General features: G+C 45.8%; 1 protein-coding gene across 3 annotated transcripts; it reads left to right on the forward strand.

Annotated features, from left to right (window-relative positions):
- The first annotated feature begins 42,387 nt into the window (after window positions 1–42,387).
- LOC139277247 (kelch domain-containing protein 8B-like) lies at window positions 42,388–204,039 on the forward strand. Of its 3 annotated transcripts, none has more exons than XM_070895449.1 (6): window positions 42,813–42,899; window positions 63,538–64,288; window positions 126,301–126,465; window positions 129,026–129,250; window positions 179,307–179,408; window positions 196,758–204,039. In XM_070895449.1, exons 2-6 carry the CDS (start codon window positions 63,913–63,915, stop codon window positions 196,952–196,954), a joined length of 1,065 nt encoding a protein of 354 aa, XP_070751550.1. In that variant the 5' UTR covers window positions 42,813–42,899; window positions 63,538–63,912; the 3' UTR covers window positions 196,955–204,039. The 3 variants fall into 3 exon arrangements, with proteins under 3 accessions (XP_070751552.1, XP_070751550.1, XP_070751551.1); XM_070895450.1 differs by lacking the exon at window positions 196,758–204,039 and adding an exon at window positions 189,268–190,000; XM_070895451.1 differs by lacking the exon at window positions 63,538–64,288 and having other exon boundaries at window positions 42,388–42,899.
- The last annotated feature ends 44,778 nt before the right edge of the window (window positions 204,040–248,817 follow it).

Here is a 248,817-nt window from a genome sequence, read left to right on the forward strand (position 1 = left end):
GTCTATCCCCGCACCTCCAGCATGAGCTGAGATTGTTGTTAACAAAAGGACTGTTACCAGGCATTCCTCTCTGATTGCCCATTTGGTTGTTTCTAGGCACTCTGATGGTGGGTGTATTGTTCCTCGTGATGGCGTGAATTGCCGATCCCCTCTCCATTGTCCCTGTTGCGGGCCCACCATGGAGTCTGTTGCAGCCTGAGCGGTTTCGAAATGCCCTTGCCTGCCTGCGGGGTCCCGAGCCGCGTTCACCATGTTAACTCCCTGGTCCATCACCATGTTGGGACAGGGCTGCGCACGTAAATTAGCTTGGTCTCCTCTTCCCCTACCATGAAGGTCTGAGCTATCAATGCCGCCCCTTCTAAAGTCAAGTCCTTGGTCTCTATGAGCTTCCTGAAAATCCCGGCATGATTAATGCCCTCAATGAAGTAATCCCTTAACACCTCCCCACTGCAAGCGTCTGTGAACTTACAGAGACTGGTCAAGTGCCGCAGGTCCGCAATGAAGTCCGAGATGTTTTGTCCCTCCCGATGTCGGTGTGTGTAGAACCGGTGCCGAGTCATGTGTACGCTACTCGCCGGCTTGAGATGCTCACTAATCAGCTGGCTGAGCTCTTCAAAGGACTTGTCCGCTGGCTTTTGGGGTGCGAGCAGGTCTTTCATCAGCGCATATGTCTGTGTCCCGCAGCTGGTCAGTAGATGCGCCCTCTGCTTGTCGGCTGCTGTTGCTCCCAGCCAATCCTTCGTGACAAAGCTCTGCTGGAGTCTCTCCACGAAGTCGTCCCAGTCCTCACCCACACAGTAACGTTCCTCTGTGCTACCGGTGGTCATCCTCGTGGTTCGGTGATTCCCGTTTCTCGTCGCCAAATGTGGTGTCCCTGCACCTTACTACAAATTCACACGAGGCATGTACTGCAGACACAGTCACTACGTGACCTTAATCTTTATTCCCAGGACCAAGGAGCGCTGACCCTGGATGGGACCTCCCCTTTTATACCTGGAAACCCAGGTGAGGAGTGTCTCCCACAAGTTCACCCCCTGTGGTCAGGGTGTGCATTCCTAGGGTATAAGTACAGTGCACAGAAGTTGCATGAAGGTTACAGTTACATGAAGGTTACCATTGCATGATGGTTACATACATGACAAAAACATTCTCTGGGAAGGTAGCAATCAATCTGACCTCCTAATGACCCAGCTGCTCATTGCCTGATATATCACTGCGGTAGCACCAATACCATTTGTGAGCGCCTGGTTTTGCTGGCATGATTCGTGCCGAGTGGTAAATGCAGCGAAAACAATCAATATTGTGATCGGGGTGCTAGTGGGGCATTACACACTCATGGACGTCACGGTCTCATTGGCGCAGCATTCCCTGCCGCTAGTTTATGCGCCACCGCTAAAACACTATGCAAGTTGTCGAGTGGCGATAATATCGCTGCACCCGGGCAGTAAGCCTTTAACGCCCCAGTAGCGCCCTTCGCCAGTGCTAAAAGTTGGCGCTAATCTAGTCAGGTTATCGTCCCTGGTGTTTATTCAGGGAAAATGGCCTTTGGCATTTGTTTAGAACAGCTTCACTATCATAAGATCATTTCATACAGTTTTTTTTGTTCAACACCCTATTTTCTTCATGCGTTTTACTCTCTCTTTCCCTGTCAGTGTGCTTGGGTTGGGTCATGTGTATTTTCATGGCGAAGAGGATAAGCAGGCAACTCGGTCCCAGAACTCTGCAATGTTACTTGGAATTCCCTACTGGGAGATGCTCCAGAGCAATCCAGGGTCACTCACCAGCTCACGCCAAGAACTACACGTGGCTCATTGCAAATACTAACCCCCACATTCTATCACCCATGTCAGTGCCAACAGCGCTCACTGTTGGAACACAGATATTCAAAAAAATTCAATTGAAATAGATGTCAGAGAAAGGATGTTAAAGGTATTATTTGCTTTATAAATAGCCAAAACACGGCCTGCTGAATGATCAAATTCCAGCAGCTTTCTATTGTTCGTTTGAGCACTATAGAAAATCGTAGCTTAACAAATGTTTCCTTTGTAGCCACGATACCCACATTGAATAAAAGACCTAAGTTAACCAGTAAATCCCTGTGCTTATATTGAACTATAGGGGAGTCAAGGGTTATGGGGAACAGGCAGGAAAGTGGAGTTGAGGCCAAGATCAGATTAGCCATGGTATTATTGAATGGGGGAGCAGGCTCGAGGGGCCTTATGGCGTACTCCTGCTCCTATTTCTTACGTTCTTATGTATATATATATTACACTGCTCAGTGCTACTATATGCTGCTGTCTCACAATATAGACAATTCTTACTATAAAGATTGCATTACATTCTGCACCTGCAGGGTAAGCAGGCAACTAGGTCCCAGACTCTACAATAAAACAGTTTTGGTATTCAGTTCCAAGGGTTCGTGGGCGATATTTTACACTTTTGTGCTTATCGCCCAAAAATGGGCGTTATTTCTGGCGTGGGCGGTTAAAAAGGGTTTTCAGATCGCCGGCTTCTCGTCCATTCTCAAAGCACCTAGTCTCCATTTTTGAAAATGGGCATGACCGCGAGAGATATAAAATGGGTGGCAGCATTACATTTTTTTGACCTTCTGCCGTAAAGAGTGGCCGTCCTTAGCAACAGCATGGCAATGCTCGATTCCCGTGATTCAAGAGGTCAAGGGTCATCATAATATGCGCAGAAGAGAAAACAGAGAGAGAGGGAGATCAGAGGGACTGAAGGCATGTGTGGGTGTGGTGTGACGCTTTGGGAGGAATGAGGGAGACTTCAGAGCTTCACAGCAAATAGGGAAACAAAAATTAGCTGTTACCAACCACATATTTGCCCGAATTTGGCATATAATGGAGAAAGAGGAGGAGGCATCACAAAACGCTGTGGAGACTGACGCTAGCGAGGTGGGAGAGGAGTACATTGGAGGGCACAAAAGAGCGAGGAGGTTCTCGGACGAGGCAAATGCCTCTCTCCTGTAGGAGGTCGAGTTACGCTGGGGTGATTTAACCCAGGGAGGGCATGGGAAGCCCACCCCATAGGCCTACCAGAGGATATGGACTGAGATAGGAGAGGTGGTCTCGTCAGCGACCAACGAGGTGCATGAGGGGAACCAATGCTGCAAACGATGGAACGACGGTGTGGGATCTGCAAGCGTAAGTATTACATTTATTTTCATGTACTTATGTATTTATATAATTTGATTTGTAACAGTCATGAGTCACTGTCAGCAGATGTGAGGTCTTCCACTTTTACCGGGAATGTTTTACTCAAAGCCTGTGGTCACGCTGCACATCTTTAGGTAAAGAATGATAATTATCATAATAAGCATGATTAAATCTGTCGGTTATGGGTTGTATCAGCCTCTGTGACAATACCTAGCAATGATATCATGCAATGATTTCATGCAATGTCGCCTGATCACCTTTTACAGAAGAAGCTATCGATGATGAGGTCCATGCAGACGCAAACGGTTGAGATGGAGGAGCAGCTGCTCGCATTCGTGGGGAAGCACATCCGGACAGCCACGGAAGCATCTTCAGATCCTGAAGTGATGCTACGTGAATAAAGTTTACACCATTGCGTGATGTAAAGTCAATAGATGCCACACCCACTCTTATCCGAACAATCATATATGATAGATGATTTCTTAAATTGTCATAGAAATAATGCTGGCCTAATGATAATCATTGCAATGCAAATGTGTTGATGGTCGTGAAATGTGATGTCTGTGATGATTTTGAGAGCGGTGGTGCTTTTGTCGTGCATATGCTGTGGGTAGCACTGGACTCACCTTGTGACCCTAGCACCCCCTTCTCCTCTAATAACCTCATTTGTGTTTTGCAGCTCAGCCAGCAGTGCGGCCCCAGGCAAGACCACAGAGGCCAGAAGGTGGGGGCGCGGGGCCTGGCTCTCCGGACGATCCTGCATCTGGTGCTGAGGAACTCCGATTCTCGCCCGTCAATCCGCTGGGTCTGTTCTCCACAGATGAGAGCGCGGACTTTGAGGAACCTGCATTGCCACACTCCAGAAGCCATTCCACCCCAAGGCCATCTAGTGGTGCACCGATTATTCTCACCTCCACTCTGGGGGTACCAGCCCCAAGCACCTCGCCACAGGGCACCCCATTTGTCCCTAGGATGGCGCCGACCCCGCGGAGGCCTCATGGACACGGCAGGCCTGTTCCACGAGCGCCACATGAGAGTGGAGAGATGGTACAGTTGTCCAGGAGGACTGTAGACATTGGTGACCAGCTCATCGAAGCATGGGGGGCATATCCCGACAGCTGGCCACCATGACTGAGCACATTCCGCGGATGGCGGAGGCCCTGGATGCGATAGCCAGGAACACTGCTGACACAGGTCTCCCAGTGGTCCCAGAGCGCGGCACTCCACCCCTAGGTTCCGCACCACCACTGGAAACAACAGATGAAAGTAAGGACCAAGATCCTGCTTTGCATCAGAGAATGTTGCCCGCTCGGCACCCCCCACTTCCGTACCCGTGCAACCAATGCCCTCATCCCCCTAATGAGGCACCGCCTGAGGAGCTCCTCGGCCAGGGGCCATGGAGCGAGGAGGGGAAGGGGTAGATGTGGGGAGAAGAAGGGGAGGGGGGAAAGAAAGTGAGGTGCATGTCTGCAGGTGATGACTGTGTTATATCTCCATCTGGGTGTATGCAATTTGTTGTAATGTATGGGGGGAGGGGACCACCCTCCTGCTTTGCCTTTGTATTCTGTGTTGCTGGACATGTTGAACATTTGATTGATGTCAATGGTGGAAAAAGTGGGGTGTGGGCAGGGGTTGGGTGTTATTGCCTGTGATACTTATGATTTCAGACCAATGGTGGTATAAAAAATGTTTTATTGAACATAACCTTATTTGCGCATTGTCTCAAATAGCTGGACTGTTACACACTGGTGATTCCTTAACATGAAAGGGTTAAATAAAACTTAACTTCAATCAACGTAAACTTTAACTAGCACCAAGTTGATGGGCACCATTGATGTCTGAGCTGCACACACAGAACAGTGTATCAGTGTTGTCACTCACAGCAACGTTCTTTCAGGCAAATCGTTCAGATATCAGCTCCTCATGTAAGAGTCTTGCAGCTATGTAGCCACCACGGGTCCTTTCCTGTGGTCTGGAGGGGGTGGTGGGCATGGTTGCATAGCCAGCCTGATTGTCTGGCCCTAGGTCAGTGTCCAGCCCCTCGTCCTCCTCTTCCTCTCTCTCCTGAGGTGGAGCATCAGTGCCTTCTGGTAATTCTTGGCTTCTCCTGATAACCAGGCTGTGCAGCATCGAGCACACGACCACGCATTTAGCTACTTGCTCAGGGTTGTATTGTAGTTCCCCTCCTGGGTGGTCAAGACATTTGAAGCACTGCTTAAGTACAGTTATTGTTTTCTGGACCACATTGCGTGTGTCTCTGTGACTCCGGTTGTATCGCTTCTCGGCCTCGGTATGGGTGTCACGCGGGGGGTCATCAGCCAGGTGGCTAGGCCATATCGGTTATCACCAAGCATCTAGCATTGTCCTTGTGGCTGACTCTTAAAGATGTCAGAGGTAGTGCTCTCACGCAGGATGTGAGCCTCATCGAAGGTGCCCGGACATTTGGCATTTACTGCCAGTATGATCTGGCCGTGGTCGACAACTAATTGGACTTTCAGGGAGTGAAATCCTTTTGTGTTACGAAAACACTCTGGATCCTGAGAAGGTGCCCGCATGGTGATGTGAGTGCACTGTATAGCTCCCTGCACCCTGGGGAACTTAGCAATGTGCTAGAATGCTCCAGCCCTTTCAGTATGAGCCTCAATGGCCATAGGGAAGCTGATAAAGTCCATCCTTCTCCCTGACCTGTCTAATGCAGCGATGGGTTGCATGGTGAGACAGAGGGCATATCTCGACCATGGAGGTCCTAAAGGAACCGGATGCATAGAAAGACAGTGCTATGGTGACATTGACTTTGACCGACACTGATGTCCTGATGGCAGGCTGCATATGTGGCCTGATGAGCTCACATAGTTCATTGATCACCACCTTGTGGAAGCGCAGTCTCCGAAGGCAGGTGTGGTTGGAGACGTCGAGATAAGACCTCTTTTCCCTGAACGTGCGAGGTGTGTATGGTCTAGCCCTCCTCCTCATTCTTGCACGTCTTAAATTGGGCACATAATGATGTGCATCACACATTGAGCCATCTGCACTCTGCAGCATCTGCGTATTAATCGATGCACGCTGAGAAATGGCTGGCCCCATTGCAATGAAAGTATAATAGCGATTGATCAGAAGCAATAATTTCCTCACTAAAATACACCTAGAGTAAACCCCCAATAGTCCAGAGTCAGAAAATAGGTCTGTTGAGATGGTCACTTCACCTGAGATGAACTCCAGAGTCAATGCAAACTCCCCCGAAGTTGAAGCAGCTTTTTGAATGAAGCGACTTGCGATTTTAAAAATGGCAGCCACACCATTGGCTTTAGTTCAGAAAGTTCCACTTTTTCTGGGCGGTTTTTTGGGCGAGCGATATTGTGGGTGATATGTGTGCGAGGTGGTGAAAGTGACGCTGGGCGATCTCCTGGGCGTTAGTTTCGCCAAATGTGGTCTTTACGATAAAAAAAAATGGGCGGGTGGTATTATTAAATCTCGGCGTTAATTCCGTGCGGAAAGTAACGCTGGCCGATATTATGGGCATTGATTTCGTCTACTCTGATGATTCCTCCCAAAAAAAGAGGGTGGGCGGTATTATTTTTTCCCGGCGTCAAGCACATGGGGTAAATAACACTCAGCGATAAGTTTCCTAAAAATGCCCGTCAGTTTCCATTTTGTGGCTAAATGGGCGACATGTGGCCGTTATACGTCATTTTAGCAGTAAAATGGATGTTAAGTGGGCGTTAAGCATGAAAAAACGTGAAAAGTCTAGCCCCATATCTTTTGTCACAATGGGCTAGAACCTCCACTTTTTTTGCGGCCACCTTCTCAGGACCTGGAGCGTTTTCGTAACACAAAAGGATTTCACTCCCTGAAGGTCCAACTAGTTGTCGACCACCACCAGATCATACGGGCAGTGAATGCCAAATGTCCGGTCACCTTCGATGAGCCTCACATCCTGCGTGAGAGCGCTGTCTCTGGCATCTTTAAGAATCAGCCACAAGGACAATGCTGGATGCTTGGTGATAACCGATATGGCCTAGCCACCTGGCTGATGACCACGCTGTGTGACACCCAGACCGAGGCCGAGAAGTGATACAACCGGAGCCACAGAGACACACACAATGTGGTCCAGAAAACAATAACGGTGCTTAAGCAGTGCTTCAGAAGTCTTGACCACTCAGGAGGGGAGCTAAAACACAACCCTGAGCAAGTAGGTAAATTCGTGGTCGTGTGCTCGATGCTGCACAGCCTGGCTATCAGGAGGGGCCAAGAATTGCCAGGAGGCACTGATACCCCACCTCAGCAGAGAGAGGAAGAGGATGACTAGGGGCTGGACACCGACCTAGGGCCAGACAATCAGGCTGGCTATGCAACCATGCCCACGACCCCCTCCAGACCGCAGGAAATGGCCCGTGGTGGCTACATAGCTGCAAGACTCTTACGTGAGGAGCTGATATCTGAACGATTTGCCTGAAAGGACTTTGCTGTGAGTGACAATGGTATCATCATCTTGCTGCCAGTTAAAGTTTACGTTGATTGAAGTTAAGTTGTTAAACCCTGTCATGTTAAGGAGTCACCAGTGTGTAACATAATGGATGCATAATGGATGCAATAGCCAGGAACACTGCTGGCACAAGCCTCCCAGTGGTCCCAGAGCGTGGCACTCCACCCCTAAGTCCCGCACCACCACTGTGATCGACAGATGAGAGCAAGGATCAAGATCCTGCTTCTGCATCAGAGAATGTTGCCCCCTCGGCATCCCCCGCTCCCATACCCGTGCAACCACTGCATCTGCCTTCATCCCCTCCAATGAGGCACTGCCTGAGGAGCACCTCGGCCAGGCGCCATGGAGTGAGGAGGGGAAGGAGTAGAGGTGGGGAGAAGAAGTGGGGGGGGGGAAGGAAAGTGAGGTCCAGCTATCTGAGACAATGCGCAACAAGATTATGTTCAATAAAAATTTTTTTATACCAACTTTGGTCTGAAATCAGAAGTATCACAGGCAATAACACCCAACCCCCGCCCACACCCCACTTTTTCCACCATTGACATCAATCACAGGTTCAACATGTCCAGCAACATAGAATACAAAGGCAAAGCAGAAGGGTGGTTCCCAGCCCCCATACATTGCAACAAATTGCATACACCCAGATGGAGATATAACACAGCCATCACCTGCAGAGTTGCACCTCACTTTCCTTCCCCCCTCCCCTTCTTCTCCCCACCTCTACCCCTTCCCCTCCTCGCTCCATGGCGCCTGGCCGAGGTGCTCCTCAGGCGGTGCCTCATTGGAAGGGATGAAGGCAGATGCAGTGGTTGCACGGGTACCGGAGCGGGGGGTGCCGAGGGGGCAACATTCTCTGATGCAGAAGCAGGATCTTGATCCTTGCTCTCATCTGTCGTTCGCAGTGGTGGTGCGGAACCTAGGGGTGGAGTGCCACCCTCTGGGACCACTGGGAGGCCTGTGCCAGCAGTGTTCCTGGCTATTGCATCCAGGTCCTCCGCCATCATCAGAATGGTGGCCAGCTGTCGGGATATGCCCTCAAATGCTTCGATGAGCTGGTCACCAATGTCTACAGTCCTCCTGGACAACTGTGCCATCTCTCCGCTGTCATGTGGCGCTCGTGGAACAGACCTGCCACGTCCACAAGGCCTCCGCGAGATCAGCACCACCCTGGAGACAAATGGGGAGCCCTGTGGCGAGGTGCTTGGGGCCGGTACCTCCACAGTGTAGGCGGGAATGACCGGAGGACCACTAGATGGCTTTGGGGTGGAATGGCTTCTGGAACACGACGATTCAGGTTCCTCGAAGTCCGCGCTCTCATCCGTGGACAACAGACCCAGTGGTTTGATGGGCGAGAATCGGAGTTCCTCAGCACCAGATGTTGGATCGTCCAGAGAGCCGGGCCCCACGCCCCCACCTTCTGGCCTCGGTGGCCTTGCCTGGGGCTGCGCTGCTGGCTGAGCTGCAAAACACAAATGAGGTTATTAGAGGAGAAGGGGGTGCTAGGGTCACAAGGTGAGTCCAGTGCTACACACAGCATATGCACGACAAAAGCACCACCGCTATCAAAATCATCGCAGACATCACATTTCATGACCGTCAACACATTTGCATTGCAATGATTTTCATTAGGCCAGCATTATTTCTATGACAATCATCTATCATATATGATTGTTCGGATAAGAGTGGGTGTAGTATTTATTGACTTTACATCACGCAATGGTGTAAGCTTTACTCACATGGCATCACTTCAGGGTCTGCAGATGCGTCCGAGGCTGTCCGGGGGTGCTTCCCCACGAGTGCGAGCAGCCGCTCCTCCATGTCAGTGATGTCGCTGGGGACTGGTGGCCCCCCACCCGTTCACCTCTGCACGGACCACATCGTCAATAGCTTCTTCTGTAAAAGGTGACAGGACGACATGGCATGAGATTATTGCACGATATCATTGCTAGGTACTGTCACAGAGACTGATACAACACATAACCGACAGATTTAATCATGCTTATTATGAAAATTATCTTCTTTACCTAAAGACGTGCACCGTGACTGCAGGCTTTGAGTAAAACATTCCCGGTAAAAGTGAAAGATCTCACATCTGATGATAGTCACTCATGGCTATTGCAAATCAAATTATATAATACATAAGTACCTGTAAATCAATGTAATACTTACTCTTGCGGATCCCACAAGGTCGTTCCATCATTTGCGGCATTGGTTGCCCTCACGAACCTCATTGGTCGCCGACGAGACCAGCTCTGCTATCTCGGTCCATATCTTCTTGTAGGCCTTTGGGGTGGGCTTCCCACACCCTCTCTGTGACAAATCACCCCAGCATAACTCGACCTCCTATTTTCCTCGTCTGAGAACCGCCTCGCTCTTTTGCGCCATCCAATGTGCTCCTGTCCCACCTCACTGCTCTCTCCAGCGTCTCCACAATATGCTGTGATGCCTCCTCCTCTCCCTCCATTATAGGCCAAATTCGGGCAAATATGTGGCTGGTAACAGCTCATTTTTCTTTCCCTACTTGCTGTGAAGCTCCCTCCTTCCTCCCAAAGCAGCCACACCACACCCAGCCACGCCTTCAGTCCCTCTGAGCTCCCTCTCTCTCTTTATCCTCTTCTGTGCATGTCATGATGACCCTTGACCTCCTGAATCGCGAGAACCGAGCGTTGCCATGCCGTTGCTAAGGGCGGCCACACTTTATGGTAGAAGGTCAGCGAGATTTAACGTTACCGCCCATTTCATATCGCTCGCGGTAACGCCCATTTTCAAAAATGGAGACTAGGTGCTTTGAGAATGGGCGAGAAGCCAGTGACCTGAAAAACCTTTTTTACCACCCAAGCCGGAAATAATGTCTATTTTTGGGTGATAGGTTAAGCGAATGAGCTAAGGTTTGGCAGATGGAATACAATGTCGGAAAATGTGAGGTCATCCACCTTGGAAAAAAAACAGTAAAAGGGAATATTATTTGAATGGGGAGAAATTACAACATGCTGCGGTGCAGAGGGACCTGGGGGTCCTTGTGCATGAATCCCAAAAAGTTAGTTTGCAGGTGCAGCAGGTAATCAGAAAGGCGAATGGAATGTTGGCCTTCATTGCGAGAGGGATGGAGTACAAAAGCAGGGAGGTCCTGCTGCAACTGTACAGGGTATTGGTGAGGCCGCACCTGGAGTACTGCGTGCAGTTTTGGTCACCTTACTTAAGGAAGGATATATTAGCTTTTGAGGGGGTACAGAGACGATTCACGAGGCTGATTCCGGAGATGAGGGGGTTACCTTATGATGATAGATTGAGTAGACTGGGTCTTTACTCGTTGGAGTTCAGAAGGATGAGGGGTGATCTTATAAACACATTTAAAATAATGAAAGGGATAGACAAGATAGAGGCAGAGAGGTTGTTTCCACAGGTCGGGGAGACTAGAACTAGGGGGCACGGCCTCAAAATACTGGGAAGCCAATTTAAAACCGAGTTGAGAAGGAATTTCTTCTCCCAGAGGGTTGTGAATCTGTGGAATTCTCTGCCCAGGGAAGCAGTTGAGGCTAGCTCATTGAATGTATTCAAATCACAGATAGATAGATTTTTAGCCAATAAGGGAATTAAGGGTTATGGGGAGCGGGCGGGTAAGTGGAGCTGAGTCCATGGCCAGATCAGTCATGATCTTGTTGAGTGGCGGAGCAGGCTTGAGGGGCTAGATGGCCTACTCCTGTTCCTAATTCTTATGTTTTTATGTTCTTATGTACCCGACAATGTGGATAACTGCCCAGGTATATCCTGCCCACTAAAAGGAGGACAAGTCCAATCCGGTCAATTACCACCACATCAGTCTATTCTCAATCATCAGCAAAATGATAGAAGGTGTTGTCGACAGTGCTATCAAGCGGCACTTACGCACCAATAACTTGCTCACTGATGCTCAGTTTGGGTTCCACCAGGACCACTCGGCTCCAGATCTCATTAGTCCAAACATGGACAAAAGAGCTGAATTACAGAGGTGAGGTGAGAGTGACTGCCACTGACATCAAGGCAGCATTTGACCAAGTGTGGCATCAAGGAGCCCGAGTAAAACTGAAGTTAATGGGAATCGGGGAAAACTCTCCACTGGCTGGAGTCATACCTAGCACAAAGGAAGATGGTTGTGGTTGTTGGAGGTCAATCATATCAGCCCCAGGACATCGCTGCAGGGGTTCCTCAGGGCAATGTCTTAGGCCCAGTCATCTTCAGCTGCCTCATCAATGACCTTCCCTCCATCGTAAGGTCAGAAGTGGGGATGTTCACTGATGATTGCACAGTGTTCAGTTCCATTCGCCTCAGATAATGAAGCAATCTGTGCCCGGATCTGGCAAGACCTGACAACATTCAGGCTTGGTTTGCTAAGTGGTAAGTAACATTTATGCCACACAAATGACAGGCAATGACTATGTCCAACAAGCTAGAGTCTAACCACCTCCCTTTGACATTCAATGACATTCCCATCGATGAATCCCCCACCATCAACATCCATTGACTGGAAACTTAACTGGACCATCCACATAAATACTGTGGCTACAGATGCAGGTCAGAGGCTGGGTATTCTATGGCTAGTGTCTCATCTCCTGATTCCCCAAAGAATTTCCACCATCTACAAGGCACAAGTCAGGAATGTGATGGAATACTCTCCACTTGCCGGGATGAGTGCAGCTCCCCAACACTCAAGAAGCTCAACACCATCCAGGACAAAGCAGCCCATTTGATTGGCAACCCATCCACCATCTTAAAAATTCACTCCCTCCATCACCGATGTACCGTGGCTGAAGTGTGTACTATCTACAAGATGCACTGCAGCATCTTGCCAAGGCTTCTTCGACAGCACCACCAAAACCCGTGACCTCTACCACCTGGAAGGACAAGGGCAGCAGGCACATGGGAACACCATCACCTGCAAGTTTCCCTCTAAATCGCACACCATGCTGACTTGGAAGTATATCGCCATTCCTTCATCGTCCCTGGGTCAAAATCCTAGAACTCCCTTCCTAACAGCACTGTGGGAGTACCTTCACCACAGGGACTGCAGTTCACCATCACCTTCTCAAGGGATGGCCAATGATGACCACATTCGAGGAACGAATAAAAAAAAATCTGATGCATCATGGACTGCATCCTACAGATGAAATTTATTGAAGGGAACTTGTATAAAATTTCTCCTTAGTCAAAGAAAACGGAGTTCCTTATAACTACACGATCAACCCTTGCTGGGTGCTTTCCAGAGATAAGAGCCCGGATTTTTCTATTGTCTGCTTTTCCGACACTAAATTGGTGAGACAGGCTTTATACTCATCCAATTCAACTACTACTGATCCTGGTGAATTTCGTGGAATTGGTCCCGTTTAAAATATTTTAGGCTGCCTTGCAGGATTGCTGCCTGTGCTTGGGAGCTTACCACTGACGGAAGCCACTGAAATGGCCTCTGCTCCAGGTGCCCACCATCTGCGCCTGCTTAAAGTGGAAGCCAATTTATTGTAGTACCTGTCATTCACAAATTAACACTAAGATATTCTGGTGCAAATTAACAGCAAAAACTCTATGCAAGAATCTGATTTGCTTGGAGTGAAATGAACGAATGAGTGAAATTGACGAAATACTATCTCTGCAAGGTTTTAAATTGAGGTCGTGAAAAAAATGCTTCGCCAATGAATTAATTACAGGTATTCCTCTACATATGTGACATACCACACTACTGGCATGTGTTAACTTTTGAGATTTTAAAAATTATGAATGAATTACTGTACCTCACTCATTGATATTGGTCATTTATTGCAATTTACATGTGCAATAACTACAGCTATAGCATAATTTTCAAATCAACGATTCTACTTTATTTAAAACAAACAGGTATTTGTGGAGGATGGTACTGGAACCAGGACTGCCCCAACCTCCGAGCTGTATGACATTTGTCTGGTTCAGGCAGACCTTCTCGCAGCCATCAGTGACCGGGGTTACTTCATCAAGTGTGTGCAGCAGTGTGAAGAGAATTACAGAAACTACACAGCACTTTCACAACTGAAGACATCCAAGCACATTAACCATCTCCGATAGCTGATAAACTCAGGGCATGTCTTTGTAAATTACACTGGATAATAAAATTAGACATAAATTTGTTAATTATATTAGGGACCAAAGTGAGGGTTGAGATAAATTGGTTGAGTTGTAGTAAATGGTTATAATCGCAATGGTGCACTACTCTGAAAAAAGATCTAATAATTTATGGTTACTGTGGAAATGAGTTTACAGATTTACCATCTGCATGCATACGTAGGATAGTTTCAAAGTGATTAAATTGAATGAATCCTATTCCATAAATGTTCATAAAATATATATGTTGGCTTACAATGTTGCCAAAAAGAGCAGTAAGCCTGACAATTGGGAGTATTTTAGAATTCAGCAAAAGAGGACCAAGAAATTGAAAAAGAATGGGAAAATGGAATGAGAGTAAACTACCGAGAGACATAAAAACAGACTATAAAAGCTTCTATACGTATGTAAAAAAGAAAAAATTAGCGAAAGTAAATGTAGATCCCTTACTGGCTGAGACAGGGGAAAGTATAATGGGGAATAAAGAAGTGGCAGCGAGAATAAACAAATACTTAGGGGTTCAAATTGCCCCTTGTTACAGTGCTTTTTACCGCAGCTGTGGTTCAGGTCGACTCTTTCGCAACATTCAGCTCTTTGTTTTTTTTGTTTTGATCCAGAAGTCGGTCATAATGGGGGCGATGACAACACTTAGAAACATAGAAATTTACAGTGCAGAAGGAGGCCATTCCGGCCCATCGTGTCTGCACCGGCCGACAAAGAGCCGCACGGTCCTTGGTCAGCAGCCCTAAAGGTTACATATAAACCTATGAACAATGTCGGAAAGGCAAAGAGCACCCAGCCCAACCAGTCCGCTTCACACAATTGCGTCACCCCTTATACTGAAATAATCTACACTCCACCCCAACCGAAGCCATGTGATCTCCTGGGAGAGGCAAAAACCAGATAAAAATCCAGGCCAATTTCGGAAGAAAAAAATCTGGGAAAATTCCTCTTCGACCCATCCAGGCGATCGAAACTAGTCCAGGAGATCACCCTGGCCATATTCTATTCCCTGCAGTACTTACCATTATATCTGCGCTGTCCAACAAAAGATCATCCAGTCTAATCCCAATTACCAGTTCTAGGTCCGTAACCCTGAAGGTTACTGCACTTCAAGTGCCCATCCAACCATCTCTTAACAGTGGTGAGGGTTTCTGCATCCACCACTCTTCCAGGCAGTGAGTTCCAGATCCCCACAACTCTCTGCATAAAGAAGCACCCCCCTCAAATCCCCTCTAAACCTTTCACCAACCACCTTAAAACTATGTCCCCTCGTAATAGACCACTCCACCAATGGAAATAGACCCAGCCTGTCCAATCTGTCCTCATAACTAAGATTCTCCATTCCAGGCAGCATTCTAATAAATCTCCTCTGCACCCTCTCTAGTGCAATCACGTCCTTCCTATAATATGGCGACCAGAACTGCACGCCGTACTCCAGCTGTGGCCTAACCAAAGTAATATACAATTTAAGCATAGCCTCCCTGCTCTTGTATTCTATGCCTCAGCCAATAAAGGCAAGCATTCCGTATGGCTTCTTAACCACCTTATCCACCCGGATTGCTACTTTCAGGGATCTGTGGACAAGCACTCCAAGGTCCCTTTGTTCATCTACTCTATTTAGTGGCCTACCGCTTAATGTGTATACCCTTTCCTTATTAACCTTCCCAAAGTGCATCACCTCACACTTCTCTGAATTAAATTCCATTTGACACTGCTCTGCCCACTTGACCAGTAGATTGATATCCTCGTGTAGCCCATGACTTTCCTCTTCATTATCAACCACACAGCCAATTTTAGTGTCGTCTGCAAACTTCTTAATCATACTCCCTATATTCAAATCTAAATTTGAGAGGCAAAACCGTGGCGGTCACGGCAACTGAAGGGAGGAAGTTGGTGGTGGTGTGGAGCGGCCACCACGATGACGTCATCACGGCGCCACGTCGCATTCTTAAATGTTTGGGTCACTGGGCCACCAAGGAGGGTTTCGGCCGGGCCAGCGGCCTGACACCCAAGAAGGAGTGCCAGGCTGCCTGTTGGTAGCCCGACCGAACCTGGGGGCATAATTGTCAGCCTGGCATAGCAGTTGGCCAACAAAAAAAAACAACATGGCGGCACATTTCCCTGTACTTGCCCGTAGGGGCCACAAATTACAGCCCAACATGTCTCAACTTCCCTGACAGTGGTTTGAGCTACCTCATTCATTCTCCATACGGACTGTCACTGAAATCAGCCAGATAGCACTTCTGTTAGAAATAACATGATACTTGGAGTATAAAGAATAAAGAAATTCAGCTACTCTAACATCTTTAAACAATCCAAAATTTTGAGTGGAATATATTAGAAACCACAACTTTTAATTTCTCTATTTTTCATGAGTTTTTAAAAAAGATTTTCTAAGTTTTACCTAATTCAATTCAACTTTTATGTATTGATTTACATGACGTACATAATGGATTTGTCCTTCTCTTACACAGTCCTGTCATCAGAGGTGCATGTGGAGTCCAAGGGAAATGGGGGAAAGCAAAAAAGTGGGGCCATACACTATGCTAAAACATTGTATGGGGCAGCGGGAGGGGAGTTATTAGGGTAGAACTCCTCCTCCCAGTAGTTGGGCTTACGATCAACATTACTGTTCTTAAGCATCAATTAATGGAACAACCTAAAATGAATTCTGACCTTCAACTAAAACACAAATTCAAAAATGATGTGCATTACATGTAATTATCTCTATACTTCAAACTCCTTTCGAAAGTTTTAAATCCCAGTACAGCTGTAAGAGATGCTTATAGAAGCTGAGCTTGTCAGTCATGAGAACCAGTTCCACAGAAAGTGATCCTAACAATATCCAGACAATTGCAATTTGCAAAGGACAGACTGTTCGGTAGCGATTCTGCGTAATTGTTATCAATACATCTGTTTTATTTTCCATTCAAGATCATACTACAAATCCTGGAATTCTCAGCCAGCAGCCACAGATGTTATATAATGTTTGTAACAACATTTTCCTCTGTTGTAAACCGAGTCCTTGAAGACCGAGAGGCGGGAGTGCGTGGCATTGGTGAGGCCTATAAAGGCCCAGCGGCAGCGAGAGGCAGTGGCAGTCCGAGAGGCAGGAGTGCGTGGAGTTGGTGAGGCCTATAAAGGCCCGGCTTGTGCAGCTGCAGCGGGGAGAGAAGGCAAAAAAGAAGTAGAAAGAAATCAAAAGGTGACGTCACAGCCAAGGGGGTAAGTGTTTGGCTGGTGATTGGTGAGTAGCTTTTCTTTTTCTTTTTTATATCAGTAAGTAACCTGTTAACATTGTTGTTGCCAATTTAAGTGTATCTAAGGGTTAAGTCATGGCAGGAGACCTCGGTCACGTGATATGCTCCTCCTGTACCATGTGGGAACTCAGGGACACTTCCGGTGTCCCTGACGACTACGTGTGCGGGAAGTGTATCCGCCTCTAGCTCCTGATGGACCGTGTTGCGGAATTGGAGCTGAGGGTGGATTCACTCTGGAGCATCCACGATGCTGAGAATGACTTGAGTAGCACATGTAGCGAGTTGGTCTTACCGCAGGTGAAGGGTCCACAGCCAGCTAGGGAATGGAAGACCAGCAGGAAGAGCAGTGCAAGGAAGGTAGTGCAGGGGTCCCCTGCGGACATCCCCCTGCAAAACAGATACACTGCTTTGAGTACTGTTGAGGGGGATGACTCATCAGGGGAGGGCAGCAGCAGCCAAGTTCATAGCACCGTGGCTGGCTCTGTTGCACAGGATGGCAGGAAAAAGAATGGGAGAGCGATAGTGATAGGGGATTCAATTGTAAGGGGAATAGATAGGCGTTTCTGCGGCCGCAACCGAGACTCCAGGATGGTATGTTGCCTCCCTGGTGCAAGGGTCAAGGATGTCTCGGAGTGGGTGCAGGACATTCTAAAAAGGGAGGGAGAACACCAGTTGTCGTGGTGCACATTGGTACCAACGACATAGGTAAAAAAAGGGATGAGGTCTTACGAGACGAATTTAAGGAGCTAGGAGCTAAATTAAAAAGTAGGACCTCAAAAGAAGTAATCTTGGGATTGCTACCAGTGCCACGTGCTAGTCAGAGTAGGAATCGCAGAATAGCGCAGATGAATACATGGCTTGAGCAGTGGTGCAGCAGGGAGGGATTCAAATTCCTGGGGCATTGGAACCGGTTCTGGGGAAGGTGGGACCAGTATAAACCGGATGGTCAGCACCTGGGCAGGACTGGAACCAATGTCCGAGGGGGAGTGTTTGCTAGTGCTATTGGAAGGAGTTAAACTAATATGGGAGGGGGATGGGAACCAATACAGGGAGACAGAGGGAGACAAAAAGGAAGCAAAAGCAAAAGACAGAAAGGAGATGAGGAAAAGTGGAGGGCAGAGAAACCCAAGGCAAAGAACAAAAAGGGCCACTGTACAGCAAAATTCTAAAAGGACAAAGGGTGTTAAAAAAACAAGCCTGAAGGCTTTGTGTCTTAATGCAAGGAGTATCCGCAATAAGGTGGATGAATTAATTGTGCAAATAGATGTTAACAAATATGATGTGATTGGGATTACGGAGACGTGGCTCCAGGATGATCAGGGCTGGGAACTCAACATCCAGGGGTATTCAACATTCAGGAAGGATAGAATAAAAGGAAAAGGAGGTGGGGTAGCATTACTGGTTAAAGAGGAGATTAATGCAATAGTTAGGAAAGACATTAGCTTGGATGATGTGGAATCTATATGGGTGGAGCTGCAGAACACTAAAGGGCAAAAATCGTTAGTGGGAGTTGTGTACAGACCTCCAAACAGTAGTAGTGATGTTGGGGAGGGCATCAAACAGGAAATTAGGAGTGCATGCAATAAAGGTGCAGCAGTTATAATGGGTGACTTTAATATGCACATAGATTGGGCTAGCCAAACTGGAAGCAATACGGTGGAGGAGGATTTCCTGGAATGCATAAGGGATGGTTTTCTAGACCAATATGTCGAGGAACCAACTAGGGGGGAGGCCATCTTAGACTGGGTGTTGTGTAATGAGAGAGGATTAATTAGCAATCTCATTGTGCGAGGCCCCTTGGGGAAGAGTGACCATAATATGGTGGAATTCTGCATTAGGATGGAGAATGAAACAGTTAATTCAGAGACCATGGTCCAGAACTTAAAGAAGGGTAACTTTGAAGGTATGAGGCATGAATTGGCTAAGATAGATTGGCTAATGATACTTAAGGGGTTGACTGTGGATGGGCAATGGCAGACATTTAGAGAACGCATGGATGAATTACAACAATTGTACATTCCTGTCTGGCGTAAAAATAAAAAAGGGAAGGTGGCTCAACCGTGGCTATCTAGGGAAATCAGGGATAGTATTAAAGCCAAGGAAGTGGCATACAAATTGGCCAGAAATAGCAGCGAACCTGAGGACTGGGAGAAATTTAGAACTCAGCAGAGGAGGACAAAGGGTTTGATTAGGGCAGGGAAAATGGAGTACGAGAAGAAGCTTGCAGGGAACATTAAGGCGGATTGCAAAAGTTTCTATAGGTATGTAAAGAGAAAGAGGTTAGTAAAAACAAACGTAGGTCCCCTGCAGTCAGAATCAGGGGAAGTCATAACGGGGAACAAAGAAATGGCAGACCAATTGAACAAGTACTTTGGTTCAGTATTCACTAAGGAGGACACAAACAACCTTCCGGATATAAAAGTGGTCAGAGGGTCTATTAAAGAGGAGGAACTGAGGGAAATCTTTATTAGTCGGGAAATTGTGTTGGGGAAATTGATGGGATTGAAGGCCGATAAATCCCCAGGGCCTGATGGACTGCATCCCAGAGTACTTAAGGAGGTGGCCTTGGAAATAGCGGATGCATTGACAGTCATTTTCCAACATTCCATTGACTCTGGATCAGTTCCTATCGAGTGGAGGGTAGCCAATGTAACCCCACTTTTTAAAAAAGGAGGGAGAGAGAAAGCAGGGAATTATAGACCGGTCAGCCTGACCTCAGTAGTGGGTAAAATGATGGAATCAATTATTAAGGATGTCATAGCAGCGCATTTGGAAAATGGTGACATGATAGGTCCAAGTCAGCATGGATTTGTAAAAGGGAGATCATGCTTGACAAATCTTCTGGAATTTTTTGAGGATGTTTCCAATAAAGTGGACAAAGGAGTACCAGTTGATGTGGTGTATTTGGACTTTCAGAAGGCTTTCGACAAGGTCCCACACAGGAGATTAATGTGCAAAGTTAAAGCACATGGGATTGGGGGTAGTGTGCTGACGTGGATTGAGAACTGGTTGTCAGACAGGAAGCAAAGAGTAGGAGTAAATGGGTACTTTTCGGAATGGCAGGCAGTGACTAGTGGGGTACCGCAGGGTTCTGTGCTGGGGCCCCAGCTGTTTACATTATACATTAATGATTTAGACGAAGGGATTAAATGTAGTATCTCCAAATTTGCGGATGACACTAAGTTGGGTGGCAGTGTGAGCTGCGAGGAGGATGCTATGAGGCTACAGAGTGACTTGGATAGGTTAGGTGAGTGGGCAAATGCGTGGCAGATGAAGTATAATGTGGATAAATGTGAGGTTATCCACTTTGGTGGTAAAAACAGAGAGACAGACTATTATCTGAATGGTGACAGATTAGGAAAAGGGAAGGTGCAACGAGACCTGGGTGTCATGGTACATCAGTCATTGAAGGTTGGCATGCAGGTACAGCAGGCGGTTAAGAAAGCAAATGGCATGTTGGCCTTCATAGCGAGGGGATTTGAGTACAGGGGCAGGGAGGTGTTGCTACAGTTGTACAGGGCTTTGGTGAGGCCACACCTGGAGTATTGTGTACAGTTTTGGTCTCCTAACTTGAGGAAGGACATACTTGCTGTTGAGGGAGTGCAGCGAAGATTCACCAGACTGATTCCCGGGATGGTGGGACTGACCTATCAAGAAAGACTGAATCAACTGGGCTTGTATTCACTGGAGTTCAGAAGAGTGAGAGGGGACCTCATAGAAACGTTTAAAATTCTGACGGGTTTGGACAGGTTGGATGCAGGAAGAATGTTCCCAATGTTGGGGAAGTCCAGAAGCAGGGGTCACAGTCTAAGGATAAGGGGTAAGCCATTTAGGACCGAGATAAGGAGAAACTTCTTCACCCAGAGAGTGGTGAACCTGTGGAATTCTCTACCACAGGAAGTAGTTGAGGCCAATTCACTAAATATATTCAAAAGGGAGTTAGATGAAGTCCTTAGTACTCGGGGGATCAAGGGGTATGGCGTGAAAGCAGGAAGTGGGTACTGAAGTTTCATGTTCAGCCATGAACTCGTTGAATGGCGGTGCAGGCTAGAAGGGCTGAATGGCCTGCTCCTGCACCTATTTTCTATGTTTCTATGTTTTCTATGGTTTAAAAACTAGGATTAAAACACTCTACCTAAATGCACGCAGCATTCGAAATAAAGTAAATGAGTTGACGGCACAAATCATTACAAATGGGTATGATTTGGTGGCCATTACAGAAACATGGTTGCAGGGCGGCCAAGACTGGGAATTAAACATACAGGGGTATCTGATGATTCGGAAAGATAGACAAGAAGGGAAAGGAGGTGGGGTAGCTCTGTTAATAAAGGATGATATCAGGGCAGTTGTGAGAGACGATATTGGCTCTAATGAACAAAATGTTGAATCATTGTGGGTGAAGATTAGAGATAGTAAGGGGAAAAAGTCACTGGTGGGCGTAGTTTATAGGCCCCCAAATAATAACTTCATGGTGGGGCGGGCAATAATCAAGGGAATAATGGAGGCATGTGAAAAAGGAACGGCAGTAGTCATGGGGGATTTTAACCTACATATCGATTGGTCAACTCAAATCGCAGGGGGTAGCCTGGAGGATGAATTCATAGAATGCATATGGGATTCTTTCTTAGAACAGTATGTAACAGAACCTACAAGGGAGCAAGCTATCTTAGATCTGGTCCTGTGTAATGAGACAGGAAAAATAAACGATCTCCTAGTAAAAGATCCTCTCGGAATGAGTGATGACAGTATGGTTGAATTTGTAATACAGATTGAGGGTGAGGAAGTTGTGTCAGAAACGAGCGTACTATGCTTAAACAAAGGGGACTACAGTGGGATGAGGGCAGAGTTGGCTAAAGTAGACTGGAAACACAGACTAAACGGTGGCACAATTCAGGAACAGTGGAGGACTTTTAAGGAGCTCTTTCATAGTGCGCAACAAAAATATATTCCAGTGATAAAGAAGGGCGGTAAGAGAAGGGATAACCAGCTATGGATAACCAAGGAAATAAAGGAGAGTATCAAATCAAAGACCAATGTGTATAAGGTGGCCAAGATTAGTGGGAAACTAGAAGATTGGGAAAATTTTAAACAACAGCAAAGAATGACTAAGAAAGCAATAAAGAAAGGAAAGATAGATTACGAAGGTAAACTTGCGCAAAACATAAAAACAGATAGTAAAAGCTTTTACAGATATATAAAACGGAAAAGAGTCCCTTAGAAGATGAGAAGGGGGATTTAATAATGGGAAATGTGGAAATGGCTGAGACCTTAAACAATTATTTTGCTTCGGTCTTCACAGTGGAAGACACAAAAACCATGCCAAAAATTGCTGGTCACAGGAATGTTGGAAGGGAGGACCTTGAGACAATCACTATCACTAGAGGGGTAGTGCTGGACAGGCTAATGGGACTCAAGGTAGACAAGTCCCCTGGTCCTGATGAAATGCATCCCAGGGTATTAAAAGAGATGGCGGAAGTTATAGCAGATGCATTCGTTATAATCTACCAAAATTCTCTGGACTCTGGGGAGGTACCATCGGATTGGAAAGCAGCTAATGTAATGCCTCTGTTTAAAAGAGGGGGCAGACAAAAAGGCAGGTAACTATAGGCCGGTTAGTTTAACATCTGTAGTGGGGAAAATGCTTGAAACTATCATTAAGGAAGAAATAGTGGGAAATCTAGATAGGAATAGTGCAATCAAGCAGACGCAGCATGGATTCATGAAGGGGAAATCATATTTAACTAATTTACTGGAATTCTTTGAGGATATAACGAGCATGGTGGATAGAGATGTACCGATGGATGTGGTGTATTTAGATTTCCAAAAGGCATTCGATAAGGTGCCACACAAAAGGTTACTGCAGAAGATAGAGGTACGTGGAGTCAGAGGAAATGTATCAGCATGGATAGAGAATTGGCTGGCGAACAGAAAGCAGAGAGTCGGGATAAATGGGTCCTTTTCGAATTGGAAATCGGTGGTTAGTGGTGTGCCACAGGGATCGGTGCTGGGACCACAACTGTTTACAATATACATAGATGACCTGGAAGAGGGGACAGAGTGTAGTGTAACAACATTTGCAGATGACACTAAGATTATTGGGAAAGCGGGTTGTGTAGAGGCCACAGAGAGGCTGCAAAGAGATTTGGATAGGTTAAGCGAATGGGCGAAGGTTTGGCAGATGGAATACAATGTCGGAAAGTGTGAGGTCATCCACCTTGGGAAAAAAAACAGTAAAAGGGAATATTATTTGAATGGGGAGAAATTACAACATGCTGAGGTGCAGAGGGACCTGGGGGTCCTTGTGCCTGAATCCCAAAAAGTTAGTTTGCAGGTGCAGCAGGTAATCAGGAAGGCGAATGGAATGTTGGCCTTCATTGCGAGAGGGATGGAGTACAAAAGCAGGGAGGTCCTGCTGCAACTATAAGGCCGCACCTGGAGTACTGCGTGCAGTTTTGGTCACCTTACTTAAGGAAGGATATACTGGCTTTGGAGGGGGTACAGAGACGATTCACTAGGCTGATTCCGGAGATGAGGGGGTTACCTTATGATGATAGATTGAGTAGACTGGGTCTTTACTCGTTGGAGTTCAGAAGGATGAGGGGTGATCTTATAGAAACATTTAAAATCATGAAAGGGATAGACAAGATAGAGGCAGAGAGGCTGTTTCCACTGTTGGGGAGACTGGAACTAGGGTGCACAGCCTCAAAATACGGGGGAGCCAATTTAAAACTGAGTTGAGAAGGAATTTCTTCTCCCAGAGGGTTGTGAATCTGTGGAATTCTCTGCCCAAGGAAGCAGTTGAGGCTCGCTCATTGAATGTATTCAAGTCACAGATAGATAAATTTTTAACCAATAAGGGAATTAAGAGTTACGGGGAGAGGGCGGGTAAGTGGAGCTGAGTCCACGGCCAGATCAGCCATGATCTTATTGAATGGCGGAGCAGGCTCGAGGGGCTAGATGGCCTACTCCTGTTCCTAATTCTTATGTTCTTATGTAGACCCAATTCCAACAATAAAAATCAGCATCTCCAAAAACTTGGAGGGAGGAGAGTATATCTTGCATCCACTCGATTATGGACAACACTATTATTGGGACTGTTTTTATAATTTCAGCAAATGCTGCAGTGTACTCATGCTAATGGATCAGTGTAAGTCTTCAGTAGTGGGAGCTGGAAAGAGTAGAAGAAATAGAATGGAAATATTCCTTTTATTTAAAAGGACCAGAGGTAAAAGAATAAATTAAGTTCTAAACAAGTCAGTACAAAATGTGACAAAAATCATGAGAACATTTCAGAATGGGCAGCATTATGATATCACTGTATATTACTGCTGCGGAACATCACAATTAATAAATGGATTTAACTGGAGTTCACAGAAAATTATAAATCTTGATTAGTTAGTATCAACCAAAATAGATATTTTTTCAGTTTACGCCAAGAAATAAATGTAATTACAAATTAAAATGGAGGCAGGCACAATGCACAGAAAGATGATCACCTCAGTATTACCTCCATCAGCGAGGTGCGTCATTTCATCCCCCCGCCCCCCCCCGCCCCACAAAGAATAAAAGACAAATGACCCGTTAAACAAACTCTACTTTTATTGTAACAGACTTGGAAAAGGTCCAGGAAAGTCATTGCATACAAGTTTCCCGAACTGTCCAGTTACATGACCTATTTATTTAAACATGAATCATTCATCAGAATATGTACTCATCACTGAATTGCTGATTTACCATCTATTTAAGTCTTCATGATGGATGAGCAATGTTCTCAGTACTTGTGTAGCATGATGGAGTTGCTATTCATTAAGCAGGGCTAGGATTAAAGCACCACTCATAACTGTGCTCTTGAACCACACAAGTCACTGATTATTCAGAACTGTAAGGGTAACAGTATTTGTTGTATAGCTACGATGGTCCACATTTAGCTAGCAGGATAAGAGTTAAAATACTGTTACAGCACTTATTCTAAAACTACATGGAGTGTTTGTTTTATTTTGGACGGAAATAAGTGCAACTGCTATTGTTGGAAAGACAGTCTATTCAACTCAGTAATGGTTAAATATTCATTAACATTATATCCCCAAGTTTGCAGATGACACTAAGCTGGGTGGCGGTGTGAGCTGTGAGGAGGATGCTAAGAGGCTGCAGGGTGACTTGGACAGGTTAGGTGAGTGGGCAAATGCATGGCAGATGCAGTATAATGTGGATAAATGTGAGGTTATCCACTTTGGTGGCAAAAACACGAAGGCAGAATATTATCTGAATGGTGGCAGATTAGGAAAAGGGGAGGTGCAACAAGACCTGGGTGTCATGGTGCATCAGTCATTGAAAGTTGACATGCAGGTACAGCAGGGGGTGAAGAAGGCAAATGGTATGTTGGCCTCCATAGCTCGGGGATTTGAGTATAGGAGCAGGGAGGTCTTACTGCAGTTGTATAGGACCTTGGTAAGGCCTCACCTGGAATATTGTGTTCAGTTTTGGTCTCCTAATCTGAGGAAGGACGTTCTTGCTATTGAGGGAGTGCAGTGAAGGTTCATCAGACTGATTCGCGGGATGGCAGGACTGACATATGAGGAGAGACTGGATCAACTGGGCCTGTATTCACTGGTGTTTAGAAGGATGAGAGGAGATCTCATAGAAACATATAAAATTCTGACGGGACTGGACAGGTTAGATGCAGGAAGAATGTTCCCGATGTTGGGGAAGTCCAGAACCAGGGGACACAGTCTAAGGATAAGGGGTAAGCCATTTAGGACTGAGATGAGGAGAAACTTCTTCACTCAGAGCGTTGTTAACCTGTGGAATTCACTACCGCAAAGAGTTGTTGATGCCAGTTCGTTGGATATATTCAAGAGGGAGTTAGATATGGCCCTTACGGCTAAAGGGATCAAAGGGTATGGAGAGAAAGCAGGAAAGGGGCACTGAGGTGAATAATCAGCCATGATTTTATTGAATGGTGGTGCAGGCTCGAAGGGCTGAATGGCCTACTCCTGCACCTATTTTCTATGTTTTCTATGTTTTCAATCCTATTGCATTACTCTACTAAAGGTAACAATGCCATACAGTGCATTTGCCAAAAGAGTAAATAAGAACATAAGAATTAGGAGCAGGAGTAGGCCATTCGGCCCCTTGAGCCTGCCCCACCATTCAATAAGATCATGGCGGATCTTCTACCTCAACTCTACTTTCCTGCACTATATCCATATCCTTTGATACCCTTAATATTGAAAATCTATCGATTTCTGTCTTGAATATGCTCAATGACTGAGCATCCACACCCCTCTGAGATAGAGATAATCAAAGGGTTATAGGGAGGGAGGAACTGAATACAATCATGATCACTAATGAACCGTACTCGGTAAAATAATGGGATTAAAAGCGGACAAGTCCCTTGGACCTGATGGCTTGCATCCTAGGGTCTTAAAAGAAGTGGCTGCAGAGATAGTAGATGCAATGGTTGTAATCTACCAAAAATCCCAGGATTCTGGGGAAGTCCCAGCGGATTGGAAAACCGCAAATGTAATGCCTCTATATGAAAAAGGAGGCAGACAGAAAGCAGGAAACTATAGACGAGTTAGCCTAATATCTGTCGTTGCGAAAATGCTGGACTCCATTATTAAGGAAGCAGCAGCAGGACATTTGGAAAAGCATGATTCAATCAAGCAGAGTCAACATGGTTTTATGAAAGGGAAATCATGTTTGACAAATTTGCTGGAGTTCTTTGTGGATGTAATGAGCAGAGTGGATAAGTAGAAACCAGTGGATGTGGTGTATTTGGATTTCCAGAAGGCAAAAGGTAAGGTGCCACATAAAAGGTTACTGCACAAGATAAAGTTCACGGTGTTTGGGGTAATATATTAGCATGGATAGAGGATTGACTAACTAACAGAAAACAGAGAGTTGGGATAAATGGGTAATTTTCTGGTTGGCAAATAGTAACTAGTGGGGTGCCGCAGGGATCGGTGCTGGGGCCTCAACTATTTACAATCTTTATTAATGACTTGGATGAAGGGACTGAGTGTAATGTAGCCAAGTTTGCTGATGTTGCCAAGTTGGGTGGGAGAGCAAATTGTGAGGAGGACACAAGAAATCTGCAAAGGGATATCGACAGGCCAAGTGAGTGGGCAAAAATTTGGCAGATGTAGTATAATGTGGGAAATTGTGAGGTTATCCACTTTGGCAGAAATAATAGAAAAGCCAATCATAATTTAAATGGAGAAAAATTGCAAAGTGCTGCAGTACAGAGGGACCTTGTGCATGAAACATAAAAAGTAAATATGCAGGTACAGCAAGTAATCAGGAAAGCAAATGGAACGTTGGCTTTTATTGCAAGGGGGATGGAGTATAAATGCAGAGAAATCCTGCGACAATTGTACAGGGTATTGGTGAGGCCAGATCTGGAGTAGCAAAATTCTAAAGGGTCAAAGTGTATTAAAAAGGCAAGCCTGAAGGCTCTGTGCCTCAATGCAAGGAGTATTCGGAATAAGGTGGCCGAATTAACTGTGCAGATAGCAGTTAACGGAAAGGATGTGGTTGGCATCACGGAGACATGGCTCCAGGGTGACCAAGGCTGGGAACTCAACATCCAAGGGTATTCAACATTTAGGAAGGATAGACAGAAAGGAAAAGGAGGCAGGGTGGCGTTGCTGGTTAAAGAGGAAATTAATGCAATTTTAAGGAAAGACATTAGCTTGGATGATGTGGAATCGGTATGGGTGGAGCTACGGAATATCAAGGGGCAGAAAACGTGAGTGGGAGTTGTGTACAGACCTCCAAAAAGTAGTAGTGATGTTGGGGAGGGCATCAAACAGGAAATTAGGAGTGCATGCAATAAACGTGCAGCAGTTATCATAGGCACTTTAATATGCATACAGATTGGGCTAACCAAACTGGAAACAATACGGTGGAGGAGGATTTCCTGGAGTGCATAAGGGATGGTTTTCTAGACCAATATGTTGAGGAACCAACTAGGGGGGAGGCCATCTTAGATTGGGTGTTGTGTAATGAGAGAGGATTAATTAGCAATCTCGTTGTGCGAGGACCCTTGGGGAAGAGTGACCATAATATGGTGGAATTCTACGTTAGGATGGAGAATGAAACAGTTCATTCAGAGACCATGGTCCAGAACTTAAAGAAGGGTAACTTTGAAGGTATGAGGCGTGAATTGGCTAGGATAGATTGGCGAATGATACTTAAGGGGTTGACAGTGGATGGGCAATGGCAGACATTTAGAGACCGCATGGATGAACTACAACAATTGTACATCCCTGTCTGGTGTAAAAATAAAAAAGGGAAGTTGGCTCAACCGTGGCTATCAAGGGAAATCAGGGATAGTATTAAAGCCAAGGAAGTGGCATATAAATTGGCCAGAAATAGCAGCGAACCCGGGGACTGGGAGAAATTTAGAACTCAGCAGAGGAGGACAAAGGGTTTGATTAGGGCAGGGAAAATAGAGTACGAGAGAAAGCTTGTAGGGAACATTAAAACGGACTGCAAAAGCTTCTATAGATATGTAAAGAGAAAAAGGTTAGTAAAGACAAACGTAGGTCCCCTGCAGTCAGAATCAGGGGAAGTCATAACTGGGAACAAAGAAATGGCAGACCAATTGAACATGTACTTTGGTTCGGTATTCACTAAGGAGGACACAAACAACCTTCCGGATATAAAAGGGGTCAGAGGGTCTAGTAAGAAAGAGGAACTGAGGGAAATCCTTATTAGTTTGGAAATTGTATTGGGGAAATTGATGGGATTGAAGGCCGATAAATCCCCAGGGCCTGATGGTCTGCATCCCAGAGTACTTAAATAGCGGATGCATTGACAGTCATTTTCCAACATTCCATTGACTCTGGATCAGTTCCTATGGAGTGGAGGGTAGCCAATGTAACCCCACTTTTTAAAAAAAGGAGTGAGAGAGAAAACTGAATTTTCGACCGGTCAGCCTGACATCAGTAGTGGGTAAAATGATGGAATCAATTATTAAGGATGTCATAGCAGCGCATTTGGAAAGAGGTGACATGATAGGTCCAAGTTAGCATGGATTTGATAAAGGGAAATCATGCTTGACAAATCTTCTGGAATTCTTTGAGGGTGTTTCCAGTAGAGTGGACAAGGGAGAACCAGTTGATGTGGTGTATTTGGACTTTCAGAAGGCTTTCGACAAGGTCCCACGCAAGAGATTAATGTCCAAAGTTAAAGCACATGGGATTGGGGGTAGTGTGCTGATGTGGATTGAGAACTGGTTGGCAGACAGGAAGCAAAGAGTAGGAGTAAATGGGTACTTTTCAGAATGGCAGGCAGTGACTAGTGGGGTACCGCAAGGTTCTGTGCTGGGGCCCCAGCTGTTTACATTGTACATTAATGATTTAGACGAGGGGATTAAATGTAGTATCTCCAAATTTGCGGATGACACTAAGTTGGGTGGCAGTGTGAGCTGCGAGGAGGACGCTATGAGGCTGCAGAGCGACTTGGATAGGTTAGGTGAGTGGGCAAATGCATGGCAGATGAAGTATAATGTGGATAAATGTGAGGTTATCCACTTTGGTGGTAAAAACAGAGAGACAGACTATTATCTGAATGGTGACAGATTAGGAAAAGGGGAGGTGCAACGAGACCTGGGTGTCATGGTACATCAGTCATTGAAGGTTGGCATGCAGGTACAGCAGGCGGTTAAGAAAGCAAATGGCATGTTGGCCTTCATAGCGAGGGGATTTGAGTACAGGGGCAGGGAGGTGTTACTACAGTTGTACAGGGCCTTGGTGAGGCCACACCTGGAGTATTATGTCCAGTTTTGGTCTCCTAACTTGAGGAAGGACATTCTTGCTATTGAAGGAGTGCAGCGAAGGTTCACCAGACTGATTCCCGGGATGGCGGGACTGACCTATCAAGAAAGATTGGATCAACTGGGCTTGTATTCACTGGAGTTCAGAAGAATGAGAGGGGATCTCACAGAAACGTTTAAAATTCTGATGGATTTAGACAGGTTAGATGTAGGAAGAATGTTGCCAATGTTGGGGAAGTCCAGAACCAGGGGGTCAAAGTCTAAGGATAAGGGGTAAGCCATTTAGGACCGAGATGAGGAGAAACTTCTTCACCCAGAGAGTGGTGAACCTGTGGAATTCTCTACCACAGAAAGTTGTTGAGGCCAATTCACTAAATATATTCAAAAAGGAGTTAGATGTAGTCCTTACTATAGGGGGATCAAGGGTTATGGCGAGAAAGCAGGAATGGGGTACTGAAGTTGCATGTTCAGCCATGAACTCATTGAATGGCGGTGCAGGCTTGAAGGGTCGAATGGCCTACTCCTGCACCTATTTTCTATGTTTCTATGAGTACTGCGTACAGTTTTGGTCTCCGTATTTAAGGAAGGATATACTTGCATTGGAGGCTGTTCAGAGAAGGTTCACTCGGTTGATTCCGGAGATATGGGGATTGACTTATAACGATAGCTTGAGTAGGTTGGGCCTATACTTATTGGAGTTCAGAAAAATGAGAGGTGATCTTATCAAAATATATAAGATAATGAGGGGGCTCGACAAGATGGATGCAGAGAGGATATTTCCACTTGTGGGGGAAACTAAAACTAGGGGGCATAGTCTCAGAATAAGGGGCTGCCTATTTAAAACTGAGATGAGGGGGAATTTCTTCTCTCAGAGGCTTGTAAATCTGTGGAATTCTCTGCCCCAGAGAGCTGTGGAGGCTGGGTCATTGAATATATTTAAGGCAGAGATAGACAGATTTTTGAACAAAAAGGGAATAAAGGAGCATGGGGAACGGGCAGGGACATGGAGCTGAGTCCATGATCAGATCAGCCTTGATCTTTTAAAATGGTGGAGCAGGCTCGAGGGCCAAATGGCCCACTCTTGTTCCTATTTCTTATGTTCTTATTTACGAGATGCGCACACACCAATAGGAGCCGCACAAGTTGCAGGTTTAAGCATGCGTTAACACCTGGTACTTGTGATCTTTCAAGAATTCTCTTAACAGATCGTACAAATTCCCGGGTAAAGGGCATTCCCTATTTGCCTGAATTATGTCCAGTGAATGCCCATGAAATTTACCAGCGTAAGAGTTTTAAAAAACAGAAAAATAATATTTTTATCAACCATTTATATATTAAAAACCCTGTGCAATAAGGTAAGTTTATTTTTAGCCCTATTAAAACATGTAAAAAATATAATATAATTTTTGTTTTAAATATTTAATTAAATGCCATTTAAATTAATTTTAAAGATGTAATGTTTTGTTTTCTTTATTTGATGTGTAGAGGTATTTTCTTATGCAATCCGCATTCTTACTTATGGGATCTCCGTACATACAGAATCCCATAAGCATGAATGGGAATCCCTTCTTTGATTGGTTGGGCCGGCCCACATGCTCCCAGGGATGATTATGAACTGTATGCACCGCTGGGGTACGTGGGCCTCTACGCAGGCCTACGCATGGAACCTCAGGCCCGCTAGTCGCCAAACCTCCAGGACCATCAGGTAAGTTTGTAGATCTTTTGTAGGTCGGAGGCATCCGCTCATGGGAAGCCTACGACCGCAAGTTCAGCCCCATTGTCTTGGCAAACATTTGGACAACAACAGTAAAATGTGGATTTCTGAAGCATTGGCAACTACAAGAGATAAAAATTAATAAGATGGTTATCTAAAAATCCCGAGGTAAAGAACTAGTTTTGAACCGTGTTCAAAGGCCTGAATAATGTGATGTGGGTGTCTGATCTGTCAGCTGTAATGTTCCTAGCAAAACAAGATTTGGTTATGATTAGGGTCCTGATGAGCTTTATGTCCCAGTGTGCGAAGACAATACTCCACCCCACAGAGCTACCAACTGAGATAGACAAGACTGTTTCTCCTTCCCTTCCATTGTCCAATTGAACAGCAGAGGGCACAACTAAACTGCCTAACCCTAAAGCACAGACTTCTTTAATGTGTGTGGAACAAATTACTGTATTAATATGTATTGTATTAGCACTGTGCAAATTCTATATTAACCTCAAATGTACTTGTAGAATGACTTCCTGAAATTGGGTAGGCTCAAGTATTCCATGGGTATAAGTCTGATATCCAAATTTTTTCACAATTAAGCCTTATTTAGACAGACCACATGAATGACTGGTTAGGGAAATGGAAACGTCAAGTGTAGAGGAGGGTGTCCTGGGTATTCTTGATACTGACAGTGGATGTAAATGTTCCTCATTTAGATCTGCAAAAAAATCAGCCAAGAGAGAGAAATACAAGCTAGTGTTAAAATATAAGGATTTTATGCTGTGAGATATGTTGTTGTAGCAATTGTGTTGCCTGCTGCAGTACTCCTCAACCGTCTGCTCCCTGTGGCTGAGAAGTACCCCCGGAGTCACAGTGCGGATTTTGTCCCCTTCGGGGCACAATGGACATGATTTTTACAGAGCGACAGCTGCAGGAACAATGCAGGGAACAGCACCAGCCCTTATACGTGGCCTTCTTCGACCTTACAAAGGCCTTTGACACTGTCAACCACGGAGGTCTATGGAGCGTCCTCCTCCGCTTCGGATGCCCCCAAAAGTTTGTCACCATCCTCTGCCTACTCCACGACGACATGGAGGCCGTGATCCTAATCCTAAATCCATTAGAGACCCAATTCACGTCCGGACCGGGGTCAAACTGAGCTGCGTCATCGCCCCAACACTCTTTTCAATCCTCCTCACTGCCATGCTCCATCTCACAGTCAACAAGCTCTCCGTTGAAGTGGAACTAAACTACAGAACCAGTGGGAACCTGTTCAACCTTCATCGTCTCCAAGCCAGGTCCAAGACCACCCCAACCTCTGTTGTCGAGCTAAAGTACGCGGCTGACGCCTGCGTCTGCACACATATAGAGGCTGAACTCCAAGTTATAGTCAACGTATTTACTGAGGTGTATGAAAGCATGGGCCTTAGGTGAAACATCTGTAAGACAAAGGTCCTCCACCAGCCTGTCCCCACCGCACAGCACAGCCCCCCAGTCATCAAGATCCATGGCGCAGCCCTGGACAACGTGGACCATTTCCCATACCTCGTGAGCCTCTTATCAAGAAGAGCAGACATTGATGACGAGATTCAACACTGCCTCCAGTGCGCCAGTGTAGCCTTCGGCCGCCTGAGGCAAAGAATGTTCGAAGACCAGGCCCTCAAATCTGCCACCAAGCTCATGGTCTACAGGGCTGTAGTAATACCTACCCTCCTGTATGGCTCAGAGACATGGACAATATACAGTAGACACCTCAAGTCGCTGGAGAAATACCACCAGCGATGTCTCCGCAAAATCCTGCAAATCCACTCGGAGGACAGACGCACCAACGTTAGCGTCCTCGACCAAGCCAACATCCCCACTCTTATGTATGTAACTATGTAATACTTGCCAGCAGAGGGTGCAACTGTTGGAGTCCTAATGGTCACCTGCACATACATGCAGGGGCAGTATAAAAGCTTGGCTGTTATGTTGTTTAGGCACTCTGGAGTTGTAAAAAGACTAAGGTCACACTAAGTTTAGCTCACAGTACTCAGCCTTGTGGAGTTCTTCTATACACAACAATTGGCGGCGAGTAACAGAATATGAACATTCACGCAACCATGGCTGCTGTTGGAATATTAGAGAGATTCGTAGAGGGTGATGATTGGGAAGCCGTCATCGAGCGTCTCGACCAGTACTTTGTGGCCAACGAGCTGGAAGGAGACACTAATGTGGCCGAGCGCAGGGCGGTTCTCCTCACCGTCTGTGGGCCTAAAATATACGGCCTCATCAAGAATTTGTTCGCACCGACAAAACCAATGGAGAAGGAATATACAGAGTTGTGCACGCTGGTTCGGGACCACCTCAAACCGAAGGAGAGTATCCTCATGGCCAGGTATCATCGCTCCGGGGGCCAGGACGTGGCGGATTATGTCACCGACCTGAGACGCCTCACGGGACCTTGGGATTTTGGAGCTGCGTTGGGGCAAATACTGCGGGACTTTTTCGTGTTGGGCATTAGCCACAAGGTTATTCTTCGAAAGATGCTGGCAGCCGAAACCCAAGGCCTGAGCAGGGCCATCGCGATCACCCAGGCATGCATGGCCACGGACGATAACACCAAACATATCTTCTCAACATCGAAGCTCACCGGCAAGTACTGTGCATAAAATGACGTCGTTGGCAGGCCGAACTACATATGGCAGGGCATATATGTCTGCGGCTGCAAGACCTTTGATGACTCAGACTCCGCCATCGGGGTGAATATGAATCCATTAGCACTGTGTTGGAGCTGCGGGGGTGATCATCGGGCCCATCAATGTTGATTCAAGCACTATGTGTGTAAAGGCTGCGCAACGATGGGGCACCTCCAGTGAATATGCAAATATGCTGTGACATACCACGTGGCAGAGGATGATCGATCATCCAGCGGATCACGCAGCACAGGCAACTCAACCCGAGGAAGAAGTGTACGGGGCACATACCTTCACCACCAAGAGCCCTCCTATAGGGCCCAAGTTTCGGGCCGCACCTAGAACGGTGCAGCCTTGACCTGGACGCCCGTTTTTCGCGCCACAAAGTGTGCCTAAAAGAAACGTACAGATTCTCCGGCTCCCTGCAGGTCGTTTGCAGCTCGGCGCGGTGCAGCACGAGCTGTAGGGGGCGGAGCTAGGTCCCTGCACTGAAAACAGTGCCGGGACCTCTGCACATGCGAGTGGGCGCACATGTGCAGTAGCTCCAGACGCCCAAAACTGTGTGGGAGGGGCCCAAAGCATGCAGCCCCTAGCCCTGGCCGAATGGCCTCACTGGGGCTCCGTACATAAGGCTGCCTCCCACGCCCAGCTCCTGCTTTCTCCCGACCTGACTCGACCCCTGCTTCCCCACACCCCCCCACCCCGCCCCCAGACCAGACCGGACCCGACCCCCCGGACTGGACCCGACCCGCGCTCCCCACCCCCACCCCACCCGAACCGAACCGACCTCCCTCCCACCACGCTCCCGACCCGGACCGGACCCAACCTTACCTCCCTCCCCCCCCCGCCCCCGACACGAACTGACCCGACCCGACCTCCTCTTGCCCCCCCCCCCCCGAACCGACCTTCCCGGCGCTCCCTCCCTCCCCGCTACCCAAACCAACTGACCTCCCTTCTCCCCGCCCCCGACCCGATCCGTGCTCCCCCCCACCACGGACCTGACCCGACCCGCGCTCCCGACCCCAACCCGCGCTCCCCCCGATCCGACCCGCGCTCCAGACCCCGGACCCTGGACCCGACCCGACCCAACGCCACCTACCTGTAAATCTGGTGCTGGGGTCGGGCCCTGCCCGAAGTCTTGGGCCCGGCCAGTTCAGCCTCCCTCCCCCTTCTTATTCCCCCCCCTTCTTTCCCCCCCTTTCTCCTTCCCCCCTTCTCCTCTCCCCCCCTTTCCCCTTCTCCTCTCCCCCCCTTTCCCCTTCTCCTCTCCTCCCCTTTCCCCTTCCCTCCCCCCTTTCCCCTTCTCCTCTCCCCCCTTTCCCCTTCTCCTCTCCCCCTTCCCCTTCTCCTCCCCCTTCTCTCCCCCCCTCCTCCTTCTCCCCCTTCCCCTTCTCCCCCTTCCCCATCCCTCCCCCCTCCTCTTCTACCCCCTTCCCCATCCCTCCCCCTTCCCTCTGCCTCCCTCCCTCCCCACCCCTGCCCCCCCTCAGACACAGACACTGACAGAGAGAGTGAGAGACACACACAGACAGACAGACAGACAGAGAGATAGAGACACTGACAGAGACACACTGGGGGGGGGGGGGGGGGGGGGAAGGGGTGGCATCCCAGCACGCTGTTGGAGGGCTCCCGGTGGTGCAGTTGGTAAGTAGAAAATTTTTTATTTATTGATTTAAAAAATATATATATTTCTTACTAATTTTTTTGATTGATTTATTGGTTGATTTATTGATGTTTTTATCATTTATTATTGATGATGGCTCTTTATTTGTAAAACTGATGTGTTTAATGTTTGTAAACTTCCCTTTAAACCCCCCCCCCCCCCGCCGCCATTCCCTACGCCTAATTTGTAATTTACGCCTGATTTTCTAAAGTGTAGACAAGGTTTTTTCGAGCGTATAAAAATCTTCACTTACTCCATTCTAAGTTAGTTTGGAGTAAGTTTTCACTGCCGAAACTTTGAAAACAGGCGTAAGTGGCTGGACATGCCCCCTTTTGAAAACAAATTCTGTTCCAAAGTGAAACTGTTCTAACTGATTAGAACTGGAGCAAACTAAATGCCGAGAATTTGAATTTCTAGGATACTCCGTTCTACACCAGTTGCTCCAAAAAATCAGGAGCAACTGAGGCCGAAACTTGGGCCCATAATGCTGAAAGTCAAATTAAATGGAGTTCCAGTATTCATGGAGTTGGACACAGGTGCGAGCCAGTCAATAATGAGCCAGAAGGCTTTCAAGAAACTGTGGAGCAATAAAGCACAAAGGTCCAAACTGAGCCTGATTAATGCAAAGCTGTGTACCTACACCAAAGAGCTCATACCAGTTATTGGAAGTGCGGCAGTGAAGGTATCGTATGATGGAGCTGTGCATGACCTATCATTGTGGATTGTTCCAGGCAATGGCCCAACGCTGTTTGGCAGAAGCTGGCTTGAAAAGATTAGATGGAATTGGAACGACATCAAAGCACTATCTTCAGTGGATGACGCCTCGTGTGCTCAAGTGCTGAGCAAGTTTCCCTCGCTATTCGAACCAGGCATCGGCAACTTCACAGGCACCAAGGTGCAGATCCACCTAGGCCCCGATGCACAGCCAATCCATCACAAGGCTCGGGCGGCTCCATACATGATGAGGGAGAAAGTCGAGATCGAACTGGACAGACTCCTACGCGAAGGAATCATATCGCCAGTCGAGTTCAACGAGTGGGCCAGTCCAATTGTTCCGGTGTTGAAAAGCGATGGCACGGTCATAATCTGCGGAGACTACAAAGTAACGATTAACCGAGTCTCACTACAGGACCAGTACCCGCTGCCCAAGGCGGATGACCTGTTCGCAATGTTCGCGGGGGGGGGGAAGTCGTTCACCAAGTTGGATCTAACCTCCGCCTACATGACACAGGAGCTGGCTGAATCTTCGAAAAGACTGACGTGCATCAACACACACAAAGGGCTGTTTATATACTACAGGTGCCCTTTCGGGATTCGCTCGGCTGCAGCCATTTTCCAGAGAAACATGGAGAGTTTGCTGAAATCGGTACCGCGCACCGTGTGTTTCAAGACGACATCCTGATCACTGGTCATGAGACCATCAAACATCTACACAACCTGGAAGAGGTTCTAAGTCGTCTAGACAGAGTGGGACTCAGGCTGAAATGCTCCAAGTGTGTTTTCCTGGTGCCAGCAGTCGAATTTTTGGGGAGAAAGATTGCAGCAGACGGCATCAGGCCCACGGACTCAAAGGCAGAGGCCATCAAGAATGCACCCAGACTACAGAATGTGATAGAGCTGCGTTCATTCCTGGGACTCCTCAACTATTTTGGTAACTTTCTACCCGGATTGAACACATTGTTAGAGCCTTTGCACATGTTGCTACGTAAGGGTGATGACTGGGTTTGGGGCAAATCTCAAGACACAGTCTTTGAGAAGGCCAGGAACCTGCTATGTTCAAATAAGTTAGTTGTACACTATGACCCATGTAAATGTTTAGTACTAGCTTGTGACGTCTCATCGTTCGGGTCGACTGTGTGTTATAGCAAGCCAATGTATCGGTCAACCTCCAACCGGTTGCATATGCATCTAGAAGTCTGTCTAAGGCTGAGAGAGCCTATAGTATGGTCAAGAAAGAGGCGTTACTATGTCTATATGGGGTTAAGAAAATGCACTAATACCTATTTGGACTTCAGTTTGAGCTTGAAACTGACCACAAACCGCTCATTTCGCAATTTTCAGAGAACAAAAGTATAAATACCAATGCTTCGTCCCGCATCCAAAGATGAGCACTGACATTATCCGCTTATTACTATGTTATCCGCCACAGACCAGGCACTGAAAACTGTGCCGATGCTCTCAGCCGGCTACCATTACCCAACACTGGGGTTGAAATGATGCAGCCCGCAGACTTGCTACTGGTTATGGATGCTTTTGAGCGAGGGGTCAGCCGTTACAGCTTGCCAGATCAGGATCTGGAACAGCCAAGATCCTGTGCTATCATTAGTAAAGAGTTGTGTCCTAAATGGGAACTGGTCGGCCGTTCCCGGGGAAATGCAAGATGAAATTAGGCCGTTTCACCGAAGCAAAAATGAAATGTCCATCCAGTCGGATTGTCTCTTATGGAGTAATCGCGTGGTTTTGCCAAAAAAAGGCAGGGAAATGTTTATACGCGACCTACACAGCACCCACCCAGGCATTGTCATGATGAAGGCAATTGCCAGGTCGCATGTTTGGTGGCCCGGCATTGACTCGGACTTGGAGTCATGCGTGCATCAGTGCAAAGGAGTTAGATGTACTCCTTACTACTAGGGGGATCAAGGGTTATGGCGAGAAAGCAGGAATGGGGTACTGAAGTTGCATGTTCAGCCATGAACTCATTGAATGGCGGTGCAGGCTCGAAGGGCCGAATGGTCTACTCCTGCACCTATTTTCTATGTTTCTATGTAACACTTGCTCGCAACTGAGCAATGCACCAAGGGAAGCTCCACTGAGTCTGTGGTCATGGCCCTCCAAACTGTGCTCCAGGATCCACGTAGATTTTGCCAGCCCCTTTCTAGGAAAGATGTTTTTAGTAGTTGTGGACGCTTACTCCAAATGGATAGAATGCATAATCATGTCATCCAGCACGTCCACAGCCACCATTGAAAGCCTCTGGGCCATGTTCGCCACCCATGGCTTGCCCGACGTCCTTGTCAGCGACAATGGACCGTGTTTCACCAGCTCGGAATTCAACATTTTATGACTCGCAATGGCATCAAGCATGTCAGGTCTGCTTTGTTTAAGCCCGCGTCTATCGGTCAAGCGGAGCGGGCAGTCCAAACAATCAAGCAGAGCATGAAATGCGTGACGGACAGCTTCTGTTCAGTTACCGGACGCGACCCCACTCACGCACCGGGGTTTGGTCAGCAGAATTGTTAGTGGAGAGAGCCCTCAAAACCATGCTCTCCCTAGTCCACCTGGATCTTAATGATCACGTGGAAACCCGCGACACTGGCAGAACATGTACCACGATCGCGCGGCTGTTTCACGTGACATTGATGTTAACGACCCTGTGTTTGTCCTGAATTACAGTCATGGTCCCAAGTGGGTTGCTGGCATTGTTTTGGCCAAGGAAGGGAATAGGGTGTTTATAATCAAACTGTTAAATGGCCAAACATGCAGAAAGCATTTAGATTAGACCAAATTGCGATTTACTGACAGCCAAGAACGACTTGAAGAGGACAACACCATTGACAATCCACCAACACACACCCAACCAGCAATTGACCTCGCTGTCAATCACGAGGACGAACCCACCATTCCTGACAGTCTGGTCAGACCAGCCGCGGTGCAGTGCAGCAATGGTCCGGCCAACTCACACACGCCAGGGTTTGAACTTAAACGATCAATCAGGGAGCGAAGGGCTCCAGATCGCTTCAACTTGTAAATAACTTGTACCGAAGACTTTGGGGGGGAGTAATATTATGTATGTAACTATGTAATACTTGCCACCAGAGGGCACGGCTGTTGGAGTCCTAATGATCACCTGCACACATGTGCAGGGCCAGTATAAAAGGTTGGCTGCCATGTTGTTTAGGCTTTCTGGAGTTGTAATAAAGAAGACTAAGGTCACACTAAGTTTAGCTCACAGTACTCAGCCTCGTGGAGTTCTTCTATACACAACACCCAGCATTGAAGCACTGACCACACTTGATCAGCTCCGCTGGACAGACTACACTGTTTGCATGCCAGACACAAGTCTCCCAAAGCAAGCACTCTACTCGGAACTTCTTTACGGCAAACGAGCCAAAGGTGGGCAGAGGAAACGTAACAACGACACCCTCAAAGCCTCCCTGATAAAATACAACATCCCCACTGACACCTGGGAGACCCTGGCCAAAGACCGCCCTAAGTGGAGGAAGTGCACCTGGGAGGGCGCCAAGCACCTCGAGTGTCATCGCCGAGAGCATGCAGAAATTAAGCACAGGCAGCGGAAAGAGCGTGCGGCAAACTAGTCCCACCCACCCCTTCCCTCAACGATTATCTGCCCCACCTGTGACAGGGACTGTGGTTCACGTATTGGACTGTTCAGCCACCTAAGGACATGTTTAGAGTGGAAGCAAGTCTGCCTTGATTCTGAGGGACTGCCTATGATGATGAAGGTAGCAAATGTGATTTTTTTTTTAATGGGGTCAGGTTTTGCTGAAGTTTGGTCCTACAGAAATATTATTTTTATGCTGGGAGTTGGGAAGGTTATAAATTTGTGAGGGGCTGTATGAGGATACCAATCGAACATTAACCTGTTCCTGTCCTAATGAACGGAAAATATTTCTGTGGTTCGATCAGGACTGGAACCATCATTTGCATTTGGATTACTCAACAACTATGCCTATACATAAGCCAATTCCTTTCATTGTTGGGTATTTGTTCAAGTCCTTTTTTTTGGAAAGAATTAAAACTACTGGGAGTATATTTGACAGCCCTACTATTCTGTATGGGGGTGGGGGAAACCTTTTCAATCTAGTCTTGCATGTCAACTCTCTACTCATGCATACCAATTTGGTACTTACGTCTTGCGTTAACTATTTTAGATAAATAACTTGTGACACCCACATTATACATACCTGTCAGCATTTTGGAGACATTTGAGTAAATGAATATATGGACAGCAGGGCCTGAGGTTGGACCTTGGGCAGAAGTTGGTTTCAAATGCTCAGTTATTCACATGCATACAGTGATGAGAGAAGTGCTAAACGTTTTCAGCATGCTCAGATTAAATTCTTGCGTCTTCTGCCATTGAATAAAAGTAGCACTTGCTTAATTGTCACAGGTTTTGAGCTCCTTCGGGTGTCAATCATCCAGCAACGTGTGGTGAGAAAGAGGTGCCAGTGAATTGTGAATCACACAAGTTGCTGAATGATTTGCACTACTCCGCCATTAGCCTCGCGAAAACAGCAGCTCACCCTTAACCTCCCCAGGAGATTCAAGAAATTGCTGCATTTGCACATTAACTAGCAATGAATCTCGCTGCAGGCTAGTACTTAACAGCATAAATAATGGCAAGATTTATTTTCCTGCAATGTCGCTTAACCTCTCCGGCCCAGAAAAGGAACAATTGAAACTGTGGAGTCTCATTCCTACAGGTAGCAGATTGTTAGAGATTTAAATTATTTTTAAAGTTGTTCATTTTGTCTTATTTTTCTCTCTCTGGTCTCTTTCTCTCCATCTTTCTTTTCCCTCTCTTTAATTCTCCAAGTGTACCTAATTTGACTTTAATTCACCCAATTCCTTTCTCCGTCGTTCCCATTTCTCAGTCCTTAAATCTCATTGGTTAAGAATATAGGGAAACAGATCAGCCATGATCTAATTGAATGATGGAACAGGCTTGATGGGCTGAATGGCCTATGCTTCTTCCAATGTTCCTTAATCTGTCGTTCACCAAGGTCTCAGATGGCTATGGACCAAGAGCTGGAAAGTGGGATTAGGCTGGATAGCTCTTGGTTGGCCGGTGCGGACACGATGGGCAGAAATGGCCTCCTTCTGTGCTGTAAATTTCTATGATTCTATGGCCTGTTGCCCTCTTTATCAGCTCGCACTTCCAGCAACTTGCAGTACACAAAAAATATTGTGCTGAAGAGTGAGGGAAAAAGTCTAACAGGGCCTGCCGCGAGATACCCCTCTCCAGCAAATTCTGGGCCAACCTCGTCCAGTTCGAATGAATGCTCATCGACCTGAAACGTTATCTCTGTTTCTCTCTCCACAGAGGCTGGCTGGCCTGCTGAGTGTTTTCCAACATTTTCTGTTAAATGAAACAGTTGGGCGGGGGGAGGAAGTGGTAGCTAAGGTATACAATGCAAAATGAGCTACAAGCTTGTCAGTTGGGAGGGGGGCAGCTGAAGAGGGGATATTCACCCCTGGACATTGGGGGGAGAGGGTGAATGGTTGTGCATGCAGTGAGGTCTGACTTCACCCTTTGCTAGTATGAGCATTATTTGTTCTCAGGTACTTGGTGGGAAAGTTCACTTCAGAAGAGTTTTGAATGATGTTTTTTCTGTGTCCATTGGTCATTTTAACAGGGGTGGTATGGAAGATGCGTTGCACAGTGCGGATAACTGGTCACAGCTCAAAAACCCCGGCTGGAGAAGGTTGTGAGTCTCAAAGGGTTAATTTGGGTGACGCGATTTTTTTGGTGATTTTTTTAGCTTCCTCGGAGTGATGTGAAAAACATCAATAGAGGGCCATAGAAAGAGAGAGAGAGAGAGAGAGAGAAGGCACATGGAAACAGTGAGGGCAGCACTGAAACAACCCAATCCCTCGACAGAAGGAGACCGCCAACTAGAGTCCAGCGAGGAATCGGAAATCCTGGAGAAAGTAATGCCACCAAGAGGAGGAAATACACAAGGCGAGAGGGAGCCAGCTTCAAGCCGCCAGCGGGAATGAAGAATCGTGGCGGAAATTCGGGGAGGGGGAAATAGCAGTGAAATCACAGCCCGGAAAGAGAGCAAAAAGCAGAGGCGTGAAATGAGCAAATGCTGGGGGCAAGAGCGGACGAGCCGGAGACTGGCGAGAGGAAATGGAGCGCAGCCAACGCTCAGCGAGCAAACCCCCAAACAGTCTGAGCATCGACCGGGAATCCGCGTCAAAACCGCCAGACGCCAGAGAGAAATGCGATTTCTAGCGATCCGGCGCATAGTTTCAAGAGAGCGAGGGAAAACTCTCAGCCCACAGAAACCATTCACTGGGAACGGTAAGAAATGTGGGCAAAGTGACAAACTCCAGGAGTTGCGGGCACCGGAGCAGCCGCCGAAAGCACACCCAAGGTGCGGATGGTGCTGCCAGGTGTACACGCACTGTAACATACCGTCCGCATAGCTGGTAACTTTATGCTGTACACACGACAACTTGTGAGCTGTCTCGTTTATCCTGCTTCATCAGAAGCAGCCATCGGCAACAAGTTTAGGGCTGGCGTTTATTTGAAGGAACTTCAGTCTGGGAAGAAGCCTGGAATAAACTAATGGGCGGAAAAGGCAATGGGGAGGGAGACTGGGTTTAAATGAAGAGGTTTCGGGGTTAAAGGGGCAGTTTTTTTTAAACGAGAAGGTAATTGGAAGATCTTCTGTTTCTTTATCGACAAACCAGATATACACACTCATGCCGAAAGGCACCATCACAGTCTTGTGTGTGACATCATGCTGATGAAAATAGTATGTGACTTTGGACCGCCCTCTTCCCTATGTAAAAAAACAAGGTTGGCCAAACTTTATCATGAGGACCCAGCCTGTTAGAATATTACTCTGCGTTCACAGTTTAGGATTTGGGGTCTGAGTTTGTCTTTGCGATTAGAAAATGGGTTTTATTTTCAGAATTTAGAGATGCAGATATTTACTTAAGGGTTAAGGATATGTTTGTATTGGGATTTAATGTATGAGTCCAACAGAGTATGTTTGCTTTTTGGAATTTAGGTTTTGGGTTTACATTTGCATTTATAACTCATGTTTAAGATTTTAGTGTTCTTATTTGGTTTGTGTTTAAAGATTTAAGCCTAGAAATGACTATTAAAGCCCTTGTACTGCATTTTTCTGTCTGCTATTTTAACACATGCATAAATCTATTTAAAAATAACAGTTTAGAATAGTGGGCAGAAAATACCATATGTAGATGTTAAGGGTTGTTAGATGATATCAACAACAGTAATTTGTAGGTTTTAGTGTAATAGTTTGTTTTGAGGTGTAGGCTATGGAATTATATTTTGGGGTTTAGCGTACAAGTTTGTTTTGGAGTGCTAGAGGCATGGATTTGTATTTGTAGGTTGTATATGGGATTGACTTTGCATTTGGGGACTGAAAAAAGTAAGAAGATAAGAAAGTAAACATATATTGTTCCCACCGCACAAAAGCAAAATACTGCGGATGCTGGAATCTGAAATAAAAACAGAAAATGCTGGAAATCTCAGTGGGTCAGGCAGCATCTGTGGAGAGAAAAACAGAGTTAACGTTTCAGGTCGATGATCCTTCATCAGAACTGGTGAATGTTCGAAAAGTACAGATTCTTAAGGAGCACTGAAAGGGGGAGGGGAAGAAAAAACAAAAGGGGAGGTCTGTGATAGGGTGGAAGACAGGAGAGATTAGAGAGACAAAAGGGATGATGGGCCTGCTTGAAATATTAATGGCAGAAGTTAGACAAAGGTTAGTCTAGATAGGGTGTGAATGGCAGAATAATGACCAGCTGACATTGGAGACAGATATTTTTTTATCTTACATAAGATCGGGCGGGGGGGGTGGGGGTGGGGAATGAACTCTCATTCAGACATTTTTCCTGTCCCCTCTTGCCCCGGGAACAAACAATTGTCTTCTATTTACTGTTGAATCAGATATCTCACAATTTCTCTCTTTTTATGACTGTTTAAAATTCTCATCCACAGCACTAAATCGCAATTTAGTCCACAAATTAAGTGGGAAGTAATTTGAGTTATGTTTTAGTACAAGGTTTCCTTGCTTTAATATTATGCCCCTCAGCACAACAACTGTTTCCAGAATCATCACTCTGATTCCTTTGTGATTACAAGAACTTTCATTATTGCCATCCTTAGTCCAAGAACACGTATAACATACTTAATCCCTTTTCATAGCTCATTGATCTAGGATTCATTTCCTAATAAAAGGCAACAGGATGGTGACAATCAGTCAAGGCACAATCTTAAAAAAAAATGAAGAAAATCATTCACTCGGGCACACCTTACCTTAGCTGTTTTACATTGAGTTAATGTGACGTTTACAGGAGGGTTCACTGAAACCATAGTAGTGAATATACAAATAGTGCTTTTTGTACACTTCTCGATCAGGCTGGCCATGAAGTATGTTGGGCACTGTTGTACAGCGGTTTTACCACCTTTTCATGACACGTTATTGGGCTGGAGCAATTCTCTAATAATTGGGAACAGGTGTGCTTGTTTGTATTCTGAGGTTGGAATATGGAAATGGTTATAGGGATTGGAGGTATAGGAATTTGACAGCAAACATGGAACTGGAGATTCTTCGATTAGATAGCTAATTTTTATTGACATCCTGTTGAATTGCTTTTTCGGTTGAGTGGCACACTCAATTTTTAATTCGGTTTATTGTTGGAGTGTGAGAAACATTTTAGTGGGGTGTTGGGATGTGAAATTAAGGAAATTCCTCAGCAGTGGGCAGGGGGTCCCGATCTTTCACCTTAACTTTGATAGATCAGCAAAACTCCTGGATAGATCTGCAAATGGGTCGAAGTTACAGCAGCCTATCAAGAGAATCACTGAGGAGATTAATCGCATTGTTTTGATTACAAATACATCACATGACATAAATCACATTGAACCCCATTATTGAATTACTTGGCTTTTGTCCCTCCTTAAATAAAGAAAGTTTACACACCACTTTTTTTTTAATGAAGACACTGGGGCCAAAATTCAGGGTCTCAAAGAAATCCGTTAATGCCAGTTTGTGGCGGCCATTCCGAAAAGTCAAAAGGCCACCGCATTGGGGTCAACAGGCTGACCTGACCTAAATTCAGGTAGGGGATTTTTTGGCCTGGACCCCATCCCGCCCGAGTGGTTGCACTGCCAATGAAAACAATAAAAAAATAAATTAAAATACTTACCCATCAATATTTAGCTCCATTTGTCGATCCCCCGCCATGCGGTGCCCCCGGCAGGTTTATCTGCCGGTGCACCATCTCCGTACTGAGTGCAACCTGGCAGCACGGCCGCCCTTAAAGGGGAGGGCCCACTGCCACGGCCACAATGCAAACATTTTTGCCGGCCGACTTGCCGATCGGCCTGCAAACTACTGCCCCCGGGTTTGACCAGGCCGCCAATGGTGGCTCAGTGGCCAAAGTTAAAAAAATAATCGAATCTCTCCCCTTTAATGGAGGGGAGAGATCGTGGTGACGCACTCGCGCCGTGACGTCACCACAACTCCACCACTGATTGACAGCAGTGGAGGCCTCGACCGACTCATTTTCAGCCAGTCAGCCTGGCTTTGAATATAAAGCCCATCCCATTATGATCCGTTTCCTGTAGGACTTTGAAAAAATGTCAATATCCTGAAAATGGATCTACTTACCGCACCAGGAGTTCCAGCGGTGAGTACCAGTTAAAAACTCAGAGGTGCGCCAGCTTTCTGGTGCACCTAAATATCGGCCCCAGTGACTTTTTGTGGTGAAGGTCTATTTACGTTTGCACGTGAATGCTGGAGAGAGGGTTGGATTTGGTGTGAGAATGAGCGTGTATTAATGTCCCACTAAATTGCTAATTACTCAACCTCCCTTCCTGGCTCCCATCATAACTGATATTGTACACTGTTCCCTCTCCTCACGAAGGGACCCCCTTCCTTTCAAAAAGTTCATTAACACCCCATGTTCTCAAAATCCCACCCTTGAGCCCTCTGTCCATGCAAACTACTGCCCCATCTCCAACATTCCTTTCCTCTCCAAAGTCTTTGAGCGTGTTGTCACCTCCCAAATCTGTGTCCATCTTTCCTGCAACTCCAAGTTTGAAATCCTCCAAATCAGGCTTTTGTCCATGCAACGGCACTAAAATGGCCCTAATCAGAGTAACAAATGACATCTTCTGTGTCTGTGACCGTGACCATGGTACACTCCTCTGCTGGCTTTGGTATGGTTGACCACGTCATCCTCCTCCAATGCCTCTGCGCTATTGTTCAGCTGTGTGGAACTGCCCTTGCCAGGTTCCATTCTTACCTATCCAGTCATAGTGAGAGGATCTCCTGCAATGGCTTCTCTTCTATGCCACACCGTTATCTCTGGAGTTCCCGCAAGGATCTAACCTTCTCCCCTTCCTATTCCTCATCTACATGCTGTCCCTTGGTAACATCGTCCAAAGATGTGATATCAAGCTCCACATATACACAATGACACTCATTGACTGACCACAATGTCCCTTAAGCCTCTGTGTTGTCAGATAGCTTGTTTGACATCCAGTCCTGAATGAGCAGCAATTTCCTCCAATTAAAGATTGGGAAGACCGAAGCCATCATCTTCACTGCCCACCATAAATCTGTTTCCTCGGCAACGATTCCAGCCCTCTTCATGCATACTGTCAGGCTGAGCCAGACTGTTTGTAACCTCAGCGTCCTGTTTAATTCTGAGTGTCTGACCCCATACCGCCTACTTCCACCTGAGTAACATTGCCCATCTTCACCCCTGCCTCAGTTTAGCTGCTTCTGAAACCCTCATCCATGCTGTTGTTGCCTCTAGAATCGAATATTTCAATGCTCTTATGGCCGGCCTCCAATCTTGCATCCTCTGTAAACTTGAGCTCATACAAAATTCTGCTGCCCATTTCCTAACCCACACCAAATCCCATTCACCCACCACCATTGTGCTTGCTGACCTACACTGGCTCCTGACCCAGCAATGACTCAATTTTAATATTCTCACCCTTGTGTTCAAATCTCTTTGGCCATAGACCTTCAGTAGTCTAGGCCCTAAGATCTGCAATTCCCTCCTTAAACCTCTCTGCATCTCACCTCTAACTCCTCCTTTAAGACACTCCTTCCAACCTATCTCTTTGACTATGCTTTTTGTTACCCATTCTAATGTCTCTTCCTTTGGCTTGGTGTCAAATGTTGTCCAATTATGCTCCAGTGATCTACTGTGTTAATGATGCCATAATAATGCAAGTTATAATATGGACCTATTTACACTAATGCAATGGGATTGGTTTGCATTTAAGCGTCAGTGTGTGGGCATGTAAAATGATGTGCATTTAAGGGCCAGATTGTGACTCTATAGTGTGTGACAATGATTTCTGTTTAGCATTTGTGTTTGAGTTTAGATTTTCAGGGCGTGTTGGTTTGCAGAGTGCTTGTCTTCAGGATTGTGCACAACCTTAGCTTTGATTACATTATTAGTTTCTTTGTGAAAGGACAAATAAAATCAATGTAACCAGGAGAGGAAGTGTGATAACTCAGCCAGAATGTACTATTGAGCACAGTAAAAGTTTATCATTGACAGACAATAGTTAAGTAATCCAAACTGATATTTTGCCCCACTGGCAATCTCTCTATTACATAGAATTACACAGAATGTAGAGCACAGAAACAGGCCATTTGGCCCAACTAGTCCATGCCGGCGTTTATGCTTCCCTCGAACCTCCTCCCATCCTTCCTCATCTAACTCCATCAGCATAACCCTCTATTCCCTTCTCCCTCATATGCTTATTTAGCCTCCCCTTAAATGCACCGTTTTTATTCTCCTCTACCACTCCCCGTGGTAGCGAGTTCCACATTCTCGCCAGTCTCTGTGTAAAGAAGTTTCTTTTGAATTCCCTATTTGATGTGAATATAAATTTTCTTTAGGTAAACATCCAAAATTATTCTAGTTAACAAAAATATACCTGGTCCAAAAGCAAAGTGCCCTCCAGGAGCTAAATCAAATAATAACTTTACAGAAATAGTTTAGTTGCCATGAAAACACATGATTATAATACAGCCTCACCAAGGATGGTGCATACGGGCAGACAGGATTGTTTTTCTAAGAATGATCATTTGGTAGCATACTGATGGGGGATACATCTATTTGCCCTTCAAAAAACATGGAAAATCCGACATGGGTGAGTAATTCCTCTGCCTCGTCCTTGATTATCTTATTCAATGTTAGTCCTGGTTAAAGCAATTGGAACATTGATAATGACAGTTCTGCCACCTAGAAAATCCAGACCTAAACCTTTTTAAATAAATAACAAAAAGAGTAATTTAGATGTAAAAGTAATTTACTTAGTTTGGATCCATGAATAATTAGTGACATAATTAAATAGTTGGGAATTGCAATTGGGATAGCCTTGATTTGAAAATGTTAAGTGGCTTAAGTGAGAAGTTTTCTCCTCGATGGAAATTCATTTATTCTGGGATTTAGTATAAATTAGAAAAGGAAGTATTTGCATTCAGTAATTGTAGTAAAGGAACATAAATTATTCGAGACAGGCACGTTTGCTTTTAAAATTGAGAAAATTATAATGTTCATAAGAAAGTGCAGACTCTGAGGCCATGATTTTGCCAGCGAGTCGGATGCGGCCAGCATCGGTGGTGTGTGGGGAAACCATTCCTCTGCAGCCCGCCCTCTCAAAACAATCTTCTGTTGATGGGGCTTGTTAAGCCCGTCCTGTGAGGTTCCCGGCCAATTAACAGGAAGCGGGTCTGATGACATCATTTGATGACATGTCATCAGCCGGATTCCTTAAAGGGACCATGCCCACATTCATTTTGACGGTTGTTCTGTCAGTGTTCTGCAGCATTGAGGTACTGCAAACACTGACAAGTACTGCACAGAGGTGCACGGCTTCTCCCAGGCTCTCCCATCGTGGAGGTCCTCTTCCCTTCCAATGGGCAGAAGAAACCTCCCCAGGATACCAACACAGCCTGGTTGCACATTGCACAGAAGGGCACAAGCAGGGATGTCATCAGGAGGAGCTCGCTGCAGTGGCGCAAACCTTTCAATGATCTCAGTAGATCACAAAACATTACTGCAAAGCCACATTCAACCTCATCCTGCTGTTCCACTCATTACATCCCCATCACTTTTCCTTCCCTATCCTACCTCTGAACATCCTTACTCGCACCAACTTACCTTGCACCTCCACCCATTCCTCTCTCTCTATCTACATTATCATATCCCCATCTCACTAGCCGCCCCTCACACTCACCCTCATCCTTGTCCAATCATACCAACTAACAACACACAAGGGTAGGCATTTTGGTCTTTAGCCAATGTCATGTAACATTTATGCTGATGTGTTGTCAAACATTGAAATCTTTACTTTGAATACTTTGTGTTCTTGAACAGATTTGTGTGCACCTTTGGAAGTGGTTTAGTGATTTGTAGTGAATGGTGAGGCATAAGGGTACCCCCCACAATGGTGATGAGTGTGAAAGGAATGGGTTGCACATTGCAGGAATGCTTTATGGTCTTGGGGTGGGGTGGTGCCAACCTGGTGCATCATGTGGCAGCCAGGGTGTTCAGCATCAAGTGAAGTAAGTGTGGCCATGATTGGACCATCCCTGGTGTCCCAGGCAGCAGTGTGGCTGGGTGCTGATGCCCTGTGTCTTGTCCAGCATCAGATGGTTGCAGAGAAGGTTGGTGTTGGTGTTGGTAATGCTGGTGTGTTTATTGATGTTGGTGTTAGGGCTGATCGTTGTGGGATTCTGAGGACCAAAATGAGATTTTTTTCAAGGGCACCAATGCTCCTGGAATAGATGGTAGGGTGAGGTTGAAATGACAGAAGTGATCTGTCAGTGGTGAGAGATGTTGCTCCAAGGAGGTGAAAGTGGATAGAGAGTTCACTGCAAACACTTCCAAACTGTATACAGCTCAAAAGTGTCTTCCAAATCCTGAAGGCTTTAGCTTATGACATTGGAAAGTGAGCAGCTGTGAAATGGTAGCTTTTATACCACTTTTGCAGCTATCAACTAGTCAAAGCAATGGAGAGTCATTGAGCACCCGACACATTTACCTGGCGTGCTCCCGAGGGACATCAAACTCGTCAAAAACTTAGTAAAGTGGTAAGTGCCTGGCTAAAATCCTTTTAAATACATTTTAAAGTACCTGTTCAGCATCTTAATTGACTGGCCTGCCGTTTGCTGGCGAGTCTGCAATCTGCACGCAGACCCGTCAGTTGAGAAACTGACACGAAGGCGGGTTTAGAGCAGACTTCCAATCCGCTGTCAATCAGGGCTATTTTGACAGCGGGTCAACCTCCAAACCCACACTCGCAGGGCTGGGAAGATTCTGGCCAGAGAGTTGAGGTAATTGAAATTCAAGTCTAACTGAAACAATATCCTTTTGGAATGAAGAACAATTTATATCATACCTGTACCTTGAGTCAGTGGGTCCTTTATGCATGTTGTAAAATTCAGAATGCAGGATGTGAAAAAAATAATGGCCCGGAATTTGCCGTGGGTAATAACGATCGCTGTTATTACCCCTTCGAAACTGACCACAACTTCAGGATTTAGCGCAGCGTATGCCAACGCAAAAAGGCTGAAGTTGCGGTCAGTCATTCACTGCTCCGACACTGGCTGCACTGTGGCCCCCTCCCCCCCACAGCCGGCAATCAGTATATTCAGGAAAATCAATGAAACTTGGGAGTTTCCATGGTAATATCGTTGTCAAATACCCTATTAAAAGTTAGACCCTTTGGGATTAGGTATAACTGGGGTTTTAACAGCGTATTAACTGCTAAACAAACATTATGGCCCTGAAAATCTAATTTTATTTTTGGGGTGTCAAATTTATCCAATTTAATAAAAAGTACATTTTTTAAGAAACTTTAAAAAATACATTTTTTAAAAAAGTTTGTTCATCTTTATTTCAGGTTTACCTTTGCCCCATGTGAGAGTTCCAGTCTTTGTTTTGCTCTCTGTAACATTTTTTAAAAGTTAGAATAAAAGGAGTTTATTCACTTCCTGGTTCCCAGTCTGTGAGAATTCTGCAGTGATTGGCTGCTTAGACAGCTTGTTGACGTCACAGCAGGTCACATTAAGGATTCCCCATTAGCTTACACTGTTCTCAACTGCACGTTGAAAAAGCCAAACTTCTCACCATAGAGATCACAAGATCTTTGTGCAAAGCTTACTTCGGGGCCAGCGGCAAACACCTTTGCTTCGCCGCTGACTGCAAATTATGGGCCATTATTAAACATATACCTGTAGCCATGCTGTAACACTTACAGGAAGATTATGGGCTCTTCTCTGATCTAGCAGGTACCAATTGTTAAACTAACTATTAAAGGGTAAACTGTAGTAGCTCTCGCATCCCATTGACTTATGAACATAGGTTGAGTAGGTTGGGCCTATACACATTGGAGTTCAGAAGAATGAGAGGTGATCTTATCGAAACATATAAGATAATGAGGGGGCTCAACAAGGTGGATGCAGAGAGGATACTTCCACTCATAGGGGAAACTAAAACTGGGGGACATAGTCTCAGATCTGGCTAGACCATATAAGGCATTATCGGGTCCTATTCTCACTATTCCAGGACCATTCTAGAATGCAAAGATAACCCCCGGCTGCTAACTGTCTTCTTAAACCCCTCTTCCCTGCCTCCACCACGCTCACCTCCAACAACAAGTATGAGAAGCTCATGAACTTCTTCGTCTCTAAGATTGAGAACATCTGATCAGCTGCCTCCGCCAGTTCCCTTCTTTCTCCTAGCCCACTGGGCAAACTTCCCTGAGGTTCCCCCTGTCCTAGTTCAGAACTCGTATCTCTCTCCAGTTTCTCTCTGATCTCCCCTCTTGACCTCTCCACGCTCATCTTGTCCACGAGACCCATTTCCTGCTCCCTTGACCCTATTCCCACTAAACTGCTGACCACCCAACTTCATTTTCTGGCTCCTATATTAGCCGACATTGTTAACGGTTCTCTCTTCTCAGGTACTGTCCCCCTTTCCTTCAAATCTGTCGTCATCACCCCTCTGCTCTCATCAAAGTCAGAAATGACATCCTTTGTGACTGTGACAAAGGTAAACTATCCCTCCTAGTCCTTCTCGACCTGTCTGCAGCCTCTGATACAGTTGACCACACCATTCTCCTCCAAAGCCTCTCCACCACTCTCCAGCGGGGTGGGACTGCACTCACCTGGATCCATTCTTATCTATCTAATCATAGCCAGAAAATCTCCTGCAATGGCTTCTCTTCCTGCCCCCGCATCGTTACCTCTGGTGCCCCCCAAGCATCGATCCTTAACCCCCTCCAATTTCCCATCTACATGTTGCCCCTTGGCAATATCATCCAAAAACACAGCGTCAGTTTCCACATGTACACTGACAACACCCAGCTCCACCTTACCACTACTTCTTTTGACCCCTCCATGGTTTTAAATTGTCAGACTACTTGTCCAACATCCAGTTCTGGATGAGCAGAAATTTTCTCCAATTAAATATTGGGAAGACCGAAGCCATTGTCTTTGGTCCCCGCCACAAACTGCGTTCCCTGGCCACTGACTCCATCCCTTTCCCGAGCATCTGTCTGAGGCGGAACCAGACTGTTCGCAATCTTGGTGTCATACTTGACCCAGAAATTAGCTTCCAGCCAAATATCCATGGCATAACTAAAACCACTTATTTCCACCTCCGTAACTTTGCCCATCTCCGCCCCTGCCTCAGCTCATCTACTGCTGAAACCCTCTTCCATCCCTTTGTTACCTCTAGACTTGACTACTCCAACGCACTCCTGGCTGGTCTCCCACATTCTATGTAAATTGAGGTTATCCAAAACTCGGCAGCCCATGTCCTAACTCGCACCAAGTTCCGCTCACCCATCACTCCTGTACTCGCCGATCTACATTGGCTCCCAGTTAAGCAACGCCTCAATTTCAAAATTCTCATTCTTGTTTACAAATCCCTCCATAGCCTCGCCCCTCCCTATCTCTGTAATCTCCTTCAGCTCACAACCCCCCCCCGAGATGTCTGCGCTCCTCAAATTCAGTCCTCTTGAGCATCTCTGATTATAACTGCTCAACCATGGTGGCCGTGCCTTCAGCTGCCTTAGCTCTAAGCTCTAGAACTCCCTCCCTAAATCTCTCTGCCTCTCTTTCCTCCTTTAAGACACTCCTTAAAATCCTCCTCTTTCACCAAGCTTTTGGTCATCTGCCGTACTTTCTTCTTATGTGGCTCGGTGTCAAATTTATTTGTTTGGTCTCATAACACTTCTGTGAAGCACCTTGGGATGTTTTACTACGTTAATGACGCTATATAAATACAAGAGGTTGTTGGTGTTGTATCATCACAATAGGCAGCCCCTCGGAATTGAGGAAGACTTGCTTCCACTCTAAAAATGAGTCTTTAGGTGGCTGAACAGTCCAATATGAGAGCCACAGTCCCTGTCACAGGTGGGACATATAGTCGTTGAGGGAAAGAGTGGGTGGGACAGGTTTGCCGCACGCTCTTTCTGCTGCCTACTCTTGGTTCTGCATGCTCTCAGCGATGAGACTCGAGGTGCTCAGCACCCTCCCGGATGCACTTCCTCCACTCAGGGCGGTCTTTGGCTAGGGATCCCAGGTACCAGTGGGGATGTTGCACTTTATCAGAGAGGCTTTGAGGGTGTCCTTGTAATGTTTCCTCTGCCCACCGTTGGCTCGTTTGCTGTGAAGGAGTTCCGAGTAGAGCGCTTGCTTTGGGAGTCTCGTGTCTGGCATGCGAACAGTGTGGCCTGCCCAGCAGAGCTGATCAAGTGTGGTCAGTGCTTCAATGCTGGGGATGTCGGCCTGGTCGAGGACGCTAACATTGGTGCATATAGTGAATTATTGGAACGAACCAGAGACAACTACTATGGCATGGTGATTGAGTTGCAGAGTGATGGGCCACCAATTCATGATCACTCTTCCCCCCCCCACAGTGAATTCCCAATCTCAGTCATTGAACAAAGGCCAGGTGCTTCCCCACAGAGTGAAGGCAAATCAGGAGAATCATCTCTGACCGTTCTCACATATCTTATACTGGCCGGGTACAGATTGACTGAGGCCAGGGAGCTGTTGCTTTTCCATGCTCTTGGGTGTGGGTACACTAATAGATGGAGCAAATAAATAAATGCATTATAAAAACATCCTCTACCTTATATGGCCAGTCATTACCTGCAGTCCCCATTCTTACCAGGTAAAAAAATATATCTGGCACAACTTTAAAAATGGTTCCAAAAGCAATATACTGCGGATGTTGAAAATTTGAACTAGAAACAGAAAGTGCTGGAAACACTCAGCAGGTCAGGCAGCATCTGTGAAGAGGAAAACAAAGTTAACGGCCTCAATTTTAACCTGACCCCCAATGAAGAGAAAGGGTTAAAATTTCAGGATCTAGCAACCCTGTCATGTTTGTAACCTTCACATAACTGTAACCCTTATGTAACAACACTGTACACTGTATACACCTGAGTAATGCACACCTTGACCACAGGGGGTGAACTTGTGGGAGACACTCCTCACCTGGTCATCCAGGTATATAAAGGGAGTTCCCATGCAGGATCAGCACTTCTTGGTCCTGGGAATAAAGGTTTCAGGTCACGTAGTGACTTTGTCTGCAGTACATGCCTCGTGTGATTCTATAGTAAGGTGTAAGGACACCACATTTGGCGACGAGAAACGGGAATCAACGACCCATGAGGATGGCCACCAGTAGCACAGAGGAACGGTACTGTGTTGGTGAGGAATGGGACGATTTCGTTGAGAGGCTCCAGCAGAGCTTTGTCACGAAGGACTGGCTGGGAGAGGAAGCGGCTGGCAAACGGAGGGCGCATCGACTGACCAGTTGTGGATCCAAGACGTATGCACTGATGAAAGACCTGCTCACACCCGAGAAGCCGGCGGACAAGTCTTTTGAAGAGCTCAGCACTCTGATCGATGAGCACCTCAAACCGGCGATCAGTATACACATGGCCCGGCACCGGTTCTACACACACCGGCATCGGGAGGGACAAAGCATATCAGACTTCGTTGTGGACCTTCGGCATTTGGTCAGCCTCTGTAAGTTCACAGATGCCTGCAGGGGGGAGATATTAAGAGATTTCTTCATTGAGGGCATTGGTCATGCCGGGATTTTCAGGAAGCTTATTGAGACCAAGGACTTGACTTTGGAAAGGGCAACGTTGATAGCTCAGACCTTCATGGCAGGGGAAGAGGAGACCAAGATAACTTACGCACACAGCCCTGGTTCCAACGTGGTGATGGACCAGGGAGTTAACAGTGTAAATGAGATTCAGAACCCAGCAGGCAGGCAAGGGCAATTCGACACCGCCCAGGCAGCAACAAGCTCTAGGGTGGGCCAGCAACAGAGACAATGGCAGGGGGATCGGCAATTCACACCATCACAAGGGACAATGCGTCCCGGGATGGGACCATTGACACTCAGCAACAGAGTGCTCAGGAGTAATCAAAGAGACAATCAGAGAGGAATGCCTGTTAACAGTTCCTTTGTTCACAACAATCTCAGCTCATGCTGGAGGTGCAGTGGTAAACATGCTGCGAGAACCTGTAGGTTTCAGCAGTTTATCTGCAGAAACTCTAACTTCAGTGGACATCTGGCCAGAATGTGCAGAAAGCCCGTAGCGAGGCTAGTTTACGAGGCAGAGGAACCAGACAAGGGGTCTGCAAGGCAGGGTGATGCTTGGGGCAAAGCTATGGACGCTGAAGTCCAGCAGGTTCATGTGGCAGACGCCCACAGCTCGTATACCAAAACGCCACCTATGATGATGAAAGTTCTATTAAATGGCATCCCGGTACACATGGAGCTGGACACAGGAGCCAGCCAGTCACTTATGAGTGGCCAACAATTTGAAAAACTATGGCTACTCAAAGCTAACAGGCCCAAACTGGAACGCATTGACACGCAGTTACGGATGTACACCAGAGAGATCATCCCAGTACTAGGCAGTGCAAACTTGGTGGTCATACACAATGGATCGGAGAACCGGCTGCCACTCTGGATTGTCCTGCGCTCTTGGGGAGGAGCTGGTTAGCCGTGATGAACTGGAAATGGGGGGGGATGTGCACACCATTTCATCTGTGGAGCGAAGTTCATGCTCACAGGTCTTACAGAAATTCGAGCCACTTTTTCAACCAGGTGTCTGGACTTTTAAGGGCACCAAAGTAGTGATACCCATCACCCCGGACGCTAGACCAGTGCACCACAAAGCCAGAGCCGTGCCGTATGTGATGCGTGAGAGAATTGAGAGTGAGTTGGACAGGCTGCTAAGAGAGGGCATAATTTCGCCTGTTGAATTCAGTGACTGGGCAAGCCCCATCGTTCCTGTCCTTAAAGCGGATGGCTCGGTCAGGATTTGTGGCGACTACAAGGCCACCATCAACCGAGTGTCACTACAGGACCAATACCCGCTTCCGAGAGCGGAGGATCTTTTTGCCAAGCTGGCAGGTGGCAAGCTGTTCACCAAGTTGGACCTCACTTCAGCCTACATGACTCAGGAACTGGCTGAAGAATCCAAGCTACTGACCACCATCACCACGCACAAGGGGCTGTTTGTCTACAACAGGTGTCCGTTTGGCATTCGTTCAGCAGCCGCTATCTTTCAAAGGAACATGGAAAGCCTGCTCAAATCCATCCCTGGAACAATCGTATTTCAGGACGACACCCTAATCATGGGTCAAGACACCGAGGAACACCTCCACAACCTGGAGGAGGTGCTACGCCGACTGGACCGGGTAGGCCTGCGACTAAAGAAGTCCAAGTGTGTGTTTTTGGCCCCAGCGGTCGAGTTTTTTGGCAGGAGAGTTGCCGCAGATGGGATCCGGCCTACCGAATCCAAAACGGAGGCGATCCGTCGTGTGCCCAGGCCCGGCAACACATCAGAGTTGCGGTCATTTCTGGGACTATTGAACTACTTCGGGAACTTTCTGCCGAATTTAAGCACATTGTTGGAGCCGCTGCACGTGCTCCTGCGTAAGGGTTGTGAATGGTTTTGGGGGGGACTGTCAAGAATGGGCTTTCAATCGGGCGCGGAATCTGCTTTGTTCTAACAAACTGTTGACCTTGTACAACTCCTGTAAGAAACTGGTTTTAACGTGTGATGCATCGTCCTATGAGGTTGGGTGCATGTTGCAGCAGAGTAATGATGAGGGCCAACTCCAACCTGTGGCTTATGCCTCCAGGTCGCTCTCCCAGGCAGAACGGGGATATGGGATCGTTGAAAAGGAAGCGCTCAGCAGGCTCCCACTGGCGACCACCAAGGGGGCACCGGAGCAAAGCGTGGAGATGGCCATGGCCATTGAGGCTTTCGAACCGCAGGCTCCCCCATCACAGCCCGCCAGATCAAAATCTGGACCAACAGAGATCCCCTCCTATCCCTGATAAAGAAATGTGTCCTGACCGGGGATTGGGTGCCTGCACACAGAGCGTGTCCTAAGGAGGTCAGGCTGTTTCACAGACGGATGGACGAGTTCTCCATCCAAGCCGACTGCCTGCTATGGGGCAGCCGGGTAGTCATGCCCCAGAAAGGAAGGGAAGCATTCATCAGGGAACTCCACAGCGAGCACCCAGGCATCGTGCTAATGAAGGCCATTGCCCGGTCACATGTATGGTGGCTGGGAATTGACTCAGACCTGGAACACTGGGTTCGCAGGTGCACGATGTGTGCTCAGCTGGGAAATGCCCCCAGGGAGGCCCCACTCAGCCCGTGGCCCTGGCCCACCAGGCCATGGTCATGTATTCATGTAGACTACGCGGGCCCATTCATGGAAAAATTTTTCCTGATTGTTGTCGATGCGTACTCGAAATGGATCGAGTGCATCAAATTGAATTCGTGCACGCCATCCACCACCGTGGAGAGTCTGCATACGGTCTTTGCGATCCACGGCTTGCCGGACATCCTGGTTAGCGACAATGGTCGTGTTTTACTAGCTATGAATTCCAGGAGTTTATGTCGGGTAATGGTATCAAACACATCAGGACAGCACCGTTCAAGCTGGCTTCCAATGGCCAGGCGGAACGTGCGGTTCAAATCATAAAACAGGGCATGCTCCGGATTCAAGGACCCTCCCTTCAGTACCACCTATCGCGCCTCCTGCTGGCCTATAAGTCCCGGCTGCATTCGCTCACAGAAGTCCCGCCCGCGGAACTACTCATGAAACGCACGCTTAAAATGCAGCTGTCCCTCATTCATCCAGCCCTGTCAGACATTGTTGAGGGCAAGCGCCAGTCCCAAATCGAGTGCCATGATCGCAACTCAGTGGGGAGATGCATAGAAATCGATGACCCTGTATTCGTTCTCAATCATGCTTTAGGACCCAAGTGGCTTAAGGGTACTGTAATTGGCAAAGAGGGGAATAGGGTCATAGTGATCAGACTTAACAATGGGCAGATATGCTGCAAACATCTGGACCAAGTAAAGAAAAGGTTCAGCATGGACACTGAGGAACCTGAGGAAGATCATGAGATGTCACCCACACCACTGCCAGTGAACGAGCAACAAGGACATTCGCCAGCATGCACAGTCCTTGCGGCCAGCCCGGACAGGCCGGAATCACCTCAGGCGACAGAGACACATGCCATGGCCCAACCACCAGAGCCCCAACTGCGGTGCTCCACGAGAGAGCGTCGACCACCTGAAAGACTCAATCTTTGACCCAAAGACGTTGGGGGGAGGTGATGTTATGTTTGTAACCTCACATAACTGTAATCCTTATGTAACAACACTGTACACTGTATACACTTGAGTAATGCACACCTTGACCACAGTGGGTGAACTTGTGGGAGACACTCCTCACCTGGTCATCCAGGTATATAAAGGGAGGCCCTGGGAATAAAGGTTCAGGTCATGTAGTGACTTTGTCTGCAGTACATGCCTCGTGTGATTCTATAGTAAGGATACCACAAACCCGGACCCAATTCGACCCCATTGCTACACCATTAAATTTTAAAGTGCAGGAATCTGGCCATGGCTGATGCTCCCACAAAAGGCAAGCAGTGGCTTAATTAACATACCAAAGTCACGGCCTGATGACATCATCGGTATCGCAAATTAAATGTTGTAGTACGTGATGGGAAGGCCCAATCTGTTGTTCCCAAAGGGAATTGATTCTTTTAGCATTCCCTGTGGGCCAGGAGGAGCATAAGAACAGAAGAACATAAGAACATAAGAATTAGGAACAGGAGTAGGCCATCTAGCCCCTCGAGCCTGCTCCGCCATTTAACAAGATCATGGCTGATCTGGCCGTGGACTCAGCTCCACTTACCCGCCCTCTCCCCATAACCCTTAATTCCCTTATTGGTTAAAATTTTATCTATCTGTGACTTGAATACATTCAATGAGCTAGCCTCAACTGCTTCCTTGGGCAGAGAATTCCACAGATTCACAACCCTCTGGGAGAAGAAATTCCTTCTCAACTCGGTTTTAAATTGGCTCCCCTGTATTTTGAGGCTGTGCCCCCTAGTTCTAGTCTCCCCGACCAGTGGAAACAACCTCTCTGCCTCTATCTTGTCTATCCCTTTCATTATTTTAAATGTTTCTATAAGATCACCCCTCATCCTTCTGAACTCCCAATGAGTAAAGACCCAGTCTACTCAATCTATCATCATAAGGTAACCCCCTCATCTCCGGAATCAGCCTCGTGAATAGTCTCTGTACTCCCTCCAAAGCTAGTATATCCTTCCTTAAGTAAGGTGACCAAAACTGCACGCAGTACTCCAGGTGCAGCCTCACCAATACCCTGTACAGTTGCAGAAGGACCTCCCTGCTTTTGTACTCCATCCCTCTCACAATGAAGGCCAACATTCCATTCGCCTTCCTGATTACCTGCTGCACCTGCAAACTAACTTTTTGGGATTCATGCACAAGGAGGTGTCCTTGGAGATGGCGCACGCGGTGTCCACCGGTACGCTCGCGGCCTTCCGCGAGAGGTGGGCACTGGAGTGCATCATCACGCCGGCAACCAAATTTTAATTTGATTTTACGTTTTTAAGTTTAATTTGTTTTAATTGCCGGTGCTTTTAGTGTCCCCCTTCCCTTTTATAGGGGGCACTGGGGAAAATTGTGATTTTAGTGCCCAAAAAAAAAAAAAAAGAAAAACACAAATAAAAACAAAAAAAAGGGGGGAAAAAAAAAAGGGCCTTGTAAATGTCTGGAGTGTCACCCAGGTCGGGTGGCACCGTTTAATGTTTTATGTTTTGCAGGTGAACTCCAAAAAGAGTTTCATGCACAAGGACCCCCAGGTCCCTCTGCACCGCAGCATGTTGTAATTTCTCCCCATTCAAATAATATTCCCTTTTACTGTTTTTTTTCCCAACCTCACACTTTCATCAATGACATTGTATTCCATCTGCCAAACCTTCGTCCATTCGCTTACCCTATCTAAATCTCTTTGCAGCCTTTCTGAGTCCTCTACACAACCCGCTTTCCCACTAATCTTTGTGTCATCTGCAAATTTTGTTGCATCTTTGTGTCATCTGCAAATTTTGTTGCATCTTTGTGTCATCTGCAAATTTTGTTGCATCTTTGTGTCATCTGCAAATTTTGTTACAGCAAGGTCTCTTCCCCCTCAGGCCCCTCAAGGAAGCTTTCGGCTTACACCAGCCCCAAACTCCAGCCCGCCCCCTCTCCCAGCCCTCCCGATTGCCGCCCTTCACACCCCCTACCCCCTTCCCCACCCTCCTGATCACTGCCTGAAGCTCCCTTTCCAGTGCCGGGGACTGATCCCGAAGGATCTCATGCCGGCCTAGCTGTCCATTTGGCCAGCTGCCGGGCAGGAGTTGGCCCTACATACTACATTAATGACACTCCTATCGGCAGGGCCTCCACACGCCTGGACTTGCTGGATTCTTCAGTCAATTTTGGCCTCCCCTGCACCCTCCTCATCTCAGCATTAATATCGGCACCACCGTTCAGGCCGATGATCTTTCATCAGAAACCTTTACGTGTACTCAAAGGAAAAATATGGGTAAAATATCTCTGTAAATGATTTTTGAGCTAATATGATCTTCTAGGGGCAGATTATACAAAATCTGAATTGGCACGAAAAACATCCCAATAATGGATAATCAAGGGGCTATAGGGAGGGAGGATACAATCACTATCACTAATGAAGTAGTACTCGGTAAAGTAATAGGGCTAAAGGTGGACATGTCCCCTGGACCTGATGGCTTGCATCCTAGGGCCTTAAAAGAGGTGGCTGCAGAGATAGTGGATGCATTGGTTGCAAACTACCAACATTTCCTGAAATATGGGGCGGTCCCAGTGGATTGGAAAACTGCAAATGTAACACCCCAATTTTTAAAAAGGGGCAGACAAAAAGCAGGAAACTATAGACAGTTAGCCTAACATCAGTCGTTGGGAAAATGCTGGATTCCATTATTAAGGAAGCAGTAGTGGGACATTTGGAAAAGCATAATTCAATCAAGCAGAGTCAGCTTGGTTTCATGAAAGGAAAATCATGTTTGACAAATTTGCTGGAGTTCTTTGAGGATGTGACGAGCAGGGTAGATAAGGGGGAACCAGTGGATTTGTTGTATTTGGATTTCCAGAAGGCATTCGATAAGGTGCCACGTAAAAGGTTACTGCACATTATAAAAGTTCACGGGGTTGGGGGTAATATATTAGCATGGATAGAGGATTGGCTAACTAACAGAAAACAGAGAGTCGGGCTAAATGGGTCATTTTCCAATTGGCAAACAGTGACTATTGGGGTGCCACAGGGATCGGTGCTGGGTCCTCAACTATTTACAATCTATATTAATGACTTGGATGAAGGGTCCGAGTATAATGTAGCCAAGTTTGCTGATGATACAAAGATGGGTGAGAAAGCAAATTATGAGGAGGACGCAAAAAATCTGCAAAGGGATATATGCAGGCTAAGTGAGTGGGCTAAAAATTGTCAGATGGAATATAATGTGGGAAAATGTGAGGTTATCCACTTTGGCAGAAAAAATAGAAAAGCAAATTACAATTTAAATGGCAAAAAATTACAAAGTGCTGCAGTACAGAGGGACGTGGGGGTCCTTGTGCATGAAACACAAAAAGTTAGAATGCAGGTACAGCAAGTAATCAGGAATGCAAATGGAATTATTGCAAGGGGGATAGCATATAAAAGCAGCGAGGTCCTGCTACAACTGTACAGGGTATTAGTGAGGCTACACCTAGAGTACTGTGTACAGTTTTGGTCTCCGTATTTAAAGAAGGATATACTTGCAGTGGAGGCAGTTCAGAGAAGGTTCACTAGGTTGATTCCGGATATAAGGGGGTTGACTTATGAAGATAGGTTGAGTAGGTTTGGCCTATACTCACTTGAGTTCAGAAGAATGAGAGGTGATCTTATCGAAACATATAAGATAATGAGGGACCTCGACATGGTGGATGCAGAGAGGATATTTCCACTCATAGGGGAAACTAAAACTAGGGGACATACTCTCAGAATAAGGGGCTGCCCATTTAAAACTGAGATGAGGAGGAATTTCTTCTCTCAGATGGTTGTAAATTTGTGGAATTCTCTGCCCCAGAGAGCTGTGGAGACTGGGTCATTGAATATATTTAAGGCGGAGATAGACAGATTTTTGAGCGACAAGGAAATAAAGGGTTATGGGTAGCGGGCAGGGAAGTGGAGCTGAGTCCATGATCAGATCAGCCATGATCTTATTGAATGGCGGAGCAGGCTCGAGGGGGCAAATGGCCTACTACTGCTCTTATTTCTTATGTTCTTATTTGGATGGGTGGAGATTTGAGTTTAGGCAATATTAAATAAAATTAGATTTTATGCAGTGATCTGAAATTTACAGAATATACTAGAATTAAAGATGCGTATTGATGTGTAAATGAAAAGTGTTCTTTTTTTCCCCCTGAGAAAACATTTATTAACATAGGGAAACAAATACTGACATCTGCTTTTATTCCTTTTATGAAGGTTTAAGCCATACCTGCGCAAGAAGGATATGAGATGGTACCCAGTTCTGAGTTGCAGATTTCTCCATTGTGCTCTCCCTTCCTCCTCAAGCCATTTGCTTACATAATCTGCCCTTGGACTCACACATAAAGCAACCTCTGAAAAAGAGCAGACTTTTCAAAACTGACTCTAGCAGTCACAACAGAATATATTCGAGGTATTTTTAATTTATCTCTGAGGAATTCCAGTGATCGCAATCATCTTTCCAATTAGGCACTACTTGACATGTTTCACCGATGAACACTACTGTGTTTTACTGCCCTGGAATATATGACTAAAGGAATCTCATGTTCTGTGGAGACTCAGTGAGACTGAATTATTGCTGGCACTTCAGGTATGGCAGTGAGTACTGTAAAGTCCATGTACTGGGAAGGTTTCCCTCCAATGCCTACCAAGCGTGTGTACTGCACGCCGGTGTATCAAGATAGGCAGTTGTTTGTTCTTGGGGGCTGTAGTGAGACAGGATTGCCCCTGGACAAAGTCGAAATGTTGGATGTTGTCAGTCAGAAGTGGACAGCGCTACCCTCAATGCCGACTCCTCGCGCTGGGGCAGCAGCAGTCATTCTGAGCAAGCAAGTGCTCCTGATTGGAGGCATGAATGAGGAGCAGAGCCCTTTAGGATCAGTAGATGTCTTTAACATGGATGAAGGCAAGTGGGAGAAAAAGGCACCACTAGGACAACCTTCAATGGGAATAACAGCTGTCAAGACAGGTACGTCACTTGATATTTCGTAATCACACTTTCCATTAAAGAGTCTTTGTGGACATGAAGCTACAGATTACAGTTAATTTAATGATAAAACAATCTTACAGTGTATACTCTACACAGTAATGAATGAAGGAATATCTTGTGTAGTGTGCAATAATACAAATTGGCCATATTGTTTTAATCTGCTATGAGTCTGCGATATCTACATAGAGTTCAGATTTTATATACGGTAACCAACGTTAAATAGATGAACTGAATTTACAACTTCTGTTATAAGGACCTTGGCTTCTGACTTTTCATGTTACATATTATGCTATATTAGGAGGTCATTCACTAAAGTGCACAGCTCATTATAAGATGCAAAGTACTTAGCTCCGAGAACTCATGATTATTGAAAGTGGAGTGAAAATGAATTGCTGAGAAAATATTTAATCTCTATATAATGTAGCTGCATACCAGAGAATCATGCTTTGTTTCCCAGTTCTTATTCTGTGTGCTTTTGATTCCAAAGTCACAGAGCCTCCCTAACAACATGACTTTATGTTGCTGCTGCTTAGCAACAAGCAAGATTGAGAAAGGGAACAGTATGAGCCCTGAGGAAAATATAAATGTATAGGACAGAATAAATGTAAAAATATTTCCTTTAGAAGTAGAGGGAGAAAAATTGCCCCTATTTTAGAGGCCGGGAAGTGTTAACAGGACAGAAGACACTTTTCGCCCATTGAAGTCAACTGAATATTGGGTGGGATGTATAATGCTGATGCAATACTGCCCATCTTGTATCCCCACCCAAGACAAATTTCACCCCTGTAAAATCTTGTTGCTATGCATTTGTTGCAATGGAGAAAGAAAATGGCATCAATGCATTTGTCGTTTTGGTTCCTGTTTTCTTATTGTGTTAATTGTTTATTGGGGATGTGGCCAGGTTGGATCGGAAGCCCAGCCTGGGCCATTTTGTTTTAATTTGAAAATACCTGTATTTCGCCCACTTTGGATTATTTTGAGTTGTGGTTGAGCAGTCCCTCTTATTATTGGGCATTGGTTTCTCACCATCATAGCGAGTCAAGGGCAAGCAGCTGCTGCCTCTTACTGGAACCATACCAAGGTAGGTGCCTTCGGTTTTTGTTTGTGAACAATTGTCGAATGATCTCTCATTGGTGGGGGGTGGAGAGCGGGTTCACCTAGTTTATGACAGTCGAGTTTGAGCATTTGCCCAGCTCCTGGCAGTTATCCAATTCCTTATAATTTGGTGAGAAAGTTCCTGGAGATATTGGAAAGTTCATTGATTTGGAGGACACAAATTCAATTTCGGGCTGTGTAGAGGTAAAAATATATCCATGATATTATAATATTGGGGAGGGGGATGCATTAATGTTTCTAGTTGGTTAAGTGAGAAAGTTCCAGCTTCCAGCAGGACTGAAACTCAAACTGAAGCCAAATCAAGCTAGTTACTAGGATAATGGGGACATTGGGCTAGAACCTCTACTTTTTTTGCATGCTTAACGCCCACTTAGCGCCCATTGTACCGCTGATATGACGTATAACGCCCATATATCGTCCATTTTGGCACAAAATGGAAACTGATGGGCATTTTTAGGAAATTTAGCGGCGAGCATTACTTTCCTCATGTGCTTAACTCCGGGAAAAGATATTACCGCGCGCCCACTTCTTTGAGCGGAATCATCAGAATGGGCGAAATCAACCCCCATAATATCGCCCAGCGTTAATTTCCACAAGGAATTAACGTCGAGATTCAATAATACCGCCCGCTCATTTTTTCTTGTCTTAGTTTCGGCAAATATGCTCTTTAACACCCAGGAGATCGCCCACCGTCAATTTCACCACGTCGCACACATATTTCCCACAATATTGCTCGCCCAAAAAACTGCCCACAAAAAGTGGAACTGTTCTGAACGAACGCCAGCGGTGTGGCTGGCATTTGTTAAATCGCACTCTAACGTGAGGAGCTGATATCTGAACGAATTGCCTGAAAGAGCGTGGATGTGAGTGAAACCGCTGACACACTGCTGTGTGTGTGCAGGTCAGACATCAATGGTGCCTATCATATTGGTGCCAATTAAAGTTTACATTGATTGATGTTAAGTTGTATTTAACCCTTTCATGTTAAGGAATCACCAGTGTGTAACGGTGCAGCTATCTGAGAAAATGCGCAACAAGGTTATGTTCAATAACAAAAATTTTATACCAACATTGGCCTGAAATCATAAGTATCACAGCCAATAACACCCAACCTTTGCTCACACCCCACTTTTTCCACCATTGACATCAATCAAATGTTCAACATGTCCAGCAACATAGAATACAAAGGCACAAATGTACTCGGTCATGGTGGCCAGCTGTCGGGATATGCCCCCCAATGCTTCGATGAGCTGGTCACCAATGTCTGCAGTCCTCCTGGACAAATGTACTATCTCTCTGCTGTCATGTGGCGCTCATGAAACAGACCTGCTGTGTCCACGAGACCTCAGCGGGGTCGGTGCCATCCTGGGGACAAATGGGGTGCCCTATGGCGAGGTGCTTGGGGCCGGTACCTCCAGAGTGGAGGCGGGAATGACCGGAGGACCACTAGATGACCTTGGGGTGGAATGGCTTCTGGAGCATGGCGATGCAGGTTCCTCGAAGTTCGCGCTCTCATCTGTGGAGAACAGACCCAGCGGATTGACGGGCGAGAATCGGAGCTCTTCAGCACCAGATGTTGGATCGTCCGGAGAGTCGGGCTCTGCTCCCCCACCTTCTGGCCTCTGTGGTCTTGCCTTGGGACGTGCTGCTGGCTGAGCTGCAAAACACAAATGAGGTGATTAGAGAAGAAGGGGGCGCTAGGGTCAAAAGGTGAGTCCAGCGCTACACACAGCATATGCATGACAAAATCACCACCGCTCTCAAAATCATCGCAGACATCACATTTCATGACCATCAACACATTTGCATTGCAATGATTTTCAATTTGCCATCATTATTGCAATGACAATTTTAGAAATCATCTATCATATATGATTGTTCAGATATGAGTGGGTGTGGCATCTATTGCCTTTACATAGAAACATAGAAACATAGAAACATAGAAAATAGGTGCAGGAGTAGGCCGTTCGGCCCTTCAAACCTGCACCACCATTCAATAAGATCATGGCTGATCATTCACCCCCTTCCTGCTTTCTCGCCATACCCCTTGATCCCTTTAGCCATAAGGGCCATATCTAACTCCCTCTTGAATATATCCAATGAACTGGCATCAATAATTCCCTGCGGTAGAGAATTCCACACGTTAATAACTCTCTGAGTGAAGAAGTTTCTCCTCATCTCAGTCCTAAATGGCTTACCCCTTATCCTTAGACTGTGTCCCCTGGTTCTGGACTTCCCCAACATCGGGAACATTCTTCCTGCATCTAACTTGTCCAGTCCCGTCAGAATTTTATATGTTTCTATGAGATCCCCTCTCATCCTTCTAAACTCAAGTGAATACAGGCCCAGTCGATCCAGTCTCTCCTCATATGTCAGTCCTGCCATCCCGGGAATCAGTCTGATGAACCTTCGCTGTACTCCCTCAGATTAGGAGACCAAAAAACACAACATTCCAGGTGAGGCCTCACCAAGGCCTTGTACAACTGCAGTAAGACCTCCCTGCTCCTATACTCAAATCCCCGAGCTATGAAGGCCAACATACCATTTGCCTTCTTCACCGCCTGCTGTACCTGTATGCCAACTTTCAATGACTAATGTACCATGACACCCAGGTCTTGTTGCACCTCCCCTTTTCCTAATCTGCCGCCATTCAGATAATATTCTGCCTTCGTGTTTTTGCCACCAAAGTGGATAACCTCACATTTATCCACATAATACTGCATCTGCCATGCATTTGCCCATTCACTTAACCTGTCCAAGTCACCCTGCAGCCTTTTATCCTCCTCCTCACAGCTCACACCGCCACCCAGCTCAGTGTCGTCTGCAAACTTGGAGACATTACACTCAATTCCTTCATTCAAATCATTGATGTATATTGTAAATAGCTAGCGTCCCAGCACTGAGCCTTGCGGCACCCCACTAGTCACTACCTGCCATTCTGAAAAGGACCCATTAATCCCGACTCTCTGCTTCCTTTCGGCCAACCAGTTCTCTATCCACGTCAGTACATTACCCCCAATACCATGTGCTTTAATTTTGTACATCAATCTCTTTTATGGGACCTTGTCAAAAGCCTTTTGAAAGTCCAATTACACCGGTTGCTCCTTGTCCACTCTACTAGTTACATCCTCAAAAAATTCTAGAAGATTTGTCAAGCATGATTTCCCTTTCATAAATCCATGCTGACTTGGACCGATCCTGTCACTGCTTTCCAAATGCGCTGCTATTTCATCTTTAATAATTGATTCCAACATTTTCCCCACTACTGATGTCAGGCTAGGCTATAATTCCCCGTTTTCTCTCCCTCCTTTTTTAAATAGTGGTGTTACATTAGCTACCCTCCAGTCCATAGGAACTGATCCAGAGTGGATAGACTGTTGGAAAATGGTCACAAATGCATCCACTATTTCTAGGGCCACTTCCTTAATACTCTGGGATGCAGACTATCAGGCCCTGGGGATTTATCGGCCTTCAATCCCATCAATTTCCCAACACAATTTCCCGCCTAATAAGGATTTCCTTCAGTTCCTCCTTCTCACTAGACCCTCGGTCCCCTAGTATTTCCGGAAGTTTATTTGTGTCTTCCATCATGCAATGGTGTAAGCTTTACTCACGTGGCATCACTTCAGGGCCTGCAGATGCATCCATGGCTGTCCGGGGATGCTTCCCCACGAGTGTGAGCACCCGCTCCTCCATCTCAGTGATGTCGCTGGGAACTGGTGGCCACGCACCCGTTCGCCTCTGCACAGACCTCGTCGTTGATAGCTTCTTCTGTAAAAGGTCACAGGACAACATGGCATGAAATCGTTGCGTGATTTCATTGCTAGGTACTGTCACGGAGACTGATACAACACATAACCGACAGATGTAATCATGGTTATTATGAAAATGATCATTCTTTACTTAAAGACGTATACCGTGACCACAGGCTTTGAGTAAAACATTCCCGATAAAAGTGAAAGACCTCGCATCTGATGATAGTCACTCATAACTGTTATAAATCAAATTATATAAATACATAAGTACATGTAAATCAATGTAATACTTACTCTTGCGGATCCCACAAGGTCGTTCCATCATTTGTGGCATTGGTTGCCCTCAAGAACATCGTTGGTCGCCGACGAGACCACCTCTGCTATCTCGGTCCATATCCTCTGGTATGCCTTTGGTGTGGGCTTCTCACACCCTTCCTGTGTCAAATCACCCCAGCGTGACTTGACCTCCTGCAGGAGGGAGGCATTTGCCTCATCCGAGAACCTCCTGGCTCTATTGCGGCCTCCAATGTGCTCCTCTCCCTCGTCACTGCTCTCGCCAGCGTCAGTCTCCACAGCGTGCTGTGATGTCTCCTCCTGTCTCTCCGTTATAGGCCAAATTCGGGCAAATATGTGGCTGGTATCAGCTACTTTTTGTTTGCCTATTGCTGTGAAGCTCCAAAGTCTCCCTCCTTCCTCCCAAAGCAGCCACACCACACCCAGACATGCCTTCAGTCCCTCTGAGCTCCCTCTCTCTCTGTCTCCTCTTCTGCACATGTCATGATGACCCTTAACCTCCTGAATCTTGGGAATCGAGCGTTGCCATGCCATTGCTGAGGACAGCCACACTTTACGGCAGGAGGTCAAAAAAATGTAACGCTACCGCCCATTTTATATCGCTCGCGGTAACGCCCATTTTCAAAAATGGAGACTAGGTGCTTTGAGAATGGGCAAGAAGCCGGCGATCTGAAAACCCTTTTTTAACGCCCACGCCGGAAATTTGGGCGATAACTACAAAAGTGGAGGTTCTAGCCCATTATATCCAGAGTGCTGACATTGTACAAGATATGGCACGAACTGGTTGCAATGCTAATTTCTCCTTGCCTCTACATTATATAAACAATGCTATCCATGCTTTACTTTGCAAGATTGCTCCAATAACGTATTTTCAGTCCCCACAGTCTTAAACCAAAGCTCTCTTCGACAAATCATGGCTTAAATGTTCTACCTGCTCTGATGCAATATATTGGTAGATCATTTGTCCATAATTCCCTGTACAATAATTTCCTATTCTTGCCCATAGTATCAGAAGGAGCTAGCAAACAGAGGTCGCTTGGAAAGACAGTCACAGAGTGGAGACGGAGGAAATGTTAAATAACATTATAAATGGGTGGCCACCTGGTGTGTGCTCTGATTTGTTTGCGGAAAGAGTGAGACCATCCAAACCAATTAGACTCATGTCTCCAGCATAAAAATACAGTGGAATTACTTGTAGCCTGTTCACATGTGCAATCATTTTCCATTGTTGTTAAGTAATTGCTGCCATTCAATTTTTGCAGTAAAACTCTCACCATTTGATCACCGTACAGGTACAACGTCCGAAATCTGGAATCCTTGGGGCTGAGTCTGTGACGGTTTTTGGGTTTTTTCGGATTTCAGACAAGAAAATAGTCTGAAATCCGGAATCCTCGACCGAATCATGGGGTTTTTGAGCAGCAAGGTCCGAAATCCGCCAAAACCCAAAATCCGTCACGGATGCGGTCGAGGATTCTGGATTTCAGACTATTGATTTTTTTTGTTTTGCCAGATTTCGAACCTCGCCGCTCGCCCATTCATGACGCTCCTCCGCTCCTCGCTGCCCGCCGATTCCAATCGCCCGCGCACACCCGGCACTTTTTACCGGTTTCCTCATCCCTCGCTGCCTGATGGCCGCCTCAACAATATCCGGTTTTCGGACAATAATTCCGGACGACTCCATCAGCTATGTGCAAAATGTCCGCTTTTTAGACAATTACGGTTTTTGGAATTCTGGATTCGGGACATTGCACCTGTATTATCTCGAATTGAGATTTGTGGGATTCAAATCAGGCACTTGGACTAACGATACAAATCTCCTTCCAATGTTAGCCAAATCATAACTGAAAAAGTCATCATCATCATCATTATAGGCAGTCCCTCGGAATCGAGGAAGACTTGCTTCCACTCTGAAAATGAGTTCTTAGGTGGCTGAACAGTCCAATACAAGAACCACAGACACTGTCACAGGTGGGACAGATAGTCATTGAGGGAAGGGGTGGGTGGGACTGGTTTGCCGCACGCTCTTTCCTCTGCCTGCGCTTGGTTTCTGCGTGCTCTCAGCGACGAGACTCGAGGTACTCAGCGTCCTCCTGGATGCACTTCCTCCACTTAGGGCGGTCTTTGGCCAGGGACTCCCAGGTGTCAGTGGGGATGTTGCACTTTATCAGGGAGGCTTTGAGGGTGTCCTTGTAACGTTTCCTGTGCCCGCCTTTGGCTTGTTTGCCATGAAGGAGTTCCGAGTAGAGCGCTTGCTTTGGGAGTCTGTGTCAGGCATGCGAACAATGTGGCCTGCCCAGCGGAGCTGATCGAGTGTGGTCAGTGCTTCAATGTTGGGGATGTTCGCCTGGCCGAGGACGCTAAAGTTGGTGTGTCTGTCCTCCCAGGGGATTTGTAGGATCTTGCGGAGAACTGAAAAAGTATGTATTTAGCAAATAACGTATCTTGGTGCATGAACTAACTCAAGCAATTCCAAGTATAAATGCTAGAAATTGCATTCTGTTTAGGCCATCCTGAATGATGCTGGAACTATATATCCTCCTTGATGATACCAATTACTGGTGTTGGTGCCATCAAGGAGGAAATCTAGTCCTAACATTCACAGCAAGTTGATTTTGTTCCTGGTATTCATTGATCATTATGGCAGTGCGTATATACTACTTTTTCTCTCTCCCTCCTTTTTTAAAAAGTGGTGTTACATTAGCTACCCTCCAGTCCATAGGAACTGATCCAGACTCGATAGACTGTTGGAAAATGATCATCAATGCATCCACTATTTCTAGGGCCATTTCCTTAAGTACTCTGGGATGCAGACTATCAGGCCCCGGGGATTTATCGGCCTTCAATCCCACCAATTTCCCTGTCACAATTTCACGCCTAATAAGGATTTCCTTCAATTCCTCCTTCTCACTAGACCCTCGGTCCCCTAGTATTTCCGGAAGGTTATTTGTGTCTTCCCTCATGAAGACACAACCAAAGTATTTGTTCAACTGGTCTGCTATTTCTTTGTTCCCCATCATAAATTCACCTGAATATGACTGCAAGGGACCTACGTATGTCTTCACTAATCTTTTTCTCTTCACATATGTATAGAAGCTTTTGCAGTCAGTTTTTATGTTCCCAGCCAGCTTCCTCACATACTCTATTTTCCCCCTCCTAATTAAACCTTTTGTCCTCCTCTGCTGAATTCTAAATTTCTCCCAGTCCTCAGAGTTGCTGCTTTTTCTGGCCAATTTATATACCTCTCTCTTGGATCCAACACTATCCTTAATTTCCCTTGTTAGCCACCGTTGAGCCACATTGCCCGTTTTATTTTTACTCCAGACAGGGATGTACAATTATTGAAGTTCATCCATGTGATCTTTAAATGTTTGCCATTGCCTATCCGCCGTCAACCCTTTAAGTATCATTTGCCAATCTATTCTAGCCAATTCACGTCACATACCATCGAAGTTACCTTTCCTTACGTTCAAGACCCTAGTCTCTGAATTAACTGTGTCACTCTCCATCTTAATAAGTTGCCCCGGAGTTTGCAGAGGTGCTGCCATGGCAGTGCTGTGCCCCGCAGTTAGCGCCCTGTGCCACCATGCAACCGGCGATGACATATGGATAGTATCATTCAATCTATGTAGGTTCCCCTTAAAACTAGGTGTCCAATGGCACATCGAGTTCTTTGTCTCAATTCTTAGGTGAAACCCCTCCCCTAAGGGGTCTCATGTTTTTGTTCGCTGTCTTTCCAGTTTATACTTTCTGAAGGCCCATCCATCTGATTTCCTCCTATCTCTCCCGTCCTTATCCTCATAAATTTGAAGTCAGACATGACATTCTTGGCCTTCAGATGTTGGTAGCTGCTTGTTATCAGTTATTTATGTTCACACTGTTCAAGTAGCTTTTGCAATGCAAAACCAACTATTTCAATCCAATATCAGACTATTGTACCATGGAATGAATCATTAAATTCCCAAAGATATCTTCTATTGTATTCTCATTCATTGGTTAACCTACGCATTTTAAAGCAGTTTTGTTAAACAAAGTCAAAATCCTAACAGCAGTATAATATGGTTATTAGCAGTAATGGAAGAAACATAGGTGTTGGGTCTTAGTTGGTCAAATAAAAGATACATGAAACAAGCTTCCTAGCACACAAACAGCAGATAGCTAGCTTGGAAACAACGTCTTATATGACTGTCATAGTGCAGAATGCTATAACATCTGCAGGGAACCAAAAACATAAGCCAATTGTAAGCATCTATCTAATTATTCTAATACTGGTCTGGAGACTTTTTGTCTCGAGTTTTAATACAATCATGTAAACACAGCATTATTCTCGTTACAAATTTGTTCGCATAACCATATGCCTTTTAGACACTCCTGACTTCTAAATACTCCCCACCTTGAGAGGGAGAAAACTCTCTTTCAACTACACATTTTCGATTTTGCATCCATCGTGCTAGCTCTAAATTGTTACATATGACAGTTCAATTGGAGGGTCAGACGTTTCAAATAGCAAGGCAGGATTTGCGAGAGTACAGTTTAAACCAATTCTGTTTCTGACTTTGTTCTGTATTAGAATAACGTAAAAGCATATCTATGTTCTTATAGTAAAGATGGTATCGGTGCAATTTATCACTGACAGTCTGAATTTTAATCAGCAGTGGCTTTTAGTCGGTCCAAACTGATCTGAATAATGTCAGTGCTATAATTAAGTTTTCATCAGTATATCTACTACAATAGCAGATTGAGCAGTAGACATCATTTTCCAATGGATCATGGCAGCAAGTGCACGGTAAGAGAAGAAATTGATGAACTGATGAAAAGAAAACACTACCCTCCACCCTGGCAGTTTCAGATACTCTCGGCTCAACAGATGAGATCAGACTAACTGAGCATGATTTGCAGAAAAAATTGAAATCTTATTTCGCCATTTCCTCTGTGTTCTCTGTGCCCATTAAAAGCAATGTAGTTGCTCTTCCACATATATTTTCAGATTTAAATCCTGATCAGGCGGTTCACCATGCCCGTCATGACTCTTTCACCCAGTTTTACTTGTCCATTTTTAGAAAGTGTGAGTTGGATTACAGATTTCAGGATTCGTTTGTGAGCGATGCAGCCTTAAGGAATTGCTGGTGACTCCAATATTGAATACTTTTAATCCTGCCAAAGCAAGATATTATCAGATGCAACAGTCAGCATGCACTATGACATAAAGGCCCAGAAATTGTGGTCGCAGGCTTCCCACGGGTGAAAGCCTCCAACCTGAAAGATTTCTATGAATCTACCTGCTGGTCCAGGAGGTTTTAGACTTGTTGTCTTGGGCCTTTATGCAAAGGCCTGAATGGAGGCTTACGTATTCCAGCGACATAGTCACTTCGTACACGTCCCTGGGATCACGTGGATCGGCCCAACTAATCAAAGTAGGGATATTCCCATTCATACTTGTGGTGAGTTCCATTTGTACGGAGTCACCATACGTATGAATGGGAATACCCCAAAAAATACACAAACACTTAAAATAATTTTTTTTTTAAATCACACACTTAAAATGAATCAAAATGGAATTTAATTATTCAAAACAAAAATTAAATTTTTGAAAAATAAATTTGCATGTTTGAAAGAGTCTAAAAATAAACGTAACTTATTTAACAGGATTTTAAAAGTTTAAATTATTGAAAACATTTTATTTTTCTGCCCTTTAAAAGTCAAGGCCACTCACTGGGCAGAAGTTGGGCAAATAGACCAACTCTCCATCCACGGAGGCCCTTTACTTCCGGATGCATGCAATCTGTGAAGAGTATTGTTGACAGATCGCTAGTTCCAGCTTTAGGTGCATGTGCTTCACATGCACCTAAACCCGGAACTTGCGGGGCTCCTACGGGCACGTGCACAGCTCGTATGTGCCCGTAGGGGCCACAAATTCAGGGTCAATGTATCTTCAGATGTTGAAAATGTGCTGTGGATATATTGATTCATCACTTGATAGATTTCATTACACTGTCCATCAAATCTTTATGACATTCAGCATGCTTTGTTTTCCTAAATATACAGTACATATCTTAACCATGAAGGCAGCCAAATATTGTAGTTGACGTGGCTGTGAAGTAGAATTTAAAGGTGCATCACCTCGATGAAGAAAATGTATTGCAACCTTTTTATTTAGCACACAATGTAAAGAGATAATTTTCATAAAAGTTATCATTATGTTACTACGTGTGTTGTCCTTGTACCAAAATGACCTTTTGGCTTCTCTCCCTCCAAACCAAAATTTGTCAAATATTTATTTCCTTGAAAACAGCACCCATTTATATGGTCACCATTACTGATACCAGCATTTTATCCTAGATCTATTTAATTAATTGAATTTAAATTCCCCAGCTGCCATGATGGGATTTGAACTCATGTCTCCATATCATTAGTCCAGCATTACCAGTCCAGTAAAATAACCACTATGCTACCATTCCCGAAAATAAATTATTACATAATTCTTTTAGTAATCACTATGGGGCCAAAATTGGTCATCCGCCCTTTTCGTGGCGGTATGCTGGTGGTATGTCGTTTCATACCGCCGGGTACCGCTGGGGCGGAGTGTGCGCGATTTTGGTCATTTCTTTCTTGATGGTATGCCGAGCGGAGTACAGCGGGCGGGAGTGGAGTGCAGTCAGCGGTGTGCAGGCGGTGAGTCATTTTCACTCGGGAATCTTCGGGTCCCGAGTCATGCGCATGCGCATGTGCATGCTGCTGAGAAGCTCTGCCCCCGAGAGGCTCTGACGACAATCCACAGAGACTGTCAGCCTGAGAGTGCTTTGCAGGTATGTGGGGGGGGGGGGTCGCTGCTGTGGGAGGAGATACCTGCGAAGGGAGATCGCTACTTGGGGGGAGATCGCTGTTGGGGGGGAGAGATGGGGGGTTGAGAGATTTAAACATTTTTAAAGGTAAAGATGCATACCGCCAACTGAAGATCGACTTAAGACCACCTTTTCCAAGGTGGTCTGCAGAGTCGATGGTATGTCGGTGGTAAGTGATCAATTTGGCAATTTTGCGCAGTATGCCGGTGGTCTGCATGGGCGGACAGTATGCATACTGCCTGGCGGTATGTCACTGATGAATTTTCCGCCGGGTGGTATGTGGACGGTATGTAGGTATTTTTCAATTGCCGATTTTGGGCGGTATTTGGGCAGTCCGCGGGCGGTATGTCCACCAATTTCGGCCCCTATGTGATGAACATACTTAGATACTATTTTATACTAGATAAAAACCCAATTACTCTGTATATTAAAAAAAAAAGCAGGGAACAACTGTCAGACATGATTGTTTGAAGTGGCCAGTATGAATTGATGTAAATTGATCAATTCAGTGACCCATTGATAAAATGGACTAATGTCATTGCTGACTCATTCCTTCACTGCTTGTGTTCCGCTGCATCACAGGGACGCAGTGGGACTTTCTGTATGCTGTGATTTAACCACTGATATACACAGAGTGAGCACAAATAAATGAACTTAAGAAAATCAATTGATTATCATAGCATTCTGTATTTCTAATGCTGTTTGCTTTTTGCCTCATACAAGATTTAAAATGTACTTAACTAATGTGTCAATTAAACATTTAAGTCAAAGTGTTAAGTAACTAAAGCAGATAAATCCTCCTTCTATATCAAAAACAAGTTAAACATAGACAACTACAATGGCATGATGATTGTGTTGCAGAGTGATGGGACATCAATTCATGATCACAGTGATTTGAGCAAAGACAAGGTGCTTCCCCACAGCGTGAAGGAAAATCAGGAGAATCATCTCTGAACGTTCTCACATATCTTATACTGACCGGGTACAGATTGACTGAGGCCTGGGAGCTGTTGTGTTTCCATCCTCTTGGGTGTGGGTAAACTAATAGATGGAGCAAATAAATAAATGCATTATAAAAAATCCTCTAACTTTTACGGCCAATCAGTACATACTGCCCCCATTCTTACGAGGTAAAAAAATATATTTGGCACTATTGTGTTCCTAACACAGATGAGACTGCACACAGGGAGGTTAAAGTAACAGTGACCTCAATCTTTAATAAGATACTCCAGAGTGAGGAACAGGCTTTAGGGGCCGACTTATATACAGTGCTACCAAGGGATGCTGGGATCCCTTGGGACTTCAGGGGATGCACTCCCTGGTGGCGGAACATGGGAGTGCATACTTTACAGATACACAACATCACTCCCCCCGCCAAAGTCAAAGTGAAAACTTTTACAAGGTGAGGCGGTTGGGAGCTTTTCTTTCCCTGGTGGACCGCTTCGGTACAAATGTCTGTTCTGGTGTGTTAGCTGTGCCCTCGCTAGGCTGGTGTGTTGTTGGCGCTGCAGGGTGCTGGGTGAGTCTGGCCTTGCTGGGCTGTTGTGCGTGATGGGTTCGATTTCCTGGTCTGGGATGGTGTCGTTGATCCTTTGGGTCTGTGTTGTGGGCTCGAAAAAGGTTGTGTCTGCTGTGGGTTGTTCAGGGCAGTCTGTGAACCGCAGCCTCGTTTGGTCCAGGTGCTTTCTGCAAATTTGTCCATTGTCTAGTTTGACTACATACACCCTACTCCCTTCTTTAGCTATCACCATGCCCGCGATCCACTTGGGACCATGTCCATAGTTTAACACATACACAGGGTCATTCAGATCAATTTCCCGTGACACAGTGGCGCGACCATCGTTTACATTTTGTTGCTGCCGCCTGCTCTCTACCTGATCATGCAAGTTGGGGTGAACCAGCGAGAGTCTGGTTTTAAGTGTCCTTTTCATGAGTAGCTCAGCCGGGGGCACCCCTGTCAGCGAGTGGGGTCTCGTGCGGTAGCTGAGCAGTACTCGGGACAGGCAGGTTTGGAGTGAGCCTTCTGTGACTCGTTTAAGGCTCTGTTTGATTGTTTGTACTACCCGCTTTGCCTGCCCATTGGAAGCTGGTTTAAACGGGGCCGAGGTGACATGTTTGATCCAATTGCGGGTCATGAATTCTTTAAATTCGGCACTGGTGAAACATGGCCCATTGTCACTGACCAGTATGTCAGGCAGGCCGTGGGTGGCAAACATGGCCCTCAGGCTTTCAATGGTGGCGGTGGCGGTGCTTCCCGACATTATTTCACATTCAATCCATTTTGAAAAAGCATCCACCACCACCAGGAACATTTTACCGAGAAACGGGCCCGCATAGTCGACATGGATCCTCGACCATGGTCTGGAGGGCCAGGACCACAAACTTGGTGGTGCCTCTCTGGGCGTGTTGCTCAACTGAGCACACACGCTGCATTGCCGTACACAGGACTCTATGTCAGAGTCGATACCGGGCCAGCACACGTGGGATCTGGCTATCGCTTTCATCATTACTATACCCGGGAGTGTGCTGTGGTTATCCGAGATGAATGTCTCCCTGCCCTTTTTGGGTAGCACTACGTGGTTACCCGACAACAGGCAGTCTGCCTGAATGGACAGCTTGTCCTTTTGCCGCTGGAACGGCTTGATTAGCTCTTGCATTTCAACGGGGATGCTGGCCCAGCTCCCATGCAGTACACAGTTTTTTACTAGGGACAGCAGAGGATCTTGGCTGGTCCAAGTCCTAATCTGGCGGGCCGTGACCATCAACAAGTCTGTGGGCTGCGCCACCATCAACAAGTTTGCAGGCTGCGCCATTTCCACCCCTGTGGTGGGCAATGGTAGCCGACTGAGAGCATCCGCACAGTTCTCGGTGCCTGGTCTGTGGCGGATGGTATAGTTATACGCTGATAGCGTGAGTGCCCACCTTTGTATGTGGGCTGAGGCATTAGTATTTATCCCCTTGTTTTCAGCGAACAGTGATATGAAGGGCTTGTGATCGGTTTCCAGCTCAAATTTGAGGCCAAACAGGTGCTGATGCATTTTTTTTACCCCGAACACACACACGCTAATGCCTCTTTCACAATCATGCTGTAGGCCCTCTCGGCCTTAGACAAACTCCTGGAGGCATAGGCGACAGGTTGCAACGTCCCCGCAACGTTAGCTTGTTGTAATATACACCCGACTCCGTACGACGACACATCACATGCTAGCACAAGTCTTTTACAATATAAGCAGCTTGTTGGAGCATAAAATGTTTCTGGCTTTCTCAAAAGAAATTACTTGATTTTTTTCTTTATACCCAGTTCTCACCTTTACGAAATAACACATGTAGGGGCTCTAAGAGGGTGCTTAATCCCGGTACGATGTTACCAAAATAGTTGAGGAGTCCCAGGAACGACCGCAGCTTTGTGACGTTCTGTGGCCTGGTAGCCTCTGTCTTGGCATCTGTGGGCCGAATGCCGTCCGCCGCGATCTTTCTCCCCAATAACTCCACTTCTGTTGCCCTGAAGATGCATTTCGACCTCTTCAGCCACAGCCCTACGCGATCCAGTCGCTGGAGGACCTCCTCCAGGTTTTGTAGGTGCTTGACGGTGTCCCAACCCTTGACCAATATGTCATCCTGAAAAACCACCGTGCGTGGTACCGACTTGAGTAGGCTCTCCATGTTTCTCTGGAAGATCGCTGCAGCCGACCCAATTCCAAATGGGCATCTGTTGTAAATGAACAGTCCCTTGTGCGTGTTAATGCAGGTGAGGCCCTTCGAAGACTCCTCCAGCTCCTGCCGAAGTCAGGTCGAGCTTGGTGAACATCCTCCCTCCTGCCAGCGTCGTAAATAGGTCATCTACCTTAGGTAGCAGGTATTGGTCCTGTAGCGAGAAACGATTAATAGTTACTTTATAATCGTCGCAAATCCTGACCGTGCCATCACTTTTGAGTACTGGAACAATCGGGCTGGCCCACTCACTGAATTCCACTGGGGAGATGATGCCCTCGCGTTGCAGTCTGTCCAGTTTGATTTCCACTCTCTCCCTCATCATGTGAGGTACTGCTCGCACCTTGTGGTGAATGGGTCGTGCCTCTGGGACCAAGTGGATCCGCACCTTCGCTCCGGAAATGTTTCCAATGCCTGGCTCAAAATGGGAAGGAAATTTGTTAAGAACCTGGGTACATGAGGCCTCATCGACATATGATAGTGCTCAGATGTCATCCCAGTTCCAGCGGAATTTGCCCAGCCAGCTCCTTCCAAGCAGTGTGGGACCATCGCCCAGGACAATCCAGAGTGGCAGTTCGTGCACCGTGCCCTCGTAGGTGAACTTGACCATGGCGCTGCCCAGTACAGTGAAGAACTCTTTGGTGTACGTTCACAGTTTCGTGTGGATGGGGCTGAGGGTTGGTCTGAGTGCCTTGTTGCACCACAGTCTTTCAAACATCTTTTTAGTCATGATGGATTGGCTAGTGCCAGTGTCCAGTTCCATGGCTACGGGTAAGCTATTCAATTTTACATTTAGCATTATAGGTGGACATTTCGTCGAAAATGTGTGCCCTGTGTACTTCAGCAACTGCCTCCTCTGAGGCTCGAAATTGCTTTGATCCACCATGGACCCATCTTCCTCTGCTACGTGGTGGTTAGCAGGTTTTGCAGAGCTCTGCAAGCTCGTTGGAGGTGCCCCATTGTTCCACAGCTCTTGTAAACAAACCCTTTGAAGCGGCATGAATAGGCTGAATGGAAGCCTCCACAATGCCAACAAGGTGTGAATTGCCTTGCATTCATCCTTTGTTGCAGAATCTGAGTCATCTGGGTCAACTGAGGCCAGCTGGCAGTTGTAGACTCGTGGTTTCTGCCCTGTACATTTCTGCTCGCAAACACAGTTCCAGTTAATTTATGAACATTTCTAGCACTTGTGTGCTGAGAGATTTGTTTGGTGTTATCAATGGTGGACATAAACGCCTGTGCTATTGCAATGGCCTTACTGAGGGTCGGTATCTCTACAGTCAAAAGTTTTCGTAGGATGGTCTCGTAGTCAATGCCCAGTACAAAAAATTCTCTGAGCATCTGCTCCAGGTAGCCATCAAACTCACATTGTCCTGCAAGTTGCCTTAGCTCAGCGATGTAGCTCGCCACTTCCTGACCTTCAGATCGCTGGCACGTGTAGAACCAATACCTCGCCATCAGCACGCTCTCCCTCGGGTTAAGATGCTCCCGAACCAGTGTACACAGCTCCTCATACTACTTATCTGTGGGTTTCACCAGAGCCAGAAGATTCTTCATGAGGCTGTAGGTCGGTGCCCCGCAGACTGTGAGGAGGACCGCTCTCCTTTTTGCAGCGCTTCCTTCTCCGTCCAGCTCATTGGCTACAAAGTACTGGTCTAGCCCTTCAACATAGGCTTACCAGTCCTCACCCTCCGTGAGCCTCTCCAGGATGCCCACAGTTTGCTGCATCTTTGCATTGGATTCGTATACTCATCGCCGGTTATTGTGTTTTTTTGAGCATGTTTCCAGTAAAGTGGACAAAGGAGAACCAGTTGATGTGGTATATTTGGACTTTCAGAAGGCTTTCGACAAGGTCCCACACAAGAGATTAATGTGCAAAGTTAAAGCACATGGGATTGGGGGTAGTGTGCTGACGTGGATTGAGAACTGGTTGTCAGACAGGAAGCAAAGAGCAGGAGTAAATGGGTACTTTTCAGAATGGCAGGCAGTGACTAGTGGGGTACCGCAAGGTTCTGTGCTGGGGCCCCAGCTGTTTACATTGTACATTAATGATTTAGACGAGGGGATTAAATGTAGTATCTCCAAATTTGCGGATGACACTAAGTTGGGTGGCAGTGTGAGCTGCGAGGAGGATGCTATGAGGCTGCAGAGTGACTTGGACAGGTTAGGTGAGTGGGCAAATGCATGGCAGATGAAGTATAATGTGGATAAATGTGAGGTTATCCACTTCGGTGGTAAAAACAGAGAGACAGATTATTATCTGAATGGTGACAGATTAGGAAAAGGGAAGGTACAACGAGACCTGGGTGTCATGGTACATCAGTCATTGAAGGTTGGCATGCAGGTACAGCAGGCGGTTAAGAAAGCAAATGGCATGTCAGCCTTCATAGCGAGGGGATTTGAGTACAGAAGCAGGGAGGTGTTGCTACAGTTGTACAGGGCCTTGGTGAGGCCACACCTGGAGTATTGTGTACAGTTTTGGTCTCCTAACTTGAGGAAGGACATTCTTGCTATTGAGGGAGTGCAGCGAAGATTCACCAGACTGATTCCCGGGATGGTGGGACTGACCTATCAAGAAAGACTGGATCAACTGGGCTTGTATTCACTGGAGTTCAGAAGAATGAGAGGGGACCTCATAGAAACGTTTAAAATTCTGACGGGTTTAGACAGGTTAGATGCAGGAAGAATGTTCCCAATGTTGGGGAAGTCCAGAACCAGGGGTCACAGTCTGAGGATAAGGGGTAAGCCATTTAGGACCGAGATGAGGAGAAACTTCTTCACCCAGAGAGTGGTGAACCTGTGGAATTCTCTACCACAGAAAGTAGTTGAGGCCAATTCACTAAATATATTCAAAAGGGAGTTAGATGAAGTCCTTACTACTCGGGGGATCAAGGGGTATGGCGAGAAAGCAGGAAGGGGGTACTGAAGTTTCATGTTCAGCCATGAACTCATTGAATGGCGGTGCAGGCTAGAAGGGCTGAATGGCCTGCTCCTGCACCTATTTTCTATGTTTCTATGTTTCTAACACAGATGAGACTACACACAGGAAGGTTAAAGTAATGGTGGCCTCAGTCTTTATTAAGACACTTCAGAGTGAGGAACAGGCCTTCGGGGCTGGCTTGTATACAGTGCTCCCAAGGGATGCTGGGATCCCTTGGGACTTCAGGGGATGTGCTCCCTGGTGGCAGAACATGGGAGTGCATGCTTTACAGATACACAACAGGCACAACTTTAAAAATGGTTCCAAAAGTAATATACTGCGGATGCTGGAAATCTGTAATAGAAACAGAAAATGCTGGAAACACTCAGCAGGTCAGGCAGCATCCGTGGAGAGAGACACAGAGTTAACAGCCTCAATTTTAACCCTCTCCCCAATGAAGAGAGAGGGTGCGGGAAGGTCAAAATTTCAGGATCTAGCAACCCCGGACCCAACTCGACCTTATTGCTGTCACATTAAATTTTAGAATGATTCCTGCCAACGACTGGAAGCTAAGCAGAGGCATACTGCGCATTAATCTGGAACCAGAGCTTCTTTTTTTTTCCACAGAGCATTTTTGACTGACATTTTTCCTGCTCCCTCCCAGCATTAAATTTTTTTTTTAAACGATCCCACCTCCATGATTGAACCTTATGCTGGCTTGTAAGAATGCGGGTAGGGTTCTGGGGCTAGAACCTCCACTTTGTTTGCATGCTTAACGTCCACTTAACGTCCATTTTACCACGGAGATGACGTCTAACGCTCATATATCGCCCATTTTGGCACAAAATGGAAACTGACTGTCATTTTTAGGAAACATTACCGAGCGTTATTTTCCCAATGTGCTTAACGCTGGGAATAAATATTACTGCTCGCCTCCTTTTTTGGGCGGAATTATCAGAATGGGCGCAATCAACGGCCATAGTTTTGCCCAACATTAATTTCCACACGGAATTAACGCCGAGATTCGATAATACCGCGCACGCCCACTTTTTTTTGTCGTAAAGAGCACATTTGGCGAAACTAACGCCCAGGAGATCGCCCAGCGTCACTTTCACCACCTCACACACACATATCGCCCACAATATCGCTCGCCCAAAAAAACGCCCAGAAAAAGTGGAACTGCTCTGAACAAACGGCAGCGGTATGGCTGGCATTTTTAAAATCACAGGTCGCTTCATTCAAAAGGCTGGCTCAACTTTGGGGGAGTTTGCATTTACTCTGGAGTTCTTCTCAGGTGAAGTGAACATCTCAACAGACATAATTTCAGACTCTGGACTATTGGAGCTTTACTCCAGGTGAATTTTAGTGAGGAAATCATTGCTTCTGATGAATCCCTATTATACTTTCAATGCAATGGGGCCAGCAAACAATAACTGTGCTTAAGCAGCGCTTCAGATGTCTTGACCACTCAGGAGGGGAGCTACAATACAACCCTGAGCAAGTAACTAAATTCGTGGTCGTGTGCTCGATGCTGCACAACCTGGCTATCAGGAGGGACCAAGAATTGCCAGAAGGCACTGATGCTCCACCTTAGGAGAGAGGAAGAGGACGACGAGGGGTTGGACGCTGACCTAGGGCCAGACAATCAGGCTGGCTATGCAACCATGCCCACCACCCCCTCCAGACCGCAGGAAAGGGCCTATGGTGGCTACATAGCTGCAAGACTCTTATGTGAGGAGCTGATATCTGAACGATTTGTTTGAAAGAGCGTTGATGTGAGTGACAACGCTGACACACTGCTGTGTGTGTGCAGCTCAGACATCAATGGTGCCCATCAACTTGGTGCCAGTTAAAATTTACGTTGATTGAAGTTAAGTTGTATTTAACCCTTTCATGTTAAGGGATGACCAGCGTGCAACGGTCCAGCTATCTGAGACAATGCGCAACAAGGTTATGTTCAATAAAAAATTTTTTATCCCAACATTGGTCTGAAATCATAAGTATCACAGGCAATAAAACCCAACCCCCGCCCACGCCCCACTTTTTCCACCATTGACATCAATCAAATGTTCAACATGTCCAGCAACACAGAATACAAAGGCAAAGCAGGAGGGTGGTCCCCTCCCCCCATACATTACAACAAATTGCATACACCCAGATGGAGATATAACACAGTCATCACCTGCAGACATGCACCTCACTTTCCTTCCCCCCTCCCTTTCTTCTCCCCACCTCTACCCCTTCTCTTCCTCGCTCCACAGCGCCTGGCAGAGGAGCTCCTCTGGCGATGCCTCATTGTGGGGGATGAAGGCAGATGCTGTCGTGCACGGGTACGGGAGCGGGGGATGCTGAGGGGGCAACATTCTCTGATGCAGAAGCAGGATCTTGGACCTTGCTCTCATCTGTCGATCGCAGTGGTGGTGCGGAACCTAGGGGTGGAGTGCCGCGCTCTGGGACCACTGGGAGGCCTGTGCCATCAGAGTTCCTGGCTATCGCATCCAGGGCCTCCGCCATCCACGGAATGTACTCGGTCATGGTGGCCAGCTGTCGGGATATATCCCCCAATGCTTCGATGAGCTGGTCACCAATATCTACAGTCCTCCTGGACAACTGTACCATCTCTCCGCTGTCACGTGGCGCTCATGGAACAGACCTGCCGTATCCACGAGACCTCTGCGGGGTCGGCGCCGTCCTGAGACAAATGGGGTGCCCTGTGGCGAGGTGCTTGGGGCCGGTACCTCCAGAGTGGAGGCGGGAATGACCGGAGGACCACTAGATGGCCTTTGGGTGGAATGGCTTCTGGAGCATGGCGATGCAGGTTCCTCGAAGTCCGCGCTCTCATCCGTGGAGAACAGACCCAACGCTTCTCAGCATCAGATGTTGGATCGTCCAGAGAGTCGGGCCCCACTCCCCCACCTTCTGGTCTCTGTGGTCTTGCCTTGGGACGCGCCGCTGGCTGAGCTGTAAAACACAAATGAGGTTATTAGAGAAGAAGGGGGTGCTAGGATCACAAGGCGAGTCCAGCGCTATACACAGCATATGCACGACAAAAGCACCACCGCTCTCAAAATCATCACATTTCATGACCATCAACACATTTGCATTGCAATGATTTTCATTAGACCATCATTATTTCTATGACAATTTTAGAAATCATCTAGCATATATGATTGTTCGGATATGAGTGGGTGTGGCATCTATGGACTTCACATCACGCAATGGTGTAAGCTTTACTCACATGGCATTACTTCAGGGTCTGCAGATGATTCCGTGGCTGTCTGGGGGTGCTTCCCCACGGATGTGAACACACACACCTCCATATCAGTGATGTCGCTGGGGACTAGTGGCCCCCCACCCGTTCGCCTCTGCACGGACCTCTTCGTCGATAGCTTCTTCTGTAAAAGGTGACAGAACGACATGGTATGAGATCATTGCGTGATGTCATTGCTAGGTACTGTCACAGAGACTGATACAACACATAACCGATAGATGTAATCATGATTATTATGAAAATGATCATTCTTTACCTAAAGACATGCACCGTGATTGCAGGCTTTGAGTAAAACATTCCCGGTAAAAGTGAAAGACCATACATCTGATGATAGTCACTCATGACTGTTACAAATCAAATTATATAAATACATAAGTACCTGTAAATCAATGTAATACTTACTCTTGCAGATCCCACAAGGTCGTTCCATCGTTTGCGGCATTGGTTGTCCTCATGAACCTCGTCGGTTGCCGACGAGACCACCTCTGCTATCTCAGTCCATATCCTCTGGTATGCCTTTGGGGTGGGCTTCCCACGTCCTCCCTGTGTCAAATCACCCCAGCGTGACTCGACCTCCTGCAGGAGGTAGGCAATTGTCTCGTCCGAGAACCTCCTGGCTCTTTTGTGCCCTCCAATGTGCTCTTCTCCCAGCTCACTACTCTCGCCAGCTTCAGTCTCCACAGCGTGCTGTGATGCATCCTCCTCTCTCTCCATTATAGGCCAAATTCGGTCAAATATGTGGCTGGCAACAGCTAATTTTTGTTTGCCTACTTGCTGTGATAGGAGGTTCCCGAGATATGGGAAGTGGTCCACGGTGTCCAGGGCCGCACCGTGGATCTTGATGACTGGGGGAGCAGTGCTGTGCGGTGAGGACAGGCTGCTGGAGGACCTTTGTCTTACGAATGTTTAGCGTAAGGCCCATGCTTTCGTATGCCTCAGTAAATACGTCGACTATGTCCTGGAGTTCAGCCTCTGTATGTGCACAGACGCAGGCGTCGTCCATGTACTGTCGCTCGACGACAGAGGTTGGGGTGGTCTTTAACCTGGCCTGGAGACGGCGAAGGCTGAACAGGTTCCCACTGGTTCTGTAGTTTAGTTCCACTCCAGTGGGGAGCTTGTTGACTGTGAGGTGAAGCATGGCGGTGAGAAAGATTGAGAAGAGGGTTGGGGCAATGACGCAGCCCTGTTTGACTCCGGTCCGGATGTGAATTGGGTCTGTAATGGATCCTTTGGTAAGAATCACGGCCTGCATGTCGTCGTGGAGCAGGCGGAGGATGGTCACAAACTTTTGGGGGCATTCAAAACGGAGGAGGACGCTCCATAGACCCTCGTGGTTGACCGTGTCAAAGGCCTTTGTAATGTCAAAAAAGGCCATGTATAAGGGCTGGCGCTGTTCCCTGCATTTTTCCTGTAGCTGTCGGGCTGCAAAAACAAGAGCAGGCATCGACGACGAGATCCAACTCCGCCTCCAGTGCGCCAGTGCAGCTTTCGGTCGCCTGAGGAAAAGAGTGTTTAAAGACCAGGCCCTCAAAACTACCACCAAGCTCATGGTCAACAGGGCTGTAGTAATATCCGCCCCCCTGTATGGCTGAGAGACATGGACCATGTACAGTAGACACCTCAAGTTGCTGGAGAAATATCACCAACGATGTCTCTGCAAGATGCTACAAATTCTCTGGGAGGACAGGCGAACCAACATCAGCGTCCTCATTCAGGCTAACATCCCCAGCATTGAAGCACTGACCACACTCGATCAGCTCCGCTGGGCAGGCCACATAGTACGCATGCCAGACACGAGACTCCCAAAGCAAGTGCTCTACTCGGAGCTCCTTCATGGCAATCGAGCCAAAGGTGGGCAGCGGAAACATTACAAGGACACCCTCAAAGCCTTCCTGATAAAGTGCAACATCCCCACTGACACCTGGGAGTCCCTGGCCCAAGACCGCCCTAAGTGGAGGAAGTGCATCCGAGAGGGCGCTGAGTACCTTGAGTTTCAATGCCGAGAGCATGCAGAAATCAAGCGCAGACAACGGAAAGAGCATGCAGCAAACCAGTCCCATCCACCCCTTCCCTCAACGACTATCTATCCCACTTGTGACAGAGTCTGTGGCTCTCGTATTGGACTGTTTGGCCACCAAAGAACTCACTTCAGGAGTTGAAGCAAGATTTTTTCAATTCCGAGGGACTGCCTATGATGATGATGACTTGCTGTGAAGCTCTAACGTCTCCCTCCTTTCTCCCAAAGCAGCCACACTACACCCAGACCCGCCGTCAGCCCCTCTGAGCTCCCTCTCTGTTACCTCTTCTGCGCATGTAATGATGACCCTTGACCTCCTGAATCACGGGAATCGAGCGTTGCCATGCCGTTGCTAAGGACGGCCACACTTTACGGCAGAAGGTCAAAAAGATTTAACGCTACCATCCATTTTATATCCCTCGCGGAAACGGCTATTTTAAAAAATGGAGACTAGGTGCTTTGAGAATGGGCGAGAAGCCGGCGATCTGAAAGCCCTTGTTTACCACCCACGCCGAAAATAACGCCCATTTTTGGGTGATATGCACAAAAGTGGAAAATCTAGCCCTTAGAGCCTTCTAAAATCTGAAGCTAATCGAAGAACAAAATCCATTGGTCATGAAACTCCAGACGTGTAGGTGAAAAGAATGTTTTTCTCTGAGATAATTACTACATTGTTGCTGCACTGCAATGTTAGCACTCTAGATGGTCACTACACTGTGAAGGAATCTTACAGCACCAAATTGTCACGTTGGAAAGCCAGTATATTAGAACATTGTGCTGCGAAGTATAGAGTTTTTAATTTATTACAAAGTACTTAATGGGTCTGCGTCAGCCCTTCTGGGAAGTCGTCATTAATTTATCATTTCCATTGGAGAGGGAGCTGCTACAGATCTGAATGCCTCCACTATCTATTGGCAAGGACCTTGTGCTGCACCTCCCTGCTCTGATGACTTTGTGTTGGCCACTTACTCACTTTTCTTTCATTTTTATTACATCTGGTGAATTTTTGTCCTTATCCAGGTAAGTGTGTTGCTGCTAGGGAAGGAATCAGTTTCCCACCTTTGTATTTTGTCCTAGCAATGTGCTTTATCTCCGGCCTCCTACACTAATGTAAAGTTTTATAATTTCCTGTAATAGAAACATAGAAATTTACAATGCAGAAGGAGGCCATTTTGGCCCATCGTGTCCGCGCCGGCCGACAAAGAGCCGCATGGCCCTTGGTCAGCAGCCCTAAAGGTTACATGTAAACCTATGAACAATGACAGAAAGGCAAAGAGCACCCAGCCCAACCAGTCTGCTTCACACAACTGCGACACCCCTTATACTGAAACATTCTACACTCCACCCCAACCGGAGCCATGTGATTTCCTGGGAGAGGCAAAAACCAGATAAAAACCCAGGTCAATTTAAGGAGAAAAAATCTGGGAAAATTCCTCTCCGACCCATCCAGGCGATCGAAACTAGTCCAGGAGATCACGCTGGCTGTATTCTATTCCCTGCAGTACTTACCATTATATCTGCGCCATCCAACAAAAGGTCATCCAGTCTAATCCCAATTACCAGCTCTAGGTCCGTAACCCTGCAGGTTACTGCACTTCAAGTGCCCATCCAACCATCTCTTAAAAGTGGTGAGGGTTTCTGCATCCACCACTCTTCCAGGCAGCAAGTTCCAGATCCACACAACCCTCTGCGTAAAGAAGCCCCCCCTCAAATCCCCTCTAAACCTTCCACCAACCACCTTAAAACTATGCCCGCTCGTAATAGACCCCTCCACCAATGGAAATAGACCCTTACTATCCACTATGTCCAGGCCCCTCAATATTTTGTACACCTCAATGGGGTCTCCTCTCAACCTCCTCTGTTCCATTGAGAACAAACCCAGCCTATCCAATCTGTCCCCATAACTAGATTCTCCATTCCAAGTAATAGCTGACCTTGTGGCCTCTATATTTTTTTAATTACCATTTCCAATGACATTCTTCAAATATTCAGTTATAGCATAACAAAAGCACAGCTTGTTCAACAAAACCAATACAGTATTTTTCTTACTGTTTATACAATTTTATGGTACTAAGCAGGGCGGTTGATGTAGATATGGTCATATTTAAAAGTTTGGAACTTAGTTATGCAAGGGGGTGCGGTCGGAAGATGAGCTTCTAATATTGGGATCTGTAGATACAATTAGGTCCTGGGAGGATTGAATATATACGGGAGCGGCCTATAAAAGGCCCAGCGGGAGATCGAGAGCCAGCGGCAGTTGGTGAGAGGCGGGAGCGGCCTATAAAAGACCCAGCGGGAGATCGAGAGCCAGCAGCAGTTGGTGAGAGGCGGGAGCGGCCTATAAAAGGCGTGCTTGTGCAGCTACAATGGGAGAGAAAGCAAAATAGAAGTAGAAAGGAATCAAAAGGTGATGTCACAGCCAATGGGGTAAGTGATTGGCTGGTGATTGGTGAGTAGCTTTTCTTTTTATTTTTTATATCAGTAAGTGAACTGTAACATTGTTATTACCAATTTAAGGGTATCTAAGAGTTAAGGCATGGCAGGAGAGCTCGGTCACGTGATATGCTCCTCCTGTGCCATGTGGGAACTCAGGGACGCTTCTGGTGTCCCTGAGGACTACATGTGTGAGAAGTGTATCCGCCTCCATCTCCTGACGTACCGCGTTGCGGAATTGGAACTGAGGGTGGATTCACTCTGGAGCATCCACGATGCTGAGAATGACATAAGTGGCACGTTTAGTGAGTTGGTCTTACCGCATGAGAAGGATCCACAGCCAGCTAGGGAATGGAAGATCAGCAGGAAGAGTAGTACAAAGAAAGTAGTGCAAGGGTCCCACCTGGTCATCCCCCTGCAAAACAGATACACTGCTTTGAGTGCTGTTGAGGGAGATGACTCATCAGGGGAGAGCAGCAGCAGCCAAGTTCATGGCACCGTGGCTGGCTCTGTTGTACAGGAGGGCATGAAAAAGAATGGGGAATAGATAGGCGTTTCTGCGGCTGCAATCGAGACTCCAGGATGGTATGTTGCCTCCCTGGTGCAAGGGTCAGGAATGTCTCCGAGCGAGTGCAGGACATTCTAAAAAGGGAGGGAGAACAGCCAGTTGTCGTGGTGCACATTGTTACCAACGACATAGGTAAAAAAAGGGATGAGATCCTACGAGACGAATTTAAGGAGCTAGGAGTTAAATTAAAAAGTAGGACCTCAAAAGTAATAATCTCGGGATTGCTACCAGTGCCACGTGCTAGTCAGAGTAGGAATCGCAGGATAGCACAGATGAATACGTGGCTTAAGCAGTGGTGCAGCAGGGAGGGATTCAAATTCGTGGGGCATTGGAACAGGTTCTGGGGGAGGTGGGACCAGTACAAACTGGACGGTCTGCACTTGGGCAGGAACGGAACCAATGTCCTAGGGGGAGTGTTTGCTAGTGCTGTTGGTGAGGAGTTAAACTAATATGGCAGGGGGATGGGAACCAATACAGGGAGACAGAGGGAAACAAAAAGGAGACAAAAACAACAAACAGAAAAGAGATGAGTAAAAATGGAGGGCAGAGAAACCAAAGGCAAGAAACAAAAAGGGCCACTGAATATAAAAGGGCTGCAGGAGGGGTAAAAACTAAAAATCATGGTTTAAAAACGAGGATGAAAACACTCTACCTAAATGCACGCAGCATTAGAAATAAAGTAAATGAGTTGACGGCACAAATCATTATAAATGGGTATGATTTGGTGGCCATTACAGAAACATGGTTGCAAGGTGGCCAAGACTGGGAATTAAACATACAGGGGTATCTGACGATTCAGAAAGATAGGCAAGAAGGGAAAGGAGGTGGGGTAGCTCTGTTAATAAAGGATGATATCAGGGCAGTTGTGAGGGATGATATTGGCTCCAATGAACAAAATGTTGAATCATTGTGGGTGGAGATTAGAGATAGTAAGGGGAAAAAGTTACTGGTCGGCATGGTTTATAGGCCCCCAAATAATAACTTCATGGTGGGGCGGGCAATAATCAAGGGAATAATGGAGGCATGTGAAAAAGCAACGACAGTAGTCATGGGGGATTTTAACCTACATATCGATTGGTCAAATCAAATCGCAGGGGGTAGCCTGGAGGAGGAATTCATAGAATGCATACGGGACTGTTTCTTAGAACAGTATGTAACAGAGCCTACAAGGGAGCAAGCCATCTTGGATCTGGTCCTGTGTAATGAGACAGGAAAAATAAACGATCTCCTCGTAAAAGATCCTCTCGGAATGAGTGATGACAGTATGGTTGAATTTGTAATACAGATTGAGGATGAGGAAGTTGTGTCAGAAACAGAAACTATGCTTAAACAAAGGGGACTACAGTGGGATGAGGGCAGAGTTGGCTAAAGTAGACTGGAAACAAGGACTAAACGGTGGCACAATTGAGGAACAGTGGAGGACTTTTAAGGAGCTTTTTCATAGTGCGCAAAAAAAATATATTCCAGTGAAAAAGAAAGGCGGCAAGAGAAGTGATAACCAGCCGTGGATAACCAAGGAAATAAAGGAGAGTATCAAATTAAAAACCAATGCGTATAAGGTGGCCAAGGTTAGTGGGAAACTAGAAGATTGGGAAAATTTTAAACGACAGCAAAGAATGACTAAGAAAGCAATAAAGAAAGGAAAGATAGATTACGAAAGTAAACTGGCGCAAAACATAAAAACAGATAATAAAAGCTTTTACCGATGTATAAAACGGAAGAGAGTGACTAAAGTAAATGTTGGTCCCTTAGAAGATGAGAAGGGAGATTTAATAATGGGAAATGTGGAAATGGCTGAGACCTTAAACAATTATTTTGCTTCCGTCTTCACAGTGGAAGACACAAAAACAATGGCAAAATTTGCAGGCCACAGGAATGTGGGAAGGGAGGACCTTGAGACAATCACTATCACTAGGGGAGTAGTGCTGGACAGGCTAATGGGACTGAAGGTAGACAGGTCCACTGGTCCTGATGAAATACATCCCAGGGTATTAAAAGAGATGGCTGAAGTTATAGCAGATGCATTCGTTATGATCTACCAAAATTCTCTGGACTCTGGGGAGGTACCAGCGGATTGGAGAGCAGCTAATGTAACGCCTCTGTTTAAAAAAGGGGGCAGGCAAAAGGCAGGTAACTATAGGCCGGTTAGTTTAACATCTGTAGTGGGGAAAATGCTTGAAACTATCATTAAGGAAGAAATAGCGGGACATCTGGATAGGAATAGTGCAATCAGGTAGACGTAGCATGAATTCATGAAAGGGAAATCATGTTTAACTAACTTACTGGAATTCTTTGAGGATATAACGAGCATGGTGGATAGAGGTGTACCGATGGATGTGGTGTATTTAGATTTCCAAAAGGCATTCGATAAGGTGCCACACAAAAGGTTACTGCAGAAGATAAAGGTACGCGGAGTCAGAGGAAATGTATTAGCATGGATAAAGAATTGGCTGGCGAACAGAAAGCAGAGAGTCGGGATAAATGGGTCCTTTTCCGGTTGGAAATCAGTGGTTAGTGGTGTGCCACAGGGATCAGTGCTGGGACCACAACTGTTTACAATATACATAGATGACCTAGAAGAGGGGACAGAGTGTAGTGCAACAAAATTTGCAGATGACACTAAGATTAGTGGGAAAGCGGGTTGTGTAGAGGACTCAGAGAGACTGCAAGGAGAATTGGATAGGTTAAGCGAATGGGCTAAGGTTTGGCAGATGGAATACAATGTCGGAAAGTGTGAGGTCATCCACCTTGGGAAAAAAAACAGTAAAAGGGAATATTATTTGAATGGGGAGAAATTACAACATGCTGTGGTGCAAAGGGACCTGGGGGTCCTTGTGCATGAATCCCAAAAGGTTAGTTTGCAAGTACAGCAGGTAATCAGGAAGGCAAATGGAATATTGGCCTTCATTGCGAAAAGGATGGAGTACAAAAGCAGGGAGGTCTTGCTGCAACTGTATAAGGTATTGGTAAGGCCGCACCTGGAGTACTGCGTGCAGTTTTGGTCACCTTACTTAAGGAAGGATATACTAGCTTTGGAAGGGGTACAGAGACAATTCACTAGGCTGATTCCGGAGATGAGGGGGTTACCTTATGATGATAGATTGAGTAGACTGGGTCTTTACTCCTTGGAGTTCAGAAGGATGAGGGGTGATCTTATAGAAACATTTAAAATCATGAAAGGGATAGACAAGATAGAGGCAGAGAGGTTGTTTCCACTGGTCGGGGGAGACTAGAACTAGGGGACACAGCCTCAAAATACGGAGGAGCCAATTTAAAACAGAGTTGAGAAAAAATTTCTTCTCCCAGAGGGTTGTGAATCTGTGGAATTCTCTGCCCAAGGAAGCCGTTGAGGCTAGCTCATTGAATGTATTCAAATCACAGATAGATAGATTTTTAACCAATAAGGGAATTAAGGGTTACGGGGAGAGGGCGGGCAAGTGGAGCTGAGGCCACGACCAGATCAGCCATGATCTTATTGAATGGCGGGGCAGGCTCGAGGGGCTAGATGGCCTACTCCTGTTCCTAATTCTTATGTTCTTATGATAGGAAACCAATTCTCCCAGGACCTAATTGTATCTACAGACCCCAATATTAGAAGCTCATCTTCCAATCTCACCCCCTTGTGCAACCAAGTCCCAAACTTTTAAATATGACCATTCAATCTAAAAGCAATTTTTTGCTATATTAGCATGGTACTAACTTGAACAGGATATAGGATTTCAGCCACATTCTTCCAATGTTGTAATACTAGCTTCTTTGTGATAATCAGCTTGTCCAAACAAGCTCATATTTTATGAACAGGATGTGAGCCGAGGCTAGAAATTCTGTACTGTCTATTTAAAACGCAGTATGAACCATGCACACCTCACCCTGAAAGAAGGACACCTTCAGACACTGCTAAAGTACATGAAGTACGTGCTGTCTCTGTTGAGATAAACTGATGTGTAGTATACCTTACCTTAACCTATATGAACTATGTTAAAGCACCGGTCACACACCTTTCCATTTCTCTCAGCGATTTCAGATTACAGGTCAGGAGATGAGGTTTTTCTGTGTGCCCTAGAAATTACAGTCATTTAAGAACACAAGAATTAGGAGCAGGAGTATGCCATATGTCCCCTCGAGCCTGCTCCACCATTCAATAAGATCATGGTTGATCTTTGACCTCAACTCCACTTTCCTACCCGATCTCCATATGCCTTGATTCCCTTAGAGTGCAAAAATCTATCGATCTCATCCTTGAATATACTCAACGAATTTGTGAATATGGAATATTACAGGATCTCCTCCAAGTTACTTTCCCATAACACTCACATCATCACACAAAGGAGGAGAAATGAAATTACTTTCAAAAGCAGGTTTTGTTCAGCTACAAATAATGAAACACCTAATCTCCTCATGTTTTTAAATGATCTGAAATTGCTAAGCAAATGCAGTGTATTATTTATCCCTCCTTCAGTTCACTTTTGCCAAAATACTGTAATACCACCAAACATAATTGCTGGATTACACCGTTTATTGGATCTGCCCCAATATTTGCAGTTCTACCTGCCAATTTAAGACTTGTTTTGTGTGTGTTACAGGCTTTGAGTATAAGGATAACATTCAGTATATGTAAAAATTTATCATGTAAAACTGCTGTCAGGTATGTACCAATCTCTATTTTGATACTAAGATGACAAAGTTATCTAACATCGTTCGAGGGAACCTGCAAAGGGACTGCAGGGTCATTATTAAATTATTAAATCATATCTGAATGGATTTGCCAGGTCCATAGATCCCACATTGCCACTAGTCTGTCGGCATTTAAGATTTATTCTTGGTGTTTACTGACAAATAAGAAATAAACGTTTTTCTCATCTTTGCAAAATTATGAGAGCAAAAATGGACCAGTAACATGAAAAGCACATAATTTATTCAAGGGAAAATATTCAAACAATGACTTAAGAGCATAAGAACGTAAGAAATAGGAGCAGGAGTAGTCCCTTGAGCCTGTTCCGCCATTCAATAAGATCATGGCTGATCATCGACCTTTGAGGATGTAATGAGCAGGGTGGATAAAGGGGAAACAGTAGATGTGGTGTATTTGGATTTCCAGAAAGCATTTGATAAGGTACCACATAAAAGTTATTGCACAAGATAAGAGCTCACGGGGTTAGTGGTAATATATTAGCATGGATAGAGGATTGGCCAACTAACAGAAAACAGAGAGTCAGGATAAATGGGTCAGTTTCAGGTTGGCAAACTGTAACTAGTGTAACTGTAACTAGTGGGCTGCAACAGGGATCAGTGCTGGCGCCTCAACTATTAACAATTTTTATTAATGACTTGGATGAAGGGACCAAGTGTAATGTAACCAAATTTGCTGATGATAAAAAGATAGGTGGGAAAGCAAGTTGTGAGGAGGCTGTAAAAAATCTATAAAGGGATATAGATAGGCTCAGTGAGTGGGCAAACATTTGGCAGATGGAGTATAATGTGGGAAAATATGAGGTTATCCACTTTGGTAGGAAAAATATAAAAGCAAATTATTATTTCAATGGGGAGAGATTACAAAATGCTGCAGTACAGAGGGATCTAGGGGTTCCTGTACATAAAACACAAAAAGTTAGCATGCAGGTACAGCAAGTAATCAAGAAGGCAAATGGAATGTTGGCCTTTATTGCAAGGGAAATGGAGTATAAAAGCAGAGAACTTCTGCGCCAACTGTACAAGGCGTTGGTAAGACCACACCTGGAATACTGTGTACAGTTTTGATTTCCTTATTTAAGGAAGGCTATACATATATTGGAGGCAGTTCAGAGAAGGTTCACGAGGTTGATTCCTGAAATGAAGGGGTTGTCATATGAAGAGAGGTTAAAGAGGTTGGGCCTATTGGAGTTTAGAAGAATGAGAGGTGATCTTACTGAAACACATAAGATTCTGAGTGGGCTGGACACGGTAGATGCAGAGAGGATGTTTCCCCTCATGGGGGAATCTACAACTAGGGGGCATAGTTTCTGAACAAGGAGCCGCCCATTTAAGACTGAAATAAGGACGAATTTCTTCTCTCAGAGGGTCGTGATTCTTTGAAATTCTCTACCCTAGGGAGCTGTGGAGGCTGGGTCATTGAATATATTTAAGGTGGAAATAGACAGATTTTTGAATGATAAGGGAGTCAAGAGTATGGAGAGCGGGTGGGGAAGTGGGGTTGAGGCCAGGATCAGATCAGCCATGATCTTATTGAATGGCGGAGCAGGCTCGAGGGGCCAAATGGCTTACTCCTGCTCCTATTTCTTATGTTCTTATGTTCAACTCCACTTTCCCGTCCGATCTCCATATCCCTTGATTCCCCTCGATGCCAAAAATATATCTATCTTAACCTTGAATATATTCAGAGACTCAGCACCCACAGCCTGTGGGGCAGAGAATTGCAAAGATTCACAACCCTCTGAGTGAAGAAATTCCTCCTCATCTCCGTCTTAATTGGCCGACCCCTTATCCTGAGACTGTGCCCCCTAGTTCCAGACACACCAGCCAGGGGAAGCATCTATCCTGTCAATCCCCTTCAGAATCTTTTATGTTTCAGTGAGATCACCTCTCAATCTTCTAAACTCCAGAGAATATAGGCCCATTTTACACAATCTCTCATCATAAGACAGCCCCTCATCCCAGGAATCAATCTAGTGAACTTTCATTGCACCGCCTCCAAAGCAAGTATATCCTTCCTTAGATAAGGAGACCAAAACTGTGTATAGTTTATTAACATTTTCAATGACATTCTTGAAATACTCAGTTATAGCATAACAAAAGCACAGCTTGTTCAACAGAACCAATACAGTATTTTGCTTACTGCTTATTCAATTTTATGGTACTAACCAGGTGTGGTCTCACCAAGGCCCTGTCCAATTATAGCAAGACTTCCTTACTCATACTTCAACCCCTTGCAATAAAGGACAACTTGCCATTTGCCTTCCTTATTGCTTGCTGTACCTGCATGCTAGCTTTCTGTGTTTCTTGCACAAGGACACCCAAATCTCTCTGATCACCAACATTTAAAAATTCCTCACCATTTAAAAAATATTCTGTTTTTCTATTCTTTCTACCAAAGTCAATAACCTCACATTTCCTTACATTATACACCATCTGCCACCTTACTGCCCACTCACTTAGTCTATCTATTTCCCTTTGTGTTCTTTTCACAGCTTACTGCCCCACCTAGCTTTTATCGTCAGCAAACTTGGATACATTACACTCGGTCCCTTCATTTAGGTCATTAATATAGATTGTAAATAACTGAGGCCGCAGCACTGATCCTTGCGGCACCCCACTAGTTACAGCCTGCTAACCTGAAAAAGACCTGTTTACCCCTACTCTCTTTTCTGTTCATTAACCAATCCTCTATCCAGCTAATACATTACCTCCAATCGCATGATCCCTTATCTTGTATAATAACCTTTTATGTGGCACCTTATCGAATGACTTTTGGAAATCCAAATATACTACATCCACTGGTTCCCCTTTATCTACCGTGCTAGTTACATTCTCAAAAACTCTAATAAATTTGTAAAACATCATTTCCCTTTCATAAAATCATGTTAACTCAGTCTAACCATGTTATGATTATCTAAGTGCCCTGATACCACTTCCTTAACAATGGATTACAGCATTTTCCTGACGACTGATGCCAGGCTAACTGGCCTGTAGTTACCTGTTTTCTCTCTCCCTCCTTTCTTGAATAGCAGTGTTACATTTGCTACTTTCCAATCCACTGGGACCGTTCTAGAATCTTGGGAATTTTGAAAGGTCAAAACCATCTACTCAAAACCAGCAGACTTCCATCTGCTCTTCGGAGAATATCAATATATGTTTCCATCAGATGGAGAATGAGTTGTCAGTGCAAAGAGGGGAAAAGGAATCTGCCATTGTAGTATCCTAACCCCAAATTATAGTCAACATAGAGGCAACAAAGGTCACCACAATGATTTTAGCCAACTTTATGTTGTGATTGATGTCAAGTTCCAGTCGCCTGCCTATGACAAGCAGGGTTTTGTTACCACGCTCTGAAACATGCAAATCAACAGCTGTTGTCTGACAGTATTTCACAAATCATCCAGAGCATCATTCCTAAATGGTCTGTGTCTGCTGTCTACTGTCATTAGTAGGGTGTCAGTGTGGGTAGGCAGCACGTACATATTTGTTTAAGAAGTCATTTCCTGTTTGCAATGATAGAGCGCGGTATTACAGCAATCAAACATAAACAGCTGAGGCTGTGCTAATTGGCATCAAATACAAGTTGAAGATTAGTGTTGCACACTCACTACAAGACAAAGGGCCCAAACTAGGTGGTCTTACTGCCGCTGGCTGCCACCGAGCTTTCTGGGTGATTTCCCTCGGTGCAATTTTTGTGGAGGTCTCCCGCCGGTGGGAACCGACCGCTGACGGCCGCTGGTGAGCAAGTCGCGTAAGTGGCCCCCCCGCCTGCCAAGCTGCCATATTGGTGCGGGCCGTAGTTGGCGGCAGCAGGAGGAAGGACCGCTGCGTGGAGGCAGGTCTAACCCCAACGGTAAGTATGAAGACCTGCAAGAAAAGGTTAGTAAACTTCTGTTATTTTTTTTCCAGCGAATCAGGGGACAGAACAAGGGGAAGGAGGAAGGGAAAAAAGCAACACAACCACACGCTCAGGGAAATAAATAGAATAATAATAATAAATGTTATTTATATGACGCCTTTAATGTAGTAAAACATCCCAAGGCGCTTCACAGCAGTGTTACAAGACAAAACAGATAATTAGACACCGAACCACAAAAGAAAAAATTAAGGCAAATGACCAAAGCTTATTTAATGAACTGTAAAGTGCTTAAGTGGAGAACAGGAGATGGTTAAGTGGCAGAAGTGATATCAGCAATATCAATAGCCTGACATGCTGAGTGTATCCACCATTTTCTGTTTTTGTTTCTGCAACTTATTATACATGTGTGACTTATGCCCTCAATCACAGTGCTGAAGCATGTAGAAAATCATTTCCCTTACATGACTGCCTTTTTGTTGACTATTGTAACAAATCAGATTCTCTTTTTGCCTTATGCTTTTAGCAGACCAAGTATTGTGTTTTTAGAACCCAGAATTTTGCTTTCTTGGTCAAAACATGGACAAAAGAGTTGAATTCCAGAGGTGAGGTGAGAGTGACTGCCCTTGCCATCAAGGCAACATTAGACTGAGTGTGGCATCAAGTAGCCCTACAACATTCAGGCTTGGGCTAGTAGATGGCAAATTAAGATTTGTGCCACACAAGTGCCAGGCAATGACTAACACCAACAAAAGAGAGCCCAACCATCTCCTCTTGACTTTCAGTGCATTACCATTGTCTAATCCTCCACCATCAACATCCTGAGGGTCACCATTAACCATAAACATAACTGAACCAGCCACATACATACTGTGGTACAATGGCAGGTCAGAGGCTGGGTATTCTGCAGCGAGTGATTCACCTCCTGACTCCCCAAAACCTTTCCACCATCTCCAAGGCACTGGCCTCCTTCTGTGCTGTAATTTTTTATGATTCTAAGTCAGGAGTGTGATAGAATACTCTCCACTTTCCTGGATGAATGCAGCTCCAACAACACTCAAGAAGCTCGACACCATTCAGGACAAAGCAGTCTTGGCACCCCATCCACCATCTCAACTATTCACCCCCTCCACCACCGGCACACCATTTCTACACTGTGTACCATCTACAAGATGCACTGCAGCAACTTGCCACAGCTTCTTCGGCAGCATCTCCCAAACCTGCGACCTCTACCACCTAGAAGGGCAAGGGCAGCAGGCGCGTGAGAACACCACCACTTGCAAGTTCCCCTCCAAGTCACACACCATCCTGACTTGGAAGTATATCTCCATCCCTTAATCGTGGGTGGGTCAAAATCCTAGAACTCCCTAACAAAAAGCACTGTGGGAGTACCTTCTTCACACGGACTGCAGCAGTTCAAGAAGGCGGCTCACCACCACCTTCTCAAGGGCAATTAGGGATGGGCAATATTTGCTGGACGCCAACATCCCATGAATGAAGAACAAAAACTTTGCCAAATTGAAAGTGAGCGGTGATATGACAGATTGCACCCCGTTTACCTGTTCCAGTTCTGCCAGAAAAACTGGAAGACAGAAAGTGGAAAATCCTGATCTAAGTATATAAAAAGTGATTACAAACTTGTGTGCAATATTATATATATTATTATTTCTCACTATGTATTACACGATATCACACTGTACATCTACAGCGTATTATTGTTAGTCATATTACACTCTCAACTTTGTTGCCCTCTATTGTTTTATTACTCAGTCTCATTTATGATATTCTACTCCAGTAATTATCCACTCTCAGTCATTAGTACATTTATCACATTTACCTTTTTGCTACAATAAGCAAACAGAAGAAATCTCCCTGGGCTTGAAACAAGTGGAAAATATAGTCCCTCGCTACAAGACAGAGGCGGTGCTTTGCATATAATCTAAAGCTTCTTTTTGTAAAAGGCTGTGTGTTTCCTGTGGTATTTATGCTGTAAAGTATTCATTTGATATACTGTTAACAATATCAGGAAATACCCCAAAACAATTCAACTGAGGCCTAGGACTTAAAATGCTCATCCTGCAATGTAGACTATCAAAGGTATGCAAGAATCAGTTTAAAGACGAGTATGATGGAGCGCTTTAGGGAGGTGAATTTGTTAATGTGTTTATGGATAAATGTGTTGGTTATGGCTGTATAATTGGATTGATTTTTATGCCTTGATAGGGTGGGTTGGTTGATGTATAAATGTAATTTAAGCTGTGAGAATGAAGGAAATGAAAGAATCAATATGCTTTTCACCCACACATGCCTCAGTTTCTATTTTCACAGATAAACACTGCTTTAATGCTATTAGCATTCCTGAATGGCAATTTTTTTTTTGAAATGGAAAAAAGAAGCATCCATGGCAGTGGAGGTGTGATTCTTTGCACGGGGCTTAGCATCCTTTTATTTTCATGTCTGACACAAGCTGTAAAAATCGGTTAAATAGGCTTGCTGTCTTTTTCATTATTTTTGCAAGCATACTGCCCACTTAACGTCCATTTTAACGTTGAAATGAGGTGTAATGCCCATATATCGCCCATTTAGCCATTTATCGGTCACTTATCGTCGAGTGTTACTTTCGGCATGTACGTAACGCCGATAAAAAATAATATCGCCCACCCACTTTTTTTGGGCAGAATCATTAGAATGGGCGAACCCAACGCCCGTAATATCGCCCAGCATTATTTTCGGCATGTAATTAATGCCGAGATTCAATAATACCGCCCACTTTTTTTTGTCGTAAACATCACATTTGCTGAAACTAATGCCCAGTATATCGCCTAGCGTGACTTTCAGCACCTCACACACATATCGCCCACAATCTCGCTCGCCGAAAAAACTGCTGTGAAAAAGTTGAACTGATCTGAACTAATCGGTGTGGACGCCATTTTGTAAATCGCAGATCGCTTCATTGAAAAGGCTGCTTCAACTTCGGGGGAGTTCTTTTCAGATGATGTGACCATCTGAATAGCCATCTTATCATACTGTGGATGATTGGATTTTACTTTAGGTGTCTTAGTGGGGAAATTTATTGCTTGTGAACAATCGGCATTATACTTATAGTTATTGGAATGGGGCCAGCCATTTCTCAGGCTGCCTTGATGACAATGCAGATGCTGCAGAGTACAAATGGCACAATGTCTAATCCACAGCATTATGTGCCCAAACTAAGATGTGCCAGACTGATGAGCAGGTCCAGACCGTACACACCCCGCACTTACACGGAGAAGCGGTCTTACCTCGACTCTTCCGAGAACAAAGTGGGTATCAGTAAGATATGCCAGCTCATCAAGGCAGATCTGCAGCTTGCCAGCACCATCAGGACCTCACTGTCCATCGAGGTCAAGGTCACCGCGGCACTGTCGTTCTACGTGTCAGGTTCCTTTCGAGCCTCTGCGGTTGATATTTGCGCTATAATCTCAGCATGCCACACATTGCTGCATTAGATAGGCCACTGAAGCCCTGTACGCACGTAGGAGGGACTTGATCAGCTTCCCTATGACCACGGAGGCTCAGACTGAGAGGGCTCTAGGATTCTTCCGAATTGCTAACTTCCCCAAGGTGTAGGGAACAATAGACTGAATGCACATCACCATGCAGGCTCCTTCCCAGGACGCAGAGGTTTTTCGCAACTGAAAAGGATTTCACTCCCTGAAGGTCCAATTCGTTGTCGACCACAACCAGATAATTATGGCAGTGAATGCCAAATTTCCGGCCAACATCGATGAGGCTCACATCCTGGGTGAGAGCACTGTATCTGACATGTTTACTAGTCAGCCACATGGTCAATGCTGGATGTTTGGTGACAAATGATTTGGCCTCGCCACCTGGTTGATGACCTCCCTTGCATGACACCCACACCGAAGCCAAGAATCGATATAATGAGAGCCACAGAGCCACACGCAATGTGGTCCAGAAAACCATTGGTGTGCTTAAGCAGCACTTTAGATGCCTAGAGCACACAGGAGGGGAGCTACAATACAACCCTGATCAGGAAGCTCAATTCATGGTCGTGTGCTCCATACTGCACAACTTGGCTATCAGGAAGGGGCAAGAATTGCCAGAAGGGACTGACGGTCCACCTCGGGAGAGAGAGGAAGAGGAGGATGAGGAGGTGGACGCTGACCTCGGGCCAGACAATCAGGCTGACTATGCAACCATGCCCACGCCCCCCTCCAGACCACAGGAAAGGGCCCGTGGTGACAACATAGCTGCAAGACTCTTATGTCAGCAGCTCATAAATGAGCGCTTTGCCTGAAAGAACATTGCTGTTATTGACGAAGCTGACACAATGCAGTGTGTGCAGCTCAGACATCAATGGTGGGCATCACCTTGGTGCCAGTTAAAGTTTAAGTTGATGTAAGTTAAGTGTAATTATACCCTTTCATGTTAGGGAATCACCAGTGTGTAACGGTCCAGCTATCTGAGACAATGCGCAACAAGGTTATCTTAAATAAAAAACATTTAATCCGACCATTGGTCTGAAATCATAAGTATAACGGTCAAAAACACCCCACTCCACAACACATTTTAGAACGTTGACAGCAATTAAATGGTTAACATTTCCAGCAACACAGAACACAAATGCAAACCAACAGGGTGCCCCCTCCCCACCCCGATACGTTACAATAAATTGCATACACCGAGATGGAGATATGACACAGCCATCACCTGCGGACATGCACCTCACTTTCCTTCACCCCCTCCCCTTCTCCCCACCTCTACCCCTTCCCCTCCTGACTCCACGCCGCCTGGCCGAGGCGCTCCTCAGGCAGTGCCTCATTGGAGGGGTATGAAGGCAGAGCCAGTGGTTGCATGGATACAGGAGCGGGGGGTCCCGAGGTGAGAACATTTTCCGATCCAGTAGCAAAATCTTGCTCCTGCCTCTCATGTTTCGTTGGCACTGGGGGGTGCGGCACCTAGGGGTGCAGTGCCGCGCTCCGGGACCACTGGGAGGCCTGTGCCACCAGTGTTCCTGGCTATCGCCTCCAGGGCCTCTGCCATCCATGGAACGTACCCCGTCATGTTGCCGGAGATGCTGGCCTCCAATGTCTGGAGGATCTGCTGACCTACGTCAACAATCCTCCTGTCGCTGCTCTCATCTGATGCTCGTGGAGCAGACCAACCATGTCTAAGAAATCCTGGGGATAACTGGGGTGCCCTGTGGCGAGGTGCTTGCGCCCGGTACCTCCAGAGTGGAGGTGAGAATGGCCACAGGAGCACTAGATGGCTTTGGGGTCGAATGCCTTCTGGAGCATGGCGATGCAGGCTCCTCAAAGTCCGCACTCTCATCCGTAGAGAACAAACCCAGCAGATTGACGGGCGAGAACCGGTGCTCCTCAGCACCAGATGTAGGATCGTCCGGCAAGTCCGGCCCTACGCCCCCACCTTCTGGGCTCGGTGGCCTTGCCTGAGGAAGCGCTGCTGGCTGAGCTGCAAAACACGAACGAGGTTATTAGAGGAAAAGTGGGTGCTAGGGTCACAACACACAGCGTATGCACGACAAAAACACCACCACTATAAAAATCATCACAGACAATCACATTTCATGACCATCAACACATTCTGCATTGCAATGATTCTCATGAGACCAGCATTATTTAGAGGATCATTTTAGCAATCATCTATCATATTGTTCAGATTTGAGTGGGTGCGGCATCTATTGACTTTACATCACACAACGGTACTCACGTGGCATCACTTCAGGTTCTGCAGCTGTTTGCGTGGCCGGCCAGGGTGCGAGCACCCACTCCTCTATATCGGTGAAATCGATGATGACTGGTGGCCCCCCCCACCCGTTTGCCTCTGCTCGGCCCTATTCCTCGAAAGCTTCTTCTGTAAAAGGTAACAACAGGATGACATGGCATGAGATCATTGCGTGATATCATTGCTCGGTACTGTCACAGAGACTGATACAACACATAACCGACAGATGTAATCATAATTATTATGAAAATTATCATTCTTTACCTAAAGACATACACCGTGACAGCAGGCTTTGAGTACAACTTTCCCGGTTAAAGTGAAAGACCTCACATTTGATTTTAATCACTCATGACTGTTACAAATCAAATTATATAAATATATAAGTACATGTAAATAAATGTTATACTTACTCTTGAGGATCCGACAAGGTCATTCCATCGCTTGTGGCATTAGTTGCCCTCGTGCACCTCGTTGGTCGCCGACGAGACCACCTCGGCTATCTCGGCCCATATCTTCTGCTCGGCCTTTGGGGTGGGCTTCCCATGCCCTCCCTGGGTCAATTGACCCCAGCGTGACTCGACCTCCTACATGAGGGGGGCATTTGTCTCATCCAAGAACCTCCATGTTCTCTTTGGTCCTCCCATTTGTTCCTCTCCCAGCTCACTGCTCTCGCCAGCGTCAGTCTCCACAGCGTGCTGTGTCGCCTCCTCCACTCCCTCCATTATAGGCACCAAATTAGACAAAATATCTGGCTCGAAACTCTCTTTCCTACCTCCCAAAACAGCCAAACAAGCGCCCACACCACACCCACACACCACGCCTTCACTCCCCCTCTGCTCCCTCTTGCTCTGTCTCCTCTTATGCACATGTAATGATGGCCCCTGACCTCCTGAATTTTGGGAAACGAGCGTTGCCATGCCATTGCTAAGGACGGCGACACTTTATGGCAGAAGGTCAGAGAGATTTAATGCTAACGCCCACTTCAGATCGCTCGCGGTAAGACCCATTTTATAAAATGGAAACTAGGGGGTTTGAAAATGGGCGAGAATCCGGCGATCTGAAAACCCACATTTACCGCCCACGCCGGAAATAACGCCTATTTTTGGGCGATCTGCACAAAAGTGTAAAATCTAGCCCCATGGTACTTTGTGTCATGCTGAGGGGCTATGGAAACGCTAATGACAATGCCAGAGAAGCACGAAAGCAAAACATGTTCAGCTCTTTCCTTGTTGCATCCAATTTCCTGAACAGCTGTGGTAAAACCGCTGGGAAACTAGTCACTGAGCCAACTGAGAATACAGAATTAGAAAATGATTATCGCTGCCAGGAAATTATTTCAAATGATTTTTTTTTGTTTTGGCCATTGGCCAGATAATATAAATAATTGGGAACAGTAGAGATGAAAGTGCTGCAGAACCTAGCATTATGCTCTCAAGTGGCAAACCTTTTCTTTCTATCGAACTGGGTAATTGTTTTAAATACAGGACTATAATTATTACTTGATGGTGCTTGAAAATAATACACAATGTTGCCATTGGGGTAAAATGAAGTTGTTGGTAAAGATGAAACTTGCACTGGGCTGTTTTAAAATAGCAAAATAACATTAGATGGTAATGATATTACTGTGGAGATTTGAGTTTTCTAATACATTCAGAATATAGCTTGCAAATTGCCCATGGCATTGCCCATAGTCAGTTGATAAATAAAATAGTTTTTTTTAATATATAAAATGGTGCTTGATTTGGAAGTGAGTCTTCAGAAACCCATTCTGCAATGCCATCTACTGACCAGAGCTGACAATTATATCGTTACAGGGAACTGTTTACATAAGAATATAAGAAATAGGAGCAGGAGTAGGCCATACGGCCTCTCGAGCCTGCTCCGCCATTCAATGAGGTCATGGCTGATTTGATCATGGGCTCAGGTCCACTTCCCTGCCCGCTCCCCATAACCTTTTACTCCCCTTTGGGGGGGGGGGGGGAAATTGCCCCTTTTTATAGTCCCGTTAACATCTTTGGAGGGGGAGGGGATGCTACCACAGAAAGTTGTTGAGGCCAATTCACTAAATATATTCAAAAAGGAGTTAGATGAAGTCCTTACTACTAGGGGGATCAAGGGGTATGGCGAGAAAGCAGGAATGGGGTACTGAAGTTGAATGTTCAGCCATGAACTCATTGAATGGCGGTGCAGGCTAGAAGGGCCGAATGGCCTACTCCTGCACCTATTTTCTATGTTTCTATGTTTCTATACCGCCTCCCGGAAAATTGCCCGGGAGTATGCGGAGATGTGCCATGGCTCCCTGCCCAAGTAGCGCCTCATTAATTGTCCCCAAAGGAAGTGGAGTGTGGGAGATTGCGCTCTGCTTCCTTTCAGGGGCGGTTAGGACAATTCCACGGCGGAGGCGGGTCTCTGCGCCAGCCGCTAAAAGTCCTGGCCCCGAAAGGTTGCTGCCCCCAATCTGGGCGCTGGGCAATTTGGCCCCCAGTGTTTTTATTCAGACGTTTGCGTAGGCACTTTCAATGTAAAATGTTGGCTTAAAAGCGAAACCAAAAATCATAAGAACACAAGAAATAGGAGCAGGAGTAGGCCATTTGGCCCCTCAAGCCTGCTCCGCCATTCAATAAGATCATGGCTGAAATGATCATGGTCTCAGCTCCACTTCCCTGTCCGCTCCCCATAACCCTTTACACCCTTATCGCTCAAAAATCTGACCATCTCTGCCTTAAATATATTGAATGACCCAGCCTCCACAGCTCTCTGGGGCAGAGAATTCCACAGATTTACAACCCTTTGAGAGATACAGGAAGTCATGACAACAGGAAGTTGGACTGGAAGTGTATGCATACACATGAATTTTAATAATATAAATTAATGTGTGAAAAAAATACAAATGCTGGCCCTGAAATTTCTGGGGAGGGTTGTGGTGTAAATCTGGGAGGGAGGGGAATATTCCTCCCCCCGGCTTGCCTTTGACCTTTGCTGCTTCCAGTGCAAGTGGGGCACCACCCGGGCGTGGGGGAGAGGGGAAGGATTTCATTGCAGCAGGGCCTGCAACTTTGAAGGTATGAGGCGTGAATTGGCTAGGATAGATTGGCGAATGATACTTAAGGGGTTGACACTGGATGGGCAATGGCAGACATTTAGAGACCGCATGGATGAACTACAACAATTGTACATCCTTGTCTGGCGTAAAAATAAAAAAGGGAAGGTGGCTCAACCGTGGCTATCAAGGGAAATCAGGGATAGTATTAAAGCCAAGGAAGTGGCATACAAATTGGCCAGAAATAGCAATGAACCCGGGGACTGGGGGAAATTTAGAACTCAGCAGAGGAGGACAAAGGGTTTGATTAGGCCAGGGAAAATAGAGTACGAGAGGAAGCTTGCAGGGAACATTAAAACGGACTGCAAAAGCTTCTATAGATATGTAAAGAGAAAAAGGTTAGTAAAGACAAACGTAGGTCCCCTGCAGTCAGAATCAGGGGAAGTCATAACGGGGAACAAAGAAATGGCAGACCAATTGAACAAGTGCTTTGGTTCGGTATTCACTAAGGAGGACACAAACAACCTTCCGAATATAAAAGGGGTCAGAGGGTCTAGTAAGAAGGAGGAACTGAGGGAAATCCTTATTAGTCAGGAAATTGTGTTGGGGAAATTGATGGGATTGAAGGCCGATAAATCCCCAGGGCCTGATGGTCTGCATCCCAGAGTACTTAAGGAGGTGGCCTTGGAAATAGTGGATGCATTGACAGTCATTTTCCAACATTCCATAGACTCTGGATCAGTTCCTATGGAGTGGAGGGTAGCCAATGTAACCCCACTTTTTAAAAAAGGAGGGAGAGAGAAAACAGGGAATTATAGACCGGTCAGTCTGACATCGGTAGTGGGTAAAATGATGGAATCAATTATTAAGGATGTCATAGCAGTGCATTTGGAACGAGGTGACATGATAGGTCCAAGTCAGCATGGATTTGTTAAAGGGAAATCATGCTTAACAAATCTTCTGGAATTTTTTGAGGATGTTTCCAGTAGAGTGGACAAGGGAAACCAGTTGATGTGGTGTATTTGGACTTTCAGAAGGCTTTCGACAAGGTCCCACACAAGAGATTAATGTGCAAAGTTAAAGCACATGGGATTGGGGGTAGTGCGCTGACGTGGATCGAGAATTGGTTGGCAGACAGGAAGCAAAGAGTAGGAGTAAATGGGTACTTTTCAGAATGGCAGGCAGTGACTAGTGGGGCACCGCAAGGTTCTGTGCTGGGGCTCTAGCTGTTTACATTGTACATTAATGATTTAGACGAGGGGATTAAATGTAGTATCTCCAAATTTGCGGATGATACTAAGTTGCGTGGCAGTGTGAGCTGCGAAGAGGATGCTAGGAGGCTGCAGAGTAACTTGGATAGGTTGGGTGAGTGAGAAAATGCATGGCAGATGAAGTATAATGTGGATAAATGTAAGGTTATCCACTTTGGTGGTAAAAACAGAGAGACAGACTATTATCTGAATGGTGACAGATTAGGAAAAGGGAAGATGCAACGAGACCTAGGTGTCATGGTATATCAGTCATTGAAGGTTGGCATGCAGGTACAGCAGGCGGTTAAGAAAGCAAATGGCATGTTGACCTTCATAGCGAGGGGATTTGAGTACAGGGGCAGGGAGGTGTTACTACAGTTGTACAGGGCCTTGGTGAAGCCATACCTGGAGTATTGTGTACAGTTTTGGTTCCTAACTTGAGGAAGGACATTCTTGCTATTGAGGGAGTGCAGCAAAGGTTCACCAGATTGATTCCCGGGATGGCGGGACTGACATATCAAGAAAGACTGGATCAACTGGGCTTGTATTCACTGGAGTTCAGAAGAATGAGAGGGGATCTCATGGAAACGTTTAAAATTCTGATGGATTTAGACAGGCTAGATGTAGGAAGAATGTTCCCAATGTTGGGGAAGTCCAGAACCAGGGGTCACAGTCTAAGGATAAGGGGTAAGCCATTTAGGACCGAGATGAAGAGAAACCTCTTCACCCAGAGAGTGGTGAACCTGTGGAATTCTCTACCACAGAAAGTTGTTGAGGCCAATTCACTAAATATATTCAAAAAGGAGTTAGATGTAGTCCTTACTACTCGAGGGAATCAAGGGGTATGGTGAGAAAGCAGGAATGGGGTACTGAAGTTGCATGTTCAGCCATGAACTCATTGAATGGCGGTGCAGGCTCGAAGGGCTGAATGGCCTACTCCTGCACCCATTTTCTATGTTTCTATGTTTCTGCGAGGCAGCCTAAAACAGTTAAAATGTTGGTTCATTCCTGTTCTCAAGTTGGAAATAGAATCGTTAAATAGTCAAAATTGAAGTTTACATCCCTATCTCCACCCCCCCCCCCCCCCCCCAGCAACGCGGGATGCACAGGCGCGTCAAAATGAGAGAAATCTGTCATATTGAGTGACTAACAATTAAAACATTGCTGATGCTCTTAAACAGTTGCTGCTGTCACTTAGAAAGGTGTTGATGGGACAGTTCTTGGCTGCAGTTGAAGCTGGGGAACACTTTCAATTTTACATGAGGATGGCCCGGTGGATTGGCGATCTTGATAAAAGAGGTAAGCCAAAGGAGGATATATCTTTCTGGAGGGATGGCGACTCCAGAAACCAGAGGCTCAATCTGCCCGGAAAGAGATTGCCCCAGTGACTAAATGCTGCCTTCGAGGGTCTGACAGACCTGAGAAATGAGGAAAAAGTCTGTGCTATCAGAAGTGCCAAGTTGAGTTAATTCCCTAGCAAGCTTGTGTACTGTTCTTTGATAGCTTCAGTGTGCCTGGCCATTCACTGTACTCTCAGGGAGCTATATCTAAGAAAATTCACGGCCCCTATTTTCTAATGTGGTATGCGAATCTTCACAATGTGCACTAATATGTATATATTGGGCCATAAATTGTGGTCGGACGTTTCTGACTGGAAAAATAATTATGAAAGTACCTCATGGTCCCGGAAGAATAAACACTTCGGCTCCCAGGCCTAGCTGCGCAGCGCAGTGCAGAGGCCCACGCATCCCAGGAGCGTAAGCGCTTCCTGGGATCATATGGGCCTGGACCACCAATCACAATATAGTATTCTCATTGATAATAATGGGGGCTATGAGCGCTTTGCGCGCCTAAACCCAGAACTTGCGAGGCCTCTTCGAGCGCACATCATACGCACTCGGTGAGGCCACAATTTACGGCCCATGGTATGTAGATATATACGTGTGTGTTTGAATGTACATGTGCATATGCAGCCATGCAACTGGTTAAAACTCTACTTTCGTAAACAATTAGGCACCATTTGAAGCATTGTGTGATTATACAATTTTTTGTGTGTGGTTTTAACATATTATTTCAGTGGTGCTGTTGCCATTAATGTGCATCTTTGTAGATGTTTGAATCTACATCCTTGCTGTGGTAATTATCTTTACTTAAGGTTCCTCCCATGTGGCTATTTCGAGCCTTTCAGAAAATGGTTTCCCTCCTTGTGGTATTAAATATTTTATAGTTAATAGTGAAACGACTTGATTAACGGGACATGCAGCACTCAGTATTCTTCCAAACCCTCATAATGGCAACTAGCCCTGTTGTATTTCATTATCCTGTTTGAAATCTTTAATGAAGCCATCTGCCACTCAGTGGATTTGCCCAATGTGCTCTTTGTCAGGCATAGAGTGGAGCATTAGATTATATCAGTGATGGTACAGTGATTAAATACATTTTAAAAACACATTTTTAATATGTTTTAACGGGGCTAAAAATAAACTTACCTTAATGGACAGGATTTTTAATATATAAATAAGTGATAACATTTTACTTCTTTATTTTTTAAAACTCTTACGCTGGGAAAAACAGGTCACGCGTAAGAATTTGAAGGACATTTGCTGGACGGGAGTTGGGCAAACTCTCCGCGCGTGGAGGCCCATTTTCTTCGGATGCAGTGGATCTGTCGAGATTTCTTGAAGATCGCATGTTCCGGGTTTAGGCGCCATGCGCCATGCGCCATGCGCTTCGTATATCTAAACCCGGAACCAGCGGGGCCCCTACCGCCACGTGCCCATAGGGATTGCGCTTTCAGGCCCATGAGTGGGAGTCAGAGGGCACTGGCAGAAACAGCTCAGGCGTATGTCCGTAAAATAGCTCAATCTGAGAAACCATGTAAGTATGAAGCAAGAGGCCAAATAACAGAAATCTGAAATAGAACAAAACTATTTAAATACTCACAAACAATATTTCCTGTTGGAGAATCGGTGCCTTTTGATAGAAACATAGAAACATAGAAAATAGGTGCAGGAGTAGGCCATTCGGCTCATCGAGCCTGCACTGCTATTCAATAAGATCATGGCTGATCATTCCCTCAGTACCTCTTTCCTGCTTTCTCTCCATACCTTCTTGATCCCTTTAGCCATAAGGGCCATATCTAACTCCCTCTTGAATATATCTAACGAACTAGCATCAACAACTCTCTGCAGTAGAGAATTCCACAGGTTCACAACTCTTTGAGTGAAGAAGTTTCTCCTCATCTCAGTCCTAAATGGCCTACCCCTTATCCTTAGACTGTGACCCCTGGTTCTGGACTTCCCCAACATCGGGAACATTCTTCCTGCATCTAACCTGTCCAGTTCCGTCAGAATTTTATATGTTTCTATAAGATTCCCTCTCATTCTTCTAAACTCCAGTGAATACAGGCCCAGTCGATCCAGTCTCTCCTCATATGTCAGTCCTGCCATCCCGGGAATCAGTCTGGTGAACCTTCACTGCACTCCCTCAATAACAAGAACGTCCTTCCTCAGTGAATGGTTATTAATTACTCATATGATAAATAGTATTTGCCAATTAAAGATGGTGTGAGTTTTACCCAATAACATGGATGTGGAATTATCAGGGATGTGTACCTGAATACTGTAGAAAACCGACAGAGCTAGGCCTTGAAAAGTCGGTGCATACACTATGTGTTTTGGGGGTGACTGGCAGGCGTGTGGGCAGTTAAAATTGTCCAGGTTACTTTGCGATCACGAGACTGGTGCAATATCGGGCAACCTGGAGGCTGACCCTGCCAGCAGATAGGTAGATCCGGAAGTAGGGATTGAATGTGGCGAATGGGTGGAGCCTAGAGCAATAGCGGCCCGCAATATTCTTGTGCAGCCCTGAGGAGAACTCCCGCAAAGATCATTTTAAACTTACCTTTTTTGGGACCTCTTCCACTTGACCCCATGTTTCACTGAAGGGAACATCCACGGTGCACATCCCACCCATTAGGGCCTCTAAATTGCATCTGGGTATGTCATATGACCCCAATTTGCATAGATTAATGAGGCTCCCACTTTATTGAGGTGGGTGCTTGGGCCACTCAAATGGCAAGTCGACCGTTTTGATTTTAACTCTGTTTCCACCCCAATTTCTGCTTGGAGGAGAGAGGTAGATAGAATCACTCTTACTGAATGGGTTGGTGATAAAAACATGAATGAAGCAGCAGATGGGCTGAGGCAGGGTTAGAGGCAGACAATGTCACAGAGGTTACAAACACAACAAAACTCTTCATTGAAATAGGAGGTGGGTGGGGTGGCTTGACCCATCCACCTCCATGGCACGAACCTGGTATTGCAGTACTTCCAGGAACGGTGCTTGGGCTCTAGGCCTTTTGGCTAAGAGCATTGGCGCAGAGTGATCCTTGACAGGTGCAAGGTGACCTCTAGCGTTTGTGATCTGACAAAGAATTGGAAAGATTGGCAACGAATATAAAAAAAAACTCTTCATTTCCTATTGCAAAGGATCGTTTGTTCAGGATCAGTGCTGGCCAATACTCATGCTTTCAGTGGGTACAGTGTTTCGGGCTCGGCAGTCTGTTTTAGTCTAACAGATAAAGCAGAAACTTCTTAAACGTGCAACAATGTTGCTGCAGGACGTGAAGGGTTAATGGTTTTCTCAGTAAATATTTTCTTGTATGGCAAGGACTTCACAAACACAGCTGCAGAGTTAAGGGACAGAATATTCGTTTATTTATTTAAATGAGACAATTGTGTCATCAGGTTGTCAAGGTGTCTCCAGGGAAACAGGAACTTTGAAGAGGACATTGAATATACAGTAATTAAAACTGAGATTCTAGTCTTCCCATGAGAGATGCTGTGCCCCTTGTATGGGAGGCAGAGGAGATGTGTGTTGCATCACAGGATAACGATTATGTAATACAGATTGAATCTGTTTTTAAAAAATTACAGAAAGATCAGAGGTGATAAAATTTGAGTGCTTCCTCTTCAGTAGGGCACTATCTATCGACTATGGTAGAACGTTGTGGAAAAAATAATTAACCATGAATTAGCAGTGATCTGAAAATCAGGGATTCACTGCTTCAAAACTTAAACATCAATTCAATATTTCTGTTGTGAAAGGTAACTAAAATTCTATCGTGTAAAATACCTGGTCATTCCTGAACATGCTGTAAATAATAATTGGTCGTGAAGTAACCAATTAACTTATTCTAATAGATAATGCATCCGAACATACAAAAATGGTAGGCAGAATAAGACCAGCTGTCCCATCAAGCCTACCCCACACTCCTGATGGCTGCAGCATCATGACTAGACACACTTAACCCCCCTCCCCCATTCCACCCCCCGCTATTCATGTGTGCACCTTGATAGGAAGTGTTGGCAGGATTTCTTCCATATGAACATATGAGCAATGACGGACAGGAAAAAAAAACCTTGGTCCATCCTGCATGTCCCATCCAACTGCGATGCCTTGTGCATCGAATTTATGCACTCCCCAGCCCACCCGACAACCTTATGATCTCCTGGGGGTGGCGAAAAACCAGGTAAAAACCCAGGCCAATTAGGGGTGGAGGGTAATCTGGGAAATTCCTCTCCGATCCCCTTGGGTGATCGAAATTAGTGCAGGAGACCAGTCTGGCCCTGATTAATGTCACACGGCACCTGAGGTGATCTCCGCCCCAGCCCAGAAACAGCAAGAGTTCAGCAAATCCGCGTTCTCTGCATGAGCTGGCAGCCTGTTCCATGGGGAACTTCGCAGTGGGTCTATTCATGTGGGCTGTGCATCTCATATCCTTCCCCATGGAAGTAAACAAGCAAAGAGAGAGCTACTGAGTTTGAAAGGTTAGCATGGTTTCCATAAATGCACGAAGCAATCGAGAGAAATTATGTGCCACTCAAAAGCACCATATAGCAACCCCCTCTATATGAATAGGAAAGTCTTACATGCTATTAATGTTCACCTAATGTGCAATATCAATCACCTTATCCTGCATGTCAGTGCCAATAAAGAGGAAGTTGTAAAGATGCTTTCATCATGCAACAATCCACCATACATAGGAGTAGGCCATTGAGCCCCTTCAGTCTGTTCCCCAATTCAATTAGACCATGGCTGATCTGTATCGTAGCCCGATCTACCGACTTGGTTTCATAACCCTTAATAACCTTGCGTAACAAAAATATATATACAATACTAGCTATACCAGCCCTCATGATTCAGAGCCATGCCAATGATAATAAAGAAATGGCGGACATGTTGAATAATTACACTGCATCAGTATTTACAGTAGAGGAACAGGAGAGCATGCCAGACATCCCAAAGAAACTAATATTGAATCAGGGAAAGGAATTCAATAAAATTAGCGTAAGTAAACATAGAAACATAGAAACAGAAAATAGATGCAGGACTAGGCCATTCGGCCCTTCGAGCCTGCACCACCATTCAATATGATCATGGCTGATCATGCAACTTCAGTACCCCATCCCTGCTTTCTCTCCATACTCCTTGATCCCTTTAGCCGTAAGGGCTACATCTAACTCCCTTTTGAATATATCTAACGAACTGGCATCAACAACTTTCTGTGGTAGAGAATTCCACAGGTTCACAATTCTCTGAGTGAAGAAGTTTCTCCTCATCTCAGGCCTAAATGGCTTACCCCTTATCCTTAGACTGTGACCCTGGTTCTGGACTTCCCCAACATCGGGAACATTCTTCCTGCATCTAACCTGTCCAGTCCCGTCAGAATTTTATACGTTTCCATAAGATCCTCTCTCATTCTTCTAAATTCCAGTGAATATATGCCTAGTCAATCCAGTCTTTCTTCATATATCAGTCCTGCCATCCTGGGAATCAGTCTGGTGAACCTTCGCTGCACTCCCTCAATAGCAAGAATGTCCTTCCTCAGATTAGGAGACCAAAACTGTACACAATATTTAAGGTGTGGCCTCACCAAGGCCCTGTACAACTGCAGTAAGACCTCCCTGCTCCTATACTCAAATCCTCTCGCTATGAAGGCCAACATGCCATTTGCCTTCTTAACCACCTGCTGTATCTGCATGCCAACTTTCAATGACTGATGTACCATGACACCCAGGTCTCGTTGCACATCCCCTTTTCCTAATCTGTCACCATTCAGATAATATTCTGTCTTCCTGTTTTTGCCACTAAAGTGGATAACCTCACATTTATCCACATTATACTGCATCTGCCATGCATTTGCCCACTCACCTAATCTGTCCAAATCACCCTACAGCCTCTTATCATCCTCCTCACAACTCACACCGCCACCCAGCTTCGTGTCATCCGCAAACTTGGAGATATTACATTCAATTCCTTCGTCCAAATCATTGATGTATATTGTAAATAGCTGGGGTCCCAGCACTGAACCTTGCGATATCCCACTAGTCACTGCCTGTCATTCTGAAAAGGACCCGTTTATTCCTACTCGTTGCTTTCTGACTGCCAACCAGTTCTCTATCTATGTTAATACATTACCTCCAATATCATGTGTTTTAATTTTGCACACTAATCTCTTGTGTGGTAAAAGTAATGAAGAAAAGAATGACACTAAAGGGTGACAAATCCCCAGGGTCAGATGGTTTCCATCCCAGGGTTTTAAAGGAAGTAGGTGAGCACATTGCAGCTGTCCTAACTATAATCTTCCAAAGTTCTCTAGATTCAGGAACCATTCCTTTAGGTTGGAAAATTGCGCAAAAGCTTCTATAAATATGTGAAGAGAAAAAGATTAGTAAAGACAAACGTAGGTCCCTTGCAGTCGGATTCAGGTGAAATTATAATGGGGAACAAAGAAATGGCAGACTAATTGAACCAATACTTCGGTTCTGTCATCACGAAGGAAGATACAAATAACCTTCCGAAGGTACTCGGGGACAGTGGGTCTAGTGAGAAGGAGGAACTGAAGGATATCCTTATTAGGCGGGAAATTGTGTTAGGGAAATTGATGGGATCGAAGGCTGATAAATCCCCGGGGCCTGATAGTCTGCATTCCAGAGTGCTCAAGGAAGTGACCCTAGAAATAGTGGATGCATTGGTGATCATTTTCCAACAGTCTATTGACTCTGGATCAGTTCCCATGGACTGGAGGGTAGCTAATGTAACACCACTTTTTAAAAAAGGCGGGAGAGAGAAAACGGGTAATTATAGACCGGTTAGCTTGACATCAGTAGTGGGGAAAATGTTGGAATCGATCATGAAGGACGAAATAGCAGCGCATTTGGAAACCGCTGACAGTATCGGATCAAGTCAGCGTGGATTTATGAAAGGGAAATCATGCTTGACGCATCTTCTGGAATTTTTTGAGGATGTAACTAGCAGAGTGGACAAGGGAGAACCAGTGGATGTGGTGTATTTGGACTTTCAGAAGGCTTTTGACAAGATCCCGCACAAACATTGTTGTGCAAAATCAAAGCATATGGTATTGGGGGTAATATACTGACGTGGATAGGGAACTGGTTGGCAGACAGGAAGCAGAGAGGCGGGATAAACGGGTCCTTTTCAGAATGGCAGGCAGTGTCTAGTGGAGTGCCGCAGGGCTCAGTGCTGGGACCCCAGCTCTTTACAATATACATTAACGATTTGGATGAAGGAATAGAGTGTAATATCTCCAAGTTTGCAGATGACACTAAACTGGGTGGCGGAGTGAACTGTGAGGAGGATGCTAAGAGGCTGCAAGGTGACTTGGTGAGTGGGCAAATGCATGGCAGATGCAGTATAATGTGGATAAATGTGAGGTTATTCATTTTGGGGGCAAAAACACGAAGGCAGAATATTATCTGAATGGCGGCAGACTAGGAAAAGGGGAGGTGCAATGAGATCTGGGTGTCATGGTTCATCAGTCACTGAAAGTGGGCACGCAGGTACAGCAGGCGGTAAAGAAGACAAATGCTATGTTGGTTTTCATAGCTAGGGGATTTGATTATAGAAGCAGGGAGGTCTTACTGCAGTTGTACAGGGCCTTAGTGAGGCTCACCTGGAATATTGTGTTCAGTTTTGGTCTCCTAGTCTGAGGAAGGACGTTCTTGCTATTGAGGGAGTGCAGCGAAGGTTCACCAGACTGATTCCAGGGATGGCTGGGCTGTCATATGAGGAGAGACTGGATCAACTGGGCCTTTATTCACTGGAGTTTAGAAGGATGAGAGGGGATTTCATAGAAACATATAAGATTCTGATGGGACTGGACAGGTTAGATGCGGGAAAAATGTTCCCGATGTTGGGGAAGTCCAGAACCAGGGGACATAGTCTTAGGATAAGGGGAAGGCCATTTAGGACTGAGATGAGGAGAAACTTCTTCACTTAGAGAGTTGTTAACTTGTGGAATTCCCTACCGCAGAGAGTTGTTGATGCCAGTTCACTGGATATATTCAAAAGGAAGTTAGATATTGCTCTTACAGTTAAGGGAATCAAGGGGTATGGAGAGAAAGCAGGAAAGGGGTACTGAAGGAATGATCAGCCATGATCTTATTGAATGGTGGTGCAGGCTCGAATGGCCTACTCCTGCACCTATTTTTCTACGTTTCTATGTTTCTATGTCACTCTGCTATTTAAAGAACGGTGAGAGAGAGGGAAACCAGGGAATTATAGACCAATTAGCCTAACATCTGTTGTCGAGAAATTACTAGTCTATAATTAAGGATAGGATGACTGAACACCTCAAAAACTTTTAGTTGGTCAGAGAGATCCAGCATGGATTTGTAAAAGGTAGATCATGCCTGACAAACCTGACTGCATTTTTTGAGGAGCTGACCATATAGTATTGGACAGGGGAATGTCTCGATGCTATTTTTATGGACTTCCAGAAGGCATTTGATAAAGTGACTGTTAACTAAGGTAGAAGCCCACAGAACTGAGGGAAAATTATTGACCTGGTTAGGAAAATTGGTTGAGCAGCAGGAGACAGAGAATAGGGATAATGGGTAGGTACTCAAATTGGCAGGATGTGACTAGTTTTGGCCTGCAGGAATCTGTCTTGGGGCCTCAACTATTGGCAGTATTTATTATCGGCTTAGATGATGGCATAGAAAGCCACATATCCAAATTTGCCGATGACACAGAGATAGGCAGCATTGTGTAGGCAGTGTAGATGAAAGCACAAAGGATATTGATAGATTACGTAAATGGGCAAAACTGTGGCAAATGGATTTCAATGTAGGTAAATGTGAGGTCATCCACTTTGAACCTAAAAAGGATAGAACAAGGTCATTTCTAAATGGTGAAAAGCTAAAAACAGTGGAGGTCCAAAGAGACTCGGGGGGTCCAGGTACATTGATCATTAAAATGTCAGGAACAGGTACAGAGAATAATCAGAAAGGCTAATGGAATGCTGGCCTGTCTAGATATATCTAAACGACTAGAATACAAGGGGGTAGAAGTTAAGCTGCAGCTATATAAAGCCCTGGTTAGGCCACACCTGGAGCACTGTGAGCAGTTCTGGGCACCACACCTTAGGAAGGATATATTGGCCTTGGACGGAGTGCAGTGTTGGTTTGCCAGAATAATACCTGGACCCAAGGGTTAAATTACGAGGAGAGATTACACAAATTAGGTTTGTATTCCCTAGAATTTAGAAGGTTAAGGGGCAATCTGGTTGAAGTTTTCATGATATTAAGGGAACAGATAGAGAAGTTAGAGAGAAACTATTTCCGCTGCTTGGGGAGTCTAGGACAAGGGGGCGTAGTCTAAAAATGAGAACCAGTCCTTTCAGAGTGAAATTAGGAAATACTTCTACACACTAAGAATGGTAGAAGTTTGGAACTCTCTTCTGCAAATGGCAATTGATGCTAGATCAATTGTTAATTTTAAATTGGAGAGTGATAGCTTTTTGTTAACCTAAGTATTAAGGGATATGGAGTTAGGTCGCAGATCAACCATGATCTCATTGAATGGCGGAGTAGGCTCGAGGGGTTCAATGGCCCTGTGGATGGTTGATTGGTGGTCAGCACTGATGTCTCCAGTAAAGGCAGCAGATTTAATGAGCTCCATGTCAGTACAAGATGTGTCATAGAGCAGACCTTCGGAATTCTCAAGTCCCATTTTAGTCATCTGGATAAATCTGGTGGAGTCCTGCAATACTCATTGAGAGTCTCATGAATGATTGTAGCTTGCTGCATTCTAAATAGTAGAGCAATGAAGAAAGATTGGTGGCCCTTGCAGCTGGTGGCCCCCCAAAGATGCTGCTGCTGTTTCACATATTGCTTCTGTTCTTCCTCCTGCTACTCAGAAAGTGATGTTCCTTTTCACTTAGCTGCCGCATCGGAACTATATTTCCCTCTCCCCCCACATGGTGGTGAACCTATCAGGAGCGATATTAATGCTCTAAACCCATCCCCCATAGCAACTGAGGGTCCCAGGAGGAGATTGCAAGTTAGTGACTAATTCACATTAGTGGGTCGCATTCCTGCTCCACTGCTAGCCTGCCAACTTCAGCCCCTTGATTTAGTGGAGGATTTCAGTAGTAAATATGGGAGCTTATTCTACTCATTCAGGAGACAAATGCAGTTGCAAGATTCTGCTATGAGGTGGTTGTTCGTTAAATTACTTTAGTACTTGATTAATGAAAGACTGTCAATTAACTTGTCAGTGTACACTGCTGTTTCGCCAGACTTTATTTAGCTTTTTGAAATATGGAGCTGTCTGACTAAATTCTGTGAGAATTCTGTTGCCTTTTTACAGTTCCTTCTCTGAACACAGCTTCTGAGAGCAAGTCGATGAATCAATTAGCATTCTCAACCTTTTATTCTTTAGGTTAATTGTAATGTCATCTTTGTCCTTTTCTGCTACAATCTCTTTACTCTTTCATGTGAGAACAAGAGTCTAGGGGCTATCGCCCATCTAAGACCCATCTATGGCCCAAAACGGACCTCTATCGCCCATTTTGAGCAAAAAGTGGAAACTAGGCCCAAAATATCACCGGAAAAATAGGCCCCAAGCTTCCACTTTGATCGCGGAGATGATCGCCCAAATGATCGCCCACACAAGGCCCATCCCAAGTTTCAGCACTTAGCATGCACTTCGCTGGGCCGATGCAAGGCCCAAAAGAGTGCTCAAAAATAGTTGCTTTTTCAGGGCCTTAGAGCGGGAAATGGGCACTACGGACACCATTTGTAGCCTCTGAGGAAAGGTGGAGAATTGTTCTGAGTTATTTAGAGAGTAAAATTGATGCAAATTGTACTCAGAAATTTGGGACAGGGAATCTAAATAGGTATTATCACCTTATTTATGCATATATTGGAATTATTTATTAAGTAGCTTTTACATAGTGAAGTTATTTAATGATATTCCGTGGGGAAACAGAATAAACAAACAAATCTGCATGAAAAACTGTATGTTGTAAAACTTACGTAAGTAAAAGTTGTAGAATTTTTTTTATTAACAAACAAAGAACTAATGAACAACATCCTCCCTCCAACCCCCCACCCCCCGCACCAACCCACCCTTCCCTCAAAATCCCCAAAACGTTACAAGAAGAAGAAATGAATATTTTACAGAACAAGTGACTATTTAAGTAATGATAACAAGTGACCATTTCAGTCACGCTAACAAGTGACCATTTCAGTTATGACAACAAGTGATCATTTCAGTCATGACAACAAGTGACCATTTCATTTATGACAACAAGTGACCATTTCAGAAAGAATGGAAAGGGAACAGTTAAGTAATGATAACAAGTGAACAAGTGAACATTTAACTTTATGCTGGGTTGCGTAAAATGTATTTATGTTTAAATGTAACCCAATAACATTGCAGATTCTAGTTACTATTTAGATCATTAAATAATACATAAATATAAATTTCAACTACTCTCGCAGCTGCCAGTAGGCTGTTCCACCGTTTGCGGCACTGGTCCGGTGTGCACGTTTCATTGGAGGCTGATGTGACTACGTCGGCTATTTCGGACCAATTCCTGCGATATGCACGGCGTGGAGGTTTCCCCTGCCCACCCCGTGTCAGATCCTCCCACCTGGAGCTGACAGCATTTACGAGGGACTCATTTGCCTCTTCGCTGAAGGGTTTGGCCCTTCTCTTTCCTGCACCTCCCTCCATTCTTTAAATTTATCTGTAATTCTGACCTGCTTCCTTTCTCCTCTCTCTCTCTCTCTCTCTCCCAGACCCACTCAGAGCTTCTGAACATGTGTGAAGACCCTTGACCTCTCAAAACGTGGGAAGAAGCATCAACCTGAAAAAAAAATCAATCTGCACATGCGCAGTAATGCGTTGCTAGGGAAGCTTTTTTTTTCATTCACTTCCGTTTTCTTTGGGCGATCAGGAGATTGCCAAGAAATGACATCACCATTTGACATCGCTGGGCTAAGGCCGAGTGGAAAATCGCAACAAAAAAATGGACCTTGAGCCGGCGATCAGCACGGGCGATAGGTCCCGCATCACTGGAACAAGGCCCATTTTTTTTTGGCCTTAGCCTGAAAGTGGAAAGTCTAGCCCTAGTTTTCCTTCCTACCTTAAGCAGACGTAATTTCTCTTACATATCCCAATGTTATTCAGGGAACAATTCCACGTCATCACCAAAATGTAAGCCTTTCACATATTGGCTTCTCAGTGATTAAGTTCCAAATGTTTTGGTTCCTATTACTATTGCACCAACCACTCTTTAGTTTGCCCAAATATTAATGTATTGGAGGGTTTCCCTACTCAAGCCCCTTAGTGGAAGTTGATATCTATAACCTGCCGGCCTAGGTGATAAAATAGATTAAAATGAGCTACTATTCCCTAGGGAAATAAACAAACTGAAGTTCTGATTGAAGCAAAATGGTATGTTTGTCACTTCCATTGAGTGGGGGTCATTTTGACTTTGGGTGATGGTGTAATGCAGGCAATTTTGAATCAGCCGCCAGTTATATATATCTCACGATTTTCATATTCCTGACATCAAAATTGTCTCCAGTGCGTCTGTCATAGCCACTTCTTTAATGAAACGTGCTCAAAGGAATAAGGGGAGATTTCCTCCATGACCTAGCTGTGGCAACATCTTTCTGAATGGATTGATGATTTGTGACAGCTAACAACAGAAGAAATCTTGCCCCACGATGGCAAAAAGTAAAGGATGCTGTGACAGGAAATTCTCACTGCTCAGTTCATTTTAAATGGGTTAACATTGCCATTAACATAGTGGGTAGAGGAACATCATATGATTGTGTTATGGGTTTTCCTTCTAATATTGCCAACAGCAGTTTGTAGACTCATAAGATGATGGATTGTCTTTTCCAAACTGATTTACTTTGGTTTTACATCGAATGATCGCTATACGTGAATTTCCTCAATCATTTGAATGCTCCTGAGCTACGTCTGCCAAAATCCCACTTTACTCATTCACCTAGCTGTGTCCTCATGCAAGTGACCAGAGAATGTAACATTCCAGTACTTACAAAAGTTCTGAAAGGGCATAAATTTCTATCCAAAATTTTAGACGCTGGCAGGACTCAAAGGAGCCGGATTTGCCCCGCGCTGGGCTTGGGGGCGATCATTTCGCTGCTCGAGATTTATTTGCACTGGCACGGAATGCGCCGGCCACAGCGTGGATTTAGGCACATTGTTCCGAAAAAATGTTGACTGCGCTAACCTGGCGTTTGCGCAGCACTCGTGGGGCAACGTCCCTCCCCTTCTCTTAAAGGAGAGGGACGCTGCGACCTGAGCAGCACATTCATTGCCGCCCACTGGGCCACCAGGGAGGTGTCGGCCGAGCCAGCGGCCGCCATTGACAAAAGAGCTGGCGGCCGTTGCGGCGGCTCCTCCCCTTTAAGGGCGGCTGCAGCCACCACAGCTTCTCGGTCGCATCGCCCCACGCAGGCCTCGCTCCCGTGGGGCGCAAAGGGATCGGCGCGGGGCGATAAGAGGTCGGCATGCACGGTGATGACGTCATCGTCGCGGGACGCTGCGCAAACCACTTTTCGCAGGCAGAGCCCTGGGGGAAAACCTGCGTGGGTCGATGTGGCCACCGTGCCCACGTTCTAACGTATTAGCGCTCCAGCTAACTGGCCCTGCGCAAAGGGGCAATTTCATCCCCAAAATTCCTATTTCTGGTCACGCTATAGCCACTTTTTAATTTCTCCTTAGTAATATTACCAGCACTTTATTTTCTATATTTTTGAATGTTTTAAGACAACAGAATCTGTTACATTAAAAAGAAAAAAAGTTCCATGATTGCATTTTGTTTGCTGTACTTAATGTGCATAAATAATGGTTTGATGATGTCAAACTTTAATTTTCATAATATCAGTAGGTAAAGGGACACTTAAAGATGGAAGGTGGCATATACTCTACATTTTTCCCGAGCCCATATTGATTGCGCTGATTTCTATTTGTTTCACACTAGTTTTTACGTTCTGGCTATGCTAGTGAGATTCTCAGAAAATTTCAGTGTAAGTTGCAGTCGGCAGATCGGCTAGTGTAAATTTTGGCATAAGCCAAATCGAGGAATTGTGTAAGTGCGAAATACTAAGAATTCTTTGAGTGAGGTGTGACACCCAATACCAATCCACTGCAACAGAAAGCTGTCTTAGGCTGTAAGCATATTGCCCGGGTTATTGCTGCTGTGACATGAGCTGCAGTGAAGAATCTCCACTGAGGTTTGGCCATAAAAATGGCACTCATCCAGTATAATACAAACTCACATTCATAATGTGCGATCTGCATGAGACAAGAGTCAATATAAACAAGGAATAAGAGTCTTGAACAATGACTTGAATTATAGTATAGTAATTCAATACACTCAAGCTGTATTTGATAAATATTATTTTTGCATACAGACTTGTGAACAGACTGTTTATAAAGACAAATGCATCTGGTGTGGTTAGATTTAACTGTAGTGGTGCTAGTCGAAACCTACTGGCTTTAATACTTAACAGGACATGTAAGCCATCATAATCATAGTGTATCCCGTGTGGTGGCTGGTGTGCAACGGCCACCACATGCTAAAAAAAAATCCATGCACAGGCATCTTCCATTCTTCAATATGCAGTTCGGGACCTGGAATATTAGGTCCTTCATTGAAACACCTAATTCATTGAACGGGGCATAATTTTAGAATAAGGGGCCACCCATTTAAAATTGAGATGAGGAGAAATTTCTTCTCTCAGAGGGTTGTAAATCTATAGAATTCGCTGTCTCAGAGAGCTGTGGAAGCTGGGTCATTGAATAAATTTAAGACAGAGATGGACAGTTTCTTAACCGATAAGGGAATAAGGGGTTATGGGGAATGGGCGGGGAAGTGGAGCTGAGTCCATGATCGGATCAGCCAGGATCATATTAAATGGTGGAGCAGGCTTGAGGGGCCGTATGGCCTACTCCTGCTCCTATTTCTTATGTTCTTATGTTCTAACACATTCCTTTTTGGCGTGGAAGCAAGTCATCCTCGATTCGAGGGACCACCTAAGAAGAAGAAGTGTATCCAATTCTAACTATATTGGTTTCAGTTATTATTGCATTATTACACTCCTAACATGATTATGTGGTTTCTGTTTCAGATGGCAGGGTGTATGCTTTGGGAGGAATGGGCTCAGATGCTGCTCCACAAGCACTGGTACGTGTGTATGACCCAGCCAGAGATCATTGGCAACCTCTACCACCGATGCCCACACCACAGTATGCAGCCTCTGCTTTCCTTAAGGGAAATAAAATCTATGTCCTAGGTAAATGACCACTTCTGGCAGGCTGCATATCAGTTGTTGTTGTTGTTGCCTTCTGTATCAACACTTACCAGTTTCTTTAGTTGTATTTTCAGAATAGTCAGGTGCTACTGTTTATTTGAAGTACTTGTTGGAGGAGGGCATTGAGGGTTCCTAGCACGGTTGTGCCTGTGCTGGGAACAGTGCTGGTTGAACGGCTGAAGCAATTTATTCGTTCTTTGTCCTTGAGATTAAGAACATAAGAAATAGGAGCAGGAATCGGCCATGAGGCCCTTCGAGCCTGCTCCGCCATTCAATGTCATGGCTGATCTTCTACCTCCACTCCACTTTCCCGCCCAATCTCCATATCCCTTGATTCCCTTAATGTCCAAAAATCTATCGATCTCAGTATTGAATATACTCAAGAGAATGAGGAAATCTGCATGGTTTTTTTTGCCGATCTACAAGTCGGTCGCTGTTGCTGACCTGTTTTCTCTGTGGGGAGGTGGTTTGGAGGTGGGGGTTGGGGATTGTGCTGATTGTGCTGTACTGGTTTCCTAACAAGCCCAGATTGCCTGGATCTCTCTAACTCGAGGCAGTCTGAGATCACTCATTCAGATTGGGTTATGTCCCATGGTTGGTTCAAACTTGAGCACCTTTAGTTCTGAAGTCAGTAGTCCTTTCAGACTGCCATGTTGGCTTGTTAGGAAACCAGTACTGAATTAAAGGAGTCAAAATGTAGGGCATGTTGGTACAGGAATGAAGATGTGAATCGAGGTACCTTTAATATACTCCAAAAACGCATGGGGTGCAATCTTGGGGGTTACATCCTGGGCCCTCCAGCACTGACCCAAGTGGAGCTTGCGGTTAGTGGGAGTGCACCTTAATAAGCATGGGGTCGGTGAATGCTTGTGCCACTATCGGTGCTCTCTGCCTCATGCTGGCAGAAACTGCAGTGTCTAGCCGCTGTTGGAGGGAGGAATCCAGATTTCCCCTGCACCACCCTCCTGGAGGCCCTATACAGTCCTGCCCCTGGCTCCTGTTCATCATTTTTTCAAAAAGTGCCTTTTTTAAATTATTTGTTCAGGGCTGTAGGCGTCGCTGGCAAAGGCCAGAATTTATTACCCATCCCTAATTGCCCTTGAAAAGGTGCTGGTGAGCCGCCTACGTGAACCACTGCAGTCCATGTGGTGAAGGAACTCCCGCAGTGCTGTTAGGGAGGGAGTTCCAGGATTTGGGCCCAGTGACGATGAAGGAACGGCGATATATTTCTAAGTCAGGATGATGTGTGACTTGGAGGGGAACTTGCAGGTGATGGTGCTCCCTATCTTCAGGTGTTTGAGATGCTTTCCTATATGGAACCCCCTCCCGAGTGGGGCCCAGTTTCATTTTTCTGGAGGCCGGTATATTTCATCTCACTGAGTGTACCAGGACTGCAGTGTTACACTGGGCCCTTTATGGCCAGGGAAGTGGGAACTCCCAGCATTGGAGGGCCCCAGCCCCGGCCCCGGCTTTTCCATGTTAGTGGCCTTGGAATAGGTAGGTGGAAGCTCTGTCCTATTCAAGGCCAAGCAGGAAATCCTCAAGAAGGAGTTAGATAGGGCCCTTACGGCTAAAGGGATGAAGGGGTTTGGAGAGAAAGCAGGAAAGGGGTACTGAGGTGAGTGATCAGTCATGATCTTATTGAATGGTGGTGCAGGCTCGAAGGGCTGAGCGGCCTCCTCCTGCACCTATTTTCTATGTTTCTAACTTTGGGACCTAGTATATCTGGATCCTGGCATTTTTCTGTGCCATTCTGCTAGACTCCCATCAGATTTTGGCGGGAATCCGATGGAACAGCTGAGGGAATTTGGCTCCCTGATAGTTATCAAATGTGCTTGTGCAATTAGGCATATTGGCATTTGGTTAGATCTGAAACTGATCTGTGGTATCTGGGACAGCGATACCTCATGCTCATCCACAATGACAGTCACATCTATGTTGAGCAAAGTAGATATCATTCATGAGACATAGCCAGAGCTTCAGTAAGTTTCCTTTAGGAGAAGGAGGGCTCATTCCAGCTCCATAGCAGTCCTGACAATTGCCACCAGTAGCGATAAACCACCCCTCCCATTGTTCCAGGCCCCCCGACACCCCCACTACCCCTCCTCCCCTGGGCATTCATCTCGGGGCACTGCCGGCGAAGGAGGTGGCCTGAAATTCATTCATGGAGCAGACAGAGCTGCCTGTGATGGATAAACACAGATGAAGCCTGAGGCCCAAGTTCGGGCCTTTCTTGGGCCTCCTGATACAGGCACGTGTTGCGGCCTTCATGCCTAAAACTGGGCGTGACAGATTTCTGCTCCAATATGCACCTAGATATATTTACAGAGGGTTACTGAACTCTAAAATGATAATGTCTCCTTGAAAAACGAAGCACTCACTGGCTCGCACAAACTTTTAGCATTGTCAACAGTAGTTGTCACAAAATTAAATGAGCATTCTCTACAGTAAAATCGCATTGTCCAAATTTAATTCTGTCACAAGCTAAATGTCCGGAAAGTAATACATGTACTACAGTGAACCAAACTCTTTGTTTTGTTAGGAGGAAGACAGGGTAAACTACCTGTGACTGCCTTTGAGGCCTTAGACCTGGAAACAAAGAGTTGGACCAAATATCCTAGCATTCCCAGCCGCCGTGCGTTTGCTAATTGTGCTATGACTGAAAAATGCTTTTACAGTCTCGGAGGTCTTCAGCAGCCAGGCCCTCACAACTTCTACTCCAGGCCACACTTTGTCAATACAGTGGAAGTGTTTGACATAGAACAAGGCAAGTTAAATATTTCTTTTTTTTTTTGATGGCAAACGTTCTGTACGTCTTTCCACTCATTTTTTTATTCCTCGATCTACCTGAGCTCCGCACCAGCTGCCGCTCAGAGGGCAGGTCTTCCAGAAAATGGGTTCCAACCTATGCCAGTGCTTCGCTCAACTGGGTGCAAGGAAGAGCATTCTAAGCTTGCCTCTTTCTGTAATTTCTTTTTCCCCCTGTTTTTGCTGAAGTGCTTGGCTTCCTTTCAGCAGGTCTCTCCGCAGTGATGTAGCTGAAATTGGAAACGCAGAGATATGCTTCAACGTGCTGAGTGCTCCAACACAGAGGTGGGGGAGAGCTAAAGAGAACCCAGCCACAACCATCGTGTAGCTTGCTCACTACAAAACAAAATCTTGCAGCCACGCAGGGATTAGTGAAAAATTAAGAGAGTGGCCGCAAATATTTTTCTTTCATATCTGTGCTGTGAAATGTCCTTTAAGTTTAGATGTTCACAGTATTCACAGCCTTTTGCTTCAATATTGTTCATTAATCTGCTGCTCATAAGGGGGAGGAAAGTGCCATTGGTGATTACAATTCACAGCAAGCAGAGATTCTGGATATTCAAGACACCTGCGGATAACCATTGGAGCATTTCTGCTGAAGTGTTTCCCTAGTTATGTGGGTTGCAATGTTTCATTTCAGTAAATTTAGTCCAATAGAAAAAAAAATAGAATTCTTCTTTGTGAACACTATGCTGAAGTATCTATTAGCACTTGGTTGATCACCTCACCCCTAGGTTTCTGCTGTGTCATGGGCTTTTTATGTTTATCATTATTATTAAGAATATTGTTTTCATTTCAAGTCACAGGTACCAACTAACACTGAGCTTGTACAGCAAGCTGAAACATATCTTGATAATTGAATTCTCCCATCCTGTTTGAACTATAAGAATATAAGAACATAAGAAATAGGAGCAGGAGTAGGCCATACAGCCCCTCAAACCCCTCCGTCATTTAATATGATCATGGCTGATCTGATCATGGATTCAGGTCCACTTCCCTGCCTGCTCCCAATAACCCCTAATTAGTTAAGAGATAAGGGAATAAGGGGTAGATAGCTATTAAACGAACACCATATATAAACTCACATCATTTTTGTTAAAATTAAACAAATATACTAAAATGTATAGCAACATTGAATATCTTGTGCTGCTCGTGCCTTAGGCTGCCTAACTTTCCATCAACCTGAAATTGGGCCTCGGGCCTCTCTGTTCAGGCGTGCGTTGCTCGCCCACTGCCGAGCCCAGACTAATTTCTACCAGTTTGTCACAATTCTGAGAGATACAATATAAATAACAATTCTCCTCCTTCCACCCAGCAGAGATCAGATACACTGAGAGATACAGGAGACCTTTGCAGAGCAGACATTTTGAGAACTAAAGCAATACTTGGAAGCTTTGGGAGGGAGAGTAAGAATGTTCTTTATTAAAGGTGGGCAAAATTGTAACATTATGTAGCAATATATTGGTGTGGATCAGAGGTTTCACCGTGGACTTAAATATGGAGCAGCAGCAAGTTATGGAAGGCCAAGAAGATGATGGTGTGCTGCAGTCACTACAGGAGTGCCCATTGCTCAGCACTTGTGCAATTGGTCACTGCTACTTTCAACGGTAGAAATGCTGGTTACTTTATTCATTTACTTTTGCATCAGAGTTGTGGAGGGGAAAATCATAGAATCATAGATTAGTAAAGATGTGATGTCTGAAAACCGGAAACCTCGGGACCATTCCGGATTCCAGGTATTTCTGGATTTCGGAACCTCTTTTCCTGGGCCGAGGGAGAGAGGTAGGTAGGTAGGATAGGGTAGGGGAGGTCGGTTGGGCCGGCGGGGAGGGGGCGTCGGTTTGACCGACGGAGATCGGGCCGCTGGAGGTTGGAGGACATTGGGTCAGGGGAGGTCGGGCAGCCGGAGGTTTGGCCGGAGGCCGGGGGAGGTCGAGTGGCCGCAGGCTGGGGGAGGTCGCGTCAGAGGCCGGGGAAGGTTGGGCTGGGAGCTGGGGGAGATCAGGCTAGAGACTGGGCAAGGTCGGGTGGCCGCAGGTCGGAGGGGGTCGGGCTGGGAGCTGGGGGGTGGTCGGGCCGGAGGCCGGGGGAGGTCGGGCCAGAGGCTGAGGGAGGTCGGGCGGCCGGAGGTCGGAGGAGGTCAGGTCGGAGGCTGGGGGAGGTCGGGAGGTCGGAGGAGGTCGGGCAGGGGGAGGTTGGAGGAGGTCGGGCTGGAGGAGGTCAGGCCTGAGGCTGGGGGAGGTCGGGCCGGAGGCTGAGGGAGGTCGGGCGGCTGGAGGTCGGAGGAGGTCGGGTCGGAGGCTGGGGGAGGTCGGGTCAGAGGCTGGGGAAGGTTGGGTCAGAGGCTGGGGGAGGTCGGGTCAGAGGCTGAGAGAGGTCGGGCGGCCGGAGGATGGTGGGGGGTCGGGTGGTCGGAGGAGGTCGGGCAGGGGGAGGTTGGAGGAGGTCGGGCTGGGGGAGGTCAGGCCTGAGGCTGGGGGAGGTCGGGCCAGAGGCTGAGGGAGGTTGGGCGGCCGGAGGTCGGAGGAGGTCGGGTTGGAGGCTGGGGAAGGTCGGGTCAGAGGCAGGGGGAGGTCGAACCGGAGTCTGGGGGAGGTCGGCGGCCGGAGGCTGGGGGAGATCGGGCCGGAGACTAAGGGAGGTCGGGCGGCTGGAGGTCGGAGGAGGTCGGGCCGGAGGCTGGGGGAGGTCGGGCCGGAGGCTGAGGGAGGTCGACGGCCGGAGGCTGGGGGAGATCGGGCCGGAGACTAAGGGAGGTCGGGCGGCCGGAGGTCGGAGGAGGTCGGGCCGGAGGCTGGGGGAGGTCGGGCCGGAGTCTGGGGGAGGTCGACGGCCGGAGGCTGGGGGAGGTCGGGCCGGAGACTACGGGAGGTCGGGCGGCCGGAGGTCGGAGGAGGTCGGGCCGGAGGCTGGGGGAGGTCGGGTCAGAGGCTGGGGGAGGTCGGGCCTGAGGCTGGGGGAGGTCGGGCCTGAGGCTGGGGGAGGTCGGGCCAGAGGCTGAGGGAGGTCGGGCGGCCGGAGGACGGAGGAGATCGGGTCGGAGGCTGGGGGAGGTCGGGTCGGAGGCTGGGGGAGGTCGGGTCGCAGGCTGGGGGAGGTCGGGTCGGAGGCTGGGGGAGGTCGGGTCGGAGGCTGGGGGAGGTCGGGTCGGAGGCTGGGGGAGGTCGGGTCCAGAGGCTGGGGGAGGTCGGGTCGGAGGCTGGGGGGGGTTGGGCCGGAGGCTGGGGTGTTTCGGGCGGCCGGAGGTCGGGCAAGGGGAGGTCGGGCCGGAGGTTGGGGGGGGTCGGGCGGCCGGGGCGGGAGAGTCCGGATTTCAGAACATTTTCCAGTTTCCAGACTACCCCGCCACGGATTGGCCTGGTGTCCGGATTCTGGAACATTCCGGATTCCGGAGCTCCGGATTTTGTCGCACCTGAAGGAGGCCATTCGGCCCATCAAGTCTGTGTCAGCTTTTTCAAAGAGTAATCTAGTTAGTCCCCATATCTCTGCAATTTTTTCTCCTTCAAGTATTTATCCAATTCCATTTTGAAGGCTGCTATTGAATCCGTATTCACACCCTATCAGGCAATGCGTTCCAAATCCTAACCACTCGCTGCGTAAGTGGTTTTCCTCATGTCGCCTCTTTTGCCAAGCACCTTTCTGCCTCTCGCCCCATATAGCAGGCACCGCTGTACTGCATGGGCACCTGGCAACAATCCACCAGTTGACGTGACTCTGGGAATTCCAAAGGGGTCAAGCTCGTAAGGCACTGGCAGAATTGAAAGTCTTGCTCGTGGCACCATGACTTTTTGATCTCAATGTCCTTACTGCACACATGGTTAAATTACCTGCTGCGCCTCAGTGGCAGCTTGGAAAAGTGGACACCCTGACCTGCAAATTGCAATCTACTCAAATTTCACTTATAAAATTCACCCATTTTTGTCATCAGGGATTTAGTATTGCTACTGGAACTGGAGATAGTCATGCCCCTCCCCCCTCAATCCCTCCCACTCCCTGCTGTGTATAAATAGTGCAGAGAAACAGCATCTATCCACATCAATACAGAACAGATATAACACCAGGACCCAGAAATGTCTCTATTTTATCAGTAATGCAGTTCACCATGCCTGTTACTAAGAATAGTCAGGGTCAGAGGCTGTGTATCATCCACACTACTCAAGAGTGTGGAGGAGATTACACAGATTGACTCAAATGTCACATCCAATAACATTTCCTCTGTTTTCCAGCAGCACTTCTTCTAATTGAAGTTGCATTGACCAAATTGCATAGAACTAAAGGTTATTCAATCATTTGAATGAGAACGAAGAGCTAGGGCTGGACTTTCGGCACATATTCACCCATTTAGCACCCATATAAGCGCCGAGATGCTGTTTATCGCCCATATTTGATGATAAATGGAAACCAGTGCCCGATTATCGCCCATTTATCGCTGGCGCAACTTTCGGCATACAGGAATGAGCTGAATCGCCCAGCCTATTTTATAAAATCTGATGTCATCATTCGTGTAAGGCCCAGATTACTGTTTATAATGGAAATGAGCACCCAAATATCGCCCAGATTATTGCCGAGCGCTACTTTCGGCATTTCGCCCATATTGCGCCCAAATGATCGCTCACCCAAAAAGACGCTCAAGAAAATTACAAAAAAAACCTAAAAACCTTCAGCTGAAAATTCTTTTTCTTTTTCAAAATGTAATAAATACTGTAATTCCTATTCCTCTCTGAATATAAGGTCCCTTCTTGGATATGCACTTCCCATTAGTATATCCCTCAGATATTCTCCTCCTCCTACTGTTAGTATACTCTCCAGATGTATAGTGCACCCCCCACTAGAAAATGCATTTGGTTATAGCCCTTCTCCCACCTATCTTGTGTACAAACACATATATTTGTTGGACAATTCAAAGGAAAAACAGCTAAAAGCACAGGAGCAACCATTTAAATAAAGTTGAAAAAGAAAGTATAAAAGTAACAGATTAAAGAAACACTTGCAAATAGAACTGCGAAAGAATAATTTTAAAAGCAATTGTTTCCATCCTTTACAAATAGTTTTTTTTTTGATTATTAGAAAAAGAAAGAAATACTTACAAAGAAACATAGAAAATAGGTGCAGGAGTAGGCCATTTGGCCCTTCGAGCCTGCACCACCATTCAATAAGATCATGGCTGATCATGCAATTTCAGTACCCCATTCCTGCTTTCTCTCCATACCCCTTGATCCCTTTAGCCGTAAGGGCCACATCTAACTCCATTTTGAATATATCTAACGAACTGGCCCCAACAACTCTCTGCGGTAGAGAATTCCACAGGTTCACAATTCTCTTGAGTGAAAAAGTTTCTCCTCATCTCGGTCCTAAGTGGCTTACCCCTTATCCTCAGACTGTGACCCCTGGTTCTGGACTTCCCCAACATCGGGAACATTCTTCCTGCATCTAACCTGTCCAATCCCGTCAGAATTTTATATGTTTCTATGAGATCCCCTCTCATTCTTCTAAACTCCAGTGAATAAAGGCCTAGTCAATCCAGTTCACTCCTCATATGTCAGTCCTGCCATCCCGGGAATCAGTCTGGTGAACCTTCGCTGCACTCCCTCAATAGCAAGAATGTCCTTCCTCAGATTAGGAGACCAAAACTGCACACAATGCTCAAGGTGTGGTCTCACCAAGGCCCTGTACAACTGCAGTAAGACCTCCCTGCTCCTATACTCAAATCCCCTTGCTATGAAGCCCTGCATGCCATTTGCTTTCTTTACTGCCCGCTGTACCTGCATGCCTACCTTCAATGACTGATGTACCATGACACCCAGGTCTCGTTGCACCTCCCTTTTTACTAATCTGTCACCATTGAGATAATAATCTACCTTCCTGTTTTTGCCACCAAAGTGGATAACCTCACACTTATCCACATTATACTGCATCTGCCATGCATTTGCCCACTCACCTAACAAGTCCAAGTCCCTCTTCAGCCTCTTAGCATCCTCCTCGCAGCTCTCACTGCCACCCAGCTTAGTGCATTTATATAGCGCCTTTCACAACCACCGGACATCTCAAAATGCTTTACAGCCAATATACTTTTGGAGTGTAGTCACTGTTGTAATGTGGGAAACGCGGCAGCCAATTTGCGCGTAGCAAGCTCCCACAAACAGCAATTTGGTAATGACAAGATAAGCTGATTTTGTTATGCTGATTGAGGGATAAATATTGGCCAGGACACTGGGGATAACTCCCCTGCTCTTCTTCGAAATAGTGCCACGGGATCTTTTACATCCACCTGAGTAGACCGGGCCTCTGTTTAACGTCTCATCCGAAAGAAGGCACATCTGAATGTGCAACTGCCTCAGCATTGCACTGGAGTGTCAGCCTAGATTTTTGTGCTCAAGTCCCTGGAGTGGAATTTGAATCCACAACTTGCTAACTTAGAGGCGAGAATGCTACCCACTGAACCACAGCTGACACTAAATGATTAGGACATCATTGGCCTGGAAATTCCGGCCTCTCCGGTTCCGTATGGACCTGGGAAGGCATCGCAAAAGGCAGTTTTCAACGCACAATGTGCATGTGCTGAAAACCGGCTTTTCCGATCTGTCAAGCTGGAGCTCGACAGATTCTCTGTATCTCGGGAGCGAGGACATTTGCAAGGGCAAGATTATGGTATTTACCCATATCTTGCCCAGCAAATGTCCTCAAAACTGTTGCGCCTGATAAAAGCAGGTGCATAGCCTACTTTTACAGGCGTAAGAGTTTAAAACACACAAAAACATAATAAAATTAAATTTTAAAAACACATTTTATTGTTAAAAACCCTGCGCACTACAATAAGTTTATTTTAAACCATAATTAAAAAAACTTTTTTAAAAATCGGAATGTTTTTTTCTAATACATTTATTAACTTTAATGTCAATTAATTTTAATTATGTGAGGTGTGTTTTCTATTTTTTATTGTATTTAGTGTATTTGGTTTTTTTCTCATTAATAGCAAGTAGATACAGAGTTCTCATTGCTATTAATGAGAAAGCTGTGGAATATTGTACCTGATTGATTGTGACTGCATCTTCTGCGTGGGAACCTGGAGGACGGGAGTGCGCATCGCAGCGTGGGAAGAGAAGGCCTCCTCACCAGAATCCCATGCTTTTCCAGGACCACCAGGTAAATTCGTAAAAATTCTCCGGTCAGAGGCGTTCGTCCGAAAGAAGCCTCAGACTGGAATTTCAGGGCCAAAATAATTCCTATAATGTTGTGGCTTAGCTTAATTTAGCTTTCTGAAGGGCACCTTCAGGCTTCATCAGATACCACTTGGAAGTTACTCTCCTCCTAAAGTGCTCAACTGTCCAGTTTCTTCATTTGCATTGTACGGCTGGTGAGGAATTAAAGAGACACGCTCAATGAAGCAAGAGGATGTATAGAAAAGACAAATAAATACCCAGTAAAAGAATGATAGAATTGCATTGATACAGTAAGTCAATTCTGATAGTCCTGTCCCTAACTGATCTCATCGACTTGTCCCATATATCCCTACTCGCTGAACACCATTACCACTGCATTACTGTTTGCTCCCTTAAGGCAGAAAGGCTGTCTTCCTATGAGTATAATTAGATTTTCTTGTGGATTTTCAAAACTTGTGACTGGCATATACCCTCATCGTTGCTTTTTATATATGCGTCTACTTGTGCTGGGATCTGTTTGCAGTTTGCTGTCTTCTGGCACAAGTATGACAGAGCAGAACATGCTATGTCACAGTTGCTGCTAACAAGACTGCTTGGTTGAAAGGGTCACAAATTTATTTCAGAAAACCAAGAAAAACTCCACTGTCGAAATTATGAATTCTTCAACAGCATCTAATGGGATGGTGCCTGATTGAAGGGACTAGAGAGTTTACCACAGTGCACAGTAGCAGGAAGTCATCTCACTTCGAACACCTCTCAGTGGTAACACATTCTTTCTCAATGTCTGCTGCTGGTAGACATTCATAACTTAACTAACTGGAGTTTGGTTAAGACTGATGGCATGCGTTTTCACTTGCAATACCAAAGAGATATCTGTGCTCCTCTAATACTGCCCTCTTGAGCATCCCTGATTATAAAAATTTGACACTGAGCCACATAAGGAGAAATTACGGCAGATGACCAAAAGTTTGGTCAAAGAGGTAGATTTTAAGGGACATTTTAAAGGAGGAAAGAGAGGTAGAGAGACAGAGAGGTTTAGGCAGGGAGTTCCAAGCTTGGGCCCTCGGCAGCTGAAGGCACGGCCACCAATGGTTGAGCGATTATAATCAGGGATGTTCAAGAGGGCAGAATTTGAGGAGCACAGATATCTCGGGGAGGCTTGTGAGGCTGAAGGAGATTACAAAGATAGGGTGGGGCAAGGCCATGGAGGAATTTGTAAACAAGGATGAGAATTTTGAAATTGAGGCCTTGTTTAATTGGGAGCCAATGTAGGTCGGCGAACACAGGGGTGATGGGTGAGCCGGACTTGGTGTGAGTTAGGACAGGGGCTGACGAGTTTTGGATGACCCCAAGTTTACGTAGGGTAGAATGTGGGAGACCAGCCAGGAGTGAGTTGCAATAGTCAAGTCTAGAGGTAACAAAGGCATGGATGAGGGTTTCAGCAGCAGATGAGCTGAGGCAGGGCCGGAGATGGGCGATGTTACGGAGGTGGAAATAGGCGGTTTTAGATGTGCTGCGGATATGAGGCTGGATGCTCATTTCAGGGTCAAACATGACACCTAGGACTGATAAAATGGGTGGATGGTGGCAGGGGAAGTTAAAGTTTTAAAAACCTAAAACCTGACCCCAGCCCACCCACTTTCAACTTTCACCTCAGGTGGGATGGGAGGGCAGTCAGTCAACCTGCTGCCAGGAGGCGGGTTGGTATTTTAAATATGATAATGAGGCGCTAAAGCCTCTGCTTTAAGCTGCGATTTTATTGCAGCCGGCCAGGGATCCCGGGCCTCAGGGATCACGGGAGCAGCAGCAAGGCGAGAACAGCCTCAGGGAGCAATCCTGGTAGGCCGGGAAGGGCAGGAGAGCTTCCCCAGACTCCAGCCCCCCAAAGCTCACCCACCATTGACCCGCCCCATACAAACACTGCCACCTCCACCCAGGTCAGAGATCGGACACCCCCTGTGAATCGGAACTCCTCCCTGGGATCGGGGATTGGACCACTTCCCAAAGATCGGAACTCCTCCCCCCCCCCACCCCAGGGTTGGATCCCCCCGAGAATCAGACACCCCGGGGACGAGGTTCAGACCTCCACCCCTGGGGATCGGACCTCCTCTCCCTCCACCCGCCGGAATTGGACACCCACCTCCCCCCTCCCGGACCTCACACCTATCTGTGGTTGAGGCCTCCTGTCCAGCGTTCCATGTCAGCCTGTCAGTCGGTCTGGTTTCCAAGCAGAGAACCTGTCCACGACGCTGTGGAGTTAACAGCATCTCGTGCCACCCATTCCCCACCCCCTCGTCGAAAACTGCACAATCCTGGCTATAGAAACCTCCCGGTTTTCATTTCCATTTGTGGCCTGAACTTGGCAGTACCTTCGTTCAGGCATGCTGCAGTGCTGACTTATTGGATGGTGCTATAGGCTGCCAGAGGAAACCTTCGTCTCAAAAATCTGATGCACCTTGACTTCAGCAACTGTCATGTATGTATACTTGGGTTTACTAGCCACCAGGTGGCGCCACTGTCGGAGGTCATTGGGCTGTGCGCACGTGTGTGTGGCCTAGATATAAAAGGCCAGCCATCTTGTAATGTAATCACTTTGAGCCCTAATAAAGCAGAGCCAGGTTTGTACCTGTTCGGGGTTTACAGTATTCAGTCTATTGAGTTATTGCATACGTAACATTTGGCGACAAGGTAACAAGAACCTTCGCATGCAAAAACGAGCACAATTGGAATTCTGGGCGATTCGTGGAGGGAGAAGATTGTAGCCCGTTTGAACCAGTACTTCGTGGCCAACAAAATGGAGACAGAGGCAGACGCAGTTCGGCATCATGCGATTCTCCTCACGGTTTGCGGTCCGAAAATCTATGGACTCATAAAGAATTTCCTCTCGCCCTTAAGTCCAATGGACAAGGACTTTGAAACATTGTGTGCTCTGGTACGTGACCATCTCAAACCAGATGAAGGCATCATCATCTCAAGATATCAATTCTATACACACATTCGCTCTGAGGGCCAGGATGTATCGGAATTCGTCTAACTGGACCGTGTAAGTTCGAAACCGCGTTGGCAGACATGCTGCGGGATTTCTTTGTAATCGGCATCAACCACGAGGTGATCCTGCGTAAGCTACTGGCGGCGGAGACGCTGGATTTGAGCACGGTCATCATGATTGCCCAATCACCCATGACGGCTGACAAAAGCTTAAAGCAGATATCATTGAAAAATCGGAACTCGGCAAGTACTGTAAGCAAGATAGTATCATCGTTTGGCAGAGCTGCATATGTCAGGGCCTACCTGACTGCATACGCGAAACCTGTAACTGCTCAAAGTCCATCAATGGGAATTAATCCAATATCAACATGTTGGCGTTGTGGGGGAAATCATCGGCATCATCAGTGTCGGTTTAAACAGCATATTTGTAAAGGCTGTTCGAGAGTGGGGCATCTCCAGCGCATGTGTCCGCAACTGAGCAAGCGTGCTGTGACACACCACGTGGAGGATGATGACCAGTCTAGCGCGGATCCGGATATGCAATCCGAGATACCAGGGGAGGAAGTGTATGGACTGTATTCGTTCCTAACAAAGAGCCAACTGATAATGATTAATGTAAAACTTAATGGTGTGCCGGTATCGATGGAATTGGACACGGGTGCAAGTCAATGAATAATGAGCCAGAGGACATTCGACAGACTGTGGGATACGAAGGCTGCGAAGCCGAAGCTGAGTCCAGTCAATGCCAAGTTGCGTACATACACTAAAGAACTCATAACAGTGATTGACAGTGCAGTAATCAAGGTGTTGTATGATGGTGCGGTTTACGATTTACCTTTATGGATTGTTCTAGGCAATGGTCCAATGCTGTTCGGCAGGAACTGGTTAGAAAAAATCAAATAGAACTGGAATGAGATCAAAGCGTTGTCATCGGAGGAGGATACTTCATGTGCTCAAGTGATGAGCAAGTTCCCCTCGCTGTTTGAACCAGGAATTGGCAATTTTACGGGAGCCAAGGTGCAGATTCACGGGGACTCGGATGCAAGACCCGTCCATCATAAAGCTCGGGCAGTTCCGTACATGATGAGAGAGAAGGTCGAAATCGAACTGGAAGCGTGAAGGGATCATATCACTGGTCGAATTTAACGAATGGGCCAGCCCCATTGTTCCCATGTTGAAAGGTGATGGCACTGTCAGGATTTGTGGAGACTACAAGGTTATGATCAACCGAGTTTCGAAACAGGATCAATACACGTTACCAAAGGCTGATGACCTGTTTGCAACGCTAGCGGGGGGAAGTCATTTAAAAAACTGGATCTGACTTCAGCCTACATGACAGAGGAGCTGGTCGACATGTCGCAGAAACTTACACGCATCAACACTCATAAAGGACTGTTTATCTACAACAGGTGCCCTTTTGGAATTCGCTCAGCTGCAGCCATATTTCAGAGGAACATGGAGAGTCTACTTAAATCTGTCCCCAGAACCGTCGTGTTCCAAGATGACATGTTGGTCACAGCTCGTGACTCCGCTGAACATCTGAACAACCTGGAAGAGGTTCTACATCGTCTGGACAAAGTGCGTCTTCATGGCACCGGAAGTCGAATTCCTGGGGAGGAAAATTGCTGCTGACGGCATCAGGCCTACAGACTCTCAAACCAAGGCCATCAAAAATGCACCCAAGCCTTAGAATGTGATGGAGCTGCGTTAATTTCTTGGTCTACTCAACTACTTCGGTAATTTCTTGCCAAGATTGAGCACCTTATTAGAGCCACTGCACATGCTGCTAAGAAAAGGCGACAACTGGGTTTGGGGTGCGTCTCAAGATAGAGCTTTTGAGAAAGCTACTAATCTGTTTTGCTCTAACAAGCTGCTGGTACATTATGATCCGTGTAAGTATCTAGTATTGGCCTGTGATGCTTCGTCATACAGAGTTGGTTGCGTGCTCCAATAAGCTAATGAGTCGGGCAAATTACAATCTGTTGCATATGCTTCAAAAAGTTTGTCAAAGGCGGAAAGAGCCTACAGCATGGTAGAGAAAGAAGCATTAGCCTGTATGTATGGGGTTAAAAAGATGCATCAGTACCTGTCTGGTCTTCGGTTTGAACTGGAAACAGATCACAAGCCACTCATTTCATTGTTTTTAGAAAACAAAGATATCAATACCAATGCATCATCCCACATCCAGAGGTGGACGCTGACATTATCTGCCTATGATTATGTCATTCGCCATAGACCTAGCACTGAGAATCGTGCCGATGCACTGAGCCATCTGCCGTTGCCCACACCGGAGGTGGAAACGCCACAACTGGCAGACCTACTGTTAGTCATGGATGCTTTTGAAAGTGAAGGAACCCCTGTCACCGCCCAACAAGTTAAGACCTGGATCAGTCAGGACCTGATATTAACGGTTGTGAAATGTTGTATCCTTAGTGGTGATTGATCTGCCATACCCAAGCAAATGTGTGAGGAGGCCAAACCCTACATCCGTCGCAAAGACGAACTATCCATTCAATCAGATTGTATACTATGGGGTAATTGTGTTGTTATGCCCAAGAAAGGCAGAGAGAAATTTGTGTATGATCTACTTAGAATGCATCCCGGTATTGTCATAATTAAAGTAATTGCCAGGTCTCATGTATGGTGGCCTAGAATTGACTCTGATCTGGAATCATGTGTGCATCAGTGCAACACTTGCATGCAGCTTAGTAAAGCACCAGCGGAATCGCCGCTGAGTCTGTGGTCGCGGCCATCTAAACCATGGTTCAGGATCCACATCGACTTTGCAGGTCCCTTCCTGGGAAAGTTGTTCTCAGTTGTGGTGGATGCTTATTCCTAGTGGATAGAATGTACAATCGTGTCATCCAACACATCCACAGCTACCATTGAGAGCCTTCGTGTCATGTTTGCTACGCATTGTTGTAAGCGACAACGGATCTTGCTTCACCAGTATGGAGTTTCAAGAGTTCGTGAAACTCAATGATATCAAACATGTGAGGTCAGCACCATTCAAACCTACATCCAATGGACAAGCAGAGCATGCGGTCCAAACCATCAAGCAGAGTATGAAACGTGTAACTCAAGGTTCACTGCAAACTTGCTTGTCACGCATATTGCTTAGTTACAGGACACGACCCCATACGCTTACCGGGGTCTCCCCTGCTGAACTACTGATGAAGAGAGGTCTCAAGACCAGGTTCTCTCTTGTCCACCCTGACTTGAATAATTGTGTCAAATGCAGACGTCAAAGTCAGCAAGGGTATCATGATCGCGCTACTGTGTCACGTGACATTTCTATCAATGATCCTGTGTATGTACTGAATTATGGTCAAGGTCCCAAACGGATTGCCGGTACTATTACGGTCAAGGAAGGTAACAGAGTGTTTATCGTTAAGCTCAAGAATGGGCAGACGTGCAGGAAACTTGTTGATCAGATAAAGCTGTAGCACACAGATGAATTGGAACAGTCTGAGGAAGACACAATCAGTGACCAATCAACCTACCCTCAGTCATCAGAGGAATCACTGTCATCAATGAATCTGGACTTTCAATCACTGACATGGTCAATGAATCTGGACTTTCAATCCCTGACGTGGTCATTGCCACTCCCATCAGATTGGTTACCCAGCCCCCAGTCATAACAGACTCAGAACGCTCGCCCAAGGCTGGAGTTGAACTGAGACATTCAACTCAGGAGCGGAAAGCCCCGGACCATCTCAATTTGTAAAAAGACTGTTACTAATATCTTAAAGGGGGATATTGTCATGTATGTATGCTTGGGTTTACTAGCCACCAGGCGGCGCCATTGTTGGAGGTCATTGGGCTGTGTACACGTGTGTGTGGCCCAGGTATAAAAGGCCAGCCATCTTGTAATGTAATCACTTTGGGCCTTAATAAAGTAGAGCCAGGTTTGTACCTGTTCAGAGTTTACAGTATTCAAGTCTATTGAGTTATTGCATACATAACAGCAACCATCAAAGAGGAGGCTAAGTGCCGGGGTACACATCACTAGTCTGCAGATCATGCCTGCACCTGCAAGTCCCTTTCCTTTCATCCTGGTACTGCTGCTTCTTAATCTCGTGCCCCAAAGGTTGCTAGTTGGCTCGGATGCCTTTTACTGCTCTCCAGAAGCTGTCCACATTTTTTTTTAACCCCTCCTTGAGAGACTCCCCTTTAATTTCTGCTATCCCAATTTTTGTTGCCCATCATCAGTGTCATCCCTAAAACTAACAGAGTTAGTACCTAGAATTGTAAATCATTATCCATATAAAGTTTCACAGAAATTGTGTGCTATTAGCATGGTATTCTGACAGACTTTAAAACAGTGAAAACTAAAATGGCGGTTGTAGGTCCCTCCCGAGGGACACAGTCAGGGCCTTACCGGCACAGCCCCTTACCAGCACTCCCAATGTGGATCCTACAACCACCATTTTACAGGGGGACCTCTGCAGAACCCTCACCAGTCATCAGTGGCCTCCTGGGGATAGCTGGATGCCTGAGATCTAGTGGCGATAGCAGATACAGGCAGTCCCCTCTCCCCAGCCCCCCACATCCCCACCTTTGGAGTAAACCTATAAATGCTGGGTATGTGGACCCATCTGTTTTTCCTGTGCTTTAGTGTCAACTGTGGCTCAGTGGGTAGCACACTTGCCTCTGAGTCAGTAGGCTGTGGGTTCAAGTCCCACTCCAGGGACTTGAGCACATAAATTTAGGTTGACACTGCAGTATTGAGGGAGCACTGCACTGTTTGAAATGCTGTCTTTTGGATGAGATGTTAGACCGAGGCCCTATCAGGCTCTCTCAGGTGGACATAAAAGGTCCCACAGCACTATTTTGAAGAAGAGCCGGGGGAATCATCCCTGGAGTCCTTGCCAATATTTATCCCTCAATCAACATAACAAAAACATTATCTGGTCATTATCACATTGCTGTTTTTGGGAGCTTGCTGTGTGCAAATTGGCTGCCGTGTTTCCTACATTACAACAGTGACTGCACTCCAAAAGTACTTAATTGGCTGTAAAGCGCTTTGAGACGTCCGGCGGTCGTAAAAGGCGCTATATAAATGCAAGTCTTTCTTTATGCTTTGTGCCCAGGAAATAAATGGTCCCGAGGTGTACCTTACTGGAATATCAGCCCTGTACTCTTTCACATAAACCCTATTTTAAGTATAACTAGAAAACTTGTCTTTCTTTCAAGTTATGCAGACATTGATTAAGGATATTTTTCCACTGAGATTTTCTGATTTAGAAACTGACATTCGTAGAATTGAGAATAAAACCCAGGAAATAAGGCATCCAAATTCTAATGGAACTACAGGTTAAAAATAACTGCTTGCTGTCACTATCTCATTAACTGAGAGTAACACATAAACAGTCTTGATGCTGAAGTGTGGAAGTGCTGAAAATGCAAACAGTTTTATGAAGACACAGACTTCCAAATGACAGCTTTATTTATTAATCTACAGCAGAAAATTATCTCCATTGTACCTCATTGATTTATTTCTTGCGTGGTCCTTTGCTACTTTATTGTCTGTCAGATTTGTTTGATTAATGTTACAGAAATTGTGGTTGGAGGCTTCCCGCGGACAGATGCCTCCGACCTGCAAAAAGTCTATGAATTTACCCGGTGGTCCGGGAGGTTCGTAGATTCGTGGTCCAGGTACCGCTGTTCCAGGTACCCGCGGATAGAGGTCCAGGGGCACAGGCGGTTCAAAAGAAGGAGGATCCCCATTCATACATATGGTGATTTGTTTGTATGGATATGTATGAATGGGAATCACTTACAAAATACACAAACACATGAAATAAATTTTAAAAAGAACATTACATATTTAAAATTAATTAAAATGCCATTTAATAAAATATTTTAAACAAAAATTTAATTTTTTTGAAATGTTTTAATATGTTTTAACGGGGCTAAAAAATAAACTTACCTGATTGCACAGTGTTTTTAATGTATAAATGACTGATGAAATTTTATTTTTCCATTTATGTAAAGTCTTACGCTGGTAAAAGTACGCCTTATGCCTGCTTTTACCAGGCGTGAGAATTTCAAGGGCATTCGCTGGGAACTCTCCGCCCTTTTCCCGGGGATGTGGTGGGTCTGTCAGGAGGATTTTTGACAGATCGCAAGTTCCGGGTTTCAGCGCACGCCTAAACTGATGCGTGCACATCTTGTATGCACCCGTAGGGGCCGCAAGTTCAGCCTCATTGTGTTTTAACACTCTGTAGACTGGTTGATTTAGTCTCATTCTACTCTTTATAGTATAGTCTACTACAGAATGACTGAACTATTTCCAAATTGTATGGCATAGTGCAACCTATAATCTGGATTTAATTTTATTTGTGGACTACTCCGCAGTTGATTTGATCTGTTTGTGTTTTACTCATAAGTGTCTAGATAAGTGTCTAGATAAGACAAACGTGCTGACTTGGAGAGGGGGGTGGGGAGGTCAGTGGAAGGTCTGGAACTCACTGCCTGAAAGAGTGTATTTAAAAAGTACTTGGATATACACTTGAAGTGCTGTAACTTACAAGGCTACAGACCAAGAGCTGGAAAGTGGGATTAGGCTTGATAGCTCTTTTTCAGCTGGCACAGACACGATGGGCTGAATGGTCTTCTTCTGTGCCATGAACTTCTATGATTCTATGATCAGAGGACCAGGGCTGAGGTGCAGCACACATGGACAGCCAGGCCCAATACTGCCGATGGGCAGGCAGCAGTGGGAGGCGGGAGGCATATGTCACTGCATATTGGCTTTGCCTAATTCACAACTGTCCCTTTAATGTCCCTTTACAGAGGGCTCTGGCAAGTTAAGTTAACATTTTGCCAAAGTGAATATAATAGCCTAGATTTTCCAATTGACACCATCTGTTTTACTAGTGTAAATTGGACAGCCAGGTTCGAAAATTGGGCGCAGATCCACTCTGCTTAAATTCTACCCACTTCAGTGCTCATTCCATCTTGTGCTGTAATTACCAGCAAGTGGGAGAAGCAGGTGGGAACTTTATATGAATAGTAACAGCAAATTTAATCTGACTAAAATCTGCATCTAACCATTTGGGTATTAACTGTGCCAATCAGAATTTTAAGCAATATGTGTTATATAATGAGCCACCTTTGCTGCCGCAAACATCAAACATGGGTTTGCATGGTCATTGCATTAGTTTTAATTAGGCTATCCCGAATCAGATCAATCTATGGTTTTCACAGCACAACAGATCCAAGTTTATACTCTGCAGCATCGATGCACTGCCTAATGAGGAAAATCATAAACAAACTGGCACCTGATTCATTAGTCTCTGCAGTAAATCATTGCTTGAATTACTGAAAGGCAATTAAGGGAACAATAGAATAATTAATTAGAAAATTAATCATGTTAAGAAGCAGATTTTTTGATTACTCTGACTCAGATTACAAATACAGTATATCCTCAACCTCCAGGATGGAAGTCATCACCGCAGTGCTCCACATGCACAATCCTACTTATTTTGGATTAAAACTCACCAGTCCATTTGTTCTCCTGGCAGCTAATTCACTATCTCTCAGGTAACTACAGAAAGAATGAAAGTCTTGCATTTATATAATGCCTTTTACAACCACCGGACGTCCCAAAGTGCTTTACAAGTAATGACGTACTTTTGGAGTGTAATCAATTTGGTACTGTAGGAAACTCATACATACATACATACATACAAGGTCCTGCCAACAGTGAGTTCAAACCAAAAATAAGAATGTCATTATTTCACAGTCATATTACTAAAGAGCAACAGATAAGAGTTGCACTAGGCTTAGCCTGCTGCAGTACCCTCTTTTTTATTTCCACCTATTTCTGCTACTGGGTGCCTTGGGCCTCAAGCGAGCTACAGTTCGCAGCCATGTTACCCTGGGATACTAACCTGCCTGCCAATATTTTACACGGGGGTATTCCCAACCTCCCACTGTAACTTCCCTGGAAAACCTGGAAAATTGACGTAAATGGAGGGAGATCGAGGAAGCCCTAGGAAATACTACCTCACAGTGTCCACTGGTTCACTGGATGCTTTCTACAACTGCAGATATTTCATTTGATTGTGATTTTAGCTACTTTCAAAAGAAATATTCAAAAGAATATTCAAAAAGGAGTTAGATGTAGTCCTTACTACTAGGGGGATCAAGGGGTATGGCGAGAAAGCGGGAATGGGGTACTGAAGTTGCATGTTCAGCCATGAACTCATTGAATGGCGGTGCAGGCTCGAAGGGCCGAATGGCCTACTCCTGCATCTATTTTCTATGTTTCTATGTTAACCCTTGCGGTGTGAAATTGTGTAGCGCCCCAGTTGGGGGCAGTAACAGCTGCGAGGCAGGACTTCCTGCGCCAGGTGAGCTATATTGGGCTATATTGCGCAACGTCTCACGCACCACTTCCTCTCGGGGGCGGGACCGGGGCGCGAGCCAACGTGAATTTTGCAGCGCTATGCGGAGGGGTGCCTGCCGCTGGTGGGAAAATAGGGCCCTCCCCTTGCATTAAACAGGAGGGCCATGCTGCCGACTCTGCAGGAGGGATAAGTGGCCACCGCTGGAGCACCAGGGAGTGGAGTGCCGTGGCAACATCCCGGCACAGAAGCAGAGAGGTAGGCTGCAATATCACGGCACGGACTCCACGATCTGAAGTTGAGATGGCCGCAACTGAGAAGTTGGCCATTTTTAAAATATTCCGCGCCGCATTTCTCCCTTAATTTTCACCCCAAGGGACGCTAAAGGGAGCAGTAAACAGGCTGAATTTTTCCTCCCTTGGAATTCTCGTGGTGTCATCCTGATACAGGTGGCACTTGTCTTTAGGAATCCCACAATTCCCTTTGGCCTACCTTAAAGTAAGCCCTTGGAACAGTCAGTTAGACCCATTTGCTCCTCAATATTTCTTAACCACTGAGTAACCCTGTTTGAATTTGGCAGGACTGGCAGTGTGGAAGGTTGTCTCATTGGTGGATAAATCCTAAATCCACTTATTTAGATATCAGTGCTGCGAATGGAGCTTTCCCAAAGCTCACTATTGGCAAATTCCGACAGCTCTTTCCCAGTGGCATAAGAGAGAATTTGGAGGCCCAAATGTGGGCTGAGGCTGAGCCACTACCATGTCCATCCCAAGTGCTGATGAAAGATGAAACATTTTTTTAATAAAAAGAGTTGGAGAACAATTGTTCTCTGTGGGATGAGCTACAACACCTTTGTCTGTGGGTGATTTTAATTTTCTTGGCATTACGTGGCATGGTGGTTTACCTGCTGTTGTGGGAAGTGCAGCTGAAAAATGTATTGAAAATATACAAGACTGTTTCCTGACTCAGCGTGCTAATGAAGTAATGAGGGAAAATCATATATTGGATCTGGTGTTTAGTAGTGAGCCTGACCTCACATCAGGCCTCCATGTGGGGAAACATCTGGGCAACATTATACGGTTCCAATTGGCTAGTAGAACTAAAGGTACTGAGAACCTGCATCTTGTACCGGATTTCATCAGAGCAAACTTCTTCAAAATGGCAGATGACTTGGAACGGGTAAATTGGCTAACCCTCCTCGATGGTGATGAGACCCATGTTGAATATAAAAATGGAAAGTTTTTAAGAACAAGATTAAAAATGTGGAAAAGAAACATGTACCCAAAATCAAAAGAAGGAAATGTGGTAAGAAAAAGCCAAGGTGGCTGACTGGCTATGTACAAAGATAAATAAGATGTAAACAGAAATGTTTCTATAAATTAAAGACGTTTCGATAAATTAAAGACATTTAACACTTAAATAAGTAGGGTTGAATACAAGGAATATAAAGAAAATTAAGGCTGCTATTAGCTCAGCAAAAAGACTAATGCAAAAAAGGATTGTAGAAAACTGTGGAAGTAATGGAAAGAGCTTTTTTATTTATGTGAAGAGTCAGAGAACTATCAAAGACTGTATTGGGCCCCTGAAGGGTGTAGGTTACAAATGACTCACTGAGTATGATGGAAATATTAAATGAGTACTTTGCATCAGTCTTCATCCTTCAAGATGATGCTCGAATATTAGAATTTAATAATACTAGTTTTGTTAATAACATTATCATAGATAAATATATTGTTTTAGAAAGAAGTAAGAACTTTAAAATAGATAGAACAGCCGGGCCGGATGATATCCACCCGAGGGTCCTCCAGGAGATCGGACATGTGCTGTGTGAGCCCCTCGCCTGCACTCTAAAATGCTTCCTACAGATTGGAAGGAGGCTAATATCGTCCCCATTTTTTAAAAAGGTGACAAGACAGACCCAGGTAACTATAGGTCTGTCAGTTTAACATCAGTAATAAGTAGGATGCTTGAAAGAATCATAAGGGATGCAATATGTGAATACTTGGAAAGGGAGGGACATATTAGGGACACCCAACATGGCTTCATAAAAAAGAGGTCATGTCTCACAAATTTAATTGTATTTTTTGAAAAAGTTACAAAGTTGGTGGATTAGGGAAGCCCAGTAGACACTGTCTACTTAGATTTCCAAAAGCTGTTGACAAGGTACTGCACAAGAGGCTTATCTGTAAGATCGGAGCCTCTAGTATTAGTAGAAATATATTGAGCTGGATTCAGAACTGGCTGGCAGGACGCAGGCAAAGAGTAGTTATAGATGGATTCAGATTTGTTTGGAGACCAGTCACTGGTGTCCCACAGGGATCAGTGTTGGGGCCGTTGATTTTTACTATTTTTATTAATGATCTGGATTCAGGGATTGTCGGCACCATTTGAAAATTTGCAGATGATACCAAGATCTGTGCGAGTGCTAGAACTGTGGAAGATGCTCGTCTGCTTCAGGCAGATCTTAATGTGTTGGGAGACTGGGCTCAAGACTGGAAAATGATGTATAACTTAGATAAGTGCAGTGTTATGCATGTGGGCAGGGAAAATGCTCAACATTTGTACACCTTCCAGGGAAAGGCATTAAAGATGGTGGAGATAGAAAGAGATTTAGGCATTCCAGTGCATACATCCTTAAAGGTACATAAGCAATGTTGTGCAATGATAGCTAGAGCAAATAGTTTGTTGGGGTGTATCCATGGGACAGTTGAGTATAAGACGAGGCGTACTGTTTTGTCCTTGTACAAGACCTTAGTGAGGCTGCACATGGTGGGTGATATTGAGCCTCTGGAAAGGGTGCAGAAGAGGCCCACTAGACTAATTCCAAGTCTAAAGCATCTTAGTTATCAAGATAAGCTAAAAGAGACGGGATTCTATATCTTAGAGCAGTGTAGGCTTAGGGGGGATATGATTGAGGTTTATAAGAAAATGATGAGAATAGACAGTGTTCCAGCTGACAGCTTATTTCAATTAAATAGGTTAGGCAGGACCAGTGCGCACAAATTTAAATTATATAAGGCTAGATCTCGGTTAGATGTCAGGAGTTGATACTTTTCCCAGAGAATAGTAGACCTCTGAAACAAGATGCCCTTCCATGGATTCAGACTCGCTGAATTTCTTCAAGCGAAAGTTGAATTTGTTTCTGGCTGTGGCGGAGATCATCTCTTATAGAAGGTAGGGAATGTAATGGCCAGAGTGATCGCTTGGACTACTTTCGATCGACTAGATGGATCAAGGAGAATTTCCCAAATTGGCCTGGGTTTTTAATCTGTTTTTTTGCCTCTCCCAGAAGCTCACATGGTTTTGGGTGGGGTGGAGTGTATATGTTGTGATACACAAGGTATCGCAATTAGAAACATAGAAACATAGAAAATAGGTGCAGGATTAGGCCATTCGGCCCTTCGAGCCTGCACCGCCATTCAATGAGTTCATGGCTGAACATGCAACTTCAGTACCCCATTCCTGCTTTCTCGCCATACCCCTTGATCCCCCTAGTAGTAAGGACTACATCTAACTCCTTTTTCAATATATTTAGTGAATTGGCCTCAACAACTTTCTGTGGTAGAGAATTCCACAGGTTCACCACTCTCTGGGTGAAGAAGTTTCTCCTCATCTCGGTCCTAAATGGCTTATCCCTTATCCTTAGACTGTGAACCCTGGTTCTGGACTTCTCCAACATTGGGAACATTCTTCCTGCATCTAACCTGTCTAAACTCGTCAGAATTTTAAACCTTTCTATGAGATCCCCTCTCATTCTTCTGAACTCCAGTGAATACAAGCCCAGTTGTTCCAGTCTTTCTTGATATGTCAGTCCCGCCATCCCGGGAATCAGTCTGGTGAACCTTCGCTGCACTTCCTCAATAGCAAGAATGTCCTTCTTCAAGTTAGGAGACCAAAACAGTACACAATACTCCAGGTGTGGCCTCACCAAGGCCCTGTACAACTGTCGTAACACCTCCCTGCCCCTGTATTCAAATCCCCTCGCTATGAAGGCCAACATGCCATTTGCTTTCTTAACCGCCTGCTGTATCTGCATGCCAACCTTCAATGTCTGATGTACCATAACACCCAGGTCTCGTTGCACCTCCCCTTTTCCTAATCTGTCACCATTCAGATAATAGTCTGTCTCTCTGTTTTTACCACCAAAGTGGATAACCTCACATTTATCCACATTATACTTCATCTACCATGCATTTGCCCACTCACCTAACCTATCCAAGTCACTCTGCAGCCTCATAGCATCCTCCTCGCAGCTCACACTGCCACCCAACTTAGTGTCATCTGCAAATTTGGAGATACTACATTTAATCCGCTCATCTAAATCATTTAATGTACAATGTAAACAGCTGGGGCCCCAGCACAGAACCTTGCGGTACCCCACTAGTCACTGCCTGCCATTCTGAAAAGTACTCATTTACTCCTACTCTTTGCTTCCTGTCTGCCAACCAGTTCTCAATCCACGTCAGCACACTACCCCCAATCCCATGTGCTTTAACTTTGCACATTAATCTCTTGTGTGGGACCTTGTCGAAAGCCTTCTGAAAGTCCAAATACACCACATCAACTGGTTCTCCCTTGTCCACTCTACTGGAAACATCCTCAAAAAATTCCAGAAGATTTGTCAAGCATGATTTCCCTTTAACAAATCTATGCTGACTTGGACCTATCATGTCACCTCTTTCTAAATGCGCTGCTATGACATCCTTAATAATTGATTCCATCATTTTACCCACTACCGATGTCAGACTGACCGGTCTATAATTCCCAGTTTTCTCTCCCTCTTTTTTTAAAAAGTGGGGTTACATTGGCTACCCTCCACTCCATAGGAACTGATCCAGAGTCTATGGAATGTTGGAAAATGACTGTCAATGCATCTGCTATTTCCAAGGCCACCTCCTTAAGTACTCTGGGATGCAGACCATCAGGCCCTGGGGATTTATCGGCCTTCAATCCCATCAATTTCCCCAACACAATTTCCCGACTAATAAGGATTTCCCTCAGTTCCCTCCTTCTTACTAGACCCTCTGACCCCTTTTATATCCGGAAGGTTGTTTGTGTCCTCTTTAGTGAATACTGAAGCAAAATACTTGTTCAATTGGTCTGCCATTTCTTTGTTCCCCGTTCTGACTTCCCCTGATTCTGACTGCAGGGGACCTACATTTGTCTTTACTAACCTTTTGCTCTTTACATATCTATAGAAGCTTTTGCAGTCCGTCTTAATGTTCCCTGCAAGCTTCCTCTCGTACTCTATTTTCCCTGCCCTAATAAAACCCTTTGTCCTCCTCTGCTGAGTTTTAAATTTCTCCCAGTCCCCGGGTTCACTGCTATTTCTGGCCAATTTGTATGCCACTTCCTTGGCTTTAATACTATCCCTGATTTCCCTTGATAGCCACGGTTGAGCCACCTTACCTTTTTTATTTTTATGCCAGACAGGGATGTACAATTGTTGTAGTTCATCCATGCGGTCTCTAAATGTCTGCCATTGCCCATCCACTGTCAACCCCTTAAGTATCATTCGCCAATCTATCCTAGCCATTTCATGCTCATACCTTCAGAGTTACCCTTCTTTAAGTTCTGGACCATGGTCTCTGAATTAACTGTTTCATTCTCCATTCTAATGTAGAATTCCACCATATTGTGGTCACTCTTCCCCAAGGAGCCTCGCACAATAAGATTGCTAATTAATCCTCTCTCATTACACAACACCCAGTCTAAGATAGCCTCCCCCCTAGTTGGTTCCTCAACATATTGGTCTAGAAAACCATCCCTTATGCACTCCAGGAAATCCTCCTCCACCGTATTGCTTCCAGTTTGGTTAGCCCAATCTATATGCATATTAAAGTCACCCATAATAACTGCTGCACCTTTATTGCATGCACTCCTAATTTCCTGTTTGATGCCCTCCCCAACATCACTACTACTGTTTGGTGGTCTGTACACAACTCCCACTAACGTTTTTTGCCCTTTGGTATTCTGCAGCTCTACCCATATAGATTCCACATCATCCAAGCTAATGTCCTTCCTAACTATTGCATTAAACTCCTCTTTAACCAGCAATGCTACCCCACCTCCTTTTCCTTTTATTCTATCCTTCCTGAATGTTGAATACCCTTGGATGTTGAGTTCCCAGCCCTGATCATCCTGGAGCCACGTCTCTGTAATCCCAATCACATCATATCTGTTAACATCTATTTGCACAGTTAATTCATCCACCTTATTACGGATACTCCTTGCATTAAGACACAAAGCCTTCAGGCTTGTTTTTTTTAACACCCTTTGTCCTTTTAGAATTATGATGTAGTGTGGCCATTTTTGTTTCTTGCCTTTGTTTAGTCGGCCTTCCACTATTGCTTTTTACCTTTCTACCATCTGTTTCTGACTCCATATTACTTCGCCCTGTCTCGCTGCATAGATTCCCATCCCCTTGCCATATTAGTTTAAACACTCCAGAACTGCATTAGCAAATGTTACCACCAGGACATCAGTTCCAGATCTGCCCATGTGCAGACCGTCCCTTTTGTACAGGTCCCACTTCCCCCAGAACTGGTTCCAATGTCCCAGGAATTTGAATCCCTCCCTCTTGCACCACTGCTCAAGCCACGTATTTATTCTAACTATCCTGCTCCCTCTACTCTGATTAGCATGTGGCACTGGTAGCAATCCAGAGATTACTACCTTTTGAGGTCCTACTTTTTAATTTAACTCCTAGCTCCCTAAATTCAGCTTGTAGGACCTCTTCCCGCTTCTTACCTATATCGTTGGTACTTACATGTACCACGACAACTGGCTGTTCACCCTCCCTCTCCAGAATGCTCTGCAGGCGCTCCGAGACATCCTTGACCCTTGCACCAGGGAGGCAACATACCATTCTGGAGTCTCGGTTGCAGCCGCAGAAACTCCTATCTATTCCCCTTACAATAGAGTCCCCTATCACTATAGCTCTCCCACTCTTTTTCCCGCCCTTCTGTGCAGCAGAGCCACCCATGGTGCCATGAACCTGGCTGCTGGTGCCTTCCCCTGTTAAGTCATCTCCCCCCAACAGTATCCAAAACGGTATATCTATTTTGGAGGGAGATGACCGCAGGGGACTCCTGCACTAACTTCCTGCTCTTGCCTTGTCTCTTAGTCACCCATTCACTATCTGTCCTAACCCTTAACTGTGGTGTGACCAACTCACTAAATGTGCTATCCACAACATTCTTAGCATCGCGCATGCTCCAGAGTGAGTCCATCCGCAGCTCCAGTGCCATCATGCAGTCTGTCAGGAGCTGCAGGTGGACACACTTCCCGCACACATAGTAGTCAGTGTCCCTGACTTCCCACATAGCTCAGGAGGAGCATGACACGGGTCCGAGCTCTCCTGCCATGACTTAACCCTTAAATTAATTTACTTACTAAAATTTACTTAAACACCAAACAGCTACTTAGTAGTTCGCTGCTAATTAAACCAATCTAAAAGTCAGTCTAAAAGAGAGTTATACTTACCAGTCGAACAGCCAACCACTTACCAGCTTGGCTGTGATGTCACCTCTCGATTTCGCACCCCTCTATCTTTGTCTGCAGCTGGTTGGGCTGGTCTCTGGGCCTCCGTCTCCTACTCTCGCACTCCTTATCAGCTATTCTAGTGTCAGCACTGGTAGGAAAAACAGGATAAAACAGCACCTGCCACCCCCACTTGCCCTTAAAACTCACCCACTTACCAAACTCACGAATACCACTCTTTGCTGCTGCACTCCGTGCTCTGCACGAGCTGCCTCTTTTTAAACTGTATCTAGGTCAGATGACTCACTACTGGTCAGTTGCTTACAGAACTGGTTTTAACTAGCTGCTAATTGCCTCCTACTGGAGAGTTACTTTGTTTTTCTCTGTCTAAACCTGTCTAAAATTGTGTGGGACAGGCTCGATGGACCAGATGGTCTTTAGCTGTCCGTCATTGTTCGGATTTTGAAGTCGTGACCTTTCTTTTGGTGAATCAGTTTGGGATGTAGAAGGACTCCAAAAAGGGCATTTCGCACTGACAACTTGCTCATGAAATTTGAATGAGACACAAACCTGAAAGGGTTCTTGGCTTGCGCCAATATTATTGGGCAATTTACGCGATTTCCCCGCCCATTTCGCACCAATCATGGGCGCCAATTGAAAGTTACCTTCCTTATCTGAGGATGAGAATATTGCTATTATCAGAGTGATATTGTACTCTTTAGACATTTAGAACTGAAAAACTCATCTAGTTTGCAGTGAATAATGTCCTGAGCTTTTTGCATTCTGTGATTCACAATATTGAAATTGCTGACTGCTAGTTCTGAATATCTTACTAACAAGGCAAAGAAAATATCTGGATAAACAATAATGCTGCATTTACATAGCATCTTAACACATTGAAATATCAAGCAATGTCAAGATTGTGAATTTTAAAATATTGGGCCCGAATTTGATGAAGCCGGCCACCCGCCCAAGTGCTGCCCAAAGTGCCGCTGATGGCCACTGAGGTCCCTGACGTTTCTTTGAGCAGGGTTTTCATCGCCGAGGTCCCTCGAAGGTCGGTGGGCGGCAAATCTGCAATGTACGCAGCCAATGTGGGCGGCAGCGTGCGGGAGGCCTCATTCTCGGCTGCAAAGGTACTTGCAGCCCAAGTGCCACCGAAGATGGAGTCGGGCCCACGGAGGGTTGAAAATTAAAATCATCAGAAAAAGAAATCCATCGGAAGACCTTCAGAGGACACCACTGAGATAAGTCGCTGTGAAATTAAAAAAAACTTTACTAACCTTTTTTTCAGGATCTTCATACCTACTGTCGGGGACAGACCAGCCTCCTCACAGCGGTCCACCCCCATTCTGGCGCCGACTCCCGCCCGCATGAATATGGTATCTCGGCGGGCGGGAGTCCACTTACGCCACTTGGCTGTCCGCTGACGTCAGCGGGCGCTTCCCGGCAGCTCTCCCCTCCCGCCCGCTCCAGGCCACGATGAAAGTGGCACTGGGCGGATCTTCACAAGGAATATCGGCAGCAGTCGGCGGTAGTGGGCGGTAAGGTGATCAATTTTGAACCCCTTTTGTACAAGTTATCTGTCATTCAAAAAGATACGGTATGATTTTTAACACAAATAGGCACTATGATTAAAATCTCTTGGGAAATTAAATTCAAATGGAGTATTCACACATAAAATTGTTTTTTGAGAAATGATTTAAAATATTCATATAACAGTATAATAGATGAGGATGCATTGCTCCCTTGCCATGATTAGACTTTTCCCTTACATTTTCAATATGTTTTCTTATTGCATTTCCTCTCTCTTTCTTTCGTTCTCTCCATGGGCTCACTTTTCCCCAAAGCTGTATTTTGGCGTACTTGAAGAGTTACATCTGTTTTTTGGGGGCCCAATCACGGCAAAAAAAAATCATCCAAGTTTCCCCGTTTGAATTGTTGATTTTGGCGCCGCCTAGCCTGTCCTTTAGCTTTGGGGGTGGAGCCTAAGATCTGCGCCAAAAAGATCGGGTTGCCACGGTAACCAGGCACACACTGTGGGCTGAGGCTGGTAAGTGACACAGACAACAGCCAGCTCACAGCAACCTGCACAAGCACCTTACCCATTGTAGCAACTTATCACCATTAAATTATTAAAGTGTTTATGAAAAGTCTAACTTCCCCTCCCCCCGCCTCCCGATGCCGGTGCCAATACTTGCTACTATCCCAGGCCAAAGGGCCTCCCTCCTGGTACCCGCTCCTATCCCAGGCCGAAGGGCCTCCCGCTACTGGTAATCGCTATTATCCCAGGCCGAAAGGCCTCCCCCCTCCCAGTACCCTCTCCTATCCCAGGCCGAAGGGCCGCCCGGTGCTGGTACTCACTACTATCCCAGGCCAAAGGGCCTCCCTCCCGGTACCCGCTCCTATCCCAGGCCGAAGGGCCTCCCGATGCCGGTGCCAGTACCCGCTCCTATCCCAGGCCAAAGGGCCTCCCTCCCGGTACCTGCTCCTATCCCAGGCCGAAGGGCTTCCCGTTGCCGGTACTCGCTACTATCCCAGGCCGAAGGGCCTCCTGATGCCGGTACCCGCTCCTAACTCTGGCCGAAAAGTCTGGCCCCACCTTCTCTCCCACTCTCTCGCCCCTCTCTGTTGCTGATGTCCGGACCCTGGAAATGCATCTGTTGTGCTGATTTTCTTAACTGCCCAGAAGGTTATTCCACAGAGGCCACATATGCCGTCCTAAGAAAAATTGGAGTAAATCGGAGCTGGCCAAACTTGCTTAAATGGCCAGAATTGACGCGGTTGGCAAGTTATGCCCCCCATGAGGTTAAAAAAAACTAACCTAAAAAACTGAGTGACACTGGCGCACAATTTTTAGGGAAACTTGGATTTTTAAAGTTAGGCCAATAAAAAAAGGTGCATGCCAAAAATCTGCGCAAATAACTGGGAAAAATTGAGCCCCATATTACAAATATATATCCAAATCTAATCTATATAGATATCAATTACTGTTTCACTGAATTACTGCACCTTGATCTCCTCCATGAACTTCGCTCTGTTTCCCTACCCTCTCTAATATTTCACTCCCCTGTCCTGCCTTATTTTAGCTGCCAACCAGCCAAGGGGAAAAAAACATTCAAGTAACTCCAGAGAGTTATGTCTATAGTCTAAAAATTATCTATGAAAATACAGGATCCAATTGCATATTTTCCCAGAGAATTTCATGCAATCTTGTTTCATACACATGGGAAAAACACACAAAACCTCAGATTAACAGTAATAAAAACAGAAAATGCTGGAAATAGTCAGCAGGTCAGACAGCATAGGTGACGAGAGAAACAGCATTAACGTTTCAGGTCGATGACCTTTCATCAGAACAGGAAAAAGTTAGAATGTAACAGAAATTTTAAGCAAGTGCAGGGAAAGGGGAAGGGGAGGAAATAACAAAAGGGACGGTCTGTGATTGGGTGGAAGGCAGAAGAGATTAAATGACAAAAGGTATGATCGGAGAAAGCAACAGGGGATGGTAATGAAACAAATAAAGAAACAAAAGATGAGTTTAGAAGAGGTGTAAATGGGAACGGTAGAATCATCAACAGCTGTTATGTGGAAGAAAACTGGGGCAGAGGTTATGGTCTGAAACTGTTGAACTCAATGTTGAGTCCAGAAGGCTGTAAAGTGCCGAATCGAAAGATGAGGTGCTGTTCATCGAGCTTACGCTGAGCTTCATTGGAACAGTGTAGGACGCTGGGGACGGAGATATCAGAGTGGGAGTAGAGTGGAGAATTAAAGTGCCAGGCAACCAGAAGCTCAGGGTCACGCTTCCGGGCTGAACGGAGCAGTTCTGCAATGCCGTCACCCAATCTGCGTTTGGTCTCTCTAATGTAGAGGAGGCTGCATCATGAGCAGCAAATACAGCATACTAAATTAAAAGAAGTAAATCGCTATTTCACCTGAACAGTGGGAATGGAGGAGGTAAAAGGGCAGGTGTTACATCTCCTGTGCTTGCACGGGAAGTTGCCGTGAGAAGGGGAGGGAGCGCTGGGTGCGGAATGGACCAGGGTGTCACCGAGGGAGCGGCCCCTTTGGAATGTTGAAAGGGGAAGATATGATTGGTGGTGGGATCACGCTGGAGGTGGCAGAAATGGCAGAAGATGATCCATTGAATGTGGAGGCTGGTGGAGTGAAAGGTGCGGACAAGGGGAACCCTGTCGTGGTTCTCAGATGAACAGGGCATTCTCATTTCCTGCCTATATTCATGTTTCGAACTCACATTTTCTATAATGAGAGATTTTTTAAAATGCAATTGAAGCAAAAGTTTTACACATGTTCAGATAAATTAGCAATGCTATTTTCAGAGGTGATTGGTAATAAATTCTTAAAAGGAAACCCAAACCATAAACACATTTTTGAAAATATACTGTTAACTTACTATAGCACAAGACTAATAGGTGGAAAGCATGTATCTTGTACTCTTCTTTCATAGGAAAAGAGGAATTGCTGACCTTCCTGATAGTTGCATGGCCTTGGATGGGTAGAGAGCGTCTTTATCGCGATGAATAATGTATCACAACTATGTGGCTTAGAGAGGCTAGCGAGACCAGTTGGTCTTTACTTGGCAGTCATTTTCGTATGTTTTTATGAAATCCTCCATTTGTTGATTATTTTATAATACGTTCTGAGTGGCTGAATGTCTTATTTAAGTTTGTCTGTGTGTACACAAGAGAAGACACAAAAACAGCAGGGAAAGTGTTAGCATTAAGGAGAGAAATGATGGAAACACTTTACTGACTTTTGAGCAAGGAGGGGAGTGTGTCACTCTTTTAAACTTTGCCTTCGATATTTTCCTCAGGTTCAGCACATAAGCGAGTTCTCTTTCCCTATGAACCAGAGTGTGCCTTTACCGGCCCAATACATAGATCGTTGTACTTGGAGCAAAGAACAGAAACACTCATTACTATATTTCAGCTTATTGAATATACAGTATCACATGACCACTGGGACTTTCAAAGCGTTAGAGTAAACACTCTGTCAGACCGTAATTAGGCTATAAAATATCATACATATTTAAGCAGTAAATAAATAAGTGAATAGTTGCAAACACGAGCAGCAGATTTACAGGCTCGGCGTTCCTCAGAATATAAAATAAGACAAATGGTCATGTCTACTGTGCTAAAACTCAAAATAAAACGGAACCTGAAGCAAGATCCTAGACTACAATTTTATATAGCTGTTCATGCCGAGGAATCTGTTGCCTAGTGCTCTTTCCCTTACGGCTTCAGAGGGGCTTCTGACAGAGCATGTCAGCTCAAGTTATACTTTCAAGAACCTTTGATGATTGACCAGAACAAAAATAGAAAGAACTTGCACTCATGCAGTGCCTTTCAGGACCTCGGGACATCGAAAAGCACTATACAGCCGATGAAGTAATTTTGTAACATAATTTTGACGTGTAGTCACTGTTGTAATGTAGGAAATGTGGCAGCCAATTTGTGGACAGCAAGCTCCCACAGAAAGCAATGAGATATTACATAGAAACACTGAAAATAGGTGCACGAGTAGGCCATTCGGCCCTTCGAGCCTGTACCACCATTCAATAAGATCATGGCTGATCATTCACCTCAGTAACCCTTTCCTGCTTTCTCTCCATACCCCTTGATCCCTTTAACCATCATGGCCATATCTAACTCCCTCTTGAATATATCTAACGAACTGGCATCAACAACTCTCTGCGGTAGAGAATTCCAGAGGATAACAACTCTCTGAGTGAAGACGTTTCTCCTCATCTCGGTCCTAAATGACTTACCCTTTATCCTTAGACTGTGACCCCTGGTTCTAGACTTCCCCAACAGCGGGAACATTCTTCCTGCATCTAACCTGTACAGTTCCATCAGAATTTTATATGTTTTTATGAGATCCCCTCTCATTCTTCTAAACTCCACTGAATACAGGCCAAGTCGATCCAGTCTCTCCTCATACGTCAGTCCTGCCATCCCGGGAATCAGTCTGGTGAACCTTCGCTGCACTCCCTCAATAGCAAGAACGTCCTTCCTCAGATTAGGAGACCAAAACTGAACACAATATTCCAGGTGAGGCCTCACCAAGGTACTGTACAACTGCATTAAGATCTCCCTGCTCCTGTACTCAAATCCCAACATGCCATGTGCCTTCTTCACCGCCTGCTGTACCTGCATGCCACCTTTCAATGACTGATGTACCATGACACCCAGATCTCGTTGCACCTCCCTTTTTCCTAATCTGCCCCATTCAGATAATATTCTGCCTTCATGTTTTTGCTACCAAAGTGGATAGCTTCACATTTATCCACATTATACTGCATCTGCCATGCACTTGCCCACTCACCTAACCTGTTCAAGTCACCCTGCAATCTTTTAGCATCCGCTTCACAGCTCACACCGCCACCCAGCTTAGTGTCATCTGCAAACTTGGAAATATTACACTCAATTCCTTCATCTAAATCATTGATGCATATTGTAAATAGCTGGGGCCCCAGCACTGATCCCTGTGGCACCCGACTAGTCACTGCCTGCCATTCTGAAAAGGACCCATTTATCCCTACTCTCTGTTTCCTGTCTGCCAACCAGTTCTCTATCCACGTCAATACATTACCCCCAATACCATGTGCTTTAATTTTGCACACTAATCTCTTGTGTGGGACCTTGTCAAAAGCCTTTTGAAAGATCAAATACACCACATCCACTGGTTCTCCCTTGTCCACTCTACTAGTTACATCCTCAAAAAATTCTAGAAGTTTTGTAAAGCATGATTTCCCTTTCATAAATCCATGCTGACTTGGACCAATCCTGTCACTTCACTGCTTTCCAAATGCGCTGCTATTTCATCTTTAATAATTGATTCCAACATTTTCCCCACTACTGATGTCAGGCTAACCGGTCTATAATTACCCGTTTTCTCTCTCCCTCCTTTCTTAAAAAGTGGTGTTACATTAGCTACCCTCCAGTCCATAGGAACAGATCCAGAGTCAATAGACTGTTGGAAAATGATCACCAATGCATCCACTATTTCTAGGGCCACTTCCTTAAGTACTCTGGGATGCAGACTATCAGGCCCTGGGGATTTATCGGCCTTCAATCCCATCAATTTTCCTAACACAATTTCCTGACTAATCAAGATTTCCTTCAGTTCCTCCTTCTCGCTAGACCCTCGGTCCCCTAGTATTTCCGGAAGGTTATATGTGTCTTTCTTCGTGACGACAGAACCAAAGTATTTGTTCAATTGGTCAGCTATTTCTTTGTTCCCCATTATAATTTCACCTAATTCTGACTGCAAAGGACCTACATTTGTCTTCACTAATCTTTTTCTCTTCACAAATCGATAGAAGCTTTTGCAGTCAGTTTTTATGTTCCCGGCAAGCTTCTTCTCATACTCTATTTTCCTCTTCGTAATTAAACCCTTTGTCCTCCTCTGCTGAATTTTAAATTTCTCCTAATCCTCAGGTTTGCTGCTTTTTCTGGCCAATTTATATGCTTCTTCCTTGGATTTAACACTTTCTCAAATTTCCCTTGTTAGCTACAGTTGAGCCACCTTCCACGTTTTGTTTTTATTCCAGACAGGGATGTACAATTGTTGAAGTTCATCCATGTGATCTTTAAATGTTTGCCATTGCCTATCTACCGTCAACCCTTTAAGTATCATTCGCCGTCTATTCTAACCAATTCACGTCTCATACTATCGAAGTTACCTTTCCTTAAGTTCAGGACCCTAGTCTCTGAATTAACTGTGTCACTCTCCATCTTAATAAAGAATTCTACCATATTATGGTCACTCTTCCCCAAGGGGCCTCACACAACAAGATTGCTAATTAGTCCTATCTCATTACATATCACCTAGGATGGCCAGCCCTCTAGTTGGTTCCTCGACATATTGGTCTAGAAAACCATCCCTAATACACTCCAGGAAATCCTCCTCCACCGTATTGCTACCCGTTTGGTTAGCCCAATCTATATGTAGATTAAAGTCGCCCATAATAACTGCTGTACCATTATTGCATGCATCCCTAATTTCTTGTTTGATGCTGTCCCCAACCTCACTACTACTGTTTGGTGGTCTGTACACAGCTCCCACTAGTGTTTTCTGCGCTTTGGTATTCCGCAGCTCTACCCATACAGATTCCACATCAGCCAAGCTAATGTCCTTCCTTACTATTGCGTTAATTTCCTCTTTAACCAGCAATGCTACCCCACCTCCTTTTCCTTTCTGTCTATCCTTCCTGAATGTTAAATACCCCTGGATGTTGAGTTCCCAGCTTTGGTCACCCTGGAGCCATGTCTCCGTAATCCCAATTATATCATATTCATTAATTGCTGCCTGTGCAGTTAAGTCGTCCACCTTATTATGAATACTCCTCGCATTGAGGCACAGAACCTTCAGGCTTGTCTATTTAACACACTTTGCCCCTTTAGAATTTTGCTGTAATGTGGCCCTTTTTGATTTTTGCCTTGGGTTTCTCTGCCCTCCACTTTTACTTTTCTTCTTTCTATCTTTTGCTTCTGCCCCCATTTTACTTCCCTCTGTCTCCCTGCATAGGTTCCATCCCCCTGCCATATTAGTTTAAACCCTCCCCAACTGCACTAGCAAACACTCCCCCTAGGACATTGGTTCCGGTCATGCCCAGGTGCAGACCATCTGGTTTGTACTGGTCCCACCAATCCCAGAACCGGTTCCAATGTCCCAGGAATTTGAATCCCTCCCTCCTGCACCACTCCTCAAGCCACGTATTCAGCTTAGCTCTCCTGCCATTCCTACTCTGACTAGCACGTGGCACCTATATTGTTGGTACCTATATGTACCACGACAACTGGCTGTTCACCCTCCCCTTCCAGAATGCACTGCAGCCGCTCCAAGACATCCTTGACCCTTGCACCTGGGAGGCAACATACCATCCTGGAGTCTCGTTTGCGGCCACAAGAATGCCTATCCATTCCCCTTACAATAGGATCCCCTATCACTATAGCTCTCCCACTCTTTTTCCTGCCCTCCTGTGCAGCAGAGCCATCCCTGGTGCCATGGACTTGGCTGCTGCTGCCTTCCCCTGATGAGTCATCTCCCCCAACAGTACCCAAGGTGGTGTATCTGTTTTGGAGGGAGATGCCCTTAGGGGGCCCCTGCACTACCTTCCTTCCACTGCTCTTCCTGATGGTCACCCATCCCCTATCTGCCTGAGTAACCTTTACCTGCGGCGTGACCAACTCACTAAACGTGCTTTTCACAACATCCTCAACATCGCGGATGCTCCAGAGTGAATCCATGCGCAGCTCCAGTGCCGCAATGTGGTCTGTCAGGAGCTGCAGCTGGATGCACTTCCCGCACATGTAGTCGTCAGGGACACTGGAAGCGTCCCTGGCTTCCCACATAGCACAGGAGGAGCATGTCATGGGTTTGGGCTCTCCTGCCATGACTTAACCCTAAGTTACTTAATTTGGCAACAATTACAATGTTTCTTACTGCTAAGAAATAGAAAAAGAAAGAAAAAGAAAACTACTCACCACTCAACCAGCCAGTCACTTATCTCTTGACTGTGACGTCACCCTTCGATTACTTTTTACTTCTTTCTTACTTCTGACTCTGTTGCAGCTAGCTGCTCACTCCACCACCGACTGCCGTGGACTCTGGACTCCCGCTGGGCCTTTATAGGCCACTTCTCGCTCCTCCTCCGGCTGCTCGCTCCACCACCGACTGCCGCCGACTCCGGACTTCCGCTGGGCCTTGAGAGCCTCTCCTCGCTCCTCCTCCGACTGCTCGCTCCACCAACGACTACCGAGTATGCTCACACGTCTGTAGAGCTGTTGAGTCTGGAGGAGTCCGTGTTCCACGTCTTTATGGAATGTGCGAGCTTGCAGCCCCTATTCCATTATTTGAAGGGGCTGCTCCTCAAATTCTGGTCCCACACTCCTGATCTTTGGGCACCCTGTGCGGAGGGGAGCGGGCAAGTTGGAAGGCCTTCTCCAAGGGAGCCATCAGCCGGTCGAGGCAGCAGGCGGTTGAGGGGGTCGTTCAGCCCGATTGCCTGCCTCTCTTCCGCGGTTACATCCGAGCCAGGGTGTTCCTGGAGATGGAGCAGGCGGTGACCACCGGTACACTCTCAGCCTTCCGCGAGAGATGGGCACCAGAGCAACTGGAGTGCATCATCACCCTCGGCAACTAAATTTTAATTTGATTTATTTAACGCCAAAAGTTTAATTTGTTTATTTGTTGGTTTAGTGCCCCTTTAATAAGGGAGCACTTGTATTAATGTTCAACTAAAATAGTTGTAGAGCTGTTGAGTTGGGAGTGGCTTAGCCAGTCACGTGATATTCACAAGACTCAATAAAACCCCAGCCAGTTGGGTTTGGGGGATCCACGATGAGGCAGGTGGTTGTGAGCCTGGTGGATGAACTGGTAATGTGTAGTGTGATTGTTAAACCTTTTTCTAATAAACCAACTAGTTCTTAATAGCAATGTGTTGCTATGAATTTTTAAGCAAAGAACTCTTGAAGGAAATGCATTACCCCAGCTATGGGAGAGGGGTAAGGGGAGAGAGGGGGAAGGGGAGCAATAGAGGGAGAGAGCGAGGGAGAGGGGGAAGGAGCAAGAGGGGGAGAGTGAGAGAGAGAGAGGGGGGAGGGGAGAGAGAGCAAGAGAGGGTTGGAAAGAAGGGGAGAGAGAGGGGGAGGAATAAGGGGAGAGTGGGATGGAGATAAGGGAACTCCTCCATGCTCTTCAAAATATTGCCATGAGATCTTTTAGGTCCACCTGAGAGGGCAGGCAGGGCCTTGGTTTAACATTTCAACAGTACAACACACAGAGGAAGTTCAAAATGTATCACACTCAAATGATGCTGTCATTCTAGGATAGGCTTCAAATGACCCACAGAATACTTGTATTTGAATTTAACAACTTGGCCCTATCCTGAGTATAGATTAATGTATTCCAAACACTTAGTACGAACTGTGAGGCTTTCCCTCACAGAAAAAGAAAAGAAAGAAAGACTTGCATTTATGCAGCGCCTTTCATGATCACTAGACATTTCAAAGCACTTTACAGCCAGTGAAGTGTAGTCGCTGTTGTAATGTGGAAATGCAGCAGCCAAATTGCGCACAGCAAGTTCTCACAAACAGCAATGTGATAATAACTAGATAATCTGTTTTTGTTAGGCTGATTGAGGGATAAATATTGGCCCCAGGACACCGGGAATAACTCCCCTGCTCTTCTTCGAAATAGTGCTATGGAATCTTTTACATCCACCTGAGAGGGCAGACAGGGCCTCGGTTTACCGTCTCATCCGAAAGAACGCCCAGCTAATAGCTGCTGGAACAATCCAATTGTCACCTGTTAGTAGCAGCACTTTGAAAACATAAACACGGCAAGCAGGTAAACAGGGTTACAATTTAAGAGCATGTACATATCTGTGTTATCCTAACAGCTATAGCAGACTTGTCGGGTCTAATCTTCTGAGTTTGTGCTGCTGGGAGGTAGCCTCATCCTTACATATTGGAAAATAACAGGTGTCCTGCCCACAATTATTTCCCAAGAGTGAAAATCAGCTCGATCATTGTTCTGGGCTGGTGTTTAACAAACAGGCTGGACCATTTTTTGTAAATGGGCCAGGTCCTTAGGTACACTGGCAAGAAAGAAAAAAAAAATTCCAGTAACATAATACATCATGGACAAAAAGGTTTATTTTTTGTACCATCGAGTAAGATGGAGAGTTCTGGCTAATGGAGCTCTTGTGAAACAATAAGTGCTTTGTGGAGATGTTTAGTGAAGAAGGAAAGATGCAGTGTGGCTGACTGGATGAAATTTCTCTGGTGACAAATAAAGAGCTGATTTCATTCAGACTTGGCTGTCTTCCGTGCCTAATTGAGGTCGAGGTAGAGAGACTGTGGAAATGTAATAAATCCAGAAGCATAGTGCCAAGTATCGCGTTACAGGTTTGTGGTGGAGACCGACTAGCCACGATATTCGGGGGTGTAGCGCTGGCTGTTATGGCCGGTTTTGATGAAAAAATGGTGGGCGACTTGCAGCGGCTGCCATTTTGGGGAGGTCGATAGCGCTGCCGTTGCCAATGCTCGCTCCACGTTTAGATGAGGAAAATGGTGATGTCAATGAGTGTGCAACACTGATTTGATGAATAATCTGCCATCATTTCCATCCTGGACATCATGGGCTCTAAACTTTGTGCAAAACCCCATGTAATGTTGGAGCCGGACTTCTCCATGCTCCTTGACACTGACAAGAGGCTCCCTGACAGGCTTGCCTTTGCAGCTAGTATTTCTGTGTGCACCTCCAGCACCCTCCTTCTGAAAGCCGCCCCATCGAGGTCATCATCAGAGTCCTGTGCAGCATAACATGTGCGCGATCTCACCCTCCAGGGAGCTAGCATCCAAGCTACCCTTTCCCCCTGGCCTGACTGCAACCCACTCATGCCCGGTGACTCACCATATGCAGATCCCGCCTCTGTGCCAGTCTCTAAAGTACGCGCAGTGCCATTTTCTGAGCTGGTGTCTGCGAGTGTCAGGTGTAGTGCCTGTGTGTCTTCTTCTCCTCCATCAGCCTCTTCCTCGCCTTTAGGGAAAGGCTGGCCAGGTTGCAATTCTTGCGTATCTGAACGCAGAAAGGCACAAGGGTCAGGTTGTGGTGAGGGGAGGGGGAAAAGCAAGATATCCATGCATACACCATAGCAGCTTGCAAGTGAGAAGTGATTGTGGGATGCGGGTGAAGTAGGATATGAGAAGAAGGATTAGGTATGAGCATACCGTCATCATCAGTGATACTTTCCACTTGTCTGTTCGCTACGGACTCTTGTCACAGCCCTTCCAATTATGTCGAACAATGCTTCTTCTACATCAGTTAGGTGGTCAAGCCTTGCTTGGTCACCTCCCATCTGCTGTTCCTCTCTCTGGTTGTGTGCCACCTTGGCCTGCAAGAGAAAGGGAAGTGTGTCACCGAGTGTAGAGCAATTTGTTTGGGTGATGTGCCTACCAAGTTTGAATAGCTGGCAGTGTGTGCAAAGTGTGAGCTGTGTGTGAGGGTGAAGTGAAGTAATGATTGTGAGGTATGAGTCATTATTGCAAGAGATTGTTGATAGGTGAGTGATGGGGTGTGATGCCTTGAGCAGTGTGTGAGGCTTGTGGTGCAGATGGTGGGATAGGCATTTTCTGAAGCTTTCAATCACCTTGATCAGCCGTGTGAGGTCATTAAACTTTTACGTCACTGGATCCAGGTCCTGTGGATAACACTTGTCGCAGTGGTGGCTTGAGAAATCTCCCAGATCCTTCTGCTGTTCAACCTTGATCGCCTCTTGCCTCCATGCGGGTATAGGATGTTTGGCAGAAATAATAGAAAAGCAAATTATAATCTAAATGGAGAAAAATTGCAAAGTGCTGCAGAACAGAGGGACCTGGGGGTCCTTGTGCATGAAACACAAAATGTTACTATGCAGTTACAGCAAATAATCAGGAAGGCAAATGGAATGTTGGCCTTTTTTGCAAGGGAGATAGAGTATAAAAGCAGAGATGTCCTGCTACAACTGTACAGGGTATTGGTAAGGCCACACCTGGAGTACTACGTACAGTTTTGGTCTCCGTATTTAAGGAAGGATCTACTTTCATTGGAGACTGTTCAGAGAAGATTCACTAGGTTGATTCTGGAGATGAGGGGGTTGACTTATGAGAATAGGTTGAGCTGGTTGGGCCTATACACATTGGAGTCCAGAGGAATGAGAGGCGGTCTTATCGAAACATATAAGATAATGAGGGGGCTTGACAAGGTGGATGCAGAGAGGATATTTCCACTCAAAGGGGAAACTAAAACTAGGGGACATAGTCAAAATAAGGGGCCACCCATTTAAAATTGAGATGAGGAGAAATTTCTTCTCTGAGGGTTGTAAATGTATGGAATTCACTGCCCCAGAGCTGTGGAGGCTGGGTCATTGAATATATTTAAGGCGGAGATAGACAGATTTTTGAGCGATAAGGGAGTAAAGGGTGGAGCAGGCTCAAAGGAGCAAATGGCCTACTCCTGCTCTTATTTCTTATGATCTTATGTCCCGTCATTGTTGGATCCCCAGGACCAAGGCCTCCAGAGTCACTTCAGGAAAACATTTTGCCCTTTCTCTTGGGTATTGTGCCATGCGTTGCTTTCACCTGACAATGAGGTGCTTCTGCAATAAAGCAGCTCCCCTTTCAGTACTGGAGAAAACCTAGGAAAACTTTATTGACCAGGAGATTGCATCTCATATTGCCCCCCTTCCCCCATTGAGCCAATCAGCAGCACACATTTAGCGCTGAGATCAGCGCTGCAATCATGTAAATAAGCAGGCAGCACGAATTCTGCATGCTACCTGCACCACTTAGAACGGACACAGGCAAATAGCGCTGGGCGGTGCCCCGGCCCGTTTTCAGGCCTTGTCCAAATTTTTAGCCAAAGTGTCTAATCCTCTTATGACTTGGATAACTTTATGTAGGTCTTCACATAGATTTTTGACATAGGCATCATAATCTCCAAGGTTAACATGGAGCCTCATTTGACTGGAGTAAAACCAGAGTTAGCGCTAAAGTGTTGTAGCCCTGTTTCTGACCCATCTCCAGCCTAGTGAATCTCCGTACTGGGAGTGCAGGATAGCTGAAATTATCCTTACTTACAAACTTTGCAAACTTTTCTTATGCCTTGATTCTCTGATGCACAGCAAATCTAGCTATTTCATTTTATTTATCTCCTCATATTTACCTTTGTTCCTTTTGAAGCAGCACAACAGCAATCACCATTCTCCAACTGCTAAGAGCTGCATTGCGAATGACTCAAACCATCATCCATCCCTGCAGGGAAATATCTCACCTCCAATCGGCACAACAGCCCATTTATGTCAGGAACTGGAAGGGACTAGATCATCCCAAGTATTATCATTTCTAATCATACTGGTATCTTAAATAAGCATCTTTTCCTTGGATATGGCTCTGTCTGAGACTGAGTTACTGTGCGATCGACTTTATTCTGAAAAGCAGCTGATAGAAGCAGATTACCGTGTTGGTGTATGGATCCCTGCCGTGGGAAATGCTGTCAATCTTTTGGGCTCTTAAACAAAATTCACGACTCAATTTCCATGGTAACCTTGACAAATGAATAATGGGCACAATTACGGAAACCTATTGGAGTAAAAGGGCAGCCTTGCGTCCCCTTCTTCTAATATTAACTTTTCAGGAACTGTAGGCCTTGGAATATTCTGCTGACTGACACTCCTGCAGTGTTCATATCATCGGTAAATTAAATGGAACGTTTAAAAGGTACTGCAGCGTGAATGATAGCAAGACTCCAGATTTGCGGCAGGTTTCAGTTCTAGCATTAATTAGCTAAACATTTATATTATTTCCATTAGAACTGAATGGAATTACAGGCAACTCTCGATTATCCGGGTCCCTCGGGGATTGGGCTATTCCGGGTAAATGATGTTTCCGTTAGGGTGAGTCTATATTTTAAAGTTAAAACTTTAATAAATCAATACAATCAGCTACAAACAGTGACAAAAGATGAACATTACCAGCATGCATGTACAGGTTCTGTGCCTGGAACCCAGTGACAGCACTGTCCCCGTTCCCAACGCCAGCGGCGGCCGCGAGAGACAGCGGCTGCAGCAGCGCGCACACACACCAGCAAAGCAAGGGCAGAGGAGGGTGATTCTTACGGTGGGTGAGAGAGAGAGAGTGTGTGAAAGAGAGAATGTGCGAGTGTGTGCGAATGTGCGGAGTCAGAGGAAATGTATTAGCATGGATCGAGAATTGGCTGGCTAACAGAAAGCAGAGAGTTGGGATAAATGGGTCCTTTTCGGGTTGGAAATCGGTGGTTAGTGGTGTGCCACAGGGATCACAACTGGGACCACAACTGTTTACAATATACATAGATGACCTGGAAGAGGGGACAGAGTAGTGTAACAAAATTTGCAGACGACACAAAGATTAGTGGGAAAGCGGGTTGTGTAGAGGACACAGAGAGGCTGCAAAGAGATTTAGATAGGTTAAGCGAATGGGCTAAGGTTTGGCAGATGGAATATAATGTCGGAAAATGTGTGGTTATCCACCTTGGAAAAAAAAAACAGTAAAAGGGAATATTATTTGAATGGGGAGAAATTACAACATGTTGCGGTGCAGAGGGACCTGGGGGTCCTTGTGCATGAATCCCAAAAAGTTAGTTTGCAGGTGCAGCAGGTAATCAGGAAGGTGAATGGAATGTTGGCCTTCATTGCGAGAGGGATAGAGTACAAAAGCAGGGAGGTCCTGCTGCAACTGTACAGGGTATTGTAAGGCCGCACCTGGAGTACTGCGTGCAGTTTTGGTCACCTTATTTAAGGAAGGATATACTAGCCTTGGAGAGGTTACAGAGACGATTCACTAGGCTGATTCCGGAGATGAGGGGGTTACCTTATGATGATAGATTGAGTAGACTGGGTCTTTACTCGTTGGAGTTCAGAAGGATGAGGGGTGATCTAATAGAAACATTTAAAATAATGAAAGGGATAGACAAGATAGAGGCAGAGAGGTTGTTTCCACTGGTTGGGGAGACTAGAACTAGGGGACACAGCCTCAAAATAAGGGGGAGCCAACTTAAAACCGAGTTGAGAAGGAATTTTTTCTCCCAGAGGGTTGTGAATCTGTGGAATTCTCTGCCCAAGGAAGCAGTTGAGGCTAGCTCATTGAATGTATTCAAATCACAGATGGATAGATTTTTAACCAATATGGGAATTAAGGGTTATGGGGAGCGGGCGGGTAAGTGGAGCTGAGTCCACGGCCAGATCAGCCATGATCTTGTTGAATGGCAGAGCAGGCTCGAGGGGCTAGATGGCCTACTCCTGTTCCTAATTCTTATGTTCTTATTATGTTCTTATGTGAGAGAGAGAGAGAGAGTATGTGAGAGAGAGAATGTGCGGGTGTGAGAGAGAGAGTGTGTGAGAGAGAGAATGTGTGAGTATGAGAGTGTGTGAGAGAGAGTGTGTGAGAGAGAGAATGTGTGAGTATGAGAGAGAGAGAGAGAGAGAGAGAGAGTGTGTGAGAGAGAGAATGTGTGAGTATGAAAGAGAGAGAGAGAGAGAGAGTGTGTGAGAGAGAGAATGAGCAAATACAAATGAGCAGAGTGTTTGGTAGGCGATTTTTCCAAATTATTTGGAGCTGTCCTTTTACTTGTTAGCAACAGAATTTTAAATCCCGTTACAACGGTTTCCCGTTGGATCCGTGTACGGATAATCGAGAGTTGCTTGTATTGAAAATTTGCAGCCACCTTATTTACCATTTTATTGTGTGCGTCTCTCCAGTCGGATGATACAGAGATACATTTGATATTTTAGTATATGTTGGGCTCAATTTTCGCGGGTCATTTACGCCATTTTTTTGGTGCGCGCCGTTATTTTTGGTAGGTATTTAAATCTAAGTTTTGCCAAGGAATCTGCGCCGGCGTAACTGAGTTAGTGACGATTTTTTGACGTCATATCTGCGCCAGTTTTGATGATTTTTCACAGTTTGGCCGAAACATTTTCTGCGAGATCGGCATATCTGGCTACTCCTGAAAAACCTTCTGGAGAGTTAACAGAAAGCAGCGTACATTGAGAAATTGGCGCTGAAAGACGCCATTGTTTTTCATCAATGTGTTTGGAGGGAGTCAAGAACACTTTAATCATCCATAATAAAGATGAAATGTTTTTAACTTTCAACAGAGTACATGGAAGTTTCATGGAATTCTGAAGCTTTCATGACGGTGGAGGAGGGCGGGTCGTCATGCCCCTTTAACGATTGCTCGAGCCTTGCGCCAGCAGCTCACCCGTGAACACTTTGCTGCCTGAAGGCTCAGTGATAACTATTCCACATGGACCATGTTTACTGTTTGGACCTGTTCCGTACTGTTGTGTTGTATTAATGGAACAGGTCCAAACAGTAAACATGGTCCATGTGGAATAGTTGTCACTTTGAAATAATTCTTGTTTACTTTAAAAGTTGTGTTAATAATCAAACAAATAATGGAAACGATTCAGATTTAATGTAAAGTATATTTTATTCAAAAGTTTAACAAACAGTTCTTTGTACTTAACTTTAATAAAATTATTCTTGTATCAAACGTTAAAGTTTTCAGTTACGATCACTTAAAAACTTTAAGATCACTGACTAACTATTAAACTTGTAAATTTACATAACTTACAAAAAACTTTTAATTTGAGAACAACAGTTACAACAGTAACAATAATAATAACAACAATAGCAGCAAAGAAAGGTTGCACCCATCTCTCCTCCACCTTATTCTAAGACCACCCACTGCACTTGGTCTTGGTGACGCCACCACCCCTGCCCGCAGGCGGTGGCACAGTGTGTTTGGGGTTGGTACCAAGCTTATTCTTTCAAGATCTTGGGTAGTGCGCACCTGTTGGGGTGGGGGAACAGGCAGGTGTCAATGTGGAGGGCCTGGCTGGGGGCTCTTCAGAGGCTGGTGTGGGGATTGGAGTGGGAGTGGCAGTTGATTCTGTCAATGGGCGCGGGGTCTGGGTGTGTTCCCTTATTGCAGCAGCTAACTCCAACATGCCCTCCCTCATGCGCCCTGACAGTGTCTCAACGACCTGCAACATTCCCTCCCTCATGTTCACTGATAGTGTTAGCACCATCTCTGACATTCCCTCCCTGATGTGCACATACAGTGCATCAGCTACCTGTGGCATTCCCTCCATCATGGTCACTGACATGGTTTCAGCTGACTGAGATATTCCCTCACTCATGGTCCTGAACATCATTCCCATTTCTCGTGAGATTGCTGTTACTTCTCCTGACAGTCCCGCTATCTCATCACCCACCCCACTGATGGTGTCCAGGAGTGATCGCGTAAGGTCAATGCTCTCCGCACTCATTGCCATCATGTGAAGCACATCTGTTAGATCCTGCACCTCAGGAGAGCGCGGTCGAGCTCTCCTTCCCCTCCTCCCCACAGTTGTGGCTCACACCACACCACTGGAACCCGCAGCCACGGAAGGTGGTGCACTGGATGTGCCTCGTTGCACCACACCACTGGGACCTGCAGCCTCAAACGGTAGGAAACCATGGAATGTCCCACCCACACTCAAACCACTAGTCACGGAAGGGGCTGGCACCTCAATGGGCGGCACCTGCACCTCCTCCAAAGTCAGTAAAACAGTGGGGGCTTCATCTGTCTCCATCCCCTCCCCTTCACCCCCATGCTCTTGGTATGGAAGGTGGGATTGGATGATGTTCTCCTCTTCAGGCTCGTCCTCATCTGAATCTTCTTCTGCATCATCAGGGTTGGCCTCAAGTTCTGCATCTTCCATTGCAGCTCCAATTTTTCCAGTGCCCTCACACTACACTCAACGTTCTCATACACACACAACTGGTTCTTTAAAAATGGCAGATGGCAGATCCGGAGCTGGACTGTGCATGCGCGCCCATTGGGATCACGTCAAAAACGTCCCTTTTATTGCGCATGCGTAGAAGGTGTGGCATCATTCTTTTGGTGCAGACAGCAGGCTCCACCCCCTGAGGCGACTGGACATGCTGCGCGGCGTCAAATTTGAAAAATACAGCGGGGAAACTTTGGACAAATATTTTTGGCGCATTTCTGGCCTAGAAAAACTGGCGGAACTATAGCAATATGCCAAAAGACTGGCTTTGGCAAAATTGAGCCCTTAGTTACGGAAACAACCTACCCCCACCTTAAACCAGCTCAAGAAACCTAAGAGGGATAGAAAGAAGGAACTTGAAGTTGAAATTTCACATCCTCGGGATATCCCAAAGTATTTCACTGCAGTGATCACATGGAGCATGCTGCAGACACTCGGTGGTGGCCTGTGAGGTGTACGGCCCCACATAGCTGTGAGGGCAGGAGTCTGAGCTTCACATTGGGAGATCCCTGCAGTATACCAGCAACCTGAAAGACCTCTGATAGTGTTATGAAACATGCTAAGCTCTGTTTAAGTATCAGTTGTGAAAAAAACTACACGTCCTTTTTATTTGACTGCAGTGCTTTTGATGGCACTTGGAGCTTGTTGAATTTTATTCAAGAATGGATTGAGAATGTTGAACACTGGGGACTGGAATATTTTTTGTGTTAAAACTCCAAAATTGACAAGTAAATATAAATCTAGTGATTACCCTAATTAGCAGTAACAGCATGGCTGGCATATTCTGCTTTACCTACCAACTTCTCTAGTTCTCTGGAGAGACTGGATTTTTGGCTCATTTGCGCCTCGGTTAGGGCATTAAATGTTGTTTTTGGGCGGTATGCCAGGCGTCCAGGATTTACCACCCGGCCGGAAGATTCGGCTATTGGTTTGCGCTCACGCAAAAACTTACCGACCATCCTCCGTTTTCAGCGTGATGATGACATCAGTCATCATGCAACATTGCGCTAGCATCACGGATGGAACATTCGGCCTTAACGCCTCATTTAACTCCCGCCCCAGGAAACGCCTGAAAAAAGCAGGTGGTCCCAGGGTGCGGCAGGCGCTATTGGCAGAATTTTTAAATGGAGGGATTAGGATCCTGCATCGCAGGTCATACTGACTACAATGGTTGCGCACATAATGCTGTGTGAAGCTACAACTTGCAAACTTCACTTTTATCTTCCATTACAGTGCCTTACAACTTCAGTGAGAAAATGTAATGGGGGCATTACTAGTTCGTCAGCGTATCATGCTCCATGGTATTGCCAGGCGGTGGCAAGATAGAAGAAGGGCCCTTGGCCATGTCGGCCCACGGATGATGAGAGGACAAAGACATCTAGGGAGGAGGGCTTACCCCTCGTGGGTTTACAGGCACCAATGCTCAGACCTCCAGCTCTCTGAGGAGCAGTATGTGAGAAGGCTGTGTTTCCGAAAGGAAGTGCTGAAAGAGATATGCCATCTCCCACAGGCAGACCGATGCCTGCACTGCTCTGGAGGCAGCCTTCACAGGTATCCAAATTTATTGTGGTGTGCTGCATGTTGCACAGCTTGGCCATCATGAGTGGCCAGGCACTGCCAATGGGGATTGCAAGCCCATCTCAGGAGGAGAAGGACGATGAAGAGGAGCCTGGCGAGGTCCCCATTGGATAGCAACCCCATCCACGGGGGAGGCAGCATGGAGATGCTGCCAGACCAACACTCGCATGTCGCCAGCTCGTAATGGACCGGCTCTCCTAAATGGAGGGATGGAGCTAATACTGGACACGCTATGTGCTCCCATAAAGGCACATCTTCGGTGAACGTTGGAATGATACACAAAACACCAATGGATGAGTCATAAATTTTACTTCAACAAAGTCACAAAAACACCCCCACCAAAATAAAACCATATAATATACAAAGTTATGTTGCAGGCCACTAAACAACAATGAAACTTCTTTACCGCCGCAAGTTTCGGCTCAGGCGCACAAAGTCCGTTGTGTAATGTTAACACCAACGTTCCTCCAACTTACATTTTCGCCGAAACTTGCAGTCAGAGGCGAAAACTATTTTTAGGCGTTAGCTTTAATGCCCCGAAATCCAAAACGGCCAAAATCCAGCCCAAAGAGTCTTCCCGTAGCCTAGACCAGCTCTATTTTGACGTTGTTGGATGAATTTTATACTCGCCAAGGTTTGTGCTGGAGAGTGGAACACTTTCCCTCTTTTTTTACACCTGGTGTTAGTATAGAGATATAGAATAAAGCTACCTCTGTAGTGTCCCAGCAATGTTCCATAACCCAAACTCAGAAAAGCACTCACATGGTAGCAGTATCATCGATCTATTTCCTCTCATGGCTGCCTTTATAGCCTCTATCACCTAGACTATAAGTTGATGCTGAATTATGAATAGTATTTTGCGGTGAGCTTCCGGCAGTGATAACAGTAGACCAGATTTAGTGGACCAGATTTAGACTGCCCAGACACTTATTGCTGGGTACTGTTATCACTGCCGAAGAGGATAATTTGATTCTATCAATATGTGCTGGAATTTCACCCTTGGCTTGGAAGCACTATGAGCCACTGTGACACCCACATTTTGGCTCCTCAACACAGTGAGACTTATTTAGTGCCACTTCCACAACAACATGCACTGTTAATCTGCCTGTCTTTCCGACTGCTAATGTTACCTGTCCTGTTGCCACTGTTGTATCATATTGTGAATTTCCAGCAGTCCCCTTAACCAGCCATTTACTGATGAATGCACTGCCTGAAAGGGTGGTGGAAGCAGATTTAATAGTAACATTTAAAAGAGAATTGGATAAATACCTGAAGGGAAACAAATTACAGGACTATGGGAAAAGAGCAGGAGAGTGGGATTGAATGAATAGCTTTACCAAAGAACCAGTGCAGACACAAAGGGCTGAATGGCCTCCTTCTGTGCTGTATTATTCTATGATTCTATAGTGACTGTCACTTCATGTACCTTCTCTATTTTAATTTAATGGCTGGATCTATACAAATTGCATTTCTGCATTATTGCTGTCTTTAATACTCATCATATCATCATTATCAAAGGCAGTCCCTCGAAATCGAGGAAGACTTGCTTCCACTCTAAAAGTGAGTTCTCAGGTGACTGAACAGTCCAATACGGGAATTACAGTCTCTATCACAGGTTGGACGGACAACCGTTGAAGGAAAGGGTGGGTGGGAAGACAGGTTTGCCGCATGCTCCTTTCGCTGCCTACGCTTGATTTCTGCATGCTCTCGGCGACAAGACTCAGGTTGCTCAACGCCCTTCCCAGATGCTCTTCCTCCACTTAGGGCGGTCTTTGGCCAGGGACTCCCAGGTGTCGGTAGGGATGTTGCGCTTTATCAAGGAGGCTTTGAGGGTGTAACGTTTCCTCTGCCCACCTGGGGCTCGCTTGCCATGTAGGAGTTCCGAGTAGAGCGATTGCTTTGGGAGTCTTGTGTCAGGCATGGCCTATGTCAAGTGGCTATTTAACAACCACTAAGAGATCCTCAACAAAAGAACCATCAGCATCTAATACACAACCAGTGATCACAGGTCTCAATCTTAAAAGAACTGGTAGAAAGAGCTCCTATCACCTAATCCAGATCCAACACATGTAAATGAACGAATGTCAAAAGTAACCCAGTGTTGAGGAATGTGAAGGGGCTTGAACCCATTGTGCATCTCTGGGTCCCTCAAGCAAACTGCATGGGTAGCAAGCCCATGCTACCTCGCCAGCGCCCTCACCCACTCCCTACCACCCATGAGAACTATTAAGAGTGTGAGGTCGCGAGCAATTAATGTTTTATTTTATTTTATGATATTCTCTTCCTGCGTCATACCTGGGTACCAGCGTGCAGCCTTTAGGCCTGTGAGATGTAAAGGAAGTCTGGGATATAAAATATCCTGGGTCTGAAATTGAAGATAGCGGTGGGGGGTGGGGAGAGAGGGTTGATGCCCCTTGCCACCAACACATAAACCCCCCCTTCCCCCGCCCCATTAACTCTGTCTTCAAACAATTGTTCATAACCTGGTACAACACCATTTCCAAATACTTAATGGAATTTGAGCATCCTTATCTAGGTTTAAGGATGTAAAAACTCTCTAAGGAATATCTGGATGCTAAATGAAGAAGGTAATTTATTATTAGGTTATTTTAGGAAATTTGATGTCTTTGCTTGCCATGACAGTGGAGGTTAATTCCTTTTTTTTTAAAGACTTGACTATTAAGGGAGTGTGGTCTGAAGTAATTGACATTTTAATAAAAAGCCTCAGAGCAATGATCTCCCAAGCCAGTTCAAGTGAAGCTTATAGTTTAGTCAAGTTGAACGTTGATATATTCCGTTGCAAAGAATAGTTTGACGACTGATCCACATTTACTTAGATTGTATTAATAAAGCAATGGAGTGCTCTGATGTTTGTTAATAATTTATTCTACTGACAGAAATTGCAGTTGTATATTCGAGAACTGATGGATGGAAATATCATATTACATTCAATAAACAACGTCAAAAACAACATTGCGGTGTTTGGGCATACATCCAACAATCATCGTTCTGCTTCATCGATATTTATGCTCTCGCCTGCAGTTTAACAAATGTTTGCTTGTTTATTTTCAGGAAATTGGACGAAGCAGTCCCGTTCCACACGGATGAGAGAGAAACGTGCAGACTTTTCTGTGGGCCATATTGGAGGAAGAGTGATTGCTGCTGGTGGTCTAGGTAACATCATCCTTGGGTGACACTGTTTTCACTGAGAGGGATGGGGAAGGGACGCCCATCAATTTCCCACCCGTCCATGTAACAGCAGATCCAGTGCTGGACAATCACTGTGATCTGTCCTTGACTTTAAGTGGTTAAATCAGTAGGATAAAGATCTGAGCGATAAAAGAAAAAACATTTTTGAAAGATTTGAGGGTCAATGAAAGTGTATTACTGGAAAAATGTATAAAATTAAAGCAAAAGATGTAAAAAAAAAATCCAGACTGGAAATAGCAAAGTGGAAAAGTAATTGATGGCACCACAGGAGGGGAGCAAAACTATTAATGCATCTTTATAATTGTGTTTATAATTTTGCTGCACTGAGAGCACAAAGAAAATGTCCCCAGACCATCAAGAATACAATTGAAAGAGGGTCTATTTAAGGGCAGGCGAGAGGAGTCTAATTTTGAGCCCTTATTTTGAATACAGAATATTTGCTGTTTTCCACTCAGATGGAGCAGCATTGGCTGACAGGCCAGAGGACCTCGTTCCCCAGATAGGGTTTGGAGAATCTGAGTGCCTTTGTCATCACGGCCAGTGTTAGCTTACCAACCAAATCAATGATAGCACACGCCTTCCAAGTCAGTAACCTATGGGTTCAAGCCCCGTTCTCGGATTTGGGCATATGATCTAGGTGCTAAAATGCTTTAAAATATTTTGGAAAGATATGATAAGGTGCTATATAAATGCAAGTTTTTCTTTTCTGCGATATGTTTACATTTCTTGTGCCTGATCTTGACTCAGTGGATTTTATTGCTATATTTCAGTGGAACATTTGGATCTTGACATTAGATTTCAGATGACTTTTCAGGAAATATGATGTTATTTCTTACCTAGAGGCATTGTCTTTCACTAGGGGATGGATAGTGTGCTGCATTCAGATTTGACGGGCTCCGATTGGTCTTTCGAGCTTGATTGAGAACCCATGTTGTTTGGAGCTGATCACGAACTTGTTCCTCGGATAACCTGATGACAGAGGATTTTCATACTGGAATTATTATGAAGGGGATTATTGATTGCCTGCTTTTTCCTGTCAACCAAAGCATTCTTATCTTTCACAAAACCAGTGCTCTGAGCTTGGATGGGACATGGTGCTCTATAATACTAGATAATGTAATACTATTCAATACTGCTTAGTCTGAACTCAGACCAATTGTAGGAACGTTGCTTGAGGCAGTTCTTGTTGATGCCATATAGCCAAAACATTTTGGGGGTATTGGCTACCATCAAGAAGGGATCATTGGTTAAATTATATTGTATTGGAAGCAAGAAATTGCAGTACAGGGTACACATATTTAAAAAGGGAGACAAATATGACTCGGACAAATATTGTACAATTAAACTAACTTCAGTAACAGATAAAATAATGGAAACCATTCTAAGGAGTAAGCTGAAGGAGTATGCTGCAATAACGTCATAAAAAAACATCAACTTGATTTAAAATTATGCATGACAGAACTACTCAGTTACTCTGAGGAAGTTACATATAAACTGGATAAATACGTTGGACTCGAGAAGTTTTTACAAGGTACCACATCAAAAACTACCTATTAAGCTAAAGTTCTTTGGGTTAAATTTCCCAATCTCCTGTCTTAACTTTGGCAGAAGATCAGCATTAACGCTGCAGACATGGCATAAACTACTGATTACACCATTTCTCCAGCGTTTTTGTTGAGGTTACACCAGGAAATTGGGAGAACCCCCTCCCCACCCTGAACTTCCAGGTGTACGCAAATCTTGCATAGGACAAGAGAGTGGATAAGAAGTTGGGTGAAAAAAAGAAGACAGAGGGGTAGAAATTGCCTCCCGCCCAAAATGGGGTGCTCCCACCCCATTCCGATGGTTTTTACCACAGCTGCGGTTCAGGTCGCCCCTTGAGCGACATTCGGCTTTTGTTTTGATCCGGAAGTCGGTCGTAATGGGGGCGGTGACAACACCTGAGGGGCAAAGACGTGGCGGTGACAAGAACTGAGAGGCAGAGGTTGGGGGTAGAGCGGAGTCACTGCCGTGATGACGTCATCATGGCAAGCGTCACCACGGCTCTCCCCTTCACTTAAAGGGGAGAGCATCCACGATTTTAAAACTTTGGGCCACTGGGCCACCAGGGAGGGTTTCGGCTGGGCCAGCGAACTGGCACTCAAAAGGGGGTACCAGGCTGTCTGTTGGCGGCCCGGCCGAACCCAGGTGCATAATTGTTGGGCCGACATAAGAGTTGGCTGACAAAAAAAAACATAGCAGCAGCGGTCGTGCTCTCACCCCTTTAAGGGAAGCCATACCACCACTGCCTCACTGGACCACTGGGAAAAACAAGTTTTGGCACCGCTGGCCGGGACGAAGATTTTCGAAGGGGAATGTCACCGTCGGGGGTTAGATCGGTGGTGTGGAGCATAAACACCGGGATAGACTTGATGGGCTGAATGGCCTGTTTCTGTGCTGTAAAATTCTATGTAATTCTATGAAACACTGAAGAACTCTGGTTAATAGCCTTTATTAAATCAAGCCAATGAGATAATATAATATAACCCCTTACATGATGTGTATATGAGATATGGGTACCAGTTATACTCTCATACCTCAGATTACAAGCATGCCAACTTACACAGCAACAGGAGTGGCCCATTTAGCCTCTCGAGCCTGTTCCGCCATTCAATGAGACCATGGCTGATCTGTGACCGAACTCGACATACCCACCTTTGCCCCATATCCCTTTGGTTAACAAAAATCTATCAATCTCAAATTTAAAATTAACAATTGACCCAGCATCAACTGCCGATTGTGAAAGAGAGTTCCAAACTTCTGCCACCCTTTGCATCTAGAAGTGTTTCCTAATTCACTTCTGAAGTACTGGCTGTAACTTTTAAACTTTGTCACCCAGCCACCTCGCTCAATATTCCGGTGTTTATGCTCCTCACCAGCCCCCCAACTTACTTCATTTCACCCTATCAACATATCCTTCTATCCCTTTTTCCCTTATGTACTTATTAAGCTTGTGTGTTAACTGTGGCTTATTTGGGAGTATTCTCGCCTCTGAGATTGTAGATTGTGGGTTTAAGTCCTACTTCAGAGTCTTGGGCACAGAAATCTAGGTTGACACTCCGGTGCAATGCTGAGGGAGTGCTGCACTGTCGGAAATGCCATCTTTCGAATGGCACATTGAGCCGGGGCCCCGTCTTCTCTCTCGGGTGGATGTAAACGATCCCATTACACTATTTCAAAGAAGAGCAGGGGAGTTAGATCAGCCAATCAGATCAGCTATGATCTTATTGAACGACGGTGCAGGCTCGAAGGGGCCATATGGCCTACTCCTGTTCCTATTTCTGATGTTCTTATGTTCTAGTTGTCCCCGGTGTCCTGGCCAATATTTGTTCCTCAGTCAACATCACTAAGGAAAATTATATGGTCATTATCACATTGCTGTTAGCTCAGCGCGGCCCCGACCTACAAGGAAACACCAGTGGCATGCCACTGCAAGGTACAGTGCAAACCAGTTCAGGAGGGCGACGACTTGGAGGAGGGCGACTGGATTGGACGTCACCATAATCCATGTCGCTGATTGGAGCGGGGGCAGATATAGCAGGAGAGGTGGCAAGCAGCAGAGGAGCGGCGAGGTCAGGGCGAAGGAGCTGCGAGAGATTGTAGAACGATGTGATCAGGGCCCAGGAGAGGCATGAGTTCGGGACCCAGGAGAGGTGAGGGCCCAGGGGCAGCACAGGCCAGCCCACAATGCAATACGTGTGCGCACTAGGTTCGTGCAGCAGAGCTGGTCTCCGGTCGTCTTGGTTAGTCCTTGCCACTGGACCAAGACCTAGCTCTGTCAAGCCCGTGTGGTGGCTGCTGTGCAATGGCCACCCCACGTTAAAAAAATCCACGCACAGGCATCTTCCACCCTTCAATATGCAGTTCAGGACCTGGAATATCAGGTCCTTCATTGAAACACTTGTGAACTCATCCCTTTTTGGTGTGGCAGGATGTCATCCTCGATACGAAGGGACCACTGTCGGTGTGCACGGTAATGACGTGTTTAAGACGGATCGGCAGCAGTGGAACGGTAAAGGGGGGGATCGGGGCACCACCAGGAAAATCCAGGAGGGCAATTGGGCTAGCAGCGGCCATTCCACCAAATCAGCTGCCACGCTGCGGAGTGGAGTGGCCGGCGATTTGCGGTGGTAACAAGCCTTAAGGAAAGGGGCAATTTCGGCCCCAGAGAGCACTCAAGAGGATTAGTGTCAGACTTGGGGTGAGCTGTACTATACCATACTGCAGGCTTCAATGTTTGCAGCATCTTTGTTTTTAAACAGGCAGAGTTGTTCTTTCAATTCTAGTGTCAGCTTGAACCATTAACGTTCTACCTTGCAGTTCTTTCTATGTTTTCTATTTGGTGGTTGCTCCAAGCAAAGATAATAAAAATGCTGGAATTTATTTAATTATTTAGTGGAATAGGTTTGATCTTGACTGGGGTTCAGGCCTTTGAGAAAAAGAAAATTGCTGCCTTTTATCACTTGGTATAAAGAGCAAAAAATGTCTTCTGCATCCACAGATATCCTTCTATGGGTACTGTCACGCCTGTCATCTCTTGAACAGATATCTAACAGTTCCTAATGAGGCTGAGCATTGGGAAATAACTGTAGTTTCAGAATTGTTGGAATGTGCCTTAGGCAATGCCTTTCTTCCTGGCATACAAATTCCAATAACCGTTCCCAAAGAATTGTGTTAACTGTAAACACCATACGCCATTTGTACTGTTGATTGTGATTGATGACCAAACAAAATGCATGTCCATTTGATAATTGTACTTTTTGACATTCCAAGGCCTGGATTTTCCTCATCGCTGGGGTTCCCAGCAAAAGTGGGGTGGGGGAACGGTACCCAGCTGCCGGGCATGCCCTGCTGTGATCCTGCCCCATTTCCCTAGGTCAGGGCTAATTGAGTTTTCAGGGCAGACACCCAGTGCTATGTGTGCCTTCCAGTGGGACTCCAGAACTGTGTGGGAGGGATATCCTGTGCAGCTGCAGGATCCGGCACAGGCTCGATGGGCCAAATGGTCTCCTTCTATGCTGTAACCATGGGGCTCAATTTTCCCCAGTGATTTGCGCCCTTTTTTTTAAGCAGGCTGCTCTTTTTGGCCTAAGTTGAATAAACACAGTTTCCCCAATCAAATTGCACCAGCGTAACTCAGTTAGTTACGATTTTTTAGCTCAGTTTTTTTTTTCAGCCAAAGGGGGCGTAACCTGCCCACCTGCGCCAATTCTGGCCAGATAGGGAAGTTTGGCCAGCTGAGAGTTACTCCAGTTCTGCTTAGACCAGCGTATGTGGCCTCTGCAGAAAAACCTTCCGGAGAGTTAAAGAAATCGGCGCAGGTAAGGAAATCGGCGCAGCAGATGCCGGGACACAGTAAAAGAATTGAAAAACACATAGCAGCAACTTACCACCAACCCCACCCGAAGGGCTTGTCGGTCCGGTCCCATTCTCGGTCCCCATTCTCCCAGTCCGATCCCATTCTCAGTCCCCGGTTCACAAAGAGAGAGAGAGAGAGAGAGAGAGTGTGTCCGGGGACCTAGAATGGGACCGGACCAGGAGGTAAGTTGCTGCTATGTGTTTTTCAATTCTTTTCATGTGTTGGGAGCTGGCTGTGTGCTTCACTTTGCAGCCTCAGCTCACATCGTGTTCCTGGTTACCATGGCAGACCGATCTTTTTGGCGCAGATCAAGGCTCCACCCCCAAAACTAAAGTCGGGTTACGCCACGCCAAAATGAAGAAATACAACAGGGAAACTTAGAATTTTTTTTTTTGGCGTACCTAGGCCCCAAAAAATCAGGCATAACTCTTGCTTTGGGAAAAATTGAGCCCTATGATTCTATGATTTTATTCGCTGCAGCTTCTTAAAGGAGCAAGCCAACAACTGAAGAAATCGGAGCCACTTTCTAAAAGTGTAAAGCCGTGCTGCAAGAAAGTCATAATGATCATGATGTCAATCATTGTGCAACTCTCCGCTAGCGTCCCAAATGCAAAATTCAGCCTAAACGCATCATTTAACGCCCACCCCAGGAAACGTCTGAAAAACCAGGCATTCCCTGGGTGCAGCAGGTGGTATTGGCAGCATTTTTAAATGGAGGGATGAGGATCCTGCATCACAGGTCACATTGACTGTAACGCTGCGTGAAGCTCCGACTTGCAAACGGCACTTTTATCTGCCACTACAGTGTGTGAGTGAGTGAGTGAGAAAATTTAATGGGGGCATTACTACATCGTCAGTGTATCATGCTCCATGCTATTGCTAGGTGGCGTCAAGCTGGAAGAAGGGCTCTTGGCCATGTCGGCCCACGGATAAGGAGAGGCCGAAGATGTCTGGGGAGGAGGGCTTATCCCCCCATGGGTTTACAGGCACCAATGCTCAGAGGTCCAGCTCTCTGATGAGCAATGTGTGAGAAGGCTGCGCTTCCGAAAGGAAGTGCTGACAGAGATATGCCATCTCCGACAGGCAGACTGATGCCTGGACCACTCTTCAATACAGCCCTCAACAGGTATCCAAATTCATCATGGTGTGCTGCATCTTGAGGGGCCAGGCATTGTCAGTGGGGATTGCATGCCCACCTCAGGAGGAGGAGGACGATGAAGAGGAGCCTGGCGAGACCCCCATTCGATAGCCACATCATCCACAAGGGAGGCAGCGTGGAGATGCTGCCAGACTTTCACTTGCATGTCGCCAGCTCGTAATGGACTGGCTCTCCTAAATGGAGGAAACTGAGGGATGGAGCTAATACTGGACACACTATGTGCCCCCATAAAGGCACATCTCCGATGAATGTTGGAATAATATACAAGACACCAATGGCAAATGATGAATCATAAATTTTACTGCAACGAAGTCATAAAACTCCCCCCACCCCCGCGCCCACCCCGCAAAATGAAACCACACACTATACAAGCTTATGTTGCAGGGCACTGAACAACAATGAAGTTCCTTAAATCAATTTTCCAATGCTGCCATTTTTGGCGTGGACGCACAGAGTCCTTGTGTAACGTCTGATTTTGCACCCCCGATCATGAAAGCTAATTTTTTGCCGAATTTCTTCGAGGCCGTATCAGGACCCCCTGTCACCATTACCACCCCGAAATCTCAAAAGCCAAAAATCCAGCCCATGAGCTGTTGGCAGGGGCAGGCAAACAGCAGGCGGAAAGTTTCACCTCCAAATGGGACGATTGTGGGAAAATTGATATGGCAATTTTGAGGAGCGGGGATTTGCTGGGAGGTTTCTCCGCCCCATTTTCTACCCCGTCTCCACCCAAAAATTTGTGGTATTTGAGAGGAAAGTTAAGGCCCAGGTGTTCAATGTGAAGTTTGGAAAATGGGGGTCGGTGTATGCCTAGAAACACTGAATTTCAAGAGCACTGTGCCAGCTGCTTTTTATGTTTCAAACTTATTGCAGATTCTTTTTGATGTATTTTCAGTTAAGCGACAGTTCAACAAATCCCTTGTTCAGAAAGATCAATGTGTTATAGCAAGTTCTAACGTCTTATTTCACTGATATATTTAAAATCTGCCACATCAGAACAGCACATCCATTAAGGCTTTGTTTCCCATTTTATACAAAAGAAAACAAATTTGTATGCACTATGTACACTGGGGCTAAGCAACCAAGGTCAGAGAGGTTTGATTCCTGGTTTTTGAGAAATTGCTGATCTCACAAAGGACCGCAGTGGGTATTCCAATTAGCTTCAGTGTGTCTGAACTGCAGTTCAGAAAGTTAAGCCAAGATTCTCATTTCTTTGACTGCTGGGTGAGGCCAGGCCCCATATTTGAAAGATCTGCCAACAACCACTGAGCTCATGACTGAAGAATTTGGGTGACATACTCGAGGACTGTTGCCACCTCTGTGCCCCTGCATGAGTTTGCATCTTAATTGAGGTTGATTACGGGAGGAAATGGGTATGTAAAGTGCATCAAACACTCATGCCATCAGCATGGACCAAATGTATTGATATACCCGACACATACCTATTTCGAGGCTTATGGTTACATTTGGCATTTTATGGTAATGGTCATAAATGCAACCAGGAAAGTATTTCAGGCAAAAGTTATGATCTTTTCCAGGCTGTCTGTCCCTTTCTACTGTTAATCTCTTGAGAGCAAGGCCTCTGCACTTGACATGTATGCTTGTTTTCGGAAGCCTGTATTTGTGCCGTGCCATCTAAACAGTTACTTTTCACGTATCATATTTGTAGCGGTTTGTGTGACTGTGGTTGGCTCCAAATTGAACACAAGATGCTGAACTCGTTTCCAAGTCCAAACACTCTTGCTAATTTTATACCTTGCTGAATTTGTCTGTTTCATGAATAATATAAGGGCCAAGAGACTTTGCAGGCTCAGCACCATAATTAACTTTGACAAGATAAGTATCCTCTGAGGCAGAAGATGAAATCAGTGAACTCGAAGACGTCCAACCCGCCTGCCAATTCAACAGCGGCGGGTTGGATGCTGTGCCTGTGTCCTGTTCTTGACATGCGTGACACCTCATTATAATATCACAGTACAGATGGGAGCCTGATTTAAATTTAACGCTGGCTGGCCGGGTTTCCCAGGGCTCGGGAAAGCCGGCAGCTGAATGGAGATGGAGCAGCCGGATCAAGCAGCTAATGCTTCTTATGCACTGCTTGTGAGTCAGGAGGAGCAGGAGTTCTCCCCCCCCCCCCCCCCCCCCACCCCCACCCCCTGGTCCCCCAAGCAAACCTTCTGCCGCTCACGATCGTCCGACTTCCCCAATTTCCAAAAACCCATCCCCAAGGAAATGGCTGTATCCACCTACTGCTGGCTTTCCCACCCAGCAGCAGCTAGCCTCTCAATCTGGCCGGCTGTTGGGCGGGAAACTGAATTAAAAAATTAGATTGGGGTCCTGCCGTTAAATTGGCCAGGACCCCTCCCCGCTCCTCACCCCGCAAACATGCTCCCCACTCCCTCCCCTGCCCCATCATAAATATTGGGGCCTTTCTCTTTCTTCAGATGATATACAGAAAAATACCCAGAGATGGTGAGCAATCTGTGGGAGGGGGAGTGCTGGCTTGTCCCTCCAGAAACATCCTTTAAATGTCTCATTGGCTTCCTTTAGAAGAGGGCTGAAAAATCCATCAATTCCTTTTAAAATCTTCTGGGGCCTAGGTTGTTGAATGTAGGGGGCTGATTTCTACCAGTGGGAGGCCAGCATGTCTGGTCTCTCCTGGTGCACTGGTATGCTGCATGTCCCATCAGGTTGGGGATGAGGAAACCCCTGACCTGAGAGTCTTGTCCCTGGGCCACACCCCCTGCTTGATGCATGGAACCATGCTTGGGACAGACGGAGGTAGATACTAGCAGGGAAAACTAGGGCCTGGATTTCCACCTAATTTCCAATCCCTGTGCCACATGGCAGGAATGTGCTGGAAAGGGAATCGATTTAAAGCCCCTATTTTTATACGTTGGATATTTTTTCTGAAGTGTGATGTGCGCTTGAGGCAGTCATGAGAAACACGTTCCCGAAAACTGAAAGATAGTAAGAAAAAAAACGTTATAAATCAGGGGGGGAAAAGTGAAAATGCTGCCAATATGTAGGAGGTCCTTCGGCATCTGGAAAAAAGAAATGATACGTGAACGTTTTGGGTGTCGATCCGACATCAGAACAGGACATTGGGAGATTAATCAGCATGCCTGACGCTCACCTTTCACCTGCTACTCTTCCCTCCCGCTTCGTTTTTTTCCGGTCTCATGGAATTACTTGCTTTTCTCCCAGAATCCCGTTCTGACGAAGGGGCTGCACCCAGAATCTTAACTCATCTTTTCCCTTTACAGATGCTGGTGGAGCTGTTGTGTATTTCCAGCGTTTTCTGTTTGAATGCCTGAAAATGTAGCACATAGGCAATGGAGGCAGAATGAAGAAGAGAAATTCAACGGTTGCAGTTGTGTCTCTCGAGTCCCTGTCGTGTATAGAATACGATGAAAAATACCAGTGACCTTGTCATTAGATTCCGCCCAGATAAGAACAAGGGGAAAATATACTGATTTTGAGCTGATGTTAAATCTACGAGGGCGAAATTAGAATAATAAATTAGGATATATCCAATTCTTTTTTTTAAACAAAGGTGTTAACTCACATTACAAAAGCATTAGTATGTTCCTTATTAATATTACAAAATAATTCCACATTTTGAGAGGGAAACTTTTCCCACAGAATTGTTAGTAGTTAATTCAGACTTCACTGTCACTTTAGGCACATAAAAAGCTATTTTTGTCATGTTATCTGATAAAGCACTCTCCTTTCTCTCGCATCACTTCATGTGCATCACACCCAGCAGCATAGAGTGTGATATTCAGCTGCGCTTCAAAGAATGTAAGCATAATACAATAAATCTGTGTGTGTGAAGAATATGTAATCTAGAGCTGTAGAACTCCTTCCAAATACCCCTGGTGTTTATGGGCTCAATTTTACCCAAGCCCGTTTTCTGGCGTATTGCCAGAGTTCCGCCAGGTTTTTAGGTCCAGAAATGCGGCATAAATAATTGTACTAGCTTTCCCCGATCTGTAACTGCAATCCGGAGCTGTGCAGCATGTTCAGCCACCCCGGGGTGGTGGAGCCTGCTGTCTGCGCCGGAAAACACAGCCGGGCCTTCTGCGCATGCGCGGGAAAAAAACGTACATTTTTGACATCGCTGCAATGGATGCGCATGCTCAGTACAGCTGGGATTTGGCAATCAGCCATTTTTAAAGGGCGGGTGCAGCAGCTTAAGGTGAGTGCACATTTTATTTCTATTCTACAGTGCTTTGCCCGCGGGAAGTCGTCGAGAGGAATTTCTGGGCCACAGTCTTTTATTCTTGTTGCAAAAGTTAGCCATTCAGGAAAGACAGCAAAATAAGCAACAGGGTTTCGCAGTGGCTGCAAACACTGAATGTCACTTCTGTAGAGTGTGAATATTTCATGCACAAAATGGCGCTGTGCTTTATCAATAACGCATACAACACAGAATCTTGATTTAGTACAGAGAAGCACTCCCACCCCCGCCGACCCTGGCCCTGAGTGCCCTCCTGTTCCGCTCCTCGCCCCTAGCCCAGGCCGAAGGGCTTGTTGCTCCGCTCACTGCCCCTAGCCCAGGCTAAAGGGCTTGCCGATCCACTCCCCTGCCTAAACCTGGCCCCGAGTGCACTCCCTGTCCGCTCCATGCCCCTAGCCCAGGCCGAATGGCCTCCTCCGATGTACTTACATGAGCCGATTTCTTTAACTCTCCACAAGGGTTTTCTGGAGAGGCCGCATACTCTGGCCTAAGCAGAAATGGAGTGACTATCAGCTGGCCAAAGTTCCAAAGTCTCCGCCCCGCCTGCGTCCTTTAGCACTCCAAGAAGGAAGTGGAACGCTTGTTTTAGCGCTCCACTTCCTTGCTGGAGCGCTAAAGCCAATTTGTGTGAAAGCTGGGAAGCAGAAGAGGAGTGAAGGTAAAAATGCTGGAATCATTTAAGAAACAATTAGATTCTGCTATGAGGGAGACATAGCCTGCCGCTAAGCTTCCCAGCTTTCAAAAGTTACCAACCCCAAATGGCGCAATAATGAATTTCACCCCCATAGGGTCTTTTTAGATGGATTAATGAAGCTGGGCTTAATGATCTTCCTTATCTGTAATTACCATATGATCGAGAAGTGAGAGTGCTGCTGTGAGCTAAAAAGACTGGAAGGAAATCTTTTCTGTGAACTGAAGAGGGCATTGGAGGGAGAGAGTGCGTTCCTTCAATAGCTCAGCTAATGGAGGGGAGAACTGTAGTGTGAAAGCTAAAACAAACGCGTATTAGGTTGCTGGTTCGATTACGGCTTGGAGGAGTGCGTGTGCTGACCAGTAATAACGCCTCTGTAAACGAAGGGATCGTCTAAGGGAGTGCAATCGTGAAGGTAGCTTTTGGGAAAGTGATGGTGTGGTTGTTTATGTGTGTCCGCTGTGGCTCAGTGGGTAGCACTCTGAGTCAGAAGGTTGTGGGTTCAGGTCCCACTCCAGGGACTTGAGCACAAAAATCTACGCTTACATTCCAGTGCAGTGCTGAAGGTGTACTGCACTGTCAGAGGTGCTGTCTTTCAGATGAGACGTTAAACTGAGGCCCTCTCTGCTCTCTCAGGTGGATGTAAAAGATCCCATGAAGAAGAGGTGGGGAGTTATCCTGGCCAATATTTATCCCTCAATTATCGTAACAAAAGCAGATTATCTGGTCATTATCACATTGCTGTTTGTGGGAGCTTGCTGTGTGCAAATTGGTTGCCGCATTTTACACATTACAACAGTGACTACACTTCAAAAGTACTTCATTGGCTGTAAAGCATTTGAGATGTCCGGTAACTGTGAAAGGTGCTTCATAAATACAATCTGTCTTTCTAACACAACTATCTCTTATTTTTTCTTAATTTTTGTTTTAGATAAAGGATTGATCAATCGTGACGTAAAATAGTATTTATTTAATCAGAATGCAGAATATTAATGCAAAATTCCAAATTTTCCAGAAACTTTTGTTCGAAATATAGGACTCAATTTTCCCTAGTGATTTGCGCTTTTTTTTTGAGCAGGCTGCTTTTTTGGGCCTAAGTTAAAAATCCACAGTTTCCCCAATCAATTTGCACCAGCGTAACTCAGTTAGTTACGATTTTTTTAGGTACGTTTTTTTTTCAGCCGAAAGGTAACCAGCCACCTATGCTGCAAACTGGGCCATGCAGCGCTCTCGCGTTCAAAGGGCCCTTCCCTCCCTTAAAAGGAAGGGCCATCGCTGCAGGCTTTGCAAATTAAAAGTCACCAACCTGGACCACCAAGGCCACAGCGATCCCACGTGATCAGCAGGCAGGAATCTGCAAAGAAAATGGCAGCAAGCAAGGTAATTGTTTTCTAATTAACCTTGGCCACCTCGTCTTTAAAAATCGCCCAGCCACCCGATCCATGCCTCGTGCAGATACTGGTGATTTCGTCGGCCGCTGCCACAGGGGGCGTAAGTGAATTTCGGGTCCAGGGCGTTAACGGGATGATGCCATCACGATCTCCGGGCGCAGGCAATGCCGTAGCGCTGCCGCTAAACTCCCACCCAACATGATGGGAGTCGATGTCAGAGCCGCGCCCAGTCGCAAAGGCATTTGCGCCCCAGGGGCGCCACTGGGAAGCGCAACTGTATCAAATTTCTACCCTATGTCTCCCTCATAGCGGAATTTAATTGTTTCTTAAATGATTCCAGCAATTTTGCCTCCACTCTTCTATGTGGAAGTCCATTCTATGTGTTGATTACTCTTTGTGTTGATTAATCTTTGTATGAAGCAGAACCTTCTGCTATTAGATTTAAATGTTCCTTTTCGTAGTTTGAACCTGTGCCCCTTGTCCTACTTTTGAAATTTAAAGTAATTTAGTGTCAGCTGTGGCTCTGTTGGGAGCACTCTTGCCTCTGAATCAGAAGGTTGTGGGTTCAAGTCCCAATCCAGAGAGTTGAGCAGCAAAATTTAGGCTGACATTGCAATACAGTATTGAGCGAAAGCTGCACTTTTGGAGGTGCCATCCTTGGCATGAGATGTTAAACCAAGGCCCTGTCTGCTCTCTCAGGTGGATGTAAAGATCCTATGGCACTATTTTGAAAACAAGCAGTGGAGTTATCCCTGGTGTCCTGGCCAATATTTATCTCTCACTAAACATCTAAAACAGTTTATCTGGCCATTATAACATTGCTATTTGTGGAAGCTTGCTGTGTGCAAATTGGCTGCTGCATTTCCCACATTACATCAGTGACTACACTCCAAAGAGTGCTTAATTGGCTGTAAAGCGTTTTGGGACATCCGGTGGTTGTGAAAGGCACTATATAAATGCAAGTCTTTAATATTTTGGATTTACCTCTTCCATATCCGTAACTATCTTGTATACCTCAGTAAGGCCACCTAAGGTGCATCCTTTACAGGCTGTAAACCCCAATTCTCTCCAGTATCTAAACATAAGAACATAACAACATAAGAAATAGGAGCACGAGTAGGCCATACTGCCCCTTGAGCCTGCTCTGCCATTTTATACAATCTTGGCTGATCCGATCATGGACTCAGCTCCACTTCCCTGTCCACTCCCCATAACCCTTTATTCCCTTATCGGTTAAGAAACTGTCTAATTCTGTCTTAAATTTATTCAATGTCCCAGCTTCCACAGCTCTCTGAGGCAGCGAATTCCACAGATTTACAACTCTCTGAGAAAAGAAATTTCTCCTCATCTCAGTTTTAAATGGGCAGCCCCTTATTCTAATATTATGCCCCCTAGTTCTAGTCTCCCACATCAGTGGAAACATTCTCTCTGCATCCACCCTGTCAAGCCCCCTCATAATCTTTTCGATAAGATCTCCTCTCAGTCTTCAGAATTCCAATGAGTAGAGGCCCAACCTACTCAACCTTTCCTCATAGGTCAACCTCCTCATCTCTGGAATCAACCTAGTGAACCTTCTCTGAAGTGCTTCCAAAGCAAGTATATCCTTTCGTAAATATGGAAACCAAGACTGGACGCAGTATTCCAGGTGTGGCCTCACCAAAACCTGTATAACTATAGCAAGACTTCCCTGCTTTTATACTCCATCCCCTTTGCAATAAAGGCCAAGATTCCATTGGTCACTTGCTGCACCTACGTGGATGACACCTGCATCTGTGCACACACAGAGGCTGAACTCTAGGACATAGTCGATGTATTTACTGAGGCGTACAAAAGCATGGGCCTTACGCTAAACATCAGTAAGACAAATGTCCTCCACCAGCCTAGCCTCGCCATTCAGCACTGCCCCCCAGTCATCAAGATCCACGGCATGGCCCTGGACAACGTAGATCACTTCCCTTATTTCGGGAGCCTCCTATCAACAAGATCAGGCATTGACGACGAGATCCAACACCGCCTCCAGTGCAGCCTTCGGCTGCCTGAGGAAAAGAGTGTTTGAAGACCAGGCCCTCAAAACTGTCATCAAGCTCATGGTCTACAGGGCCGTAGTAATACCCTCCTTCCTGTTTGGCACAAAGACGGGGACCATGTACAGTAGACACCTCAAGTTGCTGGAGAAATACCACCAGCGATGTCTCTGCGAGAATCTACAAATCACCTGGGAGAACAGATGCACCAATGTGAGCGTCCTCATCCAGGCCAACATCCCCAGCATTGAAGCACTGATCACACTTGATCAGCTCCACTGGGCAGGCCACATAGTTCGCAGGCCAGACACGAGACTCCCAAAGCAAGCGCTCTACTCGGAACTTGTCCACGGCAAACAAGCCAAAGGTGGGCAGCGGAAACGTTACAAGGACACCCTCAAAGCCTCCCTGATAAAGTGCAACATTCCCACTGACATCTGGGAGACCCTGGCCAAAGACTGCCCTAAGTGGAAGAAGTGCATCCGGGAGGGCGCTGAGCTCCTTGAGTCTCGTCACCGAGAGCATGCAGAAATCAAGCGCAGCTAGTGGAAGGAGCGTGCGGCAAACCAGACTCCCCGCCCACCCTTTCCTTCAACCACTGTCTGTCCCACCTGTGATAGAGACTATTGGACTGTACAGTCACCTAAGAACTCATGCTAAGAGTCGAAGCAAGCCTTCCTCGATTCCGAGGGACTGCCTATGATGATGATGATGATGTACCTGCATACTAACCTTTTGTGTTTCATGCACAAGTACCCCCAGGTCCTGCTGTACTGCAGCACTTTGCAATCTTTCTCCATTTAAAAAATAACTTGCTCTTTGATTTTTTTCTGCCAAAATGCATGACCTCACACTTTCCAACATTTAGCCTGTCTATGTCCTTTTGCAAATTTTTTGTGTCCTCCTCACACATTGCTTTTCCTGCCATCTTTGTATTGACAGCAAACTTGGCTACGTTACACTCAGTCCCTTCTTCCAAGTCGTTAATATAGATTGTAAATAGTTGGGGTCCCAGCACTGATCCTCTTCAATAACTCAGACCTTTTCCACTAGGATTCAGCCTTATGGCTCTTCTCTGCACTGGTTTCAACACTTTGTTCACCTTGTTTCTTGGCAACCAGAACTGGACTTGATGATCTTTCTACCACTGATTCCAGCTAAAGCTTCTAACACTGCTACTTCCCGCTAGGAGAGGTTCGGTACAATGCATGGAAATTCCTGATCTATTGCAATACTAGGAATTATTCTTGTAGCCCACTTGACAAGAATGTTCTTTACATTAGATTCAAGCTGTTTGGAATGTGGAGGTTGAAGAGATGATAGATATTAAAAACTGAGTCATTTCACTAAAGTCATAGGGACTAAAATTGCCCCTCTCCTTAAGGCCTGTTACCACTGCAAATCGGCGGCCACGCTGCGAGTGGAGTGGCCGTGGACTTTTCGTGGAATGGTCGCTGCTAGCCCAATTTCCCTCCCAGGTTTTCCCGGCAGTGCCTCGTTTCCCCCTCCCCTCCCCCCTGCTCCGCTGCTGCTGATCCCCTCTGGTAAGTGCGCCATCACCGTGCACACCATCGATCTTACCCCCCCCCCCCACCCCCACCGATGGCAACATCCTCCTCTGAAAAACTCGAGCCCGCCCGGCAGTGCCAAAACCCGTTTTTTCCTGATGGTCCTTCTGCAACTGCGGTGCAACTTCCCTTAAAGGGAAGGACGCACTGCCGCTACCGCCATGTTTTTTCTTGGTGGCCAACTGTCTTGTTGGCCCAACAATTACGCCCCCGGGTTCGGCCGGGTTGCCAACAGGCAACCTGGTACCCCCTCCAACTGAAACCCTCCCTGGTGGCCCAGTGGGCTGAAGTTTTAAAATCGCGGAGGCTCTCCCCTTTAACTGAAGGGGAGAGCCATGGTGACGCAGCGCTGTGATAACGTCATCGCGCCGGTCACTCCGCACCCACCCAACTTTCGCCCCTCATGTGGTGCCACCGCCAGTTCTCCACCCCTCAAGTGTTGTCACCGCCCCCATTAAGAGCGGCTTCTGGATCCAAGGAAAAAAAAACAATAAAGAGCCGAATGTCGCTCAAGAGGTGACCTGAACCGCAGCTGCAGTAAAAACCATTCAAACGGGGTGTGTGCACCCCGTTTCGGGCAGGGGGCAATTTCTACCCCACAAAGTTACATCTGGTGGGGTTTAGCAGTGATATTGGATGCCCCTACATTACAATGAAAATGCAGCTTAATTCAGATATGAAAGTAGCCCTCTTAACATAGAGTGGAAGAGAGGTGCGCCATGAGGATACTGTGTAAGGGCTCAGAATTGATGTTGGACCAGACCGTCCAGACCTCAGGTAATTTTGAAATGGTTAAATGACTCGTTCCTTATTTCTTTTCTGTTTCATTTCAATTGCAGGAAACCAGCCGGTGCCACTCGGGTCGGTGGAAGGGTTCAATCCAACCAAGAGGAAATGGGAAAGTCTACCTGCAATGAACACCCCACGCTGCTCTTGTGCCAGTCTCCAAATTGATAACATGCTCTTTGTGATCGGCGGTGTGGCACAGGGACCCAGTAATGCTGTGGAGGCCTTGTGTGACCGAGAGAGCATCTGAACACTATGGAACTCTGAACCAGTGGCGGTGTCGATCAATAATTACTTAAGAACTTAGAGACTTCTTGCTCTTGTTGGTGTTGTTTGATGATTCTGATAAAGAACGTCAGTGATGTCAGTGAAAGCTATTAAAATAACTTTTGTGATACAAAGACACACGAGAAACCTTTAAACACAAGGGTGATGTTTTCTCTTAGAACTAGTTTTAGTACTAATTTTGTACTGGTTCAAACCCAATGTAATAAACCATGGAATTATGGGATACTTTTAGACAGAACAGAAAGTGAATATAAAGGTCTCACAGTTCATTTTACTAATTGTGATGCTAACTTTCATTGAAGGATCTACAGCAGTAGGTTAATGAGAAATCAAGGTTGGCTGAACATATTGTATCCAATTGCATATTCTATCAACTTACCCCATCCAGTCCAAATGGATACTTTGTTACTAGAAAGGAAGCTTAGGAAAGAATTCCACAGTACTGGTGGTGTTCCCTGTATCCAGCAATAGGTATTATCTTCCTTCCAGAGGATAATCTCTAAAGATTTGAAGTCAAAAGGAAATGTCAAAACCTGGATATATGAATGTGAGGGCCACTTAACAGCACTCAATGTGTCAGATTAGAGTCAGAGTTAGCAGTTGGACAGTGAGATTAAGGAGGTTCAAGGATGGTCCCAGTTTAAGGTTGTCATTGGAAAAGTTGCAGGAAGTGTCCTGACAATGGTAAGGTAATCAGTGGACTCTTAAGATCTCTCCCAGCAGCTTACATAATCATGGGTAGAATCTAGTAATTTAACAAACTATTCTAAGTGTGCATTACATGGCTAGGAATTAGCACAATCCCTGTGAGGTTTCTTAATTAATGCCCCACAAAGTGCTGTAAGGTTTTCATAGTTGTGTTGAGCCAGTGGAGTGCTGTGACATTCCTGTAATATTGTTCCAACACTAAGTGATGTCCCTTTAATAATGTCACATCAGTGTAAGCTTCCTAAAGTAATGTTGCATTAATACAAGTGAAGTCATATAGCTGTGCCACTCAAGTGTAAGTACAAAACATGTCTACATTATTGCTGCACATAACATAGCACTGTGAGGTTCCTATAGTAGCACTGTAGTCTGTGCAAGCACTATAATTCTGACAGTAGTCCACATCAGTTTAGGTTCTGAAAGGCTCTTAGACTGCTACGTCACTAAGTGCTGTGAGGTCCTTGTGGCAGTGCAACACCAATGTACGTAAGGTTCCTTTACTTGGTACCAACTTAGTGCCAGTGCTGTGAGTTTCCTGGAGCAATGTCACACAGCATAAGTGATTTCCTTATAGTCGTGCCACATTTGTGAAATGTGTACAGTAGTGCTGCATTAGTACTACCATTTAATGGTTTCTCTACTATTATTGAAACAATATGGCCACTGTAAGATTCCTAGTACAATAGTACTATTACCAGTGTAAGATTGTTTAGTACCATAGGTACCATTATGGGACAAGTTCATATCGTAGCACTGGAAGTAAAGATTTTAAAATATTGTTCCACCAGTGTGAACCAAATTATGCCCCTATTTAAGCTCCGGCTATGACGGCAAATTTACTGGTGGAGCAGCACAAATAAAACCATCATCATCATAGGCAGTCCCTCGGACTTGAGGAAGACTTGCTTCGACTCTTAGCATGCGTTCTTAGGTGGCTGTACAGTCCAATACGAGAACCACAGTCTCTGTCACAGGTGGGATAGATAGTTGTTGAGGGAAAGGGTGGGCAGGGAGCCTGGTTTGCCGCACGCTCCTTCTGCTGCCTGCGCTTGATTTCTGCATGCTCTCGGCGACGATACTCGAGGAACTCAGTGCCCTCCCGGATGCACTTCCTCCACTTAGGACGGTCTTTGGCCAGGGACTCCCAGGTGTCAGTGGGGATGTCGCACTTTATCAGGGAGGCTTTGAGGGTGTCCCCCTTGCAACATTTCCTCTGCCCGCCTTTGGCTCATTTGCCGTGGACGAGTTCCGACTAGAGCGCTTGTTTTGGGAGTCTCGTGTCTGGCATGCGAACTATATGGCCTGCCCAGCGGAGCTGATCCAGTGTGGTCCGTGCTTCAATGCTGGGGATGTTGACCTGGACAAAGACGCTAAAGTTTGTGCATCTGTCATCCCAGGGGATTTGTAGGATCTTGCAGAGACATCACTGGTGGTATTTCTCCAGCGACTTGAGGTGTCTACTGTACATGGTCCACGTCTCTGAGCCATACAGGAGGGTAGGTATTAGTACAGCCCTGTAGACCATGAACTTGGTGACAGTTTTGAGGGCCTGATCTTCAAACACTCTTTTCCTCAGGCGGCCGAAGGCTGCACTGGCGCATTGGAGGCAGTGTTAGATCCCGTCGTCAATGCCTGTTCTTGTTGATAGGAGGCTCCCGAGATAAGGGAAGTGGTCCACGTTGTCCAGGGCCGCACCGTGGATCTTGATGTCTCAGGGGCAGTGCTGTGTGGCGAGGACAAGCTTTGTCCTACTGATGTTTAGCGTAAGGCCCATGCTTTCATATGCCTCGGTAAATACGTCGACTATGTCCTGGAGTTCAGCCTCTGTGTGTGCACAGATGCGGGCGTCGTCCGCGTACTGTAGCTCACCGACAGAGGTTGGCGTGGTCTTGGACCTGGCCTGGAGACGGCGAAGGTTGAACAGCTTCCCACTGGTTCTGTAGTTTAGTTCCACTCCAGCGGGGATCTTGTCAACTGTGAGGTGGAGCATGGCAGCGAAGAAGATTGAGAAGAGGGTTGGGGCGATGACGCAGCCCTGCGTGACCCCGGTCTAGATGTGAATTGGGTCTGTGATGGATCCGTTGGTAAGGATCACGGCTTGCATGCCGTCGTGGAGCAGGCGGAGTATGGTGACGTACTTGTGGGGGCATCCGAAATGGAGGAGGGCGCTCCATAGACCCTCGCGGTTGACAGTGTCAAAGGCCTTTGTAAGGTCGAAGAAGGCCATGTATAAGGACTGGCGCTGTTCCCTGAATTTTTCCTGCAGCTGTCGCGCTGCAAAAATCATGTCCGTTGTGCCCCGGAGGGGATGAAATCTGCGACTCTGGGAGGAACTCTTCGGCCACGGGGAGAAGATGGTTGAGGAGGACTCTAGCGACGACTTTCCCAGTGGCCGATAGCAGGGAGATTCCTCTGTAGTCACCGCAGTCGGACTTGTCCCCTTTTTTAAAGATGGTCACGATCACTGCATCTCTAAGATCTCCCGGCATGCTCTCTCTCTCTCCCTCCAGATGAGAGAGATGAGGCAGTGTATTCGCGCCAGCAGTGCCTCTCTGCCATACTTCAGTGCCTCAGCAGGGATTCCATCCGCTCCCGTAGCCTTGTTTTTTTAGCTGTCTTATGGCTTTTTCTACCTCGTGCAGTGTTGGGGTCTCACTGGCAAGTGGTGGCAGGTAGCATGCTGCGGGATGGAGTCGAGAGCACGTGAGTCAAAGGCAGAGTCTCGATTGAGGAGATCTTCGAAGTGTTCCTTCCAGTGGGCCCTGACTGCCTTGGTGACCTTGATGAGTGTTTCCCATTCTTGGCCAGGAGTGGGGTGGGGCCTTGGGAATTTGATCCGTATGTGGCCTTGACTGCAGTGAAGAATCCTCGCACATCATGGCTGTCAGCCAGCTGTTGTATCTCTTGTGCTTTCTCCATCCACCACCTGTTCTTTAGGTCCTGGGTTTTTTGTTGGATCTCAGCCTTTAGCTGTCTGTAATGCTGCTTTGCTGCTCCCGAATTGAGTTGCTGTTTAAGGCTCAGAAATGCCCTGCGCTTGTAATCTATTAGTTCTTGAATCTCCTGATCATTCTCATCAAACCAGTCCTGGTGTTTCCTGGTTGAGTGACCGAGCGGCTCTTTGCAGGCACTGGTTATAGAGGCCTGGAGGGCAGACCAAGCGCTGTGGGCATTCTGCGTCTCAGGGTCATCAAGGCACGCCAGGTTAGCAGTGAGGTGCTGACTGTAAAGGGCTCTCTTAGCTGGATCCTTAAGTGCCCCAGCATTTACTTTTTTGCGACACTGCTTCTGCTGCCCCCTTCGCTTTGGGGCTATGTTGATGTCAATGATGGATCGGATTAGACGGTGGTCCGTCCAGGAGTCGTCAGCTCCTGACATGGCATGGATGATGGTCACATCCTTGTGATCCCTGGCTCGGACGATGACATAGTCGAGCAGGTGCCAGTGTTTGGAGCGAGTGTGTTGCCACGATGCCTTGTATTTGTCCTTCTGGCGGTACAAGGTTTTGGTGATGACAAGTTCATGCTCTAGACATTTTGTCAGGAGTAGGGTACCGCTGGAGTTGGCTTTCCCTAACCCTCTCTGCCAATCACGCCTCCCCAGAGGTCTGTGTCTTTGCCGACCCTGGCATTGAATTCACGGAGGAGGATCAGTTTTTCGCCCGCGGGGACGCAGGTCAAGGAATTTTCGATGTTGGAGTAAAAACCCTCTTTGGCCTCGTCTGTTGCATCGACTGTTGCACTGATTCCGGGTTGGGTGAGTCGAAGCGCCATGGGGCGTTCGTTAGCCCTGCAGGGGGAGTCTTTGAGGCGGTCGACCAGCTCGTTTTTGATGGCGAAGCCAACTCCGGGAGGCGGCATTCTGCCTCTGGTTTCCCTATCCAGAAGAAGGTGTAACCTCCACCTTGTTCGTTGAGCTGGCCTTCCCCTGCCCGCCGGGTCTAGCTTATGGCTGCGATGACGATATCAAAGCCTCTAAGTTCCCGGGCAACTATGGCGGTGCGGCGTTCAGGTCGCTGTTGGGGTTGTCCATGACGGTCCTGTCGTTCCAGGTCCCGAACTTCATATTAGAGGAGTGGAAGATGCCTGTGCGTGAGTTCTTTTAATGTGGGGTGGTCGTTGCACACCGGCAACCACATGGGCTTAGCTGATCGAGGTCTTGGTCCAGTGGCAAGGGGATCCAGGACGAATGGAGACCAGGCACTGCTATATGGGCCTAATTGCCTACGGCGAGGCGTTGGCCGCAGGCTCGGCACTGGGTAGCGCCCTTGATGGTAGGTGGTCCACACATAGCCTCAGACTTCTGCTCCATTCTAGTTCCACCGTTACCTACCTAAGGTCTTGCATTGGAATAATTAATTGGCTCCAGTATAACATACTGAAACAACACAACCTATAGAATCCAATCCAAGATGCTCACCTATTCAGAATAGTAGCTCAAGTGTCAGAGAAAGCTGGAGTGCCTGATTGTTTTTAAACAGGGTAACCTGACTGGGGTGAGTGAGCTGGCATTACTTAATGTGAATCACATGTGCCAGCAGGTTAGTATACAATAGGGGTAATGGTTTTCTGCAGAAGTGCCACATCAGCACAAGGAATATAGACAGTATTGTTCTAACTCAATGTAAGGAAGGTTCCTTTAGCACTGCCACTCCAGTGTAAGTGAGGTTCTTTCAGCAGTGCCACTCCAATAATTTGTTGCTGCTTTTCAATGACTGTGAAGCTCCTTTAACAGTATAACAGTTTAACTGCAGTGGTTCTTGTACTAGTGTTGCCCAATGATTTTCCTATAAAATAATCACCCCAGTGCAGTATCAGTGCTCTTATGGTGTTCTTGCTCCAGTGTAAGTGATGTTCTTGTAGATCTGTACCCCAGTGCAACTGCAGTGAGCTTTCTATAGTAAAATTGCATCAATATGATCACTATGGGGTTCCTGTAGTACTGCTACAACAATATCATTGAGATGTCTATTATACTGTTGCACTAGTGTAAGAAATATGAGTTATGTTGCTCCATTGTGAGTGTGGTAATATTGTTACTTTAGCACAGCACAAAATGCAAGTAAGGTTCCAATAATAATGCCACACCAGTGTAATCGACATGATATTTTAGTTGTGGTACAAGAGTGTTAATGAGGTTCCTATAGTGATGCCCCACCAGTGTGAGTTATGCTCCTTCAATAGTGTAGCACCAGTGGGAGCAAGGTGAGTTTCCTATAGTACTGCAGGTTTCTGTTAAACAAGCATAGGTGAGCATCCTAAGCAGTGGCATCAGTATAAGTGAAGTGTGAGATTACTATTGTAGCAGCAACGCCCACATCCCTTGAATGGATAAATAAAAATTTAATAATCAGTGTGAGTGAGGTGTCTACAGTAGTGTAGCATTGGTTTTCTCTAGAAGTGCCATTGAAGTGTTGGTAGCATTGGATTATTCCGGACACTATAATTTTCCTAAAGTAATGTTTCTCCTCTTAAGATTTTACAGTTACATCACCCCAATTCAAATGAGCATCCTGCAAAACAGCACTGTGATCTTCCCAATGTAGTCCGCACACAGTTGGAGTGAGGTTCCCATTGTATTACCACACCAGTATGAATGAAATTCCAGTAATTGTGTTGCCCTGATGTAAGTAAAGTTCGTTAGTACTGCTGCACCAGTTTGAATGCCATGAAGTTCCTATAGTAGTGCCAAACCACTATATACAAGTCCTATGATAATGCCACTCAGTACAAATATGTAAGGTTCATATACTAATGATGCACTACGATAAATGAGGACCCAATACAAATATGTTTTCCTTTATCTTGCTCTTGCCAGTTTGAGTGAGAACTTGCTTAGCTGCACACTTAAAGAGGGGCTGACAAGAACTTGCATATTTCGGGGTTAGCTGTAAGAGCTATGAACACAAACAATAAAAAGGCAAGTAGTCTTTGGCTAATTAACTGTTTTAATTGTGTTTCTTCTTTGTTCATTCTACATTGTGCATCAACCTAACATCCGACAGTGGGGAAGGGTAATCACGGGGCACTGTCTCTTTAAGACATTGTAAGTCACAGTGATGTAACCTTCCCTTCCTGCGTTATCTTAGTATTAAAGTGTAAATTTTTGTTCTTTTTGCACTAACAATTTAATTTACAGCATTTTGTGGTTGTATCAAACCAAATACAAAAAGTTTTCTCTTTACCGTATCACACTGTTATTCCAACCGGTGTTTCATTCCATTAAGCCACTTGGTCAAATGTTACATTTCAATAGATGCAGCCCTATTGTGATTGTGTTTCTTTTTACTTTAACTCTGTGCTGTAAAGTCTGTACCTTATTTAAGGAAGGGAACTTGCTACTTCTATGTGGTCTAGCCAAGTGTGACTCCAGTCCCACATGACGGTCTGCACCTGGGCAGAACCGGAACCAATGTCCGAGGGGGAGTGTTTGCTAGTGCTGTTGGGGAGGAGTTAAACTAATATGGCAGGGGGATGGGAACCTATGCAGGGAGACAGACGCAAGTAGAATGGGGGCAGAAGCAAAAGATCGAAAGAAGAAAAGTAAAAGTGGAGGGCAGAGAAACCTAAGACAAAAAGCAAAACGGGCCACATTACAGCAAAATTCTAAAGGGGCAATGTGTGTTAGAAAGACAAGCCTGAAGGCTCTGGGCCTCAATGCAAGGAGTATTCGGAATAAGGTGGACGAGTTAACTGCGTAGATAGCAGTTAACGGGTATGATGTAATTGGCATCATGGAGACATGGCTCCAGGGTGACCAAGGCTGGGAACTCAACATCCAGGGATATTCAACATTTAGGAAGGATATACAGAAAGGAAAAGGAGGCGGGGTGGCATTGCTGGTTAAAGAGGAAATTAATGCAATAGTAAGAAAGGACATTAGCTTGGATGATGTGGAATCGGTATGGATGGAGCTATGGAATACCAAAGGGCAGAAAACGCTAGTGGGAGTTGTGTACAGACCACCAAACAGTAGCAGTGAGGTTGGGGACAGCATCAAACAAGATATTAGGGATGCGTGCAATAAAGGTACAGCAGTTATCATGGGTGACTTTAATCTACATGTTGATTGGGCTAACCAAACTGGTAGCAATGCGGTGGAGGAGGATTTCCTCGAGTGTATTAGGGATGGTTTTCTAGACCAATATGTCGAGGAACCAACTAGGGAGCTGGCCATCCTAGACTGGGTGATGTGTAATGAGAAAGGACTAAATAGCAATCTTGTTGTCTGAGATCCCTTGGGGAAGAGTGACCATAATATGGTAGAATTCTTTATTAAGATGGAGAGTGACACAGTTAATTCAGAAACCAGCGTCCTGAACTTAAAGAAAGGTAACTTCGATGGTTTGAGGCTTGCATTGGCTAGAATAGACTGGCAAATGATACTTAAAGGGTTGACGGTGGATAGGCAATGGCAAACATTTAAATATCGCATGGATGAACTTCAGCAATTGTACATCCCTGCCTGGAGTAAAAATAAAACGGGGAAGGTGGCTCAACCGTGACTAACAAGAGAAATTAAGGATAGTGTTAAATCCAAGGAAGAGGCATATAAATTGGCCAGAAAAAGCAGCAAACCTGAGGACTGGGAGAAATTTAGAATTCAGCAGAGGAGGACAAAGGGTTTAATTAAGAGGGGGAAAATAGATTACGAGAAGAAGCTTGCCGGGAACATAAAAACTGACTGCAAAAGCTTCTATAGATATGTGAAGAGAAAAAGATTAGTGAAGACAAACATAGGTCCCTTGCAGTCGGATTAGGTGAATTTATAATGGGGAACAAAGAAATGGCAAACCGATTGAACAAATACTTTGGTTCTGTCTTCACGAAGGAAGACACAAATAACCTTCCGGAAGTACTAGTGGACCGAGGGTCTATTGAGAAGGAGGAACTGAAGGATATCCTTATTAGGTAGGAAATTGTGTTAGGGAAATTGATAGGATTGAAGGCCGATAAATCCCTGGGCCTGATAGTCTGCATCCCAGAGTACTTAAGGAAGTGGCCCTAGAAATAATGGATGCATTGGTGATCATTTTCCAACAGTCTAACGACTCTGGATCAGTTCCTATGGACTGAAGAGTAGCTAATGTAATACCACTTTTTAAAAAAGGAGGGAGAGAGAAAACGAGTAATTATAGGCCGGTTTGCCTGACATCAGTAGTGGGGAAAATGTTGGAATCAATTATTAAGGATGAAATAGCAGCGCATTTGGAAAGCAGTGACGGGATCGGTCCAAGTCAGCATGCATTTATGAAGAGGAAATAATGCTTGACAAATCTTCTGGAATTTTTTGAGGATGTAACTAGTAGAGTGGACAAGGGAGAACCAGTGGATGTGGTGTATTTGGACTTTCAAATGGTCCCACACAAGAGATTAGTGTGCAAAATTAAAGCACATGGTATTGGGGGTAATATACTGATGTGGATAGAGAACTGGTTGGCAGACAGGAAGCAGAGAGTTGGGATAAATGGCTCCTTTTCAGAATGGCAGGCAGTGACTAGTGGAGTGCTGCAGGGCTCAATGCTGGGACCCCAGCTCTTTGCAATACACATCAATGAAGGAATTGAGTGTAATATCTCCAAGTTTGCAGATGACACTAAGGTGGGTGGCAGTGTGAGCTGAGAGGGGGACACTAAGAGGCTGCAGCGTGACTTGGACAGATTAGGTGAGTGGGCAAATGCATGGCAGAAGCAGTATAAGGTGGATAAATGTGAGGTTATCCACTTTGGGGGCAAAAACGTAAGACAGAATATTATCTGAATGGCGGCAGATTCGGAAAAGGGGAGGTGCAACGAGACCTGGGTGTCATGGTTCATCAGTCATTGAAAGTTGGCATACGGTGAAGAAGGCAAATGGTATGTTGGCTTTCATAGCAAGGGGATTTGAGTATAGGAGCAGGGAAGTCTAACTGCAGTTGGACAGGGCCTTGGTGAGGCATCACCTGGAATATTGTGTTAGTTTTGGTCTCCTAATGTGAGGAAGGACGTTCTTGCTATTGAGGGAATGCAGCGAAGGTTCACCAGACTGATTCCCGGGATGGCTGGACTGACATATGAGGAGAGACTGGATCAACTGGGACTTTATACATTGGAGTTTGGAAGGATGAGAGGGGATCTCATAGAAACATATAAAATTCTGACGGGACGGGACAGCTTAGGTGCGGGTAGAATGTTCCCGATGTTGGGGAAGTCCAGAACCAGGGGACACAGTCTTAGGATAAGGGGTAGGCCATTTAGGACTGAGATGAGTCTTCACTCAGAGTTGTTAACCTGTGGAATTCCCTGCCGCAGAGTTGTTGATGCCAGTTTATTGGATATATTCAAGAGGGAGTTAGATATGGCCCTTACGGCTAAAGGGATCAAGGGGTATGGAGCGAAAGTAGGAAAGGGGTACTGAGGGAATGATCAGCCATGATCTTATTGAATGGTGGTGCAGGCTCGAAGGGCCGAATGGCCTACTCCTGCACCTATTTTCTAAATTTCTATGATATGGTTGATTCTTAATGTCCTCTAATATGGTCAACAAGCTATTCAGTTGTGCAATCATTACTTGAAGACCCATCACCACACTCTCAGTGCAACTTGGGATGGGCAATATGTGCAGCCCTGTCACTTGTTATCCACAACCTGAGAGCAAATTAAAAGGGATCAAAATGTGTGAGATTTATTATTCGGTCTTTCCATTTATTGATGTTTCAGGTGCCTATCTGTGAAGCAGTTTACTCTTTATCACATTGTTCCCCATTGTGTATCCACTATCATATCGTTCTCTTTATCACATTGTTCCCCACTTCATTCATTCTATTATATTGTTTCCCATTTTATATCCTTTAACACACTGTTCCTTATGGCATACCCTCTCTCACCTAATTCCCACTATATACGATCAATCACACCGCTCCCCAGAGCTATATTACATTGTTGGCTACTAAGTACTCTCAGTTGCACTGTCTCACTCTCTATATTCTCTCTTGTACAGTCCCTCATTGCTTTTCCATTGCACTGTTTTGCAATACCTTCCCTCTATCCCACTGTTGCCATTTTACATCCTCAAATACTGTCCTAATGTGACAATAATTAAATGTATGAGCTCGTCAAATTTGAAACTGCTAAACGCCTCCTCCAAGAGAATACAGATGAACTGAAAATGCTGTTTACAATGTAATAATTATGTTAAACATTTGTAATACAGCCGTTAGCAGAAAGTGATATCAATCCTGTTGGCCGGTGCCCACAGACACTGCATTGTTTATATATTCCACGCTCCATTCACAGCTGCTACATCATTATTACTGTAGCTTTGGGAAAGGGGAACATGTAGGAAATGTAATGAGTAGCACTATGAATAGCCAGCCAAGCAATTGTCACTTTACAATAATTAGACATTTAGAAGTATTCCTGTAGTGATCAGACGACGGTAAAGGTGGCATTTACCATGTGCTATTCATCACTGTGAAAATCATGAGAACAAACAAAGTAATTTCAGAAACCTGTTCCTGCACTAACAGGGTGAAGAAAAATCTGAATCCCAAAGCAACATCGGGCTAAAAGTTCGACTCCTGTGGTGATAGATTTCTATTCAATGATCATGCAGCCAGTGTGAATGTTACCACATGTGAATATGTCAATTACCTAGTCTCGGCACCTGACTGACTCATTCCATCTGAATCCATTCTACCTAGACTGTTTGATAAGGATGACTATCTGCACGAACAGCTATTGTGAAATCATGGATGTGACCTGAAGTCATGGCTGTCGATTCTACTACATATGATGGCACAAGCTCCTTCAGGGAATACTCATAAGAATAATCGGGGTCAGTTATTGAGGGGGAATTTGGAATGCTGAAAGCACAGTGCGGTTGCCTGCACAGAAAGAAGGTTGCTGTTTAGTAGGACCCATACAATTCCTGCAAAGTCTTCATTGTATGTTGTTTACTGCGCAAATTAGCCATGCAGAATGATATCAGTACGATCTGCTGGTGAAAAAAAGCTGCCATTGAAGATGCTGAGCTACAACAACCTGTTTACGCAGGTAACGCGGCACTATCTGTGTGCACAGACATCAGTTTACAAACTATTTCCCTTTGCTCATATATTGATAAGGTCACAATAGCTAAATCTTAGTCAGGAACAATTTATTGAAAATAATCTAGTTAACAGGTACACAAATCACTGAGTAGAATATTTCAGATTATCTTAATTAATAGGCAATATACTTTGAAATTAACCAACTGCCTTGATAGAATGATTAATAATCTGATCTCTGAAGGAGACAGGAGGAAAGTAATACACTATCACAGAAGGATAGACAAAATGAGTAACATAGTGATTTCTGAGAATTGGGTAATACATTGATCACAGCTGGGTAGCTAATATAATGATCATAATGGGACAGACAGGAAGTGTATAAAGAACAGAAAGGATGGATAATATACTGATCAGACAAGGACCAACATAATAGCAATATATTTATATAAGGGAAACAGATAGAAAAAAGTGCATTACATAAGCACATAAGAAATAGGAGCAGGAGTAGGTCTTGGAGTTGGAGTAAAGTCAAAATCTACTTTATTTTTGGTACATGAAGAATACAAGTTCACCCACCCCTTTTCTAGTATTGTTATTTCGGTATTCCCAGGCCAGATACCACTTCACAAGTAAGAATGCAAGTAGCTGAGCTGCTCACAGGTTCGGCCATCACTGCTGGAGTTGGATGCAAAGAAATGCACCAGAATCACCCTGGTTGACTCTCCTTTCCTAATTTGCTCCCTTGGATGGCATGGTTGAGACTGGGAACATGTTGGCTGTCGAAACTGAATCAGTAACCTGCTTCCTAACAGATTGAGGTGCTGTGTGGTTGTATCATCAGTATGCTGCACCATTGCCATCACATAATACTGGAGCATATGTTCAGATGGATGGTTGTAACATCTTACCGACCAGCTCAACATCCCTGTCCCAGCTATTTTCTCATTGATGCGATAAGGCCTTCTTCAACTTAACTGTGATGTAAAATGTCCACTGCCAAGCCCACTAGTCAAGCAATTTTTTTAAATAATCAAAAGTCATAAGTAGCCCTTGGTTGCTGTTATCTAACATGGAGCAGCCCTGTTCAGTTGGTTATGGAGGAATATTGTTTTAAAAAAATGATGGAGCCAGGTCTCTCAATTGCGTAATGGTTGACTGTGGAGCCCTTGGCCAAAATATGGCATCCACATCTTTCATGTCTTATAAGGGTATGGTTAAGAGTTTTGGTGTAGGAACATGGGAGCAGGAGTAGGTCATTCAGCCCCTCGAGTCTGCTCCGCCATTCAATGAGATCATGGCTGATCTGCGACCTAACTCGATATGCCCACCTTTGGCCCATATCCCTTAATTCTTTGGTTAACAAAAAGCTATCAATCTCTGATTTACAATTAACAATTGATCTAGCATCTATTGCTGTTTGTAGAAGAGAGTTCCAAACTTCTACCACCCTTCGTGTGTAGAAGTGTTTCCTAATTTCACTCCTGAAAGGTCTGGCTCTAATTTTTAGACCATGTCCCCTAGTCCGAGACTCCCTAACCAGCAAAAATTGTTTCTCGCTATCTACCCTATTTGTTCCCTTTAATATCTTGAAAACTTCAATCACCCGTTAACCTTCTAAATTCTAGGGAATACAACCTTAATTTGTGCAATCTCTCCTCGGAACTTAACCCTTGAAGTCCAGGTATCATTCTTTAGAGAGGTAGAGATGAAGGGGTGGGGGCGCTGTTTTGAAGGTGAAAGAAAGCATTTATACCCAAGGATATTCAGGGTGCATTCCTCCAAGCCATCAAGGGCCTGCATTTTCTGGGCCCTTCTCCAGTTTGGCTCCGTTTCCTTGTATTATGTACCATCCTGTGCTGTAAACAGAGAATAGTCCTGAGATATTGTAAGTTGATGGAACACATAATTCATAGACATGTGCCTAAAGATAATGGAAGTGAAATGGAACTTCAGTGGGAGCACAAAACAGGCGATAGCGAACTGGCTCCCCGTTATATACTCCGCCCAATTTTCCTTCTGTTGTATTCAATGAAAATGAAACTTGGGCAGGGAGTACAATGGGGAGCTGGTTCGCTGTCCCCCATTTTGTGCCCCCACCAAAGTTGAATTTAAAGTCCAATATTTCACATTTTGGTAAGTATTTAAGAAAACATTTTTAAACCTTTTTGGTTGTGGCCTCCAGTGGACCCTTTAAGGACCACTGGTTAAGCCGCATGTAAACACGGCCATCCTGAACACAGCAGGCCCAGCTACAGCTGCTTTCAGAGCAGCCCAATTTTGGGGAGGGGGCCTCAAACAGGCATAAGCCCCTTATGTGCATATGCTGAAGGCCTAATGTCTGTTTCAGGAGCGGGCATTGATACTGGATCTTTACCAAAATGGCGAGCGATGCACTTCCAGTGCAGAACGTGTGTGCGCACGCCGCCCGCCATATTGGGTGTTTATGCCTGTACAATGGCCGGGGTGTCAACAAATTTCTAGACACAAGTTTCTCCAGTCATTCGTCATTACTTACACCTTTGTCACTAGGAATCTCTTACGGCTCTTTTCCGAACCTTCTCCAATGCTTGAATGTCTCCTTGTGTCTCAGCGACCAGATCTCGATGCAGCACTCTAGGTGCAGTCTGACCAGAGCACTGTACAGTTTGACCATGACTTCCTCTGAATTATATTCAACTGTTTTGGCTATTTTTAAATTCATTCTTGGGATGTGGGTGTCGCTGACGAGGCTGGCAATTATTGTTCATTCCTTGTTGCCCTAACAACTGAATGGCTTGCTACAGAACATCAGAAGGCAGTTAAGAGTCAACCATGTTGGTGAAGGACTAGTGTCACATATAGGCCAGACCGGGCAAGGACAGTAGGATTCCTTCCCTAAAGAACATTAATGATTGGGTTTTTAATGACAATCCAACAGTTTCATGGTCACTTTTGACTGATACCATCTTTTCATTCCAGATTTTTAAAACTGAATTCGAATTCTCAAACTGCCGTGGTGGGATTTGAACTCACGTTCTCTGGACTACTAATCCAGTAACCAAATAGGTTTACATTCTATTGGCTTTGTTGATTGGACAAGTCTACAACAACAACAACTTGTATTTATATAGCACCTTTAACGTAGTAAAACGTTCCAAGGCGCTTCACAGGCGTGTTAGAAGACAAAAATATAAATTAGCGTAGAGTTTACTAAAACTCCTAACTCTCTTCCCACTTTGTCTTCAGCTATTCCAGCACCATTCATGGAGTATGCATGTTAGTAATTTTTCCAACATATGTGCTGTAATTTGCACTTGTCTGTGTTAAATTTTATCTGTTATTTAACTGCCCACATACTTATTTCATTCAACTCATTGTGTATTTTTTGAGCTACTTGCTCTGATTCCACTGTCCATCCTACTCTGGTATCTCCAATAAAAATAAGAGCATTGGATTTGTAATATTTTTCAAAAAGAATTATGGGGGCAAAATTGCCCCTTTTTTAGAGGCCCATTAGCACTTGTGGAAGGCATTTTTTGCCGGGGTTGGGGGGGGGGTGTTACCGGCTCCTGGGAAATAGCCTGGGAGTTTGCAGAGGCAGACCCCTCAGCGCCGTGTGCCGATCCCTTTCCGCCCCACGGGGGAAATTGTCCTGTGGCCCGTGAGGCTGGGGTGAGCGGGTGTCAATGCCAGCTTCGCAACCTCGCGGGGCGGAAGTTAAAGGGTAGGTCACCCTGCACTGCCATCTTTACCGTTCTGCCGACTCTCGGGTGGGCTTCAGGTCATCTGCCCTAGCGTGGTTGGGGCCGCCATCGTGCAGCCCGGCACTCCGTTTTGGGTTCCAGCTGCAGCCCCGGCACCACGCTGCCCTGGTGGTCTAGTGGAGGCCATCGGAGGCCTTGCAAAGTGTGCAGTGGCCCTCCCCTTTAGTGAAGGAGAGGGGCATTGAAGCGCATTAGCGCTACGCGGACCATCCGTGTAGCGCTGCACTACTCACCCCATTAACACCACTGGTCCTGCACTTAAAGGAAATGGAGCTCGCGAGATTGCGTTCCACTTCCTTTGAGAGGCGGTAAGCCCAATTCAGTGGCTGGGATGGGACTTCAGCGTCGGGCGCAGGAAATCCTGGGCCAAGCAGATTACCGCCCCCAATTGAGGCGCAGGGCAATTTCATCCCCCATGACTCTGAATGTGCTTGTTAAAAATTGTATTCAAATTGAGGGATGTTGGTAATGGGGAATGGAACCCATCCCCTTTAAGGCACCCTCTGTCAGCAAACAAGCACAGGTCAGGTGTAACATAGCCAGATGCAGAGTAAAACTCTTACTCTTCCCCAAACAACATTTTCAGCCTCAGAGTCAGAAGATAGTAGCTATTTTTACCACTTTCCACACCAGCCATTCTGTGGCCTCTCTCTGAATGAGATGGCCAGTTAATGCCAAATTAGAGACACTTTTCCAGCAATCCATGAACGAAACTCCCAACTTCATTGCATCGTGATGGGAGAAGTAAGTGCTGGCTCAGAACTGTTTGTAAGTTATTTCCCATATCTAGAAGGTTGGCAGTTAACCTTCCCCTCATACAATTCCCTGAGGTTACCTGAAAAAGTCAAATGTAAAAATGAGAAGACATGTTTCATCTCTGAATTCGCAGATTATATTCAAGCACTGGGGCCATTTTTCCTTTCCTCCTTGCACTGATTTGTTTCTAATGGAATTTTCAGTTGTTCGTTGCATTTGTTTGTGGGGCAGGCCAAGAAAGGCAGTCAGCGACAGTGAAGCCCTGTGACAATGGCGATCTTGCTCTCCATCTTCCACTTGCTGGCTTTGGCTTGGGGTTCACATAGATAAATGTTGCTTCCTTTTCCATGGGCGCACTCTGCACTTTTCCAGTAAAGACATTTGTATGAACGTTTGGATTGGGCTGGCAGTGGCTGTAGAATTGGCGATATGTTGTTTGCATCATTTCTGATCGAGGATGGGCAGCTGTTATCATCCGACGAACACGCGGGACTAACAGCTGAGGAATTATCACCGCTGTGGATTGTGGATTTTTGTGACGCCAGAAATCTGCTTGGTACGTGGATATTAATGGCCACTGCTGTTGGCCCTCAGTCTGAATTGGAATCCAGGAAATTAAATCTCTCTTAAATTCGTTGCTTCTTCCAAAAGCACTTTTCGCCCGACATATACTCTTGCTCTACGGAAAGGGAAAACAATCTGTTTGTGCTCTTTTCCAAGTATTTGTATTGAAAGTCTTAAACTAACTATACAATAAATTTTTAAAAAACGCTGTACACCTTGCAGTCCTCCCAGGGTAACTAAAGCACTTGTCACAGATTAACACCTCTCACAGACGTTCTCCGAGTTTTGGCTAGGGTGGGGAAGAACAAAACTCGAGGCCATCAATGTAAGATAGTCACCAAGAAATCGAATACGGGATTCAGAAGGAACTTCTTTACCCAGAGCATGGTGAGAATGTGGAACTCGCTACCACAGGGAGTGGTTGAAGTGAATAGTATCGATGCAGTTAAGGGGAAGCTTGACAAGCATATAAGGGAGAAGGGAATAAAGAGTTATGCTGATAGAGTCAGAAGAGTCAGATGAGGAAAGACAGGAATGGAGCATAAATGCTGGCATGGACTGATTGGGACAAATGGCCTATTTCTCTATTGCATATCCTATGTAATCCTAACGCTGCGACTATACCTTCACTTTGTCCACTAATTTGACACTGGCTAGATGTATAGTAGGGCTCCGATGAGGAGATATGAGGGGAAATGTCTTTACCCAGAGGCTGTTGGGTGTCTGGAACTCACTGCCTGAAAGGGTGGTAGAGGTAGAAACTCTCACCACATTTAAAAAATACTGGGATGTGCACTTGAAGTGCCGTAATCTACAGGGCTACGGACCAAGAGCTGGAAAGTGGGATTAGGCTGGATAGGTCTTGATCAGCCGGTGTGGACATGATGGTCCAAAATAGCCTCCTTCCGTGCTGTAAATTTCTATGATTCTATGATATGTTCTGCTTAGGGCTGCAGGAAGAAAATAAAATGAGAAAGAGAGACACAGGACAGAGGCAGAAAGGATTACAAAAGAAAAAGAAAAACAAGAAAGGAGATAAGACAAGAGGCATAGATTGATCTGCATCAGGACCCTGCTCAATCGTGAATTCTCTAATTAAGCCTAAGCGTACTTTTCCTTACTTTGTATTTTTACCACCAATCCAAAATCAATATAATTTTACGTTTTTGTCAAATATTCCTGCAACTCACAATGCAAAAACAGAAATCTGCTCCCAACTTGAGACATATTCCTCACTAGTGCTCTTTCTGTGTACAGCTTTGCTGACCTTTAATTGTTTAAAGTAAAGTCCAGCGCACTCTTATAATTGAACATTTGGGAGCTAGCCAAAACCATGTCAGAAAGTAGCACAAACAAAAATAAATTCATGTTATTGAGGCAACAGAATGTGTAGCCTTCGGGTGTGTTGCATCAAAGTGGTTTTCACTGACATGAAAATGACAGCATAATTTTGGAGTCAGGCTCAAACCCAACTCCAGAGGGAAGCAGTGTGAGATTCACCCTGGAGGAGTCAGTCTTATATCATTTGGGATAAAAACAGAAGATGCTGGAAATCTCAGAGGGTCAGGCAGCATTTGTGGAGAGAAAGCAGAGTTAACATTCTGGGTCGATGACCCTTTGTCAGATCATTTGTGGTTGATATTGCATGAATTCTAACTATGATGCAGTGGCTGAATACCTGCGGGTCCGACATCCAAACCTGTGCTGAGATGGGCCCACTGGGAGCCTCCACCACTGATGCTGCCGACTTTCCAAGGTTTCTTTGTTCGAATGCCAATGATGAGAGTCCACAGCGCTATGGGCGCATCATGGACCCCACCAGAAAGAAATGGGAAATGCGGTATTGTCCAGTCCTGTGAAGCCCCGCCAACATTACCGGCTCAGAAGAGGGCAAATGTAAACCTCCATCAGTTCCCTTTATAGGGATAATGAGAAAAAACATTGGGTGGAATTTTAATCCACAAGGACCAGCAAGAGGGGAGGGGAAGCTTTTGGGAGGTTAAAAATAAAAAATTGGGAAACCCAACCTCAACCTGCCTCCAACTTCCAGTTTTAACGGCGGTGGGCTGGGATCACGGGTGACTAACCTGCTTGCCGGAGGCGGGTCCTTCATTAAAATATTTTAATGAGGCTGAATGCCTAAGAATTTAGCTCTGTCCCAGATTTAATGATGGCCAGCCGGGTTTCCCAGGCTTCGGGAAACCCGGCAGCTGAAGGGAGATGAGAACGGCTGGGTGGAACAGATAAGTGCCTTTCCGGCACTGCTTGTGGGCCAAGAGGAGCTGGAATGCTTGCTATTGGCCCACGAAGCTTACCTGCTCCCATCCCCATGATTGGACCCCACCCTGCGACCACTCCAACCTCCCTCGATGTCGAACACGCCCCTCCACCGGATGTCTGGCACCCCACTCCGATATCCAAATTCCTCCCCCTCCCATCGATGTCCGGACCCCCATCACTTGATGTCCAACCCCCGGCTACGGCACCGTGCCACAAGGCTGGCTATCCGCCCCACATCCAGGCCGTCTCTCAATCTGGCTGGTTGCAGCCGGGAAATGGATTCAAGATTTTTAAAGAGATCCTGCATTTAAATTGGGTAGGATCTTCAGGAAAACTATATTTCCAGGTTTCCCAGCCCCTATAACATCCTACCCACTCCCTCCCCACCATTATCTCCAAATTATTTGGGGGTTCAAGTTATCTGGTAGGTGCAAGGCTAGATCCGAGAAAACTCCAAGCCTGGGAATCCACACCCCGGCAATGCTCTCAGTGTTCTGCCTGGCTGGAGACAATTCTGCTACTCGCACTTGGAGACTGGTAGCTGCAGTATAAATGCACCCGTAGAGGCACAATGCACAACCACTGAATCCCTACTGGTGTTTTTCATTGACAGCTTTTTGAGTTTCAGGACAGCAATGATTGACAATAATCCAGAATTCAGGGCAGAACCCTGAATCAAGACAAGAACCAAAATCTAGGCCTCTAAATCCAGATTTAGAACTGTACTCTAATTCTGGGGAGAAAGCCATGATGCAACACGCTCTCGAATACTAAAATCCTTTTCGTGTAATTACTTTAAAATGTTTAAATTCTTTAGTGCAAATTTTTTACCACCTGAGTCAATCTGTCTATCTAGATTCCACTACACGCCCCACCAGCTTTCTCACTGTTGCCACTCTCGCTGTCCTTTCCTGGGCTGGATTAACAATCAAAGAAAGAAAGACTTGGATTTATAGAGTGCCTTTCACAACCACCGGTTGTCTCAAAGCACTTTACAGCCAATGAAGTACTTTTGAAGTATAGTCACTGTTGTAATGTGGGAAACGCAGCAGCCAATTTGCGCACAGCAAGCTCCCACAAACAGCAATGTGAAAATGACCAGATAAGCTGTTTTTTTGTTATGTTGATTGAGGATAAATATTGGCCAGGACACCGGGGATAACTCCCCTGCTCTTCTTCAAAATAGTGCCATGGGATCTTTTACATCCACTTGAGAGAGAAGACGGGACCTCGGTTTAACGAAAAGGAAAAGGAAAAGACAGACAGACAGACAGACAACAAAACCAGCACCAGGCCTGAGATTTAAGTACTTGGGAATTCACTGTGTGAAAAGCTGAGACATTACAAAGTGGTACACCTATTATTTATTTATAATGGTTACTCATAAAATATTGTCTCAGAAAATGGAGGTTATGTAAAAATGGCAATATGAAAAATGAATAACTCAAAAGAAATGCCAAGCTTTTTGTGTATGTGTGGGAATATACTAAAAGGTCAAAAATTGGTTGTATTGGTTGTGATATTCTGTTCACTGAGTTTAGGCTGACTTTTATAGACATCTGACTTTTGACTCTTTGAATGTCAGTCTCCATCAGAGAGGAGTGGTGTAAGCCTCCTGTGGCTCCTTCACTGAGCTGCTCTGAACCTCCAGCTGCTTAACTTGAGATATTGTAAGGGACAATATCGGTAGGATTGTACCAGTTAGAATGAAAAATATAGTTTTAAAAACTTGTACAATTCGCAACAACTGCTATCTTGTATTAGTATATTATTATTCTATCTCGTATTAATGTATTATATGAGTATATAAAATATTTGTGGGTATATTTCAAATTCCAATCATTTTTTTTCTAGGATTGAAAGAAAATAATTGACTTAACATTCTTGGAATTAGGACCGTAACTCTTCAGGATTTATAGCAATGATGTAGGTGAAGCCGTTCGGGGCATTGTCTGCATATTCGCAGAGGACATCACGATCTGTGCTGGGCTTAGAACTCTTAAAAGTAAAAATAAAATTACAATCTGATCTAGATGTTTTGAGGAAATGGGCAGATGACATTAAAAGCAGATACATTTAGTGTTTTGCATGTGGATAGGGCTAATGCCAAGCATGTGTCTATCTTGCTGGATTCTGAATTAAATTCTGTTGAGAGAAAAAGAGACCAAGATGTTATAGTCTAAAATCATAAAGGTTTACGACCTATTGCTATAGCGAAAGCAAATAAGAATATTAGGATGTATAGCTGGGAGGATCCAAGGTAAATCTAAAGGCAACACAGTGTCCTTGTACTGGACCTTGGCTAGGCCTTGTCTAGAAAATCTATGCCCAATACTGGTCCCCTCACATAGTGGGAAATATAGAGGGATAGAAATTCCCCCCCATCCCTCCCACTGGAAACCTGGCGCACCTACCCTTTTCAAAGTGTTTTTACCGTTGCGTCAGTCGAGGTGGACTCTTGATTGATTTTCAGCTCTTTGGCAATTTTTTTGGAGCAGACCGGGAGTCGGTCATAATGGGGACGGAAGTGTGGCGGTAACTACTCTAGAGGGGCGGAGCGGTGCTGATGTCAGTGCATGTGTGCGTCACCACGTCTTTCCCCTCATTTAAAGGAGAACCAGCGATTATTTGGCTTTGGCCCATTGGGTAGGTTTTCGGCCGGGCCAATGGCCTGGCACCCAAGAGGGGGTCCCGGGCTGCCAATAAACTCGGGGCCATAATTGTCCGGCCGATCGGGAAGTCGGCCAGCAAAAAAAATACACGACTGCGGCAGTGCGCCCTCCCCATGAAGTGCCGCCATGCTGCCATGGCTCACAGTGAAAGGAAGGTGCACCGACAGAAAAAGCTGTCGGGGGCACCGTGCGGCGGATCTATGAGTTTTACAGCTAAATTTCGCGGGAGGTGCCAAGGAGATGCGGGAGGCCAGTGGTGCGCCCTTTGATGACGCACTTAGGACGGTCGGCAGTAGCGGGCGGAAGCGGGAACTGCCAGAAAAACCCCCGAGTTGAATTTCGATGGTGGCGGCCATTAGACCGGAAGTCGGCGGCCGCTTAACTCCACCACCTGGCCACTGCTTTCTGGCGGTAAGTGGTCTTTTTGGGAGGCTGAATTTTGGCCCCAGAGGCTCTGGCAAAGTTTCAGAGGTTCATTAGATTGATAACTAATTTAAAAACCCAAAATTGCCATGATAAGCTCAGAATGCTGGTTCTTTTTCCTCTGGGAAAGTGTAGCCTTTGGGGAGACTTAACTGACTATTTAAAATAGTGAAGGGAATAGACTGTGTACACATGAACAAATTATTTCAATTAGATAAGTTAGGAAGAATGAGGGGACATGCATATAAGTCATGTAAACCTATGATATGTATTGTAATTACATATTGTTAATTGAACACTAGAGGACCCCTAATGAGAGTAAGCATATTGTATCAATTACTCTCCAGTCTGCTTTTATATTGAATGTTATATCCAGAGAGTTCCAAACAGTCTGAAATAATAGCCGTCACTACATTACCAAACGAACTTGAGCATTAATTGGATATAACAGCACAGAGCTAGGTTAGATATCAGGAGGTTTCGCAGAGGATAATTGATCTTTGGAATAAATTTCTAGTTTGTGCTTTGGGTGCAGATTCACTGCAAACGTTCAACATGGTGTTGGACAAGTTCCTGGGGGAGGCTGATATTGCTGTGTACAAAAGGAAGGTGGGATGTTGCTGCTGTACCTTGTGGTCACAATTATCTCCTAGAATTTGTTTTTCATTGCTTTCGGGGATCGGAGAGAAATTTCTCACAATCCTTTTTCCTTGAATTGGCCTGGTGGTCTATTTTCAATTTTTTTTGCCTCTCTCAAAAGATTACATGGCTACATGGTGGGTAAAAAGCATTAAGGCTGGTGTTGCCTAGTTGCATGGAATATACCACCACCCCCTGCCCCCACCACGATCACGACCCTCCTCCACGGAGTTACCTTGTTGCTGGCCAGGTGGCCTTCGGACTGCTCGATATTGTGTCGGTCCAAATTCAGCGAGCTGCATTGGATAGCAGCTCGCCAGTTCAATGTAAATGAGATCCATGTCCTCAAATGACTCTGCCCTCTCCGCTCCCAGCGTGGGTGGGCGAGCAATGCTATCTGCCGGTCAACCACCCAACAGTTAAAATCTGCCCCATGGTTCTGGGACTTGATTTAGTTCTTGATTTTGCTATATGACTGGTTGAAGCCTCAGTAGTCTTTGGTACTGGCATCTGATTGATTGAAGGGATTCTACAATCATACCTTCTTACAGACACAAAACATTTGATAATATTGATTACCGCATCAAAGTTTTTCTACTGATATCAACAGATGGTTTAAGGTTATGTTGTGTTCTGATAATCCAAATGACAATAGTGACTCCACTTCAAAAGCACTTCATTGGTTACTTTTACTTTTGTCCCATGCTTTTTTGATTGTGACCCATCCTTTTCTTTGGCCATGATGGTTTCCTGCAAAATTTCAGTGCAACCTGAAATGTGGTTAAAGAGTTTCAGGAATGTTTGATCTCATTTGGCTCTTTGTTTGTTTTACTCCTGGAACTGTATGGCTTGGATTGTACCATTGCAGTAATGGGCCGGATCTTGCTGAAGTTAGGAATTTAAATCTTAAATTGACATTTTTAAAATCTCTAACAATTGACTACTAATGAGATTGAAGACTTTAAATTGTTTCCATTCTGGGACAAAGCGGTTGATTGGCATTGCATTAACAATTATTACATCATTAAAAAGATACATAGGCTGTGAATTACTAGACTTAACTTTCTGTGGCGAGTTTAACGTGCAAATCCAGCAAATTCTTAAAAATAACGGGGAGGTTAATGGTGGAGTGGTGTAAAGTGACCAGCAAGTCCTGGAGATTTGCAACTCACGCCGTATTTCTTAATCCCCTGAACTTGCTGGCCAATTTGCACATTATTAACAGTGTGCATTATGAACACGCTGTTATTTTACCAAGATCCAATTTTTATGTCTAAACATAAGAACATAAGAATTAGGAACAGGAGTAGGTCATCTAGCCCCTCGAGCCTGCTCCGCCATTCAACAAGATCATGGCTGATCTGGCCGTGGACTCAGCTCCACTTACCCGCCCGCTCCCCATAACCCTTAATTCCCTTATTGGTTAAAAATCTATCTATCTGTGATTTGAATACATTCAATGAGCTAGCCTCAACTGCTTCCTTGGGCAGAGAATTCCACAGATTCACAACCCTTTGGGAGAAGAAATTCCTTCTCAACTCGGTTTTAAATTGGCTCCCCCGTGTTTTGAGGCTGTGCCCCCTAGTTCTAATCTCCCCGACCAGTGGAAACAACCTCTCTGCCTCTATCTTGTCTATCCCTTTCATTATTTTAAATGTTTTTATAAGATCACCCCTCATCCTTCTGAACTCCAACGAGTAAAGACCCAGTCTACTCAATCTATCATCATAAGATAACCCCCTCATCTCCGGAATCAGCCTAGTGAATCGTCTCTGTACCCCCTCCAAAGCTAGTATATCCTTCCTTAAGTAAGGTGACCAAAACTGCACACAGTACTCCAGGTGTGGCCTCACCAATACCCTATACAGTTGCAGCAGGACCTCCCTACTTTTGTACTCCATCCCTCTCGCAATGAAGGCCAACATTCCATTCGCCTTCCTGATTACCTGCTGCACCTGCAAACTAAACTAATTGTCATAACTCTAAGTTTTCATAAGTATCTTTCACCATGATGTTCACTACCCCATAATATAGCAATATGATAGAATCGAAAGTCTTTGTGTTGCTGCATCATGTATCATTTTCTTACTTACGTTCTCCAAGTACGTGGCACTATCGTGAAACACTTGTTGACTGTCATGTTTGGAAAAGTTATGTTTCAAAGGGCTCTCCTGGAACCAGAATAAAATCTATGTTAATCAAAGAGACAGGTTGGTGGTCGGTGAGACCCTTCACAGTGTACGAAAAAATATACAATACTCAACTGGATCACTCAGTTTTGAACCAAACAAGTCTAGGTCCGTGAGTTTGGAAGGCCCGAGAGTTCGGGAGGTCCGAGAGTTCGTGAGGCCCGGGGGTTCGAGAGTTTGGGAGGCCGGGAGGCCCGAGAGTTCGAGAGGCCCGGAGGCCTGAGTGTTCGGGAGGCCTGGAGGTCCGAGAGTTCGGGAGGCCCGAGAGTTTGAGAGGCCCGGAAGTCCGAGAGTTCGGGCGGCCCGAGAGTTCGGGAGGTCCGAGAGTTCGGGAGGCCTGGAGGTCCGAGTGTTCGGGAGGCCCGAGAGTTCGAGAGGCCCGGAGGTCTGAGAGTTCAGGAGGCCTGAGAGTCGGGAGGCCCGGAGGTCCGAGAGGCCCAGAGATCTGAGAGTTTGGGAGGTCAAGAGTCTGAGGAGCAGGAGGCCCGGAGGTTGGCAAGGAGTTCACTTCTGGCGAGGAGCTCACAGCCCTCGTCCGGGCAGGTAAGTGTTTGGCTGTTTGGTTCGTAAGTATCTCTTTCTCTTTTATAATCAGTTAAATCTAATTAGAGGGATGGTAGGGCAGCTCACTCCTGTGGCATGTGGAAGTCCTGGACGCTTCGTGCGGCCTAGACAACCATGTGTGCAGGAGGTGCCTCCAGCTTTAACTACTCGAGCTCCGCATTTCGAAGCTTGAGCGACAGCTGGAGTCAAAACGGTGCATCCGCGAGGTTAAGAGCTACGTGGATAGCACGTTTCAGGAGGTGGTCACCCCGCAGCTTAAAAACTTGCAGGTGGAGGGGAAGTGGGTGAACACCAAAAGGAGGAAGAACGCTAGGCAGGTAGTGCAGGAGTCCCCCTATGAGTCCATCTCGCTTTCCAACTGATATTCTGTGCCTCTGGGGAATGCAGCCAGAGCCAAGTCCAAAGCTGCACAGGGGGGAGCGACAAAGAATAAAAGAGCTGTAGTGGTAGGGGATTCAATAGTTAGGGGAATAGAGAGGCATTTCTGCGGCCGTAGATGTGACTCCAGGATGGAATGGTCAAGGATGTCACAGAGCGAACGCAGGGCATTCTGGGGGGAAAGAGGGTAAATAGCTAGAGGCCGTGGTCCTTATCGGGACCAATGACATAGGTAGAAAGAGGGATGATGTCCTGCAGACAGAATTTAGGGAATTAAAGGAAAGATTAAAGGGTAGGACTTCAAAGGTAGTAATGTCCAGGTTACTACCGGTGCCACGTGCTAATGAGTACAAGAATAGAAGGTTAGAGAGGATGAACGTGTAGCTGGAGAGTAGGAGGGAGGGCTTTAAATTCCTGAGGTATTGAGACTGCTTCTGGGGGAGATGGGACCTGTACAAACCGGACGGGTTGCATCTCAACAGCGCCGGGACCAATATCCTCATTGGGAGATTTGCTAGTGCTGTTGGGGAGAGTTTAAACTAGCTTGGCAAGGGGATGGGAACCTGAGAAAAAATTCAATAATGAAGGAAGTAAAGCTGAAATTGGAAAGCAAGAATGTAGAAACTGAATCTGTAAGACAGAGGAAACAAGGGTTAGTAAGTAGTAATCAAGGAAGTTTTCCTGTGCTAAATAGTATATACTTCAATGCAAGGAGCATAGCGAATAAGGCAGATGAGCTGAGAACATAGGTAGACAATTGGGAGTATGACATTATAGCCATTACAGACACATGGCTGAAAGAGGGGCAAGTTTGGCAGCTAAATATTCCTGGCAACAGGATTTTTAGACAAGACAGTGAGGGGGGTAAAAAGAGAGGGGGTTCGCAATACTGATTAAAGAAACTATTACAGCTGTGAGGAGGATGCGGGATCTTAGAGGGATCATTAAATGAGGCCAAATGGGTTGAACTGAAAAATAAAAAAGGGGTGATCACACTTCTGGGCATGTATTATAGACCCCCAAACAGTGGGAGGGAGATAGAAGAGCAAATATGTAGGCAAATTTCTGTGAAGTCCAAAAACCATAGGCAGCAATAATATGGAATTTTAACTATCCTAATATTGATTGGGACAAATATAGTGTGAAGGGTATAGAGGGTGCAGAATTCTTAAAATGCATTCAAGAGAACTTTTTTAGTCAGGATATAACAAGCCCAACACGAGTTCTGGACTTAGTTTTGGGGAATGAAGCTGGGCAGGTTGAAGGGGTATCAGTGGGAGAGCACTTGTGTGCCAGTGACCATAATTCAGTCAGATTCAAGGTAGTTATGGATAAGGACAAGGATAGACCAGGAATAAAAGTTCCAAATTGGGGAAAAGCTAACTTTGCTAAGTTGAGGAGTGATTTGGCCACAGTGGACTGGAAACATCTACTTGTAGGTAAATCAGTGTCGGAACAGTGGAAGGCATTCAAGGAGGAGATCCGGAGAGCTCAGGCCAAACATGTGCCCTTAAAGAAAAAGGGTGGGGATAACAATTCTAGAGCACCCTGGATATCTAGGGACTTACAGGGGAGGATAAAGAAAAAAAGGGAAGCGGGTGTTATATACTGACAGCTAAATATTGTAGAATCTCTGGAGGAATATAGAAAGTTCAGAGATAAAATTACAAGGGATATTAGGAATGTTAAGAGAGAGCATGAAAATTTATTGGCAAGTAAAATTAAGGAAAACCCAAAGATGTTCTATAAATATATTAAGAGTAAGAGGAAAACTAAAGAAAGGGTAGGGGGTCTATTAGAGACTATGAGGGTAATCTTTGTGTGGAGGCAGAAGATGTTGGTATGGTTCTTAATGAATACTTCGCATCTGTTTTCACAAAGGAAAGGGGCAATACAGATACTGCTATCGAGGAGGTGTGTGAAATTCTGGATGAAATAAATATAGTGAGAGAGGAAGTATTAAGAGGTTTAGCAGCTTTGAAAGTGGATAAGTCCCCAGGCGCGGATGAAATGCATCCCAGGCTGTTGAGCGAAGCAAAAGAGGAAATAGCAGAGGTCTTGACCATTATTTTCCAGTCCTCTTTGGATTTAGGCATGGTGCCGGAGGACTGCTAATGTGGTACCCTTGTTTAAGAAGGGAGAAAGGGATAGGCCGAGTAATTACAGGTCTGTCAGCCTAACCTCAGTAGTGGGAAAATTATTGGAAAAAATCCTGAAGGACAAGATAAATCTACTTTTAGAAAGGCAAGGATTAATCAGGGACAGTCAGCACGGATTTGTTAAGGGAAGATCGTGTTTGACGAACTTGATTTAATTTTTTGAGGAGGTAACCAGGAGGGTCGATGAGTGTAGTGCATACAATGTAGTGTATATGGACTTTAGCAAAGCTTTTGATAAGGTTCCACATGGCAGACTGGTCGCGAAGGTAAAAGCCCATGGGATCCAGGGCAAAGTGGCAAGTTGGATCCAAATTTGGCTTAGAGGTAGGAAGCAAAGGGTAATGGTTGATGGATGTTTTTGTGACTGGAAGGATGGTTCTAGTGGGGTTCTGCAGGGCTCAGTACTGGGTCCTTTGCTTTTTGTGGTATACATCAATGATCTAGATTTGAATATAGGGGATATGATTAAGAAGTTTGTAGATGACACTAAAATTGGCTGTGTGGTTGATAATGAAGAGGAAAGTCATGGACTGCAGGAGGATATCAATTTACTGATCAGGTGAGCAGAACAGTGGCAAATGGAATTTAATTCAGAGAAATGCATTTGGGGAGGGCTAATAAGGAATGGTTATACACATTAAATGGTAGGCCACTTAGAAGTGTAGATGAACAAAGGGACCTTGGAGTGCTTGTCCACAGATCCCTGAAAGTAGCAGGCCAGATGGATAAGATGGTTAAGAAGGCATACGGAATGCTTGTCTTTATTGGCCGAGGCATAGAATACAAGAGTAGGGAGATTATGCTTAAATTGTATAATATTCTGGTTAGGCCACAGCTGGATGCAGTTCTGGTCGCTGTATTATAGGAAGGACGTGATTGTACTGGAGAGGGTGCAGAGGAGATTTATGAGGATGCTGCCTGGAATGGAGAATCTTAGCTATGAGGATAGATTGGATAAGCTGGGTTTGTTCTCCTTAGAACAGAGGAGGCTGAGAGGAGACCTCATTGAGGTGTATAAAATTTTGAGGGGCCTGGATATAGTGGATAGCAAGAGCCTATTTCTCTTGGTGGAGGGGTCAATTACAAGAGGTCATAGTCTTAAAGTCGAAGATTTAGAGGTGATTTGAGGGGAAGTTTCTTCACGCAGAGGGTTGTGGGGGTCTGCAACTCACTGCCTGGAAGGGTGGTAGAGGCAAAAACTCTCACCACATTTAAAAGGTGCTTGGATGGGCACTTGAAGTGCAGGGTTACGGACCTAGAGATGATAAGTGGGATTAGCTGGATAACCTCTTGTTGGCTGGCGCAGATACGATGGTAAGTACTTCAGGGAATCGAATACGGCCAGAGTGATCTCCTGGACTTGTTTCGATTGCCTGGATGGTTTGGAGAGGAATTTTCCCAGATTTTTTTTTCCCCAATTGGCCTAGGGTTTTATCTGTTTTTTTGCCTTTGCCAGGAGATCGCATGGCTCCGGTTGGGGTGGTGTGTAGAATGTTTCCGTGTAAGGGATGTCGCAGTTGTGTGTGGTGGTGGGGGGGGGGGTGTACTGGTTGGGCCGGATGCTGTTTGTCTTTCCACCATTGTTCATTGTTCATTGTTCATAGATTTATATGTAACCTTCAGGGCTGCTGACCAAGGGCCGTGTGGCTCTTTGTCGGCTGGCGTGGACATGATGGGCCGAAATGGCCTCCTTCTGCGCTGTAGATTTCTATGTTTCTAGGTGTTAGCCAGAGGGGAGGGCACCGGTCCACAGTGTGTACTGATCATGGAGATGGGAATGGTCTCCTAAAAAACTTATGAACTGATTTTGATCATCCCTGTTAGCTTGATATCATGAGTGGCCATTACACTGGAATGTATTATAAAAGATACAGTGCAGGAGTATCTAATGAGACTTTTAAAAATATAAACCTAATGTAGATTCATGAGCAAGGAATCAGTTATTATGGATACACATGGAAGAGCGGACTGCAGGCACAATTCACAAAGTACTTGCCTTTTAACAACATTAATACTGGGCTTTGAATACCTCCTGGTCAGCTGTGACATTTCAGGAGAATGTAGATTATCCATCAATCACTGTATAACAAGATTCTGTTGCAAAGGTCTCATAAAAGGCTGTGCATTAAGCAATGCAAACATGGCTCCTGTCTTTACTGCTGACATTCACGTAATGCTGTGTGTCTACATCCCAGATTTCACCTTTTACTGGACAATTATCAATCTCCCAGTGGTAATGAGACTATAGAGGGGGATTTTCAATTATCAGTTGCTCATTTAGAATCTGAAAAACTGGCGACCCGCAGAGGAAAATCTGGTGGGGGTTTTACATACTCGTTTGCCAGCCTCATTCATTCTTCAGCCAGGCTTTTTATATGGGCAGCCAGTAATCCTGCACAAAACACACAGGGATCTGTTTAAATATGCAAATCAGGATTGAACAGCAGTTGCAGGACCCCAATTGCAATTTTTATGGTGAAATGGGCAGAGCATGCAAAATGCATGCTTACCCATAAGATTTAAATGAGGCCGGAACCAAACAATGGTACGGGCCTGCCAACTCAGCCCTTGGGTGGTTGCCATGGGTGCAACGGCAATATTGTACCCAGTTTGGACTCAAACTGAAAATTTCCCTATATGTACCTCTGAAAGCAGGCTTCTGTAAAGGATAGCTCCTGCAACAGCTACAATTAAACCTTTTCAGATTTATAGCGAAGTACAGTATCCCAGAAAGCTCAGGACTGATTAGATAGCCTCTCAATTTTGCAGGGCTGTGCCACAATAGGGTTGCTAAATCTGGTTGGAGGCAATCCTGGGGGTTTGACCACGTGATGTTCTGACCATGTGATGTTAAATCACATTACAACTGATCACATGATTTTTGCAAATGTTATTGGATTTACCTGATAATGGTTGGGTCCCCTATATTTAGAATCTTTATTCATGGTTTCACACCAGCAACTGTTGTGCAACAAGTTTCAACAACCAGGTGGCCAGGCATGAGCAGCCAAGGAGGGGAAAACTATGCTCTCTATTTCTCCTCAAGCCCCCATTCCCCAGTCTCCATCTTCCCTGAGCCCCCATTCCCCCAACTCCCCCTCTCCCCATTCTCCAGTCTCCCTCTCCCCCATTCCCCAGTCTCCATCTCTCTCCCAAGCCCCTATTCACCATTCCCCATCTCACCCGAGCCCCCATTCCCCAGTCTCCATCTCTCCCGAACAAAAATTCGAGTCTCCATCGCCCCCGAACTCCCATTCCCCATCTCTCCCCAAGCCCACATTCCCCAGTCTCCATCTCTCCATCGCTGCCCCATTCCCCAAACTCCATCTTCCCGAACACCCATTCTCCAGTCTCCATCTCTCCCAAGCACCCATTCCCCAGTCTCCAACTCTCCCCGAGCCTCCATTCACCAGTGTCTATCTCTCCCCCGAGCCCCCAGTCCTCAATCTCCCTCTCCCCCAAACCCCCATTTGCCAGTCTCCATCTCCCCCAAGCCCCCATTCCCCAGTCTCCATCTCTCTCCTGACCCCCCATTCCCCAGTCTCCCTCTCCCCCGAGCCCCCACTCCCCAGTCTCCATCTCCCCCAAGACACCCAATTTCAGAGAAACCCCCTCCCGATTCCCGACACTCCGGCTGTTCGCAGCTCTCTGCAGGTGACGAGCTCCGGGGAAAAGGCTGAAAATGATTCTATTGAAAATTAATGAAGTATAACCTTGTTCTGACTCCCTTCATTTAGTAATTGTTTAAATGTCCACAGTCTTATTGGCCTAGGACGATTTTCAGGCTTATGCTAATGAGGGGCCTTACGCCTGTTTTAGGACCTAGCCAAAATATTCGGCTTCCTTGAGTGGAGGTGTCGAGCTTGTTTCGGTTTTCTGAGTGTGGATGCGGCCGCCATCAAATTATATGGAGTCAGTTGGAGCGGGAGTGTTCCTCCCGGCTTATTAACGCATGTTGACCGTGAACAGTCATTTTAGGACCCCTCTCTCGCTGTCCTTCCTCCCCCCCATTTCCCTCCTTCACCCCAGCACTTACCTGAGGCGGAGCAGCCTGGGGAGGCACGCTAGGTGTTGCCAACTCGCTAAACTTGCCAAAATGAGGCCTGATATGGTTGGGGCACGCAGAAATTGGTCTGGACAAATTTCCACCCCATTGCATGGCTAATTTGTGGGACTGGCACAATCTTGAAATGTTGCTTTATAATAAATGGTATACAGGACTGTGAAATTGAGTCTATTTGGGGCTACAAAAAGACAGCAGCAGAACACTTTCAATATTTCTAAACTTCATTAACCAGTAATTGTGAGTAATAACCAAACAGGTTATTAATGAATGGATAATTAGAAAAAAACTCCCCAAAGCACAAATGAGATGAATTGTTCTTGTGCTGACAAAACCCTTGTGATCTTATAGATATAGGCTCAATTTTCCCCAAGCCCGTTTTCTGGCGCCTTGCCAGAGTTACGCATATTTTTCTGGGCCAGAAATGCGGCAGAAATAATTTGACAAAGTTTCCCCGGTGTATAATTGAAATTTGGTGCCGCGCAGCCTGTCCAGTCGCCTCGGGGGGTGGAGCCTGCTGTCTGCGCCAAAAAACGAAGCCGCACCTTCTGTTCATGCATGGAAAAAAAGTTATGTTTTTGACGTCGTTCCAATGGACGTGCACGCTCAGTACATCTCGGATTTGGCAATTGGCCATTTTTAAAGAGCCAGTTGTATGTGTGAGAAGGCGTGCTGTGTGAGAGCATTGGAAAAATCACAGCTGGAGCAATACAAGATGCAACGCGGTGCAAGGACCAAGAATTTCTTAGAGGAAGAAGTGGAGGCAACAGTTACTGTGATTGAGAACAGATGGCGGGAGCTGGACACCAGCAGAGGTCACATAAAAGTTCCACCCAAATAAATGAAGAAACGCTGGAACCTACTTGCAGAAGATTACTGTGCAATGGTGACCACCACGAGGTCTGGAGGCCAGTGTAAAAAGAAGTGGCAGGACCTTGGTGAAGTAGTTAGTGTAAGTAATATTTTCATTCAATGGAATTGCAATTGTAAATGTGACCATCTGTATGTCCCACACAGCAGAAAGACAGCCTCTCTAAAAAGTTGCATTTTCATCTTTGAAGAGGAAGGTGGCACAAATTAAAAGGGAAAGAACTTGAACAGGAGGAGGCCCGGCAAATCTGCAACCACTAACACCCTAGGAAGAGAGGGTCGCTGCTTTGATGAGTCCTGCCTGGAAAAAAGTAATCAGTACTGTAAAAGCTGGGCCCACACTCGAAGGAGAGGGTAAGTCCTGCAAATTCATCATGGTCCTTCAAATCAGCCTGCTGCCTGGCCTGCGATGTGTGAGCCTACTCATGCCACCCACCCTTCCCCCTCCTCTGCTGCTAACCATTTGACTGCTCTATTATCTTTTGCAAAATTTGAGGCCAAGCCTGACGATGCAGAAGGTGATTCAGATGTGGACGAGCTTGAAGTGGAGAACATCTTCCAATCCAATTCCAGACCAACATGGGAACGAGGGGGAGGGGATGGAACTAGATGAAGCTCCCACTGTTGTACTGACTTTGGAGGCGGTGCCACTTATGGAGGTGACAGCTCCTTCCATGACTAGTGGTTTGAGGGTTGGCGGGACATTCCATGGTTTCACACCTTCCGAGTTAGCGGGTCCCAATGGTGGGGTGCAGTGAAGCACACCCAGGGCCCCACCTTCCGAGGTTGTGGGTCCCAGTGGTGGAGTGCGAGTCACACCCGTGGGGAGGGGAAGGAGAGCTCGACCACGCTCTCCTGAGGTGCAGGATCTAACAGATGTGGTTCAGATTAAGTCATTGAGTGCGGAGAGCATTGATCTGACCCGATCACTCCTGGATGACATCAGTGGGGTGAGTGATGAGGTAGCGGGACTGTCGGGAGAAGTAACAGTAATGACACAAGAAATGGGAACGATATCCGGGAATGTCAGAGGTGGTGCAAACCACGTCACTGACCATGAGGGAGGGAATGCTGCAGGTCGTTGAGACACTGTCAGGGCGCATGAGAGATGGCTTGTTGGAGTTAGCTGCTGCAATAAGGGAACACGCCCAGACCCCGTGCCCATTGAAAGAATCAACTGTCACTCCCACTCCAATCCCCACACCAGCCTCTGAAGAGCCCCAAGCGGGCCCTCCAAATTGCCACCTGATGCACCCCGCTCCCCCGTCCCCTCAAGTGGTGTGCAAAACCTGAGCTGTTAGAAAAATTAAGCTTGGTACCAAGCCCAGAAACACTGTGCCACCGCCTGTGGGCAGGGGTGCTGGAGTGTCCAAGACCGAGCGCAGCGGGCAGTCTTAGAATAAGGGGGATGAGAGATGGATGCAGCCTTTTTTGCTGCTGCTGTTGTTGTTGTTGTTGTTGTTGTTACTGTTGTAACTGTTCTCAAATTAAAAGTTTTTTGTAAGTTATGTAAATTTACATTTGTGATCTTGAAGTTTTTAAGTGATCTTAAAGTAACGTTTGATAGAAGAATAATTTTAGTACAGTTAAGTACATTGTAAACTTTTGAATAAAATATATTTTACATTAAAACTGAATCATGTTCCATTAACACAACACAACATTATGGAACAACTCCAAACAGTAAACATGTCCATGTGGAATAGTTGTCGCTGAGCCCTCAGGCATCAGTAATGGATGAGCTGTTGGCGCAAGGCTCGAGCAATTGTTAAAGGGGCACGATGGCCCGCCCTCCTCTGCCGTTGTGCTCCAGCCTCAGGCACTTGCATGGCTTCCTCATCCTCGTCCTCCTTCTCCTCCTGCTCATCACCTGCATCTTCCACATCATTATCATCAGCCACTCACCGCAGGTGGGTCTTCCACTACCAGCTGCTGCTGCCTCATGATGCCTACGTTATGCAGCATGCAGCACACAACAGTGAACTGACCGACAATCTCAGGGGAGTACAGCAAATAGCCGTCGGAATGGTCCAGGCATCGGAAACGCTGTTTCAAGATGCCAATGGTCCTCTCTATGATGCTGCGCGTCGCAATGTGCAACATGTTATATTGCCGGTCAGCTTCCGTCCGGGTTACGCGTAGGGGCATCATGAACCAGGTGGCGAGGCCATACCCTTTGTCTCCTATTAACCAGCTCTGCTCTTCTAGCTGCTGCTGCTGAAACATGGCAGATATAATTCTGTCGAGTAGGATGAACGCATCATGGGTGCTGCCAGGGTATTTTGCATCGACTGACATGATATATGTCACACACGAGCTGCACATTAATGGAGTGGAAGCTTTATCTGTTCCTGTATATCTCAGAATCCTCCAAAGGTGTTCGCAATGTGGGTACAATCAATGCAGTCCTGTACCTTAGGGAAGCCAGCAATCCTGGAGAAACCCACAGCCCTGTCATGGATTGCTTGGGCGGTCATGGGGAACTTTATGAAGTCATTCCTCCGCGCATACAGTGCAACTGACGAATGGAGACATGTGTTGCATGTTGAGAGATGGCACATGTATTCCCAGTTGTAGCTTGAAATGATCCGGAGGCATAGAATGAAAGTGCAGCTGTAACCTTCACTTCAACTGATAAAGCAGTGCTCCTGATGCTTCTAGGTTGCAGGTCTACTTTGACCAACTCACAGATCTCACTTACAACTTCTTTGTGGAAAGGCGGCCTTCTGACACAGTCTGCATCACTCAGGTGGAGGTACCAAATGCCTGTCTCAATATATCTGAGGTGGGTAAGGCATCCTGCCCAGCACCCTACGGGCTCTGATGTTCCTGATGCGATGAAGTCGAATCAATTGTCTCCTATGTAGCACCATCATGCAGAAGGCTCGCACAAGGTATAGCATTGTCAGTATTGCTCCCATACTTAAATTTACCCTTTGAAAGAAGCTCAGAATAGTAGGAAAGCAGGCAGGTAGGACTGGTTCGCAGTTCTCGCTCTCCCCAAGGTCTGTATGGATGGACCACACCCAAAGGTCTTGTGACTTCTGACTTCTCCCCATCTCTATCTCCCGCCTCCCCCCGCCCCCCCACCACTCATTGCAGTCTTCGGTGCAGAAGGCACCTCACTCCCCAAGCTTCAAGCCTTCTGATCGGCACCTTGCTCTCTCTCTCTCGCTTTCCTTTCCCTCCTCCCACGACTTGTTTTGTAGCCGAGCCCCGAGCCACTGTGTCCGGGCGCGGGGACGATTTTGTCGGCCAAAGCTATGACCCTCCAGCCCTGCTTCAAGATGTTCGCTGGTGGCGTGTGAGTGAGTAAAAAAATGAGAGAACTTCTGAAATCCAACAAATTTACACTTCTACGTTGATAGGTTAAAAAAAAGTTTAACTTTATTATTGATTTTGACAGTGTTCTTGACTCCCTTCAAAATGTTCAATTTAAAAACAATGGCATCTTTCAGTGCAGATTTATGAATGTGCGCTGATTTTCTTAACTCACCAGAAGGTTTTTCATGAGTGGCCAGATACGCCGACCTAAGAGGAAAAAATGTTGGCCAAACCGTGAACATTTGAAAAAAGCGGCGCAGACATGAGGGAATGCCCCTATGACGTAAAAAAAAAATGGCTTAGAAAAATCATAACCACACCGGCGCAGATCGCAGGGGGAAACTTGGAAAAAAATAAATACTCCAAAAATAACGGTGCTTGCCATAAAAACGGCACAGGGGTTAGACAGGTTAGATGCAGGAAGAATGTTCCCAATGTTGGGGAAGTCCAGAACCAGGGGTCACAGTCTAAGGATAAGGGGTAAGCCATTTAGGACCGAGATGCGGAGGAACTTCTTCACCCAGAGAGTGGTGAACCTGTGGAATTCTCTACCACAGAAAGTTGTTGAGGCCAATTCACTAAATATATTCAAAAAGGAGTTAGATGAGGTCCTTACTGCTAGGGGGATCAAGGGGTATGGCGAGAAAGCAGGAATGGGGTACTGAAGTTGAATGTTCAGCCATGAACTCATTGAATGGCGGTGCAGGCTAGAAGGGCCGAATGGCCTACTCCTGCACCTATTTTCTATGTTTCTATGTTTCTAAATGACCAGAGAAAATTGAGCTCTGTATCACTAATGAGTATTAATGGCTTTATGCATAGTTTACCTATAAATGACACTTCAAATTACTCCCGAGTCTTATGATTAATCAGAATTACAAACACCTCAATATATTTAAGTTTGATTTATTTAGTTTGTTTTGTTAATATCACAGACTTTTTGTATCCACTAGACAAACTGACTGGAAAATTCCAACGACTTTTGTATTAAAAAGAAGCTTGGCTATTCCTCACTTACTGCTATGATATAAACTTTATGAGCTCGTAACCTTGCAGAGCTCTCATCACGAGTCAAAAAACATTTCTTTTTATAAATCGTACAGCATCAATATTTTATGATATTTTTACAATTATGAAAGTGTTTTGATAGGGTGAATGGGGCAAAAATGTCCTCTGGTCAGAGAATCAGTAGGCCATCAATTTAACACTGTCATTTTCAATAGGAAAGGTTAAGAGAAACGTATTTATTCACAGCAGCAGCAAGTTGCATTTGTATAGCACCTTTAACGTAGTAAAACTTCCCAAGGCACTTCAGAGAACTATTATAAAACAACATTTAACATAAGGGCATTTTAAAAAAATTTATTCACAGGATGTGGGCATCGCTAGCAAGGCCAGCATTTATTGCCCATCCCTAATTGCCCTCGAGAAGGTGGTGGTGAGCCGCCTTCTTGAATACAACTCAGTGCCTTGCTAGGCCATTTCAGAGGGCAGTTAAGAGTCAACCACATTGCTGTGGGTCTGAAGTCACATATAGGCCAAACCGGGTAAGGACGGCAGATTTCCTTCCCTGAAGGACATTAGTGAACCAGATGGATTTTTATGACAATCCAGTAGTTTCATGGTCACCATTACTGACACTAGCTTTTTATTCCAGATTTATTTAATTAATTGAATTTTAATTCCCTCAGATGCCGTGGTGGGATTTGAATGTAAGGAGATATTAGGACAGGTTTTAAGGAGCAGAAGTGTTTGAGCATGGAATACTTTGCCACAGAGAATAGTTGAGGCAGAGATCTTTTAAGGGAAGAGTAGAGAAACATTTGAAGCAGCATGTACAGAGAAAGACACAGAGTTACGGGGTTGGGAGCAGGGCAGTGGGATTAGTTTTGAATTGTTGCAGCATGAAGCCAGCAAAGATACGATGGGCTGAGTGATTTCCTTTGGTGCTGTAAAGGTATATGATTTTGTTGCACATTTCAGACAGCTGTGCATGCTGTTTCATTCTACAATAACAACTTGCATTTATATAGCACCTTTAAGCTAGAAAACACCCCAAGGTGTTTCACAGAGGCTGTATCAGCCCACAGAAGGAGGTATTAGGAGGGGTGGGTTTTAAGGAGGGCCTTAAAGGAGGGGGAGGTGGTGAGGTGGAATTTAGGGGGCCTAGATAGCTGAAGGCACAGCTGCCAATGGTGAGTGAATGGAGGGGAGATGCACAAAAGGCCAGAGTTAGAGGAATGGAGAGTTCGGGAGGGAGGGTTGTCGGTCTGGAGGAGGTTACAGAGTGAGGGAGGGGTGAGGCCAGGAAAGGATTTAAGCAGAGGAGGATAATTTTAACTTTGAGGCCTGGAACCAACGTCGGTCAGCAAGGACAGGGGCGATGGGTGAATGGGACTTGCTGCGATATCGAATACGGGCTACAGAGCTTCGACAGATAATGCTGGCTGGGAATTTCCTCGGAGCTGCTCCCACTCTGCCACAGTAACTTTGCCAAAGTGCTTTGAAACCCTATTTACCAGTGTAAATGTACCAGGGAGCGGCAAATCCGCAAATTCCAGTCAAACAATAGGATGAAATCGGTAAATGTGTTCAATACTCATTCTCTGAACTCACCCGGAGTCGCTTTATCAGCTTCTCGGGAGGCGGAGGCTTAGCCTGCTGTCTGTATTCTTGAAATATATCATTCCGGGATTTACTGCGGGAGTGTCCATAAAATCCAGTCGGAAACTAAAGGGAGAGAGAAAGATGGAAGGGTCAATGAGCTGAGAAAAAAGGTTGAACAGGGCTTTCTGGTGCAGAACTCATCCAGTGGTCGGTCCATTAACTTCCAAAGGGACTTACCCAGGATCCGGTGATGGCTCCAGCCATCGTGGCTGGGAGAGTTGGTTAAAGCGTTATGGAAGGGTTTCCTTGGAATCAGTGTTGATGTCTTCTCTCATTGTTTACTTCGTTGCTAAACTACACGCTTGGGAGGCGTGGCTGGCTGCAATACCTTACAATATAAACTGCACTGTGTACAATATGCAAACTTTATACTCGACATAGATTAACATTCATGAATGAATTGGTAAATCTAGACTGGCCACCCCAAACCAAACACTAGTAGTCAAATAAACTCAAAAGTGTAAATGTTTCGAAGTCATCCATTAAAAAAAAAGCCATCTACCAAGGGAAAAGGACAAATGGAACAGAAAGAGAAAGAAGCATCCATAGCGACAATGCAGAATTTAAAACATACAGGAACTGAGTCCGAAGCAGAGAAATACAAGAAAAACTGTTTGAGAGCCATACAGCGTGCGGTTATACAGAAGGTAATAGATGAACATGTGACTGGATCCTTAGTAATCAGCAGACACGAAAGCTATTAGACAACACAAGCCTTTGCATTAGCAGAAGTGGATTATACATATATCTGAACACACATGCAGTCTGTTACTATCTGGACACTGTTGAACGTCTGAAAACTCATATGTTTTCTAATACTGCTCCACCGTGTCACGTGAACAGGTCTGAGCAAGCAGCTGACAGTTTATGAAATTGGAACGTTGGACAGCTAGATTTGGACTATCTTCTCCAATGATCTGAAATGTGCCCGAAACAGAAAAGGGGAGAGCAAGTGTCAATTGTATCACCGCAGCAAGGCTATGCTAACTTCAGAATCAATCTCTTAATCAGCCCACAACATATGAAAAGGCAAGAATGAATTGATAAGCAAAATCTCTTAAGTTCTTGTTTATCAGGCAAAATAAAATGTGGTGCATTACAGCAATGCAAGCTGATATCTAATTTTTGCTTCCTATACTGTCTTGCCTCAGTATCTTCTGTGAAGATGTGAAGTACTATTTGTTGTGTATGGAGAAAAAGTCAGACTGAACACCGTGAGCTCAAAGTAAAGTGTGACCTTAGTCTTTTATTGCAGGTCTCCAGAGTGTCTCTCCAACCGGTGAAGTCTTCTTAAATACCTGTGCTCCCAAGAGATTATGGAATCCCTTGGGACTGTACAGAGTAAGTACAAATCCACATCTATAACAACACCCCGCCACCACCCACCCCCGCCCCAATGCAAAGTAAATAGTGTAACTATTTACAATGTGAGTCGATCTGGGGCCCTTCTTGCCCTGGTTGATTGTCTCCGTGTGAAAGCTGGTGTTGTTGAACCATTTGTTTTGCCCTCGCTGGGCTGCTGTGCAGCTGGCCTTGCTGGGCTGCCTGGTGTGTTGGGCCCTGCTGGGCTGCTGTGGATGATGGGTTCTGCTTCGTGGTCAACTGTGGTGCTGGTTGCCACTGGTGTGTATGTTGGGGGATCAAAAAGGTAGGGTCCAAGGTGGGTTGCTCAGGGTAGTCCGTGAATCTGAGTTTGATTTGGTCCAAGTGTTTCAGGTGAATGAGCCCTTTTGAAAGTTTGACCCGAAACACCCTGCTCCCCTCTTTGGCCATGACAGTGCCGGGAAGCCACTTGGGACCTTGTCCATAATTTAATACAAATGCAGGATCATTGATTTCAATCTCGCGTGACACATTGTTGAAGCCGCCTGCTCTCTACCTGTTCATGTAGATCAGGGTGAACTAACGAGAGCCTTGTCTTAAGTGCTCTTTTCATGAGCAGTTCAGCAGGTGGGATCCCAGTGAGTGAGTGGGGTCTCATGCAGTAGCTAAGCAGGACTCGCGATAGGCGAGTCTGCAGTGAGCTTTCAGTTACCCTCTTCAAGCCTTGCTTGATGGTTTGCACTGCTCTCTCTGCCTGACCATTGGACGCTGGTTTAAACGGGGCAGATGTGACATGTTTGATCCCGTTATGAGTCATGAATTCTTTGAACTCAGCACTGGTAAAACATGGCCTCTTGTCACTCAACAGGACATTGGGTAGGCCGTGTGTGGCAAACATGGCCCGCAGGCTTTCAGTAGTGCCAGCAGACGTGCTAGCCGACATTATCTCACATTCAATCCACTTGGAGTACACGTCTACAACCACAAGGAACATTTTACCCAAGAACGGGCCTGTACAGTTGACGTGTACCCTAGACCATGGTTTAGAAGGCCAAGACCATAAACTTAGCGGCGCCTCCCTGGGTACATTGCTTAACTGCGAGCATGCATTACATCTGTGAACGCAGGACTCTAAGTCCACATCGATACCGGGCCACTGGACGTGGGATCTGGCTATCAGTTTCATCATTACGATGCCTGAGTGGGTACTGTGGAGGTCATTGATGAAGGTGTTTCTGCCCTTCTTGGGGACTGCTACTCGATTGCCCCACAGAAGGCAGTCTGCCTGTATAGACATTTCATCTTTGCACTGCTGGAATGACTTTATCTCTTCCTGCATTTTCACTGGGACACTGGACCAACTCCCGTGAAGCACACAGCTTTTGGCTAGAGATAATAAGGGGTCCTGGCTTGTTCAGGATTTGATCTGCTGGGCAGTGATGGGTGATTGCTGACTCTCAAATGCTTCCATAACCATGGCTAGATCTGCGGGCTGCGCCATTTCCAACCCCGTGGTAGGTAATGGCAGCCGACTGAGAGCATCGGCACAGTTTTCTGTGCCTGGCCTGTGGCAGATGGCGTAGTTGTATGCGGACAACGTGAGCGCCCATCTCTGGATGCGGGCTGATGCATTGGTATTTATCCCTTTACTCTCGGACATAAGTGGCTATGGTCAGTTTCCAATTCGAATTTTAGCCCAAACAGGTATTGATACATTTCTTTACCCCATAGACACACGCTAACGCTTCTTTCCCAATCATGATGTAGGGCCTGTCAACCTTAGACAGACTCCTGGATGCATAAGCAACCGGTTGCAGTTTCCCGAAATCATTAGCTTGTTGCAATACACACCCGACGCCATATGACGATGCATCACATGCTAGTACCAAACGCTTACATGGATCATACAACACAAGCAATTTGTTTGAGCATAACAATTTTCTTGCTTTTACAAAGGCATTTTCTTGGTTTTTGCCCCAAACCCATTCATCCACTTTTCGTAGTAAGAAATGCAGTGGTTCTAACAGTGTGCTGAGACCCAGTTAAGAAGTTGCCAAAGTAGTTCAGGATCCCAGAAACGACCGCAGCTCTGTCATGTTCTGTGGCCTTGGTGCGTTCTCGATTGAAACATAGAAACATAGAAAATAGGAGGAGTAGGCCATTCTGCCCTTCGAGCCTGCACCACCATTCAATAAGATCATGGCTAATCATTCCCTCAGTACCCTTTTCCTGCTTTCTCTTCCTACCCCTTGATCCCTTTAGCCGTAAGGGCCATATCTAATTCCCTCTTGAATATATCCAATGAACTGGCAACAACAACTCTCTGCGGTAGGGAATTCCACAGGTTAACAACTCTCTGAGTGAAGAAGTTTCTCCTCATCTCAGTCCTAAATGGCCTACCCCTTATCCTAAGACTATGTCCCCTGGTTCTGGACTTCCCCAACATCGGGAATATTCTTCCCGCATCTAACCTGTCCGGTCCCGTCAGAATCTTAAATGTTTCTATGAGCTCCCCTCTCATCCTTTTAAACTCCAGTGAATAAAGGCCCAGTTGATCCAGTCTCTCCTCATATGACAGCCCAGCCATCCCTGGAATCAGTCTGGTGAACCTTCGCTGCACTCCCTCAATAGCAAGAACATCCTTCCTCAGACTAGGAGACCAAAACTGAACACAATATTCCAGGTGAGGCCTCACTAAGGCCCTGTACAACTGCAGTAAGACCTCCCTGCTCCTATACTCAAATCCCCTAGCTATGAAGGCCAATATGCCATTTGCCTTCTTCACCGCCTGCTGTACCTGCATGCCCACTGTCCCCTAGTACCTTCGGAAGGTTATTTGTATCTTCCTTCGTGAAGACAGAACCGAAGTATTGGTTCAATTGGTCTGCGATTTCTTTGTTCCCCTTTATAATTTCACCTGAATCCGACTGCAAGGGACCTACATTTGTCTTCACTAATCTTTTTCTCTTCACATATTTATTGAAGCTTTTGCAGTCAGTTTTTATATTCCCTTCAAGCTTCCGCTCGTACTCTATTTTCCCCCTCTTAATTAAACCCTTAAACCTCCACTGTTGAATTCTAAATTTCTCCTCAGGTTTGTTGCTTTTCTAGCCAATTTATATGTCTCTTCCTTGGCTTTAACACTATCCTTAATTTCCTTTGTTAGCCATGGTTGAACCACCTTCCCAATTTTATTTTTACTCCAGACAGAGATGTACATTTGCTGAAGTTCATCCATATGATCTTTAAATGTTTGCCATTGCTTATCCACAGTCAACCCTTTTAGTATCGTTTGCCAGTCTATTCTAGCCAATTCATGCCTCATACCGTCGAAGTTACCTTTCCTTAAGTTCAGGACCCTAGTTTCCGAATTAACTTTGTCACTCTCCATCTTAATAAGGAATTATACCATATTATGGTCACTTTTCCCCAAGGGGCCTCGCACAACAAGATTGCTAATTAGTCCCTTCTCATTACACAATACCCAGTCTAGGATGGCCAGCTCCCTGGTTGGTTCCTCGACATATTGGTCTAGAAAACCATCCCTAATACACTGCAGGAAATCCTCCTCCATCGCATTGCGCCCAATTAAAGTTGCCCATGATTACTGCTGTACCTTTATTGCACACATCCCTTATTTCTTGCTTGATGCTGTCCCCAGCCTCACTACTACTATTTGATGGTCTATACACAACACCCACTAGCGTTTTCAGCTCTTTAGTATTCCGCAGCTCCACCCGTACCGATTCCACATCACCCAGGCTAATGTCCTTCCTTACAATTGCATTGATTTCATTTTTAACCAGCAATGCTACCCCGCCTCCTTTTCCTTTCTGTCTATCCTTCCTAAATGCTGAATACCCTTGGTCCCCCTGGAGCCATGTCTCCGTGATGCCAATCACATCGTATCCGTTAACTGCTATCTGCGCAGTTAATTCGTCCACCTTATTCCGAATACTCCTCGCATTGAGGCGCAGAGCCTTCAGGCTTGTTTTTTTAAAACACTTTGCCCCTTTAGAATTTTGCTGTAATATGGCCCTTTTTGTTTTTTGCCTTGGGTTTCTCTGCCCTCCACTTTTACTATTCTCCTTTCTATATTTTGGCTTCTGCCTCCTTTTTATTTTCCTCTCTCCCTGCATAGGTTCCTATCTCCTTGCCATATTAGTTTAACTCCTCCCCAACAGCACTAGCAAACACTCCCCGTAGGATATTGGTTCCGGTCCTGCCCAGGTGCAGACCGTCCGGTTTGTACTGGTCCCACCTCCCTCAGAACCGGTTCCAATGTCCTAGGAATTTGAATCGCTCCTTCTTGCATCACTTCTCAAGCTACGTATTCATCTGAGCTATCCTGCGATTCCTACTCTGACTACCACGTGGTAGCAATCCTGAAATGACTACTTTTGAGGTCCTACTTTTTAATTTAGTTCTTCGCTCCCTAAATTTGCCTCATAGGACCTCATCCCGTTTTTTACCGATGTCATTGGTGCCTATATGCACCAAGACAACTGGCTGTTCACCCTCCCTTTTCAGAATGTCCTGCACCCGCTCCGAGACATCCTTGACCCTTGGACCAGGGAGGCAACATACCATCCTGGAGTCTCGGTTGCAGCCGCAGAAATGCCAATCTATTCCCCTTACAATTGAATCCCCTATCACTATCGCTCTCCCACTCTTTTTCCTGCCCTCCTGTGCAGCAGAGCCCGCCACGGTGCCATAAACTTGGCTGCTGCTGCTCCCCCCTGATGAGTCATTCCCTTCAACAGTACCCAAAGCGGTGTATCTGTTTTGCAGGGGGATGACCGCAGGGGATCCCTGCACTACCGTCCTTGCACTACTCTTCCTGTTTGTCTTCCATTCTCTATCTGGCTGTGGACCCTTTACCTGTGGTAAGACCAACTCGCTACACGTGCTATTCACGTCATTCTCAGCATCGTGGATGATCCAGAGTGTATCCACCTTCAGCTCCAATTCCGCAACGCGGTCCGTCAGGAGCTGGATGCGGATACACTTTCCGCACACGTAGTCGTCAGGGACACCGGAGGCGTCCCTGATTTCCCACCTCGTACAGGAGGAGCATAACACGTGTCCAAGCTCTCCTGCCGTGACTTACCCCTTAGATACACTTAAATTGGCAACAACAGTGCTAAAAGTTACTCACTGATATAGAAGAGAAAAAAGAAAAACTACTTACCAATCACCAGCCAATCACTTACCCCCTTGGCTGTGACATCACCTTTCTATTTCTTTCTACTTCTTTTTTGCCTTCTCCCTGTAGCTGCACCAGCTCGCCTCTCCACGCACCTCCTCACGCTGCTCCTGACTGCCACCACGTTGGGCCTTTTATAGGCCTCAGGCCGACCCCAGAATCACGCCTCTCGCCGACGCACCTTGCGACTGCCGCTGCGTGGGGCCTTTTATAGGCCTATCGCCGACCCCGGACTCATCCCCAGATACCCTCTCATCCTTCTAAACTCCAGTGTATAAAGGCCCAGTTGATCCAGTCTCTCCTCATAGGTCAGTCCCACCATTCCAGGAATCAGTCTGGTGAACCTTCGCTGCACTCCCTTAATAGCAAGAACGTCCTTCCTCAGATTAGGAGACCAAAACTGAACACAATATTCCAGATGAGGCCTCACTCAGGCCCTGTACAACTGCAGTAAGACCTCCCTGCTCCTATACTCAAATCCCCTAGCTATGAAGGCCAACATGCCATTTGCCTTCTTCACCGTCTGCTGTACCTGCATGCCAACTTTCAATGACTGATGAACCATGACACCCAGGTCTCGTTGCACCTCCCTCTTTCCTAATCTGCCGCCATTCAGATAATAATCTGCCTTCGTGTTTTTGCCCCCAAAGTGGATAACCTCACATTTATCCACATAATACTGCATCTGCCATGCATTTGCCCACTCACCTAACCTGTCCAATTCACCCTGCAGCCTCTTAGTGTCCTCCTCACAGCTCACACCGCCACCCAGTTTAGTGTCATCTGCAAACTTGGAGCTATTACACTCAGTTCCTTCATCTAAATCATTGATGTATATTGTAAAGAGCTGGTGTCCCAGCACTGAGCCCTGTGGTACTCCACTAGTTACTGCCTGCCATTCTGAAAAGGACCCGTTTATCCTGACTCTCTGCTTCCTGTCTGCCAACCAGTTCTCTATCCACGTCAAGACATTACCCCCAATACCATGTGCTTTGATTGTGGAACCTTGTCAAAAGCCTTTTGAAAGTCCAAATACACCACATCCACTGGTTCTCCCTTGTCCACTCTACTAGTTACATCCACAAAAAATTCCAGAAAATTTGTGAAGCTTGATTTCCCTTTCATAAATCCATGCTGACTTGGACCGATCCTGTCACTGCTTTCCAAATGCGCTGCTATTTCATCTTTAATAATTGATTCCAACACTTTCCCCACTACTGATGTCAGGCTGACCCGCTTTCTCTCTCCCTCCTTTTTTGAACAGTTGTGTCACATTAGCTACCCTCCAGTCCATAGGAACTGATCCAGAGTTGATAGACTGTTGGAAAATGATCACAAATGCAGCCACTATTCCGATGGCCACTTCCTTAACTACTCTGGGATGCAGACTATCAGGCCCCGGGGATTTATCGGCCTTCAATCCCATCAATTTCCCTAACACAATTTCCACTTTATAAAGATATTCTTCAGTTCCTCCTTCTCACTAGACCCTCGGTCCCCTAGTATTTCCGGAAGGTTATTTGTGTCTTCCTTCGTGAAAACAGAACCAAAGTATTTGTTTAACTGGTCCGCCATTTCTTTGTTCCCCATTATAAATTCACCTGAATCTGACTGCAAGGGACCTACGTTTGTTTTCACTAATCTTTTTCTCTTCACATATCTATAGGAGCTTTTGCAGTCAGTTTTTATGTTCCCAGCAAGCTTCCTCTCATACCCTCTTTCCCCACTCATAATTAAACCCTTTGTCCTCCTCTGCTGTATTACAAAATTCTCCCAGTCCTCAGGTTTGCTGCTTTTTCTGGCCAGTTTATATGCCTCTTCCTTGGATTTAACACTATCCTTAATTTCCCTTGTTAGCCACGGTTGAGCCACCTTTGCTGTTTTATTTTTACTCCAGACAGGGATGTACAATTGTTGAAGTTCACCCATGTGATCTTTAAATGTTTGCCATTGCCTATCCACCGTCAACCCTTTAAGTATCACTCGCCAGTCTATTCTAGCCAAGTCACGTCTCATACCATCGAAGTTACCTTTCCCCAAGTTCAGGACACTAGTCTCTGAATTAACTGTGTCACTCTCCAACTTAATAAAAAATTCTACCATATTATGGTTACTCTTCCCCAAGGAGCCTCGCAAAACAAGATTGTTAATTAGTCCTTTCTCATTACACATCACCCAGTCTAGGATGGCCAGCCGTCTAGTTGGTTCCTTGACATATTGGTCTAGAAAACCATCCCAAATACACTCCAGGAAATCCTCCAACATTGCTACCAGTTTGGTTAGCCCAGTCAATATGTAGATTAAAGTCACCCATGATAACTGCTGTACCTTTATTGCATGGATCCCTAATTTCTTGTGTGATGCTGTCCCCATCCTCATTACTACTGTTTGGTGGTCTGTACACAACTCCCACTAGCGTTTTCTGCCCTTTGGTATTCCGTAGCTCCACCCGTACCGATTCCACATCATCCAACCTAATGTCCTTCCTTACTATTGCATTAATTTCCTCTTTAACCATCAACGCCACCCCACCTCCTTTTCCTTTCTGTCTATCCTTCCTAAATGTTGAATACCCCTGGATGTTAAGTTCCCAGCCTTGGTCACTCTGGAGCCATGTCTCCGTGATGCCAGTTACATAAATATCCGTTAACTGCTATCTGCGCAGTTAATTCGTCCACCTTATTCCGAATACGCCTCGCATTGAGGCTCAGAGCCTTCAGCCTTGTCTTTTTAACACACTTTACCCCTTTAGGATTTTGCTGTAATGTGGCCTTTTTGCTTTTTGCCTTGGGTTTCTCTGCGCTCCACTTTTACTTTTCTTCTTTCTATCTTTTGCTTCTGCCCCCATTCTACTTCCCTCTGTCTCCTTGCATAGGTTTCCATCCCCCTGCCATATTAGTTTAACCCCTCCCCAACAGCACTAGCAAACACTCCCCCTCGGCCATTGGTTCCGGTCCTGCCCAGGTGCAGACCGTCCGGTTTGTACTGGTCCCACCTCCCCAGAACAGCTTCCAATGTCCCAGGAATTTGAATCCCTCCCTTCTGCACCACTCCTCAAGCCACATATTCATCTGAGCTATCCTGCGATTCCTACTCTGACTAGCACGTGGAACTGGTAGCAATCCTGAGATTACTACTTTGAGGTCCTACTTTTTAATTTAGCTCCTAGCTCCCTAAATTCGTCTTGTAGGACCTCATCCCATTTTATACCTATATCGTTGATACCTATATGCACCACGCCGACTGGCTGTTTACCCTCCCCCTACAAAATGTCCTGCACCCGCTCGGAGATATCCTGGACCCTTGCACCAGGGAGGCAACATACCATCCTGGAGTCTCGGTCGCGGCCGCAGAAACATCTATCTGTTCCCATTACAATAGAATCCCCTATCACTATAGCTCTCCCACTCTTTTTTCTGCCCTCCTGTGCAGCAGAGCCACCCACGGTGCCATGGACTTGGCTGCTGCTGCCCTCTCCTGATGAATCATCCCCCTCAACAGTACCCAAAGTGGTGTATCTTATTTGCAGGGGGATGACTGCAGGGGACCCCTGCATTACCTTCCTTCCACTGCTCTTCCTGTTGGACTTCCTTCCCGATCTAGCTGTGTACCCTTTACCTGCGGTTAGACCAACTCACTAAACGTGCTATTCACATCATTCTCAGCATTGTGGATGCTCCAGAGTGAATCCACCTGCAGCTCCAGTGCTGCAATGCCTCCGTCTTCGTGTTGGTGAGCCTGATGCAGTCCGCCGCAATCCTCCTTCCCAGGAACTCCATTTCAGGTGCTAGGAAAATGCACTTCGAGCATTTTACTGGCAGTATTTCGACCTGTGACCAAGATGTCATCCTGAAAGACCATGGTGTGCGGGACCGAGTTCAGTAAGCTTTCCATGTTTCTCTGGAATATCGCTGCCGCCGATTGGATTCCAAATGGGCATCTGTTATAAAGACCTTTGTGCGTGTTGATGCAGGTGAGGGTCTTCGATGATTCCTCCAGTTCCTGCGTCAAGTCCAGCTTCGTGAACATCTTTCCTTCCGCCAGGGTTGCAAAGAGGTCGTCAGCCTTTGGTAATGAGTATTGGTCCTGCAGGGAGAAACGATTGATAGTTACTTTGTAATCGCCACAGATTCTGACGGTGCCACCTCCCTTGAGGACTGGGACGAAAGGACTGGCCCACTCATTGAACTCGATCAGGGAAATTAAGCCCTCTCTTTGCAGCCGGTCTAGCTCAATCTCTACCCTTTCTCTCATCATGTACGGTACTGCTCTAACCTTGTGATGGATAGGTCATGCCCCCGGAATTAGGTGGATCTGCACTTTTGCTCCTTGAAATTTCCCGATGCCTGGTTTGAACAGTGAAGGAAATTTCTTCAAGACTTGGGCACACGAAGTGTCGTCAACGGGCGATAGCATTCGCACATCATCCCAGTTTCAGCGTATCTTTCCCAGCCAGCTCCTGCCGAGCAGCGTGGGACCATCGCCCGGTACCACCCAGAGTGGTAGCTTGTGCACCGCTCCATCATAGGAGACCTTTACAGTAGCACTGCCGATTACAGGAATCAGTTCTTTTGTGTAAGTTCTTATTTTCGTGCGAACTGGAGTTAAGACTGGCCTTGAGGCCTTGTTGCACCACAACCTTTTGAAAGTCTTTTTGCCCATGATGGATTGGCTCGCACCCGTGTCCAGCTCCATTGACATCGAGAGTCCATTTAGTTCAACATTCAGCATTATCGGGGGACAATTCGTGGTGAATGTGTACACCCCATGTATCTCTGCCTCCTTGATCTGAGGCTCTGGTTCGTTGCGATTCTCCGTGGATCTGTCCTCCTCTGCAACATGGTGGATTGCAGGTTTAACAGGCTTTGCAGCTCACCTGCACACTCGTTGGAGGTGTCCCATTGTTCCACAGCCCTTGCAAACGTACTCTTTGAATTGGCATGAATGGAAACGATGATCACCCCCGCAGCGTCAACAAGGTGTTAATGGCCTTGCATTCATCAACCTTGATGGTGGACTCTCAGACATCTGTGGACGTGCAGCTGCAGGTATGTGTGACCTGCCCTGTACATTACAATTCGAAAACAACATCATTTTGTTCACAGTACTTGTAGCAGCACTTGTGTGCTGAGAGATTTGCTTCGTATTGTCACTAGTGGCAATGAATGCCTGGGCTATCACTATGGCCTTACTCAAGGTTGGGGTCTCTACAGTCTAAAGTTTGCGAAGTATGGTTTCGTGGCCAATGCCAAGTACGAAAAAGTCTCTGAGCATGTGCTCCAAATGTCCTTCAAATTCGCAATGTCCTGCAAGGCGTCTTAACTCGGCGACATAACTCGCCACTTCCTGGCCTTCGGACCGTTTGTAGGTGTAGAACCTGTACCTCGCCATCAGAATGCTTTCCTTCGGATTCAAATGCTCTTGGACCAGTGTGCACAAATTGTCGTACGATTTCTCCGTTTGTTTTCGCTGGAGTAGATTCTTCATGAGGCCATACGTTGGTGCCCCACAGACGGTGAGGAGGATCGCCCTTTGTTTGGCAGCGTTCTCTTCCCCATATAGCTCATTGGCTACAAAGTATTGGTCGAGTCGCTCCACAAAAGTTTCCCAAATATCTCCCTCCGAGAATTTCTCCACTGTTCTCTGCATCTTTGGGTTCGCTATCTGTATCTCATCGGCAGTTGTTGTGTATGGAGAAAAAGTCTGACTGAACACTGTAAGCTCAAAGTAAAGTGTGACCGTAGTCTTTTATTGCAGGTCTCCAGAGTGCCTCTCCAATCTGTGAAGACTCCTTAAATACCTGTGCTTCCAAGAGATTATGGGATCCCTTGGGACTCCAGGGGATGAGCCCTCTGGTGACTGTACAGAGTAAATACAAGTATAAATATATAACACTATTTATATTTTGCATCTTATTCCAACAAGATTTATTCATGCACCCAATTTGCACATGGAATTGGAAAGGAGCTCACAGGAGGTAACCTCTCTATTTAGAGCATTCTGGGTACAATTCTGGTCGCCATATTATAAAAAGGATATAGAGGCACTGGAGCAGGTGCAAAAAAGATTTACAATGATGATACCAGAAATGTGAGGTTATACCGATCAGGAAAAGATGAACAGGCTGGGCCACTTTTGTCTTGAAAAGAGAAGGCTGAGGGGTGACCTAATAGTCGTCTTTAAAATTATAAAAGGTTTTAATAGAATAGATACAGAATGAGTGTTTCCACTTGTGGGTAAGAGCAAAAATAGAGGCCATCAATATAAGG

Source organism: Pristiophorus japonicus, chromosome 12 (genome assembly GCF_044704955.1).
Source record: "Pristiophorus japonicus isolate sPriJap1 chromosome 12, sPriJap1.hap1, whole genome shotgun sequence".
In the NCBI taxonomy this organism is placed as follows: Eukaryota; Metazoa; Chordata; class Chondrichthyes; family Pristiophoridae; genus Pristiophorus; species Pristiophorus japonicus.

Excerpts from the sequence above, each read along its gene's own strand:
- LOC139277247 (XM_070895449.1), top strand. The coding sequence starts at position 63,913 with ATGGCAGTGAGTACTGTAAAGTCCATGTACTGGGAAGGTTTCCCTCCA. Across the intron at positions 129,251-179,306 it reads AGTGTTTGACATAGAACAAG|GAAATTGGACGAAGCAGTCC; the intron begins GCAAGTTAAATA and ends GTTTATTTTCAG. Across the intron at positions 179,409-196,757 it reads GATTGCTGCTGGTGGTCTAG|GAAACCAGCCGGTGCCACTC; the intron begins GTAACATCATCC and ends TTTCAATTGCAG.